Source organism: Equus asinus, chromosome 1 (assembly GCF_041296235.1).
Source record: "Equus asinus isolate D_3611 breed Donkey chromosome 1, EquAss-T2T_v2, whole genome shotgun sequence".
Lineage (NCBI taxonomy): Eukaryota > Metazoa > Chordata > Mammalia > Perissodactyla > Equidae > Equus > Equus asinus.
In genome coordinates, this window is record NC_091790.1 from 135,999,538 (window position 1) to 136,287,895 (window position 288,358).

The 288,358-nt window shown below is 38.9% G+C and overlaps 1 protein-coding gene across 3 annotated transcripts; it reads right to left on the reverse strand.

The window, feature by feature from the left end:
* Positions 1 to 6,085: 6,085 nt before the first annotated feature.
* Positions 6,086 to 233,917, reverse strand: CDK6 (cyclin dependent kinase 6). Of its 3 annotated transcripts, none has more exons than XM_044767260.2 (8): positions 233,700 to 233,917; positions 230,294 to 230,899; positions 167,629 to 167,764; positions 118,910 to 119,077; positions 70,301 to 70,410; positions 20,240 to 20,290; positions 15,012 to 15,147; positions 6,086 to 9,875 (listed from the first exon to the last, which is right to left on the reverse strand). In XM_044767260.2, exons 2-8 carry the CDS (start codon positions 230,524 to 230,526, stop codon positions 9,729 to 9,731), a joined length of 981 nt encoding a protein of 326 aa, XP_044623195.1. In that variant the 5' UTR covers positions 230,527 to 230,899; positions 233,700 to 233,917; the 3' UTR covers positions 6,086 to 9,728. The 3 variants fall into 3 exon arrangements, with proteins under 3 accessions (XP_044623195.1, XP_044623197.1, XP_014698444.1); XM_044767262.2 differs by lacking the exon at positions 233,700 to 233,917 and adding an exon at positions 231,082 to 231,213; XM_014842958.3 differs by lacking the exon at positions 233,700 to 233,917 and adding an exon at positions 231,012 to 231,168.
* Between the last annotated feature and the right edge of the window lie 54,441 nt (positions 233,918 to 288,358).

Below are 288,358 nucleotides of genomic sequence, written 5' to 3' on the forward strand. Positions count from 1 at the left end.
GTCTACACCCGAGGCCATTTTTCTTTGAGGGCTAAATGATCGGGATATGTAGGAAGGTCCCTGCTTTCAGAGAGGCGCACTGCGCCCACACTTGGGGAGAGCACAGGGTTTATGTACCCTGTGAGGAAGGATACCCAGGTGAACCTGACAGGCCAGTGTGGTAACTCTCCATTTTGTGTACAGAGAAAAGAGCAGAAGCAGTATCTAACACCAAGCCATCTGCCAACATTCTTGTAAGACTGTTCCAGGCAGTGAATTTCCACATTGTTTCTTTGACCTGCTGAACCCAAAGCACCAAAACAGAGCATTCTGTAGCAATATGAGCAAACGGAATGAAAGTAATTTTGCACCTTTAAGGAACATGCACCCTTATAAATCTGTACCCTGATATTAAAATAGCAGAATGAGTTTCAAGTATGAAGAAATACAGTAAAAGTATAGCCTGTAGATGAATAGAAAACAGCAGCCTGGAACATGGTTTATATTCTTCATTAGTTTTTCTCTTTGTACACAGCCAAAACTGAATGCTCTGTAGAATGACTTGGTTTAAAAATCAAGATACAGATGAAGATGCTAGAGGGCGTTTGTGATTGAATGTTGTGAGTGTATTCTGTGCCAAGCACCAGGAATCTTCTCTTGATGACTGTGGCCAGCCAAAAGTCAAGTAGGGGTAGTGGCTAAGCCTGAGTAGGCACACCTGTGATGCCCAAAGCCTCTCTCCTCATGTCCCTGACGCCCAAGGAGCGGCAGAGGAGGATGGAGAGCGCCATGTGGACAGGTCAGAGTGAGGGTAGGGAGCACTTCAGAGGGAGGGAGGAAGGGATGCAGGGGACAGGTGAGTACTGGTTATCCTGGGCTGGTTCACATAGCCTGGATTAGTGGCTGACATGCACATGTACAATCTCTATACCTCCAGAACTGTGATTTCAAACACAGAAACCCACAAGTCAAATATTCAAATTAAGATTTTTTTCCTACTTTTAAAACATTTTCTAAGTTAAAAAAAAAAAAAGCTCACTGGGTGTGACAGCCTTGCTGAAGCCTAGAAGAAAGTTTTAACTAGGCCCTATGGGAACGCAGAAACAGAAATACATTTTACAGTGAAAACGTGCTTTTACACATCTCAAAAATGACAATCCTATAAAATCCTCTAGTTCTAATCTGCACTTTACGGGAACTGATATTGTGCTTTTCTTAACACATACTGCTCTTCTATACCAAACACTTGCTGTTTAACCCTCAGATCAAAACCTAAAATACCAGAAATGCAACAAGCTTTTGAGGTGTTGGGGACTGTTAGTTGTTAAAATCCCATTGTTGACTATTGTACACGCAATCCTTGTTTTTATTACCAGACTGTATTGCTTCTGTACAAAACCAAGTTGCTTGAAGCACAGAAACTTGGACTTCTCCATCTAACACGTTCTGGAAGCCTCAAGGCACAAGCTGACAGTTCTGCTTCTACAGGAAACTCTCACACTGCTCTCCTGTCAACAGGACCACCTATTGCTGCCACTGCACACAACACCTCCAAGGGCACTAAAGCACTCAGGAGAACCACTTCTCAAGGCCAGACCAGAGGCTCCGCCCAGGCACCTGTCTCTGCCTGGCCTCTACTCTAGTGGCCATCTGGTAGAGTTCCTAAATTAAGGCAGTATCTGATGCTTTTCTATCTGTAGTTTTTATTTTTGCTGTATTTTAACACTATACTACATGCATATTTGACAAAAGAACAACTACAAAATACTTTGCTTTAATTCCTTTACATAATGATAAAACACCTAAACACAAAAACACTACATCTATAGACTTAAATTCTACTAATCACGTTAAACTGCATGCAGCTTATTTGGGGGCTTAGTCTAATTTTAATTTTCTTAGCTCCATCAAGATCATGATAATGAATGTTAAATTCAAGTCCTAATGCGGTTTGCCTTCAGTTGCACTTTCACAGGACTAGTGTGCTTCAGAAATAAATAATATACATGAATAATAATAGAAATAATTTATGCAAATGTAGAACAATTGAAATAGACATTCCCCACCTTGTTAAGTGCTCATCCTAGGGGTAGTTGATGCTATTGATTTCATGTACTAACTAATACATTTATTACTGGTCATAGGAAAATAAATGAACACAAAGTAAGTGAGGAAATATGATATTCACGTGTACATTGTTGCAAACACAGGACCAAAATGAGAAGATATATAACACACTTGGGGGCTTCAAGAAATGTATTACGGCTGGGATCTATTTTCATTATTCAGAGACTTCAAAGTTGCTGGTGATCACAGAAATATTGCTAGCTAGTACATATTATTGCATTTCATAAAACTTAAGATTAGAAACTTTCAAGTAAGGGCAAAGGGTATCTTCAGGACTGTAACCTAAGCACATCAATGGAATTTGGATAGAAACCACAGAGAGTTAGAAATTAAGTGTGTGGTCTACGCTTGCTGATTAGTGCTACAGTCATAGTTCTTGGTAGCAACACATACTGTTATGTGCCCTCTTTAAAAAAACCTACATTTGGCAATCCAGACTACTAAAATAGAGAAGGGGTTGATTATCTGCTTGAAGAAACAACTCACACAAAAGCTTCCTCTAAATAGGAAAATTCCGTACTACGTGAGATAATTTGCTTACATACCTTTAATTACTTGACAAAGAAAAACGAGAAGGAAGAAATTAGAAACTAAAGAATTAGGAGCTTTTGCCACTGAGGATGAAGCAGAAAATAAAATTTCCAAACAAAAATTTCCAGGCATATTTTTTGCCATCATATATGTAGAATGATAGAAAATAAAAAAATAAAAACATCTTCCCTGTAATTATACATCTTCTCTTAAGAAAAAAAAAAAGCTGAGCTTAGAGCTTGAGAGATGCCTGGTAGACAGCTTCATACAGAGCAGCATCTCTTTATACCCGAATTTTCGGAGAATTGTGTTGTACTTATTTATGCACAGAAAACATCTGTTTGCTTCTAAGGACATTTTACTTCCTAAGATTGCAGAACAGATGTCTCTGAGACAGCAGCAGGGCACATAGACCTCGGACAGTATCCCCCCGGGTCTGTACATCATTTCAGGCACTAACAGGCGATCGGCGAACGGGTCTCAGCCAGCTCCGCCCACGGCCACTCTACTGCCAAAGGGGCGGGGTGACCGTGCAGCGCCCCTGGAAGGTTTTCAGGCGGAGTGAAGTGAACGTGGACAAACAGAGTTCAGATTGGCCCACTGATATCAAACTCGAGGTTTGAAAATCGGCCTTCCACTCAGGGGCTTAATCTGGTATCTACTTCAGTGGGATTTTAAGCAGAGGGATGAAGCAGACGATTTCACAAAGAGCTTTTGATAGCTCCTAGTGTGTGCGGTATTTTGATTCAGTATGAATTACTGAGACTTGCCTGCCGGCTACTCTGGAGGAAAGTTAAGCAGGCACTATCGAGTTTCTGCCACTCGGAAGGAATAAACTGCCTTCTGTTATGCTGTGCTAAGGAAACTGAAAAATACGACAGTTTCCCTCCTTCTAAATTTCAGTGACACTATTGAGGAAAGGGACTCTTAAAATTAACTAAAATCATCTGGAGAATAATGGGTTTCTGAGCAGACCGGTGAATTAAAACATGACTGTATGCATATATATATATAGTATAAAGTTATGAAAGAACTTCAAAAATGGAGAAATTAAAGACGTAGATACACTCAAGTTATACCACGTACTTAGAAAAAATTTTAAAGAATTAGTATTTCTTGTGAATTTACACTTGTGATTACACAAATGTAAAAATATCCAGGTCTTTTAGTATTTTAGGGCCATGTTTCAGCATTGCAATTCTTTAGAAAAAAGTTTTAGTTTTGTCTACCTAATTACTGATGCATTACTCATTTTGTTCATCTAATTTTTTAAATAAGGATTTAAAAATTTAATCAATGTCTAAAGGCCGCCATGGTAAGGAATGGGAAAGCAGCAGACAAGGGGTCATGGGTATCTTGGCTGGGGCCACTGGAGTTTTATACTCCTAAACTATCCTGTTCACAGATGAGTGTTGCCTTTTTAGTAACAAGCCTGTCCGTCTTTGTAACTTCCACACCTAGAAAAGTGAGGTAATTAGGTACCCCCAAAACACGTTCCTTTAATAAATGGGTGACTAGGCTTTCTTTACGCACTTAAATGATCAAAATGGGTGTATGATCCATCCTCAAGAACAATTTACTTGCAATCATTCAGAACCTACCTAACAACTAAAATATCTAAATTACAGAACATTATGAGACTATTAATCATCCTGAAAAACAAGTGCTAGGCAAGAGTTAAATATATGCAGAAAAATAAAGTTAGAAGGGAGTCTTTAAGTACCTTTGTAGCTTTGCTCAGATTCCAACCTCCCACCCCGCATCCCTGCTGCCAAAAGTGCCACCTTGTGGAATATACTGGAGTAAAACAAGAAAGCCCATCTCTCAGGACAGTGAGAATTCTAAAACACACTTTTGCAAGAAAAATCACCTCCCTTTCCTACCATATTAACTTCAAAGTGCTGTAACAGTATTTAAATAGAGGCTTGAAAGAAACCTGTATGTACTTTCAGGTGGCTCTTGTTTTCTTCTTGAAGGCCAGAGCACCAGTAACAAGGAAACATAAATATGTGGATAGCAGTCCATTCATTTATCTAAACCAACTCTCTGGGAATACTAAGAAATAGAAAACATTTTGGGGGCTGGCCCCGTGACCAAGTGGTTAAGTTCATGCGCTCTGCTTCGGGGGCCCAGGGTTTCACTGGTTTGGATCCTGGGCGAGGACATGGCACCGCTCATCAAGCCTGTGGCGGGGTCCCACATGCCACAACCAGAGGCACTTACAACTAGAATATACAACTATGTACTGGGGGGCTTTGGGGAGAGGAAGAAGGAGAAGAAGAAGAAAAAAGATTGGCAACAGTTGTTAGCTCAGGTGCCAATCTTTAAAAAAAAAATTTTTTTTGAAAAGCTGATTGATACTTCATTAAAAAAACCTCAAAACAACTAATTGCGAAAAAATATTTAAAAATCAGACCCCTCCTCTTTCTATATTTCTGTTGTTTACAAAGGTCAGAAGATAGAAAAGGCCAAAGGAATATTTTTGGCTATTTTCTGAAAAATAAGAAGTTAGAAATGCTTGAGATATAGGTATGAAACAAAACTAGGTTGAAAATTGCATTGGTAAGAAATGAAGATACTATTTTCTTATGTTTTTGAGGAAAACACCATTACCAATTACCTGAGGACTTACATTGCTAGACAGGCATTTGGCAGCCTCGAGAAGTTTTCTCACTGTGGAGAAGGAACGCTAACTAACTATCTTCCTCGGCACATATCTGAATGTACTGAATGCAGGTGATAAATGGTTTGAGTTTCACAATTTTCAAAAATCCTGGTGGCATAGGAAACACATCTTTAGAAAATTTATTTTTTCACAATGGACATTCTTGGGCTTGCGTGACAAGTGTAGTCTGACGGGGCTGCTGCTTCGCATGAAACAAGGAAGGGATTCAGATGGTTTCGTTTGCTCAGCTCAACCTTTGAAATGGTAACTGTTTGTAATGGCTTTTCCATAAAATTTGGTTTTGAACATCTCAAGTTCATAGTTGCCAGATGACTTTAATATAAATCCTTACAATATACTTGTTAATAAAATATATATCCTTCAAAATATATATAACTTGAAATTATCCTTCTTTGAACACCTTTTCTCCAGAATTTCTTCTATCCATTGTCCACTGTTTTATGATTTTTAAAGATTTAGAAATCTTTTTATTTTTACAAAATAAAGGCATTGTTTTCATGTCATAATGTAAAACACGCATTCCTTTGAATTCTATCAATATCTAAGAATTTATAATATTTCAATATTTTCTTCCCAAGGTAAATATTCTATAGTTTCTGTACTAACACAATTAAGGCATTATAGTCCTTATTAAGTTTTAACATTATTCTTTCCTAGGCCCAACTATGCAACAAAAACCTGCTTTTGGAAAATGTGAGACACTCTCATGTGCTTATCATAAAAACAGTCAAGTTGTCACTTAGAGAAAAGCAGCAATTCTTTGGAGAGAAGAATTTTAATGTTTATGATATAGTAAGCTTACATGATTTAACTTCCGTGACGGAATGAGAATTGCCATTACTGACTTTTATAGGCACCACTTTTAATAGAAGCAGCTATAGTTCGTTAAAAACTCAATTTAAATACATAATTGAAGGTTCAAAACGTTTGGTACTACTTAATTTTTTTCTCGGCAAGAAGGATAGTACCACATTCTGGAGTCAAACTATAAATTTCTCTGTTAAAAGGTACATGTTTTCTTCAAGATATTAACATCTTGTGCATTCCAAAATTTTCATTTTTTACTTAAGACTAAAAGGCTGAGATTCTATTCTAAGGTGAATATTTTGAATGATTTTTAGTAAGTCATCTGGGGCTAAATGCAAAGTATGCCTTTCATAGTGTGTGTTTCCTGAGAGAAAATCATGAGAATACTGGGGCTGAAATGGCCCAGAGCTTTCTTCCAAAAGAGGTTCTTTGCTCCTTGAGTAGTTCCCATCCACTTCAAAGGAGAGACAAAATGGGAGGCACTAGGTTCTTACAAGCTCCTGGGAATTGTGTTATAAGGTTAGGTCCTTATTACCCTTTGCCACATGATAGCTTATGATGTCTAAATAGACAGATTTCTCTTTTACTGTTTTTAAATGTAGGTTGTTACAACTCCACCCTGCACAATAGTTCCCACAGTGCTGGGCTGCCAGAACGGAATATTGTATAGAAACTATCAGGCACATTCTTCTACCAGACCTAGGAAGAAATTTGTAATTTCAAATCTGTCACCCTATTTTCACTGCTATAATCTGCTTTGGTATAAGCCTGGGGCAGTGTGACCTTTTCAGCTAACCACTGCCTAGCTTTTGGCAAAGTTTGAGACCATAGGTCACAGAAGAATAAGCTGTATTCAGTAAGTTTGTATTCTGCTCTATTCGTATTCTGTTCTATTCATATTCTGTTCGTATTCAAAGTGTCCTGATGGCAAGGGTGCCTGTGTGGGATCTGGATTTCAGAAGTGGTGAGCCTGGATGTAAAAGACATAAAACAGAGAGTAATCACTCAAATGCAAGAACCACATCGATGGAAGAGCTGGGGACAGTTTAGAGATGCCAAGATGCCCTCTCATTCTCCCTCTCAGACAATAATTGGCCAAGTATCTAATGCCAAAATGTTTGTGCCTTAAGTTTTCTTTATAAACACTACTGAGAAATGAACAAAAAGCATATGCTAGAAATAACAGTTGAGCTCTCTACTTGTTTAAAATTCTAAAGAATGCTGAAAAAATTCCAGTTTAGAACAGCTGCATTTTTCTTGAGCGAACTTATGAAAAACTTTTGTAAAAGCACAAACGCAAGTTATGTTCACTCTAACCATGGATACTAACCAAAAGATGATGAGTCAAGTGCAGTGAGTTTTAAAATTCTATTTCTAGGCCCCAGGAAAAATGTCTTAGCATTTTGATCCCATGAAAAGCAGGCAGAACTCACTTCTCCAGGGGAGACTCAAAGTACACATTGCTCTGAGTACTCTGGATTCGTTATATCTCAAGCATTTGTGGGGATGACAAAACATAATCAATGTTGTCCCAATGAAGAAAGTATAAAACACTCTTATGGCCCATCTTCTCATTCATATCTTGCTTTAGAAAAATTTTCCTGCTCTTTAAGTTACTGAATTAGAACAATATTAAGCAATATATGTACTAAACAAGAATGGTTCCCAACCCAAAAAGCTCTCAAGGAGAAAAATTTCCCAATTTTTCTCTTGCTCAAGATAGTCATTTACAATATTAAGCTGTGAAGAATTCAGTAAGGCTTGATAAAATGCATAAACATTATCTGGAACATTTTCTACTTAGTGAAGCAATGTCCATTCTTTGAAAACCCTAACTCTAAACATGGTCTAACTGTTGCATGCACTCAAAACATGAGTCAGAAAGCAAAGGTGGCTAAACTTCCCAAAAGATGCTTAATCTCTGTGTCTTCTGGTTCCTAGAGCTGAGTGAGCACTAACCACATATAAAGCAGAGATGGCATGGACTATAAAGTACTTAGAGAACATGGCAAAAGAAAAAGTAAAGCTGTTCACAAGGCCCAGGTCAGGCTGGCTCTGCAGAGAGCAAGAGTGTACGCAAGGTACTAGGAACAAGCCTGGCCTGGGGGATGGAGAAAAGATCACTTACAGAGTCAATAAGTATTTCTAAAAAATAGTTAAGGATGTTCCCTCAGATACTACACTGACAATATATTCTATTAAAATGTAAAACACTAAGTAACAGTTTAAAGCAATCTATGTGCTGGTGTTAGAGAAGAGCCAGTCTTCTACGCATTGCCTAGGTAAAAACAGTGAATGCCAGGTAAGGAGATCACATTAGAGCGAGAACATATGGTACTCTGTTAGGATTGTGGAATTGGAACCATAAACCATAATCTGAATCTAACTGTTTATGAAAGGTTCATTGAAAGAAAGCAAGCAAGAGGTGCGTGGGAACAGTGTAAGCAATCTGTTATGAGTTATGTAATGGTAGTAATGTCTAGTAGAGGCGGGGGGATAGATAAAGTGGATACTTTGCAAACAAGGCAGTGCACGGTAGAAAAAGTACAGTGTAATAGGTGGGAAACTTAAATGGCATTCCTGTCTCTAGTCACAGAGAACTACTCTCCAAACCAAAACAGGAAACAGTTTCTGACAGATTCCTAAAATCAAAAACAAAACACAATAACAACAAAAAACAAAAAGGAAATAAGTTTCAAACCAGGAAATAAAGGCTTTCTCTATTTTTTTTTTTGACAATTTTGCCTATTTGAGGTATACTCCCTAAATCTACAGCACTTAAGAAAAGCTTAGGGTATTTTTCAAAAAAAACCAATAAAGCATATTATACAGGTTAACATTGACTTATAATGAGTAAATTCAGCTTTTTGAAGAGTAACTAGAAAGTGTGCTTTAAAAACAAATTTGTCTCAAAAGATACTAGAATTTTTTTTTCCTTTTTGCTGTGTGTATAAAACTTCATCTAGATAGTGAAACTTTTAGTGCTAATAAATTTACTGCTTTTGGCCAGAAAAGAAATGCTGAGGACATAGGCTCAACTTTCTAATTTGAGAAGCCCATTTTGGTGAATCACCTTCAGTCAATAGACACCTGCTGTTTATCTGTTACTTTGAGTCTTTAAAATTCAATTATTCTTGTTGTTTACAGAAAGTAACACTTTAAGAGATCAAGAATCACACACACACACACACTCACACTCACTCGAAAGTACCAAATCAGGCTCTGGCAGCTGCAGAGAGGTTACATCACAACTCAGCTGTGCCTGGATTGCTCACACACTGGCAGCATTCAAGGTTAGAAAAACGAAATGGCAGCACAATTGGTCAGCAGCTTCTCTTCTTCTGGAATTTTTCCAGGTTCTTGAAACAAACGAACAGACAAACGAACAAACAAATGAACATAAAGCTGCAATCACTCTTGCATTGATTTCAAAACAGTAAACTAGACGGTTTCCTTGGAAAGTAGAGCCCATCCAGAAGACGGCAACTAGAAGGTGTCCAGGCAGTGATCCTCAGCAGCTCTGTGGGGCTTACTCAGGGGGACCCATCAGCCACCAAGGGTGTCTCCGGATGATCAGCTCAAGGGAGTGGCTGGGACGTCAGGCTGTATTCATCTCCGAGCTGTTCTGGCTGGGCGGCAGATGGGAATCCAGGTTCTCCTTGCACCTCTCCAGGTCGTGGAAGTATGGGTGAGACAGGGCACTGTAGGCAGATATTCTTTTGGCTGGATTAAATGTCAAGCACTTCTGTCATAAAGAAAAAATAATTGATTCTAATAAAACACGTCCATTTAAATAAAGTGCTTACACAGTTATACATCTGTTCACCGCCACATACTAAGTGTGTCTATAATGAGAATGACTATCTATTTTAAGGGACACTAAATAAAATGTAAACAGTACTCATCTTATTATGTCTTAATGTACAAACTGCCCCTCAGGAAACGACATCTTTTGGGTTGCTGGTGGACTGTTATCTACCCAGAATTTCTCTCCAAGCCACCTAGGTTCTTTAAAAGATATTATTATTATTATTGCAGCATGCATATAACTTTGTTTAAGTAGTGATTTTTCTAATGCCAGCAAACTTAGTGCTATAGTCAGAGTCTTCACCCTAACTTTTTACTCTGTCCCAAGTTTTGTCAATGAGCAGGGATTGGAAGGGGGTTGCCTTGTTCAGGTGTAAAGGGTAATTACTGAACAAGGGTGCTCGGTGGAGGGGGCAAGTAAGGGCTAAAACCTAGACCCTAATTATCCCAATCCACCAGCAAGCCATGCTCCCTGCCCCAGAGCTGCACCACCCAGAGGAAGGTGCCTTCCTTCTAATCCACATCAAGGTGCCATATGGGCTAGCAGCAGCCCTACAAGGAATCCATTAGATTCAATTAAAGTCACTAAACTCTATTCCAGGCTGTCACCTCAAGTTCAGGTAGAAGGTGAAAGGACAGAAAGGTGAAACTCTGAAGCAGTAATCTCCAACCCAAATGGCTGACACATAATTAGAGTTTTCCTCATCTCAGGTCCATTTCCACTCCAATCCCAGGTAATCTTGTTCTTAAATCCTCCTCCTCTCCTTCCACTAACACCTCTGGAGTGCCTAGCAGGTGGCAAGAACTAATTAACGATGAATAAGACCCACCCGTTGCCTCCAGGAGCTCGTAAATAGCAGAGAAGGGTATCTGAAATGTCTGTGCATTTCAGTCCTCTATGTAATCTAAAGATTTAACATTATCGTGCTTATGCAGACCTCTTCCATTTAATCTCGGTTTCTGCCATTAAGGAGCTCACACCTAGTCAGGTCCTGATTGGATTAGGGACCACTCTAAAGCTCTGTTGAATGCTACTGACCTAGAAAAACACGTACAAACAGAAAATTCTACATATAACTTCAGGTGAACTTTTGGGTCTCCTGAAATCTTATCGATCCTGAGGCTCCCCACCAGTCCATGGATGACAGCCTCCCCACAGTGTCTTCTGAAAATCAAACAGCCAAAGGGCAAGCAGGGGAAGGAACTTGTTCTTAGAATGATCTGTCTGTAACAATAATAAACATCTTGAGAAAAGCTTTACAAGGGCTGAATTCCCAAAGGACAGGAAGGCAGGAGCAAAACTCTTGAGCCTGAGTTCTCTCTTCTCAGAGTCCAAGAAGGAGAAAATTAGGTAGTGGCACTAGAAAAGGAAGCAGCCAGTTTAATCCCTAGGACACAGGAAAGAAGAAAAAAAAAGTTGTGGTAACACGCTCAAGACACAAAGACATGTCACTAGAGGATTTTGGGAGGAAGCTCTGTCCCTACAACTCCACTGATGAGTTAGCACCGGGAAGAGGATGCAGAGCAGAAATCCTTAGCCTGATATGGAGGTGTGTGAGAATATCAAGCTGGAAGTCTTAACACATTTTGTCCTTTAGAAGTGTTGTTAGAAAAGGTGCCTAAGTTCCATTACTGCTTTGCTTCAATAGAGCAGTTGGCTGGTTTGAGAATTAACTAGAAAACCTTGTGTAATAATGTTGTTTCCACAAGAAAATTAATTTACTTGCCAAATAATTGACTTATAAAATGAGCTTCTGGAATGGCAACTTAATCAAGAGTTGACCACTGCAGTGGATTAGATCATTTTCCAGCACATATTCCCTTTCTTTCCTTCCTTCTCTCCATGGAAGGAGTATTCTCTCTTCTATTAAAGTTGGCCTTGACAATGTAACTTGTTTTGGCCAATGGAATATGAACAGAAATGGCAGGGTGCCTCTTCCAAGCCTAGTACTTCAGGGGCACTGTATGTTTCTGCTTGCCCTTCTGGGAGCAGCCACCCTTCTACCATAAGAAAAACATGCCCCAGGGAGCCAAAGCCCTTCTGACCTGGGCACCAGAACGAGGCACAGGGAGACGACCTGTACTTAACCCCATTGGCTGAAGCAGGGTTGCTCCAGATGACTCATGGAGTTGTGTCCACCAATCTGCAGACCCATGAGCAGGAAATAAATGCTTACTGTTGTGTGCTAATGAGATTTTTTTTTGTTGTCTGTTATGTAGCAAAAGCAGAGTAATAACAATGCCTTCCTCCCAAATGTACCCCAGGCTCTGAAAGCAGTTAGATAGTAAGAACTCTAATACCGTACTTTTTTCAGCAAGAGCATCATATTTGGAATAAGTACCCAGGCTCCTAAGGTAAGCATGATGAAGGGGACACAACTTGTAAAGACATGTGGGTTTTGGTTGCTAAAAAATAATTCTTTCCCTGAATTGTCTTGTTATAGTACACTACTCATCTTTGAATGTAAGAGCATTTATAAATGTCAATGTATGTATATCCACATATATGACTGAGGCATTATACAAAGTCACCATTTTTTCAGATAAAAATGAAAGATAACTCTTGAAGTTCTAAACTTTTAAGTGTTAACTGTTTTTTAAATAAAATGACTTTCTAAAACATCCTTCACTTTTCTTCCCTAGTGAATAATTTTCAATAGAAGCAACAGTTACTGCTGGGGTCTCAGTTGCCTATCTTTTTTTTTTTCCATCTTCTCCACAAAGCCCCCCAGTACATAGTTGTATATTCTAGTTGTAGGTCCTTCTGGTTGTGCTGTGTGGGATGCCACCTTAGCATGGCCTGATGAGCGGTGCCATGTCCGTGCCCAGGATCCAAACCGGCAAAACGCTGGGCTGCTGAAGCAGAGCGTGCGAACTTAACCACTTGGCCGTGGGGCCGGCTCCTCAGCTGCCTATCTTGTCCTGAATGGCCCGCCTTCTTCTGCGCTACAGTTCTAGCTCGTGTCCTTCTAGGATGAAACAGTGAGAGCTTTCAGAGGGTTCTGAGCTTTAAGGTCGTGGGCTGCCCTTTCCCTGAATGCCTGTGGGTACTATGCTGTGTGCTGAAGTTGCCCCTCGTCATGATGTTACTGGCTCTGCTTCTTATTCCTCTCGTTGGCTTTTTCTAATCTCTGCTGCCACTCGTTGTCCACCCCCTTCCTTCTCTGATAGGTTTCTTTGTTCCTTTTTCTTCTTTGTCTCTTGCTACTTCTCCAGTCTAGCACTAGTGTGTGGTCTGACTTTGAGAGTCACCACTGCTAGTGGGGGACCCTGAACGAGCATCTGGCAATGTCATCTTTACAATTTAAGTTCTTCGTGGTGATTCTTACTGATGTTGGAGCTAGGAGATACTTTGGGTTGTTTTTGGATGTTCTGGTAGCTGAAGGAGTGGGATATTTCACTACTAAAGTTGTTTATTATTGTGGCTGTCTGTCCAGAATTCTCTTCTAAAAGGAACATTTCATTCAAAGTGCCTGTTGAAAAGGAAAGCCTATGGTGGCCATATTTTATAACATGTGACCCCCACCTGTTCCGAGCCCAGTTGACTGGACCAGGAGTGTGATCTGGCTCTAGGGAGCAACCCATACCACGGCTGGGCAAAGAGGTGAGGGATGTCAGCCAGATTCCTCCTTTTAGGAATCTGATACAGGCAGTACTGACAGCACAAATGTTAGCAGTGGGAGTTAGAGCTGAAAGGATCCATGCGATAACTGAAGTTCTGATAGTTAAGGGATGAGCTAGCGTTAAATGGAGCAGACAGTATGACCAAAAAAGAAGCAATGAGGTGGAGAAAAGGCATTCATGGCAGAGAAAAGCAGAGTTGCTAAGAGTAGGTGATGCACAGGACAGAGATACAGAACCTATATTCAGGATGCCTTTCCTTTTCCAGGCCTCATTAAACATTCAATCAAACCCCCTTTTCTTAAGGCAATACAAGTAAATGTTGTTTGAAACCAAGGAAAAATTTTCCTAAATAGCAGGTGAGCCAGCAAGTGTGTATACATAGTGAACCCTTGTCTAGGTGAATATTCTCCCTTCTGATTAATTTATTTCAAAGGATGTGAGCCCAGGTCCTTAGTGAGCATCTTAGAAATGAACATTGGGGAGGGAATATAGCTGTCCCTATCCATAACTTGGCAGTGGAGGGAATCTTGGCTTAAGCATCAGAAAATGAGCCACATCAGGTGAAGACAATCAGGGCTTTCAGAGGGAAAATCCATGGCTCCGCAAACATGCCAATCAATGGCTGTGTTCACAAAGAGCTGAGGCATAACATTTCTACTAAGAACTATGGACTCATGTCTATATTTAAAATTCAGAATACAATGGCAGAATGGGAATGTTGGCTCCTCCGGGGCTAGGAGCACTTTCTTGGCTAGATATCAAAGGTTTTTAATTCAATTGGTAAAGGGTATACTCATCACTCATTGGATTCCAGACACCAACAGTAGCCCAACAGGTACACTCCTCTACCTACTGTTCTGGTTTCTAAGTATAAGGAATTATGTATTATGAATATTGGCCAGTATTATGAGTTTGAGCCTCAAACAGGGCACAGAAGTCCTATTTTCAGTGATGTATTTTATACGTGCATGGCACATTTGATACTTATTAAATAAATCAGTAACTATTTATTTAATAGTTATTTAATTAAACTCCTTTGGAAAAACATCTTCCCAAAGATGTGCCTATTTAAGAAAAGGCACATTAAAATGACAAACTGTTTAAAGTAGCATGAAACTGTAGAAAAGGAAAACATATCTGCTTCTAGAGAGCTTCTGTCTACATGAATCCAGAGGATGTTAAGGCTGCATTCAAATGAACATTCAAAGATGGTAGATTGAAAGAGTGTGAATCAGCTTCTTTCTCTTTCTATAGAAAATGAAGACACTGCAGAATCCAAAGCCGCCAGCTGTTACGGGTGTGGAAGTGAAAGGTGCAGAGAGACTGTGACCCCTGCCCTGTGTGGTTGTGGCCCGTGATGCTGAACTGATGCTGTGCCCACCACCCAGTGTGGATGGGGCAAGTCTCTCATCAGCCTAGTGCAGACCAACTTTGTATCTCATGCACTTACCAGAAGTAGGTCTTTGCCTTGTTCATCAATATCTGTTACAAACTTCTCAATCGGTTGAGGAGATTTTGAGTGAAACGCCTGCCGGGGAAGGGCAACATCTCTAGGCCAGTCTTCTTCTCCTGGGAGTCCAATTACGCTACAAAAGAACCACATGTGAATGTAAGCATTGCTGCTATGCTGAAGTTATTATCTCACCAAATTCTAGATGAAGGTGAAGCCTAAGGGGCAGGCACGGGGGACACAGAGCCCCAGCAGCCCCTCACTCGCATGACTGGCAGGACTCTGGTTTCTCTCTGTCCTACTGCAATACCGTGACGATGGGGCAGAGGGTAATCTCACAGGAGAACCGTAAAGTTCACCAGGAAGAGATGAGAGATTACTCTGGCAGCAGATACTAAATGTAAGAGAGAATGCAGAAATGGAAAATATTATATTACCAATAAGCTCTGACACACTGACAGAGCAGGACCCATATATTCAAAGGAGTACCACATGGGCATATAATATTTCCCTTTACATCCAAGAGTGCTTTTTGTTTCTGATCAAACACTGCCATATTGACAAGCTTTTATGATGCTCATCTAACATGATTTGTTAATGCATAAATTCAGTTGCATTTTTGGTTAAAGAATAATTCCCCACACAGTAATTACATACATTAAAATCAGACCAAAAAAATGAGGCTAAAAGGTATGTTAGTCCTGTGTTATGCAAACACTATTTTATAATTTAATATAAAATTTTTAATTAAATTATATTATTAATATAAAAATTAAATGTGTATAAATGTACTAATATAGAATTTAATTTATATATTTTATATTACATAACTATTTTATGGTATTCTAATGAGCACACGATAAATAAAAGTATAGTTTATGTTTCCCCTGAAAATCATTCTGGGATCAGGAATGTGGAGAAAGCATCAAGTGATATAAAAACAGCACAGGCTTTGGAAATAGGCAGACCTGGGTTCAAACTCTGCATCTGTGATAATTTATACAAATATGTAGCAGAGTGCCCGACACACAATATTTATCAATATCAATACACCACCCATTATTATTACCCTAAGAGGAAAATAATGTTACTAATCTAAAATGCATAGGCAATGGATAGCTGCCATACTAAAAATATGAACTGCTCCAGTTCTACTGATATGTCATTTAGGGTTCTTTAGAATATTAATAGGTCAGTGGCCTTATACAACTTATACATTATGTAGATATCATTTATAGTTTACATATAGGTGGTAAGTAGATTTGAACAAGGGAAATCAGGGATGCAGGAACTTAAATTTCACACAGACTCTGATGAATTGTGAACTAAAAATTTACAGTTTAGCGGACAGAATATATGACTATTGAAATACTGACCAAACTATTTTATCTACAGTTAGAAATGGCACTGCTGGTCGGCATCAGGATCTTCTTGGCCTACGTTCACTGAGACGAAGGCCCAACAGGGGGTTCTCCTGAATGGATTTCCAGGTTTCAGGAAGACGTGGCAGTAAATGTCACAGGATCTCTGCAGGGCTTTGCTCTCCTTCCCTTACCTCAACAGAGCCCAGGTCACAGACCTCACCTGGGACGAGCAGACACCAGTGTCATAACTGCACCTGTCACTGGGTGTCTGGGGAAAGACACTGTAATCCTGCCTCTGCCGGGCACACTGGGAGAGCCATATTACTGAGGCAGATAAAGACAGACTCATGGACATATTTACTGGAACAAATGAATAGAAATGACAACTTGAGCAATGTACAAATTTAATAGCAAGATTTAGAATAAGAGTAAAAAGAAGAAAACGAAAATACCGCTATTAATTAATAAAGGAAATAAATGTGCATGTAGTTGGATAGAATGGAACAGGTGGAGGAAGAAAAGAAGAATACTTATTAAAGAACTTAAAAAATTTTCTTTCTACACAACAGAATACTATTCAGCCATAAAAAAGAATGCAATCTTACCATTTTCAACAACATGTCTGGACCTTGAGGGCACTATGCTAAGTGAAATAAGTCAGACAGAGAAAGACAAATACTGTATGACCTCACTTTTATATGTTGAATCTAAACTAAAAAAAACTCCCAAAACCCAAACTCATAGATACAGGGAACAGACTGGTGGTTTCCAGAGGTGGGGGGTGGGTGTGAAATGGGTAAAGGGGGTTCAAAAGGTACACACTTCCAGTTATAAAATAAACAAGTCATGGGGGATGTAATATACAGCATGATGACTAAAGTTAATAACACTATTATTGCATATTTGAAAGTTGCTAAGAGAGTAAATCTTAACAGTTCTCATCACAAGAAAAAATTTGTAACTATGTACGGTGATGCATGTTAACTAGACTTATTGTGGTGATCATTTTATAATATATACCAATATGGAATCATTATGTTGTACACTTGAAACTAATATAATGTTCCATGTCAATTAAACCACAATAAAAATTTCTTTCATTCATTTTTAGTTTTTAGCCATTTTTATACCAATATTTTTGCATATTATCATGTCACCTAGAAATTGATTATAACAACTCTTAATAATAATTTAAAATCTTCTTATTTCACAGTTTTAAATATGCCTACATTAAGTTAAATCTTTCAGTATGGGCAGCTGAATCCCAAAAGCCCACAGAGAAATAGAGTGTCCCTGTATCTATATGTATGTGTGGTATATAATTATTTACACACACACATATATAACTTTATATAAATAATTTTTAAAAGTGTTTTTAAATCTATCCCCTCCTCTGATCTCCATAATGACCTCATGAGACATGTGAGACATGGAGGTCAGGTATTATTACTTCCATTTTATAGATGGGGAAACTGAGGATAAGAATGTAATGAACTGCCAAACTCACACACAGTGAGTTCAGCCACAGAGCCCGGAGTGAACCCAGTTCTCCTTATTCCAAATCCAATATTTTGTTTCCATTTAACTATGACTCTGCTCTTAAAAATGCTCTAAAAATGTCACGGGCTAAAAGCATTCAGTTTCACTTTCAAAGTACTTGCTGTTCTTTGAAAGTATAAATCTTACTAAACACAGAAACATTTTTCCCCTTAAGAGAATGTGACTATGGTTTTTCTTTAAAAAAATAATCCAGTTTAATATCCAGTATGAACTTTTATGGCCCATATACAAATGTGAAGTTCTGATAGGTCCATTAAAAAGTGCTTGCATCAAATTTCAGTATTTGGACAGCTGAATATAAGCCTTAAAAGTTGACATTTGTGCTGGAAAGACTGACAGAGCACCAAACCTATTAAATGGCAGTGATGGCGGGGACAGAAATCATTTTTCAAGTATTTTAGAAGTGACACTAGGGTGCAGCATTGTCCCTTTTCTCCACACTAAAGTAATGAGTGCATTTAGAGGAAACAGTACAGAATCTCAATGAAACAACACCAGAAACCAAGAAGTAAAATCCAAAGGCACAAAACATTTAGAACTTTATGGCTTCTTTTCTGCTGGCAACCTAGGATCTCAGGCCTTTGCCAAAACTGGAACTGGCTTTCCTTTGGAAGCAAGTCAAACATGCTCGTCAAAGATTCCTTCTGGACCATCTCACTGGCTTCATATACTAAGGGGCACTAACAACGTTAACAAGATTGCAGACGCCAGTGCTGGAGGTGGACAGAATGCCCAGGTGGTGTCAGTAAGGGAAAGCAGCTGAAGGACTTCAATGTCTGGCAAGCCGGTTTCAGTCAAGATCATTTTTCCTTTTAACAGAGGGTCACTGACTTTTACAGTTCCCTCTTCAAGATCACATGCACACAAAATATATTCAGCAGCGATGGGGAAGAAGAGCTGGGAGTTCATCAGTGAATGATCAAAGGGCCTGACATCCAGGAGCAGAGAGTAGCAGCAAGTTTTGTCCTGAATTCGTCCACTTTACAGACTGGTCAATAGTAGCAGCAGGAGCAGCAGTCGTGGCAGCTGCCCTGGACCCGGGACACCTCCAGACAATAAAACTAGCAAATGTTTTTCAGGCCTTAAAGTGACTGGGTTCTGACTCCGCAGTGGCACTGGCACTAACAGCAGTCTGTTGGAGCTGTTTCCAGTCACCAAGAGCAAACTTAGCATCCAGTTTTATTCCAACTGTTTTAAGAAGTCATGCTTGAGTAGATAGTGTTAAAATACAATTCTTTTCATTAGTGGTACTTTTCACCAGTTTTACAGACTGTAAATATCACAAAAATCACTGGGATTCCTATAAAATGTTACAGACCAATGATGAGGGCTATTTTTGGTTCCAGAACTCCCACTTTTTTCTTACTCCATCCCAATTCTGATGGGGCTTAGCAAACGCAGAAATCCCACAAGGATGCCATACTGCACGCTTTGTGAGAAGAAAGCCCCTTCATAACATTCTAGAAATATGCAAGCACACATACTCTCACATGCACAAACATGTAGACATGAATGGAACTCTGCAAATCATCCAGGAGCAATGTAACAGATAACTGGAACCAAAGAATTTGAGCACCAGAAAGGATCTTAAAGAGAATTTAAGTCCAAAGTTTCCCTTCTCAGGTGAAGAAGTTAAGGAACAAAAAGGTGAACTGAATGAATTATAATAATAGCTAACATTTTAAAAGCATTTACTATGTACCAGGCTCTGTGTAAGCCCTTTCCACAGTATTTTAAATGACTTTCTCAAGATTGCATGGTTATTTAGCCACAGACATAGGATTAGAATCTAGGATTCACATTTCCTATTTCAGGGCTCCAAAGAAAAAAAATGGATTGTGTAGCACACCATCCTTTGCCCAGGAAAACAAAGCAAAATAATGCAAAACCAATCTGGATGACTAAAGGACACTCGATGGGGACAGGAAGCCCAGTGGGCAAGGACTAGGCCACCAAGTGTCCTACCTCTGATAGTGGATGCATCTGAAATGACCCCAAGCAGACAACACATCTGAACTAAAGAACTGGAGTTCAGCCAAGTGAAGAAAGAGGAACATCGAAGAGATCCACACGAGCAACATACAAGCTTCCAGAGCAGAGAGGTTAGGCCACGTGTCATGATGGGCTCCGCATAAAACAGCACGTCTACCATGTCCCCACTCACCACACAAATATAACACTGCCTGCAGCAGCAGCTTGCAGTAGGAAAGATAAGAGATAAACATATTATATGAACATCAGAGGAAAGTCACTGTCAATGTTTCAATGCTACAGACACTGACGTAAAATTAGAATACTACTTACTCCAAGATTTTTCCTAGTTGATCGACATCTGAACTTCCACGAAAAAGAGGCCTAAAAGAATAAAGACATAGATTAAACAAGGAATTTTCTCAGGTTACATTTCAATCATTTTTATCATTATCACTGTTTAATGATATTGCAAAATATTCTTTATGGGTGGAGAAGAAGTAAAGAATTGAGACATCTTTCCTCTGGTAAATACAGGTTTTTCTTGTATTTCACTTATGGTAAGGATCTGATGAATATCTGGTGTTTTCCCCGCCATGTTTTATAATCATGGGTATCCACTAGCAGTCATTGTAACAATATTGCCACCATCATATACAGGCCCTGGCTTCAAAGTTCAACTTAACTTGGTGATAGGGTGGAACACATCACTGTCGTAGTCTCAAACCAGGGGTATATGGTATTCTTTGAAACTGTTCTTGGTCAGACCCTTCTCAGAGCGCCCCTTCTTCACCACTCTGCTATCGCAGTGCTTCCTCATGGGTCTCTGTCCTTCCACTTGTCTCAAATGCTGCAGTGAGCTGCCTCTGGGGCTATTTTTCTCTCAATATTATGGTAGCTAATCATTACAAGTTCAAAATCCTAACTCTGGGCTTCAGAGGCAGTTGTGAACACACAGCCCTCACTGTCTACACTGAGCATTTAACTGGCAATTAAATGAGCTCAGTTGGTGACATTTTTGGTGTTTTCTCAAGTATATCAATATTCCCTGAGAACAGGGACTTCTCTAGGTTTGCCCCTAACCTTTGGCCTTGTGCTTTACCTGAACAGGTACTCAGTTAATATTTTATTTGATTTTATATACACCTATCGTACACACATAAACGTTTCCTAACTCCTTGCTCAATGAATGACATAAACAGGTATTTTTCAACAATAATGTGTTTTAAAAAATATTTGTAGCGCACTATCAGAGATTATACTTTAAAAATATTATATGTCAATTTATAAAACCTTAAACTGAACCTCTTTAAATATTTTCTAGGCACAATAAATGAACGTACTATATAGGTCATATATGGAGAATCCTGCAAAGTCATAGCAGGATCCATAGCCATTTCAGTGGCAGGAAGACACCTTAAAGGGGGTGGCCCGGTGGGGCAGCAGTTAAGTTCACACATTCCGCTTCTCGGTGTACCGGGGTTCGCCGGTTCGGATCCCAGGTGCAGACATGGCACCGCTTGGCAAAAGCCATGCGGTGGTAGGCGTCCCACGTATAAAGCAGAGGAAGCTGGGCATGGATGTTAGCTCAGGGCCAGTCTTCCTCAGCAAAAAGAGGAGGATTGGCAGTAGTTAGCTCAGGGCTAATCTTCCTCAAAAAAAAAAAAATTATTAAAAAAAAAAAAAGAAGACATCTTAAAATTCCTCGACCATAGCTTCTATTCAGGTTATTATTCTTGAAAATGGTTTTATTTTCAAATGCAGTAGAAAACAATTTATTTGTGGCATTTTCATGGGTTACACTGTGTCCTTCAAAATTCATGTTGAAGCCCAACTCCCAGTGACCCAGAATGTGACTGTGTTTGCAGGTAGGGCCTTTAAAGAGGTGATTAAGTTAAAATGAGGCTGTAAGGAGGGGCCTTAAACCAATCTGACTAGCATCCTTATAAAAAGAGGAAATCTGGACACACAGAGACAGCAGGGGCATGTGTGTACACAGAAAAATGATCATGTGAGAACACAGGAGGAAGGCAAGCCAAGGAGAGAGGCCTGAGAAGAAACCAAACCTGCCAACACCTTGATCATGGATTTCCAGCCTCCAGAACTGTGAGAAAATAAATTTCTAATGTTTAAGCCCCCCAGTCTTTGGCATTTTATTATGGCAGCCCCAGCAAATTAACATAGGCAACTTGCAGTTCAGTAACGAAGCCAAATTCATAAAGAATTGTGGAGTTGGGCTCTAAAAGACATCCAGATAGGTCTTAAAAGAGCGAGGTGAGACGTGAAAGTTTTGGAAAGGCCAAACAATGGAATCGTAACAGCTGCTATATAGAGCACTAATGTATCTGACATAGTGCCATGTCTCCTCAAACATTCTCATTTAATTCTCACAAAGACTCCAGAAGCAGGCTGTATTATTATCATCCCTATTTTCTGATGAAGAGACTGAGGATTGGAAATGTTTTATGACTCACCCAAGGACACATGACAAATTGCAGACTTAAAATTCAAACCAGGCCTGCCTGCCCCAAATCCTGTATGTTTCATTATTATGTTGTAAGACTTTTATTTTGGTTACTAATATTCTCTGCAATCATAGACAGTTACTGTAGCTGAGCCTCTGTCGTGAAATAGCACAGGGACAGCGTGAAGAGAACTTCATGGAGAACATGGTGTCTCACAAGTGGGTGCCTGTGGGATTCTGTAATGGGAGTTCTTTGCAAGCGTCTATCATTAAATTCCTGCTCTACTTTAACAAGGAACAAAGCAAGTCACCAGATTGACTGAGGCTGCCTATTCTCTCTGTAAACTTACTGATGGCCCCTCTAGATTTTTAAATTCTTCCCCCAGTCCAATCTTTTACAGTTTTTTGGTTGGTTGTTTGTTTTGAGGAAGATTAGCCCTGAGCTAACATCTGCTGCCAATCCTCCTCTTTTTTGCTGAGGAAGACTGGCCCTGAGCTAACATCCATGCCCATCTTCCTCTACTTTATATGTGGGACCCCTACCACCGCATGGCTTGACAAGCAGTGCGTAGGTCCCACACTGCTTAGAATATTGGCAATATTCTAACTTTCCATGATGCATTTAAGCAAATGCTATTATTTTATCTTACATTTGCTACATGTTTTAGCAGAGGACTCTCAAGTCATGTAGTCTACCATACAGCCAGAGCCTGAAGTCTTATCTCTATTGGCTGCATTTGGCCCACAAAATGAAATGTGCTTGCCTTCCTAGAGTTAGAACTGGCCCATCAGTTTGGCCTCCTTTAATGAGCGCAGCAAGCAGAAGGTCTAAATCATAGCCACTCTTCTGTGGACGCGCAGCAAAACCTGCTGTGGGGAGTACTGGAAACTCAGAGGCAGCAATTTGGTGTACAGCTCAGAAGGACTTTAGGAAGTCACCTTAGGAAGACTTGGCGTGTGACTCTGAGGTCTAATAATTTGGCTTTGCAGCAGATGTGGATGGGCTTGAGTTATACAGAGCCACTGAATCCTGACTGCATGCAATGAACTCCTGTAAAATGGATGCAAACACAGTCACGAGACAATGGAAATGGGTCACATGAAGAGGGGAACAGGCCTAAGTGGAACAGGTTCTCTCCACTGACCAAGAAGTTGGTCATGAATGTGATCAAAGTCTTAGAACCACCTGTTCAGTTTTTGGCTGAAAATTCTGAATACAGTCATGTGTTGCTCGACAATGAGTATACATTCTGAGAAAAGGGTCGTTGGGTGATTTTGTCATTGTGCGAACATCATAGAGTGTACTTACACAAACCTAGATGGTATAGCCTACCACACATCTAGTCTCTATGGTACCAATCTTATTGGACCAACGTCATATATGCAGTCCGTTGTTGACTGAACCATTGTTAACGTGGCACATGACTGTAGTTTGTATGAGCTAGTTTTATGATAGTGGATGCTATGTACATCAGAAGCATAGAGAGGTACAATAGATTTAGAGGAAAGATGAAACCTTTCATCATGATGAATTCTTGGGTGTGCTATGGTGGAGTACAAAGATATAAGAATAGGATCACCCCAAGGACCTTATATAATACAATCTGTGTTTAAATACGGCTCTATGGCAGAAAGTCTTGGCTGTATCTCTGACCCGTATGCACCACATGCTGAAGAAATACAGGACTGTGTTTTCATTGAGCTTATTTTGAATACTTCTTCCTTCCTCAGATTAGCTGGGTTAAATCCTTCAATGCATATAACTTGTGGCATATTTTAGGTGGACAAATATGAACATAATCTCTGATTATATTCTTTGGGTTAGTGGTGAGAAAGAGGTTAATTCTACTGACTTGAATAATTTTATAATTGTAGGAATGATGCAGCTAAAACACACACATACCTGAGTTAGACTTGGCTGGTTCTTTATTACCATGACATAGAGCTGAGTTGGAAGGAAGTAGAGGGTTGAAGGAGCAAAATAAGTGAGAAGAAAAGACACCAAAAGACTGAAACACAAAGTGAGATAGAGACAACCCAAGGAGGCCCAAAATAACTGAACTGCTTCTTCCCATTGCCTAAAAAACCCACTTCTCCTGGAAATCCTGAGGGTATACTTATAGAGGCTCTGTATGAAGACTGAAGATGGAAGAGGAAGGTTCTATTATAAATCATGAGACAGGGGCTCATAAGAGATAAAAAGTCATACATTTCTTTTGAGTCACTGCATGAGAGGATCCACTACACTATCCCATCTTGTCTGTTTTTAGACATAAGTCTCCCAGGTGGCATGCTTACTAATTCTTTTAAACTAGGTACTTAAAAAATAAAATCAACAATAGAGATAGTCTATCGAAGGTAGTAAAATGAAACCTGTTTTTAAAAATATTTCCTCCTTACACACACATTTTTTGGAGGTTAAATAATACAATGGAAGGATTATATCTACCAAGAACATCCCAAGAATAAAGATTGTGCAATGGCTTTACTAGATGCTAGTAGTTAGTTAGTAGTTAGACATTAAACAAATCCTTTTATTATATAAGACATTACTTAAGGTGAGTAACTTTCATTTATTTTACTATATCAAAAACTATGATTACTTACTTTAGATGACTTTCTAGTAGTTTAGCCAGGTGCTTGGGTAATGGTGCACTAACTTGATTTGCTAAAGACCTTTGTTGAATCTAAATTTCATGAATCCCATTTCCAATTTTATACCTCAATTTCTTTTCTCTTCACTTCGCTTATGATCGTTTTTCTTCAGAAGATTTGCTCCACACTCACTTCTTGGGACCATTACATTCTATTGCATAAATCCTCCTTCTGTCTTTCATGGCCCTGAGCCTCTTTCTTTTCTGAATTCCCACAGAAACTACAGAGGAGCCTACTGGAAGGACTATGCCATGCTACCCTTTGAAAACAATTTACTTGACAAGATAAATAATATTTGGGGGAGAATATCTGAAACTGAACATCGCTATGTTTTTATGAAAGAGAATTTTAGGTTATTTCCAAGTATTTTCTTCAAATATCTTCCTTCATCATTAGACTTGATAACAGTTAATGCTGATAAGATAAATTCTTTATGAAGGAAATACATTTTTATTTATACATGTAAGCATTTTTTTTCTAACTAAAAGGAGATTATTGCAAAATATAATAGCAAATTCATTCATTTCAAACCATAGCAAAGTCAGTTCTCTTCTATCACCTTAGGCCCAGTCATGCCAAAACAAGTATGGTTCTTGGGGGTTTTTTAGCAAGGATTTTCCCCCAAAGCTTTTTTGAATTTGTGATAGTTTATGCCTTAATGCTTTCCCTCCCTTTAACATGTTGAGTTTTCAGGATATTTGTTGACTGGGGAAAGGGCATAGATTTTGGTGATGGACTGCCCTGAGTGCGAACCCCTACTTAGCCATTTCTCCCTGAATGACCTTAGGAAAGTCACTGACCCTCTTTGAACCTTATTTGCTTCATCTGTAAAATGTTGTTAAGTGGCAACTAAACACACACACAGACTTTCTCACACTCATACATGGTAGATAACTCTTGTGCTTTTTGCCTCTACTGTACACCTAACTCTCTTGCTTCTGGCCTCTACTGTACACAAATGGTAACATAAAGTATTTCACGTGGTGAATAAGAAAGGAAGGGTACATGTGTCACCATGTGGTGGGTGTCCAAGTCATATTCAAGCCTAATAGTCCTTCCTCCAGGGTCACTATATATTCTTTACACCTGTTACAACTCTTACACCTTTATCATCAAGAAAAAAAGAATGAATGTCAAATTTTCCAATAAGTATTAATTAATTTTAAATTGGCAATATCACGTCCTCTTCTGTATGTAGTTCTAGCAAAAAGCTCACTTACCACGTCTTTTATCAGTGAAGTGAATTTTCTTGGGTCAAATTACAAAGGGGACCAAATTTCAAAGTACATGACTTTTTAAGCAAACAACCCAAAGAACATATAAATATCATTCATAATCTCAATGAACAGTGGAAAACAACATTTAGAAGAAGGGTATGTTTTCTAGCAGATGAGAAGTGTATGCTGATATGTCTGTTATAGAAAGGAAATGATTCATGCATAATGGAAGATGAAGGATTTCACTTAGTTACCATACTTTCACTATACTAGACGACGAGGAAGTCATGGATCACCCTACAGAACACCTCTGTGACCTGCATCTGACCTGTAGCTATGCTTCAGCTGCTCTCTTTCTTGATTAGTAGAGGAATTTCCCATGTTCATAAAATGAGCTTTCAAAAAATATTACCCAAGATAACGTCTACTATTTTACACTTGCTCCCATGTTCATTTCTAGAGCTGTTATCTGTGGTTAAAAATGTTAATTTATCACCTTACAAATAACCACCTTGCCACCTATTCTAATAACCAGATTAGGCAGAAAAATCAATGAACTGATTTACTTCCTAAACACTAATTGAGTGATCACCCACTAAGCAACAGGACTTCATTAGGTACTAGGAGATAACCCCTCCCCCAAAATACATATAAATTAAATATTATACAACATATAGTCTTAACATATACTATACATATATTTAAATTATAGTACACATTTTAATACAAATATGGTAAATATAAATTTATAAATATTTACAAATAAATATACATATATATACTACATACTACCATAATGATCACTGCCCCCATGGGAGACAAGCTACACAAATGCATGATCATGAAATAAAGAGGTTTATCTCATTTTACAGAGATAGATGCCCAGGGCAATTATTTAATCTTTACTAGAATGTTGGGAGGTGGTCTGATTAACCTCCTTTTACAGATGAGAAGTAAAGTAACTTAGCCAAGGAAACACAGCTGAGTAAGTGGCTAAGTGGAGACTGACTCCCATGAGCAGTAAACAGAAGCTGTGTTTTAGAAAGAATAACATGGCAGAGGTTTACTTAGTCAATCAGAGGGAATGAAGATGGAGCCAGGGAGGCCAATGGGGAGGTCAGTGCACAAGTGAGATGACAAGGACCTAAACTAGGTGAACAAGAAAATAGGAAAGACATTTAAGGGAAGATGATCGGAAGTTGGTGAAAGACTGAACATGACTTGGAAGAAGCAGCATGATTTCAAGTTTGTATTAGTAAAGCCAGGCTGAACATGAAAGGTTGGGCGGGGTGGTGGGGGGTGGGGAGGAGGAGATTGGAAGATAATTACCTTAGTTTTAAACATGTTCCTTTACAATAACAAATAATATATAAAACAATGCTTTGAAATTTGAGAATGCAAGACATTCAAAAAAGGGTAGTTAAGCATACCTAGGTATATACCCAAGAGTATTGAAAACATATGTCCACACAAAAACTAGTACATGAATGTGCATAGCAGCATTATTCATAATAGCCCAAAACGGAAACAGCCCAAATGTCCACCAACCAGGGATAAACAGAATACCCCTTCATACTGTGTGGTATATCCACACAATGGACCATCATTCAGTCATAAAAAGGAATGAAGCACTGCTACAACATGGATGACCCTTGAAAACACTAGGTTAAGTAAAAGAAGCCAGTTGCAAAAGACCACACATTTACCACATGATTCCATTTATATAGAAAAGGCAAATCTGCAGAGTCAGAAAGTAGATTAGTGGTTGCCTAGGTCTGGGGATCTTGGGGGGAAATGAGCAGTGCCTGCTAATAGGTATGGGGTTTCTTTTTGGGTTGATGAAAATGTTCTAAAATTGATTGTGGCGATGGCTGCATAAGTCTGGATATACTAAACTAAAAACCATTGAATTGCACAGTTTATATCGGTGAATTGTATGGTACATGAATTATATGTCAATAAAAACACTGTTTTTAAAAAAGTAATTAAGAAAGTCTATTTCCAAGCAAACATTACAGATTCAGAAGAACAGTAAAATACTGCTAATAATCTGCTTTAGGCCTAAACACACAAGAAGCTTAAGTACGTAGTATTAAAGTACAGTGACAAACATTTATTTTACCATATATTCAATCAAATACCCATTTGGAGACATGTGCTCTGGAAATTCTGAATAAGCTACTGATATGATCTGACTTTCCCCAAACACCTGATTTATCAGATTAGGATTAAATAACAAAAAAATGTCTATGTACAAAAAAGGGCATTCTTAGAAAACTACTCTTATGCTTTCCTCTGGATGGCGAGATTATGGGTGATTTGTTTGTTTTCTGCATCTTTCTATTATTCTGCACTCAGCATACTATGAGCACGAATTATTTTTAAAATCAGAAGAAAAAACCCAACACTGCTACTTGCTATATACACTGCACGTACGTGATCTCACCTCACCTCTTCATTCCTGACTCCTATGCTAACCCACTTCTATTACTCGTTTATTTGTTGGTCTCTACAACCAAACTACAAGCTCTCTGAGGACAAGGCCAACCCTTACTTGCTGCTGTATCCAGGGCACATAATTTACTGCCCACTCTGTCCATAATTGGCACTCATTTAATACATAGGAATGGTTACTGTTTCTCCCACTGAGAAGGCTTTCTCTTCCGTCTTTCCATCAACTTCAGCCTCTCTCATCTCAAAATTCACTTCCTTGGTTCACCTCTGGGTAATTCAAGTGCGAACATGTGTGTTTGCACAGATATGTATATTTGAATAGATGTATACACAGTTAGAGCCAAAACCAGATTGGATTTATATTGTTGTATCTATTCATGCTTTAACCAGTCTGTGACACTAGACAATATCTGCCTGCAAATAATTGGTATGTTAAAAACCAAGGATGGCTGAAAATTAGTCCCCTAAATCTAAAATCATGCCGAAACCATCAGAGAAGCAGTAAGAGGCATGCAGGACAGGAACTTTGCCTTCAGGTGCTTACTTCATCCAGGTATGCAGCACAGGGATGGGCGCCTTGGAAAACAAAGAAAGAGAAGTGTTGAGAAAAAGTGTAGCAGAGGCAAAACAGAGTGAGGGATTAAAGAGGGTGTGGAGGGGCAGGAGGCACTTGTAGGACACCAGTTCAGGAAGGGCTGGTGGGAAAGAGCATGAGAGAAAAAAAATGAAAAGCTAAAGTAATACAAGGGAAGGACTGCAGCAAAAAGAAGAACCTGAGTTGAAGTTCTGTCACGGAGAGAGAGACCAATAGAAAAAACCTCTACCAGGGAAGGGAGGCGCCACTCACAGGAAAGACCAGATGAACACGAGTTAGTGTGTGCCGCCATATCTGTCCACAGCAGGGGACTCTGAGTCTGGTAATTTCCTCAAAAATAAATAGCTGAATTAATTTTTCCTTGTTACCAGCTGTAAATAATTTACTTCTCCACAGAGGGTTCATATTTACTGAACTTATGAGTAACTTTGTTGAGAGAGAGAGAGAGGACAGGGGAAAACTCCACCACTTTTCAATTCAAAATGGGGAATTAAAATTAAACCAGAGCTCACCAAACCACTTGAGATTCCTGAAACATTACAAAACTTACAAATTAATGCATTTACTGCTTAGTCAACTTTATATATGACTAAAGAAGCCAAGTGGTCATTAAGATTAAAAAAATCATTTTTAATCACTTGAACAAATATTGAGAATCTACTGTTTGCCAGAAATAATTACTTCTCTTAAATATTTAACTTAAAAAACTGCCTTTCTGTTCTTCCAGTGCTACTTTTCCTTAGTCCACTTGGGCTGCTGTAACAAAATACCGTAAGCTGGGTAGCTTGAACGACAGAAATTTATTTCCCACAGTTCTGGAGGCTGGGGAGTCCTAGATGAAAGCGCCAACACGATCAGGGTCTGGTGAGGACTCTCTTCCTGGCTTGCAGATGGTCACCTACTTACTGTGTATTCACACGGTGGAGAGAGAGCAAGCTCTCTGGTGTCTCTTCTTATACGAACACTAATCCCACCACAGGGGCCCCACCCTCATCACCTCAGCTAACACTAATTACTTCCTAAAGGCCCCATCTCCAAATACTATCAAATTGAGGGTTAGGGCTTCAACATCTGAATTCTGGGAGGACACAAACATTCAGTCCATGATGCTTCCTTCCTCTTGTTACTAAATACAATACCTTTAAAACTAGAAAGCTGGGCTGGCACGATCTTATCCAATAGGAACAACAAACAGAATTTGTCTCATTCTGTGTCTGGATCCAACCATTCATTTTGCATACTTTCTGATAATTTTCTTGACAAATTACATGTTTATTACTCTCCCAATGCCTCCTTTGATTAGTGGACATTTAGTCCTGTCCAAAATATCCATGGAGACATTTGGTCTATGCCAAAAGGTTCTTGATTTTTGGTGCTGTCTAAATCCGTCTGGCACGGACCAAATATGCTCATGGACATTTTCGATAGGACCAAATGTCAAGAACCTTTTGGCATGAATCAAATGTCTTATGGACATTTTGGACAGGACCAAATGTCCTGCAAAGTCTCCCTTATCTCTTGCTCTTCAATCATACCTCTCAAGGGAGTTCTTAAGGCAGGAAAGAAATGATCACGTATTGAACACTTTCTAAAAGCTTGATTTCTAACTACATTATTGCATTTTCATTCTCACTCTAACTCTAAAGTCTGAGGACTAGTGAGTACTAAATAATTCTGCATCTGAAAGAAAGTTTGAGAATCAGGAAAAGAAATCTGAGTCAAACCTAAAAAATGATAACTCGCAAGGGTGAAGCATTTATATTACTAATTACTAGGAAACTGGAGGCAAGTCCAGGGTCTGGGACCTCCATGGGAAACACCCCTCTCATCAGGGGCAATAAGCTTTTTTAATAGTTAGACATCTCAGGCTCAGCACCCCGGGGAATGCTGTCTTCTGTCTCTTCATATAACCATAGAGCTTCGTATAATCACAGAAGAGTCTCCTTCTCCCTTACGGAAATTCTAGCTGTAATACTCACTGTATATTAAGTCAGGCTTGGTGTTGAAAAACTTTAATGACAACATGCTAGAAGACCAGATGGGGCAAGGGTGATAGTGATGTTTGGAGATGTAGACTAGATTACCACAGATTACCAGGGACACCTGGAAAAATCAGTACCATAGATTAATTAGTCAGGCTTTTTTTTTTTTTGAGGAAGATTAGCCCTGAGCTAACTGCTACCAATCTTCCTCTTTTCACTGAGGAAGACTGACCCTGAGCTAACACCTGCACCCATCTTCCTCCACTTTTTCTTTATATGTGGGACGCCTACCACAGAATGGTGTGCCAAGCAGTGCCATGTCTGCACCCGGGATCCGAACCGGCAAACCCCGGTGCACCGAGAAGCGGAATGTGCGAACTTAACCGCTGTGCCACCAGGCGGCCCCATCAGGCTTTAATTATTAACTGGGCTCAGGGCTTATCAATTACCTTCACTTAACCAGACTGGAACCTTACCATACCCCATAATAAAATCACTCTGTCTCACAATTCCTAGCCTTTCTTTACATGTGCCTTCCCAGGACACCAAAAAAAAGCTGTAACAGGGAGCTGGGTCCATGAGTGAGAACCTAAGCGCCCATGTTCCTCAACAGCTGGCCATTTGGATACAGTGCCCAGGAACAGGGCGACCAAACAGCCCCCCCTGTATCCTGGGAAACCCCTCTGTCCAAGGCTAAGTGGACTTGTAGAAAAGGAAATTTTAAAAAAGTAATATTTAAAAAAATTATCTGTTATTTCAGACACCTGTTTTAAAAAAAATCAGATGAGCATCTCTCAAAACAATGAGAACGAAGGTGGTCCAGACAGACATGTTTCACACTCTTTTTTTCCTTAGAACACACTGCTATTATGTAATAAGGGCTAGACCACTGCTAGTTCCCTCCTCATATCATAATTCAGTTTATTATTATTCTCTTTTAGCAAACAACCTTGTAAAACTGTATACATCTTGCCTCAGGAAAGAGCACTGCCTCCGGCTTAGTCCACAAGTAACAGTCTGAGGGAAGTACATGATCTAAAGAGGCGGCCACCTATGGAGACTGGGGTGGAGCTGCCTTATATCTAGGATGACAAAGAGAATTCATCTTGTCCAATCTGATTGATGGGGAGGAAAAGGCTGTGTGCTGGGTTGAGAATGATTCTTAAGTGCTATCTAGGTGTAGCAGGAGAGAGTGTTGAGATTAATCAGCAACATGTACCATGGAAAATAAACTAGTTACATGAATCAAGGTGACCCAAGCGAGTCAAGTTTTCTCTTTCTGCTAGGCTGACATCAAAACAATATGCAAAGAATAAAAGTTACAAAATGTAAAAGTATGCCCATCTAATAATGACATACTCCAATAGCAAATATTACTTACATTATGATAACAACAATGTGGCTTTCAAAGCCACTTCTTACTTTTAATCTCTGAATCCACTGGTCTTGTCTTTGACACAACATTTTGCCAAAGGGAGTCTTATGGGCTCTAATGTGGGCATGTCTCTGAGTATAGAATTATGATCACTCCTATGCTCATATGCACATCTTTCTCTTGCAAACACTCTAAAAGTGATATCAGCCAGCTGTCAGTAAGATGACATATTCCAAGGCTAAAAGTTTTAACGTTGATTTTGGGGGAAAACAATCACGAGAAATTTTCTGAAACAGAAGTGTCTGTTGGGTGAAGTGGCTTATTTAAAAAAAAAGCAGCTTTGCTCAAAAGGGAACCAAAAGTACCACTCACAGAGTATTACAAATGATCCAAAAATATCCTCAAATTGGATTTAATCATTGGTTAAAAATACTCCAAACAGTGGAAGACTGATTTTCTCATTTTTTCCTTAAAAAAAAAAATCTGCTTAGCATACAAATATGGGCGCTGGCCCTTTTATGTCTACATATGTCTCTGGTATTGAGAGATTAGGGTGGTGATCAATCAACAAAAGTTAGCATGTATTTTCTCAGGATATAATTTTACTGACCCAAGAGCCACCTTAATTTTTTTAAAAGGCTTATTTATTGCATATATATATGTATACTTTTTTTTTTTTTGAGGAAGATTAGCCCTGAGCTAACATCTGCTGCCAATCCTCCTCTTTTTGCTGAGGAAGACAGGCCCTGAGCTAACGTCCGTGTCCATCTTCCTCTACTTTTTTATATGTGAGATGCCTGCCACAGCATGGCCTACCAATCGGTACGTAGGTCTGCACCTGGGATCTGAACAGCCACCGAAGCAGAAAGTGCGAACTTAACTGCTGCCCGACCGGCCCAGCCCGTATTGTATTTACATTTTTAATGATGGGTGAGTACTTTAAAAAATAACAAATTATTTTGCAGATTATAAACTATATATGCATTGCAGAAAATTCAGAAAATAGAGAAAAGTACATAGCAGAAAATCACACAGCATCACTTCAATTCTTCTCTTTTTATACACGAATGGATAAGATGGTATCTCTAAAGATCTCTTCTCTTTCAAACAAAGATGGCATCATACCCCACAGCAGGATCTGAATCCTGCCTGTATAGCCCTTGGTTTGAACCAGTACAAAGAGAAGCGAAAGTGGTTAGCACTCGTAAGAAAGCTATGACTGAATACAACTGAAGCCTCCAAGAAGAAAGAATCAAGGACACATTTAAAAAAAAAAAAAATTTGCAAACACATTTCCTCCTACCCTTTTAGAGTTTATATCTTATGACAAGGAGAAGTAGCAACCTTTTTCTTTTTTCTCTTATGAATGGTAAAGACAACTGGTATCCTGTATGAATATAATATTCCTTATCCAGCACATTTTGGATGAAATCCAATAATGTGTGATAACTCAACAATTTAGCACAGGAAGCAAAGCCCACAACATTCCTTAGAAATTTCACAGACAATCTAGACAGAACAGACCCATTTGAATGGGATTTTTTTCAGTGCTATTTGAAGAATGCAGTTTTTCATGGTGAACACACTGGGTTTGTGACGGATGCAAATTCAGATATGAAAAAAACACAATTAAATGATTCAGACTCTTGTGTTGTGCTTTCACAGACCTTATTTCTGCATGGGTCAAACAAAGGAAATTTGGTGTTTGACAACTGTGGATGACTCATCAGAGGAAGTTCTTACCATATGGATGTGCTTGTTGAAATAAAGCTGGTTAACAAAGCCAGTCTTTTTCCTCCCTGTGGGCCAGGGAGGATTTTGTTTTAGGAAATGGAAGTGTCAATGTGGACAAACTGTCCTGAAGTATTTATACCATAATACGTAGTTTCCTTAAACCACCTCTGAACAAAGAATATGCGAATGGAAAATAAGATCTGAATATCTTTCACTCTCTTGTGTCATCTGAACTGTATTTCTGTGTATAAAACCCATTTAGCACTGTGACATGTACATAATGTGATAGGAAAGTGGTACAGCCACACTGGGTGTGCTAGTGGTTTCCTAATTAATTTTAAGAGCTCTTTTTTAATTAAGGATATTATGCCTTTGTCATGTTCATTGCAAATATTTTCTCCAAGATCACTATATGTTTTTTAACTTTGTCTGCAGAATTTTTATTTTTTGATGAATAAAAGTTTTCAATTTTTATATAGTCAAACGTATCAGTATTTTTCTTTATGACTTTTTCACGCTTTGAAAGTCTATCTCATGAACCACTCCAGGTTCATCATATTTTCTAAAGTTTCTCTATCCTTTTACGGTTTCATTTTTAATATTTGACTCTTTAAGCCATCTGTTATTTGCTCCCTGGTAAGAAATAGAGAGAATCTAATCAGATTACCATTTTTTCCCCCAACAAGTTGACCAATTACCCTATCTCATTTGTTGAACAAGTCATTCTGTCCTCTAGGACTTGTGATTTATGATAAATTACATTACTTCCTAAATTGGGGTCTTTTTCCAGGCTCTCTATTTTGTTTCCTTAATGTCTGCATTTCTTCTGCTGGAACCAAACTGTTTTTATTATTGTAGCTGCATAATGCATTTTAGTGCTTGGTGATGGGAGTTTCCCTTCATAACTTTTTCTTCTCTTTCTTACAAAAAATTCTTGGCTATTTTCACCAGTTTAACTCTTCCAAATGCATTTTAGGAAGTCCCACTGGGATTCTGACTGAAGTTGCATAAACCTATAAATTAACTGGGAAAGATCTTATAGCCTATCAATACTTAATCTTTTTATTCAGGGAAATCTAATCTCTCTCTAATATTCAAATATTCTCTACATCTATCTAAGTCTTTTATATCTCTCAATCAAGTTTTACAGTTTTCTTGATATAGTTCCCACGCATTTGTTTACATTAATCTACGTTTTTTATTTTTACTGGGAATGAGATGGAGCTGCTACCAATTCCAGTGAAACTCGCTCTTTTGTCTGAGGTCATAATCCTGACTCTTCTCTTGAATCACGGGTTATCTTAGATTTGAAAAGTGGAAGCAGAAGGAAAAGAAGTAGGGGGATGGTTTATACTCATGGTGTGAAGATTGTGAACCTCCTAGAAACACTCTAAAGGTTAAAAGACATGTAACCAAAAGCACCGGGGGTTAGTAAAAAAGAGAAATAACGTGCTAATATATCGCTCAGCGTGATGACTCATTGCATTGGATCATCCTTGGGAAACCACCTACTAAGCAGAATTTAGCAGTTAAGGCGTTATTTTTGGTGCATGATTTATTGCTACTTCCTCTCGGGAAAAAAACGATTAACCCCTAGCTCCCTAAAACACATGAAAATGGTCATCCTGACAGACCAGCCTGTCAGGTAACAATGTTATTTCTAAAACAGGGCAAGGTTGTCCCCATAGAGACTTCTTTAGGAAAAGACAGAAGTACTTGGCTACATGTAATGGAAAGGAGTATAAACCAGGAGACAGAAGACCCAGCTCCTCATGCTGGCTCTGTAACTGATTAACTAATCACCGAGTGCAGGCAGGCAGGCCACTTAACCTCTGCTCATCTGCTAAAGAACAGATATCAGAGCTTCTGTTTCACTCTACAGCACAGATGTGCCACAAAAATAATAAACTATGTGGATGAGGCAGTTAGAACTGCTGAGAAGGACAATTAGCTGCTCAGTAAAAGTAATGTCATCAGTCAAGTAGCAAACATAATGAACTCTCATTCATTCCAAAGTTATTCATTTTTGCTTAATACTGTATTACCTCCTCCTCCCCACGGTTTCTTTTCTTTTTTTCATTATGTCTAAATATGCAAAGAAAATTCAATGCTGTTATTCTGGCCCTATCTCTTGACCAAATCTCTGAATTTCATTTATCTGTGATATTCTGCTGTGCTATTTACAAAGACCACTGGCTCAGAAAGATGATGTAGTCAGGAAAATGTGTTTCCTGATTTAGTGCCCACGACAGAAAAGCAAATTAGTTAGACCATTCCCTCTCCCACTTCAGTTGAGCTTGAATATGGTCTTTTCCTTATAGTGATGAAGAAAACTGAGGTCCTGAGAGATTTAATGACTTGCTCAAAGTTTGATATTTTGTTCATTCATTTTTTCATTCATTCATTCCTTCAGAGAATATTTACTGAATGTCAGATGCTGTTCTGATTGCTACGAATATAGTAGTAAGTGAAATACACCCCTGTCTTTGAATGCATTAATAGATTGTTGTTAGAATGCATGTTTCTCTAATTAGTAGTGAGTTTGAACATTTTATGCTTAGGTTTACTTACCAGTGGTAATACTTCTGTGAATTTCTACTTCGCAATTTCCAACAAAGCCAGATAATTTTGCTTAATGAAATGGGATAAGAACTACAGGAAAGATACATTTTTCTAATCCTTATAAACAACCCTGAAACATAGGCACTACTATCCTCTTTTTACCAATGAGGAACCTGGGGCTGAGGAGAGTTTTGTAACAAACAGACACAGTCAGGTATGTGGTAAGTGTAGGAGCTAGAATCAATATTGTTAATCATGATTTCTTATTGATATTATTTTATCATGAATTTAAATGCTCTACCACAGCACATTTAAAAAATATATGTTACACCACAGCCATCAGACAAGAAAAAGAAATAAAAGCATCCAAACAGGAAAGGAAGAAGTAAAACTGTCACTGTTTGCAGATGATGTGACACTATATATAAAAAACCTGACAGATTCTACCAAAAACTATTAGAATAAATAAATTCAGTAAAATTGCAACATACAAAGTTAATGTACAGAAATCTGTTGTGTTTCTATAACACTAATAATCTAACAGAAAGAGAAATCAAGACAATCCCATTTACAATTGCACCAAAAAGAATACAATACCTGGAAATAAATTTAACCAAAGAGGTGAAAGACCTGTACACTTTGACATCTGTAAGACATTGATGAGAAAAACTGAAGATGACACAAATAAATGGAAAGATAAAATGTGCTCATGGATTGGAAGGATTAATATTGTTAAAATGCCCCAGGCCAGCCTCAGTGGCCTGGTGGTTAAGTTTGGCACGTTCTGCTTTGGCAGCTCAGGTTCAGTTCCTGGGTGTGGACCTATATCACTCGCCTGTCAGTGGCCAGGCTATGGTGGTGGCTCACATACAAAAAAAGAGGAAGACTGGCAGCAGATGTTAGCTCAGGGCGAATCTTCCTGAGGGGGAAAAAAATCCATACTACCCAAAGCAATCTACAGATTCAATGCAATCCCAATCAAAACAACAATGGCATTTTTCACAGAATTAAAACAAATAATCCTAAAACTTGTATGGAACCACAAAAGAGCCTGAATAGCCAAAGCAATCTGGAGAAAGAAGAACAAAGCTGGAGGTATCACACTCCCTAATTTCAAACAATACTACAAAGCTATAGTAATCAAAACAGTATGGTATTGGCACAAAAATGGACACATAGATTAATAGTACAGACGAGAGCTCAGAAATAAACCCATGCTTATATGGTCAATTAATTTATGACAAAGGAGGCAACAATAAACAACGGGGAAAAGATAGTCTCTTCAACAAATGGTGCTGGGAAAACTGGAGACTTACATGCAAAAGAATGAAACCTGATCACTTTCTTACACCAGATACAAAAATAAACTCAAAATGGATTAAAGACTTAAATGCAAGACCTGAAACCATAAAACTCCTAGGAGAAAACATGGACAGTAAACTCTTTGACATTGGTCTTAGCAATATTTTTTTGGATCTATTTCCTCAGGCAAGGGGAACAAAAATAAAAATAAACAAACAGGACTATATCAAACTACAAAGTTTTTATACAGCAAAGGAAACCATAAATCAATTGAAAAGGCGACCTACTGAATTGGGAGAAGGTATTTGCAAATGAGATATCCGATAAGGAGTTAATATCTAAAATATATAATATATAAAGAACTCACACAACTAAGTATCAAAAAAACAAACCATCTGATTAACAAATGACAGAGGATCTGAATAGACATTTTTCCAAAGAAGACATACAGATGGCCAACAGACACATGGAAACGTGGGTAGATGATATGAGCAAGCACTTTGACTAAACAACAAAAAAATGAGCAATGATCAATAAATATGAACAAATTTTGCTCTCACTTGAAATAAATACAAATTAATAAAATAATAAAAATATATGTTACAATACAAATATTAAGGTCATTCTTTAGCCCAGTGCAAAGTACTTAATTTATTTATGAAATAAATGAATTTATAAGAATGAGGAGGCTGAGGACATATGATTCTACTGATGATCTGTGTGCATCACGTATTCTCTAGAGAGGTATGACTCTTATGTGCTGTGTATTTGTGATTGTACAACTATAAGGGAAGAATATCACAGGCCAAAGTTTTTATGTCAGTCATACAAACAAAATACTTGGTAAAAAAATAATATGTACAGTAATAATTACATTTTAGTAAAAATAAATATTAAAAATACTGGAAATATATACGAACTATGTTTATATAGCATAAAATATATTACAATTATATAAAAATATATATCCAAAAGACTAGAAAAAAGGATATAATGAAAATCTTAAGATATATGTTATCATGATCAGTGATTTTCATCCTCCCTTTTCTGCTTCTCTGTACTTTCCTAAATCACACTTTCCAAATTTGCTAATGTATTACTTTTTGACATGAAAAATACAATAAAAGTTGTTAAAAATAAAAAGTAAAAATCCAGTCATGTGCTGCTGTCTCTAAACTCACCATCTCAGAAAAAGATAAATATGTAGACATTTAAAAAAACCCCCAAATTTTGGGAGGTATTTCTTATATAATTAAGACTATGTGGCCACAGAGGGCTGTCAGGTTACATGAGGTTCCACATACTTCTTAACAAAATTGAAGGTTTAAATGGCAACTGAGCATTTTACTCAAAAACGCCTTCTGGATTCAGAAAATACTCTTGTGATATTTTAGATATTAGGCAAATAATGTCGACTTTCCAATATAAAGGGTAATTACTTACTGACCATTTAGATTTCTTGAGCATCACTGGTAGGCTTGGCTCTGTAACTGCTGAGGAACATATTTTCCTTGGAAATGGAATTTAGATTCTTTCAACCTATAAAAGAACTTCTGACCACTCTTGGCTAGATTAAAACTCTAAAAGGAAGTAGATAAGAAATCATAACCTGAAGACCATTATTTTAAAGAAATTATGTAGGTAAAAGCCAGTGCAACTTAAAAAATATTGAGTAGGTAACTTTTCTTCAACATCAATAGCTATTAATGGTAACAGATACAATTTATTGAGCACCTCTTCTAGGACAAGGCTTACTTTACTTCATTTTACATATATTATCTTAATTCTAACAAGACTCTTCTAGGTAAATATCATTATCCTCATTTTAAAGGGAGGAACTGGTGCTGGCCCTGTGGCTGAGTGGTTGAGTGTGCACGCTCCGCTCCAGCGGCCCAGGGTTTTGCTGGTTCAGATCCTGGGCTTGGACATAGCACGCCACTCATCGAGCCATGCTGAGGTGGCATCCCACAAAGCACAACCAGAAGGACCTACAACTTGAATATACAACTATGTACTGGGGGACTTTGAGGAGAAGAAAAGGACAAAAAAAGAAGACTGGCAAGAGATGTTAGCTCAGGTGCCAATCTTTTAAAAAAAAAAAAAAAAGGGGAACTAAGGCTTAGAGAGGTTAAGTCACGATCAAATATCAAATTGTAAAACTCTAACACCTACTAGGTAATAAACAGCAGACAGTACACCAAATGGTACACATACAGAGTGACTACCACATTTTAGGACAGTAGACAAGAAGTGAGGCTCAAAACAAATTTAAAAACTTGACAGTCTATACTGTGTTTGTCTCAGCTAATTAATCAGAGCCCTTTATAGCTTACGAAGCATTATGGGTGAAAGTATTTAATACATTTCAAACAATATATTGGTATAATTTTGTTTTGGGAGGAAGACTGGCCCTGAGCTAACATCTGCTGCCAATCTTCCTCTTTTTACTTGAGGAAGATTGTCGCTGAGCTAACATCTGTGCCAATCTTCCTCTATTTGTTATATGTGGCACGCTGCCATAGCATGGCTTGATGAGCAGTGTGTAGATCTGTGCCTGGGATCTGAACCTGCGAACAACAGGCCACCAAAGGTAGCGTGCAAACTTAACCACTATGCTACTGGGCCAGCCCCCTATCGGTATAATTTGATAATACACATTGTATGGTTTGCTCATAAAATACACTTTCCTATTGTGTAGCTTTGGCACGTAACTAGTACACACTTTACTTTGGTTTTGCAGCCTAACAAGTCTAAAAGACATTTTAATTTTCTTTATATGCCAACTGAACAGCTCTTCTTTATTAATTTCCCCAAACATATATTTCATATATCTTTGGTGACATTATTTTATTAGCATCAGTATAATTTTTTACATAAACATTTTTATTTCAAAAGACAAACCTGGCACCTGAAAGTAGGAAGGCCTTAATCCCAGGGAAGAGTTTGCAGTCTGAGCATGGAGTGGCTGAATAACACGGACACACCAATCCCACGGCCCATCACAGAACAATGTTTGACTGTCTCATGTTTTACTGATCCACTCATTTGAGGCTGAACTTTCCTGGTACCTTTCCCCACTCATTTAGGAGTTCTGCCAATGCCCAGATAGAAGGACGCTTCAGAGCAAATGTGGGGTTTGCCTCACTGAGTCCTGCTTTGTAAGGCGTGGGCTCTGACAGGCGGTAGGACAGCACACCCAGTGTGGGCCCTCCAAGCTGGGCATGGACCTCAGTCCTGCTCTGCTATCAACTGGTTGTGACCTGCAACAGCCACCCTGACTCTGAGCCTCAGTTTCTTTGGTCTATTCCTTGAATGCCCCAAGGAACATCATACACATATTAATTATAATAAACATGTCTGCAAATTAAATAAATTTCCCTTACCAGTGCCTGAAAATGCCTTGACCCCCCCCAGAGGTAACTAGCTGTTGGATACCAATGATATGCAGAAAAAAATTACTAACTTTTGTTTTTTAAGCAGAGCTACTGTTTCATCAAATCTAAGATGCAATCAATGGATTGCAATTTACATCCTGATTCTAGAAATAACCAAATATGAAAAAATGTAATCTTAGAAACACTGAAATATGGTAAAACAGTTGGTAAAAAAGCAATTGTCTTGTTGGGAGGTAGTGAAAGGCTTCAATTTCACATGCTTGGGAGGTACTGTGCTCAGACTCTCCTCAATGTTGCTCTGGAACTTACGTCTTCTGTTCCTTTATAGATCCATTTAATTTTTCAGTTCGCTGAATACAGATTTACTTCAAGTTTTTTTCTTTTGAAAGTATAAAACAAACATCTTGGAACTCTGGTGAACACATATGGAGAGCTGCCAGTCTAAAGTTTTTGAAATAAAAACAGCAAATTGGAGACCATGATTGTTAAGCACTTCTCAGTTACAACATGCATTTCTTGATAACCGGTGAATGGTAGCAATATTATTGAACATTTATTCTGGAAAATTCAGCAAAGAGGATTATGGGGGCAAACTCTTTTGACATAATTTGGTGACCAGACCCCCAGCTTCCTTTGTATATTAGTGGTCTGAGGAGCACGTTAGGAAGCTGACAAAAATAGCTTCAGTTAAACTCCAGTCATTCTCTTCCCTCAAGAAAAGCTTTCTTGCTCAGCAGTATTACTGGAGGGCTCGGGTTTGGTACTTAAAGCTTTCCTGTTCTCACTGGAAAAGTGGAGTCAGTGCCTGAGGCACCACCACGCTAGCCTCATGCCTAATGATCACATCAAACTGTGCAGGCTTAAACTGCTTTGTACAATTTCCTTTGTCTCCTCCTCCTTTTCTGTAATTTTTTTTTTGTTTCGTTGTTATGGGTAGTGACAGTTTCTGGTTTCTTTCGTTTATCAACGGTTTCCTTTACCACAGCCTCTACTCCTCCCTTTGGAAGCCTGGCATGATTGGAAGCTGGAAGAAAAACCACAACTGAATAGCCTGGCACTTTAACAGTCATTTCCAACCACAGATTAATACTATTACTGGATTTGACTAACGGCTCTCAATCAGCCCAACTGTCATCACTTGAGAACATGTGAGCCGGTGGAAGCCAAAAAGGAAAGTATAAGCAAATCCATATCATGGTATAGTTTTTACTGATTTCTCATCATTTGAATCCAACGGTACCTCTCTGAATATCCCTTCTTGGTTCTCCTTAATAATCTGCATTATGTATGGATCAGGAGATAACGCAACCTGTGCTCCAAATAGCTGGGGGTTGAAGTTGTCTGGTAAGGGCTGCCAGGGGCACCAGCTGGCATGAGGGCAAACTGCTCAGCTGTCTGTGGAGTGCATATGTATCCCGCATCTTGCCCTGTCCACCTCTGGAAACTGCACTGGATGCTGTGTTCAAGCGTGTTAAGTACGTGGCATCAAAGTCCAAATGAAGGAGGTCCTCTTGGAGGTTCTGTGTGGATAGCAGGTTCTGCAGGTGATTGGGTGTTCCAGTGGATACCAAGAGGATGGTATGGTATATGACATAATCCATGACTGATTCACCTAAAATCAGATTCTGTCCTAACTTGAAGCGTTCTGCATTAACAAAACCTCCCTTATGTAAAAGCGAAGGCTTTGGAAAACTGTTAGTGATACCCATTGTTTAGTCCTGACAGAATCTAACCTACACACAGAGAGAAGAGGACTTGAATGACTCTTATTTTTTGACTGACGACAGTTGGGTCCTACTCTGGGTGTTTCATACACATTAATCCCAATCTTCCTCCTTAAAAATGTATCGAAAGGCATGTGTTTGATACACCACTGGTGGGAAAATAAAGTATAAAAATCTTTCTGGAGGGCAATTTGGCTCCACGTATCAAAGACCTTAGGGTTCTGAATATTCTTTACCTAACTATTCCACTTCCAGGAATTAGTCCTAAGGAAAAAGTTGTTGGAATGTGAAAAACTTTAGTTATTAAGAACATGCATCACAACTTGCTTTAAAAAGCTTGGCAAGTTTCATTTACTCGATAAATATTTACTATGTGCCTACTATTGTGCTGAGGAATATTTAAATACAAATAAATAAGATCATGATATAGTTTTACATGAGAAAAGCAGATTACAAAAAAGCATGAGCTCATTTTTATAAGAAAATCAAAATGTTATAATGCATAGAAAAAATAGTTGAAAGATATTTGTTAAGCCATTAATAATGGTCATCTCTTGGTCACTGGTCTATGGTTGATTTTTCTTTCTTCTTCTTTCTCCTTACCTTCTTTTTAAAGTATCTTGTAAAGAGCAATTTTGAGATTATGTAAATCTGATCTGCATCAAATGTTCACTCACTTAAAAGTTTTAGCCTGTAGATGCTTTTCTAACTCTATCTTCCTTCTACATTTATTAGGTGGCATTCTACTATAAGAGAGAGCTTTATTTTTTCTCCTATTTATTTACCTATTCAAATCAGTATGGACTCATGGATTTTTATTTTATTCAATGGATTATAATCCATTACTATGGTTATGCATTTCGAAGCTCAAATTGTTTCAGATTTGTCCAGTGGTCCATTCAAGCTAAATCCTGTACCCTTTTGATATGTTCCTTTTTTTTTCTTTTAGCATTTTCTTACTTTCTGGTACAACAGGATGCTCTAGGCTTATCTTATACTCTTTACTCATATTTTTAAAAATGTTCTATAATAACCATATATTACTTTTGTTAAATGAAAGAACACAATACCTACTATTTTAAAAATAAATCTTACATAAAATGTTAGATTTATTTAAAAAGTCCAGATTGCTAACCTTACATGGTTCAGAAATACTAAAACAAATGGGGTTTCTCTTTGAGTTCCAATTGAGATAGAAGAGAGGAGCATCTCGCTTACAAATCAGAATGAAAGGCAATTATGTACAGTGAGACCGTAAATGCATGTCATTGCTGTTTTCTTGATTGAAACTACTGAGCTAGCCACACAACCCCAGATATGAAAGGGAACAGTTAAAGCACATTCTGTTCAATTACTGTGTCATAGCCAAATGTCTCCTTGTTTCTCCCCTTAGAAAAGTGCATAGAAGGATGGTGAGACAAAATCATTTTCATCTGTGATTGAGTTTCTTCCTGCTGACTGTTTGGAGTTTCCCTATGAGCTGGTGTGAGGCACTTCTTCCTGTGGCTCAGAACAAGTCTATGAGGGCCAATAGACACTGGGGACTCTGAATTCTGTAAAGCGCTACGGAAAACAAAACAGGAGCCCTCAATTCCTCTGTCAAGGGATTAGACTCCTCACCCCTGAGTGCCTTGCCTCGTTTCTCTAATCTTATTAGATAGGTTTATTGAAACCCACTGTATGCTCAGCCTCCTACCAGACTCTAGGATCGGTTCTAGGCTTTGTGGTGACTGTGGTAGGGTGGAGGGGAAGAGACATAAGGAGCCCTGTGACAATTAGTCATTACTTCAGTATTGAGTTGTTTAGCCATACAGCCCAGTCAGCTCTGACCTACGTTCATGCTTTGTGCCCTAAGCATGAGGTTCTGCCCAGAATCCCAGTACTCCAGGTCCTGGATTTTTTGAATCTGAATTCTTCCAATGTCTGATGTTACCTCTGACAAGAAGCCACCGCTTATCCTGTTCTAGAAAAATGACACACCAAGGTACTTTAACAATATGAACAACAATAACAGAGGCTCAGTTTTCCTAAGCATATGCAATGCAAAACACAAAGCTCAGTGCTTTACATGCACTGTTCTATTTAACCTCAGATCACCACTAGGTGGAAAGTCTCTATTAATGTCCTCATTTTATAGCTGAGGAAACAGGCTGAGATATGGATAACAGTGAGTCACCATTAGCTAAAAAGTGACAGAGACAGAACTAGTTGCTCCAAAGCTGGTTCTTGCAAACAGTTCACTGTATTGCATCCTTCTGATATGACTATGGAGCTGTTAGTGGATTTGAGACTCTGACTGAACAAAAATTCCAGTTTTTTTTTTCTTTTTAAAGATTTTATTTTTTCCTTTTTCTCCCCAAAGCCCCCCGGTACATAGTTGTGTATTCTTCGTTGTGGGTTCTTCTAGTTGTGGCATGTGGGACGCTGCCTCAGCGTGGTCTGATGAGCAGTGCCACGTCCGCGCCCAGGATTCGAACTAACGAAACACTGGGCTGCCTGCAGCGGAGCGCGCGAACTTAACCACTCGGCCACGGGGCCAGCCCCCAAAATTCCAATTTTTTAAAAAGAAAAATTAATGAATGGACACCACTCTTGTAAACTTGATGTTGAGATCAAGGAGCATTCTTCAGTTGAATCTAAGAAAAGAAAGAAGTGATCCCAAGGAACCCTGAGTCCACTAAGAGCATAGCACAAGTTTGCCATAGAGCACTTCAGTAGTTCATTCATTCCTTCAGCACATTTTGGGGGTCTGTGATGTGCTTTTAACTCTGCTGAGCGCAGGGAATATAGAAATGATAGGACTGATGTGGTCCCTTGACCTTGAAGAGCTTACAGTTTAGGGAGAAGAAAAACAATCATTAAATAAGAGGTAAGTGCCATGAAGAAAATAAGACACTCTGGTGAAGAAATAACAGAGTGGTCAGGAAAGGCCTCTCTAAGGAGGTGACGTTTAACCTAAAAGGATGACAGAGGAGGCAGGGCTGGTTAGGTCTATTCACTTCACTTTCATCTTCAGTGATAGCTGGAATTTTCAAGTACTTTTCAAGGATGCTTTATGACTTGGGTTCTGTTAAAAATGAGATTTTACTATTAGTCTTAGACCGTCCTCATTTTTTCTTTTGGTGAGAAAGATTCTCCCTGAGCTAACATCTGTTGCCAATCTTCCTCTATTTTTTGTATGTGGGATGCTTCCACAGCATGGCTTCATGAGCAGTGTGTAGGTCCACCCCTGGGATCCGAACCCACGAACCCTGGACTGCTGAAGCAGAGCCCATAAACTTAACCACTACACCACCAGGCCAGCCCCACTCATTTTTTTTAAAATACAGGAAATCACTTCAGAACCAGTGATAAGAGGAAAGCTCTTAGCATTTTGCAGAGTTCATCCAAGTGTACTATTTGCTTCTTCCCTGTGGAACTGTCATATCAGCTTTAGGAAAGATGATGAAAGAAAAGAAATGGGCCCAAAGGGTCCTAAAGAAACAAGGCCAAACTTGCTATTCACATGGGCCCTTAGAGAGTGGAAGGCAAAAGCAGTGAATTGGGTCCAAATTGTTTTCTATCAGTGCTGTCTTTGCAGTGCTCACATGCGGCACTCAAAACCAAAAGGCTTTTTTTTAACTAGCAATGGTGAGTTCCGACCCACCTTCTTCAGATTTCTGAAAATGGTAATTTTATTATCTTACAAGTAGAGATTCTGGAGAGCCAGCTGAAGGCAATAGTACAGAAGGCCATATGGTCCTTCTTTACTAGAACGTGATTGCACTTTCTCTGGGAGAAGGGAAGTTCCCTAAGGATGTGTGGGGTTGAGACCTGAGGCCATTTATAGCTAAGAAGAGAATATTTTTGATGTTTAGAGAATTCAAATCATGATTATTTTCTTGTGTTCAGACTGTAGTAAAATGGTTGTGGATTCTCTTCATGAAGCAATTTGATGTTCTGAGACCCTCTACTCCCCAGCTTCCAGAAGGCTACTTTTTCTTCATCATCATATTTCCTCTAACTACTGAATAATTAACCCTAATGACTTATCTAGTCTCATAGGACAAAGCCTTGTGCAATCTGTTCCTGATGCAAATATTAAGCGCAGAAGGACACATTAAGTAATATATATAGTCTGAGAAGGCCAGAATTTCTTTCCCAAGGCCTGGTCCACCCTGAAGAAGAGGGAGGAAAGCTGTACTCTGATGACTGGAGCAGCCACGTCATTGTTTCACAAACGTCCAGGACCTCAGAGGTTTCTTCTGTCACAGAGAAGGAACACAGAGGAGCACATTCTCCTGCTCTCCTTTGTCTGCCAGTGGAACTCCACACCAACTGACCGAAGCTGTCACCACCTGGGGCTGCCAATGTGGGCCTCCAGATTGTGAGGCCACAGGGTCAGATATGTGGCCTGGCACTGAGCCGCTGCAGTGCTGCGTCTCCAAAGAGGCCAGCAGCCAGGCAAAAGCCCTCCCTGCAACAGCTTGGCCACCTGGCTGCGAGGGAAGACAAATCTCATTTCATGAGGTTTGGCATGAAAGCAAGTTGTCCACCCCCATATCCAAAAGCACTTGAGTGGGAGAAGGAAAAGAGGAGAAAAGTGCAGACCCTAAGTGTGGATGTAAAAGGGAATCTCTTCCGGGATGACCCTTCTGCTTAATTTGGTTTGGATTTTATGGTGTTTTTACCCAGCTCTCATCTGTCTTAAGCTGTATTTCCTAGGCTTTCAAGATAATTCTCTTAATGAAGTAATGCAATGCCAAAGAAATGGTATCACAGGGCTTTGCCCTTTCCTGCTTTTTAAAGGCCATCAAAACCATCATTCCCTAACAAACTCATACAGGAAAAAATATGAGGCTTATCTTGTTCTTAAGCTATTGTGTTACCAGCCTTTCAGTGGCACAAGAAAGATAAGTAAATGCTTGCAAAATAAGGTCTGACCCAAGCCTCACCTGATATGCAGTTTCTATCTTGCTGAGTGCACATGATAATAAGATTTCAAACTCATTAGAAACCGTGGTTTTTCAAGGTTTTAGAAGTGTGCTTCTACAATACAGAGAGGGCTCCTGATTACTTCACCATGAAGCCACCGTCACAAACAGGATTTCCTAAAGAGGTCTTAGGGCAAGGAAGCTTCATTCTAACTTTGGCTCTGCCATCTGGGCAGCCTGCTGCTCCTCCCCTACTGGAAACAGGCAGATAGAGGGGCCTAGGGAACACTCCTTCCTATTGTTCCTCGTGCCTCTCACTTCCCTTTCATCTCTGGTATTAGCTGGAATTTATGAGTACACTGGATGACCTTCCAAGTCTTTCCTTCAGAGTTTATTTACTTCACAGATACTCCATAGGAGGGCTCCATCTTTTCGCCTCCCTCATCCCAGCTGTATTTGCCCAAAGGTGTGGCTTCATCTCTGTACACTGTTAAACTGAATGGAAAAGGAGTCATAAAGATCGTGTGCAGTTCTTAGAGTCCAACAGTGATTGCGCATTAAGGATTCTATTTCCTAATTTATACCTTTCACTTAAGGCAGGCCTTGCTTTTCCAAGAATACACTTTGATTTCTGTGGCTTGCCTCATGAAGTTCTTGTTAAAGATCCAATTAAGAATCTCCAAAATACAGCTCAGGACTAACTTCATGAAGTCTCTATTATTCCAGTCCAGTTCAGAGTAATCTTGAACTTTTCTAAGCTGTTGTAGTATTTAAGTCTGTACTTAAATACCACATAGCTTAGCACTTACGTAGGCAGAGTCTAATACTGCTTGCTAGTTATTACATGCTAACACATCATGCCCATTTTTCTTATTTGCCCATGTAGGTTATAACCTCCTTGAGGTCCTGGCCACAGACCTTGGTATGTATAAGTGAGAAGTGGTCTTTCACTTCTTTGCTATCTCCCACAAAGATTTCAAAGAATATATGAAAAACCATAGGAGTCCCTGGTTTTAATAAGTTTCATTTCCTCATGATGCAAGTGGGTTGAATAGAATTACTCAGGAATAATTCTAGGACCAGTATCTATTTAATACATTTACATCATTTCGACTAGTTAAATGATACTACATCTCTAAATTTAAAATTAAGTGCTTTCTAGGAAGATAAAATAAAAACCAAACTTAACAGAAGAAAATTTCTGAGATTGTGTGACTGGGGAGAAATATGGCAAAACCGTTTTGAGGAAGGCAAGGACCAAATAATGCATTTAGCATGTTTAATGCCAAAGCTACTAAGAATGACAGGCTCTGAGCTATAGGAAGCAACATGTTCATTCATTCGTTACTTATTTACTCAGTGACCGCTTTATGCCATGCTCTGTTAGACATTAGGTAAACAGTGGTCCATAGCTTCATGAGTGATGGCACAAACAGGTTTTAAAACAGAAAACACTAAAATAAGTATGTAATTGCAAACTGTGGTAAGTGCCATGAAGGAAAAACACAAGATGCTACTGCAGTGAATACCAGAGGGTTCCAATTTTACTCTGGGTTAGAGAAGGCCTCTTTGAGGAAATGATGTCTAAGATGAGATTTGAAGGATGAGATGGAGCAGCCAGGAGGTGAATTGAGAAGTAGCTGGGGAATATTTCAGGCAGAGGACTCCAGGAGTCACTGCGGGCAGTCTCTTGAAGGCACTGATACAACTGCTGTGTCTGCAATGGCAAAGCTAATACACTTATGGATCTCAATAAAAAAGGATATAGGAAATTCATTTACTCATTCAACAAATATTTATTGAATGCTGACTATGTGCTAGATCCAGTTCTATGCCCATGAGATATCCAAGTAATCAAAGCAAATGTTCTGGCACCTGTGGAGTTTATCTCCTGTGACAAGATAGAAAAGCATTGGGGTTGGCCCTGTGGCGGAGTGGTTAAGTTCGCGCGCTCTGCTGCAGGCAGCCCAGTGTTTCGTTGGTTCGAATCCTGGGCGCAGACATGGCACTGCTCATCAAGCCACGCTGAGGCAGCGCCCCACATGCCACAACTAGAAGGACCCACAACAAAGAATATACAACTGTGTACTGGGGGGCTTCAGGGAGAAAAAGGAAAAACAAAATCTTAAAAAAAAAAAAAAAAGCAGATCCGTGATATTTAAAAAAAAAAAAGCATTAACTTATATTCATCTAAATATTGCAAGTATGGCCACAGACCTTGGTATGTATATGATGAAATTAGAAGAAGGAATAGTGATGTAAGGGATGGAGGGGACAACTGTTACAATTCTGCACGGGTACCTTGTGGTTTTGCACATTTTGTGAGTAGAGGCACTGCTTTTGTCCTGGAATAGATTTCAAGTGAACAGTCTTGGAAGACAGAGACAGTGTCTCCCTCTAGGGCACCAGCAGGTTTGTTTACTCTTCAACATAATAATTCTCCTGCTGGGGCAAGATCAGGTGAATGTTAACTACCCATGATAAGAGTCAGTTTCCCTAAGCTTGGGGTTTGTTTTCTGCAACACAACCCACTTTGTGTATAGGTGTCACTTGGCCCTGTTCTCCTTTCCCTGAGAACTGATGCAAATGTAGATACTCTAGCTACTGCTATTGCTGTGAGTAATAAATTATCCTTTGTCTCTAACCCGGAAGTCTTGTGTCTTCTGCCAGCATCCACGAAACTGTGGCAGGCCACTTTGTTAGCTTGCAAGTAGGGTAAAATCCCAGATCCTTCACAGTTCTTGACACCAGTCAACTGAAAGACTAAAGAATGGGGACTTTTTAGCTTAGAAAGACAAAACCCAAGAGGAGAATAAGGCTGAAGTCTATAAAATCAATCAGAGGAAACCTGGTTGTGTTCACCAAATTAAGGGGTCAATCCATAACATTTGGGAGAGGTAAATTTAGCACAAAAAAGGGAAATTTCTTCACATAGAAGATACTAACCTTATAGAATTTACCATCTCAATAAATGGTGCTGGTCGAAAATACAACATGATCCTTATTATCTCTACCAGAGAAGAACTATTGGGAAAGGTTATTAATCTGACGTAGCCAGGGTCATTTTTAATCTACAAAATAAGAATTAGACTTTTCATTGCTTTATCTAAGTCTAATTTGGATACACATACACAGACACATATATTTGGGATCTGTAACTATAAAACCTCCTTTAGAATAAGCTACAATTCATAAAAATCTTAATTCACAAGTTTGAAATACTCTTGGTAAAATATGCTCATATTTTAGGGCAGTTGTTTCCCAAATTGAATGTGCAGAATGTTTCCAGGGAATTTTAATAAACATACCTTGAAAAAAATGTTCTGTGGTTAAATATATTTGGGGAGCAATGCACTACGTATCCTTGGAATTTCAAAATTTAAGTTAATGGTTAAATAAGGGCTCCTCTGACAAGTCCTGAGTAAGAAAACCTTTGTTGAATCCAGCATCTCTCAAGTTATTTTAGTATTATCCTACCATTCCACAGCATGCCCACTATCTCTTATGAAACACTATTTCAAGAAACAGCAGATGGGGAAATGTTCTTTTAAGGTGTTAAAAAATGAAGATTTATATGGGAAGGAATATACTGCTAAAATGCCAACATTATCTACAAAGCCTCACTAATTTGAAGTGGAAAATAAAAGTGGACAGGAAAGAAAGGATTGCCTGGTTTGGCCAGCTGATACAGGATGGGTAGGTCATCTCTAGTTAGGGGAATCCTTGGGATCAATTGTTTCTTGGGTCAGAGAAGTCAGAAAGCCCCAATTTCAGGAATATTTCTATTTTCAGGAATGTATAACAATCATAATTACCGCTAACATTTATTACTGCCAATGAATATGGTAGGTGCTATTTTGAGCACTTTACATTAAATTCTCACAATGAACTATGAGAGAGGTACTCTTGTTATCCATTTTCATAGAAAAGGAAACTGAGGTACAAGGAGGTTAAGTAACAGGCCCAAGGCTGCACAGCTAGTAAATGAAAGAGCTGGGATGTAAACTCAGGCAGTCTGGCTCCAGAGTGTCAATCCTCAGCTCTACTACCTTTGGAATTATAGCATATATTAGCAAATTTCCATTTACCATGTAATTCATATCACAAAGCAATTCACAGCACCTTCGAGTTGGGTTGAAGCCCTGTGTGAATAAATAGCCTTTAGAACTTAGAGACCGTAAAACACCACCCAGAACTCGTGCTAACACATCTGGAAAAATCTGATAAAGTTTTACAGTTGTACCAGAAGAAAAAAAATACAAATAGGAAAGCATGTACCCATTGTCAAAAATAATCTTCCCTTTGCATTCCCATTTCTGACTATACACAACATTAACCTTAAGTAAACAAACAAGAAACTACAAATAGATTCCTCTACTTTAATCACAGCACTGTGCAAGACCACATGGGTAAAATGGTTTGTCTCTAAAACATTTTTCCTACCAAAAAATGATACACATGTATATACATGTACATGTATTTTTCCCTCTAACACCCAATCCTTTGTATACTCTCAGTCATGTGCTGAGTACTGAGTGCAGGCTCCCACTGGGTCCTTTTTGCCTTTGGAACTGGTGTTCCTCACTGTGTAGACATTCTCAGCCAGAAAGCACTTCAACAGCCATTCTGAATTGTATGTTCTGCAATGTTTACTGTTTATTCCACTGTGTCCTGTTGGGGTTTTGTTGTTGTTGTGTTGTCATTGTTTTATATGTCGGTGTGTTAATTCTCTATTGCTGCTGTAACAAAGTACCACAGATTTAGCGGCTTAAAACAACATCCATGATTCATCTCACGGTTCTGTAGATCAAAAGTCCAGGTATGGCTTGGCTCAGCTGGTTCTCCGTTTAGTCTTACAAAACTGAAATTAAGCGGCTGGCAGGGCTGAGATCCATTCTGTAAGTTCTGGGGATGAACGTGCTTCCCATCTCATTCAGGTTGTTGACCAAATTCAGTTTCATGTGGTTGTTACACTGAAGTCCCCGTTGCCTTGCTGGCTGTCAGCTGGGGTCGTCCTTAGCTCCCAGAGGTCTCTCTCCAGTTCTTAATGTGGCTCCTACATCTCAGAGGCAGCAACAGTGGGCTGAATCCTTCTCAAACTTGGAATCTCTCTGACTCTCCCTTCTGTCTCATCTCTTTTGCCTCTAGCCTGAGAAAGTTCTCTCTTTTAAAGGGCTTATCTGATTAGATAGCCAGATAATCCAGAATAATCTCCCTATTTTAAGATTCATAACCTTAATTACCTCTGCAAAATCTCTTTTGGCATTGTAATGAAACAAATTCACAGGGAACAGAGTGTAGACATATTTAGGGGCCATTATAGGTATAATTTCCGGTGAACATTTCTATGCCAAGATGGCTAACAGTGGTGAATGATAATGCTAACCCTGACTCAAAAACATAGGAAAATAAAAAACAAGCAAAACAAAGGAAGAATTTCGCAGCTTGATGTTAAATCCCAAGTTCCACCTCATTTCCAGAAGGCTTTTGGTCCAGGAAAAGGGTAAAGATCAGCAGTCAGTTAGGGACTGGAGGAAGGTCTTTGATATAAAGGGCATAATGAATTGCCCTAGATCAGCAATTGATCAAATGGTAGCTCAAAGAAACGACTGCTAAGAGCATAGGATGACTTCAGCGGACTTAAAGAGAATATAGGAATTATTGCAAATGTATATTCTAGGAATATATCTCCACAGCCTGAGATAATATTAAACAAAAATTATTTTTCAACATGGAAGGGCAGCAGCAGGATTCTGACAACTCTGGCATGCCAGTTGGTAGCCCTTCAGTTGGATCCTAGGGAGGCCCTAGGGGTCTTGGGAGAGAGGCAGGGGCATCTAGGGAGCTGAGCTACTTTGGGCAGTGTTTTTTTTTTTTCACCAATGGGTATGTGAATATGTCAACGTTTTAACGATGGGTAAGGGATGCAGGAATATTAGCAACACTAAGACATCCAATAACATGAGGGTTATTAGCACTCACTTCTAGGGAGGAATACTACAGCACACATACTTTCATATTTCAACACTCTTCACAAGTCATATTGATACATTCTTATTTATTAAGCAATTCCAACAATGCTGAACATTTTGATCAATTCTACTTGTATCAATATAGATAATCTTTAAATAGAGAAATTCAGTGTTAAAAAAAGCGGGAAAATGACAGAAATTATAACACCAGAAGGACCAAATCACCTACCTGAAAGTTTAACTCAATTTGCCTTTTGCATCACTTCCTCACTTCTCCTAAGTGTCAATTCTACTCTGTGCCTCCTAAGGGGACTGTATTTTGGCTACTCCATCTTACGTCTTTATAATTGTTTCTTATCCCATCCATCTCCCTTTCCATTTCATCTTTAGTTTTTCACTTTGACCTACTCTTCTATATTTTTTTAAGACCTTTAGAGACCATTTCTTTCTAGTCATAGGTGGGCTAAAATGTAACATAATTTTAGTCATATTTAATTAGACTTTTAAATCTGATGGTACATTCTGACTGAAGCTTTTTCAGGGGAATTTCTGAAGTCCAATTACAGGGCTATTCTCATAATAAGGACTAGTAATTCAAAATGAAATTACCTGCTTTTGAGCTTCATCCAGATGCTGCTGTGAAAAAATATACTAACCCAACCACATTCCTATAGGGATGTACATTAGTATGGCCAGTACAAACAAGTGAGGGCTGCTGAAGCCACACTTCTCCTTAGAACTTGTTCGAAGAGTTGGGTGTTGGGTCTGCAGATAGCCCCTCAGGGAATCCTATCAGGTCTTTCATATTGTGGCCTCCCATTTTTGATGTGCTAATTTTGATATCTCTTTCAGATAGCTCAAAGTCTGCCCAATCGGTATTTAACAAACTGAATCCTTGCATATCTGAACCTTTCTGCTGCCTTCACAAATTTAAGACAACTCTCCTGAGTGCAAAGTTCTTGGGTACAGATTTTCCCCTACAAAGCTATAGATTCTTCTCTATTCTCTTCTGCCTTTTAGTTAAATAAAAGAGATGTCTGAAGCCAGCCTGATTTTCCTTCCTTTTTAGTATAGCTTTCAAATAAATTTATTTGGTCTTGGTAGGCTTTTTTCCGTCTCCATGCAATTCAAACATCTGCTGGGATGTGCTTTGAATCAGTCTTTGGGGTTGCCTCCCCAGTATCCATTTTTCCCTTTCACCTTGTAAGAGAACCTGATGTTCTTCAGACCACCATCTATCTGATCAAAGTCCATTTCTCTGGTCTCATTCCTGGTTCAAGTGTAGGTATATATCATAAGCAATCCTAAGATGAATTTCAGCACTCCTGTTTGGAACCCTGGTACAGAAGAATGTGTTCTCTGTCCGACTGTCCTAATGTGCAGACGTGAAACCTGGAACTGCTATAACCACTTTGCCATGAGGGAAGACAGTCTTTGAAGATGCCGAGACACAGAAAAGGGAATCTTAGAGAAATGGAGCTGCAGCTTCTGGATTGAGCCAACCCTGAACCTCACTTATCTCTGGCATCACCGTCTATGTGAGTCAACAAATTCCTTATTCTTTAGCTGATCCAAATTGAGTTTTCTGTATCTAACTACTGGTGTCTCTTTTTAAATGATTTTCCCTCAAATATTGTGAGACCTTTTAATCTGCATACTCGTCTTGTCTCAGTTTAGTAACATGTTTCTTGGATTATGTTTTTGATTACTGCATTTCAAGACCATTAATTTCTTAAGCCAGATTTCCATTCTCTATCCTTCGTCTTTGTCATTTCCTCACCATTTTAAACCTTTTGTTACTTTCCTTAGCATTCTGTGAGAACGTCTCAATAGTGTCCTTTACATCAGTGATTCCACTTCCTATAGTATTAATTCTACTTTTTCCTCTCTCCTACTAGATTTTATTTGTACCAGTGTACCTGGTTTCCTTATAATTCCACATCTCACTCATCTCCCTTTCCATCTCAGTTTGCTGTTTTTACATTTCAGGCCTTTTGTTTCTGTTTTAGAAAGTATGTCTTCTAGCATTCTTTTGTGCTAGTCTAATTTTTTAGAAATTTTCTTCTGATTTCACTAGTTAATCATTTTCAGAATCTTATGTCTTTTTTTAGGCTTCTGGATAACGTTATTTGCCTTGTTCAGTAGTACTTTTTCAAAAGCCACATGAATTTTATTATTTTAGCTTTTTTTCTCATTCTTCTAAGAGGGGCAATCTACCCAGACAAATGATTTGTAGTCAACAAAATGTAGACATTACTTTGAACTCTTTCTGAAAACATTTAATGCTTTCTTAGTAGCTTATAGGTCAATTTTAATATCTGGCATGTTTTGCCTAATAATGCTTTCACGTCTGTCTCTACCTACTAAATATCCCATTCTTCTCACATCCCCTGACCCCCTTTTGCACATATGTTTTTCTAGTATTTGTAGTCATACCTGAGAAAGAAAGAGCTATAACACTGACGGCAGAGGTGAGTCAACAACACTGTGGAGATCGCAATAGGAACAGTGGTGGGAACAGCCGACCATTTTTTGAATTGGAGTCAACTTTGTGTTTCTGAAACAAGGGAATGAGGGAAGGGGAAAAGGTCTATTTAACCCAGGCGCACATAACAAACCTGAGTCATCAAATGGGTTTTTAAATCTAGTTCTGGCTGAAAGGGAATTCTTCCAAATAATTTTGATAACTATTTCACTTAACTTTTGGTGTTGGATGTTTTTGTCCTTTTAGCAGGAAATTGAGAGAGATGCAGTAGGTATCATTTTAAACTAAAAACTGCTAATATTTTTAATGAATTTTGATTGAGGATACACAGAGGCAATACAACAAGAACCTATTAATATGCAATCTATAAGTGAGGTACCAGTTTAGAGAAAAAATGAGAAATGTCTAAGTATTCAGTTCATTGCCATTTTTAATCAGGGCTGTATACCACTTAACTGAGTGCCTTTGAAATTAACTTTATTGCATGCTGATACCTAGACTTCAATATGACTCTGACCAGCAAAACAGACATAGCAACTGGCTTCCAAATGACGTTTGAATACTGAAATATCAGTATGTCAAATTATTACCAATTAAACAATTGGGCAACACAGTACAAACACATTTGGCAGGCTCCTGAGGCCTGACTTCCAAAGTTTTGGATTTTCTCCCAGGTTTTGGACTGAGAATGTCCAGCGAACTCTAACTGTGCCAGTGATAAGAGAAGAGCTACTAATATCCAAATTAGCTCGTAGTAAAACCTAATTTCCAGTGGAAACCTACCATTTTGAATTGTCCCTTGCAAGTAAATACAGCCCACAAGTCTGTAGCCATCTCTGTCACACCTTTCTTTCTCACATTAAGACTCTGTAAAATGTTTATAAGAAAACAAGAAGTAGATTCAGAAATACATTTATCAGATTCCTGGTTTCATAAAAGTGCATGTGTGTGCGTGTACACATGCATGCACAGACACACACATATCCCTAAGCAGCTAACGTCTCTTAAGCCTATCTCTGAGTAAATTCTAATCTTTATAAATTTAATTTAGCCAGCAAAACTGGAGCAATAAATCAGAAACTCAATACTTCCACATAATATCAGAGGAGGTATATATAGAAGGCCATGCTGAATGCTCTGCATTTCTCATTTTTCCATGATTAACCTGGGAGGAAGGAAGCGGAGAGAGTGACAGAGGGAGAGTAAAGAGAGAAAGGGAAAGGGGACAGAAGAGGAAGAGAAAAGTCTGGAAGGAAGTAAGAAGAGAACAGGAGATGAAGGGAGGAAAAGCAAGAAAACTAGGTAATATCTTTTATTTTTATAAGAAAAATGCCCAATGCTTCTCTGTTAAGCCAAGTTACTGGGTCTTATCAGACACTAGCTCCTCCAGCCACCATGAGAAGGCCAGATGGGAGGCAGAAACTCAGCGCAAAGCAATGAGCAGGGGTATCAAACAGACACAGACCATCCCACAGCAGGGGGCCACAGGGAGTTACCAACAGATTGTCACCACAACCTATCATTTTAGGACAAGACCAAGTAGAATATTTTGTCACATCTTACCATTTGTTGTAATTTAGTGCCTTAGTACTTTTCTAAGGCATAGATAAAATCATGGATTTATATTTATCCGCAATACCTTGTACTATTCACTACATTTATTGTTTGTCTAGAAAATTTGCTCTAACGTTATAAAGCAACAAATGTAATGTAACATTATACTTTGGAGGAGTTACCAAGGCCAGACTCAACTCAGATCAGAGGGCCCAGCTGCAGCTAAAATAATTTTGTACTGGCCTGGTATTTTTTATTTTGTAGGGCCGGGAAGCACCTCATGTTCATGAGAGCCAGGAGACAATGACAAGAAGTTTGCCACTGACTAAAAATTAGACTGGTAAGGATTGGTTTTCAATGTACAAAATAGCTACTTTCTCTGCCAGTGATTTATAACAAAAAATGGTGGCTTCTTGCCTCAAATCAAGCATTTCTCATCCAAATCACTGGTTGAAAGATATGGCTAGGAATACCTGAGACGTTATGCCCAAGGGAGAACTGATGTTTGTATTTACAGGAAGGGGCTACTGCAAGGGCTGCCAGAGTTATTCCAATGAGTAGATCCAGAAGGGAAAATCTGAAGTAAAAGTGCATGAGATCTGGCAGCTAAGAAGACTAAGGGAGAGAGGGCCTGGCCTCCGCGTCCTGCCTGGAAGGAAGATGAGAACTCAGCAGACATTATTCATCAAGCCTGGGTCCTCTGGACCTCTGCAGAATGATCTTCATGCTGTCTGTGCACTGGAAAAAACCAGTCTGAAAAACTGCTTGGGACTTTATCTTAAGATAATTTTTTTTAACTGACAAAATGAGGTTGATTCCTTCCCTATCGCTACACAACTGATAAAAAGGAAAGCCGCAGTAAATTTTACAGTTGAAAGAGGTCTCTTATGCTTCAAAACAAGCTTAACAACAGCTTTTATAAAATTACCACATTCACTTAGGTTTCCCTCTTGATATTACTTTTAAATAGGGGTAGAAGAGGTAGCCAATGCCTCCATAAGAGTCCTTGTCTTGTTTTACTCTCAACAACCTTTCTTAATCTTTGAGAATCTCAATCCTACCTCCCACCTTAAGCTAAAAACAGAGTTTACTTGAAGCTTTTTGGAGGGCAATTTGATTTAGCTAGCAGAATTTTAAATAAGCAGGTTATTTGACCCTGTAATTTTGCTTCTGGAATTCACCATACAGAAACACTTGGACAAATGTACCACAAAATAAGTACAAGGATTTTTCTACAACATTGTTTGTAAGAAGACCCAAAACAAACAACCCCTAGATGTCCATCAACAGGAAGTTAGTTAAATTATGAAATAAATGAACTGACAATTACTCAGTAGTTTAAAAATGACTTAGATCTCTATGAACTGACATAATATATTATAATAAAATAAAGCGAATAAGGCAATGTACACAAGAGTATGGTGTACAGTGTAAGTCCATCTCTGTGAGAGAAATTTACAGATGTGCATGTGTGCATATGTATATATGTATTTATAAACACACTTTTGAATGTGCAATAAAGAAGATCTGGAAGTATATTCAGGGGGTTATCTTTGGGAAGTGGATTTTGGATGCGAGTATAGGAAAGTCAATGTTCACTTTTTATACTTCTGTATCATTTGGAATTTTTGCAACCAGACTATTTTACTTTGTGGTTAAATTTTTTTTTTTTTTTAAATAAAGCTAACCGGCATCTAGATTGCCTAATTTGTTCCTTCCCTCAGCAATTCTCGTTTCTAAAAGTGGGTTATGGAGTGAGAGATCACAGAGACTGAGAGGCTCCTAGCTGCAAGCATTTTTCTAAGGAGGCCATATCAGGGAAGATCTGCCAGTGCTGATAAACACACTTGCAGGTTGGCACCCAAGCACCACTAACTCAGGGGAGAAAGGCAAGCAGCTGCATCACCCTCAGATCTCTTGGTTTTACATACAAGGACCTGAACTTCCATAGTCTCCATCCAAACTGGAAAAGATGAGACAACGTAGGAGACAGAAGAATGAGAAATCAATGAGCCTAGGGTAGAAGGGCACTAACTCCTTTTCTCTCCCCTTCCCAATAAATGGCAAGTTGTCTGTTTCTCCTTTAATTTATCTTTTTATTTGATGCTTTAGACTTGCTCTGTCTAGTACAGTCCCTGTGGCTGCTGAGCACTGGAAATGCGGCTAGTCCTAACTGAGTTATGCTATAAACGTTAAATACACACTGGAGTTTGAAGACTTAGTACGAAAAAAGAATGTAAAACATCTCATTCATTCATATTTTTAATATTCATTCATGTTCAAATAATATTTTGGATATATTGTGTTAGATAAAATACACTCAAAACTAATTTTAGATGTTTATTTTTACCATTTTTAATGTGGCTCCTAGAAAATTTAAAATTATACTATAACTCACATTATAATTTCTATTGGACAGAGCCGGTTTAGACTTTTATAGGTATTCCACATGGAATATCTAAATATTTAAATGTTTAAAAAAACAGTGGAGAGGGAGGCACGCACATACGCATGCAAGCACATGCACACATATGTGCACACACACACACATACCAATTGTTACACTGCCACCCTCTATCTTTATGCCTGCCTAACTTTCCAGTGTAGTTCGTTACAGTTGAGTGTACCTGTTATGGGTCATGTAGCTCAGAGTTCAAGCTCTCCCAGTGACCAGGTGTGGGATCCTGGGGCAAGCCACTTGCGAGGATTAAACTGAATAATGTATGTTAAGTGCTCAGGACCATACACAAGGATGTGTAATAAGCTCTGTCAATAAGTGTTAGCTGTGCTAGACATGGTAAGAGTTCCCAGAAGCAAAGGTTCTACCCAGAAGCAAAGAATTAGCAGAGTTGGAGTGAATCTTGGACATTATCCACTCCTATGTTTTAAAATCCTTTTAAAATCTCAGAAGCCCGATATATAAAAAAGATGAAATCAAGCTGCTCTGAGTAAAGCTGAGTGTGGGAGCAAGAAGGGCTGGGAATTCCTGGACTATACAGATGGGGGATCTGAGGTCTTTGTGAAGCTGTTTGAACACCATGGATGGGATCTCCTCCCGGCCTCTCTATTTTACAGATAAAGACACTAAGCTCCAGAGGTTGAGGGCTTGCCTTGAGTCACAGAGCTGTCAGAGGTAGGGCTGGAACACAGACTTAGGTGTCTGGTTCCTAAGGAAGAACATTGCTTTACATCACATCATTCCTGTAGCTACAACGGACAACTTGCGTGCACAGAAAGAATGTGGCTGAGGAAAGTGCTGTGAGACAGGTACAGATCGAATGCTGAGGAGCCGCTGAGGTGTGGGGGACTGTGGCAGGTCCCTTCCTTGAAGAGGCAGCTTCTAGGTTTAGCTTTGGAAGATGAGTGAGGGCAGAAAGGTACCCGGGACAAGAGAAGTGCATGGGTTCTAAGGAGGAAAACCTTGAGGCATATTTGGGGGTCAAAAGGTAGGTCACTTTCACTAACATACAGCTACATCTTGGAGAGTAATATGTGCTAAGGCCAGAATAAAGCTGGGGATTCTTCAGAAGGTTTTGAGGGCCAAGGATCCGATGCCAGTTTTTTTTCTTTTTTTTTTTTTAAAGATTAGCGCCTGAGCTAACACCTGTTGCCAATCATTTTTTTTCTTCTTGTTCTTCTCCCCAAAGCACCACTGCCCCCCCCACCCCCAACCCCCGCCCCCGGCACCATACATAATTGTATATTCTAGTTATAGGTCCTTCTGGTTCTGCTATGTGGGACGCCACCTCAGCATGGTTTGATGAGAGGTACTAGGTCCATACTTGGGATCCAAATCTGTGAAACCCTGGGCTGCCGAAGCCAGTGTGTGAACTTAACCACTGGGCCATGGGGCTGGCCCCCTATACCAGTTTTTGAAAAGGAGTGACAATAGGAAGATTAATTCATCCTAAGGCCATGAATGAGCAGGTAACAGGAAAACAGGCTGGCAGATTACTGTTCTAGACCGAGTACTGTTAAAGAAAGCTAAATTGGGGAATCACATATAAATAATAAAATAAATTTTCATTTACAAACAAAAATATAATATATCATGAGGAAGTCACGATATAAAGGAGCAAGATCTGAGAGACCCTGTGAAAACAGAATCCATAGGACCTGGATATATGAGAAAGATGAGGAGAATTCCAGGGTGACTTTAAGGACCCAGCCGGGTAACTGTGGGGATGTGGGCTCCATTGACGGGAAAAGAGAAGGCAAGAAGAAGAAGAGCTGGTTTGAGGGGTCTGGCAAAGGTAAGGTGTCTGTGAGATGGCTGGTGGAGAGTCAGTCCATCAGGGAAGTGAAATGTGCTCTGGAACCTGTCTGATGGTGTCTGCATGTTATCTAGACAGAACTCTTTGGAAACATCTAGGTTTGGGAGAGGGGAGATCAAGAAGAGCTGGTAAAGGAGACAGAGGCAGAGGCACCCAGGAGTGTGCTCCTCACCAACAGCAAGGATAGGGAGGGTTTCCCAAAAAAAGTGGTCGCAAGATTCAAATGATGCAGATACCAAGCAAGATGAGAATGGAGAGATGGCCCCTATCAACCTGTAAAGCAGCAGCTTGAGTGCCAGTAGGACTGTGCAGTTACATAAGCCTGGGTTCAGAGCCTCTCCTCATCATTTATTAGCTGTGGTACTCTGTACTAGTGAACCTTTTCAGATCTCAGTTTTCTTACCTAAAATGTCCCTCTATAATGGGGGACAACAGTACTTCTTTTAAGAAGTTTGGCCATGAAGGGAAGGAGAAAGACTGAGGGCATAGAAGGGGGAGTAAGGTCTTTTCCAGGATGGAGAGATAAGAGCTGGCAGATGGGGATATTCTGAAGAGGCAAATCAGAATCGGATGATGGATGGATGGAGACTCTAGAAGCAATGTAGGATCAAGAGCTCAAGTTGAAGGATTTGCCTTATAAGGTGGGAGAATGGGTCCTTCTCAGAAATGGGAAAGAAGGAAGAGACAAGGGTGAAGACAAAGGTTTTTTAATTGAAAGAAGGAGCATAGAGGAGCTCACTTTGGATAGCCTCACTCATTTCAATTAATTGGAGATGAGGCTGAATGTTGGGTTGGGAGTGTGGGAGTAGACTGGGGCTTACAGACTGTGTGGGACGGAAGAGGAGGGAATCATAGCATGGGACCAGTCTGAAACTAAGGGAGGGGAGCTGGAGGAGAGGGAATGTGCTCACCAAAAGCCCAGACGGAAAGTGCTGAACAACCATGTGTACCATAGTTGCCCTTATTTCTGTCTGTAAGCAGAGCTTTCTTTTTAATGGTGGAGCATTTGGATGATGACGACCCCCAAGGTGCAGTGGCCCTGAGAAGTGAGCAGAGGAGCTAAATTCATCAGAAGGTCACTGACTGCTTAAGTACAGGCTTGGGGACAGGGAGAGTGTAAGCCAAGTGAGGCATCTGAGTTAATCAGGACCCTCAACTGCTGTCTTCTCCTATGTGCAAAGCACTTCCATCAGTAACATTTCTTCTTACTGTTTAGTAGCTCTATGCTTTGAAAAAAAAAAAATCACTGGTCCTGAATGTGACAGGTGATGCAATTAAGCCTGGGGAGAGGGAGTGCGAGAGGATAGCAAAAAGAAGTTGAGATGCTTTGGCACAAAAATGCCCCCAAGTAGCAGATGGCCAAGAATATCCCAATTCTCTTCTCAGAGGGACAGAGCATGGAGGGAATAAGACTTGGTTTTAGCTACCCTAAAGAAGGAGACTGTGAGGAAATGTTCAGGGAATGGCAGCAATCCGTTGCCACAGAACAGGGATTCCAAGAGGTAGAGTGGAAAGGATTAACAGAAGTTGAGAGAGCCAGAGAAGGGGGAAGTAGGCGCTCAGAATAGGGACAGGACCATGAGAAGAAGTCATGGACCAGTAATTGTCAGTAAAAGGAAAGCAATGACTTGGGAAGTTGGAGGGAAGGACAGGACAGCAGAATGGTAGGAAGAGTACTAAAAAGATAAAATCTAGTTTGTGGAGAAGACCACAAAACAGGCAGACCCAGGGTACCAGACTGGAGTGGCATTGGGTTGGGAAGCTGGAGGGCTGCAGAGCTGCCTCAATAGGGAAAGGTCAGGCCTGATGGTGGCTTCTCATCATACGTCATAAAAACAAACTCATTTTTCAAATTCATGTTAAAGTAAGACATACGTTAAGAATAAGAGAAATCAATGTGGATTACATTAAAAAGTACTCATTTGTTCTTGCTTGGAACTATGCTGCATGCATTATTCAACCAAGATGAGTTCTTTTCCATGGTACCATCTTGGGTATTGCCTTACTCAAGAAAATGTTTCTCTGGAGTTCTTCTCATGTGGTTGGTAAAGAGAGAGGAAGGGAGGGAGGGGGAGGGGGGGAGAGAGAGAGAGAGAGGGAGGGGGCGAGAGAGAGAAAGGGGGGAGAGGAGGGGGAGAGAGAGACACAGAGAGAGAGAGAGAGAAAGAGAGAAGAAAGGAAGGAAGGGAGGGAGGGAAGGGGGAAGGAGGAAGAAGGAAGGAAAGAAGGAAGGAAGGAAGGAAGGAAGGAAGGAAGGAAGGAAGGAAGGAAGGAAGGAAGAAAGAAAAAGTCTAGGAAAATATCCGAAAAGAGATACGAAATCTCAAGGTCCAGCTGAGTGTCCTGGTTTCCACACACCTGTGCTGACCTGACCTTAGGTGATGGGTTTCCTCTCACAGGCTAGGGTTTGCCTTCTGGTGCCCTGGTGTTCAGGTCAGCCAGTTAAAGACCTCATTTCCCTGGTGTCACAAAAGACAGCACTCAAATTTGGGGAAACACCAACACAGTAACCAATGGGAAAATTGGCAAGGCACTCAGTGACATTTTAAAGACATTTGCTCACAGACCACTCAGCCACAAAGGACAGTTTCACTGTCAGTTTCTCAGCTATTGGGTGTTTAGTTCATAGAAATCAATGACGACAAGCCTAGAGAGGCCACCATACATGGGGTAATATAACCATGAAGTCATTTGTTTCCCTCTAACAGTGACTATTTATTATATTCTTCCTAGTGACATTTGGCATTTCTTAGCTAGGAATCAGTACAGCTGGCAACTCAGAGCTTCTAAGAATTATTATCTGTTTACCACAATCTCCATATTCAAAGAATTAGTAGCATGGTTTATTTTTTTGATTTGCGTTCTCTTTTTATGACTTTGCTATAACCTGGAAAACCTCATGACTTTCAAACCACAGACAACCGTTCTGACGAGGATCACAAGACAACCGACAGCTACCTGGAGAGTTAACAATTGTGGATTTGATTTGCTATGAAGTTAAAGATCAATCTATCTCATCGATCTGTCCACTTCTCCATCCCATCCTATCCCAGCCTTCAAGCTGGCTAGTTGTCTACAGACCAAATTCATAGCAATGTTTTTTAGTATTAAAATATAACTCAAGGTGGAATAAAGATGGATTACTCATGGATGAAGAGTTAAAGGAGGAAGATAAAAAATCCAGCTCTTATCCATTCTTAGAATGCTTCTGTGGGTCAGTGTGGGCAATTATTAAACCCAGATAATAGTGGTAGATGGTATTTAAACTCTCTGGCTCTTTGTCAACCATCTTCCCTAAGACTCTTTTTATTGAATTCACATTTCCTAGGTATTCCATTTTAGAACAGAAGGCAGGCACCTCTTAATAACATCACAGAGAAGTGGTTAACCTTTCCAATGTAGGAGAAAACTGGAAATCAAAGCTATTAAATGTGTCATTTGCTTCTTGACCTCTCTAAAATATCATTGATGCTACACTGTAATAACACATAAAACATTCCAGAAAAAAGTATGGTCTAGTAGGTAAAACAACAGTATGGGCAGAAACATGGCAGAGTGGAAAAATCAAAAGTTACAGAGTCAGGCAGACCTGGGTTCAAATTTGGCTCTGCCATTTAAGAGCTGTGTGACCATGGGCAGGTTATTTACCCTCCTTGTGGAAGGCTCTAGTTTATCACCTGGAAACTCTGCATAATAATCCTCAGAATATGGGTTTAATGAGATAATGCATGTGAAGGGACCAGCCCTGGTCTGACATGTGACAAGTGTTAACTCCCTTTGCTTCTTTTTTTTCTCCCTAGGTAATGCAGGATGGTGAGCCTTGCTGAAGCATAAATGATTATTCTTCAATGATTTCATATAAACAACTTGGATGTGACCTCTAAGGAAGGTTAATCCTGACTTCTAGCCTTCCACTGAGTAATCTCTTTCCCTCTCTGGAAATAGTCTTCTCATTATACCCATTCTCAGAACCTTATACTTTTTCAAGCACTTACCCAGCTCTGGTTAATTAACTAATTGTGCACGCAATGCCTCTTTTCCCCACTAGGATTTAAGTTACCCCTCTAGAAAAGGGCCTTGCATATAGTAGGCACTCAATAAATTATTTGTAGACTGAATGATACACCTGTTACAGGGTTTCCAACATGCAACATATACCATTGGTGAGGTGTGAGATGATTTCAGGGGTTGAACATGGACTAAGTTTCTCAATAATTTTAATGGTGATATATTTATTATCATGTGTATTATGCAAATAAATAAGTGGTTCATCAAATCTGTGATTTTATATATTTTCGCCTAGGATGAGGATAAAATAAAAAAGTAAATTGATTTAGCTCAGTAAAAAAATTCAGTAAGTATAGTTGTCATAAAAATATGAAAAAAACCATGACGGGTTTAAAAAAATGACAAAATTTGGGAACTACTGCCACAACAACAAGTAGGAACCCAGAGTGGACATATCCCAGAATTCCCTGATTTAGGGTTAACCTAAGGAAATGTGGGAGTCTGCTTTCAGAATCCATGGCTTGTGAATTCTCAGCTGGACAGTGCAACAGGTGAGTCAACAACGAATGAAGAGTCAAGCTGGAACTAGGTCAAGCTGGGGGTTGGACCCCAGAACACATCTGGCATAAGAAAGAAGCATGCACATTCAGATATCTGGGTGATATCATAGGAAATACCAAACGTGAACTGAGCAGGAACAAGGGTCAGATCCCATGGCCATATTCAATGTCACAGCCAAATTGGCAGGAACTACCTTGGAGACGGGGCACCCGCCCCAGGAAGGGTGTGTGGTAGGCCCAGATTCCTTCTCCTTCAGCCTTAAAGACACACGGGCCTGGGTTCTGATACTGCGATCTCCTCCAGGCAACTATTTCTCAATTTACTACCTCTGTGCAAGGCTCCAAGAGAGGGTACTTTCTTTTGTGCACATTTTGAAAAGCCAATGGGTCTGTACCCGACATCTCACTTTCCCAGCAAACTGAAGCAAAGTGTTGCTGCTATCATCACAGGAGCCTTTCTTTGAGCCTACAACATGGTGTTCCCCTTCCCAGATCCAATGCTGGGGTGAAGAGAGGAGTATTCCCATCTTCTTGGATTGGATCACAGAACGAATTTTCCAATAGCAAAAATGTTATAAACAGGAAACAGGTTTTGATGAATTAGTGCAAATAACGTTTCACGTATGTTCCAGGTTATGTAGGATTCTGCAAACTAGACTGGGAACCAGATTAGCAATTATACTACCACTTCAGTGGGAAAATATTTTAATATAATAAAATGAAAATTTGGGTTGCAATTGTTCCACTGGTGGTGACTACCTATACTTAAAAATACAGCAAATTCCTTACTAGTGAATGCTTAACCATATATCTTAATTTTTATCTTCCTTTTAACATCTTTTAGAAAAATATTGTTTTTACCATCAATTATGCCAGATATTCAAGTCTTGTACTATTGGAAAATAACTGATCACCCCCCCATAACAAAAAAAGACCAAATCTTTACATTTGAGGACAATTTAGACACACATAAATGTAATTCCAATAAACACTTCTCTAATCAACCCTCAGCTGCACCAAGTTATTTAGGGATTAACTAGAATGACTGTCCTAACTCCTACTCTGCAATTATTATTTTTTTTGAGGAAGACTAGTCCTGAGATAACTACTGCCAATCCTCCTCTTTTTGCCGAGGAAGACTGGCCCTGAGCTAACATCCATGCCCATCTTCCTCTACTCTATACATGGGACGCCTACCACAGCATGGCTTTTGCCAAGTGGCGCCAGGTCCACACCCAGGATCCGAACCAGTGAACCCCAGGCTGCTGAGAAGCAGAACGTGCGCACTTAACAGCTGCGCCGCCAGGTCGGCCCCCACCCTGCAATCTTGATAGTAGATTATTCCCAGTTCTGACCATAAGGCTTTAGCCCAATGTTTTCCACACTTGTCTGATGAAAAGAATTACATGAGGCACTTTTACAAACAAGAATGCCAGGCCCTGGCCCAGTAATAAATCAGAATCTCAAGGGAGAGGTCTGGGAGTTACACACTTAAAGAATGCCCATCCCTGGTAATTCTGTCATCCAACCCAGTGATTCTTACCCTGGAGGGTGAATTAGGATCACCTGGAGAGTGTGTTAAAACACAGGTTCCTGAGCCCCAGCCCAAGAGGTTCTGATCCAGTTGTTCTGGGGTGGGGCCAGAGAATTTGCCTTTCCAACAAGGTCCCCAGTGATATTCAGGCTGCTGGTCCAAGGACCACATTTCCAAAACCACTTATTTAGCCTGTTTGGCAAACACTGCAGCCGAATTCACTACCACTTTTTTTCTTTCCTCCTTGGTAGAAAAACAACACTAGATTAGAACTCACAAGACTTCCTTTGGAGTAATACCCTTGCTTCTTTTCAGTTGCTTGATGTCACACAAATAAGTCTGCCACTGCATCTCAGTTATCTTTTATTGTGAGGAATAAAAAAGTAACATAAGGGAAGAGGTTTTGTCCTGTACTTGGCACACAGTAGGTCTGCATTAAACATCTGTGTACTCTGATTTTCTTGCTGTGATCCCCTCCTGTGAGCTACAGATGAATCTGCTGAGTTCTAGAAATAGGTTCCAAAATTTATTACATGAACCACACTTGATTTGGTTAAAACAAACAAACAAACAAGCAGGCAGACAAACAAGCAGGCAGGCAAGCAATGGCTGACCACTTCTCTTCCTTGTGAGCTATCATGTAGCTACATTTCTAATATAACATGTCTGATGGGAATATACTCAGCTTCCCAACTCACATTTTCCCATGGAAATAAAAATAGAAAACAAAGAGAGATTAGATTATGATTAAGTTCTTTGTCTAATTTTGACCAGGCTGAATTTAGTACCCAGGTATGGATTATTTTCCTGGCAGATCTTTATTATATTGTTCGGCTATTTCTTGTGACCTGAAAATCAAACAAATCAATCACAGACTCTCAGAGTCAGAGGGGCCCTGGAGGTCATCGAGCTCACCCACCTACTCTACGAATGCTGTTGAAAACACCTCCAATGTGTGGTGGTCCAGTCTCTTCTTGACACTCAATGAGAACATACTATTTTCACGAACCCCAATCTCTTCTTCAGATAACTGTCTAATCATTAGATTTTTTTCCTCCTTCTGAGAAAAAATATTTATTTCTGTAATTTCAGTATCTTTGGTCCTAGTTCTGCTCTCCATAGTTCCCAAATATGTCCAATCTCTCCTCCATGTGACAGCAGTTAAAGTAGTCTGAAGTAGTGCTGATGTCTTCCTTGCCTCTTTCTTTTCAGTCTAAATGTTCTGCTTTTTCAACTATTCTCACCATCAACATTTCCATAAACTTAACAGCCCTGGTCTTCCTCCTGTGGACAAAGTCCACCTTGAGGATATTTCCTCACTAAAAAAATACCATAATATGCTTCATGTTCACCATGTCCTATCATCACCAACAAAAACAAAATAAACTTCAGAACAGTGGAGTGTTCCTTTCCAAACAGAGCTTCCAAGAGCTGGAAGCTCCAGTCATCCAAAACCACACTGTGACGGCTGACAAGGCAGTTTCAGGACAGACTTGGAAGTGGCAGCCCGAACTAGGTGGATTTAGATACCACGACTCTACCTGAAACAGAAAGGCTACGCTGCCACTTAAATTACTGAAGACCCACAAAATCTCTTTCCAAGGAAGACAGAGTGAAACAAAAGGTATTTCTTACTTTCTACGAAACATTTCTGCAAATATGCAGCCAACACTCCAGAGATCCACAGGGGTGGCGTAGCTGGACTGAAGCAAGACTTCTGGAGCTCTGTACCACAGCGTGACGACCTGCAACAGCAAACAGATCTGAGTGTTACTGAGGAAGATGGCTGTTTGCTTAAACTCCTCATCCTGGCTGGTTTAATGCAACGACCCAGTTCGGAAAGAACCCCTATAATCATATGGGGACACTGAGATAGAAGGAATAAGTAACTAGGACTCATCACTGACAGGCCAGGAAATTACATCATCCCCACAACCTGGGTTCCCACCTCAGACTCCGTGTGTCTTACTAGGATGGTAAAATAACTGAGTTTCAGAAAGCAAAGCAAAGACTTAAAAAAATAATTATCTTAAAACTATCACTTTTTTTTTTTTTTTAAGATTTTTTTTTTTTTCTCCTTTTTCTCCCCAAAGCCCCCCGGTACACAGTTGTATATTTCGTTGTGGGTCCTTCTAGTTGTGGCATGTGGGACACTGCCTCAGCGTGGTCTGATGAGCAGTGCCATGTCCGCGCCCAGGATTCGAACCAATGAAACACTGGGCCGCCTGCAGCGGAGTGCGCGAACTTAACCACTCGGCCACGGGGCCAGCTCAAAAACTATCACTTTTTTAAAGTGCTTAGAAAAACAATATATGGATAACAGGGATGGCAATGATTCCAGCTCAATTCCCTGGTCAGCATTTTTGGGAAATCAGAAGACAATTCCAGAAGCTGCTGGATGGTGACCCTGAAGTCTACAGAGCACCCAGGACAAAACTACTCTTATGGTGAGACTGTGGAGAATCAAAATAAAGCCTTCAATGCTGCTCTCTTCAGAAAACAAATAAAAAATGAAGAACTTAAGAGAGAAAGTGTAGCCCAATTGTTTATACCATGTGTAAAAAAGTCATCCAGAGGAAGAGATTCCAAAATGGGAAGAAGCTCCTTTAACACAGAGCAGTGTCTAGCCATCAACAAACAGTATTTCTGCAATGTTGAGAGGCAAGGGAAATGTATCATTAAGGTTTCAGATTTATAAGAGTATATAGGGGTTCAAGTGCTGCTTTTTTCAGGGGTGAGCAGATATTCTATGGATGCCTGAAATGAATATGTATTCTTTATTGTCAGATAAGGAATTTAATACATAAATCTATTACATACGCATTTTATATTATTCGGATTCCTTTTATTCTTACTTACTGTTTTGTCTGATTGTACTTCTGTTGACATCTACCTAAATTTTCTGAAATTCTGCTTTATGTATTTTGATGCTATAGTACTTGGCATATTAAGACTGCAGCAACAATTCTCCAAAAAATGACTGTCATTTCCTTCTTTCCTTGTATGCACATGCTGCCCCTCCTATCAAGGAATGGAGTTTTTAATTCACCCTCCATTGGATCTGAGTTGGCCTTAGTGACTTGCTTGACCAACAGAATATGGTGGAAGTAACAGCTGGGACTACCAAAGTCTGGTAGCCTGGGCCTTTTTGAATGCTTGCTCTTAAGACACTTGCTCTTGGAACCCAGTTGCCATGCAGTGAGAAGCCCATGAAGATGCTCTGGTCAACAGCCCCAGCTGAGTCCTCAGCTGAAAGCCATGTGAGTGAGCCATCTTAGACATTCAAGCCCACCTGATCCCCCAGATGACTGTGGCCACTGCCACAGAGAGCAGAAGAACTGCCCAGCTGAGTCCAGTCAACTCACAGGATTGTGAGTAATAATAAAATGGTTATTGTTTTAAGTTTTGGGGTCAATTATACAGTAATATCTAACTGCAACAAGAATCTTAACTGGTTCCTCTTCTTCATCTCATTTAACATGCTTTGCTTTGAATTCATACAAGGGGTCAAGTTTTGTTTAAGGGATATCTGGTTGATATCTAATGGGGGGATGGTGGTGATGTAATAGAAATTAAAAAAAAACCCTACAAACCAAAACAATGTCACTTGGTTATCATTTGGCTCCCATATATCTTTCCAGCATCATCTTCCACAGTACTTCCATCTCCCTTATAGCTTAGTCACATATGAGACCACAAAACTGTTTCTCAACCCTGACTGTGCATCAGAATCATCCATGTTTTAGAAAAACATAGGTGTCTGGGCTTTATCTTGCTCTCACTGAAATAGATCTCCATGGGTGGGGCCCCCGGAATTCTTTTTCTTTTTTTTTAAAGTTCTTCAGGTAACCCTAACCCTTGATGAGGTTTGAGCACCACTCAGTTATACAAACATATCATCCAGCTCCTGCTTCCATGCTTTTGCAGACACTGTTCTAGCCTGGGAAGCTCTTCCTTCTCTTCTCTACATGTGGAAATTCTACTTATCCTACAAAGCCCAGGTTTGACACCATCACCTCCCTGAACCCATCGCTATCTGAAAAATCATACCTTGTAACACAGTTCATACTATGGTTCATTCTAGAGGGCACAGACCCAATTTTATCCATGGTTATGTCAGTAAATGCCCATCATAATACTGCGCATGCAACACTTGGAATTTAATAAATATCAAAATAACGCTTTTAAGGCAATCATTTAATTACCAGTCATTCCCCAAAAAGAAGGTACTTACTATTTTTGCTAAGAAGAGTGTCTGATTCCGGGCTGTAGTTTTTAGTTACGTAATTTACTTCTGCTTTACTAATATTTCTAGCTGGAGGAACACTGCCCTACTTCTCTGATACACTGTAAACAAAGTACAGACGCAAACCGTCCTTAAGTGGTTTATAGACATACAGAGGCATTGTGGGGTCATACATTTATCTTCTCACCTCAGTTCAAAATAAAGTCTAGCATCATATGAGATGAAAAGTTTAATCTGAATACAGCATTATTTTAAGCTGTTCTAAAGAGACTGTGATTTCTGATTGACTACTCATTCTAAAACACTTTAGTAAAACTATCTTCATTTTCAGTACTTTAATCAGTGACTCTCATTATGATCACCAAATAAACGTTTAGTCAACTAAAATAAGAACAATATTGATAAGTTTAGGAAGTTCCCTTCTATTCCTTTTAAAATTTAGCTACTACTCAAAAGGGATAATAAATTTTTATCAAATGTTTTAAAAAAATATTAATAATGACCAGATGATCATTCTCTTTTATTCTATTAATGACAGGTTAATTATATTAATAGCTTTCCTGATTTGTACCATCTTTGCTTTCTTGGGATAAAATATCCCTAATCATGGCTTATTACTCTTTTAACAGACTTTTGGGTTCTATTTGCTAATATATATTTAGGACATTAACTTATATTTATAACTGAGACTGATCTATAGTTTTTTTGTGTTAACTTTTCATGTTTTGATATTAGGAATGTGCAAGCTTTCCATCCTTTTTAATATTATGGAATATTATAAGCAACACAAGAATAAGCAGTCCCTTGAAGGGCCTCACTTGTAAAACCATCTGGATCTGGATCTGGATCTTTCTTAGCAGTATGTCTTTAACAATCTTGTAAATTTCTTCTTGGTAATTAGTCTGTTCAGGTTTCAATCTCTTTTTGAGTCAGTTTTGGTAATGATAATGGATTTCCCCATGAAAATCTTTAATCTAGTTTTAAAAATGTATTGGCTTAAATTTGTACATAGTATTTCTTAAAATTATTTTAATTCTCATCTGTTTCCTTGGTTTTCTAAGAAAGAGAAAATTTTCTCTTTCTTAACGTTGTATATTTTTGTGTTCTCTTTATATCAGTCAGGTTTGTCAGGAGTTTAGCTATATTATTTATTTAAAAAAACTAACATTGAGTTTTATTTCCATTTTGGGAGGATTATTGCTTTATTTTATAATTTGTTACTTCTATTTTATCTTTTAAAATTCTCCTCTCCAAGTTTCTTTGTTTTTATTTATTAATTTTTGAGATGAAACTTGGACAATTTATTTCCAATTTTGATTAATGACAAAACATGTAGTTATATATTTTTAAGTGACCTTTTCTCATTTTTGTTAATCTTTATTTATTCTTTTTGAGGAAGATCAGCCCTGAGCTAACACCTGCTGCCAATCCTCCTCTTTTTGCTGAGGAAGACTGGCCCTGAGCTAACATCTGTGCTCATCTTCTTCTACATTATATGTAGGACACCTGCCACAGCATGGCTTGCCAAGTGATGCCATGTTTGCACCCAGGATCCGAACCTGTGGACCCGGGGCTGCCGAAGCCGAACGTGCGAACTTAACTGCTGCGCCAACAAGCCAGCCCCTAATCTTTAAATAATATGTAATTTACCTGTAATCTCTTCTTTAATCCAAAAGTAAACAAATTTGAAAAGTAAACTATTTAGAAAAGTGTTTTAAACTTCCACATGGTCAGGTTATTTATGGTTATCTTTTGATCATTGAATTTCTGGTTTTATTGCGTCATGGTCAGAGAATATAAGCTGTACAATTTCCACTTGGTAAAATTTATTATTGTTTTCTTTATGACTATGCACATACCTACTTTTTGTTCCATAGAGTATAAGGTGAGTACTTTAAGTGTAAAGTGCTTTACTAACAAGAGTTTGTCTCATACAGATCCTTACTTATATTTTTCTGTACTTTGTCAAATTGCAAAAGAGAATTCAGATTTTGTTTTCCTTTCCCCAAAATCTCCTTCTAAGTGTTTCTTCCTTGTATACACTGGCCTTATATTTTTGGTAAATAAAATTTATGACAACAAAAACATTATTATGATAATAAGAATTTAGATGATGGTAGACATAAAATATAAAATTAATACACAAATCATAGTAAGTCAGTTACAAAATATAATGAAAAAAGATCCCATTCACAATAATAGTAAGAGAAACTGTATAACAGTGAGGAATAAAAAAAAGCACTATCTATACAAATAAAATGATACACAAAAAACCACCTAAATAAATAGTGAGACAGACCATGACTAAGATGGGAAAAAGGCATATTATAAACATAATAGAAACCCCTTTAGTAACACAAAAATTTAAGACAATCCAGTGATTTTGGGGAGGAATTTAACTTTGACATTAAGGTGCCTCTGGTAGAATAACACTTAGGAAGAACCAAAAATAGTTTGGGAAATAATGAGGGAGATTTTCTCTCTGTTACCGAAATATACTCTGAGATATAGCAAATAAAATGGTGTCTGCTAACGGATTTTTAAAAAATTAAGTCCAAAAAAAGACTGATACATTTATGGGGCTTAACGTTCTTATAGGGGGCTGAATTTCATCTTAATGAGAGAAAAAATTTACTTCAATATGTAGAAGCAAAACAACTGACCAAACATAAGTTTAATCCCTACTTTACACCATGTATAAGAAGAAACTGTATACAGATGGAAGATCTAAGTGAAAGAAGCAGAGCCAGAAAAATGTATCAGAAGAAAACCAGCAGAGGACCTTGGGATGTGCAGGCCTTTTTCAACATGATGGGAAACCCAGAAGCCTGAGATGAAAACATTCACAGATCCAGCTATTTAAAATTAAATCTTCTTCAGCAAACACTATAAATAAAGGCAAAGGACAGATGACAACCTGGGAGAAAACATCTAAAACAAATTACATAAACAGAACCATACAACATAAAAATTGATAAAGCACATGAAAAGATAACTGACAAGAAGAAAAAACTATCAAAGATACTCAATCTCATTAAAGGAAAGAGAAAGAGAGAAAGAAGGGACGGAAGCAAGAAAGCCATCAATATAAAGAGGTATCATTTTTGCACGACTGGCAGAAATGAACTGAATGACACTATTCAGGGTTGGCCATGGTATGAAAAACTGTTTTAAACTGCAAACTGGCACAATCTTTTCATAACAATCTGACAGTTTCTCTAAAATTAATAGTGCCCATGTTCCTGCACCAGAGTTCCACTTGTGGGAATGTATCCTATATAACTCAGACTGGCATACAAAGAGGCATTCACAAGGATGTGTACTTCACAATCATTTCCAATAGGGGAATACTATTCAGGCATCACAAAAGACGAGCTACTTCTCATCTTGCTCATTCCTGCTCACACAGAAAGATGTCCATGACATATTACTAAGTGAATAATAAGTTCTGGAACACTGTGAAATACATTCCAATTTTTATTACTAGATTATGTGTGGGTGTAAATATAACAATTATTTATGCATACAAAAATATCTGCCAGGATTCTATACATAGACATTAAGCTTTAAACAGACAGTTGGCACAAAAACATGGCAGTGTAGGAAGTGGAAAGTGAAAAGGAAAAGCGGGGCCAGATGATAATTTCAGAGGTGCAAGATCAATCAGCTGCTGTCAGTAAGCACATTTTATAGCTGAGAAAACTGGATTACAGAGAAGTCGAGTAATTTGGCCAGAGTCACGAAGCTGAGACTCACGGAAAAGCTGGGATTCTCACCAGGGCTGTCTGAGTTGAACCCTGTGGTCTTTCCTCAACAACCAACACAGCACCTTTAAGTTAGTATTCCAAACAGCCACAATCAATAGGCAAACATACAGGTCGTAATTAAATAACCAAGAGGAAAAGATTTTAAATTTACTTTGAAATATTTTAATGTGAACTTTTAAAAGAGTTTTACAAATCTCAAAAATTCAGCTATCCTTTGGGGTTAAAAGATTTTCTTAAAAAAGTGTTTAATAAAAAAGTAAAAAAAAAAATTCTGTTCTGAACCACAACAGTGCTCTGCATGGTATGACATCTATTTGCCAAATTTCCATCTAATAACTTTAACGAAAGCTAAGATTAAAAAATCAGTTTGGTATCCCTAAGATTTTTGCTTGGTCTATGTATAAACCATTGTAACAAAGTGAGAGGAATTATATTCATTAATTAGGTTTATGTTTATAGTCTATTTGAACTATCAGCATTTGTCTAAAGAGACATCTTTTGGTTTAGTCTTTGTGGAATTCAACATGCTTGAATTGCAAAAGAAAGTATGAATTGTACAAGACTTACATTTCTAGTTAATTCTCTAAGAAAAAAACCCTAACAACGCCCAGGGCTACATTTAAAAATAATGAATTACTACTTTTTGCAACAGATATAAATCTAATAGCTGTTCCCTTATTAGTTAATATTATCTCATATTTCAAGAGACCTTCCCCAGTTTTAACCTGCTAATTTGTGTGGCTGTGCCACATTCTCCAACCCAGAGTTCTTCAATCCTCACTTTAAGTCACTGTAATTTAAAATATCTCAAATGACAATTTCTATAATTTCATGGGATTTAAAATATATAAGTTCCAAGCTTTTGAGGACAAATTGTAACAAATTTTCCTGCAGTAAAATATAAACTCTGTTAGCTTAGGGATTATCATACTTCTGCCCCTCTAAAAACTTCTGATGGAAGACTGCCTAACTTAAGACCAGTTTAAGTCACATGTAAGCAGGTTTATTAATTTTTATTTGAAAGCCTTATGAAGAAAGGACAAAACTGAAAAATGTTTCAAGGTTTTAGTGCATGAAGGAAATTCTCAACAATGTAATCAATTAACTTCTACTCAAAAGTTCTCTATGTTTAATAATTCTAAATATCCTTAAAAACAAAATATAACGGTAAATTTAAAAACACATTGAAGGAAACAATAAATATAATGTATAAAGATCAACATTTAGAGATCTATGACAAGGGTGGCTTCTAATGATAACAACACAGTTGTCTACTAAGCAAAGATAACAATAGGAGCTATGGACAGAGTTTGGTGGTTGGAGCCAGCTGGAACCAAAGCAAATATGATGTTTCTTACAATCATTACGTGTATGAATAGCCTCTAGAGGTGCTGAATGGATTTGGCAACAGGAGGGGGAGCGGAAGACAGGGGGAGTTCAAGGATATTTACACAAGTGGATGCATCTGTTTAAACTGCTTTGATCTCTATTCACAATTTTTTGAACCACTTCAATAACAGTATAAGATAAAGTAGAGCCAAGGCCAACTCTGACTCAAAATACATGTCAGAGTAAACCACTCTTACTTAATATTCAATTTAAGTCTCTTATTCATGTACCCTTTCACCAAGTTCCTGAAAAAACTTTGTAGATGTTATCTGAATTCTCCTCATTATATGGCCACATGCTTAAAGAGCAGAAAAGCATGTTATGAACACTTGCTGGATATCTTCCTTTTGCCTCTCCAGATGGTCTCTGTACTGGTGGGGGCAGATCTACCATATGCTTCCAGCTTCTTACTGGGTTTGGCCAATAGGAAGCCTAGGCAGGAGTGAGAGAGAGAGGGAAGAAGAGGCAGAGTTTTTAACTCCTTGATTTCCTCCCAGCAAGGCTGTCTAGAGCTAGCTGTGCTGCCATCACAAATTCAACGTCCACCCTGGGCAGCCCACCCTGCCTGATTCCAGTAACTGCTCCCCCTCTTCCCTTCAAGCCTGGGAATGATAATAGCCTGGTTGCAACTAAGACTCAAGTTACAGCACCATCCACTGTGCTTCCCCTAAACCCACTTCTTTGTAAGTCTTGTCTCTGTAAACAAACCCTCTTTGAATTATCTTATTTTGAGTGTGCCATCCATTTCCTGTTGGGACCCTGACTAATACATTCACTTTGCAGATGAACAAACTAGCGTGGGTGGCTACTTCTTCTCTAAGCCTCAGTTTTCTTGCCTTTCAACAAGGACATTTAGACTTGATGATCTGTAAGGTGACCTCTGCTAGCATTCCAAGAGTCCCTAAATGATGTGTCAGTGGTAATAAAGCTTTAAAAAAATGTATATGCTGTATAGATCCAAGAACACTATCTCGGAACATCCTTGCCTGTCCTTTGCTTTAGTAATTACTTATGGAATGTACCAGTGTGGTGATATTCTCCATCTGGGGCCCGCTTCAACGACATGTCTCAAAAAATGCAAACTTAGATAATGATTTCTGAGGAATATGGGTGTAATCTTTGGAATAGCTCAAAATCTTCATATTGTCAAAGTATCCTAGTGGCTAAGCTGTGCTCTAAGCTGTTTATTTGCTTTATGCCAATATAAAACTCTCTAGAAAGTACTTTTTTTCCTCCAGAAGACCATTATAGTTTTGTAAAATGGAAATCAAAATTAGGGGTAATTTCACTGATTCATAAAAGGTCTCAAAATTCCGTTGTTTAAAATTACATTTAAATTAAGAATATTATAAATAATCAGAAGTTTAGTTCTGCCAAGCATAGTCTTGTCATTATAAGGCTAGTTGAATGGAAACTATTAAGAGCTAAATACCAATAGAAGTTAACACAAAATACTTTGTAGCAAATAATAACAGAGTCATGTCAAATGGACTCATTTATAATCTAAGGGCCAAAACAAGATATTTTGATACGTCACAAAAAACAACCAAGGTTTACACAAAGATGAGATTCTCACTGAGCGCTGTGCCAATACCAATCCTGGCCTCTGCTCTGATGCATCCATTACCAGCAGAAAGCTGTCTGTCTTTCCTAGAACCTGTAGCTGTCCTGGCTCACCTGGGGGCACTGGCTCCAATTTAGATGTGCTGATTTGCAACTACCTGGCCATTGCTTCTGTGTCTCTCTGTGGGATATTCTTTCCTGGAGTCTCTGCAGATCTGAATCCTCACATATCACTTCCTCATGAAGCCTTTCCTGATCTCCCAGCTGGAAGTGATTGCTTTCCCTTGAGCTTCTAGTGCACTTCTAAAGCACTTTATCCTTTCTCTTTTCCATCATAGTTATTCAATTCACTGGCCACAGTGTATATATAGTGTCCTGCATGGAAGGTGCTCAGTAATTATCTCATGATTGGATACATGAATGAACCAGGGGTAGTGCTGATGGTGGATAGAGGCAACCCTTTAGACATATGGGGACAATAATATTTAATAATAATTGAGTACTTTTGAGTAGTTATGTATCTTTAAAAAAGGAACTGGATCTGGGGGAGGCGAAGCTGAACCCAATTCAATTCAGAGGATATGTAAGAACACTTGAAGGGCAATGGCACAGGGAAAATGAGCTGAGGTGGGTGTTCCCTCCGAGTAGAGACGAAGGGAATCTTTGGGGAAGTGTCACTCAGTAGACAGAGATCCGTGTGCTGTGTCTAAGAGGGGGAGAGGATAACGATCCACTGAAGGATGAATGGAGATGGAATTCAGGGATCCAGGCTTCTGACCTTTCATGATACCAGTGGCACTTCCTATCTCTTTCTGAACCTTATACTTCTCTCTCATTTTGTTAATGTCTAAGCAAATCTACCTAAAAAGGGTTTTAGTCCAGACATCAAAGCCTTTAAAGGTCCAAGTGAGCTTCAGCTCAATTCGTTATGTGAATGCCCACTCTATAAGAGGTGCCCTGTTAGTCCTGGATGGGGTGGTTGCACATTAGCAAGGCAGCAACTCAAATGAGTTGGCTGAAGGACAAGTGGGGGAGGGGAGCGGCATCTGTGTAGCAATCTAAGTGCAGAATGTTGGGGTTCTGTCCTGGTGTCCCACCTACCTTTCCAGTAACTCCTTGGAGGTCTCTTCCACTAGTCCCTTAAATAATTGTTTTCTCTAAGGCAAGATCCTCAGGCAGTTACTTTTCCTACGTGATGCACAATCCCTGGGGAGCATCATATGTGGATGCCCCCCGGGTCCATATTGTACCCAGAACTCTGCAGATTATCTGACCACCACATATCCAACTGTCTCCTGGACATCACCACTTAGTACTTCCATAGGTACACCAATTTCAAAATGCACGCATTGTATTTCCTCTGAAACTTGCTTTCTTCTCTTAGATGCCCTCTCTCTGCAAGCAAATGCACACCACCTACCTAGGCTTCCCACTCATCTCCATTATCAGTGAAGTCAATAGAGCCTGACAATTCCATCGTGAATCTGTCCTCTCCTGACAGTCACAACAGCTTCCTCTGGGGTCTCTTCCTATCAGTCTGCCTCCTTCCACTCTGTCCTCTCTACCGCATCTGGAACTGTGCTCACCACACTCCTGCTTAAAATCCTTCATCCATTCTTCAGAGCTTATAGAGTCAAGTTCAAGTTCAGTTTACCCATAATGCCCTCATGATCTGGGACCCACCCTCTCTCTGGTTTTATCGCCTGTTATTCCTTCACACAAAAGCTTTTCTCAACCTGCTCAGAGGCTTTATGGCTGTTCAAACATGCATGCTGTGTCATGCCTCGTGGCCTTCCCATACCTTTCTCTGGAATGTCCTCTCACAAAACCATTCTTAATTCTTGTGAACCTTGTCCTGTCTAGTCCTCCCCAATGACACGTAATCACAGCACTTATTACACTGTATTCCATTCATTGTGTACTTACTGCTGGCTAGGCCCAAAGCCAGCCCTTTGAAGGCATCGACCATTTCTAAGTGGACTTTTCATCCCTACCACCTCACAGAGTGCTGTGTATAGCAGTTATAAAATAAATGTATGTTCCAACAAATATATGGGTAGCCAGAAGGTAGAAGAATGGAGGGTTGCAGGCTTGGGAGGAATAACCTAGTGCAGGATGCAGGGATTTCTATTATAGTATAAATTTACAGAACATGGTCATGTCCCAATACCCACACCAGACATTCTGAGAGTCCACCAGCACTATCTTTAGTCAACAGATGACTTTTTAATAAAGTGTGAGGACCATTTTACTTTTGTAAAATGAAGTTTTAAAATGCCTGAAGGGCCCATGTTTTCCTTCAGGCTGGATGGTTTAAATTTCATCTTGAACTTGTGAAACTTAAAATAGTTACCACTTGCTAAATGTCTATTATGTTTCAAGTAACAAACTCATTCTCTTTTTAGAAGTACAGTATAGTGTAGTTCTGATTTTGACACTAAACAATCACACACTTGATCTCTCTCTGCCTTCACCATAGAAACCAAGCAAATATTTGTAGACATTCCTTCAACCTTCACAGATAAGTAGAAATGAAAATTATTCAGAACACAGGATACGGCAGGCTACAGAGCTCATCGTTTCCTTTTAACAGTTGTTTTAACTCTTAAGAGAATCTATATGCTTTGGGAAGCCACATAATCACTCAGATTTGTAAGAGAATTTAAAAATTGACTTTTTCTTATGAAAACACACCAAGGTCTCTCAAGTCCATGTCTTCTTTCTCCTTGGTCACTATGTTCAGTTTTACACAGGCTGCACGTAAACCTACTAGATGAGCACTTGCAAGTTATATGGTTAGTACAAGTGATGAGGGAAATGGAAGCATAGTTTTAAAATCTATGTTCAGGCTCAAACATTCTTCAACATCTTAAAATTCTGTGGGCATCGCCTTCCTTAAATGGGAAGGATCTGGAGATCCTCAGCTGGAAGGAGCCACCAAGGTATAGTTCATTCTCTAGTACTCACTCCCCCCAGAGCTCCTGCTACTCACCTCCATCTGTAAAGGTTACAGAGATGCATGCCGGAAAAGAAACCAGCCAGGCAATTTCCAACTAATCTGGGCTACCAGAAATGAATTTAAAGTCTAGAGAGGATTCTGGAGCTCCCACTATATTTTGTCCTTTCAGCTATTAGGGGCAAGAACAAAAGAAAATATGCTTCCGAAGATTAGGATGTTTCATGCTGTTGATTTAGCAAGATTAAAACTGCAAACAAAAAAGGAGAAGGATATGACCGAGAGAAGGACGTAGATTGCAGCATTAGGAATTTGGGTTAGACAAGAAGGAAGTATTTTCTGACAAGAAGAACTGCTAAATGTCAGATGGATTATTGTGGAATTTTGTGATCTTTTCTCTAAAAACTTTTCATTTTTATGCTATCTGGGGGCAAAGAAGTAGGCTAGGGAAGGAGGGAAAGAAAACATTCGTAGGGCACAGAAGATGTAAAGCACTGTGCTGGACTGACTGAATCTCTTCCCTCACATAATCTTCAGTTTAGTGGTATGAGGTGAGTATCAATGACTCTGTTTTTAAGGATAAGGAAGCTGAGACCAAAGTGAAGTACCCTGTCCAGGTACTGGACAGTAAATGCCAGGATCTGAAGCAGGGCATATCTGACTCAGGTTCATGCTCCTCACTGTGGAGACTGAATGATCTCAGGTCTTGTTGTTTTTTTTTTTTTTGTCTTAAGCCTAATTACAATTTAAAATATCTGTATTTGCAAAACAAACATTTCCATAGTAAGTAGGTTTACCAGAAAAGCTGACAAGAACAAAAGAAACTGTTTTTCTAGGATAATGGTATCTCAAAGGATTTCACCAGGATGGCCACCAGTTGAGGGACCAGGGTCAGGGATGTGCAAACGGCTGGGTCCTAGGGGGAAACTCTCCCTCCCACAATGCTCTGCTCGGGGACCAGAAATCTGGATCTGTGTGCATAGGCATCTTTCTGCTGACAAATGATTCACAACTGTCCTCCCAGAACATTCCTTTCCCTGGAGACCACAGCATCGTCCTTCCTCCCAAACTTCTTCTCCTTTTGTATTCCCTCTCTCTGCAAGTGAAATCACATCTAACCAGTTCCGCAGGTCAGACTCTTCCTCAAACTCACCCCTCATCCATTTATGCAGACATGGTGTAAAGACAGGGCCTTCTTAATCTTTTCAAAAAACCAAAATGCACAGAGGACTAGAGTTGTGCAAACAGAAGAATGGAAAATACAGTTTGAGAACCTGAATACTATCACCCACAATTTTGTAACATCGTTCTCAAGTCAAAAAAATTCACATCACTGGGCAAAAGAAGTTTTCAGGTTTGAAGACTCAGTGCAATTGTATGGACATGATGACATCACTTTGGATTTTACTATCTGATTTCAAAGTTACTAAAAAAAGAAGTCTGCTATGTAACATGTGTCCTAGCCCTTTATCTTCCCTTTCATTCTTTTTTCTTCCCTTTCTTTCTTCTTTTACTTAATTTCCCTCTTCTTTTTTTATAAAACACTTTTCTATATTTACAAGATTTTTAATATCTTTATATACTCTATGAGCAGAGGGGAAGGAAAGGATCACTGAAAAGAATACAGTTTTGTTAACTGAACAGATAATTATAAAATATATAAATTCATTTGCTCTTGCTGAGCTGCAATGCTTCTGTTCAAATTGTCTCAGTTTCTGGGAAGAACCACACTACTACCAAGGACTTTAGAGAGTATTTCTAGGTACATCCGCTACTAGGAGAGATACATGTGTGAACATAAAAACCACGGAAGGCTTCTCACCCAGGCTCCGGGGCTCAAGCTGCACATGTGTTCGGGGCAGTGTGGTCGCTGCATGCAAACACTACTTGAAAGGAAAAGTAACCCTCCAGTTTGGGTAAAACTCAGCTTTTACCTCAGAACTAATTCAAAGAAATACTGCTTTTCCATTTATAAGCATTTCAAAGAATGTTACTGCTTTCTAGAAATCGGTGGCAGGTAGCTTCTTTTATCCTTGAAACGGCTAGGGCTTTGATAAATGGTCTTAGAAGTGATTACAATGATATCTAAGAAAACAGGCAGACTATATAAAATATTTTAATTATTCTTTAGTAACTGAAAAGCAGTCTTACATCATCCTTGTAGATGTTTAATATATAGAGGATCCTGATGTATGGCAAAAATGGAGGCAGGGCCTAGTGATGCCTTCTGTGAAAGTCTTGCAGAACATTCTAAGAGAGGGAGAGGCTCCCTGCTCTACACTCCCACAGCACACCTCTCTTATAGCCCCTGCTGACATGTGGTGTGACCATAAGAATTTGCTTCGATCTCTATCACCCCCACAAGACTGAATGGCAGGGTCTGAGTCTTAATTATCTTTGGATCTCCAAAGCCTAGCACAGTGTCTGGCACACGTCAGGCATTCAATAACTATTTGTTAGATTACAACCAAGAAGTAATTGCAAATTTGCTTCCGGAGTACAAAAGAAAACAAAACTGGGGAGGAAAAAAAAAATCCATTTGTCTTTGGATTATAGTCATGTGCTGCCGCATAATGACATATGGGTCAACCACAGACCATATATACCATGGTGGTCCCATAAAATTAGTACCACATAGCTTAGGTGTGTAGTAGGCTATACCATCTGGGTTTGTGTAAGTGTACTCTACGATGTTCACACGATGCCGAAATCACCTAATGACACGTTTCTTAGAACATATCTCCATCAAGTGATGCATGACTGTATTTTGAAAGTACAAAAGGTGTTCCAGATTCATAAACATGGCAACAGAATCAAATTCATACATAACACCTTAGAGGAAATTTCTTGTAAAGAGAAAATAAGTTTTAGCTACCTGTTGACATCTATCTGTATATATATATTTGCTTAAGGCATTCATTTATTTATTTGTATTAAGGTGTACACAAACGTTAAAGTATACAATGCACTTTTACATATGTACGCAACTATGTAACTACCACTCAGACCAAGATGGAGAACATTTATATGACCATAAAAGGCCTTATGCCTTTACTAGTCAAGACCATTCCTGTATCACTATTTGGACTTATATCACCATGGATTAATCTTACTGGTTCTTAAACTTCATATAAAAGAAATCACGCAGATTTTGTGTCTGGCTTCTTTTGCTCTACATAATATGTAAATTGTCTATGTTGTTGTACATATCCGTAGTTTGTTCCCTTTCACTGCTGTGTAGTATTTCATTGTGTCAACATGCCAGAATTTATTTAGCCTTTTTTTTCTGTTGATGTGTGTTTCTCGTTCTTGGCTGTGGTGAATGTATATTCTGATATGGACATTTTTGTGCCCATCTCTTGTTGGACACAGACACTCATTTCTCTTGGATCTCTCTATTTTTATATATAGATATTTATATAGATACACAAATATATAGATAGATAAAGATAGATACAGATATTCATACATAGAGAGAAGGTATATGTTCAGTAGATACTACAAAATAGCTTTTCCAGGTAGCTGAACCATTTTACACTCCCACTAGGAATGTATGAGAGTTCCATTTTCTCCATATCTTTGCCATCACTTGATATTCCCAACCACTCAAGTTAGTGTGTAGTGGTACCTCCTATACTTTTGACTAACCAATTTATAAGACTATAAGGTTCTAAAAAAATGATAATACAGTCTAGAATTGTTAAAGCACTAAATAGACTCTCTTTGTAATGATGGAATAAATAATGATATCTATCATTTGTGTACAGATGTGTGACAATAGTTTAAGACAATTTTTAAAATGTTAGGCTTCTCTTCTCACTTTTGCCTCTGCTACATCTAACTTTTAGGAAATTCGCAACTCCTTAAGTATCTGTCCTTCTCTGGAGGTGTATAAACTATTTACCTAGAGTTTTTAGGCAATTTGAGCACTGAATAAGGAAGCTAAACTGAGAAGTATTTTGGAATATTTGTGCCAAGAATCTCAGTTAAAATATTAATAATGTACAAGTTTTAGAAGTTGGTGGTTTTTACTTGATTTCCTCTATGGACAGAATTCTGAAACATCATTATAAACTAAAGTACAGAACCGTATCTGTCAGTATCCAGTGCTGTAGCTTAGTTAAGAGGCGAACCCTAAGCTACTGGCCCCTGCTACCACATTTCCTTCTGAAGGGGTCATGTAGTCACGTTTCCATCTGTGGTGAGTCTATGTTCACACTCACCAGGCATGACATTTAAATATGGGAAACCACGACAACTATTTCGGGGGTGGAGGTGGGCTGCAGGACAATAATCAGTGTATGTGTGACACCATTTTCCCTTTTGAGAAACTGAACGAATGTAGAAACTATTTTCTTCATTTAGTGGATAAACACTTGCAGAGTGCTACTTGGTGGCTGGCACTCAGAGCTAGTGAATGAACATGTTTCCTGGCCTTATGGGACTTCCAGTCTGACTGACTGCAGAAGTGTAGCAGGAAAGATGGGAAGTAATACTGGGACTCCAGCCCTGACAGTCACACTTACTGAGGTAAACATAGAGAAATCTGTGAGATTCTACATTCGACTTCAAAAAGAAACAGATTCAAATCATTCCATCAATATTTTCTATTAACAAAGGCATTTCCAGTAAGAGATGAATATTGGTAGTATCTTGGAGATGTGATAGGAACTCATGTGGCTGGCTATATTGTTAAGTCTTGATTGCCTATATGCCTGTTTCCCAAAGGGAGTTTAGAGGACAATAATGCCCAGAGATGTTCCATGAAAAATAGTTCTAAATCAAACAAATTTAGGAATATGCTGAATCCACTCTCTTGAAAGTTATTTTTACTCTGACATATTAAAGGCTCTGAGAAATTCTACAATTAAGAAAGAAACCTATTTAACTAAACATTTACCAAGTATTGTCCATGGAGTGATTTTTTTCCCCCTCACATAACACCTATTACCATCCTATAGAATTAAGGTTCCTTGGAAAATGCTTTGAAAAGCAATAGTCTATGACAATGAATAGGGTTAGGAGCACAAATAATCCCAAATAAATTTTGGGATGTATGCATGCATGCAACTTAACATTTTTAACTAACATCATCCTGAAAATAAGAGCTGGTATATCTTGCTTTTTAAGCAAGCAACATATATGGAAATCCGGTTTTTCATTGAAAATGAAAGTACAAAATGGAAATAAAAGTTGCAAAAGTACAATTCAGGCTTTGGTATAACAATTACAACATCAATTATCACTATATAATATTACAGATGTAGATGGTGAGGAAGTCTTGGTATGTCTCTATTAACTATACTACTTCTGTTAGTACAGATATGCTCACATTTAGGAAGTGGCTATTCTGAATAAATAGTTTGTTTACTTTCAATCACCTCCCTATGGCAAAAGTAGAATGCAGAAATAATTCTAGTTACTTAAACTTTCTGGCTGTTTGTACACCACTTGGGAAAAAGTTTATTGTAGTGTAATGTTGAAGTTCACCAACATTTAATGGGCAACTTACCATGATAGGGATTGAGGCTATAAAGACAAAGAACAGACAATGCCTGTTCTGGAGGAGTTCATAGTTTAGTGAGGCAAATTTAAAAAGAAATAACTGTAACACAGTGTGGCTGGAACTATAATAAGGTATGGAGAAAGTACTATGGAAATGCAGGTGACTTCATTAAAAGGAATGGGTGATTTATTGCTCCTACAATAAAGTACACACCATCTGTCTGTATACAACAAAATTATAAGTGCAATCAAGAAATTAATAAATATTTATTGAGCATCTATTATATGCTATAAATCTGTATGCCAGACTTTCTTAAATGTCCAATTACCACTAGTCTATAGAGTTTCATATTGTTCTCAAAAGGAATGTAAAATATCTCTCAGATTCTTGGGTGATTTGATATCCAGAATTAGAAGGAGTCAAACTAAAGTTTAATTTTACAATTTGGAAAAAGTCTAAGGCAAAGAACATCATATGCAAGCAATCTCTGGGATTTGTAATCAGAAATACACTTGCTACAGGCTTTCATTTCATAGTTAGAGCCAGCAGAGGGAGTAGACTTCTTCAAAGGAAAGCTTCAAATATATATGGAGAAATGTAAGACTTCAGATGTAAAGAAAGCTTTTGGCATAAAAGAAAATCTGGGAGCAGAGATACATATTTCAAATATAAGAAAGTAATTTAACTATATTTTTTATATAACCCACTATATTGCAAGAAAGTAATAAGCAATCTGAAAGATGTCATCTTCCTGCACCAATGAGACTCACAGGACTGAAAGTATGAACTCTCCCATCTGAAAACCTTGGCAATCAGAAGCTTCTGTACAATACATCTTGCAGCAAAATCTAACTAGGTGGTATTAATCGGAAGGACCTTCAATAGTGCCTTTGCTAATTAGCAAGAGCTACCGTCTGCTGAGTCTCACTCCAAAGACAAGCCTACGTACAACAATCACAGTAGAATCCTGCCTCAACTGTCAAGACTAAGAAGCTGCTAGTTACAAAGAGAATCGACGCTTCTAACTTGGGATTCCCAAATCCTTTGTGACTGTTATAATAAATTCATTTTTTAAGAGAGCTACACAGGACTAAGACTTTCTATGATTTTCTTCATGGGGAGTATTGTGAGAAAAACGTTTTATTAATGAAAACAGGCATTTTTACCCACTTTCATCACTGGTACATTCATAATATTTTATCACCATTGCTCTTTACAGGGTACCTCTTGCACCTTTTCAGTTGGTATTTTTCCCACATCTGATTCACCCACCAAAATATAAACTTTTCAAGTATAATCCATGTCTCCTCACACTGCATACCCCTAGCACTTAGTTAATACTCAATGCCTTACACAGAGGTTATGTGCAATCGGTGTATGCCAAGAATGACTTAAAGGAGTTTCAAAAATGATATCAGGAATGTCTGTGTTGTTCAGTCCTAAATTCTGTTTTTTGCAGGATATATTTTCTCCATTTTCTTGCTTGCGTGAGAACCCACCACACGTATAGATAGGAGATATCTATTTTTCTTACCCAGGTTAATGGAAAGAGATACGGACAGAGGGAGAAATGCGGGCACCCAGGCTTGAGACCTGGAAAAGGGCAGGACTCACAGGAGGAGCCCCCAATTCCCCTGAGCAGCACTCTCTCCTATTCTATCTGATCTAGTCTCAAACGCCACAAGTTCTTTCAAAAGTGCTATTAACCAGCAGCAAAGTTGACTGATGTGCTCCATAACTGGACTCTCTTTTTTTCTTGGTTAGCTTTGCCAAAGGATTGTCTTTGCTATTAGTCTTTATGAGGAACCAACTCTTAGGTTTATATTTCCATTTTACTTATTCTGTTTTCTAATTCATTCATTTATGTTTTAAACTTTATTTACTCCTGTCTCCTGATTTATATAGGTATTCTTCTAATTAATTATTATGTACTTCAACAATGGTTCTATTTTTCATAATGAGAATACATAACATCTGTCTTTAAAAAACAATAAATTTAATAGATCCTTGTTGAAAAGAATTCCTTTTCTTTTATGGTCCTTGGCTTGAAGGCTTTCACTTTTATATTCAATCTTTCTTATCTAGTCATAAAAGCATTTAGGGCTCTCGATGAGCCTTATGCGTAGCTTTGGTTATATTGTGAGCTTTCATGTAGAGTTCACTGTTGTAACGTGAAGTTACTCTCACTTGAGGACACGTTAAATAGGCAAGAGAAAAAGATTCTACAGAAATTGTGAGAAGCTTATCACAGGGAAATAGAGGTGTGATAAAAGTTGATGAGCTGAACGGTTGAAATGCCAGTCACCAGATGCCTTGGGAACAAGCAAAGACCAAGATTTCAGTTTACCTCCTGGTCAGTGTACAAAAGATCTGCTCATAAACACTTACGTGGACTTCTATCTGCCAAGGACACCCATGAAATAAATATCAGTCATTTATTAATCTCATCTTTGGTCATCAGTGAACTCATCACATAGTGCAGGGGGAATAAGATTGGATGAAGTAAGGGAAAGAGTCCTAGATTGAGATTTGGAGATCTGGGTTTTAGCCTCAGATATATCACTAAATAACCTCTGGGTATTATCTTGCAAAAAAAGTGATTTTACATCATTGGGTTCCAGTTTCCCCAACTATAAAATCAAGGGGTCACATTGGATTATTCCTAAAGTCCTTTCAACCCTAGGATCCTATAATCAAGAATAAATAAATTCTGCATGCTCACTGACACCACCTGGACATTGTACTGTGTACCCATATATCCAAGTCAGTGATACTGTTCATAGAAACTTTACATTTAAAGAAATGGAACTTTGATCAAAAGGAAAATTTAAAGGACATTAATTAGTACTCAGTAGAATTTGTGATTCCATAAAGCATAAGTGGAATTCCAGAAGAGACTGTGAATAACCTTAAAGAGTCATTTAGACTGAGAAGCAAAAGGCAAAGCCAGATTTCTCTTATCAACTGCATTTGCAGGCTACCAAGCAGTCATGTCTGCAAGTCTGTAGGGCTGGTGTCGCTCTTGTATTCCTTCTAGAATCAAGCATCCTTATTTAAACAGGAATGTATAGTGACCGATTATAGTTTCTGTAGGCAAGCATCCAAATTTATTATAAAACATGCTCAGAATACCCATTTCAGAAGAATGGGGTAAGATTTTATATGTCTGCCTGCGAAATACAGTCCCTTCTAAAAAAAGGCCATAGCAAAAAGGAATGGTATGGGATATAATTTTTCTGCCCCTACCTACTGTAACACATGGATCTATCAAGATGAATTTTCTGTTCATGTCTTTAGAAATCACTGAAGAGAAAAATTATTATATTAAATTACTGAAATTACAAGAATTTACGTATAGATGGAAGGACATTAACCCCTGTACAATATATTAAAAAGTTCAGGAGGGAGAAATTTAAGCTACCCATAATATCTCTGGAAATTCCATTCTGTTTTCATGCTACTGAATCAATGAAGGTTATTATGGTAAGTTACATGGATAACAGACTTTTGAAGAAACCAGGTATAAATGGCAACATAAATATATGAATCATCACTGTTTGTTTTAAACATTATCAAACAAGGTCCTAGGACTAAGACAACTTTATTTAAATTAAAATACAACCCCACAAATTTTTGTTGGTGGTTAAAGAACTCTGAGTATTAAAAAAGAAAAACAAGAAGCAATGCTCAAGGTAATAAGTGCTTTCATGTTACCAGTTCTCATATCCGAGGGCACTGGATCGAGCTAAAGGACAAAGAGATAAGGGCAATATTGCTAGTTACTAACAAATGGCAGATAAAAGAGCTCTTCTGGGTTCTGATTAAGTGACAGCATTCTACACATTCTTTTGACTTGAGAAAGTCAGACTAAGAGCAGCAGCTAAGTTACATGTGAAGCACCGCTAAATAAGCGTATCTGCATGCCTTCACATTCCAGCAGAACAGGATTCCTCCCCTTTCATTGAACAGAAACATGCTCTCTGTGCTCACAAGAATAATGTGTCTTTGCTTCAGCTTCCATAAAAAAGCATAAATGTATATGCTGAAAGCACAGAGAAGTTTTGTGCTGTGGGACGTGGTGGCCGGGAGCCAATGTTTACAATCCCCTGGGTGGGAAAGGCAGGGTGAAAGGCTCAGGACGGCAAGCTTTAAAAGTCTTTGCTGTTGCCGCCAGTGACCTTCGCCTCTGTTTTCAAAGCAGCTCTCAGGTTAACCCCTTGGATTCTGTGTGCACTGGTGCTGCACAAAGGAAATACCTTCCTTTGAAGGACACCTCTCTCATGCACATCGGTTTCTGATTTCAGTCGGAGGAGCTCAGAAACATTGGATTAAGAAGCATGTATTCAATCTGCTCTCGAACCCATGGGCATGTCAGGGGTTTTGGATCTGGATTTCGAAGTGCGCTGTATTGTACAAAGTGAAAGTTTCCAGCTTCAGGCAATGGACTCAAGCTTACAAACCAGGGGATTGTGAAACATGAGCATATTTGGTCTCCAGGGGAGAAGGAAGCATCCAATTTATGCAGAAATGCTCTTTTCCCAGCTAGCCAATGAGAGGTGAGGCTATGAGAGTGGGGCTTCCTATAGGGATCTCTGGATTGGAAGAATGGTGCTTAAAATTAAAGACAGGCTAAATTGCTAACAGCCCAACTTAAAAAGCAGCTGAAGAGAAAAAGCCAATTGTAGAAATGAAAAGGGAGTTTTCCAGTTTTAAGTTAAAGCTGACCACATTCAGTTTATTATAATGGTTGCTGTTATTGTTTCAGTGGGGGAGAATTAATTATCTTTTATTCCTAATGCTAAGAAGTAAAGACCTCATTAAAAACTTACCACATATGTGTATGTTTTATTACAGTCTTTACTAAATTATTCAAAAGATGTTATTCAATAGTGATATTATTTAAGGCCTTAAAACGTTTTCAGGAGATATGATTCACTTTGTTTTACAATGAGTCAAGGACTCATGTCTATTTAAACAAATGCTTTGGCCTACGAGAAGTTTTGTGAATTTAAAATGTTTGGGACCCATACACTGATCGTGATCAATACTGTCGTCCCTTTATTCAACAAACAGCCCACTGAATTCTGGTATTTAAATGAATTGTGCAATTCTAATATTCAGAGTCTATTAACTCCTAACACATGTTTAAGGTTAAGGGTTAAGACATCTGGAGATGAAAACGACAAACAACCACCATTAGAAAATGTAATTGATATGCACAAATGTCATTAAAAAAAAGTTTTATAGGGGCCGGCTCCATGGCTGAGTGGTTAAGTTCGCGCGCTCCACTGAGGCGGCCCAGGGTTCGGATCCTGGGCGCGGACATGGCACTGCTCGTCAGGCCACGTTGAGGCGGCGTCTCACATCCCACAATTAGAAGGACCTGCAACTAAGATATACAACTGTGTACGGGGGGGGGGTTTGAGGAGATAAAGCAGGAAAAAAAAAAAAAAAAAGATTGGCAACAGTTGTTAGCCCAGGTGCCAATCTTTAAAAAAAAAAAAAAGTCTTATGAAAATCATTCAATCAAATATGATACAGTAATAAGAGGATTTTCTCCTAACATTTGGAAATGGAGTCATGGCCTTTGCGTCACCAGATAGCTGTCTATAACATCATGAAGTATGCGTATCCTGTAGTTAGAAGTCCAACTCTAGAAGAATGATGCTATTAGAGAATACCATTTTTCTTTATTAATTAGACCCAGTTAATAATTGGGTTTTTTTTTTGAAGGAGAAGATTAGCCCTGAGCTAGCTACTGCCAATCCTCCTCTTTTTTTTGCTGAGGAAGACTGGCCCTGAGCTAACATCCGTGCCCACCTTCCTCTACTTTATACGTGGGACGCCTACCACAGCATGGCTTTTGCCAAGCGGTGCCATGTCCACACCTGGGATCCGAACCGGCGAACCCCAGGCTGCCAAGAAGTGGAACGTGTGCACTTAACTGCTGCGCCACCCGGCTGACCCCAAATTGGGTCTTAATAAGTGCTTCTGAGAATAGTTATTAAAACTTCAGCTTCTCAAAGAATGTTTAAGAGTCATCAAAACCACTGTTCCGGCTTTCATTACAGACCAACCTGTTCTTGCTATCTACTGTAGAAATTTATCATGGGTTTTCCATATGCCTGGCACTTCACTAAGAACTTGACAAATTTGGTTATTTAAATCATATAATACTTATGAGGTAGGCACTGCATTTTTTTACCCATGTTCACTAAGAACTTGACAAATTTTATGTTATTTAAATCATATAATACTTATGAGGTAGGCACTGCATTTTTTACCCATGTTCTAGATAAGAAATTGATGTTCAGAACATATTAATAACTACAGTAAAGTCCTACAGCTAGCTATGCTTTGGAGCTAGAATTCAGACACAGTGTAACTCCAGAGGCTGCAGGTGTAATTACTAGGCCTGACAGCCATACACGTAGACAGATCACCACCACTGCAAAAGAAGCCCTGGCAAGTGTATTTCACAGCTCTAATGGCTTGCTATACATTATAATGATTATAATTGGGGACTCCAAGGCTTATCAATCTTTCAAAAAGGGAGCTATGCTCGGTTGGAGAGTTTTCATTTTATTACTGAAATAAAAGTTACATATGACTTCTAACTGAAGTCATGAAACTGCAATATTTTGTTTCTGCAATAGATTTATTAATATTTATATATTACTTTGGCATTTTAAATGGAATCTACAAGTAGCAAAAGCGATTATTCCTATCACAAATTTTCATGAATTAAACAAAACAGTTGGAGAATCTTTTATTTGCAGGCCATAAGATCTCATCACATCCAGTATAGACCAACCAACTCCTATCCCAAGTTTTTAAGACACTGTTTCTTGTTTGCCTCCATAAATGAATCTTGTCTAAAAAAAAAACACAACCGTCATAAAGTCAAAGAAAATAATTGTTGCCATCTTTTAAACAGTAATGACATGTCACTTAAAAGAAGTTTTCGGCTTAGACATGGGTTTTGAAGCAGCTTCTAAATAACAAAGAACATAACAGCTATCCGTGAACTTTAATTATTGCAATATAATTATTAGGAACAACCAGTTACAACTGAGCTTCTCCACACACAGTATAAAGTTAAAACTGTACAAATGAAGCCAAAATATGCACAGCTAAAAGGAATGTTACAGGGGGGCCTCTCTTAGTGAACAAAGCAAGCTCAGTTTGGCTCTTTTTCCCTCGCGCTACCACATCCGCACATCGTTAGTTGGAAAATTCCTGATATATGCTGTAATTTTTTGTGCTTTTCCCCCCCAGTACACTTGGGGCTTTAATGTCCAGATGCCATTTTCCCCCTTATCTGTCCCTGTTTGGGGATCTGCCAGCTATGGTCAACAATTAATACAGCTGAAGAAAAAATACAGTACACTCCCTGGCAACTGGTACAGCCTCGCAGGAAATACCAAATAAAAACTTGATTATGTATTGTTTAACCATTTTGTTTGCCTGTAGGCCACCCCGTTGTCGGTGTAATTCAGACGAGCATGCTTCATCTGGACGGTCTGTGCGCTGCACCATTGTTCCTAGAGTCTGTCACGCACAATCACTGGCTTTAGCCTGTGGCCCTCTAAATGAAAGGAGCAGATTCGTGGCAGCTTTCCAACCTGCATTCCTTTTAATTAGTCAACTTGTGGCCCAATGTTATAATAGATAAGTAACCTCTTAATATTCATGTAATTAATTAATTTTTTTCTCATTCAGTTATAAGACTTTGCATGGAGGGAAAAAAAGCTTTTTCCTATACGGGCTATGGTTTATGAAATAAGCACATTACTATTACAAAGAATATCGGAGACCTTGTTTCAGTGATTCTCCACGAGGACAGTTCCAGAAACTGCAGCATGCCTGTACCTATATTTTAAGCATATTACTTTTGCATTTAAAATACTAACTGAAGTCTTTCTTATGTATAAATTTGATATATGCAAGATGAATAATCTTGCAACTTCAACTGGGCTGGGAGGCCTCCTTTCCATTTTAACTGATAAACTAGTTTACCATTGGAAGATGGAAAGCTTACAGTTGTTTAACATCCCTTGCAAAGCAAGGCTGACATGTAAAGCAGCTAGCAGTTCTCAGAGTACTAGGAAGTCTGTCTGCTCTAGATCTCGGTTCAGTCAATAATTAAACTGCTGATGCTGTTAGCTATTAGCACATGATGAACTCAAAAAGATACGTTGCTTCCTATAAATATTAATACGTCCACTGGTAACAGGAATAAGAATGGCTTTTAAAGCTCATTATTTATGTTTTTTCAACTATTTAAGTTTCTCAATTAAATCAAATTCTCCTCAAAGGCAGTTACAACATTTTTACTTCTGTTAGGGCCTCATGGACAAAATACATGGTGGATGAAATACAGATATAGCTGTACTAACCCCACATACTCTTAGTATCACTTCTTGTGCAGTTTATGAGACATTTACAATGTCACTTCAGTGATTCATTCATTCATTCATACGTATACTAATGTGCCCACTATATGACAAGTGCTGGATCCCACTCATAAAGATGAGGATGACTGAAGATATGGTCTCTGCTCTCAAAAGCTCACAGGTGAGCAGGGGAGGCAGATGTGTAACTACCAATTGCGTAAGCTCTTGTGCAAGGCAGAGGTATGATTTCAGAGCCTGGGTTCAACTCTTGGTTCCTCTTGGATGAGCCTTGGCTACATATCTTAGACTCTCCATGCCTTTGTTTCCTCATTTTCAAAATGGGGAATCATAGTGCCTACTTCATAGGACAATTGGAGAATTATATGATGTAAGGTCCATAAAATACTTTGCAGGTGCCTGGCTCTAGAAATTTTGGCTATCAGCAAAGGTTATATATACATCAACTCCACAAGGGCAGGGTGTAGGACAGGGGCATAGAGTATTAGAGGCTTCACAGAGGAGGACTGGCAGAGGGAGGAGTTTGAACAAGAAAGGTGAGGAACATGAAACCACATGGGTCAGACCACAAAGGAACTTGAGTGCCAGATGATGGAGCCTAGACTTTATCCTGAGAGGAAGGGGAGGCATGGAAGAGTTCTATGCAGGGGACGTATGTCAGATTTGCATTTTAGCATGAACATTCTGGTAACTGTGGAGGATGAAATTAGAGATGATCCTTGAGGCAGGAGCTCAATCAAAAGGCTGCATTGATCCAGGTATACCAGCAGGAGGACCTACAGACGTATAGCGGTGAGGAGAGAAGCAGCAGGAGGAATAATTTTTAAATGAGTCAAATGAGGCAGAAAGGAAGAGAAAAAAAAAAATCTAGGATAAGTCTGAGGTTTCTGGGCTGGGTGACAGGGTATCAGATGGTGGGGCCATTGACCTGAACAAGGACCAAAAGGGGAATGACAGGCAGGCTTGCTGCTTGTGATGATGTCCAGCTGGGTATGTGGGTCTGGGGCTCAAGGGAGTGAACTGAGTGGGACAAGACGAGCTCTCTTCCTCCAGGATCATCTCCAGGAAGTAGAGAAGATTGTCAAGGGAGAGAGCACACACAGGACAGAACCTATGGAGAAGAGAGAGGAGGGCATTCAGCAAAGAGGAGTGAGATAGGTAAAAAGCAGGAAACTATGGTATCACAGAAGCCAAGGTGGATATTTACAAGGAATGAAGAGAGAAGCAGACATGTACCAAAAGATGCTAAGCAAGAAGATGGCTTTAGAATATCTATTATAGTAACATGGTGGGAGCAGAAGGCAGCTCACACAATATTGAAGGCTTATCAGCATCCAGAGAGAAGGCCACTCCAGTGCCACCTGACAGGAGGAGAAGTGTGATGGGGTGGAGGTGTGGGTTAATCAATTGCATTTAAAAGAGCTTACCTCTTCCATTAAAAATAAAAAGACCAGGGGCCGGCCCCATGGCCTAGTGGTTAAGTTTGCATGCTCCGCTTAGGCGGCCCAGAGTTTCCCCGGTTCGGATGCTGGGCATGGACGTGGCACCACTCATCAGGCCATGCTGAGGAGGCATCCCACATGCCACAACTAGAAGGACCCACAACTGAAAAAATATACAACTATGTACTGGGGACATTTGGGGAGAAAAAGCAGAAAAAAAAAGACTGGCAACAGTTGTTAGCTCAGGTGCCAATCTTTAAAATAAAAAAATAAAAAATAAAAAATAACAAGACCATATAAACACATTGCTGGGGCCTTTCCCATGGCCTTTGGGGTTTGTGTGGGGCTGCAAGTGAGGGCTCTGAAGCTTCAAACCCATTCGGCACAGTAGATCCACTTCTGATATAAATAATCCCAGCTGAACTCCATTTAGTAATGAGTAATGACAGATTTTTAAAAAAATTCTCTTTTTATACTGCATAATAATTAATGATACTACTACTCATTTCATACACATATTGCAAATCTCAGGATGGGCAAAAACATATGTCAAGTGACCTCATTAATCATCACAAGATCATTTACAGTTAAGTAATTAAGGCACAAGATAAATACTCTCAATTCTCTGGATAAAAATGTCACATTTTCATGACATGAATGTGATAAGAATATATGTTGTATGTAGGTGTGTAAGTATGTATGCAAGTAAGTAATATTTTAACATCTCATTTATCTGGGAAGATGAATTAAGATTAATATACAAAATTTCTCAGATTACTTTTCAAGCTCTGAAAGTATATTGTTTTAATCATTTAAACTTTTTCTTGCTTGTGCCCTATTATCAATTGTTTTTTTCTCCTGCTATTACGCTGAGTTTCTGGTTCTAATATGGACGAGGCCCCTTATTTAAAGCCTTCAGATGGCTCCCTACTATTAAATATTTAAAAATGAATTCAAACACTCTTACTAGGCCTCCCAGGGTGGGGCCCCAGACTACCTCCCTCATCTCAGCCTTGACCACCCTCCCTCCCAATCGCTCTGCCTCAGCCACACTGACCTTCTTGCTTTCCTTGGACAGGTCAAACTCCTCCTGCCATGGGCCTTCTGAATTCACTGTCCCTTCTGAATAGAATGTTCTTTTCTGGATCTTAGAACGGTTCTGCTCCTCACTTCCTTCATAAGACAGCTTCTCTGACCACCCTCCTTCTTCAAAATAAATTCCTGGTCTGTCATACTCTATCCCCCGTGGTGCCTTGTAGAACTTATCACTACTTGAAATTATATAATAGTTCGTTTACTTGCTTATCCCATCCATCTTTCCCGCAAGAGTGAGGAGAGATTTAATCTGTCTCATCAACTTCTACGCTCTCAATTCAGTGCCTGGCCAGCAAAAACTACATAGCAAAACTTTAAGAAATCACGTTAAGTAAGAGTATGAATCTAAATAAGAGCCCAAGGAGGTAAGTGCATGGCTCCAGTGATGTTCTAGCTATTGGGGTGCTCAGAGCCCTCCTTTGTGCTTTTGCACTCCTGTTAATTCTATTCCCTTGCCTCCTTACTCCTCTTTGCCCCAGTAGTAAACCACTATTCTAAATCTCGTGTTTTTATTTCCTTGCTGTAAAAAAAAAGTTGGTTTTATCACATAAATATGCCTAAATAATATAATATTTGGTATTGCTTGTTTCTGAAGTCTATAAATATTTCATATACTTTATAACTTTCTTCAATTTTTTTCACTCAACACTATTTCTAAGAGTCACCCTTATTATTGCTTATAGCATATAGTTCATTCGTTTTCTTTTTTTTTTTTTTTTGAGGAAGATTATCCCTGAGCTAACATGTGCCAATCCTCCTCTTTTTTCTGAGGAACACTGGCCCTGAGCTAACATCCGTGCCCATCTTCCTCTACTTTATATGTGGGATGCCTACCACAGCATGGCTTGCCACACAGTGCCATGTCCACACCTGGGATCTGAACCAGTGAACCCCGGGCTGCCGAAGCGGAATGTGCGCACTTAACTGCTGCGCCACTGGCCTGGCCCCCTCGTTTTCATTTTCAATGCTGTATAAACGTACCCTATGAATATACCAGAGTCAATTTAATCATTTTTTTTGTCTGTGAACATTTGGGTTGTTTCAGTTTTTTGCTATTACAAACAATGCTGCCACGAGTACTCCTGAATGTGACTCTTGGTGCACCTGTGCATGAATTTCTTTAAGGTAAGTAAGTAGGCATGGAATGCAGGGTTTCACAGTATGAGCATGTTCAACTACATAGATAATATCAAATTATTTTCCAAAGTAGTGTACCATTTTATGTTCCCACCAGCAGATCAAAGTTTTATGTGTTTCTTGAAAAAGCAGAGTTGGTATTAGGTAACTATTTTAAAAATCCAATCTAACATTGTCTAGCTTTTAACTGTTGAGTTTTGTATGTTTACATTTACTGTGATTAACAATTTATTTGGACATATTTACTGATTTACTTACTCACCATTCTTTCTTGCACCTCAGACATTCGTTTTAGGATTAGTTTCCTTCTTTTTGAAGTACGTCCTTCAGAAGTTCCTCTAGTGAAAAGTTGGTGGTAAACTCTCTTGGTTTTTGTCTGAAAACATCTTTATTTCATGAGTGTATTCTGTACTTACAATTTTATGTATACACATTAATAGTAATAAAATAGGGGCCGGCTAGGTGGCGCAGTGGTTAGGTGCGTGCATTCTGCTTCTCGGTGGCCCAGGGTTCACCAGTTCGAATCCTGGGTGCGGACATGGCATCACTTGGCAAAAAGCCATGTCGTGTTAGGCATCCCACATATAAAGTAGAGGAAGATGGGTATGGATGTTAGCTCAGGGCCAGGCTTCCTCAGCTAAAAAAAAGAGGAGGACTGGCAGTAGTTAGCTCAGGGCTAATCTTCCTCAAAAAAAAAAAAAAGGAATAAAATAACTGGAATAGTAGTGGTGTTTCCACTACAATGTGCTATAGGCACCAAGAGAAGAAGAGTATAAGTAGCTATTCACCAAGCAATCAACCATCTCCTAGGTTTCTGGTCCACACTAATGATGCTAGGCATGCTTAGCAAACACAAGTCATCATTCCTGATCTCAAGGAGCTCTGAGTAGCATGAAAAAAAAAGGGAAGTCACATGAAACTTAAGTAGAGTGAAAGAAGGCTTCACATAAGGGCTGAATTGGTGGTTTAAGAAGTGCTCTGGGAGTGCAGAGCAGGAAGTGTCTAAAGAGAGCTGGATCCCAGTCAGGTCATGTTGCAGAAGCTCCTCAATTACACTTCCACACAACACTGCTTATGTGGCCAAACCACACCTTTACCTTGAATCTAAGAAAAGCCAGAGTATGTTTTCTTCAGAGATAGTATCAAGGTTTAATCTGAATCCTGAATCAGGCACTAGGTAGTTAAGCACAATACCAAGACAAATGTTCTTAAAAGACTAAATTAGAGACTAAGCAATTGTATAAAATGCCAGACAGAAATTCCCTGAATGACAGACTGAATATGCCATTCAGTTATTAGCTTAGGTACCAACTCCTTTTGTGAATGGGGGACATTCCTGCATGGCTTTGTAAAACAAAACAAGACAGTGCAGGTTATACAAGGGCTGGGCTGAAAGCCTCAGGAATTTCTTTTAACTAATTTTTTGAAAGGTTAATAGCTGGAAGAGTTCTTATGTGACACATCTTAAGCAGACTATGGGAAAGAAGTGTATGTTATTTGTGACATTAATTCCTAATCCATGGTACAATGAGTCACCTATTGACCGGGGAAGAATCTAACCTATTTAGGAAATGAAACTTTCTGAATATTAACCGCTGAGCACCTACCCCCAAGAGAAAGTGATAACTGGAGTACAAAATGGTTTAGTCTAGAAACAAGATTAAAAGGCCCAGTTTGACTACAGTAAGGAAAGGAATTTACTTTCTTGATTTAGGAATTGTTACTTTTCAGTCATCTACCTTTCTTTCTACAGAGATTAAATACAGGACATGTCTTTCCCGAAAAAATTTTTTCTTATCTTTCTTGACTTTGTCCTGTAGGTGGTAAAGAAAAGTACCATCGTGCTGCAAGGTCAAAATTCAGTATCTCTTCTCCCACCCTTAACTACTTGCCCAGCAGGTAGCAATGACTGAAACAATAGCACTGATTTCTGGGACTCTGAGATCTCACGCTGAGAGATGGTGCCTGAAAGCCAGACAGTTTATACTGTCTATACAGTTCGCTCACGATAACATGCTCACCCATTCTCAGTCTCTTAGTGAAAATTCTGCAACTTTCTGGATTGGCATATTCAATTTCCTGTATTCAAAGACCAGGTATGTGTATACTCTTGGAAAGAATATATGTTATTTTTTGCAAACTTCAGCATTGTTTAAACACTGATAGTTGAAAGAAGATTTCCTCAACATACTCATTTCAGGAATACTAAAAACATTCCGCTTTTTGAGAAACACATAAATAATAAAGAGAAAGGAGAGAATGACCTCCCTGAGATGTTAATAACCTAAACTCTAATGAGTAGTCCTTAGGTAACTGTTTAGTAGTAGAAAAATGGTTTAACTGTTTATACTCATTTCTGTACCCGTCTTCATATGCAGGTGCAAAGACGAATATTATTACTATGTAACTCAATTATGGTACTGTATTGAGTATTTACTCTTTTCACATATTGACTTATTTAATTCCCCAATCCTATAATGTAGGTTTGGTTTTCTCTATTTTAACAAGTAAGAAACCCAGAACACAGAGAGGCTAAAGAACTTATTTAAGCTCACAAAGCTTGTTAGGCTGCAAGATAAAACATCTGGTTCCAGAATCTGTCCCCTTAACCAATGGGCTGTGCTGTACTGCCTCTTGAATGAAGCAAGATTTTTTTGGGGAAAAAAATCTGTTTGCCTATAGTTGAAAACGGCAGAAGAGAAAAAGGAATATTCCAGGAACACTTGAATCAACTTAAGACTTCGAAAACAATGTTGCCAAGAATGAAGAGAGAAACAAGGGAAGAAATTCTAAAACAGGATCAATGGAGTTACTGTTTAAAGAAAAGAAAGGATTTATTCTCTAGGGAGGGTGTGAACTACTTATTCACCAATACCTGATGAGATATATAAAACGTACACATGAAGAACAAATGCAATATTAGAAAGAACACAAGGCATATAATGTTTTAAATTCGGATGTTTTCCCAAGCCCTTACAACATCTGGCCTCAAGAAAGTGACAGTGTTCTTTTAAGAGAAACAGCCATACCCAATAATAGTATGATATTGGGGGGCGAGGGCACAGAGTGGTGATGGTGACATTTTTATTTAGTTTTTTAAAAACCTCAAACTCGACAGACTCTTGCTAGAATTATATCCAATATCTAATTTCTAAACTTGTTATTCTCCAGGAGTGAATGAAGAAAAGTGAAGGAAAGCAGCCCCAAGAAGAGAACCACCTAGCAAAGGGCTGAAAGAATATTTTACACTTTTATTAATTGACATCTTTCTTTCAAACCCAACTCTTTCTAACTTTGAAAATTGAAAAACAAACCCATGCTACCATTTTTTTAAATGAATGGACAAGCTGAACCAAGAGAATGGAGGAGGAGATAAGCCGAGACCACACAAATTTGCCTAAAATGAGTATACATTACTTTTATAATGGACATAAACATCTTAAAAGTACATCACCACTCCCAATTACTATTTAGTGAGCATAATATATGCGATGCCCGGTTTCTTCCCTCAAGGTGCTTGTTGTCTAATGAAAAGAGTAAATTACGGCATTTTGTGGCTGTTTACATTACATAACCCTCATTAGGGTTTAGTCATATAATGACCACATGTGAGGTATATAATTTGCCAACTTTAGAAAAAGCTGGATTATGGAGATGAAAAAGGAGAACCAGAGAGACAGGTGGCTAATTAGATAGAACACAACCATGTTACTGGGTCTTTAGACCCAATAAGCTAAATAATCTATAATTTAAGTCCTGATGAAAAGACATTTTTAGAAAAAGTCTCTGTTTGTAAATGAAAAGAAAAAAAGTCATTTTGTGATACATTCATCTTAATTACAATTGGCATAAACATTAAACCATTAGAAAACTTCTGATTCACACAACTATTAGCGAGATGTCTTATGCAGACTCTACATTATAGGATCTATTCCATTTTGAATAGAAATGTTCATCCTATCAAGAGAAATTACTATATATATTTACACAACTGCTAATAAAAATAGTAACGATTCTACCAATAGTAGCCACTATGTCCTGAGTGTGTGTCTACATTATTATCCACAACAGTGTAATATGAAAAAAATTATGGCCACAGATAACTACCTGATTTAAAGGAATATCACTTTTTATTTCTTGTTTTGTTCATAAGGGAAATTTCATATCAGACTTTGGTACGTGATGTTTTTTGTCTACTTTTCTCTGCATGTACACTGGTTTCCTTGCCAGCATTTTCCTAACTTATCCCTCCTTATCAATCCATTCAGCACATTGCATTAGAGTGATCTTCCAAAAAAAACAAAAAGACAGTTTGATCATGTTCTCCCAAGACACCCTGCTCATCAACCCACATACTTCTCATACAACTCACATACTTCTTTTGTGAATGTGTTCTGCCCTTTCCCAACTGTGCACCTAGAGATCACCTTACTCCTTGGTCTGCCAGGCAAACTCCTCCTCATTCTTGAAGACCTGGCTCAAAAATCACCTCCTCTTTGAAGAATTCCCTGACTCTTCCAGGTCTAACGATGTCTTCCTCCTAGCTTCACCTAGGTTTATGTGGCTAGATAAGAAATGTAGAGGCAACTTCAGATTTACATACACTTATGTTTTTCAAAGTAATTAGTATTACTTTAAAAACACATATAAATATATTAATACTAAATAAATATATTAGTTAAGTGATATAAATATTAACATATTATATTAACATATTTAAATATATTAGTGAAATTAATATTTTTTTTGCTTTTTGAGTGAGGAAGATTGGACCAGAACTAACATCCACTGCCAATCTTCTTCTTTTTGTTTGAGGAAGACCATCCCTGAGCTAACAGCTGTGCCAGTCTTTCTCTGCTTTATATGTGGGACACTGCCACAGCATGGCTTGATGAGCAGTGTGTAGGTCTGTTCCCAGAATCCAAGCCTGTGAACCCTAGGCCAAAGCAGAGCACGTGAACTTAACCATCACGCCACCAGGCCAGCCACGAAATTAATACCTTTAAAAAAGTAATTAGTTTAACAAAATATTTCTTGCTGTTTCATTGTTTTCAAAACTATCCTTAGCTTCTGACATACCTAATAGAATGTGCACATGAGGATGTTACCTATAGATTGCTAATGCCTCCCAAATGTTTGCTAATTACTGCTATTAAAGAACCTAAGGAATCACAGTCCTGGTGAGTGTGGTAAGCATTTGTTCTTAACCTGATCAACATTCCCATAAAAAATTGTAAAGCTTTCTGCTTTCAACACATGTGGAGCACTAAGAAAAAAAGCACTGTACTTTGTAAAATATTTTATTAGAGATCACTGAGTGTATCTGTGCACCTCTGAAACAAACCAAGAGCACAAGCTTCCACCTTGTAGAGCGTCCCTGCTGTCTCGGGGAGTTTCCCAGATCAAGGAAGGCCTGTCATTGTTGGCTGTCTACCAACAGCCATTCCGCCTCTCCCCGGCTAACAGAATCTGATGTTCTTTGGGCAGCAATATGATTACCTGCACTGTGGTTGGTCTATGGGTAGGTATATGGTCGAGTTCTGGGAGATGAAACCTAAGTGAAAGTCTGAAAACGGCTTTTGAAAAAGATTATCTTCCCTGATCAAAAAGGCAGTGAAACCCTTTTTGGCCCCTGCTTCCTTACTCACTACTTAGACCACTATTGTATGAGGATGTGATGCTAGAAGATGTAGCAGTCATCTCGAGACCACGAGGGAAAACATGATTCACCGCGGAGGGAAGGATGGAATTTTCCTAATATTTGGTTATAGGAACCAAGATGACACCACTGAGCAATTGCACTAATTGCAGAACTATTTATCTCCAGTCTTCTTAGGTCAGATTTAAAAATTACTATTATTCAAGACACTTTCGAGTGAGTATTCTGTACTTGTAACCAAACGCATGCTGATACAAATGGATCCAGGAAAAAACCTGAGGATTCCAGCTTTGGTGATTATCACCATTAAAGTTAAAGAAAGGAAAATGAAGCAGAATTGCCTGGGGCAGGAGAAGCTAGTGAGTGACATTTCTGTCATGTTATGTTTCTGTTGCCCATGGGGCAGACACCAGGTGAAATTGTGAAGGAAGAGTGGGACGAGGGTCTGACACTCAGAGGTGACCCCTGGCAAAGCTGACAACTCGGACACCTCTGCACAGAGATGAAAGTTAAGGTCAAGGACCTGAGTGATCTGAGAAAGGGCTGAGGTGGGAACATTTAGGATGCTTTCTTAGTGGGCAGGAGGCAGCAAAGGTGATCCCCAGAGACAGTCAGAAGAGACCAAGCAGAGAGCTCAATCACCTTCTGTGGAGAGGAGAGGAGGAGAAGTGAAATCCTTTGAGGGAACAATTTGGCATTAAAACAACAATGAAATACCACTACACACCTATCAGAAGGGCCAAGATCCAAAACACTGACAACAGCAAATGCTGAGGAGGATATGGAGCAACAGGGACTCTCATTCACTCCTGGGGGGGGGAGGGGGCGGTGTGCGCAAATGTTATAGCCATTTTGGAAGACAGTTTGGCAGTTTCTTATAAAACTAAACATAAAAAAAGAATTGTGCAACTCTTCATCTTTTGTCTTGGTAATGCCATTTCTTGAAACCTATCCTACAAAAATATTGGTATTTGGGTGAAAAGATATAAGCTCAAGGATGTGCACTGCAGTCAAAAAATGAGAAACCTTGGGAGATTGGGGAAAAATTTTATGTACATTCACATAGCAAAGGTAAGAAAAAGAATAAACAGGCTATATGTTAGATATGGAAAAATGCATAAGGTAAATTAAATGGAAAAAAAGTAAACAGAACACCTTAAACAAACAAAAATAACCAGTACCTATACTATAAGCACACACACTTGCACGCACACACACGAACACATACACACCACCCTATACGAATAGAAAAAGCTATCAAAGCTCATTCACCAAACTGTCAATGGTGGCTTTTTCTGGGAGGAAACATTATTGAAGAGTTTCCTTTTTAATTTTTTTACCTAACTGGAATGTTTGATTTTAAAAATAATTTTAGGGCTGGCCCAGTAGTGTAGTGGTTAAGTTTGTGTGCTCCACCTTGGCAGCCCAGGGTTCACAGCTTTGGATTGCAGGCATGGACCTACACATCGCTCATCAAGCCATGCTATGGCAGTGTCCCACATGCAAAACAGAGGAAGATTGGCACAAATGTCAGCTCAGGGACAATCTTCCTCAAGCGAAAAGAGGAAGACCGGCAACCTACGTTAGCTCAGGGCCAATCTTCCTTGCCAAAAAAAACCAAAAAAAATTTAGGAATTAAAAAAGAATGCACATTTTAAAAAACTGATAAAAGAAAGATGATGTTTTAAAGGTGGGGACTGACTTGTACACAAATGCTACAAAGGGAATGCAGAAGAAACAGCATAAAATGCCTCTGGATTTGGTGAACTATATCTTACAAATATTTCCATTTCTCTCTAAAAAATTGTCTTCTTTAGATACTACATTTCTAAAAATAAAATTACAGAGCAAATGGATACTATAATTACAGGGCACTTAAAGTGATTGATGACTATCACATTTTTCTTAAATATTACAGGACTAATAATACTTGTGAACTATAATCAAATATTGGGAAAATTTGATGCCTTTAAAAACAGGAGCACACAAATCACCAATGAAAAAGAAACTTGATGGGAAATATAAATTAGATGACACTGTATGTAGGGAAGCAGCAACATGGGATTTACATGTGGTATTTCAGTCCCATGTCCTAAAATCAAGGAGTCGTTTTAGAAATAAAAATAGAATAATAGATACAGAGAAAAGACAAAGATTATATTTGGACTTGCTATAAAATTACTAAAGAAAGTTCACCCTCAAAGAAGCTTTTCTCACTTCCAATGAATTGTTTACTCAATCTTGTCAAAATCTTAAGTGCTGTGCTACATTTTTAACCTCAACTTGCCAGCAAAAGGCATGACAGTGGCCAACTTGTGTTTGAGTATAAGAAGAACATGAGTCTCTCTTTTCCTGGACTTTTAATGCTTTTAAATTCACAATGGACTATCTTGGCTTTTCTTACTGCCTTTGTATGTACATCCAGTAAGAGCTAGAGCAGGCAGATAGAGTAAGTAGCTTTACACAATATACATAATTCTGGAAAGGCTTAAGAAAACACATTTTAATCTATTAAATTATATTTTAAACTGCAAAGGCTGCTTTTGAAAAACCTTGCCATAAGCTGTCTGCAAAGTTCTTCATTATTTATCTATTTTACACATTAGATTTTTTTTTGAACTGACACAGTTTTCTTAAAGCTATATTGTTTCTTAGAACACAAGATATGGTTTTTACTATAACTCTATTAAAAAAAGTCCCTAATTTATTACTGATAAATTAGTTGTTTAAACACTAAAAATGGTTATGACTAGAGCCAACATCCTTGAAATCCAGCATATTCTGACAAGACCCAACCAGCCACTAATCATGCATCTGAGTAAAAGCAATCAAATCTTGGTTTTCCAGAATATCATTTAAATATAAATACAAGGGTTTAGCGATGAAGGTGATTAATAAAACAAGCTTGATTCCCTGTGCTGAAATTTCAAAATGGATGTAGATACAAGATGTAATGACACCTTTCAGGGACACTGCTGTTCAGGGGAAGCACCCTTTCCCCATCTCACTCAGTGCCCCCCAACCCAGCCTCCCTCCACCTTCTCTACTCAGAAACCTCTTATTTCATCACAGATACACACACACACACACACACACACAAACATACACACATTCATTCTCTCTCTCTCCAAACACTCACAGAGCAATACCATGTTGTGTTGTTACCTTAAGTGCTGAAATGGATATTTTACAATGTTATTCTTTTTAAAATAGAAGACAGAAGGCAAACAAATGGGGACACTATCATATGATAGCTACTTATTAGAGGTAAACCAAAATTGCACAGAAGAGGCAGTGCCCAACTTTATCCTAGAGAGTCAGGCTGACTTCAGGGAGGAGGTAGCATCCAAACTGGGTCTTGAAGAATGAGTAGGAGTTTGTTAGAGTTTGTTAGGCTGAGAAGGGGAAAGGCAATCTAAGCGGAGAGAAGAATTTCTTATGGCATGGAGGCACAGACTCTAACGGCACGTTGTTTCAAGCAGGAGAAAGAGGTCTGGAGTGGCAAGATCACAGGGGTGTGTGGGTGGGTTTGGGGTGGGTGGGAAAGCAGAGAGGGAGAGAAAGGTTAGGAACAAACTGTTGCATTCCAGAGCTTAAAGCACACAGTTTTTTAACCTGTGGGCAGTAGGGAGTCAGTGGCAATCTGTACTCCTTCGTCTCCCCAAGCTTGCTGCTTTCCCACGGTTGGTCCATGCTACGTAGCCCCTCCCACAGCTCCTTTCTTTAAGCCAGTCTTGTCTTTCCAGGAAAAAGAAAATCTGCTTTTCTGACTAACTGTAGTCTGGATCTTTCACTCACTCTGGAAACGTAGGATTTTATTGGTCAAGTAAAGAAATTTTCAAGAATATATGTGACGACCATCAATTTTGGAACTTGTTTCATAGTCTTTATAGTAACTTTTCCCATTCTTTAGAAGGTTTTACTTGTAGTTTTTCTAATCTGCTTTTTCTAAACTAGTAAAAGCTAGTTTTCTGGAACTAGGTTACAGTCAGACTTTGGCCCATTTAACAAGGTCAGACTGTTTATTCTTGACAGAATTCTTTCCCACTGTAAAAAGGTACTTTTAAATGCCACATTCCAAGAGCAGTGCCAGTAAGCCACTGAAGCATATTTTCCCACAAGAACTGATACCATGTGCAGTCCCCACCTCACTGAAATCACCCAGCGTTACATAAGGTGCAGATAGTATTTAACGTCACCATGAAATCTATCCACTGAAGTACGCCAGCAAGGATCCAGAAAACACTTTCACACATTTCAAAGCATTGTAACCTTTAAAAAGTAATTAATCAAAATAAAAATGGGAAAGAAGAAACAGAAGGATAGCTTTAGAAATAAATTTCCAAAAAAGAATTTAAGACACAGAAGAATAGATATCTTGTAACTTTATACTCGTACCCAAATCTAGAAGTGGAAGAGATTTTTCTCCCTTATTTTGGGGTTTTTATGGTTGAGCTGTTAAATTTACAGCCCCACTTTCAGAACTGCCAGCCTTCAAAATAAATACATGAGCAGAGCTAAAGTAAATTCTCCTACGCTTTCCCCTTCTTTCTTCTGGATGTTTCCCTGAGACTTGAAGGTAGATTATTCCTCCACAGCCAATTGTAAAGTTTAACATTCAAATTTATGAGGGATTTAAAAATCATCAGTCTCGTTACAGATGTTGCATGCAACCATGTCACTCACCCTGTGTTTCAACCCCTAGAGAAAAGGAAACAGAAAGCAGGAGCAGCAAGAGGAATAGTTCAGCAGCCCGAAGAGCATCTTTAGAAACAAACTTAGAATATTAGTAACCAAATATGAAAGAAAATGCAGTATTACAAAGCAATCATACAAAAGTTTGAGCTTAACTTTTGGAGAGAGCTGTACAGATTAACAGAAACGTTTACCTAATCTTCTCAAGAACCCAAGAGGACTAAATAAAATGACTAGAAGAAATTACAAGGCAGACATTTTCAACCTTTTCCTGTGACACTATGGTTCCTCCAAAGATCCCCAAAGATCTTAATTTTTAACTAAAACATACCACACAGAAAATGTAAGTGCACAAACTGGGGAGGTGTGGGAAGGTTTGCGATCTTGCGTAAGGAGGGACCAAGCCTAACAGTTATCTGAAGGTTAGGAACGGCTGCCCAAGCCGACATTCAAAGTGTAAATGTTACTCCCTGAGCTCAAGCTACTATCAGGGAGTGACGCAGGCAATTGGGAAGATTAGCTGAAAGTTGTGTCTAAAACAAATAAAAAGAACAACTTTAGATGCTTATAACTAATGATGTAATGACCCCAGCAGCAACATAGAAAATGCAGATTTGGAAATTCATTCATCAATTTGTTTGTGAAAGCAGGGAGTTGTGAAAGATCTTAAGCTCAAAGAGGAGTGAGAAATTTGATGGTGTTAGATGACAAGGAATATACATTTATGTGTATGGGGGCGGTCGCTTCGCTGGGTGGGAGTGGAAATGGGAGGACACAAGCATAGGTCGGGGCTACACTGCCAAAACACTTTGTATGCCATCCTACAGAGTTTGGAATTCACTCTTTAGGCGCTGGAGAATCATGAGGATTCATTTCATTCACCATGTATTTATCAAGTGCCTACCACGTGCTAGGAAGGCACTGTGGGAAACAATAAAAGAGTGTAAGATTTGGATTGAGTGAATAAAAATAAACACGTCCAATGTAAGAGAATTTCAATAACATATCTCAACTTAGGAAACTGTAGTAGGAAACTATCAAAGCCTCAGCAAGGGCCGGCCCGGTGGGATAGTGGTTAAGTTCATGCACTCTGCTTCGGTGGCCTGGGGTTTGCAGGTTCAGATCCCAGGCACAGATCTAGCACCATTTGTGAAGCCGCACTGTGGTGGCATCCCACATAAAATAGAGGAAGATTGGCAACAGATGGTAGCTCAGGGCCAATCTTCCTCACTCACACACACACACAAAGTCTAAGGAAAATGAAGATACTGCCACCTTTCTCTTCCTTACCAGTAGGCAAGCATGACATCTGTAAATCACAAGAAGCTCACATATCTAAAGAATTAAAGAGGATATAAAAATCCAACTTATAGAAACATTGTTCTATATTCAATTCCAAGGACCATGTCTCATATTCCTTTGAATGAACACAGCACTTCAGCTAAGCAACTTTAGAGGAGATGCAATTATTTCATTAAATATAGTTAGTCAGATTAGCCCTGACCAATACAGAAGGCATATTCCCATAAGAATGTTAAATGTGAGAACAACAGAATTGTTTCCATCTTTTGGATCCCTGAGAAACCCTTTGCTTGCAAAACCTCTCTAAAGCATTTGGTCTTGTCAACCTTAAGCCAATGCTTGGTCTTTACACTCAAACTTGGCCTCAAGCTTCTGAGATTTGAATGGTATCACGCAGGGATGTGATGGGATATAAAAAGCCAGGTGACAACCAGACCCTGTCTATATCATACCCTGATAGGACGGTTGGCCAAACGCATGTATAGAGGAAGCAAAGAACATCCTGTGCTTTCTCTGGGTAAAACATCCTCCATGCAGTAGCATTACAGTTAAACTGTTTTCATCCAGAACTAATTCGCAACAGTGACCACTTATGAAGGAGCTGGAATTAGGTGAGTCAAATGAATGACTATCTTTTATAAACAAGGAAAGCAGCCACTTGATTAACTTCACAAGTATACCTGCTGCAATTAAATACCCACACACATGCATACACACCGACAGCAGCTTTCTGTTCGGTATGGAATACATTATCTTTCTTCTTGGGAGAAATTCTCACAGTGGTCATCAATGTTTGCCTTCACTGTGGAGGCAGAGTTAACCTATCAGATGGTAACGCAAAATGTGTTTTATTACCCCTGAGAATGCACAATGGAGGATCTGGATGGGTTTTCATGTTTATTTTGGCTCTGGCATTTTCCACGCACCCAGCCCTGGGAATCCTAAAGAAAACGTGTCCTGTTCCCAGCTCTGTGCACTGCCTCATTGTGTTCCACTTCCCTCACTGGCGAAAGTGAAAACGAAACCAGCACAAACACTCCATTGTTAACTATGAAATATGTACTGGCAACTGGAAGTTTTCACAAAACAGACCTGGTTGTGTCATGGCAAGGAGATGTTGAGTAGGGAGGGAGTTACAGGAGCCTTTCCGGCTTCAGAGGTGTGTCCTGCACTTTCGCTGAGGTGCTGAGGCGACAGGGCTTTGGGTTTTTTCCATTATACTCGTGTAATGCTCTTGGTTTGATTTACTCAGTATGCACTGGCAGCATTTGTAGGCTTCTGCGGGAACAACTAGGCTGCCCAAGCTGAGGCACAAGCCCTGCCAGGTCTCCATAGTAAATACAACATGCACGAAGAGGAAACAAGCATAAACAATTTATTTTCTCCTGTAAAAGATGACATTGTTCTTCGACCTCTGGTCCTGCTTCACTTTGTCACTTGGTGGTGCCAACTTGGTGCCGTACAATGAGCTATTACAAACACAAACATACAAAATAAGCCTGGACCGCACGATGTGCACATCCATGGGGCCCGCATTCAGGCAGGTTCCAAGAGGAGGATGCTGGTGACCTCTCTGAGCATCCTATATCCTGGCCTGGGTGAGCAGGGAGGGCTTCCCTGAACCCCAGCCTACGACAGTTCCTGAGTCATAACGCCTGACAGAACTGTGTCCCCTTCCTTATTGCACTTATCTCTGTTTCTAATTATACATTTCTCTATGTGACTATCTGACTCAGATCTATGTCTCTATTTTGATTATAAGCTCTGTGAGAGCAAAGACCTTGTCCATTTCAATTTACCATCATCTCTCAGGTTCACAGACAGTGTCTGGCACATGGAAACGAATAATTATTTGTTGACTGAATTTCACAACTCAATTTCACTAATTTTCTCCCTTAGTCTTACCAGAAAGTTTTTGAATCCACAAGGTTCCTTTAGTGTTTACAAAATGCTACCAACACTGGAGTTAAAGTGGGAAACCATCTATTGCTAAAGGCATAAGAAGGAGATGTAAGCAATTTGATTTTTGTAATACTTGTGGTATTAAATAAACGAATGATCTTAAATAAGGCAACTTTGAAAATCTTATCAGTTCTATATAAGAAAAATCCTCAAGTGAATTTTGTACTTTGTAGAACTGTCAAATAAAAGCCTTCCCATGCTTACTATTTACTTGTTGTCTTTTAGGTAATTTCTACAGAGCTGATGTTTTCAGAACATGTATGTCTTTTAATAGGGAAGATGATATGGAAAAACAGACCTTTGGAGAAGGGAATGTCATTCACTTAGTGAGAATTTTATTAAGTCATGAAAAAGATTAGGAGAACATTCTCACTCTTTCGTTATGGTACAAAGTGGAATTTTTCTCCAAACTATGTGTGTTAGGCACATGCATTTGGAGGAAAAATGCTAATTCTGCCTTTTGTCTAATGACTGTATAAAGGCCCTCCAAATACACTGAAAAGTCACTGTAATACTGTTCACTGCAGAGCAGAAATTAGTTTGAGGCAGGCCAATCCTGGACTTCATCCCAGAATGTGAAGTTACAGAGGCACTGAAAGGAACGACCTCATTTTAAGGTGTAGACTTCTTTCTACCCACAGACTTTAAGGTGACTGTCCTTGCGAGTGACTGGCTCTAAGTGCCTGGGTGTTGGCAATCACATCTGGATATAAAAACGTCAACATTGCCATTGCTCTAGATGGCTCTGAAAGTGGTCTCACGTACAGTGATCGCAGCACTACGAGTGCGCTGTGGCGATTACGCACTTGGGTGATTTTAAGAGAGCAGACACACACAGGAGTGAATCAAGATAATGCTTGATCCTTCCTAAGCAATGATACATTCACAAGATATTTAGGTGTGCACAAGTGTGGCAGATGAAGTCTCATTCTGAAGTCTACATAAAAAGTAAGTTAACAAGGAGGCACAATTTATGCCTCAGTGTTCCCTGCTGTGTCAAAATGTGGCATGAGCTAGTTGTTTTTTAATTACAATTTTAGCAAAACTTAAAATATATTTTTAAAAAATGGACTGTTCAACATTTAGGGAACCTCTGTAGAACCTGAGAGTTCTGATCATAGTTTGATACCCTCTGAAGCATTGGAGCCTACTGTGGGGAGAAGAGGAAGGGAGTGAGGACAGTGGGCAAGAGCCAGAATATAAACATTAGAATTTTCCAAGCCATTTACAACCTATCTGGTGAATTCAGACTTAACCTGGTCACAAACTGTCTGTCTGAGTCTCAGTTTCCCCGTTTTCAAAATGAGATGGTTGATAAGGAGTTCCAAAAACACCAAACTCAACGGCAATAATATCACCCTACATGCTACATAGTTCAGTTGAGGAAAAAAAATAATAAAGATCTTGCATCATAAACAAAGAGAAGAATACTCTCTCCCTGAGCTGCTGTTCACAGCACGTCACAATTACCAGAGTCATCATCGGGCTTCAGAGACTCTCCCTGTCAGACCTGGTGCACAATGAGGTATGACTGAACCTGCTGGCTGAGCAGTTGGTCTCTATTTCCCTTTTATCTTGACAGACAAAATTGAGTTGCACTATACATCTCATTTGACATGGAAAGTACTTAGAAATGTTGACTTTAGAATGACTCTAAATATAATTTTAGCTGGTCTTATAGTCATTCTATTGAACAAGCATATATTCTTGAAACATTTCTGCCATAGAGCGTCACGCCACCACATGAGTCATGATCCTTACATATCACTTACGTGCAATGGAAAGAACCTCCCCTGTAACCTGTTCTCTCTTCACATTCCCAGCTCTTTCTTGCACCATAAGGGGCCTCACACATGCTTACAGACACTCCAGTCTGCATTCCACACTCTGCCCATATGCCTGCAAACTGCTGCTCGTTAGGCTTGGGGTGAAGATCCAGGTGGTACAATCTGCCATTAGGAGGAAGGCCCCAAGGACTGTCCATGCTGTTCCCACTTAGTCAGGGAATTCCAGTGCCCTCAGTGTGGTAGGGTGAGGGTGGGAGTCTCAGGCTCTCGGTGGCATGTCTCCTTGGCACTCTGTATTCCATGCCCCATGAGGCAAGCATGGCTGGAGCAGGGCCAGCGAGGGTCCTCTCAAGCATGAGACCCAGGCCAGAGACCCCTCTTACTCAGGTCTAAGGCATACACCGTAGCAATCTACATTTCGATTCTATAACCTTTAAAAAAATAGGTATAAACAACCCTTACTCTGTATGGGTGCATGTGCATGCCTGACTGTATACCCTGTAAAGACAGCTGAGTGTCATGCTGGAGGCAGCCCAGTAAAGTCAGGTGTCTAAGGGGCACTTATCCCTCCCTTATCAGATGGAGACAAGCTAAGTCATGTGGCCCTCTGTTACACACTTACAACTACAACTATAGTCCAGACTTAACAACGATCGTCTTAAACTACTTTCTACCCAAAAGGCCAATTCCTTCAAGGAGCTTACAGCCTGATAAATAAAACTCCAAAATAATTACAAAGAAGATAAAAAGCAGTATTATGAAAGAAATTAATAAGATGTCACTGTGGAAACACTGAGGAAGGAAGGAGGGATTAACCCTGCATGGGGTACCAGAAGGGGGCATCTGAGTCAGGCTTTGGAAGATAAGGAATATATTAGTATTTCTTGTGGCTGTAAGACGTCAGTTTCAAATCAGTTAACTTGCAATTCCTTTAACACAGCACAAATTAAGTGGATTCCCAGTTCCTGTATGACATAACCCACTAAAAAATGTGTATTTCCAGGAAGTGGAATGTAGTCCTTTTCTCTTCAAGAAATACTAAAAATAAATACCAGTTCAGTCTGAAAAACTGTGATTCCAAGTTTTTAAATGTCACCATGTGTACAAAAACCAATGCATCACTATACTAAATGGATTTTTTCTTTAAAGGGAAAAATATAAAACAATGGGAAAATTTTTAAATGCATTACCCTATAGGAATCATATCCTTTACTATTGCCATTAAATTCCAACTATCCCTCTCTCAAATAAAGTCTGAATTTGTTCCAGTGTCTTTCCCAGTTGCTAATGTTTTTCACTTTATGTCACCATAAGAAATATAGAGTATGCGGTACAAACTAGACACTGAAAAATCAGGTATTTATGATTGCCTTTCCCCTTTTCTCTATGAAATAAATTGTCTGGATTTTCCTGTATGAATGTATCAACTTTCAACAAGAATGGAATGTTAATTGATGTTACGCACAAGCTGGGCTATTATTCCTCAAATTTAATAAGCAAAAAAATCAAAACAAAATCCAACTGGGTTTCTTGTTTTTATTTACGGTTTTTAGTGCCAATTTTGAGGGATCAAAATAAAGTGTCTGTTTCAGTTATGGCTCATCCTTCCCTCAATTAGTATACCCAAGGAGACCAGTTCCTTCCATCTGCTCCCCTGATGACTGTCCACATCACAAAGCCTATTCAAGCTTCTCCCCAGGGCCCCAAAACAACATGCGCAACAACTTCCTAGGGAAGCTGGAAGCCTACCTCACCCTTCCCACTGGGGAAACACAGGACTCAGCCCTTTCTGGTGTGATTATACAAGAATACAAGGGCTCACGTGACTCAGCCCAAAGCTGAAGCATAGCCTTTAAATACCATCGTGTGCCTTGTCTTCTCAAAAGCAATGATAGATGCTGGGCAAAGAGGAAACAAGCATGGTTTATCTTTCAACAATGGCGACGCACTCCAAGAAATCCTCTGCAAAAATTCTGATACCCTAGATAAAGTATATAATATTGGGAAACTAAGTGGTTTTACATGTCCAAGTTGTATTATCTGTATTTTGGGGGTGGGGGTGGGGTGGGAAAGCAGAACATTTTTGTAAATTGAATTTTTTTCTAAGGCATATAAAAAAGAGACCATTCTCAGAGAATTTCCACCTCCCCTCCCGAATTTCTACTTCTCAACTGAGGCACTACTGGAATTTGGGGAAACAATTCTTTTTGTGCAGAATATTAGCCTCCTTGCAGCCACCTCTATCCGCCAAGTCATTGTGATGACCAAAGACATGGCCAAACATTTCTCAACAACACCTCTGACCCAGGGTGGTGCTGCCCCTCAAAGAAACACTGTGAGGCTTAAGGACAGGTCACAGGTGAAAAGTGACATACTGACCCAAGAAGAGTCTCTCTCTTAAGACTTAGTGCTTTGAAAATCTAGTGCTTTGAAGGCCATTTCTTAGCCTTCATGGAACCAAAGGGATTCTCTGCCTCAACCTTCTGCCCCAGATAAGAAGCACAGCAGAGGGACATTCCTTGGCTTTTTGTATCTATGCATGAAGTCACTGTATGTAAAACAGATCTTTCAAAAAAAATGGTTATTAGTGCCTACTTCCAGGCTCTTCTTTTTATATTTTGGGTGCTGAATTTCACAAAAATTCATCTCAGGAACAACAAACTATAAGGAGAAACAGAAGCTAACCAAGTCAATGGCTATTATGGTTTTGTGTCTGAAGGAGACAAAGAACAGGATATCATAACTGTCATTCTTTGCTGAAACGGAGCCCTTGGGTTTACTTTTTCTATTTTGGCCTGGATGAAGCCTTCACCCAGCAGGGTGGTGCTACTTGTTCATGGGTCATCCAAGTTCACTCTAAATTTAATTTCTTCTTCACGGCCGGCACCACAGCTCCAGAGGAGTACTTTCACACACCTGTGCAAGCACCCTGGCTGTTCTTCAAACCAGGATGCTGCAGACAGGTCAATGTTCCTGGTGCTCTCTCTTCCCTGACCCTGAGATGTGTTTCCCCAGACATTATACACGCAGCTCTGAAAATAGTGGTTATGGCAAAAAGCATTTGGAAACTTGTAACCAGTTCCTTTCTAGTGGCTAAGATGCAACAGGCTATTTCTGCAATGGGTCATGTCCACAATAAGCCCAGCCCGGATGTGTCTGTAGTTGTAAGCAGAACGCTTTCTTCCTACCCACTGCTACATAAAAAAGTGCAAAGACATTCTGTCCACCAAGTGCGGCAGTAATAACATTAGGGGGTGCACTGGGGGCAATCTGTCACTCAAAACAGGAAAAATAAGCTTAATGTAAGAACACTTTCTCACTCACCACTGAGGTAAGAGCCATCTGAAAACTATAGATGCGGGCAAGGCCGAAGTCAGCCAGTTTTATTTGTCCACTGCTGGTCACCAGGATGTTCTGTGGTTTTAGATCACGATGCACTACTCGGTGAGAATGAAGAAAGTCCAGACCTCGGAGAAGCTGAAACATCATATCCTAAATAAAACCAAAAAAGAAAATCAATACATAATCAATACAGAAATTCAACATGCTGAATCCTCGGCACTTAGAGAGTGCCTGGCACACAGAAAGCATTTGATAAATATTTGCTGAATGAATGAATCTGTCTCCCTTCCTATCTCTCCATTCTGCCATTCTCAAGACCACTACAAAAAATTTCACTGTCTACCTGTATTTTATTAATGAAAGGACAGTTTAAAAATAGTTTCAGATGGTATAGGAAATATCCTGGAAGAATATATATACCAAACTGGTGTCAGTGTTTAATGCTGGGGAGAGGAAGTAGGAGGTGGTGAGCGGGGGATACTTTTTACTTCATATACTTCTATATGGTTTAATATGTGATTTTGACAATTATAATCTGTGAATGATAATAATATTAATATTATTACTATTTTTTTTTTGAGGAAGATTAGCCCTGAGCTAACATCCGCTGTCAATCCTCCTCTTTTTGCTGAGGAAGACTAGCCCTGAGCTAACATTCGTGCCCATCTTCCTCTACTTTATATGTGGGACGCCTACCACAGCATGGCTTGCAAAGTGGTGCCATGTCCACACCCGGGATCCGAACTGGCGAATCCCGGGCCATTGAAGCTGAACATGCACACTTAACTGCCGTGCCACCGGGCCGGCCCCATTAATATTATTTTTATAGCACCTAATACTAAGCAGTCACTATGTGTCAAACACTGTTGTAAGCACCTTCTGTTGAGTAACTCACCTAATTCACACAATATTGAGGTAAATAATATCATCACCCCATTTTACAGGTCAAGAAACTGATACACAGTAGGTGTATGTAATTAGCCTGGAGTAACACCACTAGCAAGAGACAGAATCTTGATTCAAAGAATCTGGAAAAACTGTATTCAAATCCCCAAGGCACTCCTTTATTAGATCAATGATCAAATGAGTATGTAAAACCAGGCAAGCTATTTAACCTCACTGAGCCTCAGTTTTCCCTTCTGTAAAATGGGAAAGTAACAAAACCTACTTCACATAATCATTGTTTGTAAAACACTAAACATTGTGGTCAGCATCCAAATAATGGTAGCAATTATTGCTATCCTTATTAACTAGCACGGAGTAGGAGGGCATTCAGAAAATAAACCAGTCACACGTGTTTCTAATTTTAGAACTGATAAAATTAGACAAAACATTTAAAACTCAGAAATAGTATCTGAAAGTAGGAATTTAAGACATTGATCATGATATGATCCTCTGAAATACTGGGTTACTAAGATTGATCTACCCCTCAAAATATTGTGAGAATGATGTGTACAAGGGAGGCTAAAATCATCTTGTTCATATAAGGGTGAGAAAAATGATTAGGCAGCGTAACAGTCTCCCAAGCTGGCAGGGGCTGTGGGGACACACTTGTTCATCAGCTGGACCATATTTGTTTATTGGTTTACTAGACTGGTTCTTCCTTCAGAATTGGGAGAGCTGTCTTCACATCCCGGCTTGTTGAAAACAAAAGCCTTAGCTTTTTCATTTTGAAAATGGAGAGAATATTGCTTCCTTTTCATAACATTATGAGATTTAAATGAATTAACAGATGCCAAGGGGTAGTGCAGTTTCTGGCACAGTGTAAGTATTTAGCAAACGATAATCATTAGTGTCCTGTCTCCTGGGGAAGACAGAGTCACACAAAACTATATGAAAATGTGGCCATTGCCATAAAGTCAGTGAACAAAGTGCTAAGCGGGGATATGCAATGACAGAGAGGTCCTGGAATCCTTTTTGAGATCCACCTAAATGGATATTCTGAACTGGTAGGGGTTACTGTCTAAGTTTCTAAAGGTGAAAACTCTGGAGAAGACTGCACTGTCAAGGGACAGCCCTTCACAGCTTCAGAACCACTGCAGGTCAAACAACTTGCAATGAATAAACAGGAGTGCGAAAACGAAGCACGAAATGTTAGCCAAAGTAGTCTTCTGCTGGGGCAAATAAGTCTTTATTGGAAACATATGCACACAACTTGTAAGCACTGGATTTTAAACAGCATGACTAACCTAAAGTAATGTCATGCTGGCTTGTCATCTTTAGCTTTTTATACACTAAGCACCAACCATTTAAAACAGTACAAAGAATAAATCTGCTTGGTTCCTGTTTCACTGTTCAAACAATTTAAGCAGCCAATTTGCAGAATAAAAATTTTTAAATTTCAACTAATTAATAAGGCCCATCTAAATTTATAAAAAACCTGAACTACAGATAAAAAAAATCTGTATTGCTTTTATTTGTGCATTTATTTATACAGCACATACTATATTTTTCTTAACCATAAAATTGGTGCATGATTAAGGCAGAAAATTTTTAAAAATTCCAGGGGAAGAACAAAAATCACCCAAAATCCTACCACTCAGAGAACAGAGAAAATATCACTGTTAAATGATTTTTGTGTTTTTCCCATCTGTCTTAAAAATTACACATATTGCCATCTTTGTAGGTATAAACATAATATATATTTTATTTTAAAATAAACACTATTTCTAAATACGTATTATTATTATTATTACTATTATTATTTTTTTTGGTGAGGAAGATTGGCCCTGAGCTAACATCTGTGCCAATTTTCCTCTATTTCATATGTGGGATGCCACGACAGCATGGCTTGATGAGCAGTGTGTAGGTCTGTGACTGGGATCTGAACCCATGAACCCTGGGCAGCTAAAGTAGAGAACACAAACTTAACCACTAAACCATCAGGCTGGCCCTAAATATATATTATTTTTAAAAATACTATATTATTATAATTTATATAATATAATTATAACATTATAATTTATATATTTGTAATATGTTAAATCAAATATCTATTATATTTATAAACAAAAATGGTTATTATTCTGTACACATTATTTTGTGGTTCTTTTAAAAACATTTAACAATTCATAATGAATATTTTGCCACTTCAACAAGACTCTTCTAGAATATAACTTTTTTTATATGATTTTCAATGCCTGCATGGTTTTCCTCCCTAGGATATGCCATAATCATTATTACTTGGCTTTAGTTCTGTTATTGTGGAACTTATATTAACAGTCTAGTTCTTTTTTGTTTAAAGGCTACAGTAGATGAAAATGACTTATTAACATCATATCTAAGCAAAGTTAAGCAGTGCAAATCTGCATGACTGCACTAACATGGATTCCATGTAAATGACGTCTATGGAGGTAGGAAAAGTTAGTCCTACATAAGAATTATCATTCTTTAGATTTTATTAGGCTACTATAAAATGGTTTTGGTTAGAAAACTGGGTTTTCCTTTAAACCTACAATATCTAGCTATAATTAGAGTTTTGAACTAGTGATCTTTGAGTTAATGATTTAAAAAACATCTAGCCAAAAATCCCGTTACCTTCAGTAATTGAACTGTGAGGTAGGTTGATGAGCAGTATGGACCTGTGGTACGTATGTTTGGGGACTCCCCCCAGTGATCAACCATCATTCACTGGAACATTAATCTCAAAGGGGAAATATACTCAACTATGTCAGGAACTCTGGTCACAATAAAGAATAAGATATGGTCTCAATTCCTGAGAACGAGATGAATGAGTAAACTGTAACACTAAACGAGGTAAGAAAAAACAGCTTTTCTTCAGAATCACAAGAAGTGCTTTGATCAAAGACATTTCAAAGGATTCTCTACTTAAGCTTATTATCTGTTCTATCTCAATTTATAGTATTGTGAGACATAGTTTTAAACTAGCTCCTCAAGATTTTAATCTAAATTAATCTGTTTTATACAAGACTCAAATATTTCACAGTAATCCCAGTGATACAATGCAATGAAACTACAGATACTGCCAATTAAGGTTCTTTAAGTTAAACATAGGTTTACAATCTTTTTATGTTACAATGCACAATTCTGGTACAAAAGGTTTGAACATCTAGCCATACTTATGATCAGCAGTCACTGGGGCCCTCTCTGAAACACAGAACATGGAAGCATGCTTCAACAGGACCCCACAGAGAATGAAGTCTGGCTCCCAAGGACTTCAGGTGGGGTTTTGTCCTTGGCAAATCCCCTAAAAAGACTCTGGACTTTAGTCTGAAGACCAGAAATCTTTAAAGCCTTGTAATCATTTTTTTCAGGTGTTCTAGAGCTCTAATCCTCTTATTTCTTTAAAAACAAAACAAACAAGCAAACGAAAACCTAGCGTGAGCTTTTCTAATGGCAAAAACGTTTATCATTAGGTCTTTTTTCCCAACTACACAAAAAGTATAAATAGTTCCAAAAGACACTAAAAACACCCAATTTATACCACACAGTAAATCACAGAAATGACAGGTTTCAATGGACAATTCTGGACATATCTACCTAATCTAAGTGATATATTCACATCTTCAAAGTTTTAGCAACAAAAATGTACATGAATAGTTTATCTATCTAAAAATTAAAAATAAGACACATATAACTTGTAGACAAGGATAATCATTTTCTCCCCCTCCTTACAATGTGTAAACCAGTCGTTTCAAATTTGTTATCCAAATGGCTTCACAATGATTTGTTGTTTCCTATAAAGTTCTTCTATCCAGTTTGTTTCCCATGAAGGGTGGGTGTTAGAAGAGCCTATAGTCTAAAAGAGATCACATTCCACAGAGGTTTTTTCACACTAAACTCATAATATGTTGAGTTAAGGTAGGGTTATGATTAGAGAAGTGGAAGTAAAAGATCACATGAGTCTACACATAAAGGGTGATGATAAAGTCATAAAGAAAGTAGAGGACGACGGGTAACAATGAGGGCTAGTCCCAGGATCTCCTCATTTCCCCCTCCCCCGCAGACTCTCAATCATCCTTCTGCTTTGTTTCTATGAATTTGACTACTCTAGATACCTCATATAAGTGGAATCATACTGTACTTGTCTTTTTGTGACTGGCTTATTTCACTTAGCATAACGTCCTCAAAGTTCATCCATGTTGCAGCATTATGTCAGAATTTCCTTCCTTTTTAAGGCTGAATAATATTCCACTGTATGTATATAACACATTTTGCATATTATTCATTCATCTGATGATGGACACTTGGGTTGTTTCCATCTTTTGGCTATTTTGAATAATACTGCTATGAACATGGGTGTACAAATATCTCTTTGTGACGCTGCTTTCAATTCTTTTGGATATATGTACCCAGAAGTAGAATTGCTGGATATAGTCCCGAGATCTTTTAAAATCACAGTTCTCTTGTAAATTGTGGTACAATATTACTACATAAGCAATGAGGTAGTGAATAATAAAGCCATATTTAGACTCTGGACAGTCAGGCGGGTTCATTCACTCACTGGTGATTTTGCTCACTCCTTCCACTGCTGCGCTCAGGGAGAATCTGCTGAAAGTCACATCAAGCTTACTGTATGGTACACACATTTTACTCTGCTTCAAAGCTTGACAGGAGCTCCTGCACGTTTTCCTGATCCATTCGTCAATAACAACAATGGGCTGCAAAGATTGCTTTATAAACAGGTTCCCCCTACTTCTCACTTTGGTCCTCAGGTGGACCCAAAGAATGCTTCATCCAAAATCACAAAGGGCAAAACAAATTCTGACAAATCAAGAGGAAGGTTAAAACAGGTTCCTCAAAATTCAGATCACCTGGAAAGTTGTAATTGGTGAATTCAAAGCAAGCAATAAATGAAAGGACCTGGAGATGAGCTACAAGAGTCACGTCACCCGTGAGCTTTGTTCTAAAGAAGAGCAAATTGTTTCATACTGCCCCTTACTTCACCACTGTGCTGGGGGGGAAGGGGAGGGCTGGGTGACCACGAGAGAACAGAATACGGCAATGCATTGCCTTGGGGCTCTTTAGCAGAAACAAATGCAAAGCCCCTAACTGCAAGTGTTGGCTTTCCACTGTATTTTCACTGCTTCTAGGCAAATGGATAAAAGCATAATAAAAGTGGCTTTGTATATAAATTTATTAATAAAATACATATTCTGAAGAGAGAATGATAAAAATCCATATATTATTCATCCCTGGAAGTAATGATAATGCTGAGTAAGTAATGAATCAGTCTCAATTAACTAGAAATAAGAAAATAACAGCTGATTTTCACCAAGCCTGCATATGTTGTTGGTGCTTGAGGGACAATGTAATGACTAAATGGACAGTCTGAAAGAAGGAATCATTACCTCATCTGGATGGCTATTATTAACCCACAGTGGAAAGTCTTTGGGAACCGAAACTACCAATACGCAATGTTAATTATAACTTCTTCAGAGCAGGATATAAAAATCAGCATTGTGTAAATAATACAAAGTACAAGTGCCTAGGATGTTGGCTAATGACTCAAATGGTTTTTGTCCTATGCACATTGTTTTGTGATCCTTTTGAAAGCGTTCAACAATATACTGTGGATATTTTCCCATTTCAACATATATTCTTTATAATAATTTTTTTTTAACAATATGCTTTTTAATGGCTGCATTTGAACAAAATACCTTCTTCTCTTTCCCCATTCTCCCTCTCAATTTCCTCTTCTGAGAATTTTCCCCTCACTCCATACTTCCCTCCTCTCCAAATGAGGTAATGTATTAGAGAAGTTGGTTTTCCACAGAGTGGAGCATATTACTATTTGCCTATCGTAGTAGACATTGTTGGTTGCCAGCCATGAAGAATTAGTCCAAGGCAATCACATACCCATTTGCTAGGAATTGATCCAGGGAGGGACATGAGACCCAGCTCTGATCAGTGAGATGTATGCGCACGTCTGCTGGAGAGTTTTGGGAAGTATTCTTTTCTTTATAAGGACTACAGTAGAAAACTCTCTGCTCTACTTCCTCCTCACCTCCCAGCCCCCACTCCAGCGCATCTTACACTAAATGCTACTGCTTGAGGGCATGAATTTGCAGCTGCAGCAACCATCTTGAAACATAAAAGGAGACATCATGTGCACACATAAAACGTCAGAGTGTAATGAGGGAAAGAGTGTGGGTCTTTGATGATATCACTGAATAGCTGAATCAATTTTAAGGCTGCCCACCTCCAGGACTGTAGTTATGTCAACAATAACGCCCTTATTTAAAGCCATTTTTTTTCATTCAGTGTTAATTTGCAGTTGAAAAATTATTCTAACAAATCTAACTTAACTAAAATTATATTAACTAAAACCTGTTAGGGTCTCTACCTTTCATTTACAGCCCTCCATCCCCACCCCACCCATGGGGCCTCCACCAACATTCTTTTCTTGTTGCCAATGATCTCTTCCAGGTGGTTATGTTTTTCTCTTTGAGGTTTATATCTCCTTCCATTACTGTTCACATCCTCTTCTTCATCACTCTCATTTGTTGTCAGTCCTCCATATTCCTCAAGGACTATGGCTCTTCCTCTCTAACCCACACTCACCAACTTCCTGCACGATTTCAAAATCCCTAGGATGCCTGAGCTAACAACTTAGCTTCAGAGAATTTTGACTTCTTTAACCCCATTCCATTTTTTGCAAGCTACTCCCATGGCTAAAACCAAAAATGTGTTATTACTCACCTCCAATCTTTCTTTTTTAATTAAAAAATTTTTTAAAAGTTACTTTAATTACATTTATTTTGATATCAAAAAACACAAATTTACATAAGCTTATTAGACAGCATAATTCATTAAATTTAGAGAGCAATTTCTTCATTCATCATCATTCGCTAGTTCTGCCAATTCCTTCACCTCTCTTGTTCCATGGTCATTCTATCTTATCCTCTATACAAAGCTTAACCCTCAATTAGCCCGACTGCTCTCTTTCTTGGCTGTTATACCTTGTCATACAGAGCTGTTACAGGGGAAAAACGATCCACACACACGTCTATTATCAATATGAAGTCAGTCTCCAACTCTGACTACCTTAGTGCCGCCAGGTAATCCTAAAGTCCCTAGTCAGCCCTCTTGCTGTCCTTGGAGGCTAGTCTAAATTTTTATTGATGCTGAAACTGGCAGAGAGTTAACCATTGATGATTAAGTAGCTAGGAACTAAAGTTTTTTTTCCTTTTTGCAATTACTGATTATAGCATTGTTAACTGTGCTGTTTACGCAATATGCTATTTGACTCCCACTAGGCTCCAATAGGTAACATCTCCCTGGAGCCTGAGTCACCATGGTAATGGGTGTGTGAGCTGTTTTTCAGGAATTAAAACTCCTTGTCCACTTCAGGTCGGTTGAAACCACCAACGCATCACCTGGGCCCTTGTAGATGTCCGAGAGGCGACCTTTTGACGTCAAGAGGCTAAAAACTCCACCCTCAGATCATGGTAACACTGCCATTTTGTGAACATGGGTCCTATGAGGAGGCATGGAGTCTGACTATGCTTGCCCAGATCATCAATTACCTCACCTCTCCTCACCTCCAATCACCTACCTCCACATTTCAGACCACCTTGCCCCCCATCCCGTAAATATCCCTGAGTCCCTATTTTCGGGGAAGCGGATTTGAGACTCATGCTCTTGCTTACTCATATGGCTACCTTGTGACTAAACTCTCTTTCTGCTGCAATCTCGCGGTCTCCATGTCTGGCTTTCTGGGCAGCAGGCAAAAACGAACCTGGTTTGGTAACAATGTCCCTCTACCTTATCATCTCCCTTCCGTCTCTAGCACATTAGCATACACTCCACTTGAGAGAGAAACACAGACCACCAAGGGACTGCTCTTAACTGCCTGTGATCCACCTATAAATTTATAAGCACTGGCATCTACTCCTCTCCCTTATTTCTAAGTGGGAAAGGTTTCCTACTTTCTAAGCAGTATTTATCTTCCTCCTATGCTCTGGATCTCCTTCACTCTAGCTTCTTCAAGTACCTTGCCTTGCTCTACTAACCATTCCCCTTCTCTACTATATCTGGGACTTCTTCCCTCTCTATTGTCCCTTGAACAGTAAACAACCCAAGCAGCCCCCTTCCTTTCTCAGCCAATGATCTTTACACAGCAGCGCACATTTTCTCATTCCTCAGCCACATCACATCACTGCAGTGACAGGAGACGCAGTAGCTCTTGCATGATCACCAGTAATCACTTGCTTGCCACGACAAACAGGACATTCCACTCCTAACTTAACCTTGCCATGGCATCTCACACTGGATCCCTCCCTCCTCTTCACTGTTCTCCCAAATGGAAAGATTTTCTATGTTTCTGATTAGAAACGTGACACATACTAACCATTAAATTAAAAAAAAAATCAAAACACAAGGAAAAAGGAAGGAAATAAATACCACCTACAAATCTACCATCCAGAGATAACCACAATTAACATACTGGTGTATCCTTCTGTGATTTTTCTATACATATACACTCATACAGGTAGTTATTCTCTGTTTTATAAATGGAATGCTAGTATATACAGTTTTGTAATTGCCTTTTTCACATCATAAAGTACACTGAACTCATTTGCATGTCAATAAACACAGATCTACTACTCAAGTTTTAATGGTTGTATGCTATTCTATTTTTATTTATATACTATCTTTAGCCAAAGGTTTTAAGCATTTATTAAATTAACCACTTTTAAAATGCCTTTTCTATCATGTTCTAAATGACTTCAACTTGTTTCTGGACTTTGACTTGTTTGGCTCTGTTAAGAGTACCTCTTTCCTTTAATAATCAAATATTTAGAATACATTTTAATACCTGGTAGGGCAAGTTTCCTCTTTCTACTCTTCATAAAATATTCCTAGGTATTTTTACATGATATTTTTCTGGAATGATTTTAAGATTATTTTATTGAATTCCCATATCCTCCCCAAAATCCTTTTAGCATTTTCACTGACTTTTAAAAATTATAGATTAATTTGGGGATAACTGATGCTTTTACAGTATTGAGTCTTTCCTTTTCACAACATGGTGCTGTTCTTTATTTATTCAAGTCTTCTTCTGGGTCCCTCAGTAAAGTTTTATCATTTTTTCCCTATACCTCTGTGGCCCCAAATATAGTGAGTCTGGTCCTCATCCTTTCTTACATGTATTATACCCACTGATCTCATTCCTCAAATCCATCTTTCACTCTATGGCTAGCCTGATCTTTTCAACATGCAGACCTGATCCTATCAGATCATTCTCATGCTTGAATGCCCTCAGACAAAGCCCACCTGGCTCTCTGGCCTTGCCTCCTGGAACTCCTGAGGACTTCCTCCATCTTCACTCATTCACTGCCCTGCAGCCCCATCTTCTGAGAGCGAGGTCTGCTTTCATCACTCTTCCTCCAGATATACTAGACTCTGAGCACACTATGAATAGGCGCCAATGACTCTTCATAGAGAAGTGAGGCCCAAACTAAACTGGAAATGACCATGAAATCTATAAAAGCCATTAGCGTAAAAAGAACTCACTGACTCCTTTCAAGGAGGAAGATTTTAGCGAATGATAAAACTCCAGTGAAATCAGAAAAAGTAGGTTTGGATTAGGGGAAAGGGACCAAAGAGGCATGGCATATAAATCAGCATTCCTATTAGTCATTAAAACATCTTCAAATGTGTATTAAGATTTTTGGTTCATTATTTCAGAAATATATTACTCCTAGGCCTATAATCAACACTGAGCACGGAAATAAAATAGTGAAGGATGTTTTCTTTCTATTTTACCATCTCTACTCAGAATTCTTTTAGCAACTTGCCCATCAAGAGACATGGATTTTAGCACATTGTTCCGCAGCTAGAGGTATAACTATAAGCAAGTCACTTACCCTCTTTCATTCCTAAGACAAGCATTCCATGGATCAAATCATTTTGCCTGAGTCATCACTTGGATGCAGAATAGGACCATTGGCTAAATCTCCTAATAAAACTTTAATTTTATATCACATAAGTATTTCTTAAAGTGCGGTCTCTAAATCCAGTGCTACTGACTATGTTCTACTTCATCTTAGCCACTAGGCAATTGACTAACCAAGTCCAAACTTTTCTGAACCTTAGTTTTTCATTTATAAAAATCAGGATAGAGCCAGCCCTGATGGCCTAGTGGTTAAAGTTCAGCACACTCCCCTTTGGCAGCCTGGGTTCAGTTCCCAGGCACAGAACCATAGCACTTGTCTGTCAGTTGCTGTGCTGTGGTGGCGGCTCACATAGAAGAACTAGAAGGACTTACAACTAGAATATACAACTATGTACTGGGGCTTTGGGGAGGGAAGGAAAAAAAAAGAGGAATATTGGCAACAGATGTTAGCTCAGCAAAACAAACAAACAAACAAACAAACAAACAAAAAATCAGGATAAATCCTGCCCTACCCCCATCACAGGACTGCAGAGAGAACGGAGATATTTGATTATTCAATATTATATATATATATATATTTAAATTGTCAAGTGCTATTGAGCTCAACTATAAACTCTCTGAGGAACAGGAATGTGGTACATTTTTATATTTTCCGCGGAATCCAACAAGGCACCTTATGCTGAGGAATCTGTTGATTTTACTTGATTTGATGAATCACTCAATGGCCTACAGATAGGCATTAAGATGAAGTATGGTGACTTTCGCTGTTGGCTCTGTGCAAAGGAATTATACAGAACATCCACTAATTAAATGATTCCTGAGTCATTAGTGGAAAGGCCACAATCCTGCAACGTGGTTTATCAGTTATTCACTAAGAATTTAATAAGTGCTTGCCAAGTGGAGGCACAAAAGAAGTACAAAACTCCCCTCAGCAGCGTATATAACCTAAGCAAGACACAAGCACGTGAGACGAAAATTTCCATTTTTGAGGGCAATACGATTTAAAAGAAAGAGCATTGAATGTAGTGCTAAAAGCAACAGATCTGAATATCTGCTTACTAGTTACATAATCTAAGGTAGGTTATTTGTGACCATAGTGGGACCTGGTTTTCACATCTATAAAAATGGAAATAACCTCAAAAGGGAGAGCTTTAATATTGTATCTATAATTACATATATGTTGTAATAATTATATATAAGTAGAACAATAAATATTTAAGTACTTTATATAGTGTAAAGTACGCGCACATAATGAATTGTTACCGCTTATTCAAAAGAAAAATGAATCCCCTACTACGTGTAAGGCATTGTGCTAGGTGATGTTATGCGCAAACACCTAAGACAGAGACCCAGAGGGCTCCTATTTTAACAGGGAGAGAAGATATAAATACGCACCTGCACACTTCAGGTCAGCATATGGCCAGGACCACAAATGGCACAGGTGCTGGAGGCACTGAGGAAGCGCCCAGGAGGAAGCAGTACTCGAGCCACTCTTGGAGGGAGCTACTACTAGGTTTGGCGTGCGGAAGGATGTGCCTGGAAGGCCACATTACAGAGGCCCAGAGGAGGGCAAGTGCTTAGGTATTTGGAGACCAGCAACAGTCCCTTGGAGAGGGCGCACTGCTAATGGGACCACACTGCAAAGGGCTTTACTGCTCGGCTGGCATAGGGAATTTATAGCATCTCATCTGGTAGTCAATAGGAAACGAGCGAAAATGTGTAAAAGAATGGCATGTTATTAGAGATATTTTTACATATAGAATGGATAGAAGGTGCTGTAGGGAGGCTATTATTCTACTCTGGACACAAGACAATAAGAACCCGAACTACAATATTAGAAAGGGAAAGCAAGAGGAAAGGCAATTCAGGAGACAGACGCAGTACGTTAATGCTAGTTTTCAGGGCTCAGCTTTAATGGGCCATCTTTTGAGGGCTCTGTGACATCTCCAGGTTACACACTGGGTGACCTTGGGCCTGTTATTTAACCTCCCCTCCCCTAGCATCTACTCTTAGTTTCCTCCTGTGTAAAATAGGAACACTTTCTTGTAGGGTGGTTGTGAGGACTAAAAACAATGTGTGAACCTCCCAGCTTGGGTAACAGGTTCAGAACTGGCGCCACTAAATCAAGAAGAGGACCCTCCATTAGCAATGGCATCTGGCAACACTCAAGTTCACATCCATCTAGTTTTCTCCAGTTAGTACACAGACATCATCCCATGGTCCTGAACAGTCATTATTAATATTAACAAACACAACTGCGTGCATATTAGAGGAAACAATCTTTAAAATACTTAATACTTTAACTAAATCGAGTGTTATGTTGCTTGTTCTTAATTTTGAAAGTCCAAAGATTGCTAGAATTTTAGGTCAGAAGGCTCCTTAGAAATCATGTCATTATTCATTGAATGTATTATATGTCTCTTTTTATAAATAACCCAGCTTTCCAAAGTGGTTTCTTTTTTCAAGGACTTTTATTGGGATTATAATGGTTTATAACATTGTATAATTTCAGGTGTACATTATTGTTTATCAATTTCTGAATACACTTCATTGTGCTCATCCCTAGTAGTCTAATTTTTACCATCACCATACATATGTGCCCCTTTGTCCCTTTTGCCCACCCTCCAGCCCCCTTCCCCTCTGGTAACCACTAATCTGTTCTCTTTATCCATGTACTTGTTATCTTTCACATATGAGTGAAATCATGCAGTATTTGTCTTTCTCTGTCTCACTATTTCGCTTAACATCATATCTTCAAGTTCCATCCATGTTGTTGCAAACAGGACAATTTCGTCTTTTTTATGGCTGAGTAGTATTCCATTGTATATATTGTGTGTGTGTGTGTATATATATATATATATATATATATATACACACACACACCCCCCCCCCCCCACAGCTTCTTTATCCATTCATCAGTTGATGGACACTTGGGTTGCTTCCACATCTTGGCTATTGTAAATAATGCTCCAACGAACATAGGGGTGCATATATCTCTTGGGATCATTGATTTCAAGTTCTTTGGATAAATACCCAGTAGTGGGATAGCTGGATCATATGGTATTTCTATTTTTAATTTTTTGAGAAGTCTCCATACTGTTTTCCATAGTGGCTGCACCAGTTTGCATTCCCACCAGCAGTGTCTAAGGGCTCCCTTTTCTCCACATCCTCTCGAACATTTGTTGTTTTTTGTCTTGGTGGATTATAGCCATTCTGATCCAAGGTGGTTTTAAGATGCTTTTTACACAGACTGATTTATCTATGAGACCTCCAACTGTTGAGGTTCCTTCAAACTGTCCTATAGGTACTTTCATGGAATAATTGTTTACTATAAGAATGCAATATAAATTTTTAATTAATCAAAATGTATATATTCAGAAGCTACTACTGAGCAGGGAAAAACATTACTAATGAGCTTTCTTACATAATTAACTGTGTTTGCTTTCCCAGCTTAGCAAATAAGAACTAGAATTTGTGATATTATTTCCTTATGTTACCCACTAATGCTGAACTGTGTGCATTCCAATACAGAGAGGGGGAGAGGAGCAAACGAGGACTCTGCAAAGAACACTTAGCTTCATTTGGTCAAAAATGGTCTTTACAAGGGATTTTATTATAGGTCATAAAACCTTGCTTACCACAATGTACCTCTTCCTTGAAAAAGAAAAGAAATCCTTGGAGTGGTGAGAAGCCGAAAACAACACACTGAGAGTATTCATGCCTCCTCCCCATAAACACATCTGTGCATATTATCTGTTCTGGGTAGAGCTGCATGCACAGCTGTTTATGGGGGCTCAGAAGAGGCTGCACTTGAAAATCTTTTATTTCGTGTCGTTGCAAGGACTGAATTTTAAGCTGAAATCTGTTAAGACAGAGACAGCAAATGCATCTCCAGGGGGAGGAGGACCATATGCTCCTCGCTAATAACTTCTTCAGTCTAGAGGAAGAAGAGGCTCTGGGTGGTCATTTATAGTTAGGAAAAGCATGGAAACCAAGAGAAAAGGGTATCTTTAGGCTAAATGGAACTGAAGAACTATTCACCAAGACAAAAATGAGAACTAGATTAAGAATCTAATGACTATCTTACAAAGAATTCAGCAAGTTTCATTACAACAGGAATTGTCCAGGGAAAGATGGGCAGTACTAGGGCCAGGAAACTCTTAGTTGTAGAGTGTCCAGGTGCTAAGTATCCAGGTACAGATACATTTATATACCGAGTGCAGCTTTGGTTTAAAGATGCCCCTCCCCAAAATGGAGGGTTCGGTCACTTCTTGGACTGGTTGTTGTTTCAAACATGCTCTTCCTGTCTTCAAATCTTTTCCTGGTCCACCTAAAACTCCCAGTCAGCTTTTTGGATCATTCTTTTTCCAGGCACCACAAAATCAACTTCCACTTCTCCTTACACTGACCCTCACCTTAGTAACTACCTGCCCATCCCTACTCCTACAATTAAAACTGCTGAGAGAAAATCACCACACAAAGGTTGGAGTGGCTACATGTCCTGGTCTCCTGTTTCATTTGTGCTTTCAGTATTACCTCCTCTGGGTCTCTGGTAAGCTCCCTTTTCTGTTGTCCACATGGTTAACACCAAGATTCAACATTTATTTGTGTTCTCAATTACGTGTCTCAAAAGAATCTTAAATTCTAAATTCTGCCTTCACTTCATTCATTCATGGCTCCAGCATTTAGTCATATTTTGAGGCATCCCAAGTCATAATGGAAGCTGGGACTGCTCTGTTGAGTTTCAGACATATAAACTTCAATGCCTCCTGCTCATGTTTTCTAGAATATTCCACAGCAACTGCAATCTCAATATGTCCCAAAATAACAACATAGTTTTTTCACCCCCATCAAAATGTGTTCTTCATCTTGTATTTCTTATCTTGTATAATGCTATCACTGTCCACTCAAATGATCAGTCCAGAAATCTGACGGACATTTTAGATTCTTTCTCTCCTCCCAACCACATAGCTAATCAGTCACCAAATCCTGGTAATTACAGTTACCAAATTACCTGTCAAATCAGCCCTTCTCTCCCATTCCTTGTCAAGTCACCATTCTCTCTTGCCTGGATGACTGCAATAGTGTTCCGACACAGACAGATTTAAGCATCTTTAATCTTTTCTCCAGTGTTGACTAAATGATATTTCTAAAATGTAAATGTAAATCATATAAAAGTCTCCTACTGTTCACTATAAGGCAAAGGTATAACTTAGCTTGCAACCTAATGTCTGCTTCCTACCTCGTTTCATTTCTGACTATTTCTATGCTCTGTTATATCTTTGTCCCTTTGCAATGCTGTTCCCTCTGCCTGGGATGTCCCCTCCATTGCCCCACCCCACCAACACACACTTCCTGTCTCTCTGGATCCTCCCAATTTGTCTTTCAAGACTTACTTTAAGTAGATCTTGGCCAAGTCCTTGGCAATTCTCCTCAAACCCACTGTCTAAGGTAGGCACCCCCCTTCTATAATCCCACAGAACTCTTAGTATAGTTCTGATACAGAACTTATCCTACTTTACTGTAACTGTGACATCTCCCTCACTAGATCAGAGCTCCTTAATGCTAAGGAAGGAACTGGACATGGGGGTAGGGTGAGAAAAATAAAAAAGGCACTTTACAGACATTATTTTTTCCCCAGCCAGTTTGCATACATTATTTCATTTCATTCTCACAGCAACTCCTGAAGTAAATTATTATTCATTCATTCTAAATCTGTGTCATGAGCTAACTCTTGTGGCAGGCACTGTGCTAGGCTGGAGAAAAACGGTGCCTGGTCCCATGGAGCTGACAATGGAACAGGGGAGGCCGATGCTGAGAGGTAAGCAAGGTGCCTACCAGGCAGTATGGGCTCCACCTGAGCTCCTCCTGACCCGGATGCACCTGGCCCTCTTCAGCCACTCAGGCCTCAGGCCTCAGCGAGTAAGCATGAGGAAAATGAACAATGTTTTAAAAATATGCTATGACCTAGCAATTCCACTTCTAGGAATTCATCCTACAGAACCAACAGCACAACTTTATCATCGGTCAACACAAAGAGGATTGATGCTGCTTTGTTTGAAAGAGTGAAAAAAAGATAATAGCTGAAATGTCTACCAATAGGGGAATGGTTAAATAAGTTATGAAGAGTCTACAATGTAATATTAAGCAGTCGTTAGGAAGAACCAGGGTATTCTAACATGTAAACCAGATAAACTTACAGGAAAAGGAAAAGCTCAGAGTAATACATACAGCTTCATTCTGTTTGGTTTTTTTTAAGATTTTATTTTTTTTCCTTTTTCTCCCCAAAGCCCCCCCGGTACACAGCTGTGTATTTTTAGTTGTGAGCCCCTCTAGTCGTGGAATGTGGGATGCTGCCCCAGCATGGCCAGATTAGCGGCGCCATGTCCGTGCCCAGGATCCAAACTGGCAAAACCCCGGGCCACCGAAGCGGAACGTGTGAACCCACCCAACCACTCAGCCATGGGGCCGGCCCCTACATTCTGTTTTAATAAAAGAAAAGTGTACATGTTTATGGATCTGTGGCTATGTCTGCACAAGGGTGGCTGGACAAAATATAGGATACTCAGTTAAATTTGAATTTCAGAAAAACAAGTACTTTTAAAATTTAAATATGTTCCATGCAGTATGTGGGACATATCTATGTGAAAAAAGTATCTGCTCTTTATCTGAAATTCAAATTTAACTAACGTCTTTATTTTATGTCCTAAATCTGGCAACCCTATCTGAATACATACGAAACTGTCTGGAAGGAGAGAGAGCCACAGTTAAAGGTTGTTACCTCTGGAGGTGGGAGTAGCAAGGAGGAACAAAAGGAAGAGACTTCTGCTTTTTTAACGCAAAGTGTTTAAAGTGATAGGATTGTGAGTGATTTTTACTTTTTTGTGTTCTTCTGAAGTTGCCAGTTAAATTTTTATACATATTTATTTACATGTCCCTTCTACCAACCACAATTTTTAAGTTAGTAGGCAGCAATCTTTTGGAAATATAAAATTTAATAAGTCTCTGATAAAGTTTGTGAAATAAGAAAAATCCTACAAGGATCATTTAAAAAATATTCCACAGAAACAGAAAGCAGAAAGCTTCAGAATTTTCTAAGAAACGACATATCATTTTCTAAATTATAGTTAGCAGTGTTGTTTTATGTCTTCAAGAGACTACCGCAGCTTAAAAATTAAGTATAATTTATTTGGGTTTTTTTCTTTTTTAACCTCCACTTCCTGACACAGATGCTACAGAAGAATAGGTGTTCAATAAATTTTATACTTTTAATATTTAAAGTAAAAGCTAGAGGTGGTTCTGAAAGACAATAAGGTAATGCATTTTAGGGAAGAGGTAATAACACAAATACTTATTGAGTTGTTTTTTAGACTCTTAGTTTAACCGTTGAAATATTTTAGAATAAAAGCTAGATCACTAATGCCCTCTCAGAACAACCCGAACTTTCTTTAGGCTGAGAGTCAAAAGCATAAAAAGTTTGCAGGCAAAATAACCAATCTGGAAATCCTGAGTGGCACCCATCACAACAAGGCTTTATCTTACCTCAACTATTTCCAATCTCTGCTTCTTTCCTCCTGTTTGTTGGCATTAGCATACACAGTCTTTCAAAATGTTTTCTGAAACGTGTTACCTGGCCTCCAAACAGGTGACTTTTTAGCACAGATTTTAGGGTCACGGTGGACCCCGTCAGACATGTCAATTGTTGGTTTGCCAAGAGGTATCAGGTGTGCCACTACTTACACGTGTTTCCTTAACGGCTGCAGTGTGTTTCTACTTTATACTTCTGTAGTACATCTAAGAAGAATATGGTATTTACACCCCTCAACACACGCGTGTGCACACACATACACTCTCTATTTATAAAGCAGCACAATAGATAGGCTAAAGGAATTTTTTTCTTCCTTAAGTTCATAAAACTCTTTTTTTCTCTTCTGGCATTGTATTTTCAGCTTTTTTTTGGTAGACGAAATGCACACTGGAAATTGAAAGTTTGTTAACATTTAAAAGCTTAGCTATGAAGTTTCACTAACTGTCATGTAACTTTACTTTGTAGTTAAAAATATTTTACTGGAGACTTAAAATGTACCAGTATAGGATGTTTGAATGCCATATCATGAGTTGTCAAAATAGGCTAAAAAGGCATTAGAGAAACATTTGCCTCTATCTTTTTAAAGTGTTCAGATATAAGAGAGTTCCAAAGTGATGACAAAATCATGCCTGATGCTCTGAGTGAAGAGAGAGGGGAAAGATCTCATTCAAATTCCTACACACTGGGAGAAGAATTTAGCACTGCATACATCTGACAAAGGACTTATACCCACAATATATAAAGAACTCCTACAAATCAACTAGAAAAATACACAGAACCCAATGTTTAAAAATGGTGAAAGATGTAAACAGGCCCTTCACAAGAGGAAATCCAAATGTCCAGGAGCTCATGAAAAGGTGCTTACCCTCATTAGTCATCATGGAATTGAAAATTAAAAGTATAACAAGACACTATTACAATGGTTTAAGTTGACAACACCAAGTGTTGGCAAAGATATGGAGCAACCAACTCACCCATAGCATTGATGGAGAAACATACAATAGTTTAAATCACCTGGGAAACTGTTTGGCCGAACTACTGGTACACAGAAGAAGAAAAATTTATCTCACAGATATGATGTCGAGTAATAGAAGCTATCCATACACAAAGTACACACTTTTATATGAAATAAGCCAGCATAGTGATTACCTCCTAGGGAGAGAGAGGGTTATAGACTGGGAAGGGGCATGAGGAGGCCTTTGAAATGTTCTGTTTCTTGATCTAGGTGGTGGTTACATTAGCAAAAAATCATTAAGCTATGTACATGCTTGAGATTAGTGCACTTACTTTATTATATGTCTCTTACACCTCAATTAGAAAAAAAAATCTGTCTTTCCAATAATAATCCAAATCTGGGAAGTCATCCCAGTTCAGGCATGCTATTCAGGGCCTCTCTAGCAGGCTCATCATTAGAGGCTTCACGCACTAGGAGAGATCTCAGTTTTCCTTTGGAATCTGCTTCCTCTTACTTCTAGGTAGGATAACCACTTCACCTAAACCTGTATCAGTTTCTTCGTTGGTAGGTGGGAGGATGACACGTTTTTCTCATACCCTATTATAATAACCAGGTACTATGCATGTGTATAAGTGCTTTGAAAACTAAAGTGTCACATGGATGTACATATTATCATTATTTATGCAACATTTGGAAGAATAAAACTGTCTCCAAATAATGTTAATGACAATAGTTTTTATCACTGACAATTCCCTGACAAGTCTCAATTTCTTTTTTTTTTTTTTTTTTAAGGATTGGCACCTGGACTAACAACTGTTACCAATCTCTTTTTCCTTTTTTTTTTTTCTCCTTTATCTCCCCAAAACCCCCCCCCCCCCCCCCCGTACACAGTTGTATATCTTAGTTGCAGGTCCTTCTAGTTGTGGGATGTGGGACATCGCCTCAACGTGGCCTGATGAGCAGTGCCATGTCCGCGCCCAGGATCAGAACCCTGGGCCACCGCAGCGGAGCGCGCAAACTTAACCACTCAGCCACGGAGACGGCCCCATCAATTTCTTAAAATACAAAACGCTGAGGGGCCGGCCTGGTGTCGCAGCGGTTAAGTTCACACGTTCTGCTTCTCGGCGGCCCGGGATTCGCCAGTTCGGATCCTGGGTGTGGACATGGCACCGCTTGGCATGCCATGCTGTGGTAGGCATCCCACATATAAAGTAGAGGAAGATGGGCATGGATGTTAGCTCAGGGCCAGGCTTCCTCAGCAAAAAAGAGGGGGACTGGCAGTAGTTAGCTCAGGGCTAATCTTCCTCAAAAAAACCCCAAAAACGTTGAATGTGAGTTATAAGTTAGATTAAAAGTGTCCGATCCTCTTCCTTTACTCTACGGTTCACTGCAGTGACTCAGTGTACGGTGCTTAGGAGGTTCTGACTCTGCACCTTTCCTGATGGGTGACTTTGGGTATATTTGTGTATTTCATTGAATCTAAAACATCATCTATTTTAAGATTTACCATTATTTTAACGTATCACTAAGAAAGAAAAACAACTGCCAATTAAAGTATGACACAACTCTTTCTTATCATATAGAAGTTTTAGTTACACATATTAAAAGGGCTCTTTAGACGTCTTCAGATTTGGATTTTTATCATATATCATTCTTGAACATACATCAAAATTAAAATTTAAGTGAAATAATTTGATTAAGATATTCCAAGAATTTCTTCACACTCATAGTTCTGCTCTTTCATATTACTTTACCACTCAGAGTTTTCAATGTCTCTGTTTTCCCATACAATTTTGTCCCCTGTAGGATCAAGTGTATTAGACAGTTGAACAATAGAGCTCCACTGTTATCGCTAGGATTTTCATCCAAGCCACTGATTAATTCTGCAAGCTTTCAAGCACGTGTGCAGTCAATAACAGCTCAATCAGGACTGGAACCCGCTGACGGTAACAGTAAAAGGCTTTCCATATGAGGTACCTAAGAACTGATAAAATATGTATTTCATCTCTTTGAACTCTAGTTTCTTCTTTAATAAAACAATATTCTCACAGGATTGTTATAAAGATTAACTTAGATAATGTTGAGGTAGCGTATTCTAGCTTGAAAATACGTTTTTTTGTTTTCCAGCAAAGGACTCTTTATTGAAGTACAGACTCTCAAAAGTTATTTTAGGTAAGTGCCCAGAGGCAATTTTTACTTTTTAAATTTTTATTGAGATTATGATAGTTTACAACCTTGTGAAATTTCAGTTGTACATTATTGTTTGTCAGTCATGTTGTAGGTGCACCACTTCACCCTTTGTGCCCACCCCCACTTTCCCCTGGTAGCCACTATTCTGTTCTCTCTGTCTACATGTTTAACTTCCACATATGAGTGGAGTCATACAGAGATTGTCTTTCTCTACCTGGCTTATTTCACTTAACGTAATACCCTCAAGGTCCACCCATGTTGTTGTGAACGGGACGTTTTTATTCTTTTTTATGGCTGAGTAGTATTCCATTGACATATACACACCATATCTTCTTTATCCAATCATCAGTTGATGGGCACTTGCTTCCACGTCTTGGCTATTGTAAATAATGCTCCAGTGAACACAGGGGTGCATGGGACTTTTGGAATTGCTGATTTCAGATTCTTTGGATAGATACCCAGTAGTGGGATGGCTGGGTCATATGGTATTTCTATTTTTAATTTTTTGAGAAATCTCCATACTGTTTTCAATAGTGGTTGCACCAGTTTGCATTCCCACCAGCAGTGTATGAGGGTTCCTTTGAAAATACTTTTTTCATGAGAAACTTAAAAATGTGGTTCCATTGTTTCCAGGAACCCATGTTGCTGATAAGTTTGTTGCTTTTTCACTTTGGGTCGAAAATAGGCTTCATAGTACAATTTATTTATCCATTCAGCCATCCAATAAACACTCACTGAATACATTGCAAAAGATATGGTGGGCACTCTGCTAAATGCTGGGAATCCTAAATTAGAGTCTTTTTCAATAAACTCTTGTAATAGCTATACTATTTAATCTACCACCTAAGCAATACTATCTGACATGAAAATGAGACTAGCTCTGAGGACAGTTTCTTAACGAAACTAAGCTAACTCATAGTGATTATTACATTTTTCTTTATATACATTTAAATCTTATTTTGTAATCACACAAAGAATACTATATGAATACATCTGTATTATGAAAATATGCAGAACTTAAACAGAGAGTCAAAGTTCTACTTGACCACCTACTAGGACTGCCAGATAAAATATAGATGTTCAGCTAAATTTGAATTGCAGATTAACAATGAATAATTTTTTAGTGTAAGCATGTCCCAAATATTGCAGAGAACACATCTTTACTAAAATTTTTTTTTGTTTATCTGCAATTGAAATTTAACTGAACATCCTATATTTTCATTTGTTAAATCTGGCAAATTTACCACCTATTCTAACCTTGGTGTCTTCCAAAGAGGTGGCCCCTGTTATCAGTTTGTTGTATATTCTTCCAGACTTGGTTCTGTGAATTCTATGATACATGTACTTCAGATCAATGGAATCAGGCTGTCCTCAAGAATTCTAAAATTGGCTCTTTTTTCCTTTTATTCATTCAATACTATGCTTCAAAGGAAATTCCTTACAGATCTGTGTCAGTCTTTTAAATTGTCACATGGAAGTCCATACTGCATCACAGTCTATTCAGCTATCCCCCTACTGATGAACCCGTAGGTTGTTTCCATTTTTTTCCATTATAATTAATGTTACACCAAACGTTTTTATTCATATTTCCTCTTGCACTAGTACCAGGGTTTCTCTGAGAAGTGGAAATGCTTGGTCACTGAACATATCCACTTTTAGTTTCAACAGATACTGTCAGCTTGCCTCCAAAATGCTGCACCAATTTATATTCCCACCAGCAGTACTTTCTTTTTGCTTGCCCTAATTTGATGGTAGAAGTATTTCACTATTGTTTTACTTTTTGTTTCCCTGATTACATTGAAGTGTGGGTAGCTTTTTATATTTATTAACCAGTTATTTTTCTATATGCTCACAACTCATCCATTTAATAACCAGAGGCCAGTATCAATGTTGCTGGATTATATTTTGCAGAATCCATCTTATTCCCTAACTTTAAAAAAAAAAAGAACATTTCCCATTTCCAGTATTTTGGCACTTCTCCTAGATTCCATGAATCCTCAAAGGTTACCTGGGTCTCAGCTGTTGCTGAGCTAATTCCAGGCTAAATGCAACAAAACAGAAGTAAATAATCACCTTCTTCTCCAAACTGACAATTGCTCTCTCCTTATGTATTTATGCTTCTCCTTTACTCTGCACAAGTAACCAAGTCCTGTCAAGTCCTTCTTCACAATTCTCATTTCTTTCCATTTAATCACCACTGCTACCCTTCTAGTATAGACCCTGATATCTCATTCCCAAACCACTGGAGCAACCATTTCAACTGATCTCCTGTTGTAATCTCTCCTAAAGGAGCACATCACCACCAGATTAATCAGCTTAAAACACCACAGTGATAACATCAGCCACCCACTCAAAAGCCTGCCGTTATTTCCCAGTGCCTATATGATCAAGTCCCTTTTTCTCCTGCTTACCTGACTTCTTGTTCTCATCCCTCTGATGTGCCTAGCCTAATGCTGTCATTCCCGAAGTGGAAATTGGCCACTTTTGAGCAAGACTTCCAAGTCCTGCTTCTTGTGGTTTGTGTCACTCGTGTCGCAGAGCAACATCTTCAAGGTACTACACAAGTGCTGCTTTCCTCATGAAGCCAGTTCTTATTTTTCTTTCCGCTGAATTCCTGAATTCCTTGTCATCTGTAACACTCACATAGCACTTGTCATCTACTGCCTTATGTGGTGGCTATTTCTCCATAAATGTTATATTTCCCTTTCTAGATTTTAAACTCTCTGTAAACTGTGTTTATATATGTTTATACTATTTAGCACAGTGGCTTGAATATTCTGCTGCACGAGAACTTACAGAATAAATTAGATACAAAACTAGAATATGTTTCTTTGCTAGATAGGCTTTCTTATTCCCATTTAAAGCATGCCAATAAAAGGTGAGGTATTTGAAGTATATCAAATACTACAATATTTTAAAAATTAGCATTTCAATTTGGTCAGCTGCCATCAGGAAAATACGACTAAAAATTGAGGGAAAATACACAGATGTTAAACATACTATATTATTCCCAGGGCTTTCATTTTTTTTTTTTTTTTTTTTGGTGAGGAAGATTGGTCCTGAGCTGACATCTGTTGCCAATCTTCCTCTTTCGGCTTGAGGAAGATGTCCCTGAACTAACATCTGTGCCCATCTTCCTCCGTTTTCTATGTGGGACATTGCCACAACATGACTTGATGAGGGGTGTGTAGGTCCATGCACAGGAGCAGATCTCTCGAACCTCAGGCCACAGAAGCAGAGTGCAAGAACTTAACCACTAGGTCACCAGGCTGGCCTCTAGGGCTTTCACTTTTTAGGTGTGCCGGTACACAACGGAAAATTCCTAAAATCAACTCCCTAAAATTATGAAGGTATAATGTGTGCTCTATATTTAGAAATTTCATAGATCAAAGTTTATAGGATTTGACTTTCCAGAGAATCTCAAGATTTTTTACAGTAATTCAGGAGGTAGCAAAAAGATATGGAAGAAAATGCAGAAAGGCATTTTATAGTCAAAGAAGGCCCAAACCAGAAGGAAGAAATGCCTTTGGGACACTAACTAGATCAAGTGACCTTGGTGGGTCATTAAGGCCTCTGGTGCATTACCTACTTGGAATCACTTGAGACAATTCTGATAAGTCACCGTCATCACTGGTCAGACCTTGCTGTGGTGCTGTGACCACTCTAGTGCTCTACATTTGAAAAGTACATGTGGGTGCCAGAAAGTACACAGGCAAACAATCATCATCCCTTATATGATTAAGATGCTGGACTATTTATAAAATATTTTACACATTTTAAACTCATATGATTTGCACATTTTTGTCCTTGTTTTACAGATAAGGAAACTGAGGATCAGAGAAGTTAAGTGACTTGCTCAGGTCAAAAGGCTAGTAACAAGGAGTCTTGTTGCCATGGACTCTCTTTCTCCACATCAAATAAAATGAAACAAGCAGACAGTGTCTCCTGGGCCTTAAGACCTTTCAGTATTGTATTGCGTCCCCAAGCCTAGCTGAGGCATTGAGTCCTGAGGCTCCATAGAAGGCAAAAATATATAACTTCTCGTACCTCCATCCCCCACTTCCTCATCTACACCTGTGCAATGAATGAATGTTAATGCAAAGTTTGAAGGCGATTTTTGTAACTTAAGTCAACTGAGAAAATAAAATATTTGTCAGTGCCCAAAACCAAACCTGAAATTCTTCAGGGTAGGGCATGCTAAACTCATTTCTTTAATCACGTGTGCATTTCTGACCCTTTCAGCCTCTACTGCACCTACTCACAGGGAATGTCTGACTGCTTTGTAGCACTCACTGTGTGTGTCCTCTAAGCTTTTGAAGGCATTCTGCTTTCCTTATTTTAGACATCTCTAGTCCTGTGATGGCACAGTGCTTCACATATAGAAGAGGGGCAATGAGTTTATTGAATAAAAGCCATGTGTTTATTTCACATATATCCTTATTTGGCAAATATACAAGTAACTGTGCCAGAGGCTACCAGGGAAATAGAATTAGGCATAAAAACTTTGACAGTGCAAGAGCATTACTGAAATGAAATAGGCAGACAGAAATCATTATAACTCTTCATGGAAGATAAGAAACACACTGGGAATGAGGCTGTACTTGAAGAGAACAAAATGGTAAGAACGAAAATGCTATCAAAGAAAGCAATATGGATTCTGGGGTTAGGTAATAAAAATGAGGGCAAAGTTCACACTAACACTGTTTTTAGAGAATGTTCAAGTACGTATGTCTAATAACTTATTTAAACCAACAGCAAAATATTTTAAGTATTAAGTCTTTATTATAGGAAGTAATTCTATATAAATGAGAACAAAACCACATTAATCTGGCTTTTGGAAAGTTCACTGGACTAGAATACAATAGGATCCGGGTTACAGCTCTAGCACTAGTCCTAACTTCATGACTTTGGGCAACTTATCCAACCTCTTTGGAACTCAAACATAAGTAGGGAGGCTGGGCTATACAAATTCTACGGTATTTCCCAATTTTGAAAATTTAATAACTTCATTGATTTGTATATAAGTGATGCCTTCAAAGCTTTAAAAACGCCCTCCTGAATACGTTAAAAATGGTCCCTCCAGTTTTGTTGACACTTTCAATTTGTAGATCCTACTAGATAAACCTTGTCAACTTAAGAGTTCAAGTTGAGTTGGCACTTTACCATATTTAGGAAATTACATTTCTTGTAATTTGTGAGTAAATGGGAACAGGATAGATATACATGACATCTGTACAAGAATAATATACACAAGAATAATATACAGTCATGGTGACGAAACTTTATTGTAACAAGCCATTTTTGAAGAAAAGTAAAACAAAGAAATGGACTTTTGTCACACTGTGAAAGGAGAGCCTTTTTCAACATCCCAGTCGTCTTTTGCGACCTGATGGAACAACTAGAATGGTGGCTTTGAAATTCTGTCCTGCTACATTTGCAATATGAATTTCAAGTGCATTCTAATAGGTTTTTACAAGCCCTGTTTTGGTTTAATGCAGCTCTCATGATATAAAAATTTACCTGGCAGAAATGAAGTAAAAAAAAAAAAAAAGGATTTAATGATATTTAATGGTAGAGTTCATAACGGCTTATTAAAACTATTCCCAGGTTTTGAGGCAGCGTGTGGATTACTATCTAAACAACTACGAGATATATTTTATACAGCGGCATTATATTTGATGATTACAAAAATTGATAGTAAAAATTACAGCCTGGGAGGCCTTCCTATTTTTCACAAAGGAAGTAGACACAGATTCTAATATCTACAAAACACCAAAGAAATTACAGGAGTGGTGGCTGAACTGTTTGGAGGAACAATGTGATACAACAATTTTTTCAGAACACTAAAATTCTATTTTCAGTGGTCTCTCACCACCTTCATTTGTTCTCAAATAAAGGCATAAAACACTAACTCACACAAGAAAAACTGCCAAGAAGTCTTAAGGTGATGATGAATCTCCTATTTCAGATACTAGATTATTACTGATATTTTAAGGAGAAAAGAGGTGTTTGGGATAAATTATTGTCTTGAACTAAGTTGGGCTCTAATTGACAAGTGTGTTGAAGTTCGTGTGTCATTCTCCAAAAATTTAAAAAGTGGGGGTTGGGGTGGGCAGGATCTTTTCATTAGAGAGAAGAGAATTTAACCAGAGACTATCCTAATGTGGCAACAGCAACCATAAATAGGCGACAATTTACACATCTGTGAGGAAATATCATAAAAGTAGCTATCATGTAGGCAGTTCTGTTAACTTTTCACAAGATTGCTGTGTTAGAGAAAGAGCTGTATCTCTGAAAGCACACTATGTATTCCTGAATGGTTTAAAAGTAAATCTGCAGAAATAAGAGTATATTCTTAACTCTGAATATAATTTTAGAGGTGTTAAACAAAACATAATATATGTAATGAACAGCCAATATCTAATGAAAAGCTTTTATTTCTGAATTCTATCACTGACACCATGGGATTTAATAATAATAAAATTAAATGTATCTGTCTTTATTTTGTTTCTAAATTTATTTTATACACTTAGAGGCTTATAATAATTAAAATTATAAAAATAAATTGCCTGAATGGCCCAGAGGGCATGGAAATTCTAAAACATTAGTGTAAATAGGACTTACTCATTAAATAGCACTGAAAAAGATATACAAATTATATTTAATTCTACTATAGTGACTTAGATGAAAACAGTCTAATGGATTGTGCAAGAGTCACAAATCTAGCTCCTGGCTTTTTACGTGTGTGAACTTGGGCAAGTCATTAAGTAGCTGGTTATGCCAAGTGCCTCCATCTGTAAAATGAGGACAGGGCTACTTTCCAACTGCAGGAGAATGTCCCAGGTGAGCCTTGAGAAGTTCCCCCAGAATTTAATCATTTTAAAAAGCCAAATCCAATCAAGATATAAATGTATAGGAAATGTTAATTTTCCTTAAACTTGCAGACTAGAAAATGTCTTCCAATGGCAGTGCAGAAGTTGAACTATTCAACTGTTCATGAAAATAGTCATGCTTACTGTTTCACTAGGCCTGCGTCTACACCAGAGAGTACTCTGAGGGTAAACAAGGGATAAGTTCTGGGGAAAAGAATGCAGTGAGTCATTAAGACTAGAAGTGAAATTAAACGCTATACCAAATTCTATCGAAACTTCGAGACTTAAAATGAGAAACTACTTTTTCCCATGAGAACGCAGCAATTATAATTTTAATGAATGCCAGGAAAGATTTTCAAGTTTTTAGCTGACATGTTTAAATGCAAGTGTTTTCAATGAACTACGCCATTTTATAAAATACAGTCACTATTAATTAATGCCAAAACCAAGAGAATTTTTATGAAATTACATATTATGGACACATGACCAGCAAAGTGGTTCATCTTGATTGATGTTATGATTCTGAATACCACAGGAGTTAGTAATGCTTCAGTGCCTTCCCATGAAGTTCAAGCCAATGTTTTTTTGTCTAATTGGCTCATCATTGTTCACTAAATTGGTATTTTCTCTGCTATCCTGTTTCCAATCATCTGGTATTCCTCTGGAGCCTATACAATCTTCAGGTATGTGCTTCAATTGAAGCCTAACCCTGTATTCCTGAAATTAGGCCTAAGAAACAACTCTGAGAAAACAATGCTATTTAAACGTGAATAAGTATAATTTAGTTTCTCTATGTTTTCATTTTTAATGAAATAAGAATTTACTTTACGGTGAATAAATCCATTTCTGAACATCGAATTGTGACATTTACTAACTTATTAAATTACACGCTTCAGTATTTATCTAAGCTCATACAGAAGTAAATCACTAAAATGATTATGCCCTAAAATCAGAGATTTGTAACATGAATAATAGAAAAACCCATCTAGAGTCTACTCATCTACAAGGCAAGAAGAGACCCCAGAATTAGGGACTGAGCACATATTCATGTGGGCTCACATATATGGATACTTCACTGATTCTCCTTTGTAATCTAATATTTAAAAGATTATAAATACGTAAAGAGGTAAATTTCTCCAGATCTGTATATCGACACTAAAATTAAGAAATACTTTTATGGACAACAAGATCATCTTTTAAAACTGGCATCTCTTGCTCTGATAGAGCCAATTAAAACTGGTGCATCAAATTGACAGCCTGACATCATGGCAAAAGTTGACTGTGTCCCTTACTGAAGAAAGTCACCTCTACCTCAAATTTGTGGTTCGTTCCTATTGTTTGCTGTCAACAGGTCAGGGGGACCCCTTGGTTGCTGCTGAGATCGTTGTAACTCCTGCTGTACTCAGTCAGCCCATGGAATGATATCAAAAGTTCACCTGGGAAGGAGAGACTTGAGTTCTGCCTCTGCTTCACTGTGAGACCTGAGCTAAGTCCCTAACTTCCCTGAGCTCCTGTTTCCTAAGCTGCAAAATGAGGGTCTCAGACTAGATGACACCCAAGGATTGGACTAGCTTTAACATTCGCTATTGACAATATCTCCTTGGTGATCAGGCCACCTCTTCTTCCATATGGGAAGAGATGGAGTCTAAATAACAAGACACGGTGTTACTTCCACTCAATTATCCTAATGATTGCTTCTAACCCTCACTTAAAAGTTATTTTAAATGGTGCCAGAATTTTCCTCAGTAATATTCACTAAGAACTCAGTGAAATCCAAGTATGATTCTTCCCTCCAATGTTTTGTCCTTGGTGCAATCATACAGATGAACATCAGGTCATGTCTCCTCTAGTCATCTTTATTGATCATTTTCAGAACACTTCTCTGGTAAAGAAATACTCATACCCCCAAGCAAAATGGTATCTTTTCAGAAGGGAAAGTTCCAAGTACACAAATACGAACCCAAAATCTGTTGTCGTAGTAAACAATTCTCTGTTTTTCTCTAAACAGTTTTGATGATTAGTTCTGACAAGTGAGTTTCCGCAAACATCATTTCACATGGGACCCCTCACTCATCCGTCCCTCCCTGCCGCCATCAGATCTTCACCAGACGAGTCCACCCTAAAGCACAGTGCTTACAAACGTTAGGACTCTATTTGGATAACAGCAGCTTAATCATTTCAAGCTTTAAAAAATAAAACAGTTTTGGAAAACCTCTAATTTATTTTAGAGTTTCTTTTCTCATCTTGGATGGCCTTCCTCCTCTAAAACTGGTTCTCATTTCCCAAAGCCCTTGTTTGTGCTCTAAAAGCCGCCATTGCTTTTGGTGAAGATGGCCTGACAAAAGTCAGTCAGCAAGATCGATCTCTTTGGCGATGGGAGTCGTCTGGAGTCCACCGATTTTAACGACTTCAGTTTGAACTGAGGAGGAGTTTATTGCCACTCTAGTCCCCTGCCCTGTGGCAGTAAATTACCGACGATTAAAGAGCCAGTTTCTCCTCTTCTTTCCCCCAACCACTTCGCCCCCACCACTCTTCTCTGCTCCCAGCAAAAACACAAAAAAACACTCCCTAAAGGACAAAACCTGCCACCAAGGCGGCAGCACTGTGGTAATTTCCCAAGGCATTATGATTGATAATGATCAGCAGAGCGTGGGATAATAGCTCCCCTTAATTTACCGGTCCCTTTGAAGGATTAAAATATGGCAGATGTTGATAGCTGACACTCCTTGCTAACAGGAAAGACACATTGCTGTGGGGCCCACTTCGAGGCTTTCCCGGCCCCGCAGCTGTCTGTGTAGAGCTAATTGTATCCACTTGTTTAACCTCGGGGAACGTCTGGAGGGGACCCAGTGCCACAAGGGTACCTTTTTTTTTAACGGTCATTTCCTCTCTGGTGTAACTTGCATGACAGTATGTGACAAGCAGAAATTAATGGGGACACTGCTGTGCCAATTCCTCCTGAATTGCTGACACTGGCTACAGGCTGCCTGTTTGCCACCCAGCCAAGACCTCACATGAAACATGGCGAGGGGCCCACAGCTCTATTCACCAACAAGCCAGCTGGTCAGTGATGAGAGGAGCCGAAACAATGTGGGGCGCACAAACCAGGAAGAAAATGCTTTACAAACCATTTCAAACCAAGGAGGTAGCATTTGCTGAGAGTTAATATGCTGGTTTATTTTCCTAAGTGGCAAACTGCAGGACTCCAATCTCCAAAGCACTTTAGATGTTAAGCAGGAGTCCTCTTCCGACGCCTTCTTAGGTATAAGTTAGCGTAGGAACATCATTCAGGCAAAAGAAAGCCACATGAGCTTCATTTCATCTCCAAGAAGGCTTTTCTAGCAGGCAGCTTCCAGGAAGGCCTAGGAGCCAACAGGGCATCTCTCGCCTCTAGCTAACTGCTATGGTGCTGCCCAGTTTAAAAATTCTGTGCATGGGGTATCTCTTTCCCTCTTTCTCACACATGCAAGCACACACACAAAAGAATCTCAAGTTCAAGCCCATTAATTGTCTGCAACGTTTTGCAAGGTGGGGGAATCTGCCCCAACCTTGGCAAGATCCACTTTCTCCTCTTTACATAATCAGGAATCAAACTCAGCCGGTGGTCACTTAAATGGTGGCTCTGTTATAGATTAGGCCCTGCTGATTTCGGCTCAGACGAACAAATAAAGGCACATAAATTAAAAAAAAGAAAAAAAAAAGCACAGAAGAAAAGTCACCTAACTGGGATCTCGTGTATGACTCAGAAGTCAAGATTAAGGAGAAAGATAAAAACTTGTAATGGGAAAATTACACTGGTAAGCATTTTATAACACATTTGGGAAGCCCTAAGGGCATTCCAAAAGGCACAACAAAGAGGCTCCTCAACTTTGTGTCTGGGCATGGCATGGAGTGAAATTTTGGTGCTCTGAAGTAGTGGATACTCTCACGAAAACAAGAATCTATTCAATTCACTTTTTCCTCCATGCAAAGTTTTAAAGTGTACTAGTTGATGTGAAGATGGAGCCAGTCTGAGAAAATAAGGAACACTCACATCAACCAGAGAATTCAGCAAATGAAGAAGGTACAGGTTTTGGTCTAAGTCAGACCTGCCTCTTGTTTCTTTGGGTGGGAATGGAAGGGGCAGAGAATGCCATAACCTGCAGTGTTACCAGGTTGGCCCTGGGGAGAAGGAGAACATGTTTTTCCACTTCCAAGAGGGCTTTTCAAAGCCAACATTGGAGCAGTGGCCTCAGGATGGTCATTCTTTGGCCACAAAGAGTTAGTATAGGAACAGGCAGTCTACCTTTCCACCAACAAATGCAATTAACAAAATTCTCCAACTTACTCTGGCAAGAAGCACAACACTAGAGAGAGAATAAATCAGTATGAATGCCCACTTCCACCAGATAAAGGCTCTGGGAATAACTCTAGTAGATGGGCTATTATTTCTATAAATATAATCTGTAAGAGATCTACTGAATTTAGGAAAGTTTTAAAACATTTCTAATTGGGAACTGGAATGCAGGCCTGGAAAAAACGCTAAGGAAGACGTCATGGAAGTGGAAACACTAATCTCTTAAATGAACACATTTCCAAAGTACATGATACAATGCTACCTGAGTCTGTCAGTGAGTGTTCACTGACAATGTAGTCTTTAAGGATGCCTGCTTTCTGATAGCAAAGTAATATTTTAATGAAAATTCAAACACTCCAATCCAAAGGGTGCTGAGCACATACTGTCTAAATAATAGGTCCTTTTTACCAAGACCAATGTGGAAACCTTAAGAAACAAGAATCCCATTCAACGTTAGACATTCCTTCTTACGTGACAACTGGATGGTCTGAATTGGAATCTCTCAGAATCGACTCTGCAAATATTACTGAAGACATGTGCAGGTGAAATCCTGAGCTTGAAGTGTGATGCCCACAGCGTCTGTGGCAGCTCTGTAGCCTACCACCAAGGGCTCTGTTAAGAGGTATGCTGTGGGAGTGCTTCTTACATGGTTTCTCATTAGTTAAAATATTATTTGCATTTACAAATTTAGCTCCAGCTTTTGTTTCTGAGCTCCCAAGGTTTTCTAGTCTATAAATATCCAATTTAACAATGCCAGAAGGAGTAAAAGAATGTTACACATGGAATTTGATTACACAGATACGTTTTAGAAATGCATATTTTTAGGTCAAATAGGGGATACCTGTACTTATTAAAATAGCCTCTCTCAGCTCACATGCCACACTGTAGTGGACAAAAAGCTGCATGGTTTGTTAAAGGCTATCCAACTGCAAACATGTTCCATTTGTGAGTTAGGGAACTACGAGTCGTATTTTAAAAGGCAATCCAGCAAGCAGCTGGATATAACACATTTCCAGGCTTCACAGCCCTTCTGGATGCTTCGTTAGGCCTCTTATCAGAACAAGAAGAATAGCGATCTCTGTTATGGCTTTCCTGTGGCAAGTAAAAGACAAGGCGATGATTTTCCAGTCCATTTCCCCTGGCAACATGCTCATCAATCACCAGAGGCTAGGACTTTGTTATTTTGGCTGGCGGAAAGAAAGCTCAGTGGTTTCTGTCCAAGTGAAATGGGCCTCTCTCCCACCCAAAACTTCAGGTTATCATTGAGGTCTGTTGCCTCCACCTTAAGAGCATCTGCTTAGGAGCTCACAGGGCTAAGCTTGAACACAAATTTTATACTCACTGAACAGATGACTCAGTCTGGGAGAAGCGCAATTTATAATGTGTCTGGAGATGCCAGTTTTCTAAATCCAACAAGGGGACCACCAAAGCTGCAGGTATTTATCTTTCTGTTAATGATGTATCCTCAACAGTTCTCATTTTACTGTCATCCACACTAGTCTATTTTCATCTTCACATGTTCAAAGGGCCACAATGGGAACGGACAACAGATTTTAAAGAAAGGGGGGAAAAAAGCTTAAAAAAAATAAACATACAGCCAAATTCCCTTTCTTTGGCATCACTTTCCCTCCTCTTCCCTGCCTTAGTTTTGAAGAAATGGAGGTTGTCTTTAAGTGGATAGGGAGTCATTCACGTTATTGTAAGGGCAAGTGCATGTTCCAAAGATTGCTGTTAGCATTTCGAGGCTCAAATTAAATAATTTACTTCAGGAAAAACTGGAAAGACATCTGACACTCCTTCATTAAACTAACTCTGCATTCACAATATCTTATCTATTTGTGGACAATCTCCCTGGACAGGTCAATTCAGGGTTTAAAAAGAAACATTTCTTTTCCAGCAGGCATAGAATAATGCATACGTCCCAAAAAAGCCTTTGCTTAACTATACAATGTAATTGTTATGAGCTCATTTTAACAAGAGGAGTTAAAGTTGATTTCAAATAAAAAATATTGAAAACCTAGAGATCATTAAAGAAACCCACACCAGTGCCTGCCACTGTAGTAAAAATAGGCTTGTAACTTTACTTTATTCTATATGCAGACATTAATTTAAAAGTTTACTACTCACCAGCAATTGCTTCCATTTACAATTGAGTGAAATTCCTGCATAGACCAATTATACTATTTAATGGTGAAAGGCCAATAAGATTAAAGGCAATAATAACAATGGTGTCAGTAAGACTTCTTAGAAAGCTTACCACATTATTTTTTTCTAGTCTTTCAATGTTTGCCATTTTATCAATATCATCAGTATCAATAAACAAGTACTAAATGTTTTTGATGTATGCACATTGCTTATTTTACAAAGTCTGTCCTATTGTGTTGTGTAACAGAAAATGAAATGGTTCTTTCTTATGTTGGGCTATATAGAAAAGATTCAGATATAAAGACTTCAATCTCTCTGTAATAGAGGGCATTCTCCATTAAAACACTTGTTAAAACATCCCTTTGTCAGATTATAAAAATATTAGATTGAATTATATGAAATCACCATTTTTGTAGGGCAAAGCTGTTGACTACTGACAATTTCATAGGGCTTAATGTTGTAGCAGTACATGCTCATTTTATATCATAAATATAAACAACCCACAATACCTCAAGAGAGATATACACTTATTATTTTAGTATATTTCCTCCTAGTTTTCTACACATGTATTTGAAATATATTTCAAAATTGGGATATTATATACACACTTTGAATATCATCTTTCTTTAGGCAATTAGTCTTCAAAAATGAATTTTCTTTGAAAAATAATTCTGTTAAATGACTTTTCATAATTTATTGAGTCATCTCCTATCATGGTACATTATGATTTTAATGTGAACTTCTTCTCTCATTATTTGTGAGGTTGAATATTTCTCCCACCTATCTACCACCCATTCTGTGTATATGTATTTCTTTGTGAATTTTTTCATGTTCCTTATCCATATCTAAATTAGGTAATTTTCTTTTTCTTATTGGTTTGTAAAAGCTTTTTATATATTAAGGATATTAAACCTCTGCTTTATTTTTTGCAAATATTTTATTTACCTTTTAGTTTTATCTATAATATTTTAAGTTTAAAATTTTTACAGTCTAATCTATGAATTATTTCCTCTGCAATAACTTCTACTGTTCTATGCTTAGAAAACTGTTCACTACTCTCAGATCTGATATTTGCTTATCTATTATTCTATTCATTAAAAAATTAATAGCAATCCCCTCCCATACATATGTACCTTTTAAAACTATAAAGTATTTAGACTTTATACAAAACCATAAAAGAGAGCAATTGCTTGGTATCCAAAGCTGAAATGCTGTCTTCAGCCTCCTAACCAGCACTAAATGTTACTAAATCAGGCCTGTTTCTAGCAAAATTTACAAGCAAACTCAGCTGTCTCTTTTCTAAGGAAAATTTCCTGCTGTACAAAGGGTTACCTCTGAACAGTATCTCCATTCTTTCACCCATGACTCCATTCCTAATTTTCTGTTTTCTGGCAGCTGCTCTCTAAATTACAAATAATGCGTGTCTTTGTTTAGAGTTCCTTAAAAAAACTGTATATTCTAAATGTGGAAGAAAGCTCAATTTATTTTACTTTGAAACCTGAGAAATCAATAACATGAACCATATGTTAATTATGGAACTTGGTGATAAATAAAGTAAGAAGTCCTGTGAAACTGTGGTGGTGAAAGTGATGGTGGAGTTGAAACAGAAAAGCAAAGAGGTCCTTTCTCTTGGTGTGTGATGCTTTCATAAATCTCTCCACTTGGGAGGACACCAAAATGCAACTCTTTTCTTAATTCATTCTAATGAAATTTATATTTTACTTTCTTCCCAGTTCCTAAGGGTTTTTATTTAGATCTTATAGCAACAATGAGATGCATATCACAGGCTGTAAGTATAACGGCAACATTTATAACAGATGATGTCAAAGACAAAACAATCAATATTTATGTCCTTGGATGTCATTTATTTGGATTCATATAGTCTTGCACTGAAGACATGAATCAATTCATCTTTAATATCTGAGTGAAATACTAAAGGACTTCAGGTTTACAAGATAAATTTCTATGATCAAATTAATCATAATCGGGGAACGAAAGTTGGTAATGTGATGTTTCAGATAGTTACACTCAATATAATCATGTGCTTTTTTTAAAAAAAGCTACTTTTGGGGGGTTTATTGAGGATACATAAATCTTCTCCTTTTTCCTGGGACCTATTCAATCAATTCTCCTCTTGTTACCACCAACCTATTTGTTCCCTCTTCTTGTACTCCCACCCTCCTGACCCGGAATGTATTTTCATAGAGGCAGGGGGCAGAGGGAAGTAGGGCCCTCACCTACAGCTTTTACACTATCTTCATCTCAGCAAACACTTCAGGTCTTCAGCTATGGGTAATGGTGAATTTCTCAGTTCCAGATTTGAACAATAAAATGTGATATATTAGTGAAATTAAAATGTCGACAAGGAGCATTTCAAGAGTTCATTCCACACTAAACATATTCATAGAACATTTTCAATTTAGGATATCTGTTTCCAGGTCATTCAGTATCTGATTGTTCAATAGCCTTGACGTTTAACGTTGCAGTTCCTAAACTTAATTCATAGTGAAACCTCCTAGGCCCTGTGGTCCTCAAATCCCTGCTATGTTCTATTTTAGCTTTCTAATCTAAAAATGGTGTGACTATACTAGAGTAGAATGATAACTATTTCTTTGGTTTTGTCCAAGAAAGGAAAAATGAACAAGTATGGTCAGGGACAGCAGAGAGCAATGGTAAATATAAAAATCAACAAAGCTACTAGTTTATATTTGTTGAAGGCTTAGAACCACAAGTGGAAGAAATTATGAGCACTCATGGCTTCTAATGCATGAGCCTCAAAGAGAGTACCTGAATACTACATTTGGCCATGCTGGCATGTCAGTGTTAAAAATCTATGACTATGATCCACTGAAGTTTCATACAGTTTTAGTTCCTAATCAATAAAACAGGGTTAGGAATTCTGACCAGTTACACTTGCTGGTTTGGTAATGGTTTACTAACTAGGACCACAGAGAACTGTGAAAACATAAGTGAAATGAAACAAAAAGCATTTTTCAAAGGTCAAATCATGATGTGTCACGAACACTTTTTTTTAAAAAGAATAGATTTCTGGGTGGCTTAAGAATCTCCAGGTAGAATTGTCATATTCCTAAGTGACTTCTCTTTAATTCATATTAATGAATTAGCATTTTCCAATAAAACACCTTAAGGAACAAAACTTGTGTGCTTTTAAACAAGTATCATATACTATATGGGCGACTTCAGTTAAAATGCCATAACTAACTCACCTGGGTGTGGTTCTGAACTCACCTGTGTGGTTCTGAATGGCTGGCGTTACCTATGCACAGGCAAGCAAATATTCCAGAGGGTTGACTCATCTCAGAATATAAGGGAGATGTTTTCCATTTCCCAGCTGTGTCATGTATCAGACTGTAGAACATATTTCTTAAACTGTAGTGTCCATAAGCATCATCAGAGGGTACTTTTTGGAAACTCCCTCCTGAAGACTATGTTTGGGAATGAGAAATCTGTTAGGGTTAGGGCAAGGCTGTCATTTTACGTGAGCACCCCAGGCAGTGGTTATGCAGACGATTTACTGACCACACTTGGAGAAAAAAAAGCATTATGTTTACCTAACTTCATTAACCCTTTATTAGACAGTAACTCCTTTTTGCAAAATTTGTTGGGTTTAGTCTGTTTTCCAGGCACCTAAATTAAGCTTAACATTGTATGGTAGTAGCCAGAGTTTTTAGAGATTAGATTTATACTTGATCATTTCTAATAGTCAAGGAATTCTCTTTCACGTCCTAAGACTTCAAGTGTCACAGTGTCCAGATGCTTGGCATCAAGGTCCTGATTTAAATATGTGAATTCAAATTCAGGTCAAACTCTCCTGATTTTCCATTGGAGTCAATCTTTTTGGAGAAGTTTGTCTTTGAGAGTGATAATGAGGAAGAGCAGAATGAGAGTAACTGCAACACTATTTCATATGCTAGAGATATTTGATTCTCATAACTGCCATTATAGGGTTTTCAAGGCTTCAGAAACACAACTGTTTGTGAAAGCACTTATTCATTCAACAAATATTTACTAGAACCAATAATGATTTTAACTGCAATGAAAGGATTGTTTAATCCTTTCCACCTTGCTTAGGAATGAGGAGTGAGACACTATCTTAGAAAACTAATAGATATCTTCTCTATATGTCTTTCATTAATTTAAAATTTAGTGATTACAGATTGTTAGCAATTGCTCTAGCAGAATGGTGCTTTCTTAACTTCCAAACTCCACAATACATATATGGGTATCTGAAATTTCTGGATGAGAATGATAAAAATCCGAATGAATAAACACAGGTTTTTCAATTACATTTTTAATAGTAACTTAACTCTTTGAAGCTGCTGCTGCTCAAGGTGGGGATGGGGAGTAACTTTGCCTACAATGGTGAATATATGGAAAGTTATCTTTAAATGTTTAAAAATGCATAACTACGAAATTATCTTTTAGCTATATACCCCTGAGAAATGAGAATGGGGTCTAAGATTCATAGTATCAATCAATCTCTTCATTGGACTTGGTTTCCCATCCTTAGCATAAAACATATTTAACAGAGTTCAACACTGAAAGAGAGCAATTTCTGGAATTTATTTAAGTCAGTACTATATTAAAGGAGAAAATGCCTTATACCTCTAGTGGAGATCAGTTATTGGTTTTAGACTATATCTAAACCAAGCCGACCAAGAAAATCCTTAGTTATAAAACAGATACTCCCTGTGTCCCTGCCCACCATAAAGAAACCAATGTGAAAGAGCCAAGTGGAGTGGAGACAGGACATACTCTTAGCTTATTTTTCTATTATATATATGTGCGTTTGTGTGTGTATATGTATGTGTATAAAATCTATCCTTGAAAAATTACAATTTCCTCACTTGTACAATGGGAATACATTTCAGAATTAATTAGAGGGTATTAATAAGGTAAGCACCTAGTATAGTGACCAACACATGTTTACTGAGAGTCCTCTATATTCTAGACAGTATGCTAATACTGGGGATCCTGCAATAAACTAGAGTCCTAACTTCGAAGCTCTTATCTTCTAGTTGGGAAACATGAACAAGCAGCATAAAAAAATGAATGAGATAATTTCAGCTAAGCATTATGAAGAAAATAAAATAGGACAATGGGGTGTAATGTGGTAAACCGTAACTAGATGTGGAGCTTTAGGAGATGACATGCGTCGAGACTAGAATGATGAGAAATAGGCATCCCACTTGTGGGGCTTGGGAGGCAGAGGCGTGGAACGTTCCAAACAGGATGAATAGTAAGTACACACATTCTGAGCAGCGAGCATGTTGGAAGAACACAAAGAAGGCAGGTGTGGCTGAAGAACAGTGAGCCAGGAGAAGGGCGGAGGCAGCTCAGAGTTTGGGGGGTGGGGAGCAGGTAGGCAGGAAGAGCACTAGATCATGTAGGACTTTTGATTTTATTCTATACTTCATAGGAAACCACTGGAGAAAAGTTTTCAGTAGGGGAGTAATAGTTTTATTTACATTTTAATAAGGTCCCTCTGGTTGGTATACAGAGGATGATCTACAAAGGGGCAGGAGTGGAAGCAGCATGTTGAGTTAAGAAGCTGGTTGATGGGTTGGACTAGAGCTTCAGCAACGCAGATATTGAAAAGTAGTCGGTTTGGGGATATCTTTTGGGGACAAAACCAAAAGTACTTGCTAATGGATTAGACGAAGATTGTAAAGGAAGGCAAGAAACCAAGAATGATGCTGAGGTTTGAGACTGAAACAGCTGGGCAGGTGGGGAAGGTTTGAGCTGGGGAGAGGATTGTTGGACAACGTTTTAGTGATGAGATCTCAAATGCCTGGTTGACTATAACACATTTCGAGCAAGGGAGAGAGGTCAGACTGAAGAATAAATGATATCTGAAGATTCTAGACTGAACGACATCACCTGGCCCGAAAGTGTAGACAGGGAAGAGAAAAGGGTGGAGCCTTGGATATTCCAATGTTCAGAGGAAGAGAGCCAGAAAGGAGACTGAAAACAGAGAGCTTAGGCCCACATTAAACTTAGGTGAGGAATAGCCCTCTTCTATGCAGAGAATCACTCTGCTCTCTGTCACCACGGTGACACAGACTGGGTATATACTGCCTGCAACTTTTTAATGGACTCTATGAACATTCAATGCCTAAGGTGAGGAAATATTTTCTAAAGATCTTGATCTTTACAAGACACTTGATCGAAGTGTCATTTGCTTATTTTAGCGAGTCAGAATTTATTTTAGTGAGTCGGTCGTATAGTACCTTTAGAAACACAATAGCATGTTTTTTTAAAACTCATATTTCCTATTGGGGAAAAAAACCAAACCACTAAACAACTGCTATGGTTTGTTATTACATACTTATAGATAATCACATATGTGCATAATTCTATCCTCTTTCTCCTGATAATTTCTACTATAAGAGCTTGGGAAATTGCTCAAGGATTTGTTTCTGGGAGAGTCCTCAAAATCTAGATTACCTAAAAATGTTCCCCCTGTGGAAGTTCATTGAATCATTGAAAGTTACCACAGTTGCAGTTCACGCACTCTACATTTCCCCCTAAATTTGGGGTGACTCAGTGTTGACTCCCCCTTCCTTTCGATCATCTCTCCTTCTGGAATCAATGGCTAATGCTGTGGCCCTACTCTGATCTAACCCTCTATCTACTCTCAGACTGGCCACTTAACTTTTGCTTTTGATATACCTGATATTCCTCTTAAAAAAAAAAATCTCCCCAAATTCTGTGTGTGGGGAGCATATACACAGGTAAGGGTGTGGTTTGTGTGGAGAAAACATTTCTTTTGAGCCAAAAGACTATATTAAAAGCTGACTTTCCACAGAGAAAAACTATAATATAGGTTACATTCCTGACGAAAGTTCAGATTCCTGTTTTTTTAAAAAGTAGAATGCCTCTAAGCAGAATAGTTAATATACTACGAATGATGTGCTTTTTAAAAGACATTATAGGTCTAGAATGCGCCTAAATTGATTAGATAAAACATTACAATAACCAATTCTATCGAATGCTACATTAATGTGGAAGGGGAGTGAAACCAAAATGAAAGACTCTTAGGACTCAGGCTGGAGAGAGCCAAAAGCCAGGGACTGAAGAGGAAGCTGGGGCAGAGCCATGCAGAGCCCAGGGAAGCTAAGAGAGTGGGGGTGGGAGGGTGGTGAGAGCGGGGGTGGTGGGGCAGTTGTGGGGAGGAGGCCATGGAGGGAAAGGGTATAGGGAACACAGGATCTTCAGTACCAAGAAGAAAATTAACTGTCTGAGAAACCACACTGTCGAGCAACAAGCCCTAAGAGAGCCAACTGTACTACAGGAGTGAACTATTTTAAGTCCAATTGCTTTAAGTCAAGGCTCATCTTAGAGTAAAAATCAACACTGGCATGACTGACCTTTGAGGTCCTTTGTACCAGAACTACTGTTATTACAACATTCTACTTTGCCTATTAAAATTAATTTCATTAAACAGTCCTCTCAGGCATCTTTCAAATATGTACTTTCTTTTAAAATTATTTCATATTACTATGAAAAGCAGTTTGCACTAAACATCCCGCGAGGTGTGCGCGTGTGTGTGTGAGTTTTAAAAAACATGGTCTATTCAGTTAGTCTAGCCATGATATTAGATTGAACAAAATTTCCTTCCAGGATCCTTATAGCTATTGTGGAGTATTTGTTCTTTGAATTTCTTGCCTTGTTTTTGGGATTACTTTATTATGCAACATCTGCTCTGAATTTCAAATGTGATAAACAGAGTATGAGTGTCGGTGGCAGATGGCTAATGACCAGCAGCGACAGGGCATTCAAGCCTGCCTTGTTTTCTGAGAAGCGATATTTTCATGTTAATTTGCTCTGTGTCCTGCAAAGATGAGACAAATCACCTGCTCATAATTCAGGCAAAGTGGGGACCACCAGGAGCCGAGAGGGGCCATGGCTTGATTGCTTTAAGGGTAAGAGGAGAGAAGGCTCTGGGAGACTTTCCTCATCTGCAGCACAGGGGACCAGTCAGTCACTTTGCATTATGTCAGACAGAGAAAGATGAATCAGCCCTGGGCATCCCAGACTGACACCAGAGCCACTGTTTACTGCAAGCACATATTATTCATGAAAACAGATATTTCCCAGAGGCAGAAAACAGGTGCTATTAAGAGTGTGTGTCAGTCTCTGAAGTCTGGATTTCGTAAAATAAACCTAATAGTATATTTTATCTCCTCGTAAAAATATTACAACCAACAGAAATCTCTAAAAAAACATTCAATTGAAGATAAAATGAAATCTAATTCATAGAGAAAATGACCCATACAGACACAGAAACCTTGAGTTTTTTTGGCTTTCTCAAGCCCTACAGAATTCACTTATCATAGAGATGCATAAATAAAATATAATTTTTATTCCAAGATTGAGTCATCTAAAGAGGCCATATGGTGTTGAGCTTAAAGAACCCTGTGCTATTCTGGGGAGGCAACTGATCTTCTGAGTGACCTTTCAGTGCCTCAAATTTCTACTTGTGAAATTATATTGCCAATTTCATCAAACATGTTCCGTGCACAGAATGTCCAAAAAAATGATACTAGGTTCTCAAAGAGTTTATGAGATAGCTGAGAAACCAGGTCACATAGTAGGAGAGATAATGTACTATATAGGCAAGCCTAAGTAACAAATGAATAAAAGAGGGCATTACATTTTGAAAGCCTGGAGAGCAAAAGATTTTACATAGGAGTCTCTCACCGCATATATCCTGCCATATAGCTCTTTTTCTGAGTAGAAGTTACAAATGACTAAGGCACAAGGTGAGGGTTTTTATTTACAGTTCTTTCTGATCCCCTATCATAAAATAGCAGATAAAGGCACGAAAGAGAAAAAGTAACAATCCAGAAATCCTTTCTTTTCTTAGAAAGCCCCCATAAAGGTGGGCTATATAAGCCCAGATATTCTAAATTTACCAGGAACTCTAAAAGAACAAAATAAGACAATAGTTAAGTTGTTAATTATTGCCTCATAAGTTTAAGTGTCTAGGTGCAAGAAGACAATAACAAATCTCAAATAAAAATTCATAAAGATGGCACTGAATTCCTCCATAATTAAGCAGATCAAAAGGTAACATTCTGAATTAGAAAAAGGAAAGCAAGAGATGGCAATGATAAGCCTATGAGGTAAAATGTGAGTGTTCATTGACTTCACAGTATAGCAGGCAACAGGCTCCCTGAAGTGAATGTGACCATCAACAAAAAGGACGTTCTTTAGGACATCAAGAAAAGAGATTAAAGAATGTGAAGAAAACCTCAAGATGAAGTATTAATAAGATGTATGTATGTGTTTCAGAATAAGGTGTATTTAAAAATGTTGGAAAGAATCACCTATGATTTTATTTTATTCTCAAGCCTCTCAATGACAATTTTCAGTTTAGGCCTATGCTCTTAACTTACTTTACTGAAGTCTGACATGACTACCATACAATAATTACAGAATTTCCTCAAAGAGTTCACACAACTACCAACCTTAACAAATACTCAGGGCTTCAGGGGTGCTTTTCTGCCTTTTTTACTTTTTAAAAACAAATAGTATTTACATGCATTTGAAAAATTGTTAAGTGATCTGTGTAAACTGGGAAAATCGCAGGCTTTTTTCTAAGAAACACACTGATTAAAAATGGCACTGAACTAAAAGATTTTACTTCTATAATACCTAGACAGAGATCATGGAGCATCTCAGTTTTTTGCAAGTACTGCCCACCTAATACAATTTATGTTCTGAACATACACTTGAATATTCTGAATTTAAGTGAGCTAACAGGTGAACAGTGTCACAGAAAACACTGTGGGGGACAAGTGGTTGAGGAAAATTCCCTTAGTCTAAATGGTCTTATATGAGAGATTTTTTCTTTCTTTCTTTTTTTTTTGGTCAGGAAAATTGGCCCTGAGCTAACATCTGTTGCCTATCTTCCTCTTTTTGGTGAGGAAGATTATCCCTGTGCTAACATCTGTGCCATTCTTCCTCTATTTTGCATGTGGGACACCGCCACAGCATGGTTTGATGAGTGGTATATAGGTCTGTGCCTGGGATCGGAACCTGCGAACCCTGGGCCACCAAAGCCTGGCACACAAACTTAACCACTATGCCATCAGGCCGGCCACATGAGGTCTTTTCTTGATTTTCTATTTCTATCTATTTCATGTTAAAATATTTTACATATTTATAACTATTTTGCAACATGGCATGTTCTGATACATGCAAGACAATATCAATACTAATGTCTATGATTTTGAAGAACACTTTAGAAAATATTTTGATACTAAAATGCAAAGAATCAGCTATACATTGTGCTTATTCATAAACAAGTTTTTTATAAACTTGAAAATGCCCCCTAAACTATTTAAATAACCACAGAGAATGTGTTACCACATGGTTCTATGTGTACTTTATCTCTTCTCTTATACTCTAAGGACCTTGAGAGCAATTTCGTTACTAATTCAGTTTTTTTTTTTTTGGAGGAAGATTAGCCCTGAGCTAACTACTGCTAATCTTCCTCTTTTTGCTGAGGACGACTGGCCCTGAGCTAACAACCATGCCCATCTTCCTCTACTTTATATGTGGGATGCCTACCACAGCATGGTGTGCCAAGCGGTGCCATGTCCACACCTGGGATCTGAACCAGCGAACCCCGGGCCACTGAAGTGGAACGTGCGAACTTAACTGCTGCATCACCGGGCCAGCCCCTCAGTTTTGTGTCCCCAAGTGCCCAGCAGAAAACTCTCCCTGTAAATATTCAATAAATATTTGTACAAGTATATTCAGAAAAACTCTTATTACAACAAAACATTCTATATAAAGAATCCAATTCTGTGTTCCCAATAGGTTGTTCATAATAACAATATTCTCTTGATCTGGTTATTGAGATATCTCATAAATGAGCCCATACAACAACGAAATATTTCTGTTCTCTGGTTGTGTGCCTGAAAAACTCAATTAACCAGAACCTCAACTAGCCAGAAGCTCCCACTTAGCAGATGTTTATCCTGCAAATCAATTCTTAAAAAGAAGCCAATCCCAGGAAAAAAAGAGACAAGTGTTTAATAAAAATAAATTTGTATCAATTACATATTCAGCCTAAAACTATACATTTGATCGTTTTATAATGCTTTTAAATTATTATTCATGTTTTAAATAATGACCTTAAAGGATCACAAACACTCAAATGATAAAAAAAAAAAATCTTACATTGAATAAGGAAGAAAAATAGATTAGAATAGTTCAGAAAATTTAAAAAAATTAAGGATGAAAATAAAAATAGCTTTGTGATTAACTTTTAAGTTAGCAAAAAATATTCAATTAACTATTAACATAGAAATTAACTGCCTGCAATATTTCAGTTGACCATAGTTTTATTTTACTATGAAAATATCAATACACCATTAACCGCAAACCTTAAATAACCGGAGCTCCTCGTCCCCACCTCCACCCTTACACCAGCCAACTTGGTCCCTACAGGGACCAGAGAGGGTGCTGCCCTGAAGACTGAAGAAATTTAAGAGCATCAGGGAGAATCTCGTGTTCAGCACAGATTCAAGTGACATTCCCTTTTCCTGGAGACAGATGAGAAGCTTAGAAATACTTTTAACTTTTAATATCTCACCTCGTCAAAAGCTTTTGGTAACAAGCACTATTCCCCCATCACCCCTGGCTCAGCCACTCCCCCACTCCTCTCTCTCCTTTACCTCACTTTGGTGACCATCTTTCTGCCTGTTCCTCATCTTACCCTGCTTACCCCTCCACCCCCACCCTTGAGAATTCCCCCGACCCCACTTCATTTCTACTCCTTCCTGATCAAACCTGGCTTATCAATCATTTTAACTACACAGATACTTTTGCGAACAATTCCACTCTGCAGCCTCTAACATCCTAGGAGATTTTAATGTGAAGTGCAGAACATCTATATAGGCAGTATACCATCTATGTATGATATAAATACATGGTTATCTTGTCTCACTGCTCAAAAAAAAAATGACCCGCCAAAAACAGTAATTTTGAACTTAGAATTGAATCAGAAGAAGCTGATGATTATTTTGACAGTATATGTTTAAGCTGTTGGAAGTCATTTAAAAACAACTTGGAAATAATTATATATCTGAAGAAAGGCTGGCAATATGTCTTATTTATTGAGCACCTATGTGTAGAAATCATTGTATAGGGACTGTCAGGATACAAAGCTGAAGGAAAAGGCAAGATATGGACATAAATAATCACAATTTAAAGGTAGAAAACATGATAAAGAGGTAGAAATATATAGAACAAATGCCATAAGACAAATGAGATAGAAAACATGATAAAGAGGTAGAAATATGTAGAACAAATGAGATTACACCCAGCTGTAAAAGTTGATCAAATGCTATCTGGGGTGGGCCTTGAAAAATTTAGGCAGGTAGTTATTGGCAGGGGTGTGGGGAGCAAAAGAAATGGCAATGAGAAGGAGGCCACAGAAGTTGGAAATTATGAGCCACACTAAGAGAATAGGGATTAGCACAATTTGGCCAGAAAACAGAGTATATGAAAAGGGACTATGCCCTGCCCTGCATGCTGAACGTTGAGTTTTGGACAAACTTATAAAGGAGAGACTGAAGACACAGGACTGGAATAGAATTTGAGAGGAAAGAGGGGTGCAGAGATAGAAGAGAAGAGTACCAAGAATAGGTAGCTAGGAATGCCTACATTTAAAGGGCCTGAGTGTTCTTAAAACAGCTCAAGAAGAAACGAGACCAGTACTGAGGACCATATTCTCTTATGAAAGCCAGGTGGGAGAACATAAATCCTTTATTAGTCTAAAACCAAAGGAATAAATCAGTCAATATGTCAAATTCTAAATGTATCAGTATCTGGGAACACCACGTAACCATCAGTAAAAGACATTTCTTACTCTGTTCAGAAGATAAACTATTTTTATCTAGGAACTCCTATCTAAAGTAATGCTGAATTCTGTAACTCATTTCTAAACAATGAATGATAAGGTAAGGAAGGAGTCTGTTTAGTTAAGTCAGCTAATTTGCATAAACAAAAGGGTCTTTATGAAGACCTGCATATGATGTGCATGGATTTAAAAGATCTGCTGGGAAGTTCAATTAAGCAGCACAGAAATACAACCAACAGATTTATAAATAGCTTTTTCCATTAGACTTAAAGGAAGAAAGGACTTCCAGTCAATACACTGTATCTAGCTTGCTGACCTCTAAGAAGTCTTAAGTTATCCTTGAATCCCAAAAATCTGGAGTGGTACCTGGCACTTAGGCTTCCTATAAATGTTGTGATTGAGAAAAAATGGAGAAAGAAGGGCCTAACAACCAGTATTTCGGATTTATATAGCACAGGTATGTCCTAGAACCAGTAAACAATTAGGATATTCAGTGTGCTTATGGATGATGTTTCAAATTATATCCTTCAAAGTCTATGAACCGTCGGAAAAAGACTGAGCTATTATTTACTACATTATACTTTCTAAGATTAGGGCCAGATAAGGACAAGTAAATAATTTTCAATAATTTTAATGAGTATTAGAACTAAAGGGTTTTCCCAGTGAGCCCTAAAATTAATGAACTAGACTATATCCCATCCTGAAAACATTCCACTTAGTTATATTAGATATATTTAACTATATATTAAGTTTCAAAAGCTCTAAATCTGGCAATTTTCATAGGGAAGGAATGCCACTGCTTAATAAACTATAATAGTGTGACTGTTTGACCAGGCAGAAAGATGATTCGTGGTACCTTTATGGTTTCAGTGGGCACTCCAGGCTCTGGAACTTTATCCAAATAAGTGGTCAAGTCTTGATCAACATGTTCAAACACTAATGTTAGTTTGGTTTCTCTGTCTGTTCGTGACACTGTGCACACATCAAACAACCTAAAAGAAAAAGGAAAGAGATATTAAGTAGGTGGCAGTAAGCAAAAAAGTAACCTGTATGTCTTATACATATCCTTCAATTTGATCACATAACAGGAAAAAAAAGAAAAAAAAATTCAACTAGTGCTGATCATTCCTTGTGATAATAGGTAAGGATACCTAATGGGATCTGATGCTTTTATATGAGTATGAACGGTCAGGAAAGGAGGACCTGGTTAAGTGGTTACAAAATCCACAGCAGCAAAGAGAAAGCAACACAACTGGAGCATGAGAACATCTGCTTGGAGAATTTCCTTAGTGAAGACCTTAGGAAGAACTTGCCAACGGAAATAGCTTTAAAACTGCAGTCAAAGAAAAATACGGTTCTTCTTAGCTCACAGTTTGAGAATCATTAAAAAGACAAATTAAGCATTCTTTGCAGACGGTGGACTCTGCAGTGAAGATTTTCTTGGAATTTAAGGTGTTAAAATCACGCCTGTGAAAATAAGTATAATGGAATATGGAGAAATTGGTTTATTGCTAAAAAAGACTTCTCATCCTGGTGAATCAAACCATTTCCCCGGAAGGGGCATAGATTCTTAGTTTTAAAATTCCAAATATCATACTAATCAAAACTGTGCAATTTTAATATTCTTTTTGGGGGAGGGGTTTGAAGCTGCAATGGTAAACTATATCACCCTTAAATGACAAACACAGATTAGGAGACTTTAAGTTTGGATGAGTGAATCCAACTTCTTCCGTAAAACCCCACAATTAATTCAAATTTTCAGTTTTGAAAACAAACCCCTCAGTAGTAAAAAGAATTTTTGAGCCCAAGGACACATTTTTGTTCAGTTTCAACCATACGTAGCATACTATCTGGCACATGGAATGCTCAACAACTGTTTGAAGAATTACACAAACCACCCATAAACAAGTTGTAAATAAATTTTTTGACAAGAATGTATTATAAATACTAAGAAAAGGCTAATAAAATACTATTCATATTATTTTCTTTCATCTTTTAAAAAGTGAATACACACTCTCTTCAAAGAACCTAACTATAATATGCATATAACCCAATTACTAAAATGCAGGGTTGACTCCCAGTTACCCACTTTGTATATCACCTCTGTTAAATGTCTAATGCTTAGCTCGTCCATGGTGCCACCCTGCTGCATTCTGGGCTAGACGGGCCACACAACATTTGGTGCTTCTCTGTGAATCTAAACTAAACTTTAAAAGAAACTAAACAACACTATAATTAAGTTAAATCTGGTGTGGTGAACAACACCGACAACCACACGTACTTCACAGCCAGATCCAAACTACTTTTTAATTACGGGCAGTTTGGTGTGCGTTCTACAGCTCCATTAAAACCAATTAAGATCAACTGGATTTCTTCCGCACTTTTATCTACTTCCAAATATCACCTACTTCTAACCAACTTTTTCGAAATTCTAAACTCTTGTAATGTCACTAATAGGACTTATTCTAGAAAATTATTGATAAAGTAAAAACTCCTAATTAATAAATTATTAAAGATAGTGCCATAAATCATATGAACGCCATACTACGAAAACTATGATTGCTCTCATGCATGGATTTGACACCTGGGAAGTTTATCAAAACACCTCTTTCAATTTGGTAATTTGAGGTAACTACCATTAATTCATAGGCTCCTTTGAACCATCTTCTTTTTTTTCCATTAAACCAACATACGTTCACAGCTTCACTTTTTTTCTCCCTTTTGAAGAAGAAAAAGGTGTTCCACAATCACCAAGCTTCTTTATATCTGTAGCTTCTATTTTTGTAATAAAATATAACAGCAATGAACCAAAAATGGCATGTACTAAAATCAAATACAAATGTGGGAACTGCACCATTACAGTTGTGCTTCTTAAACATTATTTTAAAAATGTTTTCCATTAAAATTAATAAATTTCCTTAATTAAAAAATACATTGTATATGACTACCTCGGGTCAACAATGATTTTAGTAACTCCAGTTCTTACTGCACTTACAGTTTGTAATATATAAGACATTTTAGCAATTTCCATAAGAAAAAACTTTTGACAGAGACATAACTGGAGAATGAAATGACGATAAAACACTGCTGCTCCCAAACCGTTGTTAGTTACCTAACAACCCTGGCAGCATGCTATGTTGCTTCATCTCACTGAAACCGTTTTCAAACACTCTTTGTGTGACACAATTCAAGAATCACATCTAACCCACCCAAGTTATTTTTCTCAAAGTTCTATCACTCTCTTCAAAATATTATATTTTATTCTATTTGTATTATTTTTAAATACTTCTCCTTGCCTCCTCACTTCCTCCTACCCATTGAGTCCTTTCTCAATCCACGTTCTGTATTCCTGTTGGCAAGGAACTTGTCTGTCTTCTTCCTTTTTCTACTTTTTCTCCATATAAAGTTTCTGCAGTCAGACCAGGAACCTCAAATAGGAGTCCTGAGAGGAAGCTGCATGGCTCCTTGGGAGAGGGGTTAGTCTGCTCTGCTGCTGTTGATTGCTTTTGCCCAGCAGATATGCTCATAGAGGAACCATTTAAGCACCTGCAGCAACTGGACTCCACACACGAGTTGTGCAAAAGCGAGCTCACTGAAATCATTGCCAACTGCCCCAAATGATAAGCATGGAGAAGAGGCAGTAATTTTAGTTGGCAATTTTCTAAAAGTTTAAAAAAATTTTTAAAAAGTGGCAATTTTTAAACAGTGGAATTTTAAAAAGATGTGTGACAGTACATAGAGTAAAACCTTCCTGTATAAATTGAATGTATATAATTACGTATTCTTCCAAGCTACAAAAAGAATGGTGTTAGGTAGACGTGGCTCATGCTAGTTCAAGGAGATAATTCTTCTTCTTCTTTTTTTTTTTTTAAGATTTTATTTTTTCCTTTTTCTCCCCAGAGTCCCCCAGTACACAGTTGTATATTCTTCGTTGTGGGTCCTTCTAGTTGTGGCATGTGGGACGCTGCCTCAGCGTGGTCTGATGAGCAGTGCCATGTCCACGCCCAGGATTCGAACCAACGAAACACTGGGCCGCCTGCAGCGGAGCGCGCGAACTTAACCACTCGGCCACGGGGCCAGCCCCTATTCTTATTTTTTTAAGGTGCCATTATTAACTTCACTTGGGAAACAGAGCATATTACATTCTCCTTAGAAATTCACAAGTGACATGAAGGGAAGTAAAAGCCCTAGGAAGAACTGCAGGATACCCCTCCTTTGGGTTCCCATGATGGCCATCAACATCCTCTGGACCCAGGACTCCACAGAAGACATTTTGGGAAATATTGCTCTTACCCTAAAATATGAAATTTTGTCTCACTTAACTGTTTAGTAAAACATCATCACAGTAAAAATTAAGTTATGTTAGTCATAATGGGTAGGAAATACATTTTGATAAGTATTAACCTTAGGAATTTTAGAACATAATATTTATGATATTTTTTTGTCTACAGTGACTCCCTTTGGAATTAACCCAAACCAAATAATAGTCACTGTGGTGGGCAATAAAGAGAAGATAGATGCTGTAATGTAACAAATAAGTCTCACATAAAGCAACTGAGCTGAACAATAACTGAAATCCCCGGTATTTGGCAGGAGGTTAACAATCTGTAATATATTTATATAAATCAATGAGGAATGTGCCCAAGCTGCCTATAACCCCTATACTTGCAAAACAAAAGAGCCAGACAGGTCTGGACATTTGAACATAAACACTGGAAAATAACTTCCATTGTATGATTCCTTGTGTTGACCAAGGAATCTTAAAACTTTCTAAAACTTTTTTTTACTATTCAGTAAACTGACAAAAATACCCTGTTTCAATGATTGCATGACTGCAGTTCCATATAATCACACTGTGTTGAATATGAACAAACTATCTCAGATGACTTTTAGAGGAAATGAAAACTACCATTCAATATTTATCCATTAGAGCTTAGCTTAATGTGATCCAAGTGAGTGTTCAAAACGTAGGAGTGAAAAGTGGTTCTCAGCATTTACTAAGTCCATGAATCCAATTTAGCTGTGCAAACGCAATCCAAAAAAGGCAGATACGTTGTTATCATCTCACAATTAAGTCAGCCAAGCCCCTAACTATCCCATAAAGCAAGTTCTCTCCCTGTCTCTATTGTCCTGACCCCCCAGCTGCAGGGCAGAGAGCAAGCACTGCGGTCCAGCAGAGCACTCAGCTTTCCAGCTGTCCCAGTGATGTAATTATCTCATAACAAAATATCTCCGTGAATTAACTCTGCATCCTACCCATTGTAATTCTTAATGACTGCTTCCTGTTCATGTTCTCCATTTAACTTGCTATTCTGGATCTATTGCATAGGCAAGTTGCCCTCATCTAATGGATGGGATTACATCCAATAGGTTTGGGATTTCCAAAGATTACAATTTACAAAAGTCTCCCAAACAACATGCTTGGTAAACACAAGCCCTGCCTTTCTATTGTAGCTGTAATAAAAGGGAAATCTGCATTATTTGCAGTGATTAAACTTTGACCTGTCACAGGAAGTTCTATGAGGATTTTTTCCTGTCACTTTTTTTTTTTTCATACTCTTGAATGTTTGGACATTAAATAGTTTAAGGGCTAAGAGATGTCTGGCACAGCTGCCTAGGGGCGCTAAACAGCATTTTATTTGAACTACAGCTAGTCTTTGGAATTGAGAAGAAATGTTTTTTTTATCCCTAATCTCTTCCTCCATAGTCCATGAAGCACACTCTGTGGCTACAGCTTGCATATACCAAATTTATGTTCACACATCCCACTAGCCCTACGCTACTGGCCAGGTTGTTCTCCTTTCATTCCTTAAATATGGACTGTGTGTACACTTGTTCTCAACAAACACTGAATGGTCTAACTCCAGAAATATTTGCCACCAATAATAATGGGCACGCTGCCAGAAAGAAATTGCCATTTCAGTAGCATCCATAAACACTTATCAGTACCTACCATGTTTTAGAGATTTCAACAGATTAAGATAGGTATTGTCTTTAAGAGCTTTACTATCTAGTTGAGGGAGCGAAGACTGACATGTAAATACTATAAGAAATGATACATGGCTATGTATTAACTCCAAATAAATTTTACAAACAGTACACGAAACTTTATATATCATATCAGAGTAAATTCTTCTACCTTCTATTACAGTAGACATCCTTGGTGTCTGCCTTCCCAACACCCGTTACCTTCTCTGGAAACAATTTCTTCCTTTTCTGTTGAGGAACCACTCCTACCCTATACTCAGGCAATATGGTTGGGGGCATGGGCGCAGGATGGTATGTAACCTGCCCTGAACAAACAGAGTGACGACTGATTCAGAGATGGGCAGGAACGTGAATCAGTCCCAGGGATTTTACTAGAACTGGGAGAGTAGAACTCTCTTTATTCTGGAATTACCAAACTGGCCACATATAAGCCTGCAGCTGCTGATGGCCGTTTTTGCTACCACTTTAGTGAGCCTACCATGGAATGCGGCCGATGGAGAAGAGAGCCAGAACAGAGAGATGACAGGCAAGAGATTCCACCCAACACTGTTTAAGTACTGGATTTATTAGTTAAGTGAGCCAGTGCTTACCAGTCACTTTTGTGCTTACCTAGTTTGAGTTGGGTTTTTATTACTTGCAACAAAAAATAGTCCTAAGATATCTATAAATATTTTGAAATGATTAAATGACTTTGAAACATCAATATCTGGCCTCAGAGCCACCCCACGGCCGAGTGGTTATGTTCACCTGCTCTGCTTTGGCGGCCCAGGGTTTCACTGGTTCGGATCCTGGAGCACACATGGCACCGTTTATCAAGCCATCCTAACGTGGCATCCCACATAGCAGAACCAGAAGGACCTGGATACAACTATGTATACAGCTAGGTACTGGGGGGCTTTGGGGAGAAGAAAAAAAAAAGATTGGCAACAGACGGTAGCTCAGGGCCAATCTAAAAAAAAAAGAAAGAAAGAAAGTAAAAGGCAGCTTAAGAAAAAAAAAATCTGACCTCTAGTATGTCTTATATATTAGACAAAATGAATTAAGCTCAAGCGTATCAGCAGTAGTACTTTCCTCTAGGTGACTAGACTGGTTCTGGCTTGTTGGAAGACAATTCACCAGCTTAAATGGTTCCTCTATGAGCATATCTGCTGGGCAAAAGCAATCAACAGCAGCAGAGCAGACTAACCCCTCTCCCAAGGAGCCATGCAGCTTCCTCTCAGGACTCCTATTTGAGGTTCCTGGTCTGACTGCAGAAACTTTATATGGAGAAAAAGTAGAAAAAGGAAGAAGAAGACAGACAAGTTCCTTGCCAACAGGAATACAGAACGTGGATTGAGAAAGGACTCAATGGGTAGGAGGAAGTGAGGAGGCAAGGAGAAGTATTTAAAAATAAGACAAAGATAAAAAGTTTAATTAACGTAAAGGTGGAATCCAATGCTCAGAGGTATGAAAATCCTCAATGAAACAAACTCTGTCTCACTAGCTATTGCTGAAAAGTGGAAATGCACAGTAATGTCAAACCAACCATAACTTGAAAGCAGGGAAACCCCTTTGTGTTCCTACTGTTAAGCTTAAGGCATAATCTGACAGGTGAATGCAGTCAACATCTTTCATCTATTAAATCATTTTATTCCTTACAGTCTTAAAGAGAATGTTCATAAGAAAGTTCGTAGTTCATCTTCTTCCAGTTCATCTTTAGAGTTTCCAGTAATCTAGTTTTAGCTTCTATCTAGACACACTTAGCAATGTGGATCTGAGTTAACATCTTTGCAGCCACTAACCAAAAAATGTTTTGCAAATTAAATGGAAATGCCCTAAACTAGGCAAGCTTATAAGATGTGACTTGCACTACAGTAAATATTTAAAATAAAACAAACAGTAAAACTTGTGTCTATGGAAACAGCTACCATATGATAGCACAAAACTGGTTTACTATTAGCTAGGCCCCACATAAGCTATCCAGGATGTCTTAATAGGTATGTGTGATGCCTGTCTACTGCTCTGCTCTTATTCAAGACGAATTCCTCAAATGGACATTAAATAATAGAATTCAAACTTTTTTCATAGTCCTACAGCAAGCACTAGAGGCACTCTTACATTATCAAACAGTTCTTCCAACTGCTAATGCATTTTATCTGAATGAAAGGCAGAGAGAAGAATGAGGCAGTAGTATCACTCTGTTATGCTGCCTATGTGCTACTGTAGGAAAAAGGAAACATTATTTTAGAGTCAAAAAAATGAGGAAATCATAAAAAAATCTTTGTTTTCTTACAGGGAAGAGAATGATAGCAGGGGCAAAATATTCAATAAGTGAATTTTAAATCACCATGCAGATCACTGTCTCCCCAAAGTCAAGAGAAAGAAAACACAGGCAGCCAGACAAGGAGCTGATACTTTTGCTGAGTCCAGTTTCAATATAAAATAGTTTTGTAAGTTCAAAAAGAACATAAAGTCAACTCCACAAAAAGAAGAAACCTGCCAATTGAGAAAATGAGGGACTATGACGTCTTGATGAGAATAAACACCATTCACCAACCCCAGCTACAGTGCAGGACTGAGACACTACTCTTTTACCTGTTGAGTTCTCCACCTAGACATGGTTACCTTAGTGTTAGCCTTGTCCATACACAACAGTTAGCTTCAATCAGCCACTTCACAAACATAGATATGTCGGTCAAACTAACGGCCTGACAAGAGTGAATGGATTAAGAGACCCCAAAATCTGTGGCATTTGGTGTGAGGGTGGAGTTCAGCGGTCCCAAGTCCTAAACCCTTCTGGTAGGTTAGAGATTAAAGACTAGCAAACTAAAGACAGCCTTAAACTAGAAGTGCTTGTCCATGCTTTTGCTTATTCTTTTAAGTCTTGGTGGCACCCAGTGTGTGTCTAACACACAGTAGGTTTTCAATAAATTTTTACTGAATGAATTAAACTTTTCAAAATTATAACTCATGGAAAAGTCAGGAGCAAAGTAAAAGAGAGGATCTTTAGAGACATCATTAAGAAAGCACGGCACTCTGAGTAAGCCAAATCTTCTACCTGAGGTTAGATGAGGACTCACACACTAATACACTGCATTTATTAACCAACACTTGTTAGTTTGTTCCTTATCTCCTAGCTACTTCTACACAGTTTGACTTTTTTAGTCCTCAAAACAACTCTTTGAGATGGTACTCATTTTAACAACTGAAGAAACAGACATACGTAAACAAATGTTCACTGCAGCATGAGTCACAATAGCCAAAAAGTAGAAACAACTCAAATGTCCATCAACTGATGAACAGATAGAATGTGGTATATCCATATAATGGAATATTATTTGGTAATAAAAAGAATGAAGTACAGATACATGCTATGATGTGGATAAACCTTGAAAGGATTATGCTAAGTGAAAGGAACCAGTTACAAAAGGCCACATATTGCATGATTCCTTTTGTCTGAATTGTCCAGAATAGGCAGATCCTTAGAGGCAGAAAGCAGATTAGTGGTTGCTAGGGATAGGAGTGGTGTAGGAGGGGGTAGCAATGGAGAAAGACTGCTAATGGGTATGGGTTTCTTTTTAGGGTGATAAAATGCTTTAAAATTAGATCATGGTAGTGGTTGCACAATTCAGCAAATGTACTAAAAACCACTTAACTGTATACTTATATGGGTCAATCTGATGGTATGTAAATTATACCTCAATAAAGCTGTTTAAAGACAAAAAGAGGAAAGAAATAGCCATGGAGAGGTTTAGCACTTTGCCTAAGACATAGGGACAGTAAGTGGTGGAGACGGTATCTAAAGTCAGGCTGGCTGGTTCCAGAGTTTGATTTCCTAACCATTGTGCTATCCTACTTCTGTATGTAGCACAGCATTTGGGGCAGAGACCTCTCTATGGCAAATGAGATATACTGCTGACAGGCACTGTGGTAATGCCAAGTCCCAAACGTCTTTGGTAAGCTTGGATATACCACTATACACTTCACATGCTGGGCTGAAAAAATAAATGTTCAGAAATTCACAGGAAAAATAAAATAAAGCTGAAGACTGTTGACCTCCTAGACACTCTATGCTTTTCCCTTGATTGGTTAGAAAAATGTCATGCTTCGATTCACCCAACAGGGCTTGAAAAAGATATTCTGATCTCAAAAATATATGAGTTAAATGATATTTTTGAAAGCAAAGTGAACAACTCTGGCTTGAGTCAGAAAGAGTGCAGGAACATTCTGGACAACTTTCAACATTCAGTTCTGTTTCCATTTCTGACCTGTAAAAGCCCTGTTCTCCAGCTTTGGGCCTCTCTTGAGGAAAAACGACGAATCAGCCAAAACTAGGCAGCCGTCTGTGAAGAAGACTGTCTGCTGGGTCTTAGAAGAAAACCAACCAAATTTTACTTGCACCATAAGCCAAAAATCTTTCATAATCACATCCTTACTAGGTGAGTAAATTTATCCCAGCACTAATTCACTCAGGTACTTATGATTAGGTTCTTATCTAATAAAACAACCACCGAAATTAGTTCCTTTTAAGGAAACATAAATGACTATAAACCTTTAAGAAAATGTTAACCTACAGTAATAATTTAAAGAAACATAAATGAAAACATCAGTGATAGACTACTTAAGCCCCTCAAATTGAGTAACAAAAATTTTTAAGTGATAAAACGGCACAGCATTTGTGAGGGTTTGTGAAAATGGGCCCACATCACAGTGGGAATATAAATTGGTAAAAATCCTTTCTGGAGAGTAATCTGGCAATATATATAAACATATCATGTGGTCCTTAAAATGATACAGATCCATATTTATTTAATATTGAAGGGCATTCATAATATATTATTAAAAAATGCAGGTTTCAAAGGATATGTACAGTATGATTCCACATATGTAAACAAAATGGTAGAAAGATAAATCAAGATGCTAACAGTGGCTATCTCTGGGTAACGAGATTATGGAATTGTGTTTTCTGCTATTTGCCTGTCTGAACTTTGTATAATGAGAACTTAACTGTTAATAAGACCAAAAAAAATCACCATTTTAAAAACAAGAATTACAAAGCTTCTTTTGAGTTTTCTTCTTTCCATGACTCATATACTTTTTCTTCAATCTGCTGCACTGAGCTAATGAGAAAATCCTGATCATCAATTCTGAAAAGGTAGTTTTTAAAATGAAATACGTTAACAACTCAAGGTCTTAATTCTAGCAGGAAAAACAATATGCATGTATTACTGCCTCATTGAAGGTAGGTGATTTTCAATGCTCCTCCAATACAGAGTAACTCTACAAAAAAGAATGTGGGGAAAACAAAATTATTTTTCTCATACCTGGCTAATAGGTCAAAAGTATCACAGTTACCATGAAATAAAAAGAAACGAGAGCTCCCGAGGTCTTCAGATTACTCTAATGTTTATCATACAAGCCAAAGAAAAGTCCTGCATGGTAGAACCATCGAATTTTATAAGTATGGGGAGCTTCAAAGATTCTCTGGTTCTGCACAGTTGTTTTAGAGATGAGGAAACACAGGCCAAGAGAGAGCACAGCGGCAAACCTAACCAAAGGAGAAGACCCCTGGGTCCCCGGACTAAGAATTCAGTGCCCTTTCTAATATAACAAGGCATAACCAACCAAAATAACTAAGGTATGGTTAAAAAAAAGTCATTATAAAAGTTAATATCTAGCATCTTACGTTTTTTAATTAGATCTATTCCAGGAAAATTTCCAGGAACTATTGTGTTAAGAACTAAGAAAAATCCTACTAATATATTTTAAGAACACCATCAGGAAACTATATTAAAGGGTGAGAAAACAGAACACAGTTGGAAAAATTGAAAGAACTGGCTATCTCTATTAAATGCTCAAATTACAGATCTGAAATTAGGTTGTTTTGTTCAGATGTAAAAATGTGTAAATATTAAGTTATGATTTAATATGTCTACACGTCAATTTTATTTTAGAGTTTGATCTTTGTTCCAGGAATATGTCAGATAATAAGGTAAATATTTCATGGTGTTTAGAGCAATTAAAAACCAAGGGAGATAAAAATTTGTAAATGTAGCTACAAACTGTCTCCTCTAAGATGGAATTTTCCTTTTGCAAAAAACCAGAGGAATAACTCATACTGGGAATCTATTAGGTGTTCCACATAAGTGAATACCTTGGATACCTGATGCTTATCAATCTTAAGCCCTCAAACTGTTTTTAAAAATTAAAGTTTTTAATGGAATTCTTTGTAGCATGCATTGAACATTTTCTTGACTTTTTAAGCACAATATACTGATTATGTTCAAATGATGGATGATTCATGGTCATTATTATTATCATTAAATTATAATCATTTAATTCAGCACCATTATTATGATCTTTTACTTGAGTCCTTTCTAGGCACATGAACGTGAGACAAGGAGATCCACATTGAGACATATTATAAATAAAACTGTCAAAAAGCAAAGAAAACATCTGGAAAGCAGCAAGAGATAAGTGACTCATCACCTATAAGGGAAACTCAATAAGATTAACAGCCAACTACTCACCAGAAACCACAGAGGGCAGAAGGCAGTGGGATGACAAATTTAAAGTGTTGTAAGAAATTTCTGTTAACCAAGAATTTTATATCCAGAAAAACTATCCTTCAAAAATGAAGGAGAAATTAAGACGTTCCCAGATAAACAAAAGCTGAGGGAGTCTGTTGCCACTAGACTTGCCCTAAAAGAAATGCTGAAGGGAGTCCTCCAGATTGAAAGGAAAGAACACTAGGCAGCAACTCAAAGCTATATGAAGAAATAAAGAACACTGGCAAAGGCAACTAATTACAGGCATATCTTGTTTTATTGCACTTTGCAGATACTGTGTTTTTTACAAGACCCTCCACCAACAAAAAGATCATGACTTGCTGAAGGTTAAGATTATAATCAGCATTTTTCACCAATAAGGATTTTTTAAAATAAGTTTATGTATATTGGTTTTTTAGACACAATGCTGTTGCACACTCAACAGACAACAGTATAGTGTAAACAAAACTTTTACATGCACTGGGAAAACAAAAAATGTGTGTGACTCGCTTTATTGTGATATTAGCTTTAAGGCAGTGGTCTGGAACCAAACCTGCAATATCCCCAAGGTATGCTAGAACAAAGGTAAATGTAAAAGCCAGTATTACTGTATTTTGGCTAGGAACTCTTTTTTTCCTAATATGATTAAAAAGACAAATGCATATAACAATAATTATAAATCTATGCTAACGGCCACACAATGTATAAAGATGTAATTGGTGCCAATAACAACATACAGAGGAAGGGACAGAGCTGGATAGGAAAAAAGTTTTATATACTATAGAAGCTACGTTAGTATTATTTCAAATTAGATTGTTATAAGCTTAAGATATTAATTGCAATCTCCAATGTAATCACTAAGAAATTCTTTGTTTCAAAACTATCGTCATGGCTTAAGAAATATTTTCTGACATCTTCATGATAATCTATTGTTTATTACCCCCTAGAGTGAGCCTAGGACTCTCCCAGGAACTTTACATATGCAAAAGTATTGAATTCTTTCAATAGGCCTATTAAATGGGTTATTCTCATTTTACAGATGAATAAGCTGAGATTCAGAGGGTAATGTGTCCAGCGTGATAGAGCTAATAAGACACAGAACCAGGATTTCAATTAGAAATCTTCACAGGCTTCTCTCTTCTCCTTGATTTGGACTTCAATATCTAGAGTTTCAAGGTCTTTTTCTCTTGTCATCCAGTGTACCACCACCATCACTATAACATAACCAATAACAAATGATGATTATCTCATTCATGGCCACGGCTTCAGATAGTACCTAAAGGCTGGTGAATCCCCAACCTGTCTCTCCAAAACAGTTCTCTCCACAAACTCCACACCCGGCTACCTCTTGGACAACTTCAACCAATATTCTGAACATCTCAACTTCAAAGTGTCTAGGACAGAACTCATCCCCCCTGCTGAACCACACCACCATCCAACCAATTTTCTAAGCTCAGAAACATTCAAGGAATCCTAGATTCTTCCATTTCCCCACGTGTCCAATCAACCACCAATACCACCATCTAAATGCTTCTCCACCCACTGCTACATCCTGGGTTCAGGTACTCATCACTCTTGCCTCAAGTTCTACAGAGGGCCTTTTATCCTGTCTCCTTGCTTTGTGGAGACCTCCTGCACTCACCTCTCTCTGGTCAGTAAACTGTGTATAGCACACGTGATTATAACATCGAAGAAATGCATTTAACTCACAAACGTTTATTCCGTATTTGTTATTTTCTAGCATTGTACTGAGCCAGGGATAGAAAGATCAAAGGATAAAATACATTTTCTTAAGTTGTTCAGACTCTAGTGAGAAGGCAGACATAAAAAGACAAATATCAACTAATCTGAAAATATCTTGTATATATCTCCATCTCAGCATTTTAAGAGTAATAAAGAGGGGTTCCTAACCCAGAAAAGGTTGTAGGAAAAGGTTTGGAGAAGAAGTGACAGTTGAACTCTCTTAGACTATCAGGAGTTACCCAAGCAAGTGGCAAAGAAAGTGCTCTCAAAATCAAGAGAAAGTGTGAGCAAAGGACAGCAAGAAGTCCCACTGGAGAGAAACCTTATATACCATAAGGAACTTTCATCCTGTGAAAAATGGGTATCCACTTTTAATTTTCAAATAGCTCATTCTGATGGGCATGGATAAGAGGGGAACAGCGGCAAGAAGACCAGTAAGGAGACTGTTTCTGCAGTTGTACAGGGAAAATAAAGAGGGCCTGTCCTAAGGAATTGGCAGCAAGGATGGAGAGGAGAGTGCAGATTCCAGAAATATTTAGGAGGTTGAATTGGCAGGACTTGCTAAGTGTGTGAATGTGGCGGGGGTGGAGGGATGAGGAAGGAGGAGAAGCCAAGGATGACTCATAGGCTTTTGACTTTGGGGACTTGGTGCCACCCCATGAGATACGGCAGTGTTCCCAGACCTTTGGTTTTCAGGGACCTGTAAAATTTCCAACAAATTTAGGACTCTGACAGAACATTGCCAATTAAAGACATAAATACATCCTACCAACTATTATCAACATCATTTCATAAAGAAAGCACATTTTAACACCCAAAATGTAAATAGATTTAGCTTTTTGAGGAATTCACCACAGAGCCCGTATTTTTCTCATTTCATCACAGATGATAGAAAATTCGGACCAGGCCTCAGATTAACACTGGGAAGCCCTGAGATGGAGATATAGGAGAAGTCATCCATTCAGGAGTAAGATGATGAGCTGAAGGCAGAAGAATATATAGTCCCTGCCCTCACTAACTCTCTAGCCCTACAGGAACGTCTATCTCATATATATTAAAGGTCGTGAAAGAGTTCAAGAGGTTACGGAAGCCCTGAAGAAGAGGCACTCAAATGTGCCTAGGAGGGAAGTGGCTGGGGAACCGAGTCTCAAAGGGTGATCTGGAATTTGCCAGATAAACAAAGGAAATTTGGCATGGTCCAGGCAGAAGGAACGGCATGTCCAAAGGTATGTAGGTATGCAGGAAAATTCATATTTGAGGAATTGTGGACAGTTTGGCATGACCTGGTGATTATCTTGGAAAATGGCAAGAGAAGAGCTGGAAAAGTACACAGAAGCAAAATTAAGAGGGGTTTGGTAATCCAGGCTAAGAAGTCTAGAAATTATCTTATGGGCATTGGAGAAGAACCAAAGGACTTTACAGTGGGGTAATGCTATGGCCAGATTTACCACTTGGAAATACCCATCTGACTGCAGAACAAAAGCTGGACTGCAGGAAGAATAAAACTGGTGGTGAGGAAGACAGGTAGGAAGTGTCTGCAAAAGCCCAGGTAAGAAATACACATAGATTAGAGAAACAGGAGCAGCACACAGAGACCAATACAAGCACAAATACTTACAGAGCACCTCCACTGCGTACTTCAGCAGATACCAAGGTCAATGAGACAAGATCCCCGCTCTCTTAGAGCTTATTTTTTACTGTTGTTAAACAAAAGGAGAATCATACTTTGTATAATGTTTTGCAATTTAAAAATTTAACAATGTATCAAATGCTTTCACAAGTCTCCCTCTCTATAACCACTTTTAAATTGCATTAAATGATATTATACATGTCATTTACTAAACCATTTCTGTTTTTGTAACATTGCTCATTACCTTATGATAAATTCCTATAAGCGGCATTGCAAAAATCAGAAGGTATACACTTTTTATGAATCAAAATATATACACTTTTTAAAAGTTCTTGATCCAAATGGCCTTACAGGGGCCGGCCGCATGGCTGAGTGGTTAAGTTCACACGCTCTGCTTCGGCAGCCCAGGGTTTCGCCAGTTCGGATCCTGGGCACGGACCTAGCACCGCTCATCAGGCCATGTTGAGGCGGCGTCCCACATGCCACAACTAAAAGGACCCACAACTAAAATACACAACTATGTACTGGAGGGAGTTGAGGAGAAAAAGCAAAAAAAAAAAAAAGATGGGCAACCGTTGTTAGCTCAGGTGTCAATCTTTAAAAAAAACCCAAACGAATGGCCTTACAGAAGATTGCATCAATTTATACTGCCGTAATAGTATCTAGCAGGTGGAATCCATAGGATTTGGTGACCAATCAGGATGTATAAATTGAAGGAAGGGAAGAGGGTTAGAATGATTCAAATTTCAGAGTTTTGGTTTAGGCAACAAGGTAAATGGTGTTGTTATTTCCAAACACTAGAGGAAAAGGAGATCTGAGGACTAATTAACGAGTTCACTCCAGAAGAGAAGAATTTGAGATGTCTGTGAGATTCAGGTGGTAACATCCAGTGAACAACTGTAAACACATTCTTGGAGCTCTGGACACAGGTCAAGTACTAGGTTTGGGAAGTTATCAGCATACAAGTGAGACAGAATCTTGGGGGCTATGACAGGCAACAAGAAGAATAGCATCCCTGAATGAATCAGAAAGGTGGGAAAGAAAACAGATGAAGAAAATAATGTCACAAAAAAACAAGGGAATTAAGAAAACAATTCCATTTATAATAGCATCAAAAACAACAAAATACTTAGGTATAAATTTAACAAAAGAAGGTCACCATACACTGAAAACTGCAAAACAAGTAGCACGAAACACTTCATAACTACAAAACAACGTTAAAAGAAATTAAGGAAGATCTACATAAATGGAAAGACATCTATGTTCATGGTTCAGAAGGACTTGGTATTGTTAAGAGGCAATACTCCCGAAATGGATCTATAGCTTCAATGCAATTTTAGCAAAACTTAACAAGTTGATCCTAAAATTCATATGGCAATGCAAGGGACCCAGAATAACCAAAATCTTAAAAAAGAAAAAGTTGAAAGATTCATACTTCTGGATTTCAAAAACTTACTATAAGCCAGAGTACTCAAGATGCACATGTAGAACAATGGAAGGAATAGAACTGAGAGCTCAGAAATTAATTCTCACATTTATGCTCAAATGATTTTCAACAAGGGTGCCAAGACTATTCAATGGGGAAAAAATAGACTTTTCAACAAAAATGCTAGGATAACTAGATATCCACATGCAAAATAATGAAGCTGGACCCCTACCCTCACAACATACACAAAAATTAACTCAAAATGGATCACAAACCTAAACGTAAGAGCTAAAACCATAAATTTTCATGGAAAAACTCAGAACTATACCTTCATGACCTTGGGTTAGGCAATGATATCTCAGATATGACACCCAAAGCACAAGCAACGTAAGAAAGAATAGACAAATTGAATTTATCAAAATTAAAACCATTTGTGCTATAAAGGACTCAATCAAGAAAATGAAAACACAACCCAATGAATGGGACACTATTTGCAAATCATGTATCTGTTAAGGGATTTGTAACCAGAACATTGTAAACTCAATAATAAAAAGACAAATAACCCAGCTTAAAAACGGGCAAAGGTTGTCAATTATACCGCAATAAAGCTGAAAATAAAATAAAAGAAAAATGGGTAAAGGAAATAAATAGACATTTCGCCAAAGATGATATAACAAGGGCCAACACAGCACATGAGAAGATGTTCTCATCGTTAGTGACTAGAAAAATGCAAATCAAAACCATGAGATACCACATCATAAACACGAGGACAGGTAAAATTAAAAAGACAGACAATAACAAATGTTGATGAAGATGTAGAGAAAGTGGAATTCCTACATATTGCTAGTGGGATGGTAATATGGTCCAACTGCTCTGGAAAACAGTTTGGCAGTTCCTCAAAATGTTAAGCATAGAGCTATCATATGATCCAGCAATTCCACTCCTCACTACATACTAAAGAGAAATGAAAATATACATCCACACAAAAACTTGTACAATAATGTTTATAGCTGCATTATTCATAATAGCCCACAAGTGGAAACAACTCAAATGTCCATCAGCTGATGAACAGATAAATAAAATGTGGTATTTGCATACGATGGAATATTATACAGCCACAAAAAAGAATTTAGTACTGATATATGCTACAACATGGATGACTCTTGAAAACATTATTCTAAGTGAATGAAGCCAGTCACAAAAGACCACATATTGTATAATTCCATTCATATGAAATGGCCAGAAGAGGCAAATCTAGAGAAACAGAAAGTAGATTAGTAGTTGTCTAGGGTGAGGGGCAATGGGAGTTGAGGGAAGAAGGGGTAACTGCTAATGAGTATGGGGTTTTATTCAGGGGAATGAAAATGTTCTAAAATTAGATTGTGGTGATGGTTGCATAACCCTGTGAATACACTGTAAACAGTGAATCACCCACTTCAAATGGGTAAATTGTATGGCACATCAATTATGGCTCAAAAAGCTTTAAAAAAAAAAATCAAGTGAAGAGAGACTGTTTCAAGAAGAAAGAAGTAGTCAATGGTATATAAGACAAAAAAGTAGACTCTGCTCTTTAAAATCCTTCCATTGTGTCTCTTATCCACAGGACAAAGTCGCAGTACTAAAAGCTAACATTTATTCAGTGCTTACTGTGTGCCAGGCATAGTGCTAAGAATTTTACCTTGGTTTATGTATTTAAACCTCTTAAACCTATAAAGTAGGTATCATCACCTCTTTTACGCATGAAAAGAACTAAGGCACAGACGATTAGTAGGTTGCTCAGCATCTTAAAGCTTGTAAATAAAGGAGCCAGGATTTGAGCTCAGATAATCAGGGCTGAGAACCCTCACTCTTAACCACCGTATTCTCCATTCCATAGCTTAGTAGGACCCTCATGATCTCACCCCTAATTAGCACATCATTCTCATCCTTTAACTAGATTCTAATCCATCCTGAAATACTTGCAGTTCCTGTGTGGTTTTTGTTCCATGCCTTGACAGAAGCTGTTACCTCTGCCTAGAAAGCTCTCCTGTTCTCTGTCCATCTGGTGACCTCCTTGGAATCTGCAAAGACTGCTCAGGGGTGAACATCCTCTGTGATCATCACTCGTCTCCCTTCTACTCTACTATTTCCAGAGCCAAGACTCCTATGGATACTTGACTCATTGGAGACACTCAGCCATGATCATTGAATGAATAAATAAATGAATAAAAAAATTCAATTGTCCTATAACAGAGTATATTTTTGGAAATAGCTTTAGCCAAGTTTGATAAATTAATTGGGGGATCAGGCTGAGTAATATTCTTTTGGGTCCAAAAAGAGGTGTGATAATAAAGTAAAGATGCTGATTTTGAGGTTTGGCTCATAAAACAATTCTGAAGACAATTCCAAAAGACTCTGAAAATGTTTTGCTCAATTGGAGCAGAGCTAGAAAAACTAGACTGCCTCCCGCGGGACAAGATTTATTTGGTCATATAGGTTCTAGCATGGTGTTTTTCATTTTTTTCTTTGTCTCATTATTTTCAAGTCATACGGTATAAAGCAATTGCACTTTCATTAAACATATTCCATTTTCTATGCAACAAGTCACTAAATAAGTTATCCCCATTTTCCCCCTCATGCTTTCTTTCCTCAATAACTGTCTTGACATGTTAAATATTTTATTATCAGAGGGTGATTGCTTATTTCCAAAGAGGGAAGCAATTTGCTACTCTTTAATTTAAACCTACCCTTAAATGCAAGGAATGTCTGGCTCACGAAAGAAAAAATAAGGTCCAGAATCTATTAACTTGTGATCTACAACCTTCAAAGCAATTTACATTCAGTATACATTTGAGTTCATTTAGCTGTAAGAGTAAAGCCCAAATCGCCTGTGCATCTTGCCAGTACAAAAGTATACTGAGGCCAAAACTAGGTCACAAAATGTTTTAACACGACATGCTCCACTCTTCCAAAATTTTGAGAAATGTCCAAGGAACTACAAAAAGAAAGCTTCCTGAAAGAAATAACTTCATACCCTAAATCACATCCTAGATAAGCCTGACCCCAATTTGGATTTAGTGCACTATCAAAACAATAGAAGAGAACTAATCTGTGCCACAGCACACATTCATTCTCGCTGTTTCTTCCAAGTCTAAATCTTGACACACCAATAAGCCCATCTGGGCCTAACTGTCCTTCAAAGATTTTTGTCCAATTCTCTAAGTACAATTATCCATACATTTTAATTTAACCAGTTATTTTTACATCAGAATTTTACAGATTTTTACATTTTGCATTGGGATCTAAGCATTAGTTTAATAAGCACATCTCTGCTAATGTCAGTTCCTAGTGTTCTTAGCTGTTACTAGGATTTCACTCTACTAAAGCCACCCTCTTATTTCTTACATATAGGAGTTATTTGAGTATAAGGTGAGTGTCTGCAGAATACTCTCCGGAACTAAGATGGGAAATCGTAAACACAGAGCAATGCTCTCAAATCAGGACAAAGGTAACATCACCAGTAGCCAAAATCACCTAGAAAAAGAAATCCTACCCCCACAAAAAAGGAATTTCACTTAGAACATTTCAATTTTCTTGGGTAACGAACAATAGTTTTGAAAAATACAACCCTAAGAATGAACATTTTCATATAATTTTTAAGAAGTTACAGACGTGGATACTTAAAGATTGGCACCTCAGCTGACAACTGTTGCCAATCTTTTTTTTTTCTTCTCCCCAAAGCCCCCCAGTACACACTTGTAGATTCTAGTTGTGAGTGCCTCTGGTTGTGCTATGTGGGACGCCACCTCGGCATGGCCTGATGAGCAGTGCCATGTCCATGCCAGGATCCGAACCAGCAAAACCCTGGGCTGCCGAAGCAGAGTGCGCATACTTAACCACTCGGCCACAGCCGGCCCCAAGATGGGGATATTTATTCACTGCCCCTTGGCTTCTATTTTGTCAAAAGAAAAATCAAAAAGCAAAGTTGGCTAGATCTCCCCTTTTAACAGAGAAATGAATAGATAACAAGTAGCTCTATGAGATCACAGTTTTTACTGACTCGTTTTGAGATGCTAAAACGATAACAAATGCAATAGTTTACACAGTCTCTTTCTAGTCATTATAATCATGCTCACAGAATTTGAGAGAAAATTATATTGTACAAGTTGCTAAGTGTATAAATATTGTTTACTTATTGTAAACATGGTATTGTCTCTGACCTCTTTCTTTGGTATTTCACTTTTCTTTGTTTTTCAGACATACAGCATATTTCCCTTTCAGAATTAGAAAACCAGTTTATTAAAGGAAAATTGAGTTGGTAAGAGTAGGGACATTTCTCCCCTTCAATATATACATATTATTTTTTAGATATTCAAAAGAAAATCATCTATGAAAATCCTAAAACCTCAAAGTATACAATTTATAGTTTAGTACTTGTTAACCAGAGAGGTAAATGAAATAATAAGGAACTCTAAAATACCCCACTTATACACTAGTCAAACTTTTTTCAAATACCACTATCAAATGATGTGCCCAAAAGTTATCTCTAGAAGGTTAGTTTTAGTCAGGGAAGTTATTTCAATGAACAGACAAAAAAGTATCCATAAGTAGGACGTGAGACAGAAAACATGTTAGCCCCTGAACCAAACGGAAGGAAAAACTCTAAGATTAAGTAGAGAACATCAAAATGTAGGTGAGGAGGATGAACTACCAGTAGAAAAGGCCCAAGAGACTATGACTGCCCCAAATCTAAGGGGCTAAGTTGTGACAGTAACTAACAGAGTACAACATAAGGAATCAAATTTACTTTTACCAAAAACCTGTATTTTATCTATATAAAAACAAACTCCGGAAAGACACAATTTGGCAGTGTGGCTCGGACCCTATCACAGGTGAGGGAGTTTGTGTGACAAACAGAGCTAACTTCCCTACAGTCAAGATGGATGCATTGGGCACAGGGCTTGAGGCTGTCAGACATTAAGATCATCAGCCAACTCCCTTTACAGGTTCCACACTCATTCTGCAACTGTCCCACTATAATCTGGCTTTCCCACAGATAAGCATTCAAAGAAGGCAGTGCCTTGGTTGACAGATCCAAGTACACTTGAAAAGTACAACTTTTATCGGAAAACCATTTTGGTTCAAACCTCAGTTTCTTTTGAGGCTAGCATGAGTCCGTCATCCCTGGACTCTCAATCACTCTAGGTATACTAATAAAATTGGGCGTCCAGCCCTTAATGCCAGGCAGATCCTGGAACACGGCAACCACACCAGAGAACTGGCTCCCTGTGTATGGGCAGCCAGCCATCATTCTGTCTCCTGAAAAGGCCACAGTGGTTACTTTGACCTTGAGACATACCTTTTCTTCACACTGTAACAGAATGTTTCTTCATTTTGACTTTTAATTCAATCAACTTTTAAACTGCAAGAATAAAGATAATGCCTCAGGGCATATTTATGCAGGTTTGCTAGAAGAACTTCTGAAGAGACCATCCCCTTGGGAAGCACAGATGAGCACTTTTGAAAAGAATTAAGCTCATCTTAATTCTTAGATTTAGTTTATACTCAACTGTTTTTATTATGAATTGCCTCATGGAGTGTGAAATGCTGGAGAGGGAAGACTAGATAGTATAAAATTCCCTTCAGTGCCTTGTCAAACACCTCTTCCTTACCATCCACTGAGAATTAGCCAACTAATCAACAGTGGTTCTTGGACACCTTCGATGCGCTAACGCCGGAGATACGGCAGTGAGCAAAACTGTCCCCTCAGGAAGTTACTGGAATTACTGTCCTGGGCAGCCAGTATAACTGGAAAGTCTACTTCCTATCTCAGGTGTGCTGGGGTAGAAATAGGATTGAAAACGACTCATCCTGATTGAGATTTGACTTTTCAAGTGAATTTTATCAACACTATTACAAAGAATTTTGTTCCTGGCTTTAGCTATTCAAAACACAAATTTGTTCTATTCATCTGACATAAGACTAAACGAAAGCATTCATTAATACAAAGGAGAGAAAACATAGTGCCAAAATCTCTGTATATTTTAGCACACAATACATTTATCTTCTTCCAGGCAAATGGCATGCAACTTGCTCCTAATTCAAAGAAAGATAATAGAAAAAACTGTTTACAGTAGAACAATGTTCAATAATTCGTAGCTTGAAGATCTAATGAAATTACTTTAAAATGTCAAATGTTAAAACGCTTTATCAAATCTCCTCTTTTGATTTCAAGTCTAAGTTAACATTTTGATGAAAAAAGAATTCAACAAATAGTAACTGTGTTTTACGGAAGGCTCACCCAACTTTTACAGTTGGGCGATCATAATTTATAATAAATAATAAATACAGTTAAGCATAGTTAATAATTAACAATAGATACAGATAATAAAAACAGTTAAGCATAATTTTGACACATTGGCTATGTAAAAGAGTTCTTACTTTTTATAAAATATGTTGCCCTAACAATTTGTAAGTGTCTAGATATAAGGTAGTTAATCTAGTCTTAGAATATACCAAAAAGTTATCTGTATATAATATGTAGCTTTTAAGCAATAAGCAAAGAATGCAAAACAAGGAAACTACTTACTTTAAGGTAAACTCACCCATCCAGTAGGGCTGCTGCGAAGATGAAACATTTACTACAGGCAAACTACAGCTTGGGACATGTTAAGTGCTCAATTAAAGACTAGTTGTGAGATGATGAGTAAGATTTATTCTTAAGAATTTTAGTTTTTATTTCATTTATTTGAGTTATTTTTTTTTTAAGTATAAGGCTTCTCTTGATGCATGCCTTCATCACATTATAAATCCTTCATTTATTGATGAATGAGGGACAGTCTCTCTGTGACTAAGGGACTCCAAGGGTGCTGATCACTTTAGCTGCTTCTACCTGTTCAAGCCCCTCTTTGGACAGTCAATTCCTCCACTTCCTGGTCTTCACTACGTGGCTCTTCTTCCTCCCACCCTCTCCGCCTAACTCTAGACACCCTTCACTTAGGACTCCCAATTCCTCACCTCACTCTGCAAATGGCCTTTTCTTGTAACAGAAGAAATCAAAGCCATTTGCCTCATCTATGAATATTCCGCCCCGCATGTTTCACAGGACTGTCCTCTCCAAGGAGAGGTGTCCCTCTACCAACTGTGCCCTCTACCCTCCGCTAAGTCTCATTTCATCAATTTTTACTCCCTATCATTCCTTTGCAGTCTCTCCTCTACTGGCTCCTTCTCGTACACCTACAAACACACCCATATTTCCTTTGTGCAATAACAGCAAAAATGTTAGACCTCTCTTACTTCAATTTGGTTGTCATTCTACCAAAAACACTCCATTCCCCAATTTATTTAATGATAGTCTACATTTTGTGCAACATTTTCTCACTCCTTTGTTATCTGTTAACTGGCTTCCCCTCTCCTTCTTCCAGCAAAATCTGTCTCTCAAATGGATGTCAATAACTTCCCACTACTGAATGCAGTCTTCCATCTCTTCAACGTCTTGGCAGCACCTGAGATACCTGAATGAAATGCTTTCTTTTCCTTGAAACTCCCCTCTCCCATGGCTTCCCTGAGTTTTCTTCTATTTATTCCTCTACTTCTCTGGTCTCTGCCTTTCTCTCTGCCCTCCTTTTCCCCTTCAATTCTAAATGCAGGTAATCTCAAGGTTCTATTCTCAGTCTTCTTTTTCCCCTCAAATTATGGGAGTTCTTATTCATTCACTGATTTAACATCCAGGGTCCTATTTGGTATGACCTTGAAGATGTATCAGAGACAGCAATTCTGTGTGAGACACGATTTCAGCCACCTATGCTGTAAAGGCTAAGGTGTGTGAACAAGTCACTTAGCTGGTGACATAAGCCTAGCCAAAGTCATGCGCTCAGTTTCCACACCAGGGCATCTGTTCCTCCTTGTTATGGGACACCTTATGTGCAATAGTGATATTCCAAATGTGGGACTCAAAAAGATCTGTGTCTCCTTTAAGAATGTCACAGGTTTTCTGGACACCTCTCTGGAGCTCTCAATTTTCTATATTTCAATTATAACTGCTGTGGCTATTTTCTGAGAGCACATACAACTCAACATGTTCAAAATGGAATCAGTGTCCCATCAAACCAGCTCCTTCTGGGAATCCTATTCCTAAAAGTAGCGCCACCATCTTCTCACTCAAGCTTAAAACTGCAATTCATCTTGTTGACTCTATAGCCCCGTTCACCCACACACCCAACCAGCTACCTAGACTGGCCAATTCTTGCACTCAACTCTCTCTCATATTTAACTTCTCCTCTCATTTCAAGGGAACTACCCCAATTTAGGCCACCATTTCTTCTCTCACCCCAGGAAATGGTTCATCTTCTAACTAGTTTGCTTGTCTCTAGATTTCATTTCAACATGGTTTACCCTCTGCTATTACTCTGACCCCACCACTTGTGCTATCTCTACTACTCCCCTTTCCCTCACACTCTGGTCAACTTAGCACCTCAGGCTCGTCTGTCATGCATCATGTTACTCATCTCCACTTTGGTGATTCTGCTTACATTGTTCACCTCTTCTGGGGAGCCTAACTTTTCTGCTCCCATAAGTTAAACTTAATTTCTTCTTCTGAAGTAGCCTAGAATTTTATCTGTACCTCTGAACAGTCCTTATTACTTTTTCTTGTATTATAGTAGTTTGCATAGGTCCCTTCTCTCTCTCCTCTCACTAGCTTATAAGCTCACTGAAAGCAGGAACTGAGCAATACACATTTTGATTCTCCACTGTGCATATTGCCTATAGCAGGTGTCTCGCATTCAGGAGGTGTTCGGTTAACCTCTGCTTAAATGAAAAGTTGTCTAAGGCATTATTTTATGAATGTCTCACATGTCACATACTGCTAATCCCCGTAGGCAACATTAACTCTGGGAATGAAATCCAAACTGTAGCTGGATGGCCTTAGCATCTGTGGGCCCATCTTAAAAGCATCCTCTATTCAGGTAATCCCATTACCCAAGTTCTAGAATAGGCCCTGGGAAAACGGGAATATGCCAGAACCAACCTCCCAGTCTCTTCAGAACAGAGACACCACAGAAGCAAGCTTAATTTCCCGGGATACCGTAATATCCCCAACCTGGTGAATATCTGAACTGCCAACTTTAAGAATGGAAAAGGAGAAAACTATCAAGGTTCTGTTTAATTTTCCAGCCAGCAAACAGGAAATCTTCATCATTTCGTTCAAAGCCCAATAACTTACTAAATGGTAGACTAAAAACTTTAATAAAACTTCCAAATGTGTTCCACCTTCACAAACAGGAAACTTCTCAAATCTGGAAGCATCTAGCTTCACATGAATTGTGTGAAAAATTCAGTATTATTAGTACTATTAAAATATTTTCCTTATACTTAAGTATAAACACATAAAAGAAAATGGACAAAATTTTCAAAATTAGTTAACAATGACATTTTAAAATCAGTTGTAAATTTCTTCTGACTCTTTTTATATTGTTGGGGGTGGGGACAACTTTTATTTATAACAGGAATTCCTTTCTTTCTTTAAACACTGCAGTTAAGCCTTTATAGAAAGGGATATTTCTGAAGTCTCTAAGAAACAAACTGAAATAATTAATGTCTTCAAAGTTTCTTTCATAAACGACTTTGCATAAACAATCTCTCTTTTACTACTTGAAGCTGAATTACAGGAATGTAGAATTTTAAAGCTAAAGGTCATCAAGCATAAGTGTTCTTTTTGAAAATGAGGAAACTGAGGCTGGGAATGGTTAAAGCGACCTGCCCAGGATCTCTCTATGAACTGTCCTCTCTACTATACCATTCTGCCATTAAATGCAGCAAACGTACCTTCCAAAATTAATTTCAGGAGGAAAAGCATATTATTCTTACACCTTTTAAAAAGTTATCAAGTATTCTTCAAGGAAGTTTTCAAAATATTTGGAAAAATAGAAGGATGTATGCTTTAATATCCTAATCTATCAATCATTTCACAGGAACTCCAGCTTATTAAAAACATGACCTAATATTCTACTACATTCTTCTAGGTTAGCAAATGCCTCTCATTTTCTAAAATCGTGGGATATGTGCATTCAGCCTTAAGAGAATTCTCTCTACTTATTGTCCTTTCCTCCCAAAGGCACAGCCAAAGACATAAAGTGCCCGCTTATTACACAAGCAACTATCACAAGTCTTTTTAACTGTCCGACTATTTTGGTTTATGTACACAGCTGCAGTTCCCACTGTTTAGGAGTTTATAATGTACGATCGCTTCCTCCAAATAAAAAAATGCACTCTTTTTTTGCATGCTCTTATTCCTCCAGGTATTAAAGAATGTTGATGATCTGGGGCCGGCCCTGTAGCCAAGTGGTTAAGTTTGTGCACTCCCCTTCAGTGGCCCAGGGTTTCGCTGGTTCGCATCCTGGATGAGGACACAGCACCGCTCGTCAGGCCATGCTGAGGCGGTGTCCCACAAAACACAACCAGAGGCACTCACAACTAGAATATACAAGTATGTACTGGGGGGCTTTGGAGAGAAGAAGAAAAAAAGGGAGATTGGCAATAGATGTTAACTCACATGCCAATCTTTAAAAAAACAAAAAAGAATGTTGATGGTGTCCACGCAATGCTATAAATTGGGGTTTCTTAATCTTGGCACTATTCACATTTGAGGCCAGTTAACTCTTTGTTGTGGGGGACTGTCCTGTGCATTTAGAGTGTTCAGCAGCATCCTTAGCCTCTACCTACCAGATACCAGTTGTATCCCTCCAGCTTTCAACCAAAAAATATCTGTAAAATTGCCCTCAGCTGAGAACTACTGCCATTGAGGGAGGAGAGTTCACTCCGCACATGTTCTGATAAAATTTTTAAAACATACCCTTCCCATGTTAACCCCAATGTTAGGATGACTGTCCAACGTTAGGATGACCAGTAGTAACTAATCTTTTCAAGTTTTCTTTTATACAATAATTGTTACTGTATTTGTGCATATTATGTCAATGTAATTTTTAAATAGAATATCTCACACAATCAACCAAAGACAAGCACTTATTAAGCACTTGCAGTATGGTCAGCAGTATGCTAATGACCAAAGAAAGATAAAAGTCATGAGCTCTACTCACAAGGAGCTTTCATTATAGTTGAAGAAAGAAGACACGTACATGTGAAATAACCATGAGCACCACAGGACAAGAGAGAACACAGAGCTAAACCAGGTAAAACAAACTTCTCAGGGGAGGAATGATCAATGGCAGCACTCAAGTTTCCAGAAATGCTCTTACGGAGGTGAAGAGATCTGAGCTTAACCTTTGAAGTTGAGTGCATGTCAAATAGGTAATGAGAAGAAGAGAAGGCAAGCCACACAAGGGAGCCTCATGTGCAAGGCTTACTGGAGAAAGCAAGCAGGCTCTGTCTGAGGGCCAAGTAGGCAGGGTTCATTTAGAGGATGATGGAGTATGAACATCTAAGACAGATCCAGGTTATGGAGGGTTCTGAAAGACAGGCAAGAAAATATGGGTTAACGTGCAGACCTGAAAAGTCATTTTGAGTGCAAAGTGATATGGGAAGAGGGTGTGATATGAACTAGAAGATGGTTAACACAAAAGAGAAAAAAAAAGAAGAGGGAAAAATAGGCACACAGGACATTTTGAAGGAAAACTTCTTGGACTTGGTTAATATCAGACCATGTCGAGTAGAAGTGAAATTAATCTTCAAGGTTCAAATCTGGATGACTAAGAAAACAAGTGAAGCCTCAACCTATCTATGCCATCTACCATTCATAGATTTCTGTATTACCCACCTTAATTTATCTTGAGTTCTTCTCCACCGATTATTTTATGTAATCATCTCATGTGGATTAATGACAATTTATAAATGGAGGTATTAGTAGGAAAACCATAAAACATGATATACCAACCACTGTGATATACATTAAAGCAATAAAGAGCAGAGGTGAGGCAAAGTATACATATTTGGGAGGGAGCTCTAATTTGAGGTGTCAGTTGTCCGCAATTACCTTAGACTCTCTTCACTTAAGAATAAAGTCTATCCTCTTGTAAGGACAGGTCACTGAGTCACCCCACCTTCCTTAGTCATTTTTTTAAAAATCCTGATTTCCTAGTAAATACAACTAATTCAAAAATTCAATAAACCAGGGCTGGCTCGGTGGTATAGCGGTTAAGTTCCAGCACTCCGCTTCGGTAGTGGCCTGGGGTTTGCCAGTTTGGAGTCTGGGCACAGACATATGCACCACTTATCAAGCCATGAGGTAGCAGGCGTCCCACATGTAAAGTAGAGGAAGACGGGCACAGATGTTAGCTTAGGGCCAATGATCCTCAGCAAAAAGAGGAGGATTGGTGGCAGATGTTAGCTGAGGGCTAATCTTCCTCAAAAAAAAGCTCAATAAACAAACAAAAAACTCAACAACCTTTCACCTCTTGACCATCATGGGTTCCGGTTCTGAGCCACACTCTATGGAAATCCCAAATTTTCCAGTTGCCTTTAGCTGCATCCATCTCAGCTATCTCATCTTGCTCCCAATTAAATAATCAAGAAAAAAGTTATCCCTACTCTGGGTTTTCCTCTTCTCACCCATTGACAGTAAGGGAAAGTATCAACATTGGGAGTGCTCATTATGTGAATGTTAAACTTATTAATTCTAGACGGTGTTAGGTCTGTGTGTTTCCTCCAATTTATGCCACAGACGTTTACTATTTTTTGCCTCCTATGAATTGATGTTAACTAGTACCTTTTTGTAATGCAGGGCATCTGAACCTTGGCACTATTGACATTTTGAATTTTCCTCCTTGTGGGGAGCTGTTCCGTGCATTGTAGGATATTTAACAGCATCCGTGACTTTCACCTATTAGATGTGGGCAGCAACACCCTCCCCCAGCTATGACAAAGAAAATGTGTCCAGAGATCGCCAAATATCCTCTAAGAGGTAAAACCACTCCCAGTTAAGGACCATTGTTGTAATGTGATCTTGGAAGACAAATACTGGTCAAGCAGTGTTTGTATAATCCAGGTTCAAAGACTGAACAAATGAGTAGATGGGAGTAAAAGGAATAACTCTGAAAGTCTATGATTTCCTCAACTCTAAAAAACATACTGCCCATTCTCTTGATTCAACAGTGCTTGAAGCCCCAGTGAAAGAAACCTGGTTACATAACCTGTGCCCCTAAAGCAGACATACAAAGAGTGACATGGCCAGGCCTGGGATGAGTCGGAAGCTGAATCATCCAGCTACCCACTCCACCACCACCATCACCATGTTGTCACTTCCCGGGGCTCAAGTCATTCAGGATCAAAGAGATGCTGCTTTGGTGTTTGTTGATAAAAGCATCAGCTAGTTAGTTAATTATACTTAAGGTGTCTTCTAGCCATTATGAAACCAAACAGCATTTCTGCTCAATGGTTTAAAATAAAAATCCATTTTCTGTAATGATGTTCCAACTTTTCAATCTGAAAAGTATGAGTTTCCCACCAAAATGAGTGAGCTCAAGACATTGTGGCCAGGAACTGATCATGCTCATCCATGCAACCCACCCTTCAATGTTCTCAAGATGCGCTACAGTTAAAATTTCTCCAATTTTTATAACTAAAAGCTACTGTTAAGTCTTGGTATGCAGTTTTAAACCTGTCTAGTAACCCATATATGGTTTTGTAATGCTTCGTCAAACTTCAAAAGCATTTACGAATTACCCCAAAGCTGTGTTTTCAAGACAAACACGGTATTTTTGCTTTTTAATGACTCAGATGTCAGCTAGAACAACCAAGAATCAAATGTCAACTTTCTTAATCATGTGAAATCAGGACCAAAATCCAGTCTTTCCCAGACTGAGGTTTTTTTCCTGACACCAGGCCTCAGACTCTCCAGAATATGAACTAAGAACCAGTGACGGCACGCTGATGTGGGGCCCCACACCAAAACCTCATGCAGAGCCAGTGCTGTGAGGCCCATGATTGGCCTGTGGAAGTGGAAGTTATGAGGGAGCCCTGGGTATGAAGACCCACAGGACGCAGTGAGGGCTGACACTCAGGCAATTCCCTGGTGCAAGACAGACCATAGGCACTCCTTATAGATTCTTGGAGTCCAGAACCCCTGTCCCAGGAGACCAAATGTGTAAAAATTGTCATGGGCCCTGTTCCCTTACAGCAAAATCCCTCTTTCTTGAGCTAGCTTCAGTGGGTCTCTATTACTTCCAATCCTAACACTAAGCCTACTGGCTATGTCATGAACTACTGCCTGGTTCTCATCTCCTGGCCATAAAATGTCATTTAAAAATCTATCTTCTTGTGAGGGAGGGTGAATGGGCAGTTATTATTTAATGAGCACAGAGTTTGAGTTTAGGATGATAAAAAGTTCTGGATGGTGGTAATGTTGTACAATAATGTGTGTGCCACTGAACCGTACACTTGAAAATGGTAAATTTCATGTTATATATATTTTCCACTAAAAAAAATTAAAAAGAAAAATCTTTCTTCTTGAAAAGAGTATGATTGAAATATCATGTCTATTAAAGTTTCTAATCTTCAATATTAAGTAAAACTAGATAGTTGGAAATTTTCCCCTTGTACCATATAAATAAAAGTATGTTGCAAACTTCCCCCAAATTCAGCAATGTATTTTCAGAATGTTATCTAGGACTATTTAAAATAGCCTTTTTAAAAGGTAAACAATTTTAGACTCTGAAATGACTCTCTGTTTTTTAGTGATTCCCCCCTCATTCCTCTATTTTTATCACTATTTCCCACTTTATTAGCATTTTTGTAAACACATGCAATTAAATGCAAAATGGATATGCACATGTACCCACATGAAGAAGAAGAACGTGGAGGGGGGGAGGAATTCGAGGGAGAAATGAACCCAATGTCCTAAATTGATTACCACTTATCTATATGTTAAGGAAGTCAGTTCATATTTTAATATAACATAATAGTTTCTCTGTAACCAGATAATGGGCACAGGATACCATGTAGAATAGTGCCAACAATAAAAACCAACACGAATTTTACAACATGTGGAACAGACCACAAACTCTTGTTTGCATGTCAAGTATAACAACTCTTTTATCCATATTCTTCTACTCTAAGACCAAAAGCTGGATGAATTCAAGATGAATTTACCTTATGTTTCCCACAAGAGACATTATATGAAAAGAACAAAGAAATGTATGTTTGTTTAGGTTTTGGGCAACAGGTCAACAACTTAAGATAAACCATACTGGAGTTGTGTTTTTACCAATTTTGGAGTCAAGCTCATTTTAATTCTCTATTACTCCTTTGCACTTTTAGGTGTGTTTTCTTCTTCTTTTTCTCCCTTTAACTTCATTTCTTCTTTCTGTCTAGTCTAGAGACTCTCTCTCAGAACCAGAAGTTTTTTGCCATACTACTTTTGACCTTTTAATGATATTTCAAAACTTTAAGAAATAATTTATTTCTTTAATTTGATCTCTTCTGGCTTTTTGGGTTATTTTCTATTCTATTTATCTACATAATTTCAGAATTTTCTTCTTCCTATATATTTTTCTTATTTTTCACTATTTTATTCTACATCTAAACTCCCTCTTGTCCTATCTCAACCTCTCAATCTTGCCCTCCATAATTTATAAGTTTAAAGAGTGAAATTTTTTATTTAATCAAAATTTAATACAATGGATTTTTTTTCTTCAATAGATATGACATAAGGCCTTCTCTCACCTGAATAGCCAAATTGTACAACCCGGTAAACATTTTATTAACTATAATTCTCTAACAGCAGGCATAGTCAGGGTTCAGCATAACTGTAGTTCATAAGGATTATAATAAAGGATAAATCTTGAAATGTTTTCTCAATAATCAACAAAGTATTAAATTGTAAGTTTTAGAGTTAAATGTATTTTGTCACAAACTAATTCTTTGGAAATGGGACTTAATGCTCAGAAGAGAGGACAACTTTCTATTAACTAGGCTTTCTTATTAACTGGATCACTCAAGTCCTCAATTATGCAAGTTAACAAAAAGACTTCCCTATAAATATCAAAAAAATCCCACAAACAATTAAAAAAACTAGTAATCTCATATGGTATTTTCTTTTTTAGTGATATAGAATTTCCTGCTATAGCTCAATATGCAGAATGCTCACTAAATCAGATGATGAGAAAATGCAAAGGGAATCAAAATGTTAGTTTTTGTATTGTCGTGGGCAGCACCAGAAAACTGGATGGAGTCTTAAGCGTAGAGTTCTCGGATTTCTATACCAGCATCTCACAGAACACACAAGAAAAGAAGGGGTTTCATATGCTTTTGTCTACATCGGTCATTATTCTCATACTCTCTGTAACAATTCGTGATGCTTCCGAACGCTCTATACCCTAATGTTGAGTTGGCCAAACAGTTTGGTAGAAATGCTTAAAGACATTAAGCACCTTCTAGAAAGTAAATGCTGTTTAAAGTAATTTATTATTGACTGGACAGGTGTTCTGCTGGCAAAAACTGGGTTTGTAAATTCTGTTTATCTTCTCCTATTATTTGCTTTTTATTTTAATCACAAACGAAGTGAAATTCCACATTCAATTTTCCAATGGTCTGAACCTTTCTGAAAATCTTAATGCTTTGGAATGAAGGTCTTCATGTAATTTCTCAAGTATTTTGAGGTTTGGTGGTTAGATGAACAACCAGAACATAATCCATTTTCAGCTAGTAGGATAGTCAAATAAACAAAAATACATTTCTGAATGAAAGACATTCAAAGGAATACATATTACTTCACATTTTCGGTATGATTATGTAACAAGACGCCACTTCAAAGTTAACTTTTTGTTTGGCTTACATATGCAAAAAAGGTCAGGGCTATGTTTTCTGTAGGAATTTTTACTTTTGCTTATTTGGAAGCAGTTAAAGGGCCAGAAGGTCTTGCTATTTAGAGGCCTCTCTACAGATGAAAACACATATATAAACATTTAATAATAAATATTTGTGTTTTAAATATGGCATTATTCTTGTTATAGATATTTGTTCACTGTAAACTACTGCTTTAAGATTTCCTTTAATAATAAAAATATATCCCTAAAGAAACTTTATATGTCTGGATAATCTATAAAATAGTTTTAAAATTGTCTCATAAAGTTTTAAACAAATCGGCTGTCAACATGGATAAACTCTCAACCACGTCCTGCAGTTAATGCTATATCAGCCCAGGAAAACAGGTAAAAAAGTTTCAAAGTTTTCTAAAATCTTCAAAGTTTTCTGAAAGGTTTCATTTGCAGATATCGCAATATTAATAATTTTAGAGTCTAACAATTTTGGCTTGTTCTAAATATAAAACTAATTAGTAAAAACAATTTGTTTTCACTCACAGAGTGGGCCTGCTCTGGACCATTCAGAAAGTAAGGATGGTCCCGAGGAGGAGATCCACCATGTCACTCCCTCACTGGGCCTCTTCAGTCACTAAGCCTTTCCTAAAATCGACAGCAAATACACCGCAAGTGTAGTCTGAACTTCATATCCTTCCATTCCTGCCCCCGTTATCAGACTGCACAGAAACAATACAAAGGCAAAATGAATTATAACAGGACTGTCTTAAATTGAGAAGTAAGGATATATTTATTTACAGCTCATGGCTAAAGCCACTTTCAATCTTAAGAACAAAAAGCATCTAATCCAGTGCAGAATATAATGGCTCATACCTAATATCATTAATTAATTAAAAACAGAAAGGAAGGAATGATTTTTGATTTCAAATTTTTGATGATGAGGAAACCAAAGGTTCCCTGAAACCCTCAGTTTGGACCAAGGTCGTTTGATATTATTAGCTGAGTGCAGCTGCAAAGAGAAACCAGGAAGTGCTGAGTCATCGTCAGCATAAGTGACACCGTCGTCAGCACTTCTGGTGCCAGATTCAGAGGTGAGGGTACTTCCTTTGACCTGCCACTCTTCCTTTTCTTACTGGGCTACGATGGTAGGTAATGGAAAGCCAACAAGTTGAGGAGCAGCATGAACCCTAACAAATAGCACTAGTTAACAATCCCAATTCCAAGTGCACTTGTCTCTACACATGGCTATTAAAACAAATTGTTAAAAAATTAAATCAAATTAAAAAATATATATATGACATTTAACACCTGTCAGAGTTAAGGGATTATACCTCTGGTTTCCAGTTACAGAAGACAGTTTTCTCCTCAAATAATCAGCACGCCTTTGTCATACTGCAATTTACGTGCATTTAATTTTCCAAACAGGCCTTACCAAAACAGTCATATCCAAATGATATTTGCATGACTAAAACACTTGTAGGACTAAGTGGAAAACCTTAAGATAGGGGAAATAACACCTGGAGTCAAGGTGACCTTGAACAAGTCATTTAAATTCTCTCTGTCTGTTTCATTGTCTACAAACTGGTAACAACAATCCTCCCAGCCTCCGTTAATGTTGCTATGAAAATAACTATATTAATAGCGCTTAAGAAGTAGACAACTGCCAGAAAGGAATGACACGTTCGTTATCTATTTACAAACAAAACAAAACCTTGGTCTGAGGCTAGTTTCATTGCATTTCTTTAGACACAGTCAATAATTTCATTAGATTTGAATGTCTCCACTGTCACCCAGGTTAGAGTCCACACAAGAAGATAACCCTGGAAACACTAAAAGTAGTACATGGACGGTATTCAGTACCGGGCTACATAAAAGAAAACTTAATAAAAGGCAATTATATATGAGAAATATCACTGAGGAAAAAGAAAGTTTGAAGTGACATAAAGAATTAGTACTCAGCATCTTCCTGCAGAATGCCCACAGGTCTCCAAACACCTTACTCAAATTAAACCAACTTTTCCTCAATCACCAGCAATTAATTTTTTAAATCCTATTTTATGTCATAATTTTGGTAACTGAACAAAAATAAAACAGCAAGCATTCCTTTTTGCAATATTTTATTGCATTGTAGTAAATTATTTAGTTATGTTATATAGAACAAGTAAGCATTGTGAGCTAGCTGGGGATTCAACCACATTCACCAAGTTGTATCTGCTAGGAACCTGAGTCCCCAAACCCACATTAGGCAGTGGCCTTTGGGCAATCATCTTTTCAGTCTCTTTACTATCTTTATACACTTAGAAGACACAGATGTGACTGAAAGATTTACGTTCTCCCTACTGTATGTAAAAACACAACAGGAAGATTGTTTCTTGGGCCCTTGCCTCTCAAAAAGAAGTGACTCTCACTAGGGTGACTTCAAGTGCATTAAATCTTGAGATTAAATATGGAAAGGATTCTAGCACCTGAAGATGGAAAAGAATTCAAGATGACAACATAACTCTATCCAACAGCAAACACTCATTCAATAGTTCCCACGTCCACAGTGCCTGCATCTTGCAATTACTACCTGATACAGTGTTTGCCTGGGGCTTGTTATCCATAGGAAAACTAAGCAGATCTGTCAGATTCTTGCTGGACTTAATCATTTTGTCCAAGAGAATGAGAGACGCACATAATATTAGAATTTGAAGAGGACTTTATTGAGTTCAGCCACCCATTCCAAGAACAAAACCACTCTCCTTCAAAACATTCCAAGTAGTTTAGTGGTTGTACCGAGGAGGAGAGGAAGAGGCAGTGAGGTAACTAAATATTTGCCAAGTGTCAAGCACATAACAGGAACCTAAATTCAGAAACATCATTTAACACATGTGCTAATTTTATAAAAGAAGAAACTGAAGCTTAGAGGTAAGAAGCATAATGTGGCCAAGTCATACCGTCATGTACTAGAATGAGAATGTGAACCCACATTTGACCTCAACTCTTACATTAACAATAATATCCAAGGATCAATAAATAATAATGTGGTTGGATTTCCAAGGTCACATGTGTTCCCTCAAACTTTTATTTAAAATTTCATGCTCAAATTTTTTAATTTAAGATGCCAGCATAGTATCTTTCCCAAGAACACCATATGTTAAATTACGGAACTGTGGTTCATGAATCTGTTCATGGTTTACCCTACGAACATTAAGCCCCTGCTCAACCATTTCCAATAATGTATGTATGAAGTCGATGCCAACCCACAAGCAACAGAATACATTTTCAAATATGATGCTAACTGGGGATCAGATCTTCTTCTATCTCAAAAGCAAAGTACACATATGTGAGATAAATGCCCAGCACTAGGGCTGCAGGCTTCTGACAGGTAGAGATTTTCTTCTATGCAAGCTACAACTAAATTCCCAACCTTGGTCTGTGTACCCATGGTCTAAAAACTTGTTGAGCCATTCCCAACAGTGGCCAAAAAAGTACATGCAATTCATAGTCATTTATGATTTGGGTTCTATTTCTATGAAAAATCGCATAATTTTGAAGGACTTCAAAGTGCTTCAAATCATGTTACAGTAGCAACCTACCTCTGCCAAAATCAGCTACTAGAATTACTAATAGCCATGAAAAGGAGATGGAGGTAAAAATCAAGGTTATAGAAAAAGAGAAAGAATCAATCCTATATAACACTGCTTGCCTCAAAAAAAAAAAAAAGTGCACTAAAGCTTTCTTCATTTGAGCCGTTGGTTTTGTTCCCTGACTGCTCCCCCACATATCTAAGTGCAGTGAGTACATTCCCAACTCCTACTGCCAAGTTAAAATGAAAACGTTCTCAGTCTAGAAATGATTGAGGTGGTTTTCTTTAATCAAATTAGAGCGGCCAAATGTTCCTTTCAAAGGTAACTGTCTACTCTGCAGCTGTATGCAAACTACCACATCAAATGTGAGGGAAAAAATAGCGATAGAATTGTGTCCTTACAGTACAGTGCTGGCTGCAGAGAGGGAGAAACAAAAGCATCAGTACAGCTCAGAACTGCACTCACAGTGAGCTTCCAGAAATATGCTGACTTCACAAACTGTGAACAATGTACTGAAACTTCCACTATATAATTCGCTATTTTGGGGAGGGGTAGGATGGGGGGGGGAATTCCCCCCTTAAAAACAGCTAACCAGCAATAGATACCTTGAGCCATTTACCCTAGGGACCAAAACTTCAACAAGAAACATTACAAGACTGGCTGAGACTTCACAGACACAAAAATCTCATAGACCTTGCTTTTTCACTTCCTGTCTCCATCAAAAACACACCGCAGTGAGTAATCTTGAGTATCCAACAAGCTCCAATTAAGCTTGTAATGATTCATTTACATGTCGAATTTATTCTTTTAAATCATCAGACATGGGAAATTCCTGCAAAGAATTAATTCATAGTGGGCTTATTTTTTCAGTATGTTTCTCTAAGAAAAATCAATTCGTTAACATTCCCAGGATGATGTCAAATTTGTCATTGCATGTATGGGTTCACACCAGCTGTTGGCTTTAGGGATGGTATATTAACAGTATGAAAACCTAGAATGGCAATGAGTTTAGACAGCCAGGTGCAAAGGCAATGGAAGGATGAGACAATGTTCTTTCTACATTTACTGCTCCCCTCTAGATGATTATACTATCCCCAAAATTAAGGAATGTAGCAGAAATAGGGAAGAAGTCTATCTCACATGATCTCCATATTTCTCCAGAGATCTGTTCTTAAACTTTTTGGCTCCTGGTGAAATTTGCAGACTACTCCCTTGGGTCACATTCCCTCTGACATATCCAAATTTAAAGACTGTTGCATAAATAAAACCTGTAGGTTATAAGCAATTCTCAGGCTACTACCTTTAGTTTCACTCTTCTGTTCCTACTCAGGAAAGAAATGAACTGCAAGAAGTAATGACATTTTAACTATTCAAAATTTATTTTAAGAAATACATCAAATGGACTTCCAGTTCAAAATGGCAGATCCATCACAAATATTTGCCTCTAGTCTTTCTCAGATAAGGCTGAAGTAAAAGAAATAAACCTATAAACAGTACAGAAGGGTGTCACCCCAAAAATGAGAGTTTAGTAGATTTTCTGGATGACTGAAAATAAACAGAAGCAGGTTGATGGAGGAAACTGACAGATAAAGTCACCAAAAGACAGGGGTCTCCAAAACGGAGAACATATAATCCAGGAGGTATAAGAAAATACTTTCTATTTACAGGCATTTTTTTAATCTCTTCATTTAAAAAATCATTATTTTTCTGCATTTTAATAAATATCTATAAATGGATATAATTTTTATAAGTCAGTAAATATCAGTGGCACACTCAAATATTTTTACTGGAAGGGAGCCACTGCTATAGCCAAGCTATGAAGGCACTACGAAGGAAGTAGGTGCGATAGAGAAGGGGAGAGGGAAACGCAGCCCAAGCACGGGAGTCAAATGAAGGTCTGTCCCAGGTAAGTGCACCAGTCAGCATCCCCACTACCATCCCCATTCCTAAGACCTTGGGGTAGAACGTTTTTTCTGATGGCATTTGGGGGTTCCTCCAAATCCTGACAGCCAGTTTTCCCATTCACTCAAAAGTAAAGCCTGAGAGACAATACTCTCACCCCAAGACTCCGTACTCCAGATAAGCCTCCCAGAAACTTTACGCATAAATGAGATCTAGCCGGGAGAAAAAAAGTCCTATTTAACAGCCATACCAGCTACATAGTTTTTATAAAAACTAACGGATATACAAGGCAGTGGAGAGCAAGAGCGTTCAGACTTACTCACCTGCCATAAAGAAATATATGAAACAACTGTTTTTAGATACCAGATACAGGTAGTGCAGGACAGTGATCCATGAGAGAAGGGAAACAAATGAGGGAAGCCCTAGATTGCCCTGGCTTTCTGCTTGAAGGCAATATCCAGACCACAGGCATGGGGTCTGTGAGGTCTGCAGTCTCACTGAGTTGAGTAGGCAGAGATAGAGAAGACAAGGAGGCTGAAGTGACTAAAATTTGTGAGACAGAGTACTAAGAAAAAGCTACCCAGAAAAAGAGCTTCAGAAATCACATGGGATCTATTGAGCCCTTGCATGAATATCACCTGCACATGTGGAACTGCATGAGGCCAGGAAAAAAACTGCTTCTGAGGAAAGAACAATTACCAAGAAGTTGTAAAGTGAATGATTCCTAGAGCTCACAGAGGGCAAGAAATCTTTCTAGTTCCCACCAGCCTAAGAAGAAAGACCACAAAAGGGTAATGTCTTAGCAGTGGGCCTAAACTAGCCCTAAAGTGAAACCTACACTAAACCTCTGCCCCATCAAAAAAACCTAAAAATAAGCTTTGGAAGGATCAAACTGAATGTAGCCAATAACCAGGAGAAAAATCAGTCAATAGAAATAGACCCAGAAATGACAGAGATGATAGAATAGCAAATAAAGACATTAGAGCAATTATTATAAGTATAAATATACTTGAAGACCTTAAGGAAAACATGAACATAAAAAGGGGGAAAATGGGAAATATTAAAAAAAGAATCAAATGGAAAATGTGCCAAGATAAACTATACAGACCAAAACAAGTTTTAATAAATTTAAAAAGGACTGAAATCATCTAGAGTTGTTCTCTGATTACAACAGAATTTAATCAGACAGAAAGGTATTTGAAAAATCCTACACGTTTGAAAATTAAAAAACACAAATCTAAATAACCCATGGGTCAGAGAAGAAATCACTAAAATAAGGTTACAATATTTCGAATTGAATGAAAATGGAACCACAATATATCAAAATTTGTGCCAAGCAAATAAAACAAAATAAATGCTTATATTAGAAGGGAAGAAAATTCCAAAGTCAATGACCTAAGCTTCTATTTCAAGTTAAAAATAAGAGCAAATTAAAACCAAAGTAAGTAGAAGAACAAAATAAAAATAAAAGCAAATATCAAAGGAACAGACAACAGACAAACGATAGAGGAAATCAATGAAACCAAAAAACTAGTTTATCATCAAAAAAAGTGACAAAATTCTACCTGTATTATAGGAAAAAAAGGAAGAACATACAAATTGCCAATATCAGGAATGAAAGAGGGAACATCACTACAGATTCTACAGACAATAAAAAGATAAGGAATAAAGATAAAGGATTTATACCAATAAACTTAAAAATCTAGATGAAATACACAAATTCCTTGAAAAACACAAATTCCAACAAGTGATTCAACCTATATGGCTCCATGTCCATTAAGGAAATAAAATTTGGGGGCTGGCCCTGTGGCCACACGCTCTACTTCCGTGGCCCAGGATTCACTGTTTGGATCCTGGGCACAGACCTACGCACTGCCCATTAAGCCATGCTGTGGTGGCATCCCATATTGAAGAGCTAGAATGACTTGCGATAGGATATACAACTATGTGCTGGGGCTCTGAGGAGACCAAAAAAAAAGAGGAAGATGGGCAACAGATGTTAGCTCAGGGCCAATCTTCTTCATAAAATAAATAAATTTATTTAACTAATTAATTAATTAAAGGAAACATAATTTGTGGTTAAAAACCTTCCCATAAAGGAAATGGTAGGCCCAGATAACTCCATTGGTAAATTCTATTAAATGTGTGAGAACGAAATAATACTAATGCTACATAAAATCTTTCAGAGGAGCTGAAACACTTACCAACTCATTTTAGGAGGCCAGTGTTACCTCAAAACCAAAACCTGAGACATTATGAAACAAGAAAACTACAGAACAATATCCTTCATGAGCACAGATGTAAAAATTCTTAGCAAAATTTCAGCAGACAAAATTGCAAAAACAATTTTGAAAAAGAACAAAGTTGGAAAATTCATACTACCTTACTTCAAGGCTTACTGTAAAACTACAGTAATCAAAATATCATGGCATTGGCAAAAGGACATATATAAATCAATGGAACAGAAAAAAGAGTCCAGAAATAGACCCAAATTTATATAGTCAATTGATTTTTGGCAAAGGTGTCAAAGTAATTCAAAATGAAGAAAGCATAGTCTTTTCAACAAATCGTGCTAGAACAGCTGGAGATCCATATAGGAAAAAAATGAACCTTGGCACTTACTCAAGCCACACACAAAGATTTAATTTGAATGTATCACAGATTTAACATAAAAGTAAACCTATAAAATTCTAGAGGAAAACATATGAAAAAAATCTATGTACCTCTGGGGTAAGTAAGGATTTCTTAGACAGAATACAAAGAAAATATAAACTATCAAAGAAAAAAAGATAAATTAGACTATAGAAAAATTAACATCTTCTCATTGAGAGACACCATTAAGAAAAGGAAAAAACAAACCAAAAACCTAGAGAAAATATTTGCAACACATATATCTGACAAAAGATTTTTCCAGAATATGTATATAACTCTTACAATATAATAAGATGACCCAGTTTCAAAAAATGGTCAAAATATTTGAATAGATACTTCCCAAAAGAAGGTAAGAGAATAGCCAATAAGTAAACAAAAAGATGTTCAATAACATCAGGTAAATGCAAATTAAAACCACAGTGTGATATCACAGTTCAAATTTAATATAGAATGGTTAAAATTAAAAAGACTAACAATACCAAGTGTTGAGCAGGGTGTAAATCAAATGGAACCTTCATACATTGCTGGTGAAATGTAAAATGGTAAAGCCAGTTTGGAAAAGTTCAGCAGTTTATTTAAAAATTAAAACACACATTTGCCATATAAGCCAGCAAATCACTTCTAGGTACTCACTCAAATGAAATGAAAGCAAATATCATATCAACACAAAGACCTATACACGAACGTTCACAGCAGCATTACTGGTAACAGCCCCAAACTGGAAGCAACATAAATAACCACCAAGAGGTGAATGAATAAACAAATTGTGGCAAACCCACATAATGGGAAAGAATGAACTACTGATACAGTCAACAACATGAACGGATCTCAAAAATATTATCTGTGAAAGCCAGACACAAAAGAACAAGATCCTGTTTGATACAGTGCATATGAAACTCTAGAAAGGACAAATATAATCTATCAGGACAGAAAGAAGATTAGTGGTTGCCAGGGGTCCAAGCAGGAGGAGGAGATTTGACTGCAAAGGGGCCTCAGGAAACTTTTGGGGGTAATGGAAGTGTTTTAGATCTTGATTGTGATGGTGGTTATACAAGTAAATAAATTTGTGAGAACTCATAAACAACTCACTCTTAAAATGGATGCCTTTTACTCTATATAAATTATACCTCAATAAACTTGATTTAAAAAAAAAGCAAAAGGATATCCAAACATCACCAGGCATTTAAGGAATCCAGCAACAGGAAAAAGAAAAAGTTAAAAACTAAACACCGACTAAACCAGAGGTAATATGGAGAACTTTTAGAAAGTTCAGAGGGGGCAGCCCTGTGGCCGAGTGGTTAAGTTTGTGCGCCCCGCTTCAGGGGCCCAGGGTTTCGCTGGTTCAGATCCCGGGTGCGGACATGGCACTGTTCATCAGGCCATGCTGAGGTGGCATCCCACAGAGCACAACAAGAAGGACCTAGAACTAGAATATACAACTGTGTACTGGGGGGCTTTGAGGAGAAGAAAAAAAAAATAAAAGGATTGGCAACAGAGGTTAGCTGAGGTGCCAATCTTTTAAAAAAAAAAAATGCAGAGCGATCCAAGGACATATTACACCTATAAAACCAGGACAGGAGGCTTGAAAAAAAACACAAGCATGTAGAGAACAAAAAAAGAAAGATGCTTTGAGGTTAAAAATATAATTGCCAAAATAGTAAATTCAATAGACATTTGGAAAATAATATAAGAGATTTCTTTAGAATACAGAGCAAAACAAAACCAAAGTTAGAAAACAGAGGAAAAGAGGGTAAGAGACACAGAAGTCCAATCTGTAAGACTGAACATTTGACTAACAGGAGAACCTCAGTAAGAAAGAACAAAATAGAGAAGTAATTTTTAAAAATAAAATGAAACAAATCTGAACATAGAAAGATCCCAAAGAACGCCTAGCAAATTGAATTTAAAAAAGCACCACACCTAGATACATATTTCTGAAGAACTTATCCTAGCAGCTTCCAGACAAAAAAGTCACTAAAAATTAATTAGAAAATCATACTGGCAGATGATTTCTCTCACTGGTAACATGAACACAGAGAGAACAATGGCTTTCAAGTTCTGAAAAATTTTTCATCCTAGACTTCTAAAAACAGTCAAACCATAATCAAATGTGAGGGACAATAAAGATATTTCCAAATAGGTGAAGATTCAGAAACTTTATCTCCCTTACACAACTTCTTAGGAAGTTACTCAGAAATGTACACTAGCAAAACAAGGGTGTGAACCACTAAAGAGGAAGAGCCAGGATGCAGGAATGAGTGGCTCCAATCCAGGGGAACGGCGAAAAGAAGTCCCAGAAAGACAACTGCTCATCAGGACCAATCAATAACCGGTCCATAGTAGAACAAAACTTCAGGAAATGGGGCAATTCAGTAGAAATAGATGGTAAGATGAAATGTGTGGGGAAAAAAAGTTCAGGCTGTGATAAAGGCAAACAGTGCAAGAAAAAGTAGAAAGTCAATTATACACTCCAGGAAAAACAAAACAGTAAAACAAAGTCATGGTCTGAGTAAGAAGTACACTAAAATTTTTTAGTAATTTTAAAAAAGTGATGCAGAATAATAAAAAAGAATCAATCCAGATGTCAGTATTTAAGAAAGAAGGACTCCTTCAGCTTCACAGGGTTATAACCTTGGACGTGCGATTGTGATTGCAGAACAGAATGCAAATGTCCAACAACTTTAGCAAAGCAGCTGATAGAAGCTGTGATGTTAAATGGAGTACAAAGGTGGAGGAAAGGTTAGGGGGATAAAATAGTTTTCTCCTACTAAATGGAGAATCAAGAGATACTACCAAAAGTGAAAGAACAAAAAATTGATGCTTAAGGATATAATTTATTATATATTATATATAACTATATAATTACATATATTATTAAGAATAAAATTATTATATGAAATAAAAATATCTCTATCTAACAAAAGGTGAAGGAGATGAATAGGGAGTAGTATTGATGAACTAAATCCTCATCTTTCAGAAGGAAAATTTCCGAAGTTTAAATATCAAGAAATAGAGCATAGCATATTATCTAGATTTACAGAGGGGACTACCAGAAGCACCAAAAACAGTTAAAAGAAACTGCATCTGAGTACTGGGAGTACGGATAGTCGGGGCAGGAGCCTTGCTTTTTTCTTATAAACCCTTCTGTAACTAATCACCAAGTACTAGTGTTATTATTACCAAAAAAAGGGAAGGAGGGCACAAATTCTTTAACACTATTTCCAAAAAAGAGACGTAGATGTCCCTTCCCCTTGAACCTCCCCTTGAATCTGTGAGGCTCTGAACTCACTTATAACCAACAGAATGTGGCAGAAGTAACACTGCCAGTTCCTAGGGACACTGTCTGGCTTCTGGAGCCATGACCCACCTTGAAAGTCCAACTACAGTCGTGCATCACTTATCGACAGGGATACATTCTGAGAAATGCATCATTAGCTGATTTCATCATGCAAAAATCACAGAGTATACTTACACAAACCTAGATGGTGTAGCCTACTACATACCTAGGCTGTATGGTATACCCTATTGCTCCAAGGCTACAAATCTGTCCAGTATGTTACTGTACTGAATTACTGTAGGCAAATGAAAGATATTGGTATTTGTGTATCTAAACATATCTAGACATAGAAAAGGTACAGTAAAAATATGGTGTAAAAATACAATATAAAAGGGGCTGGCTCCATGGCATGGTGGTGAAGTTTGTGTGCTCTGCTTCGGCAGCCCAGGGGTCTCCAGTTCTGATCCTGGGCACAGACCCACACGCTGCTCATCAAGCCATGCTGTGGCAGCATCCCACATACGAAAAACGGAGGAAGATTGGCACAGATGTTAGCTCAGTGACAGTCTTCCTCAAGCAAAAAGAAGATTGGCAGCAGATGTCAGCTTGGGGCCAATCTTCCTCACACACACACAAAAAACCACCCCACACAAAACTGGTATAAAGGATAAAAAAAAATGGTACACTGTATAAGGCAATTAGCATGAATGGAACTTGTAGGACTGGCAGTTGCTCTAAGTCAGTGAGTGAGTGAATGTGAAGGCCTAGGACTTGGCTGTACACTACCGTAGACTTAGAAACACTGTAGACTTAGACTAAAGTCATAAAAAGATATTTTTCTTTTTTCAATAAATTAGCCTTAGCTTACTGTAACTTTATAAACTTTTAAATTTTAACTTTTTACTCTTTTGTAACAATACAAAACACAAACACATTGTATAGCTGTATAAAAATATTTTCTTTCTTTATATCCTTATTCTATAAGCTTCTTTCTATGTACAAAATTTTTTTTAAACTTTTTCATTAAAAACTAAGACACAGGGGCCAGTCCAGCGGCACTGTACTTAAGTTTGCATGTTCCACTTTGGCAGCCTTGGGTTCACCAGTTTGAATCCCAGGTGTGGACCTAGCACCACTTATCAAGCCACGCTGTGGCAGGCATCCTACATATAAAATAGAGGAAGATGGGCATAGATCCTAGCTCAGCACCAATCTTCCTCAGCAAAAAGAGGAGGATTGGTGGCAGATATTAGCTCAGGGCTAATTTTCCTCAAAAAAAAAGAAAAAAAAAGAAAAAAGAAGAGAAAATGAAAAAAAAACCCACTAAGACACAAATACACACATTAGCCTAGGCCTACACAGGGTCAGAATTATCAATGTCACTGTCTTCCACCTCCACATCTTTCCCACTGGAAGGTCTTCAGGGCCAATAGCACTTGTGGAGCTGTCACCAGCATCACCACAAACACATGAACAACGCGTTGCACTATGATGTTATAATGGCTATGACGTCACTAGGCAGCAGGAATTTTTCAGCTCCATTATAATTCTCATGGGACCACTGTCGTATACGTGGCCCATCATTGACCGGATCATCATTATATGGTGCACAACTGTACTCTGAAGCCTTGAAGCTGAGAGGAAGCTTAGGGCACGTGGAGAGGCAAGTTGGAGGTGCTCTGGTCCACAGCCCCAGCTTGGGTGTCAGTCTACATCAACCAGCCTGATGAAACACCAGACTTGAAAGTGAGACAGTGCAACATGAATCAAACCCCGAGCCGCTACATCATCTCCAGCTGAAGCCTCAGACATTATAGAGCAGAGATATACCATTCTCACTGTGCTCTCTGAATTCCCCACACACTGAATCCTTGAGCATAAGAAAATGATTGTTTTAAGACCCTAAATATTGGGGTAGTTTACTACACAGCAATATTAACCAGAACAATTAACAGAAAAATGTAATTACTTTAAATGAAAAACTACAAACAACTCCCCTGGTACTCTACTTGAGGAACAACTTCTTGCAATATACCTGACGACTGGGAACACCATACATTTTCTTTCCAGCCTATCCTATTCTATGCCATTCTATTCTATTCTACCCAACTCCTCCTTTTTTTCCTTCTTTCTTTCCCTTTCTTTTTCCTTTTCTTTCTTTCCTTCCTTCCTCTTCTTATCATCATCATATCATTATTATTATTCTTTTATGTCATCATCATCATTATTATGATATCACTATTCTTTTACTTTTATTATTATTATGCTTTGTAGCTGGTCATGTTTAAGTAATGTCAGACCCCTTCGATGGTCACAAGCAACTGATCTAAGCAGAGGACGGTGCTTGGAATGTAGCACCAAATACAAGTATAGAGGCAAGGTTCACAATGAGACTGGCCACTTAGGCCTCATTACTTTTAAGAATAGCTACAGCCGTTTATACAACAGCTTTACAGCGTACGTCAAACTCTTTAGGAGAATGTATGCCAATCCTTTTTATAAAATTTCACAAACCAGAGGATCTGAAACCATGTCTTAAAATTTCCGCCAAAACATCTACATCAAATTCCACCACAAATGATATGACCATTTAAAATATCACTTAATATTGTTCATCTAAAATTATGTTTAACCAATAATTACTTTAAATGTAAACAGACCAAATACTCTTATCAAAAGACATATGGTGGCTGAATGGATAAAAAAAACAAGACCCATACATATATGCTGCATACAAGAGTCACAGTTCAGATCTAAAGACACTCACAGATTGAAAGCAAAGGGATAGAAAAAGATATTCCATGAAAATGGAAACAAATAGAAAGCTGGGATGGCAATACTCATATCAGACAAAACAGATTTTAAAACAAAAACTTTAACAACAGACAAAGAAGGCCACTAAACAATGATAAAGGAAACAATCCAACAAGAGGATACAAAGCTTGTAAATATCTATGTGCTCAACACAGGAGCATCTAAACACAAAGCAAATATTAACAGACATAAAAAGAGAAATTGATAGTAACACAATAATAGTAGGAGACTTTAACACCCTATTTAACTCAATGGTAGATCATTCAGACTGAAGATCAATAAAGAAATATTGGCCTTAAATAATACATTAGACCAGATGGACTTAATAGATATATACAAAACATTCGTTCCAAAAACTGCAGAATATACATTTTTTTTCCTTTTTCTCCCCAACGGCCCCCAGTACATAGTTGTGCATTTTTAGTTGTGGGTCCTTCCAGTTGTGGCATATGGGATGCCGCCTCAGCATGGCCCGATGAGCAGTCCCATGTCTGCGCCTAGGACTTGAACCAGCAAAACCCTGGGCCGCCGAAGCAGAGTGTGTAAACTTAACCACTCGGTCATGGGGCCGGCCCCCGGAATATACATGTTTTTGAACACACATGGAACATTCTCCAGGACTGATTATATAATAGGCCACAAAACAACTCTCAGTAAATTTAAGAAGTCTGAAATAATATCAAGCATCTTCTCTGAACACAGTGGTATGAACCTAGAAATCAGCTACAAGAAGAAAACTGGAAAAGTCACATATTTGGAGATTAAACAAAATGCTACTTAACAACTACTGGGTCAATGAAGAAATCAATGGAGAAATCAAAAAGTATCTGGAGGGGCCACCCTGGTGGCAAAGCGGTTAAGTTTGCATGTTCTGCTTTGGTGGCCCGAGGTTCGCTGGTTCAGATCCTGGGTGCGGACACGGCACTGCTTGGCAAGCCATGCTGTGGTAGGGATCCCATATATAAAGTAGAGGAAGATGGGCATGGATGTTAGCTCAGGGCCAGTCTTCCTCAGCAAAAAGAGGAGGATTGGCAGCAAATGTTAGCTCAGGGCTAATTTCCTCAAAAAAAAAAAAAAGAAGCTTTAAAAAAAAAAGTATCTGGAGACAAATGAAAATGAAAATATGACATACCGAAATCCATGGGATACAGCAAATGTGGTGCTAAAACGGAAATTTATAGCAATACACATCTACCTCAAGAAACAAGAAGAATCTCAAATACACAATCTAACATTACAACTAAAGGATCTAGAAAACGAAGAACAAATGAAGCCCAAAATCAGTAGATGGAAGGAAAGAATAAAAATCAGAGTGAGAATAAATAAAATAGAGACTAAAAAGACAACAGAAAAGATCAATAAAACTAAGATCTGGTTCCTTGAAAAGATAAACAAAATTGACAAACTTTTAGCTAGACTCACTAAGAAAAAAAGAGAGAAGGCTCAAATAAATAAAATCAGAAACAAAAGAGGAGAAATCACAACAGACACCACAGAAATACAAAAGACTATGAGAGTACTATGAAAAGCTATATTCTGAGAAATTGGATAACCTATAAGAAATGGATGAATTCTTAGAATTATACAACCTCTCAAAACTGAATCAAGAAGAAACAGAGAATCTGAATAGAAAGATTACTAATAAGGAGACAGAAACAGTAATCAAAAACCTCTCAAAAAACAGAAGCCCAGGACAAGATGGTTTCCCCAGTGAATTCTGTCAAACATTCAAATATTTAATACCTATTCTTCTCAAACTCTTCCAAAAAACTGAAGAGGACAGGATGCTTTCTAACCCATTTTATGAAGTCAAGAATACAATCCATTTACAGTAACAACAAAGAGGATAAAATACCTAGGAATAAATTTAACCAAGGAGGTGAAAGACCTGTATACTGAAAACTATAAAACACTGCTGAAAGAAATCAAAGAAGACACAAAGAAATGGAAAGATATTCCATGCACATGGATTGGAAGAATTATCATAGTTAAAATGTCCATACTACCTAAAGCAATCTACAGATTCAATGAAATCCCTATTAAAGTCCCAGTGACATTTTTCACAGAGATAGAATAAAGAATCCTAAAATTTATACAGAACAACAAAAAAAGCCTGAATAGCCAAAGCAATCCTGAGAAAAAAGAACAAAGTTGGAAGCATCACACTCTCTGGTTTCAAAGTATGCTACAAAGCTGCAGAAATCAAAACACCATGGCGCTGGCAGAAAAACAGACACACATCTCAATGGAACAGAAGTGAGAGCTCAGAAATAATCCCACACATTTATGGACAGCTAATATTTGACAAAGGAGTCAAGAACATACAATGGAGAAAGGAAAGTCTCTTCAGTAAATGGTAATGGGAAAACTGGACAGCCAAATGTGAAAGAATGAAAGTAGACCATTATCTTACACTGTACACAAAAATTAACTCAAAATGGATGAAGGATTTGAATGTAAGACCTGAAATCATAAAACTCTTAGAAGAAAACATAGGCAATATGCTCTTTGACACTGGTCCTAGTAGTATCTTTACGAATATGTATCCTCAGGCAAGGGAAATAAAAGAAAAAATAAACAATTTGGACTACATCAAACTAAAAAGCTTCTGCATGGCAAAAGAAACCACCAGCAAAATGAAAAGACAACCTACCAATTGGGAGAAGATATTTCCAAATCATATATTGGATAAGGGGTTAATATCCAAAATATATAAAGAACTCATACAACTCAACAAGAAAACAAACAACCCGATTAAAAAATGGGCAGATGACCTAAACAGACATTTTTCCAAAGAAGATAGCCATATACAGATGGCCAACAAGCACATGACAAGACGGTCAACATCACCAGTTATTAGGGAAATGCAAATCAAAACCACTATAAGATATCACCTTATGCTCTTCAGAATAGCTATAATTAAAAATTATAATTAAAAAGACAAGAAAGAACAAGAGTTGGAGAGGATGTGGAGAAAAGAGAACCCTCATACACTGCTGGTGGGAATGTAAACTGGTGCAGCCACTATGGAAAACAGTATGGAGATTTCTCAAAAAATTAAAAATAGGGGCTGGCCCGACGGCATAGTGGTGAAGTTTGCATCTCCACTTTGGTGGCCTGGGGTTCACCAGTTCAGATCCTGGGCACAGACCTATGCACTGTTTATCAAGCCATGCGGTGGCAGGCGTCCCACATATAAAGTAGAGGAAGATGGTCACAGATGTTAGCTCAGGGCTAATCTTCCTCAGCAAAAAGAGGAGGATTGGTGGTGGATGTTAGCTCAGGGCTAATCTTCCTCAAAAAAAAAAAAATCAAAAACAGAATTGCCATATGATCCAACTATTTCACTGCTGGGTATTTATCCAAAGAACATGAAAACACTAATTTGAAAAGATACATGCACCCATATGTTCACTGCAGCACTCTTCACAATAGCCAAGACTCGGAAAGAATCCAAGTACCCCAACGAATGAATGATTAAAGATGTGGTATATATATACAATGGAACACTACTCAGCCTTAAAAATGATGAAATCTTGCCGTTTAAGACAACATGGATGGACATGGAGGGCATTAGGCTAAGCGAAATAAATCTGACAGAGAAAGACAATTACTGTATGACTTCACTCATGTGTGGGAGATAAAACAACAACAACACACACACATAAACACAGAGAATAGACTGATGGTTACCAGAGGGGAACAGGGTGGGGGGAGGGCAAAAAGGGTAAAGGGGCACATGTGTACAGTGACAGATGGCAACTAGCCTTTTGGCAGTGAAAAAAATTATTTTCATAATTTAATGAAAACATTAGTGGAAGCATTATCTTAGAAGGGATATACCTTAATGTCTAATCTACTTGTTAATCATTAAATTATTAAAACATCCCTAATTCCTAAGTCAGAATCCAATCTACTACTATAATTATTAAAGACTACATAATCCTGAAGAGTTTGAAATACCAATGAGTGAATAGAAAAATAACATATCTGCTAAATTTTGGTGGTAATTTACAGTTTTACTGTCAATAAAATTACTGTAAAAAAGTGATCTTTAGTCACAGTTTAACTATTCACTTAGTCACTCAACAGGTATTTATTGAACTATGTGCCAGGCACTGTTCTAGAATATTGCGAATAAAGCAGTGAACAAAACAGACAAAAATTCCTGCCCTTGTGAAGTTTATGTCGTAATGGGAAGCATACATTCTATATTAATTCATGCATTACTTCAACAAATATCTGAGTGCTAGGCACAAGGGACAATATAAAGATGGTTAAAATAAGGTTCCCAAGAAAAAACAATCATAAAACTACGCTACTTTATTATTATGGATTAAAAGGATGATACTCTGAGTTTACTTATTCAACAAGCATTGGTTGAGGGCTTTCTAAACACGCCAGAATTTTCACCTGCTTTCAGATCACTGGGTTTCAGATTTTGAAGACTAAGAAACTTCAGATTGACGTAAGCTATCCCAGGTTCTGTCACCATATTGTATGTTCACCGTACGGGATCTCTCACTCTGCCCTGACTTAGCTCATCTTCTGCCACCTCCTTCCCTCCTTTTAATGAACACATAGTCCTTTCAGATCACAAGATACATCTCTAGACCATTCTCTATTTGCCTAATGGTAGATTCACCTCTTAATTTTATCAAGTAAAGTGCAAAAAAACCACAAAAAGCCATACCATTTTTCATAAAGATGCTACTCTTGACTCCAGTCCTGTTTTTCTAGGATTAGGAATTGGTACCGAGTCAACATGCTCTTATATAGTTCTCATTGAGATCAATTCCATCACTCTCAGTCAGCCAACATTTCAAGGGTGGTGAGTAATGCCTCTGAAACAGATCTTTTCTCTTGGCAAAACGAACAGTTTTGGTTGAGAACCCAACTTCTATCATTGACCCCAAGTTCTAGCCTAATGTACTAGTAGTTAGCTAAATTACCACTGATTAAATCCCACGGGCTTAAAATAATTTGTAATGACTAGCAGGATGTCACAACTTTTCTTTTGTGTCTTAATGTGTAAAAACAGTGTTATTTCAAAGAAGGGTTGACTTCCCAGTTCTTAAAGGGGACTTCCATAATTTAAATACACTTCATTCATGATTAGCACTGGGGGTCCCTTCTAGCCCAATCTCTAAATCTGTCTCTTGGTTTCTTGTGGCTCAATGAGAAAACACCCCATTTTTACCCAACACTATTTAATAACTTCTTTAAATGATTCTACATGGTTGGAATGTAGACGACATCATCTAAAACTCCCAACTTGAAACCACTCAGTTTCTTGGTTTCCACTAAAAAGTTTAAAAATGTACTGGTCAGAGCCACTAACCTACAGTTCAAAACTGCCCTTGAAACTGAGATGTCTTTTGTTTTTCTTGTGCTGTTGCTGAAAAGGGGTAAGTGTTAATGTTCCCAGCTTTATACTTTAAATCTTCTAAAAATAAAGCACTTTAGGGAAAGTAAATGTTTTATATTAACTATTAGGAATACCTAATACAGAAATTATGAGATTACCCAGCAATAAAACGAAGCAAAGAAAACGTATTTCACTAGAGATTAGTGCCCCTGAAAGAGAACTGTTTCCTTTCTGTGGACAGAAGCAGTTAATCACTTAAATACAGAGTACATGGAACAAAATTTCATATGTCATAAGGCAGTCATGCCATACGAGGAGCTTCAGAAAATAAGCAGAAATTCCAATGTGGGATATAAAAAGGAATAATTCTGTTTGAGATTTTGAAATTTAAAAAAGAGAGAAGAAGAACAAGGAGAGAATCCAACTCCTCTCTGAGTTAATCTGAATACTGAAATACAAAAGAAATCATCAAGCCCCTATCAGGTTTTCATTTCTTTTTTTTTTTTTTTTTTTTTTGAGGAAGATTAGCCCTGAGCTAACATCTGCCACTATTCCTCCTCTTTTTGCTGAGGAAGACTGGCCCTGAGCTAACATCCACGGTCATCTTCCTCTACTTTATACGTGGGACGCCTACCACAGCATGGCTTGCCAAGCAGTGCCATGTCCGCACCCGGGATCTGAACTGGTGAAGGCCAGGTCCCCGAAGCGGAACATGTGAACTTAACCGCTGTGCCACTGGGCTGGCCTCATATCAGTTTTGATAGTGTGCTCTCAGGAGCACTGTATCCTTGGACTCTCCCACAATAAATCCATTAACGAATAGGATACAGCACTGGGTAAATGCGACACCAATTACCAATACCCAGATTAAAGATTATATCTTACTATAATTACTATAAATCCAATACACATCTTTTCAGAAATACCTAGCTCCATTCACACTTTCACATTGCGGAGGGAAGAAAATGAAAGTACTACCAATCAGCACTATAGATACCTGTGTACATGTCAGCTTCCTCCACAAAATTATAAACTACTTGAGGGCAGGAATTCGTTTTGTTAATAATATACAAATATAATAAAATATTTCTATATTTATCCTCATATACACAATTTCATTTGATCATAGTAACTCTCTAAAGTCAAAAGACTAGTGATAATTCCTATTTTATTGTGAGGAAACCTCAAGCAAGAGACATTAAGGAGTAACTCTAGGTGACTCAGCTAATAGGGGGAGGAGTCAGGATAGACTCCAAGTATTCTGACTCCTAGTCCACGACTAGAAACATGTTTTAAGCTTATTATTATGGGAAATTTCAAACATATAAAACGAAGAGAGAAAAGTACAACAAACTTCCACAACTTCAACAATGATCAGCTTGTTTCATCTATCCTCCATTTTGAATCAAATTTCAGACCTTAATACCACTTTTTGGGTAAACATTTCAAGAGGTAGGTACTTTCTGTGATCGCTGTCAATCACGTTTAACAAAATGTTGAATATAGCAGATAACCAATAAATACTTGTTGAATGCTATAGACCTCACATATGCTTTCAGACATTATTACCCAATTCTGACTAAAAAGACATCAATTCTGAATTCCTAGATGGCATATACTCATTCATTCACAGATATTAGTTCTGGACTACAAGATGCCAGCCACCATGCTAAGTGCTTGGGATATGGAAGGAACAAGAAAACACAGTCCCCTCTTTCAGGGACCTTGCATTCAAGTATTCTGGGTGCACGCTTGTGCATGCACGCATGTACACACACACACACACACACACAAACCACATGTGTCTTGAGGAACTGGAATTAGTTCAGGCTGGAAGAATACTTCTTAACTAAACCTACCAGTTTGTCAAGGTGGAATTCAAATTCACTGCACACAAATTACGAAGAGGAGTAGAAGGCAAAGTTTTAATGTAATTCAGAATCTTGATCTCCTTTTAGAAATTATTAGGAAGGTTTTACTTAATTCTGCTCCTCCTGCAAGTTTTTCCAGTATAGAAAGCCAAAGATAGCAAAATTAGTGGGAAAAAAACAAAAGTATTCAAGCAATTGATGAAAATGGATTTAGAATACCTTACATTCTTACACTAAAAATGTCCAAATCATTTTCAACTTTTACTGAATGCGTGCACACTTCCTAATGTTAATGTTGTCTTTATAGCATATAAATTAAGTCCAAGACTCTATAGTGAACTATGGGAATTACTTAAATTTTAAAACTCACTTTAATATAAACTATAGAGATTAGAGTAAAAAATGAAACTTTCTCTTCAGTATGTTTTATTATTCCCAGTAAATTAATTAAGTATAATCCAATATACAGATCCGTTCTCCCTCTTTGACACTCCTTAGTATCAACATTCATGTGACAGAAATAATCCATATGGTCCCCTCCTTAATAACTGAACCTCCTTTCCATTATTTCATCCATTTGGTCATTTATTCATTTTATTTCCACTGGATGTAGAATGTAAACAGACATGACCACAAGACACTCTCTGCCTCAAGGAGCTTACAACTGGGGTGTGGAAGGGTAGAGGATCAGAAGAGGGTGGTTGAGGGGAAGATTAATATTACATTTTATATAACAGACATAATAATATAAAGGGGCAGATATACACTAAGTGCCGTAAAGGAGGTCCAAAGTTGTCAGGGTTCAACGGAAGCAGAAATTTTGTCAAAATGAAGGTATTAAGGAGACACTATATAAAAAAGGGCAGCATTAGAGCTTGGTTCTGAAGAATAGGTAGCATTTCAACAGGTAGAAACAGCGGCATAGGGAGCGGCACCAAGTGCACATTCTCAGACAGCCCCAACTGAAGTCACAGAGGATGGCAAGGAGCACAGCCAGAGGAAATGAAGCAGTCATTTGCCTGCAGGATACAGGTAGCAAATGCAGACAAGAACACAACAAAACCCTATCAAAGCTGAAGCTAATATTGACGAAAGACGGACAGTCACAGGAAAAGTTTAAAATATCAACAAGTATTTGAAGGCTCTTACTAAACAATCTTGGTGTGCAGAGCATTACAGCTGATACCCAATAATCTCCCAGTGTTTAGCCTGAGACACTTGCCAATGCTGTACGCAACTCCACAAGGACGAAAAGTTGTCATCTGAGGGGGTTATAATTTAATTTATTTTACTTCATTCATTCAGGAAGCATATACTGGGCAACTAATACTTATGGACACTGTTATTTATGGATATGAAAGATACAATCCTTGTCCCCAAGTCAGCAAACACAAAAATCATTAAACTGAAATACTTTTACATTCTGAGGGAGTGTTTTCTGATATGCAATGCCCATCAGTCATCCTGTCCTGCTAACATTGGATATATATGAGTTTGAACCTTAGCTGTCCTCAATTTCTATCTACAATGCGTGTAACTGTGGAATAAAATAGCTGGCTAAAATAAGACAATTCTTTTACACGTTTACAAGACAACAGACCAAAGGGAGTTGAACCAGGTTCAATCTAAGACCCTTTCTAATTCAAAAATTCTTACACTGTGATTCTAATTCTACTAAACTAAAATCCTTTAGGAAGGCCAGATAACAGGAACCAATAATTAAAACAATTATAATTGTTTTATAATAATTAAAACAGCGACTTAAATTACAAAGGCAGTACCTGCCCAAATTTAGGTAAAGTACTAAGTGTTTAATAATCATCCTATCCCAAGTGGACTTCCAGGCTACTATTGTACTCACACTGATTCCTGTCACACGCCTTAAGGTACCTTTACTTCACCTCTCAGCGGAGAGCAGCTACACGCGTAGCTGGTAAAACAAAATCAAGTATGGCAGCAAACTGGAGATATTCAAAACAACTGCCCAGTGGCTCTTGTAGAACTCCACCCTCTGACTGCTGACCTGCCCTGTGCCAGCAGACTCAGCATCTACACATCATCACTCAAATGGTGACTTGTACGTAGGTGGCTTGTTACCAACCACCAGTGCCCATTTTTAGGGCTGCCTCCTGGCCCTTGGACCAAGCCCAAAATTACACACACTACCCTCTCCTATTACTAATCCTCTTGCACTCAGATTTCACTTCTGCCGTGTCTATCACACCAGGAAGCCCCAATTAATTTCCTTCCTATGAAGACAGAGAAGCTCTTTGAACCTCATGGGAAATAGCAACAGTGTGATTAGCTCTTCAAGAAGCATGGGTAGCTCATATTTGCTTATGTGTCTGGAGGTTGTTATGCTGCCTAATTTTCAAGCATTATGGTGTTTATCTCATTAAATGGGTAGTAGATGCCAGCGCCACATTACGTAAGAGCTCATTCATCAGATGAGTACTGAGCATTTAGATTTCTCCATTGTTCTTTGTCTAAAATGAATTCAATATTACTTAATTATTTAACTACACTATTTACCTGTATTATTATTTAACTATAGCTATTTAAATGATCATAGTTATTACCCAAGTTCTTTAAAAGCAGAATTTAATGGATAATCATCATACTTTTTACGTATTTCAGTAGGACATACCGTAGAATTCAGGAATTTCTAGAATTCACATGTCATTTTTATTCCTGGCAAACCATCATTTTTGTCTACATACAGTTCATTTTTTCCAAACTAGAAATGTATGCACTTAATTTAACTTCTTCCATCTAACAGACAAAAAGAATTTTTAAAAAATTGCTACTCAGATTTTAGAACAACAATTTTTAAACTGCATGACAGAGATGTTGGTTGACCTCTGGACTTTAGTTTCATAAAAGGGCTGAAAGACTTCCAAAGTGTCTTCCAATTGTAATATCCACGAGTTTACAATGACACAGTATAGGTATTGGAAATTTCATTCTTAAAAAACATTCCTATGGAATCATTAATAGGAAGATATATTTTTTTAAATGATGACTTTCTTTTAACAAGGAGTCTGTTTTCACAGATATTCATTTACTCATGTCTTAAACATAGGAAAACATACCAAAAGATATTCAAGTTTACACAAGTTTCCCTCTTATAAGCCATTTTCTCCTTGATAAAGAAATTCTAATAATTCCATGATAATAGTTGCGTAAAAAGGATACAAGAGCAATATCAACAATTTAGCATTACCAAGTTCTTCTGCAGGAATAAAGAATGGGCAGAATATCATTGTGAAAATGTTTGTTTACTAAATAAGCTTAATAAATTGGAAATTTTTCAAACTCTTAGAGAATGAAAGACCAAACATACTGAAACTTAAAAAGAGAATTAAACTCTCACTTTCACTGAAACAAGCCCTAATAAATGTACTATCCAACCACAAAATAACACTGTTATTCAGAAGGATTCCCATGAACTAACCCACCTGAGGACTTGGTTTTATGCTGCATCAAATAATATGCCATGTTTCTTCTACCCTGTTAATGATTAGGTTTTCCTAGAGAAAATCAGATTTTTTATTCCCCTATTATGATATATATTACTGAGATCTTTAAAAAGAGAAAGTTGGAAAACTCTCCCTAAATAATAATCATTGAACTCTCCTTCAAGAGTAACCATTGAACCGCATGGATTTTTCTGTTAGTTTTTTTTAAACAGTGATTAAATATGCTAGTGATAATAAATTAAGATATTTAGATGTCACAAGCTTATTCACTGAAATGCCATTAAGTTTTCGTTTCTAGAACCAGTACTTTAATTTGAATTACTTTTACTGCTACACTAACAAATTTAGTCCCTAGGCACAACACTGGTAGCACTGAGCAGTATCTTTGTAATGACACAATACTATCATGTATCAGGGTTATGGTGATCATCTTATTCCTTCAATAACAGGTGGAATTACTTGAAGGGAAGAGCCAGGTATGATTTACCCAAATATCTTTCCCAGCACCTAGCCCCATGGTTTTTAAACAGTAAGTCTTTCCCAAATCCTTGCGTAATAAATGGAGCTCAAATGTTCACATATATTAGTTACATGTCAATGTCTTATATAAATCTATTTGTATGTCCCTAAGGTGAAATTTAATCTTCAAAAAGCATTTGATTCTGATCAGTGTTTTGGTTATCTTACCTATTCAATCAGCAAATTCCTGGTAACCAAATTATCACAAATACTAGTTGCTCTATAAAACTGGTTAGGTTAAATATAGCAAAATAAGACAGTGGAAATAAAGAAAAGTGAATTTTTTTTTTTTTTTTTTAAGATTTTATTTTTTTCCTTTTTCTCCCCAAAGCCCCCCCGGTACATAGTTGTATATTCTTGGCTGTGGGTCCCTCTAGCTGTGGCATGTGGGACGCCACCTCAGCGTGGCCTGATGAGCAGTGTCATGTCCGCGCCCAGGATTCGAACCAACAAAACACTGGGCCGCCCGCAGCAGAGCGCGCGAACCCAACCACTCGGCCACGGAGCCAGCCCCAGAAAAGTGAATTTTTGAAGAGGAAAAAGAACTGCTCATCTCATTACAAGGTAAGTTCTAGAAGCGTGGACTTCCTGACTTGTTCACTGCTGTATCGCCAGCTTTTAGCACTCTCTGGAACATAGTAAGCCCTCAATAAATACTTGGTGAGTGAACAGATTGCTGATAAAACATGTTATTATTTTATCTACCTATATATAATTAGTTCAGAATATAAAATAGGATTCATTTGTGGAGTGCAGAAGTCCCAGTATAGGTTCATACTAAAGTCTGATTCTGGCAAAGGCTCCAGGATTTGGGATTACCAACTATAAAATAAGAGTAAACTTACATCCCAGACACTGAACGGCTGATGAAGCCGAGCCTGGGATACATCAAGCACAGGTAAGCAAGAATTTCAAGTCATTATCCCTATGCATGGAAGCAGTGCCAGTGCCAGCAATAACAAGTCAGCTTTTCTGGCAAATCCATCAAAATTAAAACTTAAACTTTTGAAAAAACTAATATGTTTATTATGCTCCTTCAAGCTTAGAGGCTTAACTATCTGTGGGAAGGACCTATAATTATGATCAATTACTTGGGACTTGAAGGCACTTATACTGGCATCTGTCCTTTTAAGACAGCTTTAAAGAACCAGTCACAGGACTGTAAAGCTGATCCTATGGGGCAACAATAAATCACAGGTTTGGGGGGGCCCACCCTTGACAACTCTCTCTTGGAAGGAAAAGAATAGTTGTTAGCTGTGCTTGATTTCCTGTCCTTACCTGAAAAAGCATCAGCAACCTCTAAAATCAGGAATTCCTAGTCTAGCTAAGCAAGTCAGGGGGGCCAATGACTGCCCCAAGGCAGAGGCGGAAGAGAAGAAACAGGAAGGAAATGAAATGTAATGGAGATCTGTAGCTTGTGAGGATGACATCATCAATAATTTTCTCAAGTGTCACTGAATTTCACGGCATGTAACTGATGGTCTTTTCTGACAAACCACAGCCTCATTATAGTCAAGTAGCTTCTTGGTTCCAGAGCCAGTAATGTCTGGGTTTGAGTATGATTTGTTCTAGAGAAAAGGTCAGCTGAACTGAGGCCTCACTGGGAACTTGCTCCAAGGTAAGGGCCCCACTTATCTACCTGAATACAAATAATACTTGGACATTTGAAGCATTTTTACATTGACAAAGTGCTCTTATATACACTATCTCAGTTTCTTCTCACAACTCTTAAGACCTAAGTGTCATCACCACTTTTAAAATAATTTTAGAAAACGATCCCTTTGTTTTTCAATTCGTAAGTATAGTCTCTTGAAATTTTTCAGTACGGAATTCAAATCGTGGGTCAGTTAAAAACCTCTCAAGACACACCAATCTCAAGAAAATAAATCAAGAAAAGCCAAAATCTACCAGCACAATGGCAAAAACCACCTTTCTCTGTTACAACATTATGCTTCATAAAGGACAGTGTTACACGGTGGTGCCTCTAACACCACTACAGTGGAAGGACAGTATTTTATCTATAAAACATGATAATCATCCTTAATTAGGCACTCTCCATAGAGAGCAGGCAAAATCAAACAAGAACTTTGGTCCTAAAATTCTAATGGTGGAATTCATCCTCTGGGAAGGGCCTAGGTGATTCCTCTAAGAAGATAACTAAATTACGGGGGACAAAATGTATCCTCACTTTTTCCCTTCAATATCACAGACTCCTCAAAAGGGTTGTTGTTGTTTTTCAACAAAGAAAACACACGCAAAAGGTAATCTATTGCTTTTATAGATAATCCTACCTTCTTAAAACACTCATTCTCCCCAGTTCATTATCCCTCTCTCCTTTACTGGCTAGTGCAGAGGTATAATGGGGTCCTATCTTTACAGCCATTTACTACCGTATTTAAGTATTTATGATTCTTTGCTGCCTTCTAGCCTGAGTCTAACTATGTGGGGAACAAAGCACCACACAAATCACCCAGCTTGGGATAAGAAAAGACAAGTTAAAACCTCCCAAGAAGATTCTGTAGACATGGGCTCCCTGAGTCTGTAGAGGGTTTGGTATTTCAAAGGTCAGTCTTGGGTCTCTCCACTTGGATGACTAATGTTAATTTGTTTGACTTTTTACAAAAATATTTAGCTGTGCTTATTTACATAATTTCATCCACAGCGCACACAGTAGGCACGTATTTGCTGAACGGAACCTTTAGAGGGATGAGAAGACAGGAAGAAGACTCCAAGACCTCCTTTTTCCAACACACTATCTTAAGAATTGAGAAAGGTAAAATCGCACCCTAATCTGTAGAAGGTTCTGTGCATTCCTTTTCAACTGAAAACTATGCACCTCTGTTTAGAAAAGGATGACACACCACACAATGTCAACCACACAATGGGGAAATTCCAGGATCACTAAGAAAACACTATTATCCTAAGTCACACACACTTTCGTTTATTACTGGTTACCACACAGGAGAAGCTTTAAGAACTGCTGTTTCCCCATCCACTCACACAATCCGACCAGGAGGGGCAAGGGCAGAACATTCAGAATATAAGATTCCACATCTTGGACTCACGTTTAACCCTTTGGAGAAGTCGTCTAAGGACTATGCTGGCCCAGAGACATAAAGTAATACAAACAGGCAACATTTGTGGAAGAAATTTGTGTTTGTGTGTAAGATTGTCCCTGAGCTAACATCTGTTGCCAGTCTTCCTCTTTTTGCTTGAGGAAGATTGTTGCTGAGCTAACATCTGTGCCAATCTGCCTCCATTTTATTTGTGGGACGCTGTCGCAGCTTGGCTTGCTGAGCAGTGTGTAGGTCCATGCCCGGATCCGGCCCGAGAAGCCCGGGCCGCCGAAGCAGAGCACTCAAACTTAACCACTACGCCACCGGGCGGCCCCGGGAAGAAATTTTTTAAACGACACTTTGAAACTGGGCATCAGCACTGAAGTCCTTAGACCTTCAGCAATCCTTCTTATCAGTATGCAATTTTAATAAAGAAACTGTGGATGTGACTGGCAAAAATATTCTTAAGTTTCTGCATTTTTTAAATGTTATTTATAGCAGGCTCCACCAGTGAAGCTCTCTTCCTTCTAATTATCACTGCATCCTGCTACCTCTCACTTATATTCAGTCTCTCAAAAACTCCCTGACGGCCAGGGAAAATGAGCGGGGGAAGGCAGGGCGTGTCTCAGGTTGGCTTGTTCCGTCCCTAAAAGGCACCCAACTTCCCGGACCCCCTTTCAGGGAGAAAACACTTAGAACTTGCACAGCAGTGAGGAAGCCTGCGCAGGTCACATTCTCTGACTGGTCTGACTTGCTCGCTGTTTGCCAAGGTCACCGGCTCTGGCTCGTGGCTCTGTCGACAAAACTTACTCTCACTCTGTAAGGTCAGCGGGTCGCGCCGTGCCTCCCCAGCCGCCCTCCGGCCCAGCACCTTCCTGGGCCCGAGGAGCCCTCGCCCGGCCCTCCCTCGGCGCGCGGCCCCCGACGGCATGGGCGCCGCTGCCCCGCTCACCTGACCACGTTGGGGTGCTCGAAGGTCTCCAGGTGCCTCAGCACCGCCACCTCGCGGATGGTGGAAAGCGGCATGCCCTCCTCGCCCGTCTGCACCCGCACGCGCTTCAGTGCCACGAAACGGCCTCCGTTCTTCAGGTCCCGGGCCTTGAACACCTTCCCATAGGCGCCCTCCCCGATCTCCGCCACGCACTCGTACTGCTGGTCGGCGCGGCTCAGGCCGTCCTTCTCCATGCCGCCCGGACACCGCCCGGCGCGGCGCCGCTGAGGCGGGCGGGGGGCTCGCTCGGCTCGCTCGCGGCCGCCGCTCGCCTCCTCTCGGACTCCTCCGCCCGCTCCCTCACGCCCCGGAGCTCGGTCTCGCTCTCCCTCACCCCTGCCGACTACCGCGATCCGGCGCTCGGGCTCTCGCGGCCGCCGGGGCTGGATGGAGCGACCTCCCCGCGGGCGGGCGCAACCCTGGTGCCGCGGCGAAACTCCGCCTGCCGAGTCGCCGAGGAGCGAGCCGATCCCTCCTCTTCCCTCCCCGAAGCGCAGTCCTCTGCACAGACACCGAGGCGATTACATAGTCTCTGCCCGAGCGCGTCTCAGTCCACAATCATTCCACCTAAAAGGGGAGACGGGAAAACAAGAAGAAAGTGCAATCAGACATCCCGGGCGCCTTCCTCAGGGTTCCCGCAGGCTCCCCTCCTCCTCCCTCACGAAGCCCCCATCGCTACCCTCCGCGCGCTCCTGCCCTCTCCCAGGCCAGTTAATCCTTCCTCGTTCCTCCAAGAAAAGCGAAGTTACTTTTCTTTCCCTGCAGGGCTGGAGCGGTCTTCGCGCGGAGAGGTTGCAGGGGCCCCTCCGGGATGAGCGCGCGGCGCGGGACGCAGTGGAACGGGAGGGGGCGTGCCGAGCGGCCCAGAGTGTGCCGGGAGCGCGGGGGAGGGGAGGCGCCGGGCACGTCAATGTCACGGCTTAATATTTATCCCTATATCATTGTGTTGCGCTGCTACCCTCCCGGCCTCCCCGGGCCTGGACGTGCAGGGAGAGGGGCTCCCGGGGTGCCATGGGGGCGTTCAGGGGGTGTGCACAAGCTGCTGTGGAGGGACTGTAGGTCCACCCGTGTGGGGCCGCAGAATGTGGGTGGGGGCTCCCAGGACCCTGTAACCCGATGCTGGGAGTGTGCGAGAAGGGGTGGTCAGACATCTGCTGGGAAATTGCTTCCTTTCTTTCTACTTTCAGTTTTTCTACGAGAAGACATTTAAAAAAGACTTGCACACACAAGTGGTCTTTTGGGGGTAAAGGAGGCAGGGTTGGAAACGGAATTCCTCCGACTCGGAAGACCTCCCTAGTGGAAACCCCTCAGGTCGGGGAGGGCTGGGGCTCCTGCTACTCAGGGGTGGGAGAGCGATGGGGTCCTAGAGGGGAGGAGTCGCCCACGGGACCCTAAGGGTGGGAGAAAGGGGTGTTCCCCACACTTGAGCTTGTCGCCTCTTTAAAGAGTAACTGAAGGAGGAAGGTAGCATAACCGTGACTCGTCCTGAAATTTTCAACTGATTTCAACCTGGGCAAAACTCAACCTTCTCTTACAAAGGGTGGGGGGTGGGGGAGCCCCCGGGGTGAGAGAGAAGAGGCTGCGCCCTCGGAGCCAGGACTCGCGAACCTTTCCCCTCTCCCAGGACCGTCTCCGATGTAGGTAGCAGAAGCCGCAGCTCCATTCCTCTTTCGGCTTAAGGCCTGGTCTCGTCTGCAGCCAGTCGCCCCCCGGAGCCCTCCGCACAACAAAGTGCGGGCCGGCGGGCGGGGGGGACGCTTTCTCTCCCCATTCATTTGCAATCCAGGAACTAGGCAACCTCCAACCCATGGCTGCCGCAGCCTCGGTGGGACATTAACCACGCCGGCCGGGCGTCCTGAATTCCCGGGGCACCTCGGAATTACCTGCCCCGCAACTGCTGCCCGCTCGCCTTCTGCCAGGAATTAAAGAAACAAATAGCGCGACCCCCACGGTGTGCGGGCAGAGGGACCGCAGCGAGGACAGAGCCCCTCACATTCACTCCATTCAAAACTCTCCTTAAAAGGTGAAAGCGACTCCTGGGGGAGTCGAGGAGCGAGCCCCCCAGAGCCTGCACGGGAGTCTGAGCCAGGCCGAGGGCCACACAGGTAGCGGAGGAGCCGCCGCCGGCCGCGCAGCCCGCCCCTCCCGCGTCCCCTCCTCCCCGCCCCAGTCCAGCCAGAGGCTCTGCAGCGAAGGCAGCGTTGCGGACGTCCCACCCCCGCAGGGAACTGCGCCCGCTACCCTCGCCGGGCCCCCCACCGCCCGCCCTGGCTCTCCCCCCTCGCTCCCCCGACGGTCGGCTCCGGCGGAGAGAAACGGGAGCCACAGTGCCTCCCCCCCCCCCTGCACTTTTTTTTGTTGTTGTTGTTGCTTTCCCACGCTGGCTGAATGTGACTTGACCCCATTTCAAAAAAGTTTGACATAGTGCTTCAACATTTCCGCATTCCTCCGCGACTACAAAGGCTGCAGCCGCCTCCTTCTGCTTTCTGTCTCTGCTCTCTGTCTTCACACTCAATGAAATCCTTCACGTGCCTCTCCCGAAGCCTGCCAAGCACCGCAAGGGTCGCCACCAGCGCAGCGACAAGAGGCCGCACTGGGGACCACGACTCCTGCGTGTGCGCACACACGCAGATGCGCCCACGTGCACACTGACGGGCGCGCTGCGGGGTCCGGAGCTGCTCACCGCGGGGTGTGCATTTTTAACTTCCATATTTTAAATTATAAAAATAAACTGGGAAACTAAAGCAAATGTGCATCCTTGCGGGACTCCAAGCCTGGGCACTGGCCGCCTGCGTGCACTCCTCTAAGTGTGCATAACACGCCCGCAGGGGTTGCCAGCAGGAAGCCTGCGTTAACTTTATCTCGTGGTGGGGAAGGTGGAGCCCACGCCCACACCTAGCAAGCTGGAGAGGGAGGTTTCGTGAGGAAATAAATATGGGGCACGGAAACACAGTCTTCCGCATGGAGTCCCCAGAGGCAGTGCATTTTAAACCCTAAATGTGGATTACTGAGTGTCCGAGTGGAGTTTAAATTCCGTTTGAAGAAACTGGATAAGGAGTGTTTGTGTGGGTGTTTGTGCGCACGGCTATATGGGAGCAGGCACAGGATCTCAGTGTTGGGGGTGTCCCTAGTGTGCGATGTCCTCCTCTCGCCACATTAGGAGAACTCCTTTAGCTCCCCCAAACTGGCCCCCGTAACTACCCTGCCTCGGTTCGTAAGGGGTTAACCAAAACCGATTCCGAGGACAGACAACCCGCCCCCACAGTCACCCCCACCCACACTCGCTTCCGACCCTGGCCAAGCCCCCAAATCTTCCCCGGGGACCCCCCACCCCGCAGCCCACCCACCGGAGCGCACAGCTCCTCACCTGAAGGGCCGGGCCACGTCCGGCCTCCCGAAGAGGCTGCGTGCGTCAGGCGGACCACCGCACGTGTCCTCGGCGGCGCGGAGCAGGTAACCGGCTCGGAGGAAGGAGTTACCAGCACTCTTTCCCGCGAGGGGGTGGGCACAGCAGCGGAGGGCGGAGGGACGGCGGAGGGCGCCGCCCGCGCCGCTCGCTGGGGGCGGGAGGGGGCCGCGAGGCTCCTGCCGGGGCTCAGGGCCCGCGCCGGGGAGGCAGTGGGGGCGGGAGCGGGGACGGGGGCCCGGGAGGCCAGCTCTGCCCGAGACCCCCCCCCCCGGCGGCGGGCTTGGGGGCTCGCTGCGCAGTGGCAAGCAAGTGTGCAAATTAAAGCCTTCCGGAGAGAGGGGAGGCAGCTGAGCCCCGGCTTGCTCTGAACCTTCCAGCTCCGCAGCTCTCGGCACCAAGTGGGGGGCGAGAAGGAGAGGAGAGGGGAGTTAAAAGAAAATTTCCGGCTTTCACTGCAACTGGAGTGGGAGATCTTGCGACTAAAAAAAGAGGCGTGAGCGAGAGAGAGTGGGATGTGTCGTCGGGAGTCGGTGGAGTTTCCAAACCCAGGGTCGCCCGGAGTTGGGGTTTTGACAGAGTGAGGCGGGGGTATCAGCAGTGTATGATGTGGACGGATGGGAAAAACACAAAACAACCAACCGTAATTATGAGGGGCCGATGGGGATGGTAAATACCGACGCTTTCCAAGAAACTGAAAAATCAGACCAAAAAATAACTCTTCTCTATTAAAAAAAAAAAGTCTGGCAGGACGCCTTGCAGAAAAGAAAATACTAATCTGTCCAAGCACTTTTCACTTTCAGCATGAGCTACATTTGTTTTGTTTTCCTTTGCTTCCTTTCGGCCTCACAAAGCCCTATCTTTTCCTTTTGGACGGAGGATAACGATTTGGAAATTGTCAGGCACTCTGTGGTTAACGATCTACTTGAAGGGGCTGGCCGGTTCACAATTATTAAGTGGTTAGCAACTGCTGAGGATTCACTAAGGTATTTCTGGGGAGCTAAAAAACTAAAATTCAATATAAATAACAGAACTGCAAGAGAATAGACACACACACAAAGAGGACAGAAGGTGATTCGGTGGGTGCACAGTTTAAATGCATTATTGGAATTCTGAAATTTGAAACCTTGTAAGAATGTATACTTTACCTGCTGAGAAAACCTGAATACAATTATTTCAGGTGAAAATAAGATTTTGGAGAAAAAAAGTCTTCAAGTCTTCCTACAATGAAGTAAAACAAAAAAGAGCTATTTTTTTTTTCTGAAGAATCCAGTGTTCTCCAAAATCTGTATCTGTAGAATACTTAAAACCCTTTTAAACTTCTTGAAGCAAAGCTAAAAATATTTATTTATTTCAATGCTGTGTGGAAAAATTAAAACCCAGCAAGATTCTGTTTGAACTGGAAAGATTACATCTATAAATCTGTTGACTTTTTGAATTAAATCCTCCTGTCAATTTCACAGCAGATCACAAATTTGCCTTTATAAAATTGATTCTATACTACAGGGTGAAGTAACAGGTTAGGTAAATAAAAATTGTTGCATTTCCATTAGCAAATATTTTGCAAAACCTTATAATAATTTTTTCTCAAATGCTGAAAGTGAATAATTGTGTTTCTTTATGCTTAAGGTAATTCAGAAAATATATTTTGTGTTCAGGAGCATATCTCCTAAAACAAAATCCAATTTCTGAACAAAATCTGTATTTGTAAAGGTATCTATAATCTCATTTACCTTATAGGCTTAAGAAAGCAAATTGTTAGATTTTGTATTTATATAAAATATTGGATCACTACAAGTCACTAATTAGAGTTTAAACCAGAGTCACAAATGGGAATTCTCCATTTTGATAATTGCTCACACTTATCAATGCTTTTTAAAACACGATTTACTTGCTGGTAATTAACACATTTATGTAATTTAGAAATATTTGTCAGTAAATAGTCATAGGAAGCAGCAAATGATTGCAAGAATTTATTTGAGTAAATAATTTGTTTCAAAAATAGTAAGCTGTAAATACCTTTTAAATTAACAGAAAAATGTCTTTTCTGCCATGGGTTGCATTCTTAATTACTGAATTTGACAACAACCAAAGGTGGATTAGAAATCCCATGATTTAGGTTGCTACATCACTTGGGCAATGTAAAAAACAATGAAACTTCATTTAATTATATAGGTTAATACTGAGTGTTAACTCTCTTTCTGTCGTCTGCTTTCTCTAATATTGTTAATTTATTATGGTTCACTCTCCCTGGTTATGGGTCACAAAAATCCCAGTTGGTTAAAGCTTCAGACAAGGAAGTTTTACAATGGCTTGTGTAAAATTAGTAAATACCAGATTATTTTTGTTTATGGATAACTCCCTCTGTGGGTAACAGTTTATCATAACAAAATTTGTGTAAAGTTTATAAACTGTGAACCAAATTCCAACTCCTTTGTTTCAGAGTCTTCTATAAATGCATACATAGCATTCAAGAGTAATGATTTGCACCAGTATTTTCATGCCACATATCAGATATTCTAAAGTAGCAACTCATCTTACAGATTTTTAAAAATTAAAACTCATGGATTTATCTCCAAATATGAACTTGTAGCTTATACTGAAAGTTTTCTTACTGTCATATAAGAGATGTAATCTGTGTGAATATTTTATATCAAATATCTGTAAATTTTTGTTTTCACTAAAATAAAAATAAAATTTAAAATTCTAGTCTATAATTTATAACCTTGTTTAAGACGTGAGTAATCTATTTAAAATTAGTAATTATATAAGTACATCTAATTCTAAATCATCTCTGATTTACTTTGCTATTTGAATGCATTTTCCAGAAACTCAGAAATAAAGTTTTGCTATAATCTACTACACAATAATTTAATTGGAGGTCCATATAAATGTATACTTTTTGTCTATAAAGATCTCCAGTTTATTGTTTTGGTAGAAAACTTTTCTAGTTTAACAATTTTAAAAACAGTTACCATCATCTTACCTTAGTTTATATGTGTATGTAAATGTTATCTTTGTTGAATAATTACCTTGAACAACTATAATTTTAACAGAAATAGTATAATATAATGCAGTGCATTTTAATGTGTTTTTCTCCCCAGGCATTTCCAAGATGTTTTCTTGGGTTTTCCCTTAAAATATAATATTGAAAATTTCTAAATATCCTAGGAAAAGTCAGTTGTACTACCAGCTTTTTCAATTGTAAAATTCTGAACTTTAAATGATTTTTAAAATTCAGTCTTCTGAATAAATTACTTCCCGTCAATTTGGAAATGACCCTGGTTTTTTCTCTCTTTGTTGTTGCTTGTGATCTAGTGCATTGCATTTGAGCAGTGAAACTTGGAAAGATTTTGATATTTGCTGTGAGGGCAAATAATATAATGGGTAGTAGCTTCTAAAATTCAAGGAGAAAAAACTGGACATTATTGCCCTTTGTAACATTCCGTTTTCATGGGTTCTACTGCTCTATAATTATTCCTGTGCAACATGTCAGTACTATGTTCATATTTGTATAATTGTCATCATCTTTTCTATTTTTTTCCTTTTGATAGAAACTCATATCTTCTTTTTCCTTTGTGTATGCGTGAATACCTGAATGTTCCTGGCATATTGTTGTGACATGTTCGAAACATGTTCTTACGATCTTTTCATCATCTATATTAAAATTCTGAGTAATCAGAAAAATAACTACAGAAATATGCTTAGAAAAGATGGTGATAATCACATTGAAACACCTACATTTCCTTCCTATTTGTAGTGTCCTGTAATTTTCTCTGACTTCTGACATTTCTTTTCTAAGATAATACTTACATCTCAACGGCACACGTGGCCTAACAATGTGTTACCATCGCTGCCTTTGGTTGAGCTAAAAGGTGTGTACATATTTCAGATAGACCATTCGGATAAAGTCTTGAAGGTACAACACAGTGGGAGTGAATGATGATAAAGTGGGATCTGGGAGGTAGGAGAAGGACGAAGAAAGGCACCTGGGAGAAACTTCTGTGAATGGCCTGGCAGCAGGGGTGAGTGAGGGAAGTACATGCCAAGGTCCTGGGGCCAAAAGATATAGCCTCAGTGCTCTTGGTATGGTATATCCAGGTAACCTGATTCTTTCAGAATGAACAGCATTTTGTGTCTATCCTATTAGGCAATGAGATCCGTCCTGTTAAATGAAATTGTATAATGTATGTGTTCATACTCATGTAACTATTTTATGTTGTTTCATTATGGATTTTTCCTGAAAATTATATAGAATGGAATTCTGTACAGACTTCTTTGAATGCCTAGAAGGAAGTATATAATAGCATAACTCTGTGGATCAAACATTTTACCATAAATTGAAGTAGTATACCCTATTATAAATTTGTTCGAAGTTACTCATGTCTTCATGTCCCTAATACCAAGGAGAGTAACTGGCAAGTATTTTATGTCCAATAAGTGTTTGTCAATGGGAAAGTTGGCTTTATATCCTTTAGTCCCTCTTCTTTGGGATTACTCCCTATTTCCTTCTGGGGGATATATGAGAATAATCTTTTTTATAATCCTAGCAAAGTTTAAGGCTCGGTGTGCTGATTTCAGGACCTCAGAAATGTGTCTCCTCTATCTGCAGTTCCCTTTCCTTTTAGCCCTCTTCTGTAAATCCTGTCATCCTTTCAAGGCCCAGCTCTTCCTTAAAACCTAGGAGACTCCCTTAGCTGAACGACGTCCCTCTTTGCTCTAACTCTTTCTGCTTTCTACCTTCCCAAAAGCTTGATGCCTGCCTATCCACCACCCTGAGCACCCTGAGCATGGCTGAGAGTGTCCGCCTTGCCTTGTTCTCATTGGCAATGCTCCAGCCCCTGGCTGTGCCATCAGGCCATAGTAGGTGGTCAACGAATGCAGTCGTGGTTCTTGTCTCTCTCCATGAGCGTTACTGAATCAAGCAGGCACAGAGGAAACTGGAATACTGTGACATAACTAGAGTAACATTTGACAAGTTGAGGACGCTGTTGCATTTTGCTTAAACAGGAAAGAACCAGGTCATCCTGCGACTTTGGATTTGTTATGTTTTCTCTTGTGTTGCAGATATTAGTCAATTAAAACATTTTTGTCTGAAAGAAAATGTGTTTAGATAAATTTCTAAATTTATCTGAAAGACAAATTCTAACGTCTTATCTGAAAGAAAATGTGCTTAGGTAATTTTCTCCGTTCCCTACCCCTGAAAATTCCAATTAAACAATTTTCTTTAAAAAAAGGAAATACTAAACTCTGAGATAAATTAGCTACTGTGTGTCCCAGAACCTGGAAAGACAGCTAATTCTGTTTTCCCATATTCTTGATGCCTATGTGAATATATCCTAAAGGAGAGAATTCTCGATTTCTAAGTCAGGAGACCTACATTTTATTCCTAGTTCTTCCTCCCTCAATAATGTTCACTGTACCCTCAGTGATCGGTCATTTAACCTTTCTGATTTTCATTGTCTATGCCTATTAAATGAGTTTGCTAATTATTCAGGAAGACGTTTTGAAAATGGTTTGAAGAGAGGCAACAAAGAGTTTTACCTTTCTAGGAGAAGATATGGAAGTATAATGGAGGTTGTTGGTCTGCATGTCAGAGGACTTGAAATTTATCCTGGAGTTGGCCACAAACTGCCTGTGTGACCTTGGGCAACACACTTAAGCCCCTGGGCCTTAAGGTCCTTGTCAGTAAAAGAGACGATTAGACTGGATGATTTGTATAGCTGCTACAACTTGAAAGTGATCTAATCAAGTCCAGCATGCATCATTATACATCTGTTTTTATAAATTCCTTAAACAAGAATAGTGCCAGGGATGGGACTCTCATGTCAGCAACCCAGAGCAGACTCTGGATTTCAAATGCGAATTATATTGGGGTCTCTATAACTTAACCCTCTGGATTTTCAAGACTGAATAGAAATGAAAACTTCTAGAAAAACATTGGAGAAATTTGTTCATGTTTTCATTAGACATGGGGAGAGAGGAGCCAGGTTTTATTTGACTAAAACTAAATATGATGAATTAAATTAATCAACCCCCATTAATATAATGTGATAAGTACTTACAATAGTACACATAGAACCAGGATACTCAAGATTAGAAGTCTTGAATGATCACAGAAATTCTTCAAAGATATCATGAAGCATAACTTTGGGAGATGTGCTATATCTGTAAACCGTTGAAAACATCAGTGGCAGCCAGCCTCCTGTGAGGCAGTGGGAAGTGGGGAGTGGAAGGGTCAAAGGCAGCATGCTGTGAACCTGAGGGGCTCCAGCAATTTCGGAAATCCTGAGAGCTGCTGATCCAAAGTGGTTGTTAAAACATGTGTAAAGGAATAGGCTGTTGCCTCTGTGTTCTTACTTTCCGTGTGCATGGTTTTCTGGTCCTCCCTAGATGTCCAGGGACATGTAGGCAGTTGGAACCAGATGGGTCCTGGATTAGAAGCCTGGCTCCACTATGTGACCTTGGACTAGATTCTTAAACTTTCGGATCCCCAGGTTCCCTCATCCATAAAGTAGGGATACTATTATCTGCCATGATAGGTTGGTGTGAGAATTAAATAAGTGCCTTCTATGTGCATTATGTATTTAACAGACACTTAATAAATATTAGTACATAATCAACATCTTTTTCATGAAATCACATTTCCTATTCTTACTCTTTTTAGGGACTGCTAACCCTGTGACTGACGTGTCTTTCTTTTTTAACTGGATTGAAACATCCACCCATTACAGGAGGAGCTCACCCTAGAAACAGAGAACACTTGACATTCTCTTGGGCCTTGACAAACCACAGCTGTCCCTGGGTGTGTGACGAATGGAGGAGAGGGTGGCTTGTCTCACCTGAAACCTCTCTTTCATGCCCAGGTCTTCCCAACACTGCTCAATCTCCTTAGTCTGTTCCTCACTGTCTTTCTCTCCTTCTTCCTTCCACGTGGCTCTGTTCTTCCTTTTTCCACTGCTTTGGTGTGATCTGAGGGCTACCCCATTTTGCCCCTTAAGTGTATACCCCGTACTTGTTGACGTTTGTCTTCAAAGTCCTGCACTCTGCTGCCTCCTCACAAGAGCTCCTTCATTGATCACGCTTCCACACTCACTGGCTCCCACTTACCTTGCTTGAAGGGCATGTTTGTCATCATGTCAATCTTTTCCCTACACTTCAACCTGGTCTTCTCGGCTTAGCAGAATTTTACTTGTCCTTAGATGACATTGCATCTCCTACTTGCTACTCTCTCTAGAAACACTCAAGGCGAGCTACCCCACCTCCCCCACCCTCTTTTCTGTTTTTTTTTTTTTTTTAACTTCCCAGGGTATTTCCACAGTTCCTCAGCTTCTTGTCCTTTGATACTCAAATGCCATTTTCCTCACAGTTTTCTTATACCTATTTGTGGGCCATCAGAGACCTTTACCACACAGTTCCTAGGCTTCTGTTCTTTCCTCACTCCTACTGAGGTCCCCAAAAGGATGAGGGACTCCTTCAAGGTGGGATCTCTGGCTTTTATTTCTTCATCTCCAAGTTCTGGCCCAGAGTCAGTCAACAAGAGGAGTTGGTTGAATGAAAGATATGATATCCTAAGAAACATAGGTGCCGCCAGATAATTTTCTTTTTTTTTTTTTTGAGGAAGATTACCCCTGAGCTAACTCCCGCCAATCCTCCTCTTTTTGCTGAGGAAGGTTGGCCCTGAGCTAACATCAGTGCCCATCTTCTTCCACTTTATACTTGGGATGCCTACCACAGCATGGCTTGCCAAGCGGTGCCATATCTGCACCCGGGATCCGAACCGGCGAACCCCAGGCTGCCGAAATGGAACGTGGGCACTTAACCGCTGCACCACCAGGCCGGCCCCCAGATACTTTTCTATCTGGACTGTGACCCGATGCTCTCCCAGGCCACATCTTACTCACCTATTTCCTCCCTGTCCTGGATTCCATGCTGTCTCCTTTAAGGATGGACCCTTAGGCAGGGTAGGAAAAGGTCTCCATTTTAGTTGCTCCAACACCCTCAGTCTACCCACGTTCAGGTTGCACCATCACAGCCTCCCTCGACAGGACCACACAGAAGCTTGATAGAAAGCTAGTGAAGCCAAGTCGATCTGATTCACCTGGGTTTGTGCTTGGTCAAGAAGAGCTATGAAATCCAGGCAGGGAAGTTTAAACTTGATTATTAAGCAAAACACGAAAGTGATGTAAGATTTCTGAGCAGAGAAGGTGGCTCTTGGAGCAGTGATAGGACAGAAGTGATGTGCAAGGAAGATGACTTCGGTAATAGCAGGTCCAAGGGCCTGGAGTCAGGGAGGCAAATTTACCAGCTCCTGCAAGCGGTGAAAAGACCCAGGTGACAGTATAGGGATGGGAAAAAAAAAAAAAAAAAAGAACGGCTACAAGAGAGAATTCAAAGGAAATATTTCACAGGATTTGGTTAATAACAAGATAAACAGAATCAATGAGAAGAGTTAACATGTATATAACCTGTTCGGATAGCTCTGAGCACTTTACATAAATTAACCTATTTAAACCTCCTAATTATTCCATTTTGCAGTCAATGAAACTGAGACATTGGACCAAACTTCTAACCAGGTTTCTGTCTGAGGTATCAAAATAATGATGATGATGATGATGATAATAATAATGTAGTCCATTAAAAGAAAGAAGGCAAAAGAAGTTGGCTTGGTGAAGGTTAGGAGTTCCACTTCTGAATTTGAGATCACAGCCAAATGAAAATATCCAGTGGGCACATGGAGTGGAGAGCTTTTCACTTTTGCCTGGTTCTACCTTAAAATATGCCCAGGTACACCATCCTGGAAGAACTCGTTGCTATTTTCAAATGACCTCCTGCTTTTCTTCTTTCTTATCTGCAGGGCAGGTGTCATGGGTCGCACAGAAGGGCCCTCTGCTTGATATAATGCTCTGCTGTGGCCATCTTCATAATTTTTGAGCAAGGTGCCCACATTTTCATTTTTGGACTGGGCCTGCAAATTATGTAGCGGGTCCTGCCTTCCTTATGGGACGTCTGGGATGGATATTCCATGTGGGCATTCACCTCACAGTTCAGGCCTCCTTCACCTTCAAGAGATGTTTGCCCCCTTCACTGCGTCTGTGAAGCTGTTCTTTCCAACATCATCACTGATGCGGTAAGCTGCAGTTTTTTCTTGCTTGTTAGGGTCTGCACTTCTAATGATGATTTTCAGTCTTTTCTTGAAATCCTCTCCTCTCTTAGCTGTCATGACACATGACTTCTGCCATTTCTTGATTTGATGTTCTTTTGTTTTCCACTGCCTGTATTTCCCCTTGGTCCTGCCCCACACCTGGAGGTACCTTCTAAGACTCAACAATCAGCATTGAATTGCTCTTCTGCAAGCTTATTTTTTCCCATACAAGCTGTCAGACCTTCCCCTGTGGTATGCACATAAAAATGGATTTCCATCATCCTTGTAGTATTCACTGCCTTAAACCTGACCTTTTTCACTCTTTTTCCCTAACTGTTCTTAATTTTTCTACCTGTTGACTTCATAAATCTTCAAATTTATGCCCTCTTTTTACTCTGTTGGTCTTCATCTTTGACTTCTCTACTGAACCACCAGTCAGTCTTAAGGTGTTCCCTGATTCCAATTGTTTTAGGCCACCCTAGGAAATACTTTGCCTAATGCAGCCCTGTTCCCTGGTCTTTCATCTTGACCAGGTACTAGAGGCTGATGCTTCTACCAACTTTTCCTTAACTCTGTTAGTGTCCTCTCCCCAACCTCTGCAAATCTGCTGACACTGAAGCTGAACAAGCCTGACATTGAATTTTGCATCTCAGAGCCACCCCATTCACCCTGCTCCTGCCCATGAGTTTGCCAACCCAGCAGCTTTTTTGAACAGTGGACTGTCTCTAGGCAGTGCTGCTGTATTTCCCTAGTCAATTTTCTCTTGGGCTTTCCAGAAGATTATTTCATACATTCTCATCAAATAGCCAGCACTTTCTTCCCATCCTCATTGTCAGGATGCCGTTTGTTTTATTTGACTGAGAAAATAGAAGAAATCAAGGGAGAAATTCCATATACTTCCATTGCTCACCCTTTCTGAACTGCTTTCTTGCCTGTCTCCAGGACTCTACTTTTCCTCCCTTACAGCCACTCCTATTCACTCTCCTTGTTGATTACCTTTCCTCTTCCCAATCTCTAGGTTGGTGTGTGTCAGTCAATTCAGGCTGCTATAACAAAAATACCATAGACTGGGTGGCTTAAACAACAAACATTTATTTCTTACAGTTCTGGAGGCAAAAAGTCCAAGATCAGGGTGCCACTATGGTGGGGTTCTTGGTGAAGACCCTCTTCTTGGTTTACAGACAGCCATTTTCTAGTTGTGTCCTCACATGGCAGAAAGCAGAGAGAGAAGCAAACTCTCTCATGTCTCTTCTTATAAGGGCACTAATTCCTTCATGAGGGATCCACCCTCATGATCTAATTACCTCCCAAAGACTCCATCTCCAAATACCACCACATTGGGCATTAGGGTTTCAACGTATGAATTTGAGGGGAGAGGGCACAAACCCGTAGTCCGTAACTGTGTTCTGGGCCTTTGTCCTTAGGCCTCATCTCCCTGCTCTTCACTCTCGCACTCTGGGTAACCTCATCTAGTACCATGACTTTAAATATCATTTGCATACTGATACTGCAAAATTTATACCTCCATTTGGATATCCTGTTTGAATTGCAGGCATATATATCCAACTGTCTACGTGATATTTCTGCATAGATGTCTAAGAGGCATCTCAAGCTTAACACATCCAAAACTGAGCTCTTCATTTTACTTTCCAAACCTGCTTTTCCCACAATTTTCTCCATCTTAGCAAATAAAAATCTGCATTCTTCTGGTTGCTTAGTCCAAAATCTAGCAACCAAGTTTGACTCCTGTCTCTCTTTCTTACCCTCTATGCCCTCCCTCACAAATCCTGCCAGCCCTACTGACTCAGCTCAAGCACTAGTGCAGCCACCTTCATCTGTCACCTGGCCCATTGCAGTAGCCTCCTAACGGTCTCCCTGCTTCTGTCCTTGCCCGTCTGGCTTCTCCACACTGCAGGCAACGTGATCCTTTAAAATTGAAGTCAGATCATAGCACTCCTCTCCAGTGTCAGGACTTTCCAGTGTCATCCCGTTTCTCTCAGAATAAAATCTAAGTCCTTACCGTGGTCTCCTGCAGTCACACTGACCTCCTTGCTGTTCCTCAAACCTGCCCAAAACATTCACATCTCTGAGCCTTTGCACTTGCTGTTCCGTCTGGCTGAAACGCTCTTCACCCACACATCTGCATGGCTGTCTGCCTCATTTCCTTCAGGTCTCACTCAAAAGTCATCAAAGGGACATTCTCTAACCACCCTACATGAATTTCATCCACTCCAGTCTCTATTCATCTTACTTTATTTTTCTTTCTTAGCTCTTATCACCATCTGACACATTACAGGTTTATTTGTTTATTTGTTTAGTATCAGTCGCCACCCCACCTCCAGAATGTAATCTACAGAAGAGCAGGAACTTTGTTTTATATTCTCTTGTGTCACTAAAATAATCACTTGGCACGTAGTGGGCGCTGAATAAAGATTTGTTGAATAAATGATTATATGAGTTCTCTTCCTGTTAAACAAGCTTACAACTAGCCAATTCTTGGCTGGTGATAGTTTATTTTTTTATTTTTTTTAAAGATTTTATTTTTTCCTTTTTCTCCCCAAAGCCCCCCGGTACATAGTTGTGTATTCTTTGTTGTGGGTTCTTCTAGTTGTGGCATGTGGGACGCTGCCTCAGCGTGGTCTGATGAGCAGTGCCATGTCCGCACCCAGGATTCGAACCGACGAAACACTGGGCCGCCTGCAGCGGAGCGCGCGAACTTAACCACTCAGCCACGGGGCCAGCCCCTGGTGATAGTTTATTAATGAAGAATAACTATCTAGGATAGTGTTTAAGTTTGTGCTCTGCTTCAGGGTTCACAGATTCAGATCCTGGGCACTGACCTACATACCACTCATCAAGCCATGCTGTGGCAGTGTCCCACATACAAAATGGAGGAAGATTGGCACAAATGTTAGCTCAGGGCCAATCTTCCTCACCAAAGAGAAAGAACAAAAGAGAATAACTATGTATAATATATACCTTAGTGCAGTATTCCTAAATTTCTGTATTTTACGTCCAATCAATATTCTACTAGGGAGCTTCAGCTGAGATTGTTCACAAGGATGTTACTTAAAGATAATTTGATTCACACAACATAGATAAAATTCTATCTAAAATTACTAAGACTATAAAGTTGGTATATTCAGTTAATTGAAATTATCTCCTCTACTGGAATGTGCGTGTAACAAATGTGAGTTTTGTTTAAAATATTTGTCTATCCTCGTGTAAAGAGTGGGAAGCAGTTTGGAAGCTGGAAGTGGCCAGATTCATGTCTCGATCCATCACACTTCTTTCCTACCATCTTATTACTCCAGGTTCTTGCATGCCTGATGAGATCCAGTGAGGGGTACATGGTGCTTAAGAGTAGGGGCACCGGAGCCAGGCTATATTGGTTCAAATCCAGGCCCTGCCCCTTGTAGCTTTGTGTCCTTGGGTAAGTTACTTAACATCTCTGAGTCTCAGTTTCTTTATCTACGTTAAGACTCCCTGCCTCTAGGGTAGTTCTGAGGCTTTAATGAGTTAATCCATGTGAAGCATTTAGAGGATTGGCACATAGAAAGTACATATTAGCTGTGATTATTACTAATATTCCTCCTGATAAAACAGCTGTCACTTCTTAGAGTTGTACTCTCCTTGTTCCTGGGCACCTGGCCCAGGATTTACTGCACAGTACTCTGTGTCCAATCGGTACAACCACCACACCCTTGGATCCCTTGCTACTAGTGTTATATGCTCAGTCTTCTTCCTTCCTTCCTTCTTCCTTCCTTTCTTCCTTCCTCCCTCTTCCCTGTTTTTCTCCTTCTCATAAATTCTGCCTTTCTTTACTTTCTTCTATACTTCCTTTCTCATACACTGCACAGTCTGTTCTGCATTAGCTCTCTCTCTGTCCTCTTCATTCTTTTGCTCTTTCTTTCTGCTTTCATTCACAGAGTAAGAGTTCTGGAGGAAGAGGATCTGTCATGTCACCAGGAAGAGTCCCCAGAAGCAAATCTTTCAGAGCTTTCACTTTCTGGGTAGAATTTTGCTCTTTCAAGCAGCCTCTGCTTTAGAGATCAGAGGCCCTTTATCAAAGACGATTTGCTGCTCAAGTTCATCAGAAATGCCATCTCAGCACTTTTAACCCATGCGTGGGTTATACCAGCAGCATCCAGTGTTTTAGAAAACACTGAGTTGTCTTATCAACAGTCAGGGACTAACCAGAAAATTGACCATAACCAATTGTCTTGCTTACTGCTCCTAGGGCATCGATGAAATAATGTGGTTGCTTTGGTGCCTAATAAAGTTCAATTCCAGTGATGGTGAGGATGTAGGAAGGAATGAAAGACATGTTCAGTGGAAACATTTTTTTCCCCCTTTCTCTGATTAGATTAGGAATTCCTTGAGTGAAGGGACCATGCCTGCTGTATTCATTTTTAATGTATATGACCAGTGCCCAGCTTAGTGTCTTACTCGCAATACGTGCTCAGTAAATCAACATTCCCTGAAGTTTTCCTTCCCAAGTATCAGACAAACATGATCAGAAATTCTGAGTACATAAAGACTAAAAGAATAATCCATGAATGGGGGCAGTGCTTTAGTGCTTTATGTGATGGTCATTCAGGGAGCTTGGTAAAACATAAAATTCTAGGCACTAAATTGTCACACTAGTAGAAAAAATTATCACAAATCTCTATAGTCCTATGAATTTTTATAGCATCTCTTTAGTAGCAATTATTACTATAAATTTTAGTGATATGAAAATGTATCTTAATTCCCTCTATTGTAAAACTTTTTTGGGAACTAGTTCCTACTGTTGTACCATATCCAACATATACCTTCAATACCAGTTTGCTGAATAAATGGATGAATGATTAAATGGATGATATTATACTTCCATTCATTCAGAATGTTTGAAGAGGTTTTATGTAATTGAATGGTCTTGTTCAGTAAAAGATACTATCTATGTAATATGTATGGATTGACATTGGAATAGAAAATTAAATAAGTCGAAGTTATATTGAACATTATTTTTTATGATTCAAAAGGCACTTCAAGATCTTTAAGTTACAAAATAAAGAGAAACCAATTGGTCTCCTAAAAATATATCTTCATTTTTTCTTTTGGTTTACCAGTACTTTACCATGACTTTAAAATAAATCTGCTTTTTCTAGTTGTCTAGTTGTGTGGATTGTGAATAAAAAGCAATTTTATATTATGGTTGGAAAGATTTAAGAAGGCTAAAGTACCTTGAAAAAGATAATATAACACTGAACCAAAGTGATGAAAATGATTCTATTTTAATTTTTCTTTAATACATTTGTATCTCAACATATTACATTTCTAGACCAAAATGGTTTGTACATCTCTGTTGCTTGAGCAGGAGGAAATCATTATAATGAAAAGAGTTATTGAAAATGGTCCATGTTGTGTAATTCCCAGGATAAATGGGCTGAGTAGCAAATATTTCTGTTGTGAACTGTTTTATACCGAATGTGCATTATTAAACCCATTTGTTGAACACATTGAAAGATCGAATATCTTCCTAACCCGACACTGGAAAATGTTTATTTGCCATTCCTCTCTTTCCTCTGCTCAGATCTTGTTAGATATTGTTTCACGGTTTTCTGGAATCCATCCACATTAGAGGGGAAAAAAAATCATAGATGAAGAAACCAGAAAAACAGAATTTACAATTTATAAACACATATTTTAAACAAGATCATAAGAAATTTTAAATAGTATACGTAATAGAAACAGCATGTGGGAAAGGATATAGAACAATGTGGTGGGTGACTATTTTTACACTATCCTAAAGATCCTATATACTTCAAGAACACAAAAAACACAGTAGTCATCAGGCTATAAGAATTTGAATGTAGCAAAAGAATGCTAGTGATCAGGATGGTTTAGGAGCGGCGTTATGCCTTATGGATTTTATAAGTATGTTACTTTATGTATACTGTGTATTTAAGTAATACTCATTTAACTATTGCCCTTTAAAACGTGTGTGCAATTGAGTTGTTCTTACTTTAGAGTAATCATATGTGGGCCTGATACCACGTTCCAACTACCTCCAAAAAAAAGCCTCTGTTGGAAAATCAATGGAACATCCAAAGACTAGAGTTGAAGGTAATAGCAACAACTGGAGAGGAAGGAGCAGAAGGAGCAGAAAACAGTCTTCCTCTTTGATGATCCTTTTCTTCTCCAGTTAACACCACTTATCTGAAGTTGAATTGGAAGTAGGACATCCAGGCGTAGCTTCATTTATTTACTTATTCATTCAATAACTATCTATTGAGTGCCTACCAGGTGCCAGGTCAGTACTAGGCATGGGGACAAGTTATCAGAAGTTGTTAATGTGATATTGGACTTCTGGAAAGATCTCAAGGTCCAAAATATAGATTGGAAGTCAGATAAATGGTGGTAAAAGTGCCTTTGAAGCAGATGGAAATTGAGGGAAGTTAAATGGAAAAACAGGTGTATGTTGAGGAGATGTGAAGGAGATATGAGACCAGTTATATTTAATTGCTTCAGGAAGTCTTTGCCATGAATGATACAGGAAAGATATAGGAGGTTTTGAGTTACACAGGCAGGAATTATGTGCACAGAGCTGTTGGGGAGACAATTCCCAGCAAAAAATCAGGGAATTGTTGTTGGCATTCCCGGCACAGTGGAAATGAGCATGGGTATGTTATAATGAGCCAGAGCACGCTCAGGTTTTCTCCAGTAATGTTCTTGGGCATAAACAGAAAAATTGGACAGTGTGTATGATATAGGTTTGTTCACTGACGTGATGGGTCACAAGAACATGATGGAAGCTTCATTGTTAGAGAGGGCAATAACAGGGACTGAGAAGAGGCTTCCTGGGTAACCTATGAAGGATTTATTGTTTATTGAACTTGGTGGGCAGAAAGCAGGGAGGAGCACGGGAAGGAGGAGTGGTATAGTGGTAGATATGGGGGCTGTGTATGAAAAATGAACCTTCCAAGGGCCTGTAATGGTTAAATTAGGGAGTGATCTTGCTGGTGCGTGGCTGAAGTAGGGTAGAGTTGTAGGATTGCAGTTAAAAAGATCTTGGGACTGTACAGTTGAAGTAACTGATGTGTCCCTAGCATGAATTTTGAAGTTGTCAGAAGTGATGATGAGAAATGAGGATGTGGAGGAAGATCATAAGTCATGTGCTGTATTCATGTAGAAAGGTGGAAGTGTGTCTCATAGGAGTTCAGTAAACAACAGCTGTGGTGCCTTTAAGATGGTGGAACAGAGAACTGGCCTCAATTTTAAATGAGGAGGAAAAAGAAGTGAACAGTTGATTAGTACAAAAGTTTAAAGTCTGAGTTTATAAATTACTGCAAGAAAAATTCCAAGAGGGCTAGAACTTATTTTGAAGACATCCATATACTATATATAATCAGCTAACCACATTTTTTCTAGCTTCATTCAAATAAATGTTAATTTGTTGTTGTTGACTTGATTATTCATCGTTATGGATACTGTCTCTGGTAAGAAAAAGATATTATTTTGTACTCTGCCTTGACTCTTTTCTGACACTGTTTTTGTGGTATTTCTTCGTAGTTCCCCAGCTTTAGAAATGTCAAATAGTGGGAGGATACACGTACCCAAATATCAGATTTTTTTACATGCATCAAGAATGAGATTCAGTTGGCAGAACCACTAAACTAGAGAGCATGTTATTTTTCAAAATAATCTTCTGTAACTGAAGGAAAACACTGCATTATTCCCAATTTTTTTCTCTCTAAATACCATAATTTACTTAATCTTACTTATTTAATCATAGTCTTGGACTATTTTTTTAAACCATCATTATATTAAGTATGTAAAATACAACTGATGTGATTATTGAAATATATACCTTTTGCATTAGAATAGAGAACACAAATTTTTATGAATTTCCTGACATATGAACAGCAGTCTGATAACTTTACAGACACACTAATGTATTCAAAGATATTCTGATTATTGTAAAGCTAGTTTCTTGCCTGGCTAGCTACCTAATTTATTTACAAAGCACATCAAATGCTATTTAAATTACAATATAATAAATCTCTTCCAAGAAAATTCTTTAGTAGGGGTAGTATATTGTAGCAATAAAGGCTGACGTTGACAAACACCTGCCCTTTACAGTTATGTGCTAAAGGGCAGGTGTTCTTACATCTATTATGCTTCTGTTGTGCTTCTCATCACTACTGCAACATTTACCTGGAAATGTTAATAATTTGAAAGATTTCATAGCGACAGTACTATTTGTGCTTTATCACTAAGAGCAAACAAACCCGATTCATTCATTGGGATGAATTTATTACTTTCCAGTCCTTATTTAAGTAAACCAAGTCCATGGAATTCCAAAGTAAGATATTACCACCTTCTGACTTTCCTTCCTGCAGTGTTAATTCTCCTTTGGAAGATGGTCATCTTGCCTGCTGGATCCTTCTCTTAGTCTGACTCTGTTTGATATGAGATCAAAGGGCTTTCATTTTCTGTATCAATTAGGCTGGCTGTCTTGTCTCAATGAGATTAAGTAGCCTCTGGAGACTAGTGACACCAGAGCAGTGGTAGATGAGCTGATGGTTAGCATACAATATGGCTGTCTTAATTCTTTCTGAATGATAGTTTGTCTAGTCTGATGTCTTTCTTTTATGATTGTGTCTGTGGCTCATTTGTTCAGGGCAACCATGCAGCACACACCAGACCTGATAATCAGTGGTTTGAGTTTCTGAAAAGGCTAGAGAGACACATTAATTCTCTCCTAAGCTTAACATGTTTCCCATACCAAGGAAAAGCCCAGCTTTTAAAAAATTTCTTCGATTTTTTTCTGTGTGTCTGTGCTGTGGGGGGATGGGGGGAGCCGGGTGGTGGGAGGGGATACGAAGTACCAAATATTTTACTCCATACAAATTCTAAATCCTCTACCCAGAATTTACCCCAAAGTTGCTTAAAGGAAGTGTTATCAAAAGCATTTGTTGAGCCCCAGGCAAAGCTATGTAAGCCTACTGTTACTCCTTCTATACACAGACTCTGTTTCTAGAAGTTTATAGTCTGCATTTTCCACAGTAATATTTAACTACCTTTCTTGAGATAAGACTTTCATTATCTCACTACAGAAAGGGAAGCAATGTTTTTAAGGGAGTAAATAATATGCTGGCATTTATTAACAACATTCTCTTTCAGTACGTTCACACTCACTTCACTTTCAGAGATTTCCTAGCCAGCTGCTTCTTCAAGAAAAACGAGGTTGTCAGGCGTAAACTCACTGAATTTGCCTTCCTCAACATCTTCAGACTTCTCTAGGCTTAAACCTATTCTTTCCTTCTTCTCTATTATCTCAGAAGAAAAATGTCTACCCGTTTCTAAGTCTCAGCCTTCAACCTGTACCTCAGAGATCTGGCTTCCTCAGTATCTGCCCTCCTCTCGTGTTTTTGACCCTTCCTTTCTCATCGGGTACGCATGTGCTCAAGACTCCACCAGACGTTAAAGAAATAAAAAACAGTGACAAAAACAACCACTCTTTCTGTAGCTCAACTTCCTTTTTTTTCTGGGCTAATGCCTTACATTTCACCTTTTCTTCATCATCAAATTCTTAAGAAAGAAGACTACATGACTTATTCTGTTCATTAGGTTCTATTCTCTTTTTAATTCACTGCCATCTGATTTCTGATCCCATTCTGCTGCTCTCACCAAAATGGGTAGAACATTCAGTTACCAATCAACAGACGCTGTTCTGTTCTCCTCCTCCTTGCCTCTTTTCTTCATTTGCCACTAACGACTAGTCTGTCCATCAGGAAAGTGTCTTCTCTTCTGAGTTCTGTCTCACTTCCTTTCTTGGTCCCCCTCATATATCCTTCTAAGTGTTCTGCCCCTTCTCTTATTTTCTGTCTCTCTCTCCATCCCTTAGAAGTTGGGATTCCATAGGGTTTCTTTTTCATCCTTCTCTCCTCATCTTCCTCTTCTTCCCTCTCACCCCTAGGCAGTCTCATGCTTTGACCCAACTTCTCCTCCAGCCAGAGATCTGCATCTCCAACTATTCATAGGAATTCTCCTTGAACCACCTCAAGATTCAGCACACAGGAAAGAATTGACATGGCACCCTCCCTGTGGATTGTTCACGTGAATTTCTTTTCCCATTCTCCCTAGCTCAGTCAGGACCCCATCATCCTCCCCATGCCTGAGAGTGATTCATGACCCTCTGTCTTATCTCCATACTTCCTCTCGGTTCTGCCTCCTGAGAAGCCTTCTTCTGTCCCTCATTCTTCATTCCGCTGTGTCAGTCTAGATCAGAGCTTATCACTTTACACCTGGAAGATTGCATCCAGGCTTTTTCTTAGTGATGTTTCTATAACTAGATCTTATCATGTCACTACCAGGATTAAAGATGTTCTTCAATTTCCAGCTGCCTACAGAATATACTTTAGTCCAAACTCCTCCATGTATCATGTGATCCCCTTCAGAATATGGCCAAGTCTAGTTTTCTAATTAGTCTCTGGTCTCCCACCCCCATATGCCCTTACACACTCCAGAATGTTCCCCATCTGTGCCTTCATAGCTAGGATCAAGATTCTCCTTTTCTCTGGAATGTTCATTTTTCTTCTCTGCCTGGTGCCTTTTTTCTTTTTTCAAAGATTGGCACCTGGGTTAACATCTGTTGCCAATCTTTTTCTTTTTCTTTTTTTTTTCCTTCTTCTCCCCAAACCCCCCCAGTACATAGTTGTGTATTCTAGTTGTGGTCCTTCTGGTTGTGCCTGGCAAATCTTGATTCCTCCTTTCATGTTGAGTTCCAGTGCCACCTCCTTTCTATTGCACTAGTCTTCACTGACTGCAGCACCCAACCCATTCCCACAACTTCCACAAAATTAATTGTTCTGTTCTGCCTTTCGTGTTCCCAGAGCATTTTGTGTGTGCTTCCACTCAAAGTCTTATTGTCTTAGAGCTATTTGTCTGCTGATCTGTCTCCCCCACCAGACTACCAGCTCCTCTAAAGCCATGTTCATCTTCTTCCCTATGCCAAAGATGTTCCGCAAGCTCTGACTCTGTCTTCAAGATGAACTAGAGAGCCTTAGCTGGCTGCCTTAGGCAGCATTAGTAGTCCTCTGTCCTCCTACAATTTTCTGTTCATGTTCTCTATTACAGCACTTATTATATCGAAGTTTTATGTTTGTTTTTCCATCTCATCCTACTAGACGAGAGTAACTCAAGAGCAGGGACCTCATCTTATTCATCATTGCCATCCAAGTGGTTAGCACAATGCCTAGAATACAACAGCTACCAAATAAGTGTTCATTAAATAAACTGTCAACCCCCTAAGCCTTTATTATTCATATTTGAGTTATTTTTAGATGTCAAAAGGTCCTTTTATTTTGAACAGCTATATAAGATATGTTTTATTAAGTGCTTATTAATTTATTGTGAACATTTCACCTACAATGACCACCACGTGCATAGATAATTGAAAAATTCAATTGCTAGAGAAGGATCATATTAGGTTGGTAGAAAAACAATCTTGATTTGTGGGAAACTGAGCCTGAGAGAGTACTGAATTAAAAGGAAAGCAGTGAACACATAGAATGATATATAGTGCTTACTCATGGCCTTGGAATGCAAATAAATCTGTAACATCCCACACCCTGGAGTTTTGTGTTTTTTTAATAATTATTAACCCTATCTATTAGAAAAGAGAGAAGCAAAAAGAAAGTAACCAAAGTTACTTAACAAATTTATACTAAAACCCATGTTAAAAATCCCCTTAATCCCAAGAACCATGAGTCTCTGTAGAGTGTCTTCCTACTGGTGTTTTCCTCATAATTGCCAAGTTATGGGAAAGAAGCAAACATAATCATATTTTTGATCAGCAGAGGTAGCCTTAGGTGGAACTGAGGAAAAGTTACGGAGGAAGAGACAATCAGAAGAACCAGCTCTTCTCTCTTCCCCTGTATTCCCCCACCCTTGTAGATTTACACAGACAATACATATTCATGTATAAAAAGCAGTCAACATGGATAAGCCCTTTGGGCTATAAATTGGAATATTGATCTGAATGAGTCTGGTTTCAAGAGCCCCCATCTTCTATGTGCTAACAAACTGTGAGTTATCTTGTGAACTCTCCATTACCAATTTAGGCGATTTAAATAATTAGTAATATGAATTTGTAATGATATTAATTAACTCCACATTTTCTTTTAGCATGGCAAGTCTGCTCAAAATAGGGCTGGTTCAGCCAACCCAATACAGCTATCACTGTATTTTTGCCTTCACTTTTTTCTTTTCTTTTTTTTTTTCTCCTTGAGTCATGTTGTGCTGTGTTATGGGTATTTCCCAATGTTACCAACCATGTACATACATTTTCACTTAGCCCATATCCTGCTTCCTACACTCTTCTAAGCTTTATTTATGAATCACTCAAAATTTTACATATTCCAGAAATTACACATTGACTTTTCAGTACGTAGCAGCCACTCTTCCTCCCTTATTTGAAATATTTTTAACATCTCTCCTATATGAACTCACCATTGCTCATCCTACTTTGCATAATTATAGTTGGCTCTTATGACTAATTATCAGGACTTTTTTCTTTCTTTTTCCCTTGCTCATCTTTTTAATTTTTTGTAGAGGATGGGGAGTTGGGAAGAGTTCTCTCATAGGGAGAAGGCATCTTGCTGTGAGGGCACTTCATAACTCATTAATTACCTATTGGGCACTGGCTCATTTAAAGGGTATCAGGCAGGTTGGGATTTGAGATTGGAGAAACCAGGATGGAAAGTGCTTTGTCCACATCAGAAAATAATTGAGATGGAGAGCCCCAGGCTCAGAGAGATGACCCAGGCCTACAGGAGGATTTTGGATTTGGGAGTTTTTAACAGATGTTGAAGGATGAAGAAAGCACTCCTAGTATGCTGGAATTAGGAAGCAGTGCTTCAAGTTTAAAAAGAATAAATTCAGCTTCACCCAATGAAATGAAATTTGAGAATTTACGTAAAGAGGTAGTTTAGGCTAAAATTATAAGCAGCTTCCTGGGAATGAAAACATAATTGATCATTGAAGATAGATGGGATGTTTGACAGTTCATAATTGTCCTTTTCAATATATAATAAATATAAATAAATATAATTAAATATATCTGTATAATAAAAACTATTTAAATAGTAATTTAAGTTATGGCTTTAAATAAAGTTCAAATGGTACAAAAGGATGTACAATGAAAAGTAAATCTCTCGCCTTCCCTTCCTTGCTCGCAGTCTCCCTTCCCCCCCAGTTTCCTTTGCTGGACAAAACCACTGTTACCTAGTTGTCGTTTATCCTTCTGGAGAAGTTCTATGCATTTACAAACATGTAAGTGTGTGAGTTAATCTTTTTTTCACCGCATGAATGATAGCATGCTAAATACACTGTCTGCATCTTACCTTTTCCTCTTATCAATGTGTCTTAGAGATCTTTCCTTATGAGTCCATCTAGAGCTGCCTTATGCTTTACACCCACTGTAAAGTTTAATTTATCATTCCCTTCTCGTGGACATTTATGTTCTTTGCACTCTTCTGCTGTTATCAATTTGAGCAGAAAGAACACCATGAAAACCTCCTGAGGGGAGAGTTGGAGGCAAGGTTGGATGGAATGAACTGTTGCTCCAACATGAACCAAACATTTTTAGGTTCTGGTTCTCTCTCTGCCTCACTGCCATGCATAAATAGGGGGGAAATACACAGGAGCTCCATGAAAGGCCACTTCTCTATTAGGTTAGGCATATTTCCATTAGGTGGGACCCATTATGTGAAGCATCCCAAGTCTTATCTGGCAGTAGGGTACATGTTAGGAATATACTTGAGTTATTTGAAGAGAGAACTGCAATGTTGTGGAAAGAGCCTTGGGTTTGAGTCACAAGAACTTTTTTAAGCCTCAGCTCTGCCTTTGACCCGTGTGATCATTGGAAGCCATTTTAGCTTCTCTGAGCATTATTTTCTTCTGTAAAATGGGGGTAATAGTACTAAACCCATGTTTCAAGGATTTAATGAGATAATGCTTATGAAGTGATTATGTAAGCCAGAGTTTCTCAAACTTTATCAGGCATCAGAATCATTTGGAGAGCTTGTTAAAACACAGATTGCTGGTTCTCACCCTCAGAGTTTCTGATTCAGAAGGTCTGGAGTGGAGCTTGAGAATTTACATTTCTAATAAATTCTCATGTGACGCTGGTGCTGCTGGTCTGGGGACGAGAATTTGAGAAACACTGGTATAAGCCATAAAGCACTGATAAGTGGCGTTATTGTTTTTGTCATAATAGTTATTCTCCAAGAAAGAACACTCCCTTTACATATGACCTGAGAGAAAGGAGAGAGGCAATGGTAATCATCTTTGAATTAAAGTAAAACTTCTGCCAGCCAATCGAGTACAATGAAAATCATAGACATCTCTAAAGAAACTAAACTTGTTGGTAGGGGGGTATTAAACACATAATTATGTACACTTTGAGTTTATTTTAAGGTTAATGCACCTCTGAATTTGCTGGTTAACAGCACTTGACAGGAAGTGGAAGTACAAAAATAAACAAGAAAGGCTCATCTCGTAGCATTGCTGCCTTAACTGAACACAGGAAGTCCTGGAAATCTTGCAAGGCTGTCTGTTCCTTCATGACATCTAGCCTGATTTTAAGACTCTAAAGTATTTTATGTTTGTATTAGTCAGGGTTCTCCAGAGAAACAGAACCAATTTGAGAATATATATATTTGGAGACATATATTTATAAATATGTGTATATATATATCCAAAGAGATTTATTTAAGGAATTGGCTCATGCAATTATGGAAGCTGAGAAGTCCAGATGCAAGACAGTGTATGGTATAGTTCCAGTCTGAGTCGGAGAACCAGGAGAGCCAATGGCGTATGTTTCATTCCAAGTCTGAATCCAAAGGCAGGGGAAGACCAATGTCCCAGCTCAAAGACAGTCAGGCAGAGTGAGAGAATTCTTTTTTACTCAGCCTTTTATTCTTTTCAGACCCTCAACGGATCAGACGAGGCTCACCCACATTGGGGAGTGCAATCTGCTTTACTCAGTCTACTGATTCAAATGTCAATCTCATCTAGAAACACTCTCACAGACACACTCAGAAATAATGTTTCACTAAATATCTGGGCACCCCATGGCCCAGTCAAGTTGACACATAAAATTAGCCATTGCAATGTTGTTGATGAATATCTGAAAGGAACTACTTTCACTTTGCTTATCATTGGCTTTCCGTCCACAATTCTGCTTCAAAACGGTTGAAGTTTCAAGGAGCACAAACTTCAACCATGGCCATATGTATTGTCGGTTTCATATTCTAGTTGTCACACATCTTACAGCAAAACGTTTCAGTGGACTACTTATAACTAGCCCTCAAAATATTTCTTAAAAACAGAGAAAATTTTAGATAGTGATAGCCAGTTGCTGCCATCATCAACACCATCACCATTATTATGTTTATTACAAGAAAGGTGATGCCAACAGGTCTGTCTGCCAGGCTATACATATTGTTCAATATTTAAATATATGTTAAGAATAATTCAGAATCATGGATTTATTCTTGTCACAAATGTGTAGAAATCTTGACATTCAGCTTTTAGTACTGAAGTATTATCCTCTGAAAATTGTCATAAACATTCTCCCCATCGCCATCCCAACTAATAAATACAGCCTATAGAACAAGAGATATATCACAATACATTCCTGGGAGCACAAGAGATATTTTTAAAGGCAAATATTAAAATTAATGAGGCAGCCGCATAAATTTGGAGGTAAATTCATAGGAGCGATGAAGCAAAATTTTTCAACTGTGGCAAAGTAAGATGAAAATGTTGAGTTTATATGTGAATAATGCCCTTGTGAAGATGGCATCTGATTGTGGTGGGTTTCCTTGCTTTCCATCTCACTGATTCCCTTTTTGACACTGTGCAGCTATTTCCTTTGTAATACAGAAACTTTCCCTTACAGAATCTTTTTCCACAGCTGGCTTTCATCACTTCTTGATAGGTACCTAAATATTTCAGTTTCTTCCACTTTATTTTCCTTAACAATAACTACTGCCCAATCAAATCATTCATCTTTCCCCCCATATAAGTATTTGAGATATTGAGTGAGTGTTTATCAAGCACCATTTGGAATCCCCTATTTTCTCTTGTTTGGCATTTTCATAGACTCTTGGTGTCAATCACACTTGAAAGTTTGAATTAAGTTTGTTTAACCATTTAAAAATTTTGACTTCAAAAATTCATTGTGAACTTTTTCTTTTTTGATTTGCTCTATAGAGATTTTTGTGTGTAAATAAAAGACTAACCTTAAAATCAAAGACTTATTTTGTAACTTGTATAATAGGTCGCACAAATTTATAAACAATATTCAAACATGTGGCACAGAAAAGCAAATAGTGTGCTTTAAAATGTCCATAAAGGTTAATAACAACCGACATTTACCTTATCTTTACTGTGAAGTAGGTGCATGAATGACTAAATTCTTTATGGCATTAATTTATTTCATGTTTCCATCAACCCTAGAAGTTAAGAATTTTATTACGTGCTTTCTTCCCCTTGGCGTCCATGGTGAATCTCAGGAGTATTATAATAGCTTGAGTTGAATTTCTGGTATTTGTAACCCAAGGAGTATTCATTTGTGTAAACATGATAAATATTATTATGTACTCATGTGTCTTTGTGGGTGTGTAAAACAGAGCATACCCTGGGCAAGGGGAGATCAGGTAGAAAAGGCCTGTGCTCTGTCTGTCCCACATCCATTTACACTGACTGAATTTACAAATCCCCAGAGGAACCTCCTGGAGGGAAAAAAAAAACCATAACCAGGATTGGGGTCAGGAAGCTAACTTGCAAGGATTTCACTTGTATGGCCCCATGGGAAGGATTTGACCTTAAGAGAAGAAAATCTGAAGGCTGAATAGGTAAAAAATATGGTTTAAAAGCCAAAGAGAATAAAAGATATACCATAAAATGTCTCCCTACCATCCTTTTCCTCCATCTGACCAATTCTCACCCAGTCCCTACCATTGGTAACCACTGTCCTTAATTTCCTGTGTAAATTTCCATAGTTTCTTCAAGCATATATAAGCAAAAACAATTATAGATTCTTACTTTTCTTCATTTGTTTACAAAGGTAGCATATTTTACATACCATTCTGCACCTTGCTTTTTGTTTGTTTATCTTGGGATTCCTTCCCTATTGGTATAAAGAAAGCTTCCTCATTCTTTTTTTACAGCTGCCTAACGTTCTATGGTTTAGATAAATCATCATTTATTTAACTAGTCCCTTTTGATGGGCATTTGACTTGTTTCTAGTCTTTGGCTTTTACAAACAGTGCTATAATGAATAACTTTGCACAAAAGTTGTTTCTTACCTGTGCATGAATATCTGCATGATAAATTCCTCCATAGGTAATTCTGAGTCTTTAGTGGCTTTCGTCATTTGAAAGTGGCCACCTAGCTCTACTCTCTGTGGGGATGCCCCTGGTGGGAGAAAGGATGTGTATGTGTAAAGCTAGAAGGAGCTATAACACCCGGGGGCCCAAGCCACCTGTTATGGGAACCCCCTAAGAGAGCTGAACCCAAGAAGAAGAGCCGTATTTCTGTCCACTTTCAGAGGAAAGATGGGTATGGGTCCTAAAAGTTGCTCAAGAGGTGATATTGGAGTGAAGATAGTGGCCTCAGGGAAGCACAGGGCTGTGGTTCACATGTGAAGCCAGAATTGTGTGTTGTAGACTGTTGAAGCTTGAGCAGAACTTTGCAAAGATTAGTGACCCGAGCAGTGTAGGTGCCCCCAGGGCAAAGGGCGTCAGAAGGTCAACTCTTTCCCATGTTCTTAAATTTTCTCACACGGTACTAACAAGCTAATGAAAGCCATAGTTCTGTGAAGCCTGGTGATATTTGAGTAATAGATGCTTAGAAAAGGTCTTGAAGCATGGAAAGATATTAAGAGAGGCTTTCTGTAGGAGTAGAGGGTAAGAAGTTAATGTTCTACTTGGCCCATCTCTTGATGTTAATAAATGTTAATCAGCTCTGCTGAGAGTTGATGTATATCTTTCCTGATGTTTTTAATTTAGGTACATATATTTAACAATTTAACAACATAATTTTTTATTATATAAGTAGGATATTTCTACATATACATATTGTTTTGTAGTTATCTGTTTTTATTTTAAATATATATTTTGGAGATCTCTCCGAGTTAATATGTAAAGATCAACTTCAATCTTTTTAAGGCTATATAGAAGTCTCCGGTATTTATTGACCACTCCTGAGTTTTGGCCATTATAAACAATGCTATAGTAAATACCTTTGTACTTGTCTCTGGGCATATATGTGGGTGCTTCTCAGGAACTGATACCTACACATAGAAATCCTGGATTGATTTGTATGCACATCTAAAATTTTGATGGGTACTGCCATAGTGTCTCCTGAAAAGGGCTTTACTACTTTACTTTCTTGCCAACAGTAGAGAAAAGAGATCGTTTGTTCACATTCTTACTAATATGGGATATTATCAATCTTTTAAAATTTTGCCAATTATATTTTTTGTTACATCATGTTGTTTTAACCTACATTTCCAAGATTGATACTGATGTCAAACTCCTTTTCATATGCTTCATTTGTATTACTTCTATAAATTGTCCCTTTATTTCCTTTGCCCATTTTTCTATTAGGTGTTGTTTTAATTGGTTTGAAGAAGTATTTTATGTTCTGTTGTCTGTTATATATGTAGCAAGGATTTTCTCTTCGTCTACTCTATGTCGTTTAACTTTAAACTCGGTTATATCTATTAAGACTTTTTTGGTTATGTCTTAGTCCGTTCAGCTGCTGCAACAAAATGCCACAGACTGAGTAGCTTTATAAACAACAGAAATTTATTTCTCACAGTTCTGGAAGCTGGAAAGTCCAAGGTCAAGGTGCCAGCATGGTCAGCAAGGGCCCTCTTCCTGGTTCATAGCTGGTACCTTTGTGCTGTGTCCTCACGTGGTGGAAGAGACAAAGGATCTGTCTGGAGCCTCTTTTGTAAAGGCATTTACCATGTTCATGAGGGCTCTGACTTCATGATCTAATCACTTTTCAGACTTCGGGGGTTAGAATTTCCACATATGAATTTAGTGGGGACGCAAACATTCAGACAACAGCGTTCCACCCCTGGCCCTCCAAAATTCATGTCCTTCTCACATGCAGAATACTTTCATTCCATCTCAACAACCCCAAAAGTCTTAACTTCTTTCAGCATCAACTCAAAAGTCTAAGTCCAAAGTCTTATCTAAAACAGATCTGGGTGAGACATTCATCAGTAGGCAAATCACTCTCCAGCTGTGAAACTGTGAAATTGAAGAAGTTATATGCTACCAAAATACAAAGGAAGGGCAGGCATGGGATAAACCTTTCTATTCCAAAAGGGATAAATAGGAAAGAAGAAAGGGGTAATAGTTTCCCAGCAAGTCCAAAACCTTAAGGCCCAATGGGGCAGAAGTCCCGCCTTCTAAGACACTCTGGGGTGGAAGTTGGGCCCCCGAAGCATTGGATGGCCCTGCCCCCACAGCTTTGCTGGGTGCAGCCCGGACAGCAGCTCTCACAGGTTGGAGTCCCATGCCTGTTCCTCTTTGAGGCTGGGGTCTCAGAAGCAGCCCCACCCCCAGGGCTCCATTGGTTATTGACCTAGTGGGATCTCTGCAGTGGCCCTTCCTCCTCCTGAGCCCGCTGCTCTGGGAGGCTATCTTTCCAAGTTTAGGTGGCGATATCCATGCCCCTACAACTAGTGGCTGGTAACTAGTTCACTCTGAGCTCTGTAGTGACTCTGCCAAAGTTTACTGTCTGTGTTCTCCGGAGAAGCAGCCAAGCAGCACCTGGAGGCTGCAGAGTGCAGCACAAGCATTGAGGAAGCAGAGCATGCCACAGGAGGCAGCCAGCAGCCCCTCCTTTGAAACTGATCTGCCCCCCAGGCCCTTGAACTCTGGACCATTTGGGTAGGGCCAGTCCGTAATGCCTTTGGGGTCTTTCTTCCATTGTCTGGAACAGTAGGTCCTGGCTTCTGTTTAGAGGGCGTACCAATCTCCCCATTACCTTGATGAATAGCTCCTATCTTCCGTTGAGATAGGAAATGCACACCAATCTCTTTATCAAGTTTGACCACACTCTGTGTATTCTCTCCCAAACAAGCTTTCTTATTTCTTTCAGAATGGATAGGCTGAGAACTTTCCAAATTTTTAAATTCTGCTTCCTTTTCGATTAACAATTCCACCTTTAAATCCTTTCTCTCTTTTCAAATTTTACTATAAGCATTAAAAGAAACCAGGCTGCTTCTTCAACACTTTGCTTAGAAATTTCTTCAGCCAAATATCCATTTTTCATTGCTTACAAGTTCTACCTTCCACAAAACACTAGGACAGGAACACAATTCAGCTAAGCTCTTTGCCCATTAAAACAAGGATCGCCTTTCCTCCACTTTCCAAAAAGATGTTCCTTATTTCTGTCTGAGACTCAACAGAATAACCTTTATCATCCATATTGCTATCATCATTCTGTTAACAACCCCTTAGGTATTCTCTACGAAGACTGAGGCTTTCTCTACAGCTCTCCTCTTCTGAATGCTCACCAGAATTGCCCTTTGTGATCCATTTACAGCATAGTAGGCTTTTTCCAGCATGAAGCCAGATAACTGAGGGTCACTGTAAATATTCATTAAGAATATGATTACCCTTCCACTTTGTTCCCAGCACAGACACAGATGAGAAGCTAATCTTGTTAATTTGCTGTTTTCTTGTTTAACCTGACGTATGGCTCAAGGGTCACAAGGATTTATAAGCTTGTTTTGCAGAAGAAAAAGAATGCCTTTAAGGAAGTTACCATCACCAGATAACCTACCCCCAGCTGCATAGATGCCTAGATGTCTGGTTGCCCAAGGGCTCATCTGGAATGAAAGAAACATGGACTTCTCCTTTGTTTCTCTGAAATTCCTCCTCCCAAGCTCCTTAGCTCTATTAAGACTCCCTGCTTTCTGCTTTCTTTAAGGTAGATTTTAGAGAACCTGTTCTCCCACCTTCTGTTTTGGCCAATTTAAATAAACCTTTCTCCATTTCCCGGCAACAATGTCTCAGTGATTGGCTTATTGTGCATGGGCACACAAACTTGAGATTAGGAGGTTCAGTAGCACAGACACTACCAATTATCCAGTTCCAAAGCCACTTCTACATTCTTAGATATTTGTTAAAACAGCAACTCCACTCTTGGTACCAATTTTCTGTCTTAGTCTATTTGGGTGGCTATAAAAAATGCTGTAGACTGAGTAGCTTATAAACAACACAAATCCATTGCTCACAATTCTGGAGGCTGGAAGTCTGAGATCAGGGTGCCATCATGGTCATGTGAGAGCTCTCTTCCAGGTTGCAAACTTCTTGTTGTGTCCTCACATGGCAGAAGGATCTGGGGAGCAATGTGGGATCGATTTTATTTAATTAATTAGTTTATTTTATTATTAATTTTTATTAATAACCTCAGATTCCACACATTTGAAATAACTAATAAAGAACAAGAACATAGGTAGGGAAAAAAATCCAAAATGGAGCAGAGATTAAAAAAGAATGGAATATAAGAAATAACAGAATAAGAAATATAGGTGGCAGAGAGAAAATGTCTAACTTCTGGAAAGAAAATGGAAAGAGAGTGAGACAGAAGCAATAGGGGAGAAATAATGGCTGAAAATGTTCAAAACCAATGAAAGTTATTCAAGAAGTTCTCAGAATGGCAGCAGGATAAATGCTTAGAAACCCATACCTAGGTCCAACTTAGTAAAATTACTGAAAATAAAAGACAATTTTAAAAAATCTTAGCAATCAGAGGTGGGGGAAAGTACATATTACCTTTAAAGGAACAAAAATTATAATGACACCTGAATTCCCAAAAGAAACACTGACTACAGAAAAAATATGGAATGATAGCTTCAAAGTGTTGGGGAGAAAATGCCAATCTAGAATTCTATGCCCAGTGAAAATATCCTTTAAAAATAAAAGTGAAATAAATCATTTTCAGACAAATAAAAATTGAGAGAACTTGCCACCAACTGCCCTATACTAAAGAGAGAGACTCCCCCCCAAAAATAAATAAAAGAAACCCCAAAATAATAACAGATAGAAGCAGAGATACAAAAAGAACAAAAAAAGAGCAATAGGAAGACTAAAAATATGGGAAATCTAAATTACTATTGACTGTAAAAACCAGCAATGATAAATAGGATCTCTTTTATAAAAGCACTAATCTCATTCATGAGACCTCCACCTTCCTGACCTAATTACCTCCCAAGAGCCACACTTAGGACTAAAACTATTACCTTTGGGGAGTAGGATTTGAACATACGCATTTTATTTATTTCTTTTTTTTCTTTTTTGTTTTTTTTTTTGAGGAAGATTAGCCCTCAGCTAACTACTGCCAGTCCTCCTCTTTTTGCTGAGGAAGCCTGGCTCTGAGCTAACATCCGTGCCCATCTTCCTCTAGTTTATACGTGGGACGCCTACCACAGCATGGCTGCCAAGCAGTGCCATGTCCGCACCCGGGATCCGAACCAGCGAACCCCCGGCCGCCGAGAAGCGGAACGTGCAAACTTAACCGCTGCGCCACGGGGCTGGCCCCCTTGAACATTCGCATTTTAGGGAGACAAACATTCAGACCATAGCAAGGTGCAAATGACAGAAAAGTCAACTCAATCTGGTGTAAGTTAAAATGGAAATTTATTGGCTGATATATCTGAAAAGCCCAGGGAAGGACTGGTGGAAAGTACAACTGGAATCGGGGTTTAAATTATATCAGTCAAAACTTAGCTGCTTCTCTCTTAGTTCATTCATTCGTTCAACAAGTATTTAAGTGCCTACTATGTACCAAACAGTGTTCTAGGAACTAAAAATTCATCAATGAGTGAGCCAAACAGACAAAAATTCCTGTCTTTATGGAGATTGCATTCTGCCTTTAATTGTGATAGCTTCACTCTCATGTTTGACTTCGCAGTTTCCAGTTCACATCACTGCAACACCAAGTCCAATGGAAGAGGGAAAATCCACTTCTCCAACAGGTCAGAGTCAGCAAGTGAATTTGACTTTGATATTTCTAACTTAGATTTTCTGCTCATTTCTGAAAGAATCGCTGTCAGGTAGATGGGTTGCTTTTATTACCTGGGCATGGATCACCTGATCTCCCTGGAACCAGAGGGGAAGTCAACTGCACTGGAACCACAGTAGCTGAGAGTTGGGGAGAGGGGTGGATGGTCAAATGGGAATCAGCTGTTGCTTAAAGGAGGGTAACTAAATTCTGGGCAGCCTAATCCAATCAGTATCTACTGATTGGTGTGCTTTAGTGAATAGACTTTTAAGTTTTTCTATAATTCTGTCTATCCTTTCCTTTATTGCATCTAGAGTTTGTGTCATTTAATGTTAAGTTTACAAATTTATTTTCTCATATTATCTTCCACACTTCATATATATTTAAAATATTTAGCTCTTAATTCGTCTTGACTTTATTTTTGAGAGTGGTATGATGTAAGGATTGGATCTTTTAAAAAATGTGTGCTTATCCGGTATTCTGATTTTTTACAATGAAAAAGGATGGACTTGTATGATTGAAAAGTGTTCTAAAAGATTGACATTGCAGTCATTTATGTGTAAGGACATAATAAAAGATTGATATGCCAGTCTTTATGTGCAAGGACAGTGTGCACATCACTGTTTAGAGAGGGAGTATAGCGAGGTGATGCAGAGCACATCTACTGGAGTCAGACGGACCAGGGATTAAATTCTGCAACCAGTTAGCTGTATGCATTGAGCAAGTCTCTGGGTCTCAATTTCCTCCCCTGTAAAATGATGATCACCTCCTCATTGGATTGTTGTGATAAATAATGAGCCAACCTCTATAAAAAGACATAAGATAGTTCTTGGTGTATAATAAACATGGACAAGTAATAGCTAAAATTCTAACATGAAAAAGAACACTGTTCAATAATGGGAAATGGTTTAAATAAATTATGATAAATTTATATGATAGAATATGGTGCAGGCACTGAAAATCATATTTTAGAAGAAACTTTAATGATTTGGAAAAATTTTCACCATAAATTAAAAAAATTAAGCAAGGTGCAAAAGTATATAAAGTTTGATTCTAATGTTTAAAAAAATATATGTGTGTGTGTGTTTATACATAATTTTTTATTATACCCTTAGAGAAAAAGACTAGAAGGAAGCTCCCAAAATGTTAAAGGTGGGTATCTCTGGGTTCTAAGTTTATAAATTTTTACATTTATTTTTATGCTTTTTTATTTAAAACATTTTCTATAACAAGAATTACTTTTATAGTTAGAAAAATGTTATAAAATGCAATATAATTTGTGCTACAATATAGTATGTGCAAAGGGAGAATAAAGACGTGAAAGCTCTAAGAGGAGGTTGAAGAAGCAGATTTTGGAGTTCAGGGAGAGGGGCCAATGAAAAATACCTATCTAGGGCCCAGCCCTGTGGCCTAGTGGTCAAGTTTGGCACGCTCTGCTTTGGCAGCCTGGGTTCATGGGTTCAGATCCTGGGTGCAGACCTACATCACTCGTCAGTCATGCTGTGGCAGCAACCAAGATATAAAACAGAGGAAGAACTGGCAACAGATGTTAGCTCAGGGCTAATCTTCCTCAGCAAAAAGAAACAAATAAACAAAAACACCTATCTACCCCATCGACTTTGGCACCAACTGAGAGAGGCAAATTGAGATCCAAACAATCACTTTTATTATTAATAAAGTTTAGAGGATGTACCTTTAGTTCTGTCAGCAGGTTTGCTAACAGAACTATGTGGTCTTACAGTGTCAGTCAGTGACAGCCTCTGAACTTCCTTACAGCAAGGAGAGTCGAGGAAGAATGTGTGTTCTCATGCAAGGAAGAGGCTGAAGAAGCAATATTTCATCATGTGGATTTATTATAATTTATTTAAACCATTATTGAGGAAGCAAACTCTGCTCCTTCTCCCAAACTCACCCATCGGAAAATTCACTCCTTCCCCATGGAGGGCAAAGAAAGTGCTACCTGGGTGGCTTTGCTTCACGTGAAAACTTAAAGCCAGAAAAAAATGATGTACCTTCCCAACATTGAGGAGTGTTCAACCATGTCAAATACCATAGAAAGATCAATGAGGAAGAGGACCAAAAGAACATTTGTAGAATGATGAGGAAGAAATCAGATTTGAAGAATTCATTGGAAGTAGGACAGTAGAGATAATTTGTATAGATTACCTTTTTAAGAAGTAAGCCAGTTAGAAAATGAGAGAAAGAGTTGTAGTTTGAGAGTGCATAGAAGAAACAAGGTTTATGTTTTAGTTTATTTCTATGTATTCATTTAAAAAGTTTTAGAATCAGAAAAACTTAAGCCTGTGTATATCCTGAAGGGAGAGAACAAATAGGGAAAATTTGAAGAGAGCAGAGAGAATAACCAATGGTACAGAGGTCTGGAGTAGACAGGAGGCAGTTTGAAGTGTATTTTTTCTGAAGCTGCAGGTTCCATCATCAGTCCAGCCCAAGAGAGAAGCCATGAGAATAACTAGGGGCTGACTAAAGATGGTGGAAGCCTATTTGGTTGAGTGTGAAGGTCCCAACAAATTTTAAATTGAACCAATTAATACAGTTATTTAATTTAATTTTTCTAGGAGTGCAGAAGCAAAGGAAATAAATATTTTGGTACATTTGGTTTCGTGAATTTGGAAGACAGAAATGGCTTTTAGTGATTGGGCAAAAAATCCAAACAAATAAAATAAAATTTAACAGATAAAGAGTATTTTTTTTCCTGAAAGGAAACCTGTTCTGGAGGATAAAACTCAAAATGGATTTTGAGAAGCATAAGGTTTAGGGTCTGGTAAGCTCGAAAAATAAAGGTTCATTTTGTTGAGCAACCCTCTAAATTATGTTTTATTGTTATTATGAAGTCCAGTTACATCGAAAACAAATGTATCTAATAAAGTAAGCAAATCCATAAAATAAGGGATGTATGTGTGCTGAACTGACAATGTTTGCCTGTGGCAGGACCTGATTTGGGTTACATGTGCATATTTGGACATATTAAATGAGACAAAGCAGGCAAACGTATATAAGCTTCGGTTTTATCTAGTTACTATGATCGTTAAATCCTTTGTTCCCATGGAACTTCAAAACTGGCAAAAGAACAAAGTTAGAACTTAACGGTGCTGCTATTTTTAATCAGTCATGTGTTCCAAATACATTAATTGCATACCAACTCTTTAAAATAAGTGTGCTTGGCTAAGAGACAGGACATTGTGTTTTCGAAATAAAGCATTTCCCAAATGTCTATTTTCATACATGTAATTCACGTGCAGGTTTTATTACAGATTGACCATGGATGTGATACTGACTACAATATGAAGTGAGGAAACACAATACTTAGTATTTGACGTTCTCCAAATTTGATCCTGATCCTGTTTGCACCAATGGGCTCTGTTTTCACTGGAGAATTGTTTTATGTCTGTGGAAGGGCTCATCTCTCTCTCCTAAATCAAGTAGCAAAGGAAATAACAGAAATTCAGGGTCAAGTTACCAGGTTTGAATAAAAACATGGAGGGAAGAATCTAGGAAAGATGGAGAGCAGATGTAGGTTGCCATGTTTAAATCAGGACTTAGAAAACAAAGCCAGATTTGCCAAGTCAAGGTCATGAGCATGTGGTAATGAGTAAAGTAGGAAAAGCTTGAAGAAACGTTGCAACAAAGGATAGGCAGATTGCTGAAAGAGAGGATTTTAAGTAGTTTAATAATTCTATTTTCCTGACCTCACCTGTCAGATAAACCCCTATTTGGTCAACCTATGTGTTTCTCTGAATAAACATAAGAGTACCATTCTCTTTTTATAGGTTAAGTAACTTGTCTAAACTCATACACCCAGCAAGTGGTGAAGCAGAGATTTGCCCCTTAGTTTAACTCCAGAATTTTAACTTTTAACCATGAAAAGGAAATATCACCTGGGAGACAGTTTACCCTTTTCGGGCATCACTGAATTATTTTACGCGTGGGAAAGATGGGCAGGTGGGTTTCCCTCACAGTACCTGAGTTGTCCCCCTGGTGGCTTTGCTCCCACTTCACAACTGGTTGGCCCTAGTTCACCAGGCTACAGCTTCCCCAGGTGGGTGGCCACAGGCAAGAGTCTGTCCCCATAGCCCACAGGAAAAGTGCAAAAAAAGACAAATTTTTCCACAGGAGCTCTCAGGAGAAACACTCTTGTTTCTAACCTTCCTCCCTAATTTTGAGGCTCCTCTCCTCTTTAAGGAGCTTCTTTCATCAAAACTGCTCAGTCTGAATTCTCATTTACGTTTTTGAGAAATCTCAAAAGTATAGTCTGGAGCTTGGTTCCGTCTCCTTCCCTCATACTCCAGGCAATGTGTGGAATCCAGGAACTCGTAAGGATTCCATCAATATGTTCTACCGTCTGACTACTCTTGGGCTCAGCCAATGGAAAGCCCTGGAGAATGAAGTCAGGATGTATATTCCCTGGCTTCTTCCTTCAAGTCAGCCGAGATGGTAAGTTTTATGTGTCAACTCGGCTAAACGATAGTTCCCAGTTATTCACTCAAACATGAATCTAGGTGTTTCTGTGAAATATTTTGTAGATGTGGTTAAAGTCCATAATTAACTTACTCTAAGTAAGAGAGAATATCCTAGGTAATCTGGGCAGGCCTGACTCAATCAGTTGAAAGACTTTAACAGCAGAACTAAGGTTTCCCACAAGAACAAATGCTGTCTGTGGACAGGAGCTTTATTCTGTGCCTGAGAGCGGCTTGTCCTTCCCATGGCCCACCATACAGATTTTGGCCTTGCCTTGCCAGCCCCTACAATTACATCAGCCAATTCCTTGCACTAAATCTCTTCATGTTTATCTCCTACCAGTTCTGTTTCTCTGGTTGAATCCTGACTGATACAGTAGCCTTGAGCTGGCTGTGTCTCTTAACCAAAGGCCAATGCTCCTCTCAAGTGGCTGACTCGTTATGACTCTCTCTCCTTCCTGTTCTGTAACTGTTTCTGGCCTGCCAGTGGTAACAGCCTAAGTTACTGTATCATTAATAGCAGTTCGTCTATACCCCGTATGTGTACATGATCCCTTTGACACCTGTCCCTGAATTACCCTCGTTTGAGTGTGCTATTTCCTCTTGAGACCTAAGTGATGCATCCGCTAATAAGAACACTTAAAATAAAAAACAATCATCAAGTGCATTAATTCATTTATTCAGAATATTATTGAGTGCCTGTTATTTGAGCTGACCAAGTGCTAGGCTCAAAGGATATGCTGGTTAATAAAAACAACATGGTCTGTGTCTTCATGAGCTTATAGTTTGGTGGGGGAGGTAGACAAATAAACAAATAATTGTTGTTTTTTGTAGGAAATTCTACAATAGGGAAAGGATAGCATGCTATGAGAGCACAGACGAGGGGCTCCTAAGCCAATATTGAGTTGAAGCATCTGGAAAAGCTTCCTGAAGGAAGAGATATTCAAGCTGAGGCCTGAAGTAGGAGAAAAACTGAGCCAGGCAAAGGGAGGTGTGAGGTAGATTGTGTATGGTGGGGAGAAGAGTTTCAGAAAAGGGAGTAATGTGTGCAAAGGCCTGGGGTCCTGAGAGGGTGACTTCTTTAAGACCCTGAGAGTCAGTGGCATAGAGGGGAGACACAGGCTGCAGAAGCAAGCAGAAGCCAGGTCGTGAAGGACCTTGCTGTCATGTTAAAGAGTTTGGGTAGGGGAACCCATCGAAGGGTTTCAGGCCTGGGGATGCTGTAATCAGATTGGAAAGATCAGTCTGTGAGTGGAAAAAATACCGAAGGGGTGAGGTTGGAGTTCCAGTTATGCAGGCAAGAGGTGACTTGCATAACGGCAGGGGCTAGTCCAGAAGAAGAGAAAATGGTATATTTCTAGAGATATTTGGAAAGTAAATTTGACTTATCCCAAGGAAAAATGGGATTTTGGCTCCTGGGATTGAGGAAGGTGAAGGGAAAAGAAGAGTTAAAGTGTCTCTTAGTTTCCAGTATTGGCTGGCTGGATGATGGTGCAGCATCTGCGATAGGAAACACAGGTTTCGGGAGACGAAAATGAGTTTAGTGATGAACGTGTTGAATTTGAGGAACCTATGGGATATGCAGGAGGAGGGTGAGTAGTAGGATATACAAATTTGAAACCTAGAAGAGAGTTTTGGACAAGAGGTAAAAATCTGAGATTCACTAGCAAATACATGGTAATTGATACTATGGGATTGGATGAGAAATTTTAGGGAAAGAATATAAAGTGAGAGGAGGGTCTGAGACCAAACCAAGGAATGCCATATTTGAAGGGATGGTGAAGAGAGGATCCTATGAAGGAGTCTGAAAAGCAGAGGAGGTAGGAGAGGGGGAGTACTCCTGAAGCCCAAGAAGAGAGTATTTCGAGCAGTTCTTATAAAAAACAGAGCAAGAAGGGTAGGGAAGTCGTACAGGGGAATGAAGAAGACATTGGCCCCTCCTTCTAACCCAGATGGAGTGGGGGAAATGAATAATTTCTACGTAAGAGACTGCAGAAGAAGTTGTAACTTCCTCAAGAGAGAACCATGTCCTCATTAAGGCAAGGTAGTGTACATTCAGAGAAGAGCCTGAGAAAAGAGAGGGTCTTCCTTTATTACAGAGAGGGTTTCCAGAGGATATAGTTGTAAGTTTGGATAAAATGCCCAGGAAAGCATGGAGACATGTTTATAGGGCAGTGGTATGCCTGGAGTGGCCCTGTCCATCCCTCCTACCACTGCTGCAGTGTTCCTAACACACTGGCAAGATAAAGCCACCATTCTCTGCATGATAATAATATTCAGACGTATATATGATAATCATCCAGACAGGTGGGACTCCATAGCAGTGACCAATGGGGCCAATAAATAAGAAAGAAGCAATCTTTTGCAAAATAAAACAAATCTGAAGTGTGCAGGGTTAATTTGACGAGCTCCACGTGCTGCTGTATACATCAGTGATTCCCAAATGACAAACCAGGAAGTTTTCCCTGATTCAAAGCAAAATGAAAAAAAATGCAAATAATGTAGTGAGTTTTTTAATGCATCTAAATATATTCAATTTTAACAATTGCCCTTTACCCTTAAGTTATATTATTTCTTCACATTTTTTGTTGTTAAAATGTTTTCTTTTATGAAACAATGGTAATAATAAATGACAATTTATTTTAATGATCTTTCATGGCAAGATAAAATAGTGGCAACCTATTGATCTTACTGGTCTTTGATATCTCCAAATCTAGAAACCGTTCATTGGTTTTCTCACTTGTGAATATTATTTTTAGTGTAATATAATTTGTTCATGCCCATTAGGAATTAGGAAGGTAGAATTTCAGTGTTACTTGATGTAGTAATCTTTCTGTCAGTTGCCAAGTAACATCTACTAGCATCCCGTTGGAACACAGTTTGGGGAAGCTAGTGAATGTACTAGAACTTGAAGAACAAATGGTTCTGAATTCCATTACACTTGGTAAACCTTGCATACCAAACCTCTCTTCTGGGTTTCATTATGCATGTATCACATGAAAGACTGAGAAGTCCTGGAGTCAAGAAATCAATTAAATTTTGTTTATTAGATAAACAAATTAATTTGTTTGCTGCAGGAAAATTTTTTTCTGGCATCTCTAATTAACACCTGCTGCAATAATCTTCTGTTAAGACCAGTTTGAGAAGTGTTTGAATAGTTGCTCTTGAACAATAATCAACCATGTGCCCCCATGCTGTAATACAGACAAATATCTCAGGAAATCCAATCAAAGCTGAAGCCTATTTAAGTTCAATTTCATTTGTTTTTAATTATATCATACTGATTTTTAGATACGTCAGTCTGTTGGCTATGCTCAAAAATAACAATAGCAAATACTTCTGTGGCTTTTACCATGTTTCAGGCACTCTTCTAAGCTCTTTTAGGTGTACTAACTCATTCATTCCTCAAAATCACTTATGAGGTAATTACTAATATTATCCCCATTTTATGGATGAAGACATTATGGATGAGAGACACAGGGAGGTTATGGTACTTGCTCAAGATCATACACTTGGGTCCAGAGCTCTAGCTCTAGCTGTGCTGCTCTCTCATGGGCTCCTTATAGCCAGAATGGTCTGCCAAAGCTCAGTTTCCCACTGCACTGTGGGATTGGCCATCTGTAAATTTGCGTCAAGAATGAAAGATGGATTGAGGTGCTCTGAAACTATCCACCTGACCTGGATTGACTGTCTCTCAGGCTTTGCTTCACTACAGCACTTTCTGAACTTTCCACAGACTTTGGAAATAGTAGCAGCCCTGAGTGAACCCTCTTTGAAAGGAGTCACCAAGGTATGGACTGACCACACTTCTAAGGAACCATGGACCCAAGGGAAGAGTTAACCTCCAGCCTCTCTGGAAGGAGTTGGCCGGGATGGACTAACTTCCTGGTCTGGATTTACTCTGGGAGAGGCTCTGGTTTCAAGGCTCTTGGCACAAAGTCTCCTGGGAAGTGGTTAGACTAGAGCTGGCTAGTGTCAGGCTGGGGAGGACAGAGTGGGTGGTAGTGGGGGCCAGAGGCCTGCCGATCCCTAATTGGGCCTCCATCTCAATTCTTTTCTGAATTCTTAGGCTGTCAAATGCAACTAACCTTTCGTTTAAGAAAAAATTATGTTCTGCTTTTGGGCCTCTTTAGAAAATTGTTCACGTAAACCCAGTGACTCAGTTGGTCTCCAGTGTAACAATTATTTTGTGCCACTAGTAGAAGGCCTGTCAACTTTCAGTGCTAACTTAAGTCCAAGATTGCTCTGCTCCCATTTCGTGGCCACATTATATTGGGAAAAACTTCCAAGTACCTCTGGAAACCTTCAAAGTTCATCCTGCATTTAAATGGTATGTAGCTGATGGTTTTTAGCATATTGAAGCCAATCCTCCTGGGGAGCAGGGAAGACTGAAACATTTAATTTAAAGGAGTTAAGGCAAGAACTGAATATTAAGAAAGTAAGTAGGGAGGAGTTGAAATTAAAGTCATAGTTATTGAACGGCAAACATAGTTTTAACAAAACTATATATAATACTTTTAGTTACAAAACACACAGGGAACCCAGAAATATAAGTAGTAAATCTATTTGGCTAATTTGGAGTATAACCAAGCATATGAGGTGAGAAAGAGTGTTTGTCTGTTCCTAGGACATTAGCAATAACGTCCAAGGATGGAAGGGAAGAAAACTCTCTTGTGTGAGGGGAGTAGTTCCTTATTCTTTCCTAAAATAACAGTTTTCTTCCTGTTATTGTGATTTTCCCCCTTTCTTATTAAGCTGACAAAAGAAATTTCAAGTTTATCATAGTAGGAGATTGTCAACCTGGAAATCAAATGGTGGGGTATCTTTGTAATTGGGTGACCAAGTCATATTGAGATAAAAGCATTTTGCTCCTTTAGAGATGGAGTAAAATATGTGGGGCCCAAATCTGGCTCATAGGCCATTTGCTGATAATCTCTTGTTTCAGAGAAATTTCAGCTTTTGAAAAATTCCATCCTAGTATTATTTTGGGTTGCCAGTTTGTTTTTACTAGTAATTGCATATTAAAACTCCACTTTGTTTCACTTAACAGATGACATCTAAGACCATAGATGACAAAAGACAGATTATCAATGGAAGTTGTGGAAAATCCTTCCAAACTATTTTAAGAAAAGAAAATTTTAAACCAGGAGTAATTAAGCCCAGCTAGACCTAAAGCTGAGATGCACAGAGTGCATACTGGAGTCACTTCTATCCCTATAATTAAATGATTTTGTGGTTCAGCCCAGTCTTTCACACAGAAATGAGTCTGTTGTTTGATGGAGTGAAATAAAACAGAGAAATCTTGACTATTAGCAGATAAATTAGGGTCAAGAATAGATTATTTTCTTAATTATCTGTGTTCTTATAAAAATGCAGGGTAAAGAATACCTGTAAATGTCGCAAACCACATGCTCATGTCTATTAGTCTCTGAATAGCTTTATAGCATATTTAGTGCCTTTTTGGTATTTGTTTGATTCTGCTTCATTTTTAGATAAAGGTATGTATATACACCGGTGTTGACCTTAAACAAAGACAGCCAGTTATTTCTCCAGCAAAAATGGATTTATTTAGGATCAGCAAAGAACTGCAGTGTGGAATCTGCAAACATGGCAAGCGAGGTGCAAGTCTCCCAGCAACAAGGAAAGAAGAGATCTCTCATAGAGGGGAAAAGAAAGTTGGGAGGGCTACTGTAGACAAAGTGTCCACTGGAGGAACGGAGAGTTGGATGTGTAGTGGCTTTTCATTGGCTGAGTTGTGACAGACTCTCATTGGCTGAGCTTGCTGGTGAAGAAGACGAAGTCTTTCTTCTTCCTATTGGACTCTGCTCTTGACGTAGGGCATGAGAGCTCCCCCTTTTGGCCTCCTGACTCCTATTTAATGAAGTTTCTGTTTATTAATTTGACATTTTACCCTTTTGATCAAGATCTTTTTCTGAAAGCATCACTGATCAAGAATCAGGTTTTTCTGGTTCCGGCAGCTTTTTGTCCCTCAATGCCAGGAAGGAGTTTTTCTTGGTGTTGGGTCAGAGGGAAAGTGCAGATTGGAAACCTATTGAGGCCACATTTGAGTAATGAGGAGGGGTAGAAGGGAGAACTCTCAGGCATTTTTCTTCTCTAAAGTCCGTATGTTATCAAGATCATAGGCACCAAAGATCATCTGAAGCATTATATCATTGTCAAAGGTTTGGCAGACAAACTTCCAACAGGCCTGGTCCAGACGTCTTGGGGAAGCTGTCTCATCAGATGTCACTTCTTCAATTCTGGGGAATCTTTACTTTCAGGTCACCAGATGATGTGCAGGTCCAGTCAGGGTTTGGTGCTTTCTTTAGGTGTGTCACATGAATCCTACTCTATTCCTTGAAGTTTTATGGCACAAGAGTTAGTTAGCAGTACCTGATGGGTGCCTTTCCAGCAAGGCTGAAGGAGTCCTTCTGGAAGTGTCTTTTCCAATAGACAAAATCTCTAGGTTGCAAGGTGTTCCTCTCCCTGGAGTGCACTATGAAAATATTGCTCTACCAAGCCATGGTTATTTTTAATAGAAGCAATTAGGGCTTTGCAACATTGGAGTATATCTTCTTTTATCAGCTGTGAGTCAAAAGACGCAGGAGCCAGGTGCATTGGGCCTCCTGTGACTATTTCAAAGGGTGAAAGTTTATGAGTTCCAAGGGGGGTGGATCTGAGATTTAGAAGGACCAACAGCAATGCTTTTGGCCAAGGTATTTGGAGGGCCTCTATAGATTTTGCCAACAAAATAAAATCTACAGAGTTTGAGTCTTAATATTGCTATGGTGCATTTGACTAAACCAGAGGATTGAGGGTGGTAAGCACAGTGAAAGTATTGTAAAACCAGCCAGACAGCTCAGACTTGTCGAAATACCTGAACAGTACAATAGGTTCCTCAATCACTGTGAAGCTCAAGAGGAGTTCCTCAGGGAGGGGTCATCCTTTCCAAAAGGACTTTTGCCACAGAAGAGGCAGTATCCTGTCTGCAAGGGAAGGCTTCAGTCCAGTGAGAAAACACACAAACTATTACTAAAACATCTTTATACCCATGACATGGGGGAAGCTGTATGAATTCCATTTGCCAAGCCTTGAAAGGTCCATTAGGCAGTTGAAAATGTCTGGGAGCAGTACAAATAGGCTCCCCTGGATTGTATTTCAGAGGAGTGGGACAAGTGAGGTAGGCACTTTTTGCAGCCTTGTTAATATTTCCCCACCAACATCAATTCACAAATGCTATCATTTTGTCAGTAGATCAATGGTTTAACGCATGTACAGTGGTTAAGAGTGGAAATTTTAGAGTCTCCAGAAGGACTGGGTTGTTATTTGGTCTGAACCAGAGTTTTCTCTTTTTAATCAAACCAACAATTGTTGAATTTCCAACCTTGTTTTTCCTTTTTTGAGGCTAGTTATTGGGCTTCTTTAGTCAGTTTTTTTATGTTATCATTTGGGGAAATATCCCTTTGGACCATGACAGAGGCTTGCCTGTTGTTGGTTCCTTTAAGGGATGCATTTCTTGCAGAAATATTAGCAAAGTGATTTCCTTTAGCTTCCAGAGAGTCAAGTTTAGAATGCCCCAGGATCTTAATCCCCGTGTCGCAGGGTCCAGTTGCTGGCTATAATACCCTATAGGTCGATTGTGGTCCCTGTGTTTTGGGGTGAGTACCCCAAGGGCATTCCCTTCCTTTTCATATACAAAGAGGAAAAAGGGAATCTGATAATTGGAATGTCCAAAGGCGGATAGGTTCATCAAACTCTTCTTTAAGGCCTCAAAGGCTATGTTGTCTGATTCTTCCCATAAAATTGGGTCAGGGTTGTTGTTCTTTGGTAAAACATACAGAGATTTGGCCATAAGAGAAAAATTTGGAATTCAATTTGGGCAGTAACCAACTAGCCCAAGAAAACCTTGCAGTTGACACTTAGTTTGGGTTTTGGGAAACTTAGGACACCATGAAGACTATCTGGATTCAGGTGTAGCCCTTGTTCTGATAGCAGACATCTTAAATATCAAACCTGGGTTTGGGCAAAATTTCTTCTTGACAACCTTATGTCTTTTTTTTTTCTTTAGGGTATTTTTTTTTTAATTAAGGTTATAAAAGTTAACATCCTTGTGAAATTACAGTTGTACATCATTATTAGTCATGTTGTAGGTACACCACTTCATCCCTAGTGCCCTCACCCCACCCCCCTTTCCCCTGGCAACCACCAATCCGTTCTCTTTGTCCATATGTTAACTACCACCTATGAGTGGAATCAGACAGAGTTCGTCTTTCTCTGTCTGGCTTATTTCACTCAACATAATACTCTCAAGGTCTATCCATTGTTGTTGTGAATGGGACGACTTTGTCTTTTTTTATGGCTGAGTAGTATTCCATTGTATACATATACCACAACTTCTTTATCCAATCATCAGTTGCTGGGCACTTAGGTTGGTTCCATGACTTGGCTATTGTGAATAATGCTGCAATGAAGATAGGGGTGCATGGAACTTCTGGAATTGCTGATTTCAGGTTCTTAGGATAGATACCCAGTAGTGGGATGGCTGGGTCATAAGGTATTTCTATTCTTAACTTTTTGAGGAATCTCCATACTGTTTTCCATAGTGGCTGCACCAGTTTGCATTCCCACCAACAGTGTATGAGGGTTCCCTTTTCTCCACAGCCTCTCCAACATTTGTCACTCTTGGTTTTGGATATTTTTGCCATTCTAACAGGTGTAAGGTGATCTCTTAGTGTAGTTTTGATTTGCATTTCCCTGATGATTAGTGATGATGAGCATCTTTTCATGTGTCTATTGGCCATCCGTATATCTTCTTTCGAGAAATGTCTGTTCACGTCCCCTGCCGATTTTGTAATTGGGTTGTTTGATTTTTTATTGTTGAGTTGGGTGAGTTCTTTGTATATTATGGAGATTAACCCTTTGTCAGATAAATAACTTGTGAATATTTTTTCCCAGTTAGTGGGCTGTTTTTTTGTTTCAATCCTGTTTTCCCTTGCCTTGAAAAAGCTCTTTAGTCTGATGAAGTCCCATTTGTTTATTCTTTCTATTGTTTCCCTCATGTGAGGGGTTATGGTGTCCGAAAAGATTCTTCTGAAGCTGATGTCAAAGAGTGTACTGCCGATATTCTCTTCTAGAAGACTTATTGTTTCAGGCCTAATCTTTAGGTCTTTGATCCATTTTGAGTTTATTTTAGTAAATGGTGAAAAAGAATGGTTGATTTTCATTCTTTTACATGTGGCTGTCCAGTTTTCTCAGCACCATTTGTTGAAGAGACTTTCTTTTCTCCATTGTATGCCCTCAGCCCCTTTGTCGAAGATAAGCTGTCCATAGATGTGTGGTTTTATTTCTGGGCTTTCAATTCTGTTCCATTGATCGGTGCACCTGTTTTTGTACCAGTACCATGCTGTTTTGATTACTGTAGCTTTGTAGTATGTTTCGAAGTCAGGGATTGTGATGCCTCCAGCTTTGTTCTTCTTTCTCAGGATTGCTTTAGCAATTTGGGGTCTTTTATTGCCCCATATGAATTTTAGGATTCTCTGTTCAATTTCTGTAAAGAATGACATTGGAATTCTGATTGGGATAGCGTTGAATCTGTAGATTGCTTTAGGTAGTATGGACATTTTAACTATGTTTATTCTTCCAATCCATGTGCATGGAATGTCTTTCCATCTCATTATGTCGTCGTCGATTTCTTTCAAGGTCTTGTAGTTTTCGTTGTATAGAACTTTCACTTCCTTGGTTAAATTTATCCCAAGGTATTTTATTCTTTTTGTTGCAATCGTGAATGGGATTAAGTTCTTGAGATCTTTTTCTGTTTAGTTCATTGTTAGCATATAGAAATGCTACTGATTTATGTAGATTTTATACCCTGCAACTTTGCTGTAGTTGTTGATTGTTTCTAATAGTTTTTCTATGGATTCTTTGGGGTTTTCTATATATAAGATCATGTCGTCTGCAGACATTGAGAGTTTTACTTCTTCGTTGCCTATTTGGATTCCTTTTATTTCTTTTTCCTGCCAAATAGCTCTGGCCAACACCTCCAGTACTATGTTGAATAAGAGTGGTGAAAGTGGGCACCCTTGTCTTGTTCCTGTTCTCAGAGGGATGGGTTTCAGTTTTTGTCCGTTGAGTATGATGTTGGCTGTAGGTTTGTCATATATGGCCTTTATTATGTTGAGGTACTTTCCTTCTATACCTATTTTATTGAGGGTTTTTATCATAAATGGATGTTGGATCTTACCGAATGCTTTCTCTGCATCGATTGAGATGATCATGTGGTTTTTGTTTCTCATTTTGTTAATGTAGTGAATCACGTTGATTGACTTGCGAATGTTGAACCATCCCTGTGTCCCTGGTATAAATCCCACTTGATCATAGTGTATAAGCTTTTTGATATATTGTTGTATTCAGTTTGCCAAAATTTTGTTGAGGATTTTTGCATCTATGTTCATCAGTGATATTGGCCTGTAGTTTTCCTTCTTTGTCTTGTCCCTGTCAGGTTTGGGGATCAGGGTGATGTTGGCTTCATAGAATGTATTAGGGAGTGCTCCATCTTCCTCTATTTTCTGGAACAGTTTGAGAAGGATAGGTATTAAATCTTCTTTGAATGTTTGGTAGAATTCTCCAGAGAAGCCGTCTGGTCCTGGACTCTTATTTTTGGGGAAGTTTTTGATTACTGTTTCTATTTCTTTACTTGTGATTGGTCTATTCAGATTCTCTATTTCTTCCTGATTCAGTTTGGGTAGGTTGTATGAGTCTAGGAATTTATCCATTTCTTCTAGGTTGTTCAATTTGTTGGCATATAGTTTTTCATAGTATTCTCTTATGATCCTTTGTATTTCTTCAGTATCTGTTGTTATTTCTCCTCTCTCATTTCTAATTTTATTTATTTGAGACTTCTCTTTTTTTTAGTGAGTCTGGCTAAGGGTTTGTCGATTTTGTTAATTTTTTCGAAGAACCAACTCTTTGTTTCATTGATCCTTTCTACTGTCTTTTTTGTTTCAATATCATTTATTTCTGCTCTAATTTTTATTATTTCTCTCCTACTGACTTTGGGCTTTGTTTGTTCTTCTTTTTCTTATTCCGTTAAGTGTCGTTTGAGGTTGTTTATGTAAGATTTTTCTTGCTTATTGAGGTGAGCCTGTATTGCAATGAATTTCCCTCTTAGGACTGCTTTTGCTGCATCCCAAATAATTTGGTACGGTGTGTTTTCATTTTCATTTGTCTCCAGATAATATTTGATTTCTTCTTTAATTTCTTCAATAATCCATTGTTTGTTCAGTAGCATGTTGTTTAGTCTCCACATTTTTGGCCCTTTCCCAGCTTTATTCTTGTAGTTGATTTCTAGTTTCATAGCATTGTGATCAGAAAAGATGCTTGTTATTATTTCAACCCTCTTGAACTTATTGATGCTCGCTTGGTTTCCCAAGATATGGTCTATCCTTGAGAATGTTCCATGCGTGCTTGAGAAGAATGTGTAACCTGCTGTTTTTGGATGAAGTGTCCTATATATATCTATTAGGTCCATCTAATCTAATTTTTCATTTAATTCTATAATTTCCTTGTTGATTTTCTGTCTGGATAATCTGTCCATTGGTGTTAATGGGGTGTTGAGGTCCCCTACTATTATTGTATTGCTGTTGATGTCTCCTTTTAGTTTTGTTAATAGTTCCTTTATGAATTTTGGTGCTCCTGTGTTAGGTGCGTATATATTTATAACTGTTATGTCATCTTGGTGGAGCGTCCCTTTTATCATTATATACTGCCCCTCTTTGTCTTTCTTTATCTGTTTTGCTTTGAAGTCTACTTTGTCTGATATAAGTATGGCAACACCTGCTTTCTTTTGTTCCTTATTGGCTTGGAGTATTGTCTTCCATCCCTTCACTCTGAGTCTGTGTTTGTCTTTGGGGCTGAGGTGTGTTTCCTGGAGGCAGCTTATTGTTGGATCTTGTTCTTTGATCCATCCTGCCACTCTGTGCCTTTTGATTCGAGAGTTCAATCCATTCACGTTTAGTGTGATTATTGAAACGTGGGGGCCTACTGTTGCAATTTTATCACTTGTTTTCCGGTTCTTTTGCATTTTGTCCTCATGGAGAGCTGTTACTTTGTGTTATTGTCCTTCTGCTTATCTCCTTTGTTCTGGATTTTGTAACCCCTTTCCTTTTTTTGATTTTTCAGGAATGAGTTTCTTCCTGAGCAATTCTTGAGGAGGAGGTTTTGTGGTGATGAACTCCCTTAACTTTTGTTTATCTGGGAAAGTTTTTATTTCTCCATCGTATTTGAAGGATATTTTTGCTTGGTAGAGTATTCTCGGCTGCAGGTTTTTGTCCTTCAGAGTTTTGAATATTTCATTCCAATCTCTTCTAGCCTGTAAGGTCTCTCCTGAGAAATCTGCTGATAGCCTTATGGGGTTTCCTTTGTAAGTTATTTTCTTCTGCCTGGCTGCCCTTAGTATTTTCTCTTTGTCATTGACTTTTGCTAGTTTCACTACTATATGCCTTGGGGTTGGTCTTCTTGCATTAATAAAGTTTGGAGATCTATTGGCTTCTGTCACATGAAGTTCCATTTCTCTTCCCAAGTTTTGAAAGTTCTCAGCTATTATTTCTTTGAACAGGCCTTCTGCCCCCTTCTCCTTCTCTTCTCCCTCTGGTATACCTATAATCCTTATGTTGCATCTCCTAATTGAGTCGGATAATTCTCAGAGAGTTTCTTCATTTCTTTTTAGTCTTAGTTCTCTCTCCTCCTCTGCTTGCAGCATTTCTATATTCCTATCCTCCAAATTGCTAATTCTGTCCTCCATATTATCAACCCTACTGTTCAGAGAGTCCAGATTTTTCTTAATCTCCTCCATTGTGTTCTTCATCTCCAGTATTTCTAATTGGTTCTTCTTTATAGTGTCAAGCTCTTTTGTGAGATAGCTCCTGAACTCATTGAGTTGTCTATCTGAATTCTCTTTTAGCTCCTTGAGTTTTTTCATAATGGCAGTTTTGAAATCATCGTCATTTAGGTTATAGATTTCATTGTCTTTGGGATTGTTTTCTGGGTGCTTATCATTTTCCTTCTGTTCTGGAGATTTAATATATTTTTTCATACTGCTTGATGGCATGGATTTGTGCCTCTGCATAGAGATAGAGTTTAGTTGCTGCTTCCACTTGTTGCGACTGGTGTGTGTGTGTGTGTGGGGGGGGGGGCAGCTGTTTAGACTGCCCTAACCAGGAACCCTGTCAGCTGTTACTGACTGGGCCTGGACCCCTCCTTGTAGTCACAGTGGTCCTGTGGGGTCCCTCATCAGTTGTGGGGGCAATCGCAAGGGGGCCTCAGGCTGTTGGTGCCTACTGCTGCAGCTCACTTAGACGCGCTCCCTCCTTGTGGTCTGCAGCGGTGTTGTGGGCTTTCCCATCAGCCAGGAGCAGGATCACCTATAATCACCGATTTGTCCCTAACAGAACCCACCAGATCACACTTGTCCACTGTAAGTCCCAGCAGAGCTATGGGTATCTTCTGCAGTCTGTCATTAGCTCACCTAGCTTTGCTGCTTTTGCCCCGGGGCCTTCCCGCCTTGCGATTGCCAGTTGGGACCTCTCCACTAGTGCTGTGCAGAGGCTTTCACTGAAGCTGCTGTAAGAACCTGGAGTTCCCCCCCTGGGCTACATAGCCGTTTCACCGGAGCTCTACTCTGCCCCACTCCACTCTCACAGGATCTCTGGGAGCCCCTTGCCTCGTCTGGGACACGGCCAGAGTCCGTGGGCCTGGCAGTGGCTTGTAAGCTGCTGCCTTGTGGGGAATTCTGCTCTTGGGAGCTTCCTGGTGTTCTGAATGCTGGGTGGGGCCTCCCTGCCAATGGCGAGCAGAGGCCCTCCCTGTTGGGGGGGGGTGCGGGACCCTGGAGTGACCCCCTGGGCCGCAGAGCCGGGTGTTGGAGCTCCACCCAGTCCCCAAGCACATCCATGGGAAGTCTGGGTACCCCCTGCACCGACCCGTGCACCGGAGACCCAACCTTATGTCCTTTTAAGGCTAAAAGCTTTAGCAAGTGGATGCTGTCTTCCTGAGAGGAGACTTGGGGAGGAGCGCAAAGAAGCAATTATCCACATATCGCAACAAAGTAGAACCCCTAGAGAATTGTATATCATCCAGATCAGCCTTCAGGATATGTGAAGAATAAGAAGGGCTCTCAGTAAAGCCTTGAGGCATTACTGTCCAGATGAATAGTTTTCCTTCCCAAGTGAAAGCAAAGAGGTGTTGACTAGCTTCATCAACTAGAATGCTAAAAAATGCACTGCATAAATCAATTACCATAAAGAATGTGCTCCCAGTGGGAGTGGATATTAGCAGCATATGAGGGTTAGGAACAACAGGGTGTCGAGGAAGAACAATGTTGTTTATTGATTGGAGGTCCTGAACAAACCTCCACCCTTGGCCCTTAGGTTTTCTCCCGGGTAAAATAGAAGTATTACAGGGACTAACACAAGGGATAATGAGGCCTTGAGCCTTGTAATCTTCTATTATGGGCTTTATTACTTGAAGGGCTTCTTTACTTATATTGATTAATTCTGGGGACAGGTTTTGAGGGCTCTATTTGAATCTTGGTGGGGGGTACACTGTGAATTTTACCAATATCCTTTGGAGATTTTTTTCCATAAGGAGGGTGGTAGCTGATTTAATAGGGACAAATGATCAGTGTTTCCAGAATCAGCTCTAGTAACGTCATAGACAAAGCAAATAAAAGATGATAAGGGTCATTTAATTCACCTAGTTGGCTGTTTTGATGACTACTGTCAAATTCTAGAATTATTTCCCCCTTTTGTGAGAAAGAAATTCCAGCATGATACTTTTCCAAGAAGTCTTGGCTTAATGAATAGGGGTGGAGGAACGAAGGAGAAATGGGTGTGTCTCTGTCAAAGGGCCACACAAAAGGGAATATGTCAGAGACAAGGAACCTTTTGAGGTTTATTAGAAATCCCCATTGTCTGAACTATTGTAGTACTCCAAGGCAGGGACTGCTTAATAGTAGTGAGGCTGAGCACTGAGAGTGTGGCTGAGGTGTCAGGACAGAAGGAGATTCACCTCCAATCTGGAGAAATGTTTCTCCAAACTGATTAAGAGGAAGGAGTGGGAAGAGCCCCTGTGGCTCCTCAAAGCCCCATCATTTAGAATTTGGAGGACATTGGAAAGGCTAGTTAGAGGGCCAAAGGTACTTGAAGCGCTTAAATTTGTAAAGATCTCTTCTCCAATGTCCTGGCTCTTTGCAATAATAACAAGAACTAGAAGAATTTTAGTTTTGCTCAGGGGCCTTCATTTGCTGGAGTTGAAGATTAAGAATTTTATCAGTCTTTCTTTTAGGTAACTCATCTAGAGTGTGAGAGAGTTGGCTTGCCAGAGGAACTAAATTTGGAGCGGACATGGTTTCCCATTCCATCCTGATCCGTTTAAAAGCAATTTGAAGTTGATTGTAATAGTCATGAACAGCTTCATAGGTTTTTGCACACAAGCCTGAATTTTGTTCCAATTAACAGGCTCTGGGAAAGCCTTAGGAATTGTCTGATGAAGTTGTTTAGTGATGTTTGAGCCTTGTCGTACAACACGCCAACGGGTTGGTTTCCTGTTTGTAATTCTAGAGAGTTTTCAGGATTTTCCCATTTGGCAGTTTTTATCCAATGCTGCACCTGGCCGTCACTGACAAGCATATGAACTAGCTAATATAAGTCAGGGAAACCAGGTTGATAAGTTTGAACGACTGTATCAAATTCCTCAGCAAATCTGTGAACATCTTTGGTTATTTTGGGAAAATCTTTGACTTTGGCTCACAGTGCAGCTTTAGGCCAGGGAGTATAAGAAATTAAGGGTTTAACCTCTGGATTGTCAGAAGGCTTAATGTTAGGGGACAGGTTCTGATAGGTTCAGAGGCAGAGAGAGTGGGGAGAGGTTCAAGGAAAAGGAGAAGTTTGGCAAGAGTGTTAGTGTAGGGAAATTGAGAGTAGAGAGGAGGTTAGATGGTATAGAGGGGAAGGAGGAAGATGGCGCCAAAGGCAGAGTCTGAGCGCAAGGAGCTGGGGAAGGGGAACAAGATGGTGCTGGAGGAGGGGAACATGAGGCTTTGGAAGTCATTTTATCTTTAATCTTTTGTTTGCCTCAGTTAATCTTAAAATTTTATTTTGCAAAGAGGCAATTTTAGATTCCTAATAACATTTGGAAGGCTCCAAATACCAATCAAAACAGGTGTTCCATTCAGTTTTGGAAATTACAGAGCTATGGTTGTCCAGTTTGGTTTTAAGAAAACTAAGTTTGGGGAGTTCAAAAGTTCCCCATAATGGCCATTGATATTTTAAATTACTTTTGGTTAAATTGATCCCTTTAGTTGGAAATGCACATGAGGAGTGCCCATAGTTTTTAAACGTAAAATCAGCTAGGGTCCCTGTAAAGGATGAGGGACACCCTCAAAATGCTTAGATAAGTGAGATACCATTCTTAGAGTTTTTTTTCCTAGAGCAAAGGAATACTTGAACAGCTTAAACAGCTCAAACTGCCTGTAGGCTTAATACCAGCCAGTCCCAATAGAACAGTCTGATTTCATTAAGATGCATCAAGGTCGAATCAATGCAGTTTCATGGAACAATGCAGTTCCAAAGAACGTCCAGTTCCCAAGGGAATTGGACTGAAGGTTGATCAATGCAGTTCTAAAGGACAGTCTCCTCTCAAGGGAGTCAGCCCAAAGGCTGATGGCATAGTTCTAATGAAGAGTCCAAAAGTGGGACCAAAGGCTAACCAGTTCCAAGTATGGGAATAGTCCGGTTCCAAAAGGAATTGGACCAAAGTCTAGCGCAGTTCAAAGAAACAGCTAATTCAAAGAGTCAGGCCAAAGTGCCACCTGAGTATTCACGAACAAGGCCTTAACCAGAAAAGGAGGATGCCTTGAAACAGGTCTCAAAGAAAGCCTGGAGAGCCTCAAATGCAAAGAGGGCCACAGCTCAGATCCAGGAGAAAAAACTTACCCTCAAACTCAAGCGTCAGCAAGAAAAGCAGTCAACTCAATGGTCTCTTTTGTTGACACTACGTCTGTTTGCTCACCAACCTCAGAGTTGTCCGGAGTCTTCTCTGGATCCCCATACAGGCCACCAAAATGTTGACCTTAGACAAATAGAAGCCAGTTATTTCTCCAGCAAAAATGGGTTTATTCAAGATCAGCAAAGAATTGCAACTGGGGGTCTGCAACCATGGTGAGCCACGTGCAAGTCCCCCAGCAGCAAGGGAGGAGACACTCTTTTATAGAGGGGAAAAGGAAGTTGGGAGGGCTATTATAAACAGAGTCCATTGGAGGAATGGAGAGTTGGACGTATAGTGGCTTTTCATTGGCTGAGTTTGCTGGTCAAGAAGAGGAAGTTTTTCTTCTTCCTGTTGGGCTCTGCTGTGGACATAGGGCGTAAGAGCTCTCCTTTTTGGCTTAGGACTCTAATTTAATGAGGTTTCTGTTTATTAATTTGACACTGGCTTAATAGCAAGTAATAGTAAGAATTTTATATGCATAGAAAAAATGCCTGGAGGGCATTGCAGACATTATCAGTTCATTCTTCAACCTGGCAGGTCACCTTCACAGGAAGCTTTCTCAGCTTTACTCATGCAAAGTCAGTTGTTTCCTCCTCTCTGCTCCCACAGCACTTAGTCCAGACCTCCACTGTAGCATCTATGTATTACTTTAGTGTAATTATTTGCTTCCCTTTCAGCTGGGAACTTCTCAGAAGCAGAGACCTTGCCTTACTCATTGTTGTGTCTTTAGCACCTAGCACAGTGTGTGGCATGCCTTAGGCACACAATCACTTTTATTGACCAACATTCTTTTCAATGGGAATCAAATGTAGAGAGTATGTTTGGCTTGCAGTTATAGCTGCAATTCAGAGGCTGGAGCTGTCTCAGACTTCTTT

What these genes read in the sequence shown, in the direction of transcription:
- CDK6 (XM_044767260.2), bottom strand. Translation starts at nt 230,526, where the DNA reads ATGGAGAAGGACGGCCTGAGCCGCGCCGACCAGCAGTACGAGTGCGTG. An exon ending in GAGCACCCCAACGTGGTCAG is followed by an intron (nt 167,765 to 230,293) that starts GTGAGCGGGGCA and finishes TTTTTCTTTTAG; the next exon opens with GTTGTTTGATGTGTGCACAG. An exon ending in GCAGAAATGTTTCGTAGAAA is followed by an intron (nt 20,291 to 70,300) that starts GTAAGAAATACC and finishes TTATTCTTTTAG; the next exon opens with GCCTCTTTTTCGTGGAAGTT.